Consider the following 280598-nt stretch of genomic DNA (forward strand, 5'->3'; position numbering starts at 1 on the left):
CTTTGAGCATCACTGGGTGTGACCCAAAAAGCAAAAAAAGAAAAATATATATATATATGTATACAAACTGCCTACAGAAAAATATGAGCAGCCATGTATATAGTCTTAACAAACATGCAGACACAAATTCACATTAGCAAGCATACATAGTCATGTACATACGAAGTGTCACATTTCACCACCACCCCAACATATTTTAAGCCTAATTTCATGGTATGGTGGGTACAAAACATCCCATTTAACCTATTCTAGTTCTGTAAACCAGATCATCCATTGCTTCAGTATCTCAGAACAAAAGAAAAAGACCACAGCTTCAGAAAAGAGGGTTTTGATCCTAATTACAATGACTATTTTTATTTGTGAACATACATGTCAAATCCATCAAGTTGTATTCAATAACCTAGATGCATATAATATCTAGGTATTTCTAAGTAGAGAATGGTTAGGAATGATTGCCCTTAATATAATCATCATGTGGCAATCATAAGGACAACAAGCACATGGAAGGAATTTTCCTGGAAAATTAAAAATGTTTGGGGTTGGGGGAGCAGGGGAGGGAAATGGGGGGGCATTGGTACTGAGAAATTACACTGGTGGAGGGATGGGTGTTGGAATATTATATGATTGAAATCCAATCATGAACAACTTTGTAATGCTCCATCTCATGGTGATTCAAAAATAAAATAAAAATGGTTTAGTGCTTGGAAGTCCATCCTCACGAGTAAGGTCTGCATTGGGAGTTTGTTCCATGTCTGAGCCATCTGATGCCGTGCTGAGCCCTGCCATTTGTTCTGTGTCTGGGTTCTGTGTCTTGCAAAGTATAGAGGTTCAATTTTCATCCCAGTTTTGTCTGACCCAGATTATTGCAGAGATTCCCTCAAGCTTTACAATATGAATTACAGGATTTCAAAGTTTTCTCTTAGTTCTTTGTTTGTTTGGGGGCCACACCAGCTGATATCCAGGTGATTTGAGGGGTTCCTTGTGGCTCTGCACTCAAGGCTCACTCCTGGTGGGCTCAGGGGACCATACATGGTGCCCAGAATCAAACCCAGTCGTGTGTCTGCAAGGCACGCGCCCTACCAGCTGTACTGTTTCTCTTTCCTGGTCTTCAGAAGACATTTAGGTAAGTGCAGAATGGGTATCTTTGGCCTTTTAAAAGTAACTTATCAGAGGCTTTCATTCACATTTTTAAAACAACTTACCAGCAGCCTTTTTTGTCTATCAGAATGCACCCTTCATTTTCCCCTGGTGCTTTTAATGGTGTCCCTGTCTGTTTCTTGGTAGAAACATCTTGGTGCTTTCATCAGAAAGCTGGCATGTAAAATCAGCTCTTTCTTCATGGAAGCCTTGTTTAATTTTGTATAAATATTTATATTTCATATTTCATAAGCACCCAAGAGATAAGTTAATAAATGCTACAGACTGAGTGCTTTTTTGTGAGAGGGATAAACTTAGCCTGGTCTAAAAATGAGACCTAACATGAGATAAACAAATGTTTAACATGCCCTTCCTGATGGGGGTAACATGGGACAGAAGGAGGCCTCAGTTCAAGACTACTTAATATTCTATAACTAGGATAAAATTTCTTTGTTTCTGGCAACTCGTGATACAGGCACAGCTGTCACAGGTGTTCTGTCCCTCCCAAGGCACAGACTGAATGGGAACAAGCAGTATTTAGTCACCGAGTGTCCGCAGAGGTCTGTCTTCCTAAGGACTGACAGACGGAACATCACCTGTGCCAGGAGTGTCTGGACACTTACTCCAAGTGCATGTTGAATCTATAAAATGTTTCCTCTCAAAAGCACCTGGCAAGGGCTGGGCAGGTACCTCAAAACATGTGGGAGGCCCCTGGCACCACATGGTTCCCGGAGCACCAATAGAAGTGATCCCAAGCAGCAAAGCAGAAGCAACCCTGAGCTGCTGTGTGTGGCCCCCAAACAAAAATGAAACCAAAAGCACAAACAAAAGCAAAAGACTTGGGAAGGTATCAGTTCCAGTTGTATTCAGAGACAGTTCAAATGCCATGTGGGCCTGTTGAGTTGCCCAATTTTCCAGAATTTCTGACCTATACTTTGGTATACTTGCGTTTCCTTCTCTGATCTGTGATAAAGCTATGATGGAAAGAACAAAACAGGGCAAGTCCTTGAGCCAGAGAAAGAACTCGTTGAAATTAAGGGTGGAGTGGGCAGGAGTAAAGACCTGGGGTTCACCTCACAACACAACACTTTTGCTGTATTTTGGTTGTGGGAGACCTAGAATAGAAGCCAGGAAGCAAGAGGCCATCTTATTAGTAATGTGGGAACTCTGTCTCAGTGCATGTTTGAAAACAGGCCCCAAATTTGAAAAAACAAAGCAAAACAAAGAATATCCCCCCTGCCCCCCCTCCACAGAATTGATATAGTAGAAAATTGTGTGCTTAGTTTATGGGAAGAAAATGGATCTGGTGGAAGAGTTCACAAAATGATTGGAAATGAAATGAATGCATTCATTTCATTGCCTGCCATTCATTCCCACCTCCCTAGGTGTGTCCAGACTTTGTGCTCCCTGTCCTCGCTTGGTGGGATGACTGTGGTGACGAAGAGCGGGGCTCTCCAGCTCTGCATCTGCAGCCAGAGTGCTGCCAAGAAAGTGCAAGTTGGTAAGGCCTTGGCAGAAATACCAGCATCAGATCATGATGTCACCCCTAAGCCAGGTGCCAGACGGGTACTCAGATGCCGAAGCTTCATCCTCATCCTGTTATCAGGCAAGGCCTGAAAATAAAAAGCCAGAAAGTTTGCCCTCGCTTCCTAGAAGTGATAGCATTGGAATTTGAAATCCTGGCTCAGTCCAAACCGTTTTATGTCCTCACTTCCCCAGGGAGTCCCAGGCTTAACTGTATCACCTGCATGAATCCTTTATAACTCAGGGAGTCTGATGCTGACCATGTGAAGCTATTTTTCATTCATTCAGTTGTTTTCTTCTGAAGTGATTTATGTAATTTGGAACTGTAACTTTGTCATTTTAATATCATTCTCTACATTCAGGGAATGTAGAATTCATCTCTTTTTGTAGATCAGACTTTTTCTTCAGCTATTTTGACCTTAGTGGGTTTGATAATTGATTCAGAAAAGCACATTACTTTACCAGACTAACTCATTTATTTTATTAATTTTTTTAATTCTTCTTCTTGGAACTAGTTGTGAAGTTATGTCATTCCTAACTAGGTTTGACCATGCACTCAACTCAGTTAGTCTTACATATTTTTAACGAACGGGAACTGGACATTAGGTTAATTCTCTTTTGCTTTTATTAGCACAAGATAGTAATACAATGGAATCTTTATAGTGCTTTTGGGAACATCTGGCTTTTGATCTTTGGGATGTCTTTCTTTATTTGTCCTCACGTTTACCTGAGACATTTCCCACCTGACTTTTTGGCTTTGCTCCTTTTCTTTCTCACACATTCCCGGGTTTGTGATCTCTCACTCATCACTTCAGGACTGAGGAGTGGACTTCCCTACCCTGAGTGCAGGCAGTGGCCATATGAGTTCCCTAACATTGCTGGCTTATTTTATGCCTCTGTGGCACGTTGCAGTTTTCAGAACTTCCTGTCTGTTTACTCTAGAGATCCGTGTTAATCCGACCTGTGCCCTGACAGCAACAGAAGAGGCTGTGGAACTAGAGAGCCCTCCTTTCTTGGCTTCCTGGAAGAAGGTATTTCCGACAGCCACTGCTGTACCCCCTGGACACAGAGCACGCGTGTGTGAGCCTAAGAAAGCCCCCAACAGTTCAGTAGGAGTCTAGTTTATCAGATGTGGTTTCTGGTCCTGTGTATTGTGTCCGTGAAGCAAGTTTAAGTTATGTAGCTGTAATTTTACCTTGACATACCAGAATGCAGTCTAAAGACATGGCATTCTGGAGTTGGAGCAATTGTACAGCAGGTAAGACCCTCGCCTTGCACACAGCTGACTCTGATTGAATTCCCAGCACCTCATATGGTTCCCCACATCCACCAGGAGTGTTTCCTGAGCACCACCAGAAATTACCCAAAAACTGAAAAAGAGAAAAAATACATGAAGTTCTGGATTTTCAATATAGGGAAGACACTTGGCCACAGGTCAGAGAAGGAAGCCATTCTAGTTATCTACAATATATACTGATACATTTATTTATATTTGTGTAGATATTTTATTTCTTTGTTGAATGGAGTTAGGAAGCTCTTTGAAAGTCAATGTTAAATTACATCTGACTACCTGGAGGTGTGAGTGAATACACCCACATCTGGGTATCACAATTGTCAACAGGACTAGATATCCAAGGAGAGTGAGAGAAGCATGTGTGATTATAAACCTCTCTCCACACACACAATATTTGTACCTGAAAATAAATATTTTCTCAGGTACATAGTGTTGAGCAGTGCTTCTATGCTTAACATAACTTTGGAAAAGAATTGCTTAGAGATATTTTTCAGGTTAATAGTAAAGGATGTTTAATTGCAAAGATTAACATCTCAACCCCTGAGAGCAGTAGGTCAGGAAGCAGTGGGTGAGGTGTTTAGGTGGGCATGGATTACTGTTTTTGTATACGCAGAATCTTCTGAGTTTTCAGTGCTCCCTTCTCCCAGAGATTAGATGACAAATAGAACTCAGACTTACTTGAGCATTTGTAGTTTGAGTTAATATGAGGGGCTAACAGACCAATGCAAATTAACTGTGCCCAAATTCTGCCTCGTAGATCCTAGGAATAGCCCCTGAGCCCCACTGGGTGTGTGATTCCCCCCCAAAAAAAACAAGAGAATAAAACAGTGAAAATAACAACAACAATAATCCTTGTAGAAACGAACACAAACAAGAAAATCTTTTCCTTCCAGGGAGCCCACGGTGTGAGTTATACTGAGTCGCTTGCTTGGAGAGGGAGTAGCTAGTCTCTGTTGTTCATGGAAGGTTTGAAAGGTGAAGCTGAGACTATGGAATCCAATGACTGTAGGCAATAAGAATTTATTTAAAGTAAACAGTACTTGCATGAAGATTTTTTTGTTGTTTATTTGTATACTTATTTGGTTTGGGGGCCACACTTGGTAGTGCTTAGTTTACTCCTGACAGTGCTCTTAAGGTCCCGATGAGAATGAAATCAGGCTAGCCACATGCAAGGCAAATACCTTCCCCTGTAAACAAGATAAACACCTATGAGTGAGGGCTGCAAACACCTCTCTGTACCTCACTGGAAATGAGAATTCTAATTGCTGAATTCACCCTTTCTTTATCAGCTTTGTCCAGAGTAATAGGAGCAGCTACTTATTCTCAGTATCCTGGTTATTTTGGCAGAGGTGATCTGAGTGCCTGCCTTTTGTGAATATGATTGAATTATCTGATGCTGTCATTTTACATATCTCCACTACTATATCACACGTGGATTGTCAGTGCTATTTTTGTAGTAGAGCAAGAATCATTCTTGCTTTTAGATTCAGTTAGGTTAGAAACTCTATTCAGAAAATTCAGCCTTAAGATTCTTACCTTCCACAGCGTTTTCCCAGTAAATCAGCCCAACCAGTGCTTCAAAGGTATAAATCAAATTGTCTATATTTTTTATCCATTTCCATCTCATTCAGAAAAAGTTGTAAAGTGCCCAAGTCTAAACCTCATTGTGCCTCCACTCACTCTCTATTTCTCCCTTGTCCTCCTGCTGACCCTAGTGCAGCTATGGCCACCTGACTGTCACAGCCTTCCCCGCAATTGTGAGCTCCATGCAAACTGACAACAAACAGCTACAGGCTCTCTGCGCTCAGTGGTGCCTGTCACATAGCCATCGTCAGCTTCAATTTTTATCTTCTTGCAATGTTACTTTTCTAAATGTACTAGTTTTCATACACAGCTCTTAATATTTTTATTTTTTTTTCTCTATAGAACACTTTGAAAACAACTAGTGGAACAATGTCAAAAATTGATGGGAGGAAAACAGTGGCTCCTCCAGATTGGGCTATCCATGCTGGCTGGTATGTCAGTAAACCATCTTTGGTAGAATTAGATCAAGTTGATAATTTAATGTAAATGCTGGGGTACATATAGAAATTGACACAATAAATGATTTGTTACCATCATGATTGTGAAATATAGGAACATAATAAGGTTGGAGGTACTGAATACTATAATAATTGTTTATATATGGGTAGTATTGCATTAATTGGTCATTTCGTAGGTATAAAATAATAGTAATAGCTAAAATTTGAGAGTAAAGTCTAAAATGATAGGTTAATACTCAAGTCAGCCACAAAAAAGACAAATAGTATATGATTATCTCATATATGGCACCCATAGAAGTGTAATGCTGGGTACAGTAGCTGGAAAAGAGAAGAGGGGTCATTGGTGATCAGTGGGCACAGTTACAGATTTTTAGGAGGATAAAGTTCTGGATATGTGTTTTACAATGCAAATAACTTAACAGCACTGAATTACATTCAGTTAAGCTTAATTGTACTCGATTGTACCTAAAAATGGATTGAAAGCTGGCATGTGGCTCAAGCAGTAGTGGACATACCTTGCATATGTGAGATTCTGGGCTTGATCCCTGGTTCACTGGCCCCCAAGCATTGCCAGGGTGTGGACCCTGCAACAATAATGATCACTGTCACTGTCACTGTCACCCTATTGCTCGTCGATTTTCTCCAGCAAGCGCCAGTAACGTCTCATTCATCCCTGTTGCGTTCAGGGTCAGGAGAATGAGGCCCATTATTGTTACTGTTTTAGGCATATTGAATACACCATGGGTAGCTTGCCAGGCTCTGCTGTGCGAGATTCTGTATTGTTCTCTTCTGGGAGCTTTGTTTTATAGTCTCTGGATTTTGGCTGTTGATGACATTACACAGCGCTGGGGTGGTTTGTGGGTGTGGCTGCCAAGCTACTGGAAAATGATGGACCTGGGTGGAGGAGGCCCAGTCCTTATCCGAGCAGGCTTGGAGATCTCAGCCACAGGTCCTGCATACCTGGGTTCCTCTGTCAGTTCCTTCATGGGTGAGGCTAGTCCAAGTGTGTGGAGAGTGGCCTTGAGCATGGCTGTGGCTGGGTTCCAGAGGTTTTTGGCTGCTGGGGCTCTGCTTGGGGCAGGGAGGGAAACTCAACCAGCCCCCCCTCCAAGGGGGCCCCAGTAAAGACAGCATGGCTCGGGTAACAACAACAATGATAACAACAACACATTTTTTTTAATTAAGGTGATAGATTTTATGTTGTATGTATTTTTTGAACCACAATTTAAAAATAGCATTAGGGAACCCAATAAATATAATCTCAGAAAATGCTCTGGCCTTTTTTTTTTAAGATTCCAAACTATCATACTGTTTCTGAAATCCATTGTTTTCTTCATCTATCCTAATGAATATTAAACATCTAATCATGCAAAACAAAGGTAATCTTTTCCTTAAAGGAAATGCAAACATTTCTTTAAATCAAAACGCTTCTTTGTTCATGCATATTTTCACTGCATTCCCACCATTTCCACTATTATTTTTACTGTATTTCCACTATTTTCACAATTGCAAATTGTCTCACATTCCAAGGGCAGGTACTGGTTGTAACTCAGAGTTAAATTTACCAGTTCTCTCTGATCTACCCCATTCCACCTGACCTGGCATGACTCTTGTTCCACTATTTATTTGTAATGCTCCCTCGTTTGTCCCCCTATGTTTATTTTGTTTTGGGGTCATTCCCATCAGTGCTCAGAGCTCTGCACACAGGATCGATTCCTGGTGGTGCTTGGGGGATCATATGGAATGCCAAGGATTGAACCCAGGTCAGCCCAAATAGGGTAAACACCCTACTCTGCTGCACTATCCCTCCACACCACCCCACACCCCAGTTTTCTTGATTCTCCCTATATGATGCATAATTTAGAGTTACTGCAACTAATAAGATTCAGTCACTCCTGTGAATTGAGAGCAAAAGAGAATTGTGACCAAAATGTAAGTAATGCCCAGTTCCCTGACTGTGTAGAAAGTCAGAGAGCACCTGCAGTTGCATCATTCAGTCAGGGAGTAGTCTCGCAGATAGAAGAGGGAAGAATTATCTAGCTAAACAGAGCAAGGCTGTCAAGGAAAAGGAAATGTTCTGTTTGGATGATAAGGGTGTATACTGTTGTAAGTGTGTCTATAGGTCCACAAGAATCTCAATTATAGTGTTTACATATAATAATTTTTTCTGGGATATGGTTCAAGGAGATCCTAGGTACCCATCATCCTTGGTCAGAAAGAAAATGCCACAGTGGTATCACTTCTTGATGACCCTTGAGCTTCTCTTAGGAGTAGCATGCATTGTTTCTACCTCAGGACCAGGCAGTTGTCTATTGGGTGAGAGAATAACCCATTAGGAAAGCCTTGAAGGCTGGGGCCCATGATGCATACTCTGTCAGTTACATCAGGGAGGACCAGTGAGAAAGAGAGGCAGGAAAGAAAGAGTGGGTACATCATTGGATCCATATTTGCAGAAGCCAGAGCAGTAGTGCAGCAGGTAGGGGCTTGCCTTGCATATGGCTGACCTGGGTTCGATCCCTGGTATCCCAATGATCCCCCAAGCCTTCTAAGAGAAATCCCTTAACACTACTGCCTCTGGTACCCCCAAAAACAAACAATGACAAAAAAAAAACAAAAAAAACCCAAAACAAAAAAACTGTGCTGTATTGTAAGGTAAACATTGTAGAATTTTATGAGTTTGGGCAAAAATAGCCAAATAAAGTATGGCAGCATTTTGCAGTGGTCTCTTTGGAGCTGGAAAACTTAAATTCCTTTATGTATCATAGGACCACTGAATTCTTCAGAAAGTGTGACCATAGAGCTGTTTTTCATTACTGATGTGAGGAGCCACTGTCATTATGGGGACATCCCCATAGACAGCCACATTTATTTTAGAACATATCCTGATTCCACTTCACTTTTCCTAGCAGGTATTTGATGGTGTCATCGAGGCTTGTGTCCCCTCTAGAACCTTTGATATCAAGCTCAATTAATTGGGATTATCTTACCTTCATGCTCCACTTTAATAGTTGTGATCAATAATACAGCACTGTGGATGATACTGGTGGCTATCAAAAATGAAGAAAATCAACAAATGAAGTGCCCATGTTGGTTTCCTTTATTTTCCATGTTATGTATTCAGACTGAAACTTTGTCTAAATTTATGCATTATGATGGCACGCATAAATGATGGGAGGGACATCTGAGAGAATGGATACTAGTTATAGTTATAATGAAACCTTCTCTAGGCCCATGAACAACTTTTATTTGCTATTGTTTTTTGCTTATTCTTTTTCTGATTTATGCTGTAAGCTATTTGACCATGTCAACCATGGACACCACTATAGAACAGTTTTTACTTATACTTGATGATCAGAGAAACTATTATTGGAAGTTGAAGGTTGACCCATACAGACACCTAACTTCCCAATTTATTCAAAATGTACAAAGGTTTGTAATGACCCTGACATAGAACATTTCTTCAGAATGTGAGAGGAAGTATCTTCAAGTTACAGATCTTCATGCTCATTCACCAGTTACAGGGAAGATTATTACATTATTGCTAGGATCTCTACAGTAGGAACATTAGTTCTTAGACTTAAAGCTTTTTATTGAATCTCATAGGACTTTCTTTTCTCAGCCCAGAATTTGGGGAAAGCATGATAATCTATATTTCTCACGTATGTCAGGTGAGTTTGGAATTATTGTCTCCATTTTGAGAGCCAGTGAGACCTCTGCCATAGGTTTCACAAATCTTACTTTAGTAGAATGATTTCCAAAGCAGGCTTCTCTCTCTCAGTAACATGTCCCCAGGAATTTTCAGACTGAATTCTATTTTAATTTTTAATTTTTGACCCTTGCAGTAGTTCTGGGGGACACTGGAGCAAAATAGTCATGAGATTCAGGGGTCAAGCAGTGCCAGAGATCAAACCTGGGGCCCTGGCATGTGTCAGGAATGTGCTACAGACCTATGAGCCATCTTCCTGTTCTGCAAACTGATCCTGAGGCATTCCTTCCTCTCTCTCCACATCTCTTCCAGCCTTCCTTTGGAAGCTGTCAATATTCACAGCCTCTCAGCACCCCAGTCTGGTCCTCAAGAGCCCTGTCCTTGTACTGATTGTCATTATGGAGCCATCCCAATACGTGATCATGCTGTGACTATAGATGCTGCCATCCATGGTTACCCAGAAACTGATGTATGGGCACCTAAAAACCTGGGCTTCCGACTTCACATTGCTTCCAAAGCAGCTTGTTGTGTGGTGACGGATTTCGGGGATGGTTCTGGAGTTCAAATGAGGATCCACAACATGTCAGAGGAAATGGCATTTACCACCTATCACCGGTACAGAAAAGGTAGGACTCTCAGATCCCATGAAAGAAAGGCTGAAGTGCATTCTCAAGTCCCAGAGAATATGTTCCAAAGAAAGATGTGGTGCATAGTTTATTTTCCCAGAACTGCTCCGATCCCTCTGCATGGGAAACTGTGATTCCAAAACGCATCCAATATATGTCCTTATTGTACAGATAAATGTTCTTGTGTACATTGAGAGTCCTCATTTACATGCAACTCTACATTATGGAGATACTCCCAAGTATGTATAGAAGAGTTTTCTAGTTCTTTTGTATAATTGCATAATATTCCATTAATTGAGTCAGATAAATTTGTTAATTACATTTAGATTATTTCTACTCTTTCATCATTTTATTTTTATGAAGTTATTATCTTTTAAAATCTTTTTACTTAGTCACTGTGAAATTATAGTTATGCATGATTGGGTTTCAAGAGTAGAGTGTTTCAACACTGATCTCTTCACCAGTGTCCACTTCCCTCCACCAGTTATCCTACCCCCCACCCCATTTATTTTTCAACCAACAGTCTATTTCTGTAGAGGCATATATCTATATGTGGGTTCCACTGTCATTTACACTACTGCTTGCTGATTTCGTAACACTTTATCACCTTTCAGCACTGCCTCCTCTCAGTTGAACGTGTCCCTCCACCATAGATACTACCCCCTTCCTGTCCTTCCCCAGCCTCTCATTTGGCATTTTTTTCTACTGAATACCAGTTCTCATGTGTCCTGCAAGGTTGTAGGAGGGGAGTTGGAGAGGGAAACTGGGAATGCTGGTGGAGGTAAGTTGACAATGGTGGTGTGATCGTTGATGGAATATTGATATTCTATGTTAAAAACCCAACTGTTAATAACTTTGTAACTCACAGTGCTTTAATAAAATAAGATATGAAAGAAAAGAAAGACAGAAGGAAAAAAGAAAGAAAGAAAGAAAGAAAGAAAGAAAGAAAGAAAGAAAGAAAGAAAGAAAGAAAGAAAGAAAGAAAGAAAGAAAGAAAGAAAGAAAGGAAGGAAGGAAGGAAGGAAGGAAGGAAGGAAGGAAGGAAGGAAGGAAGGAAGGAAGGAAGGAAGGAAGGAAGGAAGGAAGGAAGGAAGGAAGGGAGGGAGGGAGGGAGGGAGGGAGGGAGGGAGGAAGTTAAATTACAAAAAGAAAAACCTATGTTTGACCACATGCCAAGATAGACAACAAATGCTGCTGTGGCAAGATTTTATTCATTGATCCAAGCTTCCAACCATGGACCCATCCTCCTGGCCCTTGTTTCTAGTGTACTTGGGTTAATTAGTCCCATACTATAACCTTTGCATTTCTGTTGTAATGTTCCCCCTTTCATTTCTCATTTGGTTTCTTAGGGTTGTCTCTCTCTTTTTGAGTCTTACTGGTGAGTCTTCTCTATTTTTTTGAAGAATCAGCTCTTAGTTTCATTGATCTTTCAGATTGTTTTCTTGGCCTCCAGTTTATTTCTGCTAATAAAACTTAGAAATAATAAAACTTATTTCCTTCCTTTATTATTTTATAATAATAATAATAATAATTAATGATTAATAAGTTTTATTATTTCCTTCCTTTGGAATACCTTAGCTATTTGTTGCTCATTTCCAGTTTCTTAAGTTGTATTGTCAGGTTATCTATGTGAACTTTAACCTTAACACCGCTCTTGCTGTATCCCACATGTTCAGGTTAATCTTATCCTCATTCTCATTTGTTTCCAGGAATATTTAAATTTCCTCTCTGATTTTCTCTCTGACATACTGGTTGTTCTATAAAGAACTATTTAATTTCCAGGTATATGAGTTTCTTCTCCATTTCTATTTGTGATTAACTTCTATTTTCATTGCATCATGAAGGTAGAGAGTATTATTTCTATTATCTTGACTTCGTGGAGATATGTTTTGTGTTCCAGTATGTGGTCTATCTTGGTGAATGTGCCATATGCATTGGAGAAGAATGTGCATTCAACCATTCGAGGACAAAAAGCTATCTATCTACACACACAGATACACACACACACACACACACACACACACACACACATATATATATATACACTATACACTACATACACATATATAAACATACACACATATATACACATATACATACATGAATATACATATATGTGTTATTGCACCCCTCCCTTCCATTTATTCTTTCAAAGAAAGTATTTCCTTATTGAGCTTTGGTCTAGTTGATCTATCCAGAGGTGATAAGGCGATGTTGAAGGCTCCAACTACTATGGTGTTGCTATCAATGTCTTCAAGTCTTTTAGCAGTTGTTTTAAGTATTTTCCTTGTCCTTCATTGGCTGCATATAAGTTTAAGAGTGTGAGATTTTCCTGATGTAAATATCCCTTGATAATTAAAGAAAATGACCTTTGTAGTCTTGTCTGATTTTTTTTTATCCTGAAGCCTATGTTGTCTGATACTAGTATGACCACGATAATCTTTGTGATGGAGTTGTTGCTTGAAAAATTGTCTTCCAACCATTGAACTTGAGTTTTTGTTTACTCTGACTATTCAAATGTATTTTTTGCTGGCATCCTATTGTTGGGTCCAATTTTTTATCTAGTATTTCAAGACATAAGCAACTTAACTACAATAAATAAACTGAAATGATGATGATATTATAATAGTCACACACTATTGCATTATTGATATCTTTCTTTCAGCTAGACTTAATAAAATGCTTTCTTTTTTTAACTTTTTATTAAATCACTACGTGGAAAGTTACAAAGTTCTCAGGTTTATGTCTGTTATACAATATTCAAACACCCATCCCTTCACCAGTGCCCATACTCCACCACCAAAAACCCCAGTATACCCCCCGCTCCACTCCCTACCCCCTACTGTATAACTAATGAATTTCACTTCATTTTCTCTTTACCTTGATTACATTCCATATTTCAACACAAAACTCACTATAGTTGTTGGAGTTTCCACCCAAGAGAGACAGACCTACTACCAAGGAAGCATTTGATAATAGTTTTCCATTGCTGGGAATGAAGAGATATGTAGCCCCACTGCTACAAGTACATAACTCTTTTTTTCCTTTTTCCTTTTCCCTTTTTTTCCCCCCCCTCATCCCCCTTCCCGCGCCTCATAGTATGGTGTACGCCACGCTGCGTCGGCCAGCGTGGGGCTTTTGCTTAGTTCACAGTCCAGAGAGGTGGCTGCTACATTAATAACCTTCAATATTTCAACAAAAACTTACTGTTATTATTTGGAGTTTCCCCCCCAAGTCAGACCTGTTCAAAAGGAACCATTTCACATTGCTGACAATTATAAATGTTAAGTCGCGCAGATGCAGCAGCGTCCGCGCGGTTTTGGATTTCTGTATAAAGTCCAGGGAAAATTCTGCCAGAAATCGCATAGCCCAGCTCACAGTCCCAGTACATTGCTGTAAGAAGTCTCTGGAATCAAAGTCTTTAGGCGCAGAGGGTGCGCTTCACTCTCAGCAGCTCCAAATTTATCTGGGCCGCGGGCATGCCGGTTACACCCCCTTCCCATGAGTCCCTGGGAGCCCCAAGTGTAAAAATCGAATACCTCTGGGTTAGGATTCTTAGAAGATGGCGCCTGCCATGTGGGTGCCACCGCCGCCGTTTTCCATGCAGGAAGACAGGGTGGGAAGGAAAAAATCCACCCCCGGGCAGCACAGAGTTGTAGCCCAGTTCGCAGTCCCAGTGCATTGCCATTAGATGCTGCTCTGGATGCCCGAATGTGTTAGGTCTCTGGAATCAAAGTCTTTAGGCGCAGAGGGTCCCAATAAAATGCTTTCTTATAGACAGGATATCTGTCTTTCCTTTACTATAACTGTTTATCACAAACTTTGTTATTAAAAGTCTCAGAAGCTCAGAATGTATTTTTAGGGACATAACTGTTGCTACTGCTTACATGAATGTGCATGATTTTGTGTATTGATTTTGTAGCTGGCCACTTTGCTATATTGGTTTATTGTTTCTAGAAGGATCTTTGTGAACTCTTTTGGGTCCTCTTTGTATAATATTATGGCATCTGCAAATAGAGATAATTTAACTCTTTCTTTTCTAATTTGACCCCTTTGGTTTCCTTCCCTTCACTTGTTGTTGCTAAGACTTCTAATATAATGTGGAACAAGAGAGAAGACATTGGACATCCTTTTCTTATACCTGATCTCAGAGGGAATGCTTTCAGATTTTCAACATTAAAAATAATATTTGCTATGAGCTATATTGCAATATATATTACAATATATAAGAATGTGTATTCAATATTTGAGGATATAAGGCCCTGTATATATCCTTGAGATCCAGCTCCTATGGTTCTTCACTTCGTGCTCTTATGCCTTTACTGGCATTTTGTCTAGTTCATCTGTCCAGTGGTGATACGGAGTGTTGAAGTCCCCACTGCTATCATGTTTCCACCCATATGTTTCTTTAGGTTTGTGAGCAAAATGTTTATAAACTTTTCCTCTAGGCAATTACTAATTAGAAGGTGAAAAAATAAGAATCCAGCACTTAAGGAAAGGAATTGCAAAGTCACATTATTATATTATGGCATACAGTTGTACTATTAAAATGCTAAGCAGGAGAAGAGATCTGGGCCATTTTGTAATATTGCAGAGTGTTTTCTCATTTCTTCCATTTGGCTGTTGTTGCTGTTGTTGTTTTTAGCTATAAAATAATATATATGTTGGTTGTTGTTGTTTGACAGCTTGTCATCCTTGTGGAATGTCTTCTAATGCAGAGACTTCCTACACAATTCTCAAATAATATGCAAAAACATCTTATTAAAAATGCTAAGTATTTCAAGATGACAGGGCATTAAACTTTATGTTTCATTGTTGATTGTGGGTCCCCATTTTTCTGGGTGGGTTGGAGGTCCATATAATACTTCTGTTACTATCAGAGACAAAATCGTCTTTACTATTTTGGTTTCCATTCATTGCTACATTATAAACATTCAACAGGTATCAAATATTGCACCTGCTGTTAATAATGGAAAGGTTGTTCTTTCTCCTTTGTTGCAGAAGGAGTCTATATGCTCAAGACAGTTATTTATAATGAGTGTTATGGAACTGAAGTAGAGCTTGGGCCTTATTATGTGGAAATTGGCCATGAGACCATATCTGTCTTCATGAATTCCAGCAGTATCCATGCAAATGAAGTTCTTATTTTTGCTGGCTCCACCCTGGACGAGAAATGTAAGACCTTTACTGCAGCCTAAACTTACTTATGTTAGCTATGTATGGAGAAGGCACTATACTGAATTGGTGTTATTACAGTCAACTAGTAACAATTCCAAATTGATATATACAAAAGCCCTCATTTATTATTACCTCACTCATAAAACATTGCACAATAATGTACTCTAAAGCAAGCAAGAAGATGAAGTCATTCAAAGCCCTAGTCTTGTTGGATTTATAATCCAGTAAAACACTAAGACATGCATGTGAAGAATTTGAGCTGGGAGGGGCAGAGACATAGTGCAGTGGGTAGAGTGTTTGCCTTGCATGTGGCCAACCTGGGTCCAATCCCTGGCACAGCCAAAAGTGATTACTAAATGCAGAATCAGGAATAATCCCTGATCACCCATAGGTGTGACCCAAAAATCAATAGAAAAAAGAAAAATATGATCTAGGACATTAAAATACCTTAGGGGGAAAAATGCCTTAGGAAGAAAAAGATTTAGGCTATAATATTGTAAGTCAAGGCCGTTAAGTATAATTGAGAGGATTAGGAATATCTGAGTTAGGAAGTGACGTCTCTGATGAGCTTTGCAGACTGGGCAAGTTGTAAAATTGTGTGTAGCAGATATCAAGAAAATAACACAAGTTCTCCCAAGTGGGCTGAGGATTGTGCAAAGGCAGGGTCCCCTAAGCAGAGAGCCAGCCACACCTGATCACTAATGCAAATCTACATGGCTGTGACTTTCACACATTCCGTCAGAAGCCCAGGGTGTGTGGTCTCCAGAGAAATGCGAGGCTGCCAATTAATCTCCTCATCAGATAAGAGGCCAAGATGTGGATCTTATGGGATCTGAAGGAGGAGATTGACTGACAGCCACATTATGGATTAACTGTCAATCTCTGGGAGTGTGGGGGGAGAGGTGGGGAGCCAAGTATTGGCCTAGGTTATAATTTTGAACCTGCTGCAGATTTTCTCACTTGCAGGGAAGTCAGAAAACTCTTCCCCACAAACCTTGGCATGCTGCTGGGCATCCAAACTGGGAAATTTCTTTGAAAACACTTGTTTTGAATTTTGGAATTTCTTTCCGCAGAAAGCAGAAAAAAAATTGCTCTGTATTGTGAAACTAGTAAATTACGTTTAGGAATTTCCCTCCTTATCTTTCTTTTCTATATTGTAGACAGTGTCATTATGCATAAATTTCCATCCATTTCTTCATATAATGTGTCCTTTGCTTCTTCAATCCAAATGAATGATGGCCTGAGATGGTACAGCGCGATTGTTTGGTACCAGATGCAATGTATGTATTAATTCCCCTTTTGTATTTAACAAACAAAATCATAAAGGCAAAAAAGAATTGTGTTCTGTGAAGAACTCTACCAAGAACTCTATTTGCCCTTGAACTAATTCAATATTCATCTACAATTTTATGACTTTTCTAGAAACCCCATTAAGTCACATTAAGGCTTCACTCTAAAGGTATAAAATGCTATATCCACATGCATATCTAGCTCAGTATACCGCAGTCATTCAAAATACCAAAGGAGTAAAAGTAAATACCAACTTGCCGTATCATGTTATGAATTATTACTATGGTGACCTTTGATCTTAGTTGTAGTTTGGTCATTACGTCACTAGATGCAGTCTTTAGCAGTCTCTCAATTCCAGCTGCTGGGCTCTATGCTCACTCACTCATGACTAAATAGGAATGTGAGGGTACTAATTTCTCAGTCCGTATATGCTCAAACATCTGCCCTCCTTTTCCTTTGTCATAGCCATTTCTGTCTATACAAATGGAACCATATTCGCCACAGAAACTGACATCACTTTTGTAGCTGTGACCAAGGAAACAACTCTTCTGGAGTTCATTTGGTATTTTGGAGAAGAAACACCTATGAAGACAACTTCAAGAAACATTAAGAAAAAACTCAGAATGCCCCGGTGGTCTGTATAAAATGGTTATTTGGGGGGTTATTGGCTACTTACAAGGCAGCCTTACTCAGACACTAAGGATTACCATGCTTACACTAAAATAACTTAAAATGTTGCAATGTTAAATGTCATAACCACAAGGCACTTCAGTGAAGATGAGGGAAACTGTTGATTTAAGGGGTGAGGATCCTATCCCTTTGTCTGGCCAAGTTAGAGGATGAGACTGAAATCAAATAATCTTGGATTCAGATTCTATCTCTAAATTGACCTGGGCATTTGATCAAAGCAAATTCCTCCTTTAAGGAGAATAGTGTTACCGTTACTTTGAGAGGTGTACTAAGCATGAAAATGGAACAGTCGAACAGTTGCAGCCTTTTCCCCAGAAAGTTAAAAGTCATTGGGTTCTATAACGATTTCCACAAATTAAATATCAAATTTCTTCATATGCCACCTTTCTCTTACAAATCTCATTTGAATTCTCTCTATTGACCTTTTTTTGCCTTATTAACTATTTACCTGTCCCTTCTATACCCACCTTAGGTATCAAGTGACAGTCAGGGCCTCCAATGGCATCAGCAGTGTGGTCTCAGAGCCCCACCATATCAGATTACAGAGGCGTATCAGGGCCAACCGCCTGGCATCCTCCACATCAGCACTTGTGAATGCCAGTGTAATCTTTGAGTGCAGAATTAATGTTGGTACTGATGTTTCCTACCTGTGGGACTTTGGAGATGGGACTGTAGACTTGGGGAATAGCTCCGCCAGCCATGTCTACAGCAGGTAAGGCATAAGGGCACCTCTTTGCATCCCATGCCCAGAATATGGTTGTCTAAACATCAGCCCTTTGGGTTTTCACACTGATCTGATTTCCTGTCAAAACTAAATCCAGGGGCTGGAGCAATAGCATAGCGGGTAGGGTATTTGCCTTGCACACGGCCGACCTGGGTTCAATTCGCAGCATCCCATATGGTCCCCCAAGCACTGCCAGGAGTAACTCCTGAGTGCATGAGCCATGAGTAACCTCTGTGCATCGCCGGGTGTAACCCAAAAACAAACAAAAAATACTAAGCCCAGCTATTGTTCTCCAGGAATTCAGTCTGGGGGCTGCTGGACAGAACACATGCTAAAAGAGGTGCTTTAGGCAGCTTTTTTTAAAAAAAAATTGGGGTGCTAACTCATAGTAGCATTTATATGTGAGCTGGATGCTAACTGTGGAGAAAGTTTGCCAAATGGACAAGTGGGGAGCCAAGAAAAATCAAAGATGGTAGATTGGGGTAAACAGTAATAATCTGCAGAGGCAAGGGACTAGCATAACATGAGTAGGAAGGTAGAAATACAGTAGGAGGTGGATAATAAAGGTAGAAGGTGAATTTTAAAAAGTTGTGTAATATGGAATCACTTCAAAAAGCTTAGATAATGCCATTTAATTGGTCATTTAGGACTCAATAAGTATTTATTAGACGGTCCTAGCAAATGCAATACTTGCCTTTATCTAAAATAACATTGGAATTTTTAGAAAAGCTGGGCCTGTTTCCAGAACCACAACAGGAGTGTGCCCCCCCCTTCAGAGTCTTTTGTCTCCTGCTACTTAATCATCCATTTTGATTAATATTATTCGAGGATGGAACATTTCCTATCTGTGGATGCTTTGTCATAGATGTGAATGAAAGAAGTTGAGCCTCAGCTAGTATGCTAAGTTATGAAGTATAAAAGTATAGAAACATCAAAAAATACCAGGTCCATGTGAGCTAGGTTCTCAGATAAAGATTTTTATCACTCCTCCTTCAGTGTAGGACTTACATCTGAAGGAAGTGAAAGTACACCTTTCCTGTGGCCTTTCCAAATTTTAGGAAGAAACTGAATGGCCTTGTCACTGGTCCTTCATTGACACATTGCTCATGGTGATAGGTTTTTCCTCCAGGAATGAATGAGTAACAGTTTCTGGGACTGAAGCGTTATCAGGGGGATTCCTGAGACTTCAGGATTTGATGTGCCCTGTTGCCCGAGGAGGCCTCTCTCGTACTGCAGACATCAGTAGGGATTTATCTGTGCCTTCTTCATCCTCTCCTACATTCCCAGAGAGTTCTGAGCACCCAAGAATATGAAAAGGGCTCCCTAGTCATGGCTCTTGTGAGCTGGACTTTGCTTTTTCACTGATGTCCCAGCATGAAAATGGCACTCTGGTCATTCCTGAATTCCTCTAGTGAGTGTTGTTTTGTTTTCAAAATAATTGTTGATTTTGCATCATTTTCAAGCAAACACATTTCCTTATTAAAAAGATCTGATCATCAAAACTTGCTTCATACACTCTTCCCTCCTCACAACCATAGACTCTGCCTCATTCTGGGCCAGTCACACTTCTAATCTGTGGAATATGTCTAAAGGTTCCTTGGTTAGTAGAACCTAAAAAGTGGATCAGAAAACGCAATCAGTCCTCCTGACTCTTATTTCTACCGTCTTTGAGTATTATTCACATACTAGTTTTAAAAAATATCTCACAGTGCCTAAAAGGAGAATAAGAGAAAGAAAGATAAAGACAGAAAAAGACAGCCAAGAGAGAAGAAGAAAAGTGCACAGGTGGAGTGGGGGAGACAGGCAGGAGGGAAGCTGGGGAAATTGGTGCTGGGAAATGTGCACTGGTGGAGGGATGGGTGTTGGAACATTTTGTAGCTAAAAACAATCATGAACAACTTTGTAACTATCTCATAGTGATTCTATTAAAAAAAAGAAAGTCAGTGGCTCAGAAAACAGACCGCAAAGACCACGCAAAGATTCCCAGTCATAGGTCAGTGATCCATCAAAAGGGGAACCTTGGGGCTGGAGCAATAAATAGCACAGCAGGTAGGGCGTTTGCCTTGCACGTGGCCGACTCAGGTTCCATTCCTAGCATCCCAAATTGTCCTCTGAGCACCGCCAGGGGTAATTCCTGAGTGCAGAGCCACGAGTAACCCCTGTGCATCACCAGGTTTGACCCAAAAAGAAAAAAGAAGGGGGAGGGAACAGAAGGTTTCCCTGGAGGACATAAACCAGAGCCTGTCTGTCCAGACGTTGATTAAGGAGGCAAGCAGGGCTTATTATTTTTTATTTCTGAATATTATTATTATTTCTGAAGTTCAAAGGACTTATTATTTCTTCTACAATATGTGATATAAGTTTGGTGATTCATCCCAGTTCCTGGGGAGGATACAGGGTAGGGTAAATGACTACTGAGGAAATAAGCCAAAAACCAAGTCTTTGCTTTTGCTTCTGTTTTATCTCTGGCATATCTTCTTATTTAATATTTTTTAGCAGATCTAAGATGGCACTGACGAATGGTAACATCCATCTCTTATATGTGTTGTCACCCTTCAGGGAAGGAGAATTCACAGTGCAAGTTCTTGCCTTCAATAATGTCAGTGCCGCCTCCCTCCAAAAGCGCCTGTTCGTCACGCTCAAACCCTGCCAGCCCCCCCCAATCAAGAACATGGGGCCCAGGAGAGTCCAGGTAGGAAGGCCTGCGTGTCATTTCTTAGATTCTATCCAATGAAATCAGCTCAGAACTGGAGTTTGGGGGTGGAGGGGAGGTGATTGTCTCTGCACAACACAAGGCAGCCTGGGAAGGGTGTTGACTGCAGTGCCTGCCCCTAGGCTGAAAGGAGGAAAAAGACTAGTTTCTAGTGTTTGAATTTTATTATTCTCCTTTGCTTACTTTATTTACTTTATTACTCTGGTGTCAATATAGCTCACTGAAAGAAAGCTTTATAATTTTTAATTTTATAAATTAAAATTTGTAAATTAATAAATTTATGAATAAATAAAATTTATAAAATTAAAGCTTATAAGACTTATAATTTTATTTTTAAAATAATTTGGAGAAGGTTATATGTGAATATATGTGACATCAAAATCAAAAGATGTGTTTAATTATTTTATACCAAATATTTTATAACCAAAGGGTTAGGAGAAAGAGTTACTTTTTAAAAAATTGTTTTGAGGCATCTGATTTAGAGAAAATTGCCTTTTGGCGGGGCAAAATTACCCAAATGAATGAAATTTTACATGGAATTGAAATCACATCACTTGCCTTAATTTTTCTAATTTTTTTTTCCTGAGACTTTCTATGCCTAGTCTCATTGCTGACTCCGGGGAGTTGGGCACCTTGTTTTTCCAGATGTGTTACAGAGATCAAAGGGCACATAGGCATAAGGTCTGGGAAGTCCAAAGTGAAGGGTCAGGGCTGGTGATCTGATGGGGGACTTAAAGGGCAAGACTCACAAGCTTCCACTAAGCCAGCTTGGGCAGGTGGTTCTATGCCCCAGAGCAGTGGATTTTTGGTGAAATGGATGGATAGAAAATTAAAAAAAAACTGAATAATATTGATTTAATTTTTATTTATAATTTTCTTTACATTTTGTAGCAGTATAAAGATAAACAAAAATCTTTAGATAGGGAGATAAATAAATATGTAAAGATAAATAAATCCTGTTTTGTGGAGACAGTCACTGTTGGTTGTCTTGTATATTTATTTATGATATTTTTGCAAAGTTTTTATGTAAGGTCTACTATGTTTATATGTGTGTATTGTGTGCATGACTATATCAATGTGTATTGATGCCATATGTTATGCACCATTTTCTTTTGTTTTTAACTTGTCTTGATTACATGGATTGAATGCTAATATAATGTTATGCACATAAATTACACATCTCTTGGGGATGTCCACATTATCAAGCTGTTTTTACCAACTTTTCATGATTACAAGTAATTGGTGATGATGGTCTACAAAAAGCTTACTGCATGTCTATATTTATAGAAATATATCACTGTCACTGTCACTGTCATCCCATTACTCATTGATTTGCTCGAGCGGGCACCAGTAACGTCTCCATTGTGAGACTTGTTACTGTTTTTGGCATATCGAATACACCACAGGCAGCTTGCCAGGCTCTGCTGTGCAGGTGAGATACTCTCAGGAGCTTGCTGGGCTCTCGGAGAGGAGTGAAGGAATCAAACCCAGGTCGACCACATGCAAGGCAAACGCCCTGCTACTGTGCTATCGCTCTAGCCCATAGAGACATGATCCTTACAAATTTATGGATATAGGTGCTTATGGCTTGGGAAACATAGTGTCATTCTGTGAGTATACAAATAATTGGAGCCCGACATCGGGAACATATGCTTAAGCATTTCATCTCCTGTTAGGTCTGATGGAGGTTTTGGTGATTCAGCTTTCCTTTCTAATAATCAGGTCTGGCGGTCTCAGCCTGTGGAGTTAGGAGTGACGTTTGAAGACACTGTTCTCTGTGACATCTCTCAAGTCCTTTCATACAGCTGGAGCCTTAGGAACTCAACTGGGTGGCCAGTCCCCCTGCCTTCTACCATCAGCATGCACAGACAGATCCTCGTCGTGCCCAGATACTTTCTTGAGCCTGGCAACTACACTGCTTTGGCCAAGGTAGCTGAACTTTCCAAACCACCGCACCACACTTATGCTGCCAGAAGCTTTCCAACAAGAGTTCAAAGACTTCTACTCCCTACCTATTCTAGTCAAGGAAAGGAGGTTCTTGAAAAAAAAGCATGGATAGGATTTCTAGAGAAAATTTTAAGTTTAGGGGAGAACTAATTATGTTCAATGATTAGCAGAGTGATTCATTGAACAAAACCATCACATGTACCTGCTTTAAACAAGTCACCCTGACGTCAGAGGCTGGACACTCTCTCTGTAAGGAATTGATTACCTAGAAAGCAAAAAGGGCAACACCGTATTTGGAATGTTTCCATCCTAAACCCCAATCCCTGTCCCAAAGCAGAACCGAAATAATATATATTTTGTATTGTTTGTTATGAAAAACTGCTAAAAATGCTACAAAAAAGTATCTCTAAAGGAAGTAACGTGAAGATTGTTGTATTTCACCCAGGGGCTATTAAGCCCTTCTATAAGAGATCATTAACATGTTAAAGGTTGAACCTTGTGTGCTTTATATATACATATACCTGTAGAAAAAATTTTTTCCTCTATGATTGATTTCCTCCTACTTTGAACCCCATCAAATGTGGTGTGGTACTCTTGGTGTATGGGTGCAGTGTGTCCTATGAACTGCAGCCGCATGGTCCAGGAATAATTCACTCATGGGTGAGGCTCAGCCCGAGCATGTGGAGAGCGACTGTGAGCATGTTGGCAGTTGAGTTCTGGAGGTTTTTGGCTGTCAGGGCTGGGTCCCTTGGGGCAGGGAGGGGTCTCACCCACCCCCCTCTGGGGCACCATTGCAACAATTTAAGGAGGTAGCAATATCTTTGGCTACAATTGACAGGCATTTTTTCTTTGGACACTTAAAGTAAGTATATTTCCATGGGAAAAGTGAGTAAAATTTTTTTTATTGAATCACAGTGAGATATACAATTACAAGGTTCTTCATGATGGGGTTTCAGTTGTATTCCAACAACCTTTCTATACCATTGTACATTTCCCACCCCAATACAGCGATATTCCCAGTTTCCCTCTCTCCTCCCCCCAATGGCAGGCACTTCCCCCCCCTCCTCTCTCCCTTTCTCTCTCTCTCTCGTTCTCTCTCTCCCTCTCTCTCTCTTTATCTCTCTTTCTCTCTCTCTCCCTTCCTTTTTGGCATTATAATTTGCAATACAAATATTGAAAGGTTATATGTACATTCCTTTACCTACTTTCAACACTCAGTTCTTGCCCAGAGTGATCATTTCTAACTATTATTCTCATCACACTGGTCCCTTCTCTATCAGTACTTGCCATAGCAGTTAGGCAAGAAAAATGTTGTTGTTGTTGTTGTTGTTGTTGTTGTTGTTGTTGTTGAAAATGGGAAAAGGGTCAAATATATTTAGCTTGGGAATATCATGATCTGGTTGGAGCCAGGGATACATTTAGACTCACATTTTCTTTTTCATTTTAAGACCTGAATCCAGCTCCTGAGAGAAGACTGCTAGTCCCTGGAGTAATTCCTCTGTCCTTGGCATTACAGGTCCAAGTGGAAGGCAGTATTGTGCATGGGAACTACTGTGTGGAGGTGGAGGTGCAAGGCCGGGCTCCGGTCAGTGTGATCTCCGAGGGAACACACCTCTTCATCTCCAGGACCTCCGTAGTCATCCTCAGGGGGACCCAGTCCTATGACCCTGACTATCCTGAAGCCACTCTCCGGTGAGCACCCAAGGAGGTGTCAGCTTATCTCAGCACCTGCTGTTTGTTCTGATTTCTACCTCCACCAAACTCAGGAACAGGAGGTTAGAAGAGTTACAAGAGTTAGATGACTTCTGCCACAGTAACTCTTTAAAATTTAATTAAAGAACTGTGTTTTATGAACTTATTTATAGTTGAGTTTTAGGTATATAATATTTCAAGATGAATCCCACTATAGTGCCAACTTCCCTCCACCAGTGTTCCCATATTTTCTCCCCATCTCCCAACCTCCACCCCATTCCCACCCCTCATCCCCCCACCCTGTCAACTAGAGAAGCACATGACAAAGTTCCAGTGATTGCAGCTTAGATCTCATATTTTCAGTGTTGTGGAGACTGTGTTTTAGATATATGGCTATAGCACTCACCCATATCACCAGTGTAATTCAAGCCCCAATGACTTTTCATCTATTAATTCCTGTTCTTTTCTTGCCCCTTTGATTTCTTTCCATCTCTGTCCTCCTCTCTAAACATTGGGGTCAAGGCTGATCTTGGCATGCCCTTTGCTGCATTTCCTCATCTAGTATTCAATATGCCTCAGGTAAGTGGTAACATCCTGTGTCTGTGTTCTGCTGGATTACTTCACACAAAATATCTTCCAGATCCAACCCAGGTTGTAGCAAATTGCGTATCATTGTTCTTTGCAGCTGTATTATATATATATGTATACCACAGCTTCATAATCCATTCATCTGTCATCGAACATTTAGGTTGATTCCTTATCTTAACTATTATACTGAGTGCATCAATAAATAATGGTTTGTATATGTCCTTTTGAGAGAATGTTTTTATGTCCTGGGGGCAAATACCCACCAGTGACATAGTAACTTTTAAAAATGTGAGTATACCCGAACAAATGATTCTTTTATATATATATATATAGATATATGTAAAATATATATATACATATATACATATGTGTACATATGCATATATATGAGGTCATATATCATGTGTAAATATATGGGAATTATTTAAGGGTGGAATAAAGCATAGCTTTTTAATTGATATTTATGGTATATTTGTAATATGAGGCTTAAATATTATATACATTCAAGCTGCTATAACGACAGTCACAGATTGGGTGGAATACAAGAAGTAGAAATTTATTGCAGTTCTGAATGATGGGTGCCGAGATCAAGTCAAAATAACATTCAATATATCATCCCCTAGCCATGCCACCGGACTCCGCACCAGGCTTTTTTCACTTGGGGTACCCCATAGGGGCGCGGGTGAGAACCCTCCCAGCGCCAAGGGACCCAGCCCTGGCAGCTGACCTCCACTACTCAACTGCCGCCATGCTCCAGGCAGCTTTCCAGACACATTATAAGACACTTTCTACCCATTTTTCATAATTGCCACACCATATTTGATGGAGTTCAGACAGTAGGCAACAATTCATAGAGAGTAATATGTATGTATGATGTATGTATGTATATATGTATGTATGTATATATGTATGTATGTATATATACATATACATACACACACATACTTCACACATACCTCTCAGAGAGCCTGGCAAGCTAAGGAGAGTATACCGCCTACACGGGCAGAGCCTGGCAAGCTACCCATGGTGTATTTGGTATGCCAAAAACAGTAACTATAGGTCTCATTCCCCTGACCCTGAATGAGCCTCCAATTGTTGGTAAAGATAAGTGAGGAGAGGTTGCTAAAATCTCAGGGCTGGGAGGAATAGAGATGTTACTGGTGCCCGCTCTAGTAAATCAATATCATGAAGATCATCTTTTAGGTTCATGACCTGGTTTGTTCACTATGTCTTCACATGGTAGAGGGGAAAGCTAATTGTGTGGAGTCTAACCCCAATTTTTAAAATTTTTTTAAGAAATTAAAGCACTGTGATTTTTAAGTCACTCATAGTTCAGTTTCATACAATATTGCAGCACTGATCTTACCACCAGTGTCAAGTTCCATTCTCCAATGTTCCCAGGTTCTCCTGACGGCCTGGCCTGGCCCTGTTGCTTCTTGTCTGTCTCAGCATGCTCTCTCCTCCACTGTTTCTTTTCTTCTCCTCCCTATACTGTGGGGACAAGGTTGATCAGGGCATTCCTCCTCTAAAATATTGCATTTCCTAATCCAATTATTTTGAATACCACATATGACTAATATCATCCTGTGTTTATCCTTCTTCCGACTCACTTTATTTAACATGATGTCTTCCAGCTCCATCCATGTTGTCTCCAATTTTACCATCCCTAACAGCTGTGTAGTATTCCATTGTGTAAATATACCACATCTTCATGATCCACTTATCTGTCATTGGACATCTAGGTTGTATCCAACTGTTAGCTATTATACTGAGTATAATAGCTAAAGCACTCCAATAAATAATGGTGTGCATGTGCTTTTTTAAATAAATTTATTTTTATTAAATAACCATGAGACAGTTACAAAGCTGTTCATGATTTTTAGTCATACAATGTTTCAACACTCATTCCTCAACCACTGTAGCTTTCCTACCATCAATGTGCCCAGTTTCCCTCCCCCAGTCTGCTTCTATGAAAGACATTTTTATTCTCTCTCTATATCTCTCTCTCTCCCTTCTCTTTCTTCCCCCCTTTTGGCAGTTATGGTTTGCAATATAGGTACTGAGAGGTTATCATGTTTGTTTCTTTACCTACTTTCTGCACTCAGTTCTTGTCCAGAGTGATCATTTCCAACCATCATCGTCATAATTGTCCTTCTGGATCCAAATTGCTTTTTCCTCCCAGCACTTGAAGCAACTTCTAATCATGGTCCAATTGGTTCAGTACTCCTACCCTTGTTTCTACTGTCCTTGAGAATTAGTCTGATACTATGGGTTTTTTTTAACTTTTTAATTGAATCACTGTGAGGTAGACTCTTACAAAGCTATTCGCAGTTGGATTTCAGTCATACAGTATTCCAACACCCATAACTCCACCAATGTATATTTCCCAGTACCCGTGTCTCCAGGTTCCCTCCCATCATCCCCACCCCCCATTCCCTGCCTGCCTCTTTGACAGGTGCTTTTCTTCTCTCTCTTCTCTCTCTCTCTCTCTCTCTCTCTCTCTCTCTCTCTCTCTCTCTCTCTCTCTCTCTCTCTGGGCATTGTAGTTTGCAATATTTATACTGAAAGGTTTCAAGAATATCCCTTTACCTACTTTTAACACTAAGTTCTTGTCAAGAATGATCATTCCCAGCCATTTTTGTCATACCGGCTTATTCTCTATCTTACCTCCCCTCAGCCCCAATCTAGGGTTAGATTAGGTTAGATCTAGCCACTGACCAGTTCTCCTAACCCCTATTTTCCCTGGATATTAGTCTTCTACTATATATTTTAATATACCAAAAATGAATGCACTAATTCTATATCTGACCCTCTCCTTCTGACTCATTTTACTTAACAACATACTCTCTATGTCTATGCATTTATAAGCAAATTTCATTACTTCATTTTTTCTGCTGCATAGTATTCCATTGTATAGATGTGCCATAGTTTCTTTATCCATTCATCTGTTCTTGGGCACTTAGGCTGTTTCCAGACTGGCTATGGTGAATCAATTTTGTTTATTTTTCAAAGAGCCTTGATTTAATGAAATTAACTAATGAAATATTGGTATCATTAATCTTTTGGATTATTTTTCGGAAATCCAGCTCATTGATTTCTGCTCTAAGTTTTATTATTTCTTTCCTCCTACCTGGTTTGGACTCCTTTTGTTGTCCTTTTCTAAGATCTTAAGAGAAGACATATTGTATCATCTTCAAATTCTGAGTTTGACTTCTTAATAATAAAGAAATCTGAGATTATTAAGTTTTGCTGTTTGCTCTTTAGAACTTTGAGATTTGACATTCCCAAAGGCCTGCTTGAGTTGGGTGTACAGAAAAAGGCAATGGAATCAGTGGGGCAGGCAAGGAGGTGGGGAGTGCAGGGAGACCCAGAAGCGGGTCTACCTAGAAGTCCAGCGCCAAACCCATCTCACTCCAAGAATAGGGAGGGCCTCTCCTGACACCACACTATGTGCTCCCTTAAGGTATCCCAGAGAAAGCTTCTTGGTGTTTACGCATCACCTGACAGGGATGATCAAACTAAACTTTCTCCTGGGCCACTCTGCAGGTATTACTGGAAATGTACCGTGACTAGCACTCGGGAGCACCCATGTTTCACCGCCTCCTCTCCACACAGCTTGGATACCAGAACTTCTGCCCTGATCTTCACAGCAAACTCTCTTAGTGACAGCTATGATCAGTTTATAGTGTCACTAACAGTGTCCAGTGCTGGCCGGAACTCTTCAGAGACACGTGTGTTTCTGTCTACCCGCTCTGATTCTGCACTCAGGTACCACCTGCCCCTCACCTCCCCACAGTGGTTGTCCTGCGGGACAGGTTCACTGTTTCCATTCCCAGATGTTACTGAAAGTGCCTGCAGGTATCTGCTTTGCACACAGGTTTGGGAGTTCATTAAACAGGGTCCCCACTGATAAAAGGAAGTACACTGGCCAAGAAGGACCAGAGTAACCCTGATTTAGCAGAGTTTACCGAGTAATTCTTATATGTTGGGCTTTCCTAGTGGGAACTCAGTGCATAGTAAGTGCAGACCCCATTCCAGGGTAGCAAGTGCTCTGACATGCGTGCCTCAAGAGCTTGGGGCCTGGAAGAAAGGGCTAAGACGTGATGTTGGCTCTGGGGATGAGGGCCAGTGTTTCTATGGGCTCATTTGAAATGTTGAAAAAATATACTTAATTCTCCTCTCTAAAGATAATGATATTTTTAAACATTATTTCACACAATAATTTGTACTAAAATTATTAATATCTGTAGGGAATTATGTACATCCATGGCAGTAATGTCCCTAAGAACTCTGAGTCAGTGGTCCTCCCCTTGCCCATGTCCACCCCCATTTTTATGTCTTTTCCCTTTTCCTACACCTTCAGCATACACATTTACCATTTATGGAGTGATAAAACACACACACATATACACAAATATGCATACACACATATACACAAATATGCATACATACATATATGTATACGCACACTTAAAAGACATGCATGACATACAGAGACACAGTACTTGGAGAGGCAGGCCCATGAATAGATGGTGACCTTTTGGATTCCTGTGTGCCATGATCTTCAAGGTCTCCTGCCCTGGGCTGAATGTGGAAGCACAGATCTAAGTTATATGTGCAGAGCATGGTACATTGCGGGAACGCAAACCCAAGGGAAGTAAACAGAGGGTTTTGTGTATGAGGCATGACCAAGCATGCAGGCGGAGGAACAGCATCAGAGGAGAAGCAGCATCTTTCCTTGTGAGCACCCAAAGCCAGTGACAATGACAGATGTCCATGCTGGACTGGGCGGGAATTATGCAGGGCACAGGCTGCCACTGTGTCATAGAAACAAGCCCAATGCGAGGAGAGAGAGTAGGACGGCTTCCCCTGCATGACAGAGGCCTGGGCTCGGGACCTGGTTCCTGCTCTCTCAGCTCTGTGACTCAGAAGGATTCCAAGGCCTTTCTAAGTTCAGTGCCTGTCATCATCTAGGACCTAGCCATTGTTGGTGAGGGCATACCGGCTGGAGCTGGGAACGCTGGGCCACAGCACAGGCACTTGGACACTGGCTGTGTCAGTACTATTAAATCACACAGAAGTGGCTCAGCAGAGCATGATATCATGTGTAAGAATAAATGTAGCTAGGGGTGTCTCACATGTCTTCCTGTAAATCCCAAACCTGACTTTCATGTTGTAGATTTGTCCACATCTCCCGAGTTAACTTTAAAGACATCTTTGTTAATTGGAATGAAGAACTTTCTTTTCAAGTTGAGTGTGAAGACTGCAGTGAAATAACAAATCTGTCTTATTCCTGGGATCTCTTTTTAGTCAATGCAACAAAAAAGAATAATATAGAAGGTAAATATTTCCTTTTTTAAATTTTTTAAAAAATTTCATTGAATCACCCTGAGATAGTTACAAGCTTTCATGTTTGGGTTACAATCTCACAATGGTCAAACACTTATTCATTCATCAGTGCACATTCCCCACCACCAATATCCCAGGTATACCCCTTCTTTCCCACCCTCCCCCTGCCTCAATGGCATACAATATCCCCCATACTCTCTCTCTCTACTTTTGAGCATTATGACTTGCAACACAGACACTGAGAGGTCATCGTGTTTGTTCCATTATCTACTTTTGGCATGTATCTCCCATCCCAACTGTTTCTCCAGCCATCATTTTCTTAGTGATCCCTTCTCTTTTCCACTTGCTTTCTCTCCTCTGCTCATGAAGCAGTCTTCCAGCTATGGGGCAATCCCCCTGGCCCTTGTCTCTACTGTCCTTGGGTATCAGCCTCATGTGATGTTATTCTATACTCCATAAATGAGTGCAGTCAGAAGGTAAATACTTCTGTTGCTTTCCTGTATTTAACCACGAATCAAACTGTGCTGTTTGAAATTGCTAACAATTGGGAAGTCTGATTTCTCTGAACCATGTTCTGTTCTACCCCATATTTCCACTTCAGTTTTCTCCTTTATATTCCTTTTATTTGTATCAGTGGTGATAATTGTTGCAGAAAGAACAAGTGAGTATGCTATTTCTTATCTTTGTTGGCTCTAGAAGGCAAGACCAGATTTTTCTAAGCAGTGGTACAGCAATTAGAAGCAATATATCATGTGTTCATTGTTTTATTTTTGTTTTTAGGCCACACTTTGAGGATTTGTTCAGGGATTACTCTAGCTCTGTACTTGGGAATCAATCCTGGCAGGGTTTAAGGACCCGTATGAGGTGTTAGGAATCCAGTCCTGGTCAGCACTGTGCAAGGCAAGCATCCTCTGATTGTACTGGATCTTCACCCTTGTCCTCACTGTTTTAGGACATTTTTCTCTCCAAAATATGTCTGCTCCTTAAAGCCAGTAGGTTTCTAGCCTTTTAAAATCTATTGGCCATCAGCAACCCATGAGCCAATGGTTGGAAACCATAGCATTTGGCAATTTCTCTGTGGGAGCAGACGGGAGGTGGTTCCAGGCCTGCTACATCTAATACCACTGAATGTGATTTTTGGAACTTCCCTGAAATAGTTTACTTAGCTTTGTGTGGATAGTTATGTCACTTTATTAGACTGTTATGAGCCTAAACAAAATTATCTATAAATAACATACAAGGCATTTGTGTTGATTGCACTCTCCACTGGGCTTAAATCTAAAAAAGATTAATTTTCACTAGTAACATTTGTGATAAAAGAGATCGTTTTCAATGCCAAACAGACAATCTTTATTTCTGAGCTGGATTCAGCTGACTTTTACAACAAACATTTGTGTCAAGTCCTCATCTTGTATAAGTTTTTGTTTTCACCTATACAAGAAGGTTATACAAGATTTCCATAAGTGGAGCTCCAAGACCAACTGGTTTGACTGCACAAAGGACATAAAGCCACAGGGGGCATTTGTATTCTTTCCTGAATGAAAGATAGTCCCATATTCTCTAAGTAAATTAAGGTGTTTTTTGTTTGCTTGGGTTTTTTTAGCTTAAAGTATCAGGTCTTAGAAGAATTTGCAGTAAAAATACATCTAGTGTTTAAACTTTGAGCCAATCAAACTGTTGTCTTTAGATTGTGGTGTGTGTCAACATTTATTGTCAAATTATTTGACTCTCATGAAAGGGTAAAGTCGGAATGGGTGTCTGTCTTCACCGAAACTCTCTTCTAGGGTGTTTACTTTATTAAACTGTAGCATTTAATGGACTTAGCACTTTTTTTGTTATTTATCTCTTATTGTAAATTCTTATGCAAGTATTTTAAATTATTATAATAAATACATACTTACTAATAAAAAAGGTTACATATCTAACAGCATAATTATCACAGCCAGATTGATTTATAACCTTTTAAAAGAGCATCACAAAATGGACTTACCCCACATTTTGTGTAAAAAATTTTCATAAATTGTGCAACGATAATGAAGTATAGAATGAACTCTACACTCAACCTGTTTGGCAAATGCATCTGAAAGACTCATGCCAGGGAATCAGAGGTTTAGGCAGGCACTATGATTGTGCAAGTCAGAACCCCATATCTGCTTCGTACTGTGCAGAGCTTGCCACCTTAGATTCTTCCCCATAAGTTTGAAAATTTATCATATTTGTTTTAAACAAATCATGCTTATGTAATTTAGAAGACCTTTTTGGTGAGGGGAAAGGTTAGGCCACACCTGGCAGTGCTCATGGCTGACTCCTGACTCTGTACTCAGGGGTCACTCCAGGCAGGGCTCAGGGGGGCAGGCCATATGGTGTGCCGAGGATTGAACTGGGTCAGCCATGTGGAAGGCAACTGCCCTACCCTCTCTGCATTCTCTCTAGCCCCAATCAGCATATCTTTTTAAAAATGTATTTTATTTCAATTTTTTATTTTAATATTTGTTTAATGTTAAATTTAATGTCAAATCTTTTTGAAGTTCCCTTTTGTAGAACAGTGGGACTGCTGGAATCTTTGAGATTTGGGACTGTTCCCAAGATATTAGAGCTAAATTCACTCTCTGTGGAGCAAAAGAGAGCCGATCTCTCTGAAAGGACCATGCCATACTCGTGGGAGCTGTTGAAGACCCTTGGCAAGGCTACTTCCATGGACCCAGAGAGCCTCTCCATGGAACCTCCTGGCAGCACACATCAGACATCTGCATCTAGCAGCACTGCAGCACCAAATGGTACCTCTTGGAACAAGGGACCTCTGTCATCTCAGCCCTCCTCCCGAGAGAGCCCTTCCCTTCACCTGCCTGGTAAATGACCCCTGTTACTTGGAAGGAACAAATCTGATAGTACAAGTCTAGAATCATATCTGTACCTTCCATTTGCTATATATTTGTCTCCGAGTCTCTTTCCTTTTCTTTAAACTAAGTCTCGTAGCATCTTTGTTTTAATAAATTTTCTATGCGCTTCAACATTCTCATCCTTTTCCCCTTCCCTAAAATAATTGTTTGTGGGATGTTGAGTTAATGCAGAGGATAAGGATCTTTCTTTTGTATAGCAAATCCTGTTTTTATTTTATTTTATTTTCAAAGTGTTGTTCACAGTAATTGATTACATTCAATGTTTTAACACCAATTCTACCACCATTACACCTTCCCACCATTATTTCAAGTTTTCCCACCACCACCCAAGTCTGCCTCAAAGGCACTGTAACACTGTCATCTCGATGTTCATCGATTTATTTGAGTGGGCACCAGTAACATCTCCACTGTGAGACTTGTTACTGTGTTTACCATATCAAATACCCCACGGGTAGCATGCCAGGCTCTGCCATGCGGGTGGGATGCTTTCGGTAGCTTACCAGACTCTCCAAGAGGGACAGAGGAATCAAATCCGGGTCGGCCACCTGCAAGACAAACGCCCTGCACATTGTGTTATGATAAATAAATTATTTAGCATCTCCCTGATAAATAATTTAACATCGTCTCTGTTGAGAGCCATAATGCCCAAAAGTAGAGAGAGAGTATGGGGAATACTGTCTGCCATGCAGGCAGGGGGAGGGTGGGAAAGAGGGGTATACCCGGGATATTGTTGGTGGGGAATGTGCACTGGTGGAAGGATGGGTGTTTGATCATTGTGTGATTGTAACCCAAACATGAAAGCTTGTAACTATCTCACAGTGATTTAATAAAATTTTTAAAAAAATATTTAGCATCTGCCCCAAAGGCAGATGCTAAATAATTTATTTTGCATTGCTTATTATGACTAATTGGCTAAAATTGATCAAAAAACTTTTTCTTAGAGGAAAGTTTGTGAAAATTGTTGCATCTCATCTTGGAGCTATTAAGCCCCTATATTAGAGATCATTAACATGTTGTTAGAGTTTGAGTCTCGTGTGCTTATATATATACATATGTATATATACATGTACATGTATATATATACATGTATATAAATACATATACATGTATATATTTTTATCAAGATTGGTTGTCTTCTGCCTTACACCCCATCAAATGTGGTGTGCCACTTACTCTTGGTATATCAGTTAGAGCCTGGTTTTATCCCTGGCACAGTGCTCTCTCCTGAGCACGGAGGCAGAAATAAGCACTGAACGAGGCTGAGTGTGGTCCCAAAACAAACAAAAACATTATTTTACCTTATCATTTTTTAAAACTCATTAGGTTCCACTTAAACTATTTTTGTGCTAAAATTTGGGAACAAATCTAATTGTCAGTGAAAAGTAATAGTCCAGGATCTGCCATGGTTCATGACACTGTTCAGTGTGACCAGTCACATTCGGGCCTTCTCTAAGTCTCTGCCCTGTTCACACTGACAAGCTTTGCTACTCCCACATTAGCTGACCGGAGGAAACCTTTAAGGATTCCTCAGATTTCAAAACGACATGGAGAAAGGAAAGTGGCATTTGCACACAGGATGTCTTGTGTCCGTGTATCTTTTTCTAAGTGAATTAGTCTCTTTTTCTAAGTGAATTAGTACAAGTGTTCTTTGAAATAACATGAAAGCATGCCCTTGGGCTTTGTTCAATTATACTAGCTGGATTGTCATTGGGAATCCACATACCTAATTGGAATTCCTGATCCTCCATGATTGAAGTAATGACACCTGCCTCTCTATACTGTCACAGCAATGAAGTGCAATATTGTCCTTGAGGAGACTTTGAAGTTCACTAATATGTGGATTCTAGAAATAGAAAAAAGAAAATATTTGTTAAACATTGGGATAGTCAACATTAATTTCAAAGGAGTCTTTGGTTTTCAACAATAACAAAAAAGTTTCTCTTCTTTCATATAGATTCTGAAGCCTTTTACAGTGATATTCAAGAAGCAGTTCCATCCGAAAGAAGACAACCAGGTGACTATGAGTCTATGAGTCCCTCTTTCTTGAGACCCCTATGTCCCCATCTCTTCAATATATCTACACTCTGTTATTTGAGGAGATAGTAACAGTATTGTGAATGCCTTTGCTTTCATGGAGTCACTGCATATGCACCACCAGAAGACCCAAGACCCTTCACCACTGATCTTGTGCTACTTCTAGGAACAGCCACACTTGTAAAACACACAACTTATTTACCTTCAAGAATCAAAAGGAAGAGATTAAATTCCCTTTTTTGATATCATAAGACCCAAAATTCGATTTCTCATTTACCTGTTTGTGTCCTTTTATTGTCTTATACTTCTGTAACCCAAGAGTAGCCCCAGATTCAAGTAGGCATGTTCTCGCTTCTGTACCTCATGTACTCATTAACCAAAAGTACTTCTCTGAGCATTCTACCCACATTTTTATTGGGGTAAGCCTCTTCTCCCTCCCTTCTTTACTTTCAAGAATCAAAAGGAAGAGATTAAACTCCCTTTTTTGGCATCAATTTATCTCTGCCTAAAAGTTTTATTCCTCCTTGTAGCATATGCATTTATTCCTATTGTTTTATGTGGATGGGATGTCATGTATATTGCCTCCTGCGTTTTCTCATGCTACTATGAGATCTTCAAAGAAAGCATCCACGTTTATGTTCCCAGAACTGTCAGCACTTGGTCTACTAGCACCCAATTAAGGGGCTATCAAGTTAATCAATGGTTATCGCTGAATGATATTTTTATAGAATAATATATAGATAAATAAGTGCTCACTGAACAATTATATGAATTATCAATGATATTTGTAGATAATGAACAGATAGATAAATTTATATTCATTTATTGAATTATTAAATGGATTATTGATGATTTTTACAGTTTAATTGCGGAAGTGTATCTTCTGATAGTCTTCTACAATGACCTCTAGCTTCACGGTTTCTTCAAGACTCTCCCTTTTAATGAACCCATACCTGTTTTAGGTCTTATTTTTGTATTCACATGTGCTTAATAAATAATATTAAATTAAGGGAAAGCATTTTATTTATGAAATTATACTTCTTGAGAGTTGTATTTCATTCTAATTCCTCGACATTGGCTGCTTGATCACTGTATTTTATTTCAATAATGTTTATTTTTAATTTAGGCACTGTGGTTTGTAGTAGTGTTAATATTACAATTTTAGGAATATTATGTTGCTATCCCATACCTGCCACTGGAGTACCAGATAATCCCTCTCATTCTTTGTGCCCCACTTAGCATACTCAGGGTGTGTCATTGCTGACCATGTGTATCCCAGTATCACTTTTCTTTATACTTCATATAAGAGTAAGATTACTTAGTATTTGTCCTCTATTCTTTGCTAAGTATCACAGCATCCAGTTCTATCCAAATTTCAGCAAATTGTAAGATTCCTTATTTTCTCGTAGCCCTGCAGTGTTCCATTTTGCATATAGAGTACAGCTTCTTTAGCTTCATATTTGTTCTGGGATACTTTGTTGTTTACAGATCTCAGCTATTGTGAGTAGTGCTGCAATGAACATAGGAGTGAAAAATACCTTTTCAAATGATTGTTTTTGTGGCTTTTGTTTCAATATTCTTTCATTTAAATCACAGATTAGTTTTCTCTAAGCAGAGTCCAACCATTTTGACTGTGCAGGCAATTTAAATTTTCTCTCTGTATCCATCCTTTTTGAATATATCCTTGTTGATTGCACAACAGAAAGCTTTTAGAATTTCAAACCAGTGTCACCCCTGACTATTCCTTGGCTCCCTACCACATTTGGGGTGATAAGAAATGAATGGCCCCTGAGTATTTCTTCTATTTATTTTATACCCTTCCGCTCATCATTTATTATAAACTTACATATCATTTTCAAAGTAATTTTTCAAAAAGCTCATTCAAGTCTCTGTTCTGAGATTCTTCCACAGGGCCTTCCTCTACCCAACCCTCCTCTCATATTTCCCTGCCCACCATGCCTCTCTGTCTTTCCTTCTGTCTGTCCTTCCCTCAGCTCCACTCCTCCCCCTCACCTGCTCTCTCCTCCCATCTACTCTCTTCTCTCCTACCCTCAACTCTTGTCCTCTGCCTCTACAGCCCTACCCCACCTATCCTTCCCTCCTCTATCCTCTCATCCCTCCTTTCTTCTGTGCTCTCCCTCCACTTTCTCCCCCCATTCTTCCAATTCCTCCACCTTGTCTCTCCTTCTCAAACACCCTCCCATTCTCTTCTCTCTCCCATCTTTTTCTCTCCCCCCTCTTATTCCCCCTCTTCACACCCCCTTCCCAAGCCCTCCCTTTTTCTCCACTCCAGTCTCTTATCTTTCTCCTCCCATTCCCCTCCCGTGCCCTCCCCTCCACTCTTCTTTCCCCTTGCATCTCATCTCCTCTCACCAGCCCTTTTTTTTTCTTTTTGGATCACACCTGGAGAGGCACAGAGGTTACTCCTGGCTCTGCACTCAGGAATTATCCCTGGCGGTGCTCAGGGGACCATATGGGATGCTGGGAATCGAACCCGGGTCGGCTGCGTGCAAGGCAAACGCCCTACCCGCTGTGCTATTGCTCCAGCCCCGACCAGCCCTTTCTTTATATGCCTTGCCTTTCCTCTCCTCTCTTCTCCAAGTCCTTGTTTATTTTTATTTTTTTTTAGGATGATTGCCATTACCTGGCCTTATGGCATTAATGTTAGTATTTTCTTGTTTCTTTTGCTGAATCACTCACCACAGAATTCCTAGTATCAAAGACAGAGTTACTCTGATGTCTTCTGTATCTCTAGACTATTTCTAGGTTAGTACCTGACTTAATAAACCAGAATAAATATTTGGCAAAAGGGAGGAAAATGCATTTGTACCACTAATCAGGTCCAAATACTATTTATTTTTTGCTTTTTGGGTCACACCTGGCGATGCACAGGGGTTACTCCTGGCTCTGCACTCAGGAATTACCCCTGGTGGTGCTCAAGGGACCATATGGGATGCTGGAAATCGAACCTGGGTCAGCCACATGCAGAGCAAACGCCCTCCCCGCTGTGCTATTGCTCCAGCCTCCCGACCAAAGATGATTTCTTGAGTGTATAATAAAATAGTATTAGCTACTATTTTAGATGTATAGTATCTAGCAATAGTAGTTACTAATAGTATAAGTTGACAATATTAGCTTTAAATTAATGTTTTATTTAAAAAGATTGCTATGGACCATATAAACAGTACAGGAGGTAAAACACTTGCCTTACATGCAGCAAACCTGGGTTCAGTCCGTGGCTCCCCATGCGTCCCCCAAGCACTGCTAGGAGTGATCCCTGAGCACACAGCCAGGGTTTGGCCCTGGGCATGGACCCCCAAATCTAAATGAATAAATAAATAAATAATTGTTATTTAGCTCTTTGTCTGCCATCCATTGACTTGACTTTTTTTCTTAGGAATCAGCCTTCCTGAAACGAGACCGAGTGTGACTGCTGTTGAAGGTCACAGTGGTGGGGATAACTTGCTGGGTCCCATCCCCACTCCTAGTCATACGAAGTCCACACTCCTGGTGGACTGGCCCAAGTTCCTGCTCAGCCGAACCGTTTTCCATGACTACACATCCTCTGGTATGCACTCCTCTTTGCATCCTGGAACTGCAGCTGTCTCAGAAGGCTTTTTATTTCAAAGCCCTTCACTTGTTTCATAACTTTCACTTTTATTACTAACATAGTTGGAATAATCCTGCCATTTCTGCTTGTATTCGTGTCTTTGTTGCTGCTGTCTGAGGCTGTAGTCATCAATGGAAGAATCAGCCTCTGTAACCTGCCAAAAGCCTTTAGACCATTGTTTTTAAACTATGAGCAAAAATATATTAAAGCTTCTATGTGTCAGTCCCTGGAAGGTTGCCCAGGTACCTATGGGTATGTCTCCTAGTGTTGTCACAGTGTGGACTGGCTATTCGAGGAGTTCAGCACCATAGAGTTGGGTTATAGAAGCTCACGATAATTTTCTCAATTTATTGGATCTTAGCCCTTTGTGATAACACGTTTGGTAACATTGGCCCATAGTCCTGAGTTACACACTCTTTGTATTGGGGCCATTCCAGGAAATGTTCAGGGGTTACTTCTGACTCTGTACCAAGAGGTACTCCTGGCGGGCTTTGGGGAACTATATGGGATACTGATCAACAAACCTGGGTCATCTGTGTGCAAGGCAAGAAACCTACCTACTGCACTAGCTCTCGGGCCTCACACTTATCTCTGATTTCTTATGCACTGTTTTCTGAAAATTTCCAGGAATAGTTTTAAAATTATGACTTCAGAAGCTAGAGATATAGTACAGGAGTGCAAGCAATTGCCTTATATATTACCAACCGAAATTTGATCCCTAGCACCACCTGAACACCACTAGGAGAATGCCTAAGTACAGAGGCAAAAGTAAGCCCTGAGCCCTGCCATGTGTGTCCCCCAAACCAAAATTAAAATAAACTTAAAAGATTAATGACATTCAAATTATCCCTTTTCACATCATCAGATTTGCATTGAGATATCTTTCTTTTCAGAGTATTTAGTTCAGGGTTAGTTAAGTAAGTACTACAATAATCAGTGGTTACTATCATAACCAATTTAAGAAACTACTCATGGTTCATACGGTGAAAAGACTTAAAATTACTTTAAATGCGTCGGTTAGGGCTGGAGTGATAGCACAGCAGGTAGGGCATTTGCCTTGCACGCGGTCAACCCAGCTTCTATTCCCAGCATCCCATATGCTCCCCTGAGCACTGCCAGGGGTGGTTCCTGAGTGCAGAGGCAGGAGTGACCCTTGTGCATTGCCAGGTGTGACCCAAAAAGGCAAAAAAAATGCATTGGTTAGATTCACTGTATCACTGTCATCCTGTTGTTTGTTCGATTTATTCAAGTGGGCACCAGTAACGACTCTATTCCTCCCAGCCCTGATAATTTAGTAGCCTCTCCTTACTCGTTTTTCCCAATGGTTGGAGGCTCTTTCAGGGTCAGAGAATGAGACCTATCGTTACTGTTTTGGGCATATTGAATACGCCACGGGTAGCTTGCCAGGCTCTGCCATGTGAACAAGATACTCTCGGTAGCTTGCCGGGCTCTCCAAGATGGATATGTATGTATGTATGTATGTGTATATATATATACACACATATATACACATATATATGTATCAAACTCTATGATTTGTTGCCTACTATCTGAACTCCATCAAATATGGTGTGGTAATTATGGAAAATGGGTAGGAAGTGTCTTACAATGTGTCAGGAAAGTGGCTTGGAGCGTGGCAGCAGTTGGGTAGTGGAGGTCGGCTGGCGGGGATGGGTCCCTTTCGGAGAGAGGTTTCCCGACTGAAAATGGCCTAGCACGGAGTCCGTTGGCATGGCTATGGGAGCCTCATTTTATACTCCGGTCTGGGAGGAACAGCCTTGGTTAGATTAGTCACAGACTAATTAAGTTTAGTGGTACTCTGATTGCATTGAAGTGTCATTCCCTAGCTGGGCTCACTGCCCAGTGCTTGAGATTTTTCTGTTGTCGGGAGAGAGTTAGAGATAGGTTCTGAGGTTATAAAGAAGACCAGTATTGAACAAAGTAATAACATTTCTAGGTAGGTGTGAGTTTTCCACAATTAAGCCAATCAGATTTGCACCTTCGACCTCTGTCAGTCACAGAGAATGAAACAAACACACAAGGACTGTCTAAGGTTTCCTGGGCAGCTGAAGTGGGTCAAAAAGGAGAGTGGGCAGATCTGAAGCAACAGGGGCCAGGCCAGGGGATTCCGGTACAAAGGTGGTGTTGAGGAATGAGAGGAATGATATTTTAGAGCCAAATATCTGAACCACATTGTCAATGGTACTGAAATCAAGAGACCTGCACTTTCACAACTGACTTTTCTGACCTAGAAGAGTGCCTGTTGGGGCTAGAGCAATAGCACAGCGGGTAGGACATTTGCCTTGCACTCGGCTGACCTGGGTTCGATTCCCAGCGTCCCATATGGTCCCCTGGGCATCGCCAGGAGTAATTCCTGAGTGCAAAGCCAGGAGGTAACCCCTGTGCATTGCCAGGTGTGACCCAAAAAGCAAAAGAAAAAAAAGAAAGAAAGAAAGAAGAAAGAAAGAAAGAAAGAAAGAAAGAAAGAAAGAAAGAAAGAAAGAAAGAAAGAAAGAAAGAAAGAAAGAAAGAAAGAAAGAAAGAAAGAAAGAAAGAAAGAAAGAAAAGTGCCTGTCAAGAGGGCAAGCTCTATGTGTGGGGGAGGGGAGGCGGGGGAGAGGGTAAGAGGGGGGCTGTATGGGAGGGAACCTGGGAACATTGATGGAGGTAGGTTGACACTGGTAGTGGGATCAGTGCTGCAATATTGTGTGTTTGAAACTCAAATATGAATAACTTTGTAAATCACAGTGCTTTAATGAACTTGTTTGAGAGAGGGAGGGAGAGAGAGAGAAAGAAAGGGAGGGAGGGAGGAAGGGAGAGAGAGGGGACAGAGAGACTGTTTAACCAGGTTTAACCAGTATCTGTTTCATCTTTATTTCTGAAGTGAAGGTAAACTCTGTAGGGAGTCCACTGACCATTATTCCCATGTGGTCTCTCCTATATAGGACTCATGGAACAAGCTGTGACAATAAAGCCATACTCACTGAGTCCTGGAGAGACATACGTCCTACAAGCCTCTGTGGGTATGTTGTGCTGTTATGTGGGTCTGTTGCAGGGTGTAGTAAGGGGTTAGTTATATTCATACACACACCCAGAAATTATATGTACTTCTGACTTTCCCTAGATTTTTTTCTAGGGCAGCTTCACTATCCTCACCTTCTTTACTGTCGTGTCACAATATTACTAGAGAATCAGCAAAAAAGATACCAATGTGTTCCTGTAAATTTACTTTCTTAAAGGGGTCAAGAGGCTGTTTAATACAAAACAGTGTTTTTTTAGTTAAATGCTTTTTATTTGTCTTAATAACTGATAAGTTTATTCCTGACATGAAATTGGGTGATAATTTTTTCATATATTTAAAATCCAAGAAGATGTTTTTACTCTTATTTCTAGTCACTTTTCATTTGAATGCACAGCACATTATTCATTTTCTCCCCTTCATGTTCCTTCTAGCATTTCCATGACTCAGTCTGAAATCTTCCCTTTGGGTAACTTTTAGTTACTTTGCCCCTTTCTGGATATTTTCACTTACTTATAACAAGCAGAAAGATATAAAACTCATTACCCACTAATGAATTTGGTTCAGTGACTACAGTTTTCAGTAAATTAAAGGTCCATTGTGAATTTCCAGTTCTGCATTCTTTTTGGTTCTCAATTATCCAAAATAAAAACACAAGTCAACATTGTCTTGCTGTGGGATTTAGCAAGAAGAGTTTTGATTATCTTTATTGTATCCATAACTGAATTTAATAGCAGAACATTCACATTACAGTTATGAACTTTTAAAAAGGTTTTGGAGATTGTACAGTCCTTGTTTTGTTTCTTTATAGTCTACAAATGAGTGAAATAATCTGGTGTTTTTCTTTTTCTTTCTGACTCACTTCATTTAACATGACTCTATAATTCCATACAAGTTGTAGCAAATCTTGCAGAAAGCTGCAAGATTTTCTCTTTCTCATTGCTGAGTAGTTTTCTATTATCACAATTGCTTTATCCATTCATCTGGACACGGGGTCTTTCCAGATCTTGGGTAGGGTAAACAATGCTGCAATAAACATGTCTTTTTTATGAGCATTTTTGTAGTGTTGGTGCATATACCCAAGAGTAGAATTATCGGGTCAATTGGAAGCTATCTTTATTTTCTTGTTTTTTTTATAATTTATTTATTTTTTAATTGGTGAGTCACAGTGAGGGTACAGTTACAGATTCACACATTTTTGTGCTTGTTTTTCCCTCATGCAATGTTTGAGGGCTCATCCCTCCACTAGTGTCCATTCTCCACCACTTATGAACCCAGTATCCCCCCAACCCCGCTCCGCCTCTGTGGCAGAGGATTCCAATTTGTTCTCTCTCTCTCCTTTTGGGTGTTGTGGTTTGCAATAGGGGTATTGAGTGGCCATATGTTCAGTCTTTAGTCTACTTAGGCTAAGTCTGAACAAAGCAGCAATAATAAGTTCCCTTTTTGTAATCTCCGTGAGACCACTTATTATTTCCAGGCATGGACCACATTTACATAGGCAAGGTGATTCCTCAATGTCACTTTGATTTGCTTTTCCCTGCTGATCAGTGAGGACCTACATTTTTTCATATCCCTATTTTTCAGGCATATGAACAATGGATTTTCCAGAGGGGAAAAAAAGCCTAACATTTTGATTCTTACTATTTTTGTCTACATCGTTGTAAATATCCTCCTGTCCTTCCCATGATTCAATTAGAAACTAAACATTTAGTCTCAGTTTTAGGCATAAAACATAAAATAAAACCTTAAAGGGTTAGAAAAAGACACATTAGTCTTGACACACACACATACATATGGGGAAATAAAAGATATGTCAGTCTAATGCAACTATCTCCAATGAGTTTTCTGAACATATATTATTATGATATAATGCATTTAATAAAAAGAAACTGAAAATTTAACAGTACTATGAATTCATTAAAAAATACCTATGTGTGTTTATAAGTGAGGTTTTTTTTTTAATTTATTTATTAGTGAGTCACAGTGAGGGTACAGTTACAGATTTATACATTTTTGTGTTCATGTTTCCCTCATACAAAGTTCGAGAACTCATCCCTTCACCAGTGCCCATTCTCCACGACAAATAAACCCAGCATCCCTCCCACCCCCCAAATCCCATATCCCCCCACCCACCCACACATCCCACCCCACCCCACCCCACCCCACCCCCGCCACTGTGGCAGGGTATTCCCTTTTGTTCTCCCTCTCATTAGGTGTTGTGGTTTGCAATAAAGGTGTTGAGTGGCCATTGTGTTCAGTCTCTAGTCTACATTCAGCATGCTTCACCCTTCTCCCTCGTGGCCTCCAACCACATTTTACTTGGTGTTTCCTTCTCTCTCTGAGCTGCCTTTTTCCCAGAATATGAGGCCAGCTTCCAAGCCATGGAGTCAACCTCCTGGTACTTATTTCTACTATTCTTGGGTGTTAGTCTCCTACTCTGTTATTCTATATTCCACAGATGAGTGCAATCTTTCTATAAGTGAGGTTTTAAGATAACATTGGCTTAAAGAAGTAGTTTGGTTTGCTGGAGTGCTATATTCTATAAGGTCTTCTGCTCTACACCTTGACTTCTGTTGCATAGTTGTTATCTGCTTTCTATGGTATTCAGGGGTCCTAAATTGTACTTCCTGAGTAGTGATCACCTTGTAAATATGTTTCAATGTACTGTACAGAATTGCTGTACATAGTTGGTTCACATCCAGTGAACATCCGAATCCCCTGGGAGGCATGATTTGTAGTCTCGTGTTAACACTGACCTCAAAGGTTTGGATGAGGATCCCAAATCTGAATTTCTTACATGATCCCAAGAAATAGTCATGCTTCTAAGTTAAGAACTCACAGGTTTGTATTGTAAAAGCATTCCTGCACTTCTAGACTTTTTTCTATTACACATTCAATCTTCTTTTTTTCTTTTCTTCTTTTTAGTTTCAAAGCACCATCTGCTGGGGAAGGCTCAGCTATATCTGGCAGTTAACCAAGCTCCAAAGGATGTGTCCTGCCAGGTGCTACCCTTCCAGGGCCTAGAGGCACAGACCATCTTTAGTATCTTCTGCATGTCAGGAAAACCGGTATGCATGGCAGTCCCACGTCTGTCCAGGGAATAAGGCAGCCTCATCTAAAAAGCTGTGATCAGTTTTAGGGTAAAAATTCAGTGGGGAATTGGGCATGATGTTTCATGTTGTGAAGTTGCTTGAGCATGAAGAGAGCATCCTCCCGTCACAACCCCAAATGAGTAAGGATAAATGAGCACAGTTCGAAAGAAGCATGTTCTCACAGAACGGAAAACAGGCAGCAGTTATGGAGCAGGCCTGATAGTATGTCCACAGCACAGGTAACTGTGGGACTAGTAGCTAGCATCTGCCATTCCTGCATATCAGGGAGAAATGTTCAGTTAGTGCTGGGGCAGTGTTGGCGGACTGGGCAACGCTGATAAGACCTGCTTACTTCTCTAAGTTTCTTTCTCTGGCTTTGCATGAAGTTAATTGGGATGATTTTACACATCACAGTCTCTCTGAGGTTTAAATGAGTGGATACATTTTCCTCCTGGGACCAGGTGGTGGACACTGCACTATTGCAATCCGGGGTGCTGACTAGTCACTATGGCTTCCCTGGTCTAACCATTCTGCCTCTTTTCTGAGAGTCCACCCACATTCTCAGGGGACCCAGATTCTGAAATACACAGCTACAAAGCTGTTCATGATCGGGTTTCAGTTATACAATGTTCCAATACCCATCCCTCCACCAGTGTACATTTCCCACCACCAATGACCTCAGTGTCCCTTCTGCCACTCTCCACCTCCTTTGTCTCTCTCTCCCTGTCTCTGTCTGTCTCTCTGTCTCTCTCTCACTCTTTCTCTATCTCTGTCTCTCTCTCTTCCCCCACTCCCAGTTTGGGCATTATGGTTTGCAATACAGACACTGAGAGATTATCGTGTTAGTTCCTTTACCTACTTTCAGTACACGGTTCTTATGTAGAGTGATCATTGTCATGGTGGTTCCTTCTCTACCCTAGCTGGCTTCACCTCTAGCACTATAAGTAGGCTTCCAACCATGGACCAATGTGTCTACTGTCTTCCTCCTGGCCCTTGTGTCTACTGTCCTTGGGAATTAGTCTCATTCTATGATTTTTTATATACCACAGATGAGTACAATCATTCTATATCTGTCCCTCTCCTTCTGACTCATTTCACTCAGCATGATACTCTCCATGTCCATGAATAAGCGAATTTTATGACTTCATTTTCCCTAACAGCTGTGCAGTATCCCCTTGTATAGATGTGCTATAGTTTGTTTATCCAGTTGTCTGTTCTCGAGCACTGGGATTGTTTTCAGATTCTGGCCATTGTGCTGCAATGAACATAGAAGCACAGATGGCATTTCTGCTATATTTTTTTCACCCCTGGTGTATATTCCCCGATGTGATATTGCTGAGTCATACGGAAGCTCAATGTTTAGTTTTTTGAGGAATGTCCATATTGTTTTCCAAAAGGCTAAAGCAGTTGGCATTCTCCCCTGTCATTCTGGCTAGTTGGGTCCATGCACCCTGCTGGGGAGCCAGCCATGGCGGTCCACCCAACCCCACCTGTTGTGCACCAGATGGGAGGGTGAGTTTGCAGAGCCGTATGTAAAGACAAGACAGACAATGACAAGACATGGCTCCAGAAACCTCTTCAGGGAGAAGACTCTCTTTATTGCAATCAGGCTTAGGTTTATAGACCTTAAGAGAAAAGGGAGAACAATCGCTAGATTGTTCGAGGGGGGAGGGCATATTTCCTGCAGAAGCCCACAAGCAGTTGAACAGGGTGTTCTGGTTCTCCACGCTCCCAGCTGGCTGGCAACTAGCTTGCTCAATTGTCCCTGACATTTTGTTTTAGACACAGTGACTGGACATTGCATCTGACTGTCTAAGGAGGGAGGGGGAGTCACTGGCGAGATGCCAAGGGGGCGCTGCTGAGAGAGGGGCCTCCTACCACTCATCCACTTTGGCCAAGACTAGGGGGGCTCACCCTTGACCACAGCTGTTCCCCTAATCATTCCCTGTAGCGCCCCATACCCACCAATAATGAAAGAGAGTCTCTTTCTCCCCACATCAGCAGCAATACTGGTTGTTCTTGTTCTTCTAGATGTGTGCTAGTATCTGTGGTGGATATTTTGATTTGCATCTTCCTGATGACTAGTGATGTAGAACATTTTTTTCACATGTTCTTTGGCCATCTGTATTTCTCCTTTGAGGAAATACTCACCTAAAGTACCTGAGACAATCATTCCTCTCATGCCTCTTCTCTTTGTGTGCACCTTGAGTGAAGTAAAACTGCATACAGTTCATCTCAAGGATCCTAGATGTCAGCATTCTGTGACCAGTAAGAGGATGCATGACCTACTAGCCTGAGTTACAGACGAGCCCTTCTATGGAGCCCAGAGTGAAAGAGTATACAGAGAAAGGAGGTAGTGAGGGGGAAGATCACTACCTGTCTGTGCTCTCCGGACACTGAGATATTCTCTGCCCCATTACTGTCTGAAAAATGTTCAAGCAGAAGAAAGGATGCAGGCATATATGTATTTACTGGGGAAATGATTCTGTTTGTTAATCTATGCTTTTATTTTGCTTTTTGGGGAATAAACTGCAGGATTTTTATTATGAATTTAGCTATCAAATAGGAAATACTTCCAAGCACACCATGTATCATGGCAGAGATGCCCAGTATTATTTTGCTTTGCCTGCCGGAGATCCCACAAACAATTATAAAGGTAAGTTACTGTGCACTTTTGGGATATTTTCTGTCCTTTTCTGAATGTTTTACTGGTTTCCTAAAAATAGAAAATATAATCTTATTATTTATCTTCATAAGTTTAATGATTTTTAGTTTAGGTTGATGAGCTAGTTTCTATGTAAAAATAACATTAGTGATATTATGATGTTGAAGTGATGAAATTGTGGTTTCATCAATTTTAAATCTTTTTATAAATTAAGATAATTCTGAGTTCAATATCTAGATAGGGTAAACATGAGCAACAACAATAAATACAACTTGAGGGATATTTTATTATGTTAGATCTCTCCTTTCTTACCTCCTCCTTTTGGGGGTCATACCTGTAAGTACTTGGGAGCAATGTGCAGCTTCATGCTGGAATTCCTCCATGCAAACCATGAGCCCCAGTCAGTTGAGCTATCACTCCAGTCTCCTCTCTTGTCTGAAGGTTAGACAGTTCTGACCCAATGTGCCACATTAGCGGACTTCCTGACCTGTTTCTTTTCACATCTTCTTCTTTGAATCAAAGGGCCAGTATAATCTGTAGTGGAATCACTGGGTACTTATAAAAATTGCATCTTTTTTTCTCGGTTAAACTTGAGGTCCATCTAATACACATTGGTTCGGAATACTGTGAGAATGCAGATCCCTAAATTTTCTTGTATTTGATTATAAGATGTCTTGTGTCCAAAAGCCACAACTTGGAAAGCTTTGACCTTCCAAATTAAGTATCAGACCCATGTATGTGGCTCAGTGAATCAGCAGAGAATCTATTTGCCTAGCACACCTGAAGTCATGAGTTTGATCCCTGGCACTTCCTGATGCTGCTTATTGTGATCTCCATATTGCAGTGCTACCATTGGCTCCAGAGTGTAAGCCGTGGCATACAATGTGTGGGGCATTAACAGTCACAGTTGTCTGACCTTCTGTGGCCTCAGTCACTTCACGAACAATGAAGAGAAGGGAAGGGGAAGGAAATAAACTAAAAATTATTTCCTCACACCTCAGCCTGTGTTTCAGCAATGCTTTCATGAAAATAAAGACCACATGTACACTCTCGTGGCTCTCTTCAGCATGGTTTGCGGCTTTTACCATCGTCACTCCCTGCAGTTCGCACCAAAAATCCAGGCCCATGACACTGGAAGATGTTCCTAAGTGCCCCCCAAACCATTTACAGCCACATTTAACACAAACTAACCCTTAGTAACACTTTCTTTTCTTTTTCTCTAGACCCATCTTCCACTTAGATGTGTGTTAAAATATCACCCCACTCCTTAGACTCTCCACAGAGTTTGTGTTTCACATTTTAGGCTTCCATTGTCCCATAACTTACCTGTTTTAGTTCTCACTGCCTTTTTTGATTGGGGGAGAGATGGGTTGGGCTAAATCCAGCAGTTCTCAGGGCTTAAACATGGATCTGTGCTCAGGGGTCATGACTGTGGTTCAGGGAACCATATGTTGTGCCAAAGATTAAATCGGGGCCAGCTGTATGCAAGTATTTCAATTCCCATCCTACTCACTGGCCTACTCACTGCTTTGTAAATATAAAGAGCAGATAAGCTTGGGTGGCCTCTGTGTTAATTTGCCTCACTAGTGAGTGAGTGGACTCACTCTCCAAAGCCTCGGGACCTCATTGGCAACATCTGCTCCTCCACTCCCATCCTGCCTGCTTCTCTGGCACACACACTCTATATTGCACTCAGTGCTTCGTGTTGGAATATGCAGTCTCCCCAAATAACTGAAAAACTGAAAAACAAAACACTCACCTCTGGTGCCATGATTTATTTTGATTCCCTTGTGGCTCCTATCAATATATGAGGCAAACCAGCCCAGCAAATATTTATCTTCTTTGCTGCCATTCCAAGTGGAAGAGAAGGCAGCTTACAATTTCATATTCTCCTGGCTTTACTAATCCTGCCATTCAGTTGCTGTCATCATGCGTAAAAGAATCTTTGTCTTTTGTGAGGTTTACGTTTCTTTTTAGTGCTAGTGTCCACTGCGATCAGGGATGGCCAAGGCTCTCAAGTACAGTGCGCTGTGGAAGTCACCGTGCTGCCCTATTTCCATGGCACTCAGTGCCCAGAAGATTTGTAAGTAACATTGCCGTCCTTATTGCCTTAGAGAAGTCTGTACTTCCTCTTCTAAGTCAGAAGCACTGTTAAGTTAGTATTCCTCCTGTGAATTTATCTCAGGATGAAAAACATAGTCAGGATTCTGCCACTTGCTCCTGACCTATCAATAAGGATGTGTGCAAGTGCTTCAGAGCATATAAAGTACCTTCTTCTGTTTTTAAAACAATATATTGAGATATCATTTATATAACATAATTTATCCATTTATATTGGCATAATTTATTGGATTTTATTACACATTGTGAAATCATTGCAATGACCTGATTTTAGAACATTTCATTATTCCACATACCTGTACTCCTGCTTCAAGATTTTTTTCCACCAGCCCCAGCTACCACTAATCTACTTTATGTCCAAAGAGTGTGGTTCTAGACCTCATTTGGCATGTGGCAGTATCCAGTGTAATCTTAACAATGCCTACATTCTTTGTTTCTTGTTACTTACTTTTTAGGCTCTTTTTGTAGGTTATCACAACTATATTCTTTCTTATGATGGCATTTAATGGACTTTTCATATAGTCCATTTATTTATTCATCATATGATGTGTACATGTTTTATTTTCACTTTAGAAAACTAGGAATGAAGTTGTTTACTGGTATGGATGTACATTTTTATTTCTATAGGATATATAACAAGAATTGTGGGGTAATATAATAATACTTTGCTTAGCATGTTGAAGAATTAACATACTATTTTGGTTATCCTTAATGATATTTTTGATAGGCATTTTATTCAATCAGTAGGTTGATATTCAAAGTATTTTTCCCTCTCACTTATATTTATGTTCTTTCAGCAGTGTTTTGTATTTTACACTGGAGTAGTTTCAGTATCACCATTGAGGTTTCTGTTGTTTTTGTTTAATTTAATAATTAATATTTTATTCCTTTTATGTTTTACATGCATTGTTTTCTTCATTTTTTTTGTAATTTGTATTGCTAATTTACATATACTCAACTGATTTTTATACATTGACATTATATCTTATAACCTCAAATAACTAGTTTTTTTTAGAAATTTTAAGTATATTCCTTGGAACTTGCTATGAATAAAATAATGTTGTCTGTGAATATTTCTAATCTGAAAAGCTTATTTCTTTTTCTTGCTTAATAGTATATGTTGGCTTGTTTATCACAAGCCTACGGCAAGCATCATCCTCAATGGGGAAAAAATAAGAGCCTTCCCTCTAAGAACAGGGACAAGACAAGGATGCCCACTCTCTCCACTTCTGTTCAATATAGTACTGGGAGTACTTGCAATATTGATTAGGCAAGAAAAAGATATTAAGGGCATTCAGGTAGGAAAGGAAGAAATCAAGCTCTCACTATTCGCAGATGATATGATACTATACTTAGAGAACCCTAAAACCTTCACCAAGAAACTCTTAGAAACAGTTTCTTACTAAATAGACTCATATAGTAAAGTTGCAGGCTATAAAATCAATACTCAAAAGTTCATGGCTTTCCTATATGCAAAGAATGAGAGAGAAGAAAGCAACATGAGAAAAGCAATCCCATTCACAATTGTGCCTCAAACAATCAAATACCTCAGAATCAGCTTAATTAAGGAGGTAAAGGACTTATATAATGAAAACTACAAAACAGTACTTCAGGAAGTAAAAGAGGACACGAGGAAATGGAAAGATATTCCCTGCTCATGGATTGGAAGAATTAATATTATCAAAATGGCAATACTCCCCAAAGCATTGTACAAATTCAATGCGATCCCTATAAAGATACCCTTGACATTCTTCAAAGAAATGGAGCAAGCACTCCTGAAATTCATATGGAACAATAAGCCCCCACGAATAGCTAAATCAACTCTTGGGAAAAAGAAAATGGGAGGAATCAACCTCCCCAACTTCCAACTCTACTACAAAGCGGTAGTCATTAAAACAGCATGGTACTGGAACAAAGGCAGAGCGGCAGACCAATGGAACAGGGTTGAATACTCTGACATACACCCCCAAATATATGATCATCTAATCTTTGATAAGGGAACAAGAAATGTGAAGTGGAGCAAGGAAAGCATGTTTAACAAATTGTGCTGTCAAAACTGGATAGCTACATGCAAAAAAGTGGGCTTATATCTCCACCTATCACCATGTGCAAAAGTCAGATCAAAATGGATTAAAGACCTCAACATCAGACCAGAATCCCTAAGGTATATTGAAGACAAGGCTGGAAAAATCCTCCACGACATTGAAGCCAATGATATCTTCAAAGATGACACACCACTGGCCAAGCAAGTGAAAACAGAGATACATAAATGGGACTCTCTCAAACTAAGAAGCTTCTGTGCCTTAAAAGAAACAGTGACCAAAATACAAAGACAATCTACAGAATGGGAAAGGATATTGATGCAGTACCCATCCGATAAAGGTTTGATATCAAGGATATACAAGGCACTAGTTGAACTCCACAAGAAGAAAACTGCCGACATAATCAAAAAATGGGGTGATGAAATGAACAGAAATTTTCCCAAAGAAGAAATCCGAATGGCTGAGAGGCACATGAGAAAATGCTCAACAGCACTAATCATCAGGGAGATACAGATCAAAACAACAATGAGATATCATCTCACACCACAGAGACTGGCCCACATCCCAAAAAACAAAAGCAACTGGTGTTGGTTTTGTCAATCTTGTCTTCAATGTGCATTAGGGATTCTGGTCTGATGTTGAGGTCTTTAATCCATTTTGATCTGACTTTTGTACATGGTGATAGGTGGAGATCTGAGTCCATTTATTTGCATATAGCTGTCTAGTTTTGCGAGCACAATTTGTTAATTGTCGTTTCCTTTCTCCACTTCACATTTCTTGCTCCCTTATCAAAGATTAGATGATCATACACTTGAGGTTGTGTGTAGGGATATTCCACCCTGTTCCATTGGTCTTCGGCTCTGCCTTTGTTCCAGTACCATGCTGTTTTAATTGTTACTGCTTTGTAGTAGAGTTTAAGGTTGGGGAGGGTGATGCCTCCCATCATCTTTTTCCCAAGAATTGTTTTAGCTATCCGTGGGCGTTTGTTGTTCCATATGAATTTCAGGAGTGCTTGCTCCATTTCTTTGAAGAATGTCAAGGGTATCTTTATAGGGATCGCATTGAATTTGTACAATGCTTTGGGGAGTATTGCCATTTTGATAATATTAATTCTTCCAATCCATGAGCAGGGAATATCTTTCCATTTCCTCGTGTCCTCTTTTACTTCCTGAAGTACTGTTTTGTAGTTTTCATAATATAAGTCCTTTACCTCCTTAGTTAAGCTGATTCCGAGGTATTTTATTGTTTGAGGCACAATTGTGAATGGGATTGATTTTCTCATGTCACTTTCTTCTCTCTCATTATTTGCATATAGGAAAATCATGAACTTTTGGGTATTGATTTTATAGCCTGCAACTTTACTATACGAGTCTATTGTTTCTAAGAGTTTCTTGGTAGAGGTTTTAGGCTTCTCTAAATATAGTATCAAATAGTCTGAAAATAGTGAGAGCTTGATTTCTTCCTTTCCTACCTGAATGCCCTTAATACCTTTTTCTTGCCTAATCAATATTGCAAGTACTTCCAGTACTATATTGAACAGGAGAGGACAGGGTGGGCATCCTTGTCTCGTCCCTGATCTCAGAGGGAAGGTTCTTAGTTTTTCCCCATTGAGGATTAATGTCCTTAATATTTTATTTGATTTTTGTTTATTTTGGAACCCCACCCAGCAGTGCTCAGAGCTTACTCCTGGCTCTGCTCTCAGGGCTCACACCTGGCTTGGAGGACAATGTGAGGTGCTAGGAATAAAATCTATATCATTCATGAGCAGGGCAAGCACCTTATCCACTGTATTTTCTCTTGCCCCTGTGTTACTTGATTTTTATACTTGAATTACTCTTTTGTTTCAAGGACAAACCCTACTTGGCCATGGTTATTTTATAATGGTTTATTACCTGCGTATAGTGTGAGAGTCCACACAGCTGTGATTTGAGACTACCAATGCTGTTCTGTTCGGTAGAACATGCCTGAACCATTAGTCAGTTACAGCTAAAGAGTGTGGTCTCGTCTACGTTTGCTTCCTTTGCAATGATGTTTCTGCGTCAGTTGACTTTACTTCTTATTCCATATTCAGTTTTGATAGAGGTATTTCATTTAATTTTTGCATTTTATCTAATAATATTATATAATATACCAAACATATTGTGTCATTCTCATACTACTCTGATCCAACCAAAGTCTATTTTATAACAAATGCCTTTCTACATTTTGTAGGCTGGCTGAAAGCTTTGGGATATGTTGGGACAATTATGATAACTTATGTATTTCTTCAGCTATAATTCCAGCCTGAAAAATCTATCTACTCTCCAGTTAATGGGAAATTACTTAGAAATCAGGAACTATATTGCTATGATCACCAGAGTCCTAAGTCGTTGGGCAAAGGAAGACAGAAGTTCATCATGTGGCCAGTGGTCACAGATACAGGATACACTCATTTCTTTGGTATGCAGATTGGAATTTACAAACCAGGTACTTCCAGGACAAAGTGAATTTAATGTCTATAGAATTAAGGATTGAACAATACTTATAGGGCCTCTGACTTGTGAACTTACCAGTGTCTGTTCATGCTTATGAAAAAAATATTAAGAAATGAGATCAGGTAGACCATAAGGATGCCTGGCTCTGATGGGAAGCAATAGGCTCTATTGCCTGCCCAACTATTTCTGAGGTGATAGTGGTTTACAAAGTGACTGATGCAAACCATCATCCCTATATAGCATCTGCTCACAAAAATCTAATTCTATTTTGTATTTTTAAAAGGACATACAATCATTAAGATTATGATCATATGTAACTTCTAAGGACATGATAAAATATTCAAGTGTTACTGTCCTTGCTCGCAGCATTCTGTAACTAAGAGAATGTTCACATTGATGAATATTATTTCATTGATTTAAACTGAAATTTTTCATCAGTAATTTCCTCTTATCCATTTCCTATGTAATGGTACTCTAGCCAGTTGACACTCAATAGAGAGATATAGACTTGCAGGAAAACATGGAACCAGTTTCTCTACAGAGTAACAGCATAACAAAAGATTCTTAACTCAAAAACATGGGATCTCCACTAGCAAAATGAACTATGCAACCTATAAGTAGATAAGCTAACGTTTCTTTCTTTGTTTCTGTTTGTTTCTCCTGGTCAGGAAGAAATGATTAATTCTGTTCTTATGTTAAGGGACCTCATTGGATTCCCTAATAAAGTGAGTGATGTTTCTTCCCAATTTTATTTTACTGCTTTATTTTTATTTTATGAGGATTTTGATAAACTCTTGAAGAATGCACTGTGCCAAATTATGGTTTGACAGATTATAACTTGTTCTAAGAATTCACTAGAATAGCTTTATGCATCATAATTATTAACGAAGGGGATTTTTACATATATTTTGGGGTTTTGTTTTGGTTTTGGTTCCATCTAGCTGTGTTTAGGTATTACTTCTAGCTCTGTGCTCAGGATCACTCCTTACGGTGTTTAGGAAACTTTACATAATGTCAGGATCAAAGCCATCAACAGTGTACAGGAAAGGCATCACCCCCTGTATAATCGCTACAGCCCAAGGAAGTTTTTTCTCCATATAGAAAAGTCAAAGGGTCCTGGTGCTTGTATGTCCTGAGCCCACACTGTGCCCCACCATTCCAGGAGACATACTACACACACTGAGGAAGCTGGCTACACCCAAAAAATCATGTGGTAGTAGTACATTGGTCCCCTCAAAGTGGTAGCCACAAGATTACATTCCCACTTCATTAGAGCTCCTCCAGAGACCTCCCTGGAAGTCAGTGGAAACTGAGAAAGAAATAGAAAAGACATACTCCCCCAGCCCCAGACTACAAAAGGAACTATAGTAAAGCAGCAGAGAAACCCACCATGAATGATAGGTAAAGCTTGTGATTCTGAAAAGTCAGTAAGTATAATATAACTTCTCTGAGAAGGAATTCAGAGTAGAAATGCTTAGGATGTTTAACAGGTTCAAAGAAACAATGGAGTAGACCGCCAACAAAACACAAGAGGATATAAGAGCAGAAATGAGAAAACTACAGTAGCACTGTCATCCATCCCATTGTTCATTGATTTGCTCAAGCAGGCACCAGTAACATCTCCATTGTGAGACTTGTTACAAAAACATCCTATATGTTTTTGGCATATCAAATACACCATGGGTAGCTTGCCTGGCTCTGCCGTGAGGGCGGGATACTCTCTGTAGTTTGCCGGGCTCTCCAAGAGGGGCGGAGGAATTGAACCCGGGTTGGCCGTGTGCAAGTCAAACGCCCTACCTGCTGTGCTATCTCGCTCCAGCAAAAGTCATGCAATTTGCTGTTACATGAAGGAACCTGGTTTGTAGAACTCTGAGTGAAGTTAGTCAAAGGAAGAGAGACCAACACAGAACCATCTCTTTCATATCTGGTGTAAAAAAAAAAGTAATAGTGTTATTTTACTGTGATTGAAACGTTATTTTTTCTCTTTTTTTAATGAATCATTGTGAGGTACAGTTACAAACTTACGAACTTTCATGTTTGCATTTGATTTACATCTCTCCAGCAGTGTGATTGAGTTTCAGAAATACAATGTTCCAACACCAATCTCATCACCAAATAAAATTGTTTGCAGAATTTTTTAAAATAATAAAATAAATAGTATCTCTCCGCGGCCCTGAGCACCCCGGGCTTCCCTCCCCTCCGGACTGCCGGCCGAGTGGCCGGCACGCCGACCCCAAGCGCCGCCGCCGTCCTGTCTTCCCGCAGAGGTCTGTGGGAAAGGGGCGTGGCCTAACCACCAGGGGGCGTGGCCTAAGAAAAGTGGGCGTGGCCTCATTGCCGGCGGCCGCCGCTAACGCGGCCGAAAGTAGTTTTCTCAACATCCTATCCAAGACTAACATCCTAGCTATTCACAAGCAGTAGGACAATAAAACACAAGACTTCACATAAGAACATCTCAGTAGGAGACCAGGTTCTACACCGGCAAGTAAAAAGCCAACCACTATTAACTGAGCCTATCCACAATCCTTTTTCGCAACAAAAGGAAACAGGGACACTCATCATCAAGAGCCCTCTTTCATATCACCACAAACAACATGAAGAAACAGCGAAAATCCCCATTGCAACCAGAGGACGATCAAAGGAGTCCGGAAACCTCAATGGGCGCCTCCTACAAACTTGACCTCTCTGAGAAAGAATTCAGACTTGAAATCCTCAACATGTTCAATCAACTCAATGCAAAGATGGACAACTTCAAGGAAGACCTGGCGGAAACAATACAACAGACAGCCGACAAAATACGGGAAGAAATGAGAGCAGAAATAAAAAACCTTCAAAAAGAAATGAAGGATTCCGTACATGAACTCAAAAACTCTCTGACTGCCCTCAACAATAGGATGACTGCAGCCGAAGACAGAATCAGTATGCTTGAAGATGAGCTGCAAGAGGCCTACAGGCAACATCAAACCATGGCAAGAGACCTCAAAATAGCTCTAGCCAGAATCAGAGTCCTAGGGGATGAATTCAAGAGGAACAACATTAGAATCATTGGACTACCAGAACCACAGGGAACCAACCCCAACGAAAAAGACACAGTCAAACAAATCATTGCGGAAAACTTCCCACAGCTGGACAATGCAGGCATCCAGATTCAAGGCGCCCGGAGAGTGCCAGCTAAAAGAGATCCTAACAGAAAAACCCCAAGACATATCATAGTTACAATGATGGACATCTTCCAGAGAGACACAATACTCCAAGCAGCAAGGTCCAAGAAGGAAATCGCATACAAAGGAGCACCCCTTAGGCTCACAGCAGATCTATCAGAGGAAACCCTCCAAGCTCGAAGGCAATGGTGGGATATAGTGAAAAAACTCAATGAAATCAACGCTTCACCAAGAATACTTTATCCGGCTAAACTCTCATTCAAACTAGAAGGAATCATACACTACTTTGGGGATAAACAACAGCTCAGGAACTTCATAGACTCAAAACCAAACCTAAAAGAAGCACTAAAGGGGCTATTGTAAGACAAGAACAACCTCTACAAGCACAACAAACCCTTGCACAAAGACGGGACAAAATCCCATAACAATAATCTCCCTTAATGTCAATGGTCTGAATTCACCAATTAAGAGACACAGACTGGCAAAATGGATTCAGAGACTCAACCCAACCTTCTGTTGCCTGCAAGAAACACATCTGAATAGCCAGAACAAACACAGACTCAAAGTCAAAGGATGGAAAACAATCCTGCAAGCAAACAACTCCCTCAAGAAAGCCGGAGTGGCTTTACTAGTATCGGACAACATAGACTTCAGGTTGAAAAAGATTAGAAGGGATAGTGAAGGCCACTTTTTATTAATCAAGGGATGTGTACATCAGGAAGAAATCACACTCCTAAATGTCTACGCACCCAATGAGGGACCAGCTAAATACCTACAACAGCTGCTAAGAGACCTCGAGAAGGACATCTCGAGCAACACAATAGTAGTTGGAGACTTCAACACTGCACTGTCTCCTCTGGACAGATCTAGAAGATTAAAACTCACCAATGAAATACTGGCTTTGAAGGAAGAAATAGAAGAGAGAGGGCTAATAGATCTATACAGGGCTTTATATCCCCAAAAAAAGGAATACACATTCTTTTCCAGTGCACATGGAACATTTTCCAGAATAGACCATGCGCTGGGCCACACAACATACCTCAACAGAATCAACAAGATAGACATTGTACCAGCTATCTTTTCAGACCATGATGCACTGAAGATAAAACTTAACTGTGGACAGATGCAGAAAACCAAATCAAACACCTGGAAATTAAATAGCTCGATATTGAACAATGAGTGGGTCAGGAAGGAAATCAAGGAAGAAATCAAAAGGTACCTAGAAACAAATGAGAATGAAGACACGAGCTACCAGAACCTGTGGGACGCAGCTAAAGCCGTTTTAAGGGGAAAATTTATAGCTCTGCAAGCATATCTCAGGAAGGAAGAAAGGGCCCACATAAATAACTTGACTTCACAGCTCAAGACCTTAGAAAAGGACCAACAAAAGGAGCCAAAACCAGGCAGAAGGAAAGAGATAATAAAACTTAGAGCAGAAATTAATGACATGGAAACCCAAAAGACAATCCGGAAGATCAATGAAACCAAGAGCTGGTTCTTCGAGAAAATAAACAAGATTGATAAACCACTAGCAAGACTCACAAAGAAAGAGAGAGAGAGAACCCTTATAAGCCGAATCAGAAATGAAAAGGGGGACATCACGACAGAAACCAATGAAATTCAAAAGATCATCAGAGACTACTTTGAAAATCTCTATGCCACGAAACAAGAGAATCTAGAAGAAATGGATAAATTCCTCAACTCCTATAATCTCCCAAGGCTGAACCAAGAAGACCTGGAGTACCTGAATAGTCCAATTAACATCAAGGAAATTGAAATGGTAATCAAAAGTCTCCCCAAAAACAAAAGCCCAGGTCCAGACGGATTCACTAGTGAGTTCTTCCAAACATTTAAAGAGGACCTTTTGCCAGTCCTTCTCAAGCTCTTCCAGGAAATTGAAGAAACAGAAACCCTCCCTAACAGTTTCTATGAGGCTCATATCTCCCTAATACCAAAAGCAAACAAAGACACCACAAAAAAAGAAAACTACAGGCCAATATCCCTGATGAACACAGATGCAAAAATTCTCAACAAAATATTAGCAAATAGAATTCAACACCTTATCAAAAAGATCATACACCACGACCAAGTGGGATTCATCCCGGGGATGCAAGGATGGTTTAACATCCGGAAATCAATCAACATAATCCACCATATCAACAAAAGAAAAGATAAAAATCATATAATCATATCAATAGATGCAGAGAAAGCATTTGACAAGATCCAGCATCCGTTTATGATGAAAACACTAGCCAAAATAGGTATAGAAGGGACCTTCTTCAATATAGTCAAAGCCATTTATCACAAGCCTATGGCAAGCATTGTCCTCAATGGGGAAAAACTAAGAGCCTTCCCTCTGAGAACAGGGACGAGACAAGGATGCCCACTCTCTCCACTTCTGTTCAATATAGTACTGGAAGTACTTGCAATAGCGATTAGGCAAGAAAAAGACATTAAGGGCATTCAGGTAGGAAAGGAAGAAATCAAGCTCTCACTATTCGCAGATGATATGATACTATACTTAGAGAACCCTAAAACCTCTACCAAGAAACTCCTAGAAACAATAGACTCGTACAGTAAAGTTGCAGGCTATAGAATCAATACCCAAAAGTCCATGGCTTTCCTATATGCAAATAATGAGAGAGAAGAAAGTGACCTGAGAAAAGCAATCCCATTCACAATTGCGCCTCAAAAAATCAAATACCTCGGAATCAGCTTAACAAAGGAGGTAAAGGACTTGTATAATGAAAACTATAAAACACTACTTCAGGAAATAAAAGAGGACACGAGGAAATGGAAAGACATCCCCTGCTCATGGATTGGAAGAATTAATATTGTCAAAATGGCAATTCTCCCCAAAGCATTGTACAAATTCAATGCGATCCCTATAGGGATACCCTTGACATTCTTCAAAGAAATGGAGCAAGCGCTCCTGAAATTCATATGGAACAATAAGCCCCCACGAATAGCTAAAGCAATCCTTGGGAAAAAGAAAATGGGAGGAATCAACCTCCCCAACTTCCAACTCTACTACAAAGCGGTAGTCATTAAAACAGCATGGTACTGGAACAAAGGCAGAGCGGCAGACCAATGGAACAGGGTTGAATACTCTGACATACACCCCCAAATATATGATCATCTAATCTTTGATAAGGGAGCAAGAAATGTGAAGTGGAGCAAGGAAAGCATGTTTAACAAATTGTGCTGGCAAAACTGGACGGCTACATGCAAAAAAATGGGCTTAGACCTCCATCTATCACCATGTACAAAAATCAGATCAAAATGGATTAAAGACCTCAACATCAGACCAGAATCCCTAAGGTACATTGAAGATAAGGTCGGCAAAACCCTCCACGACATTGAAGCCAAAGGTATCTTCAAAGCTGACACGCCACTGGCTAAGCTAGTGGAAACAAAGATAAATAAATGGGACTATCTCAAACTAAGAAGCTTCTGCAACTCAAAAGAAACAGTGACCAAAATACAAAGACAGTCTACAGAATGGGAAAGTATATTTATGCAGTACCCATCCGATAAAGGGTTGATAACAAGGATATACAATGCACTGGTTGAACTCCACAAGAAGAAAACTGCCAACCCGATCAAAAAATGGGCTGATGAAATGAACAGAAACTTTTCCAAAGAAGAAATCCGAATGGCTAAGAGGCACATGAGAAAATGTTCAACATCACTAATCATCAGGGAAATGCAGATCAAAACAACAATGAGATATCATCTCACACCACAGAGACTGGCCCACATCCCCAAAAACAAAAGCAACCGGTGTTGGCGTGGATGTGGGGAGAAAGGGACTCTCCTTCACTGCTGGTGGGAATGCCGACTGGTTCAGCCCTTTTGGAAAACAATATGGACGATTCTCAAAAAGTTAGAAATTGAGCTCCCATTTGACCCAGCAATACCACTCCTGGGAATATATCCCGGAGAGGCAAAAAGGTATAGTAGAGATGACATCTGCATTTCCATGTTCATTGCCGCTCTGTTCACAATAGCCACAATATGGAAAAAACCAGAGTGCCCGAAAACAGATGATTGGCTAAAGAAACTCTGGTATATTTACACAATGGAATACTATGTAGCTGTCAGGAAACATGAAGTCATGAAATTTGCATACAAGTGGATCAACATGGAAAGTATCATGTTGAGTGAAATGAGTCAGAAAGAAAGAGACAGACATAGAAAGATTGCACTCATATGTGGAATATAATGTAACTGAGAAGTACAAGTTGGCAACGATGCAACTTCTGGCAGATATCTCTCTGGACTTAGTTACTAAAATACTAAATTACAGAAACCCAAAACTGAGAGGCCGCTAAGTGTGGTCACTCGACCTCACACTTCTTCATCCTCAGCAATGGAAAACAAATTACCTAATGCTTCCTTTTCAGCAGGTCTGACTTTAGGGGAGAGACTCTCCAAACAATAATAGTGAGTTTTGTTGAAATATTGTATGCAATCAAAGTGAAAGTAAAGTGAAATTTATTAGTTACACAGGCGGGGGGGGCTTAGGGTGGGGGGGCTAGGGGCGTGGGGGTGTTTGGGGTGTGAGGGGGCGGGGTGGAGCTATACTGGGATTCTTGGTGGTGGAATATGAGCACTGGTGAAGGGATGGGTATTCGAGCATTGTATAACTGAGATTTAAACCTGAAAACTTTGTAACTTTGTAACTTTCCACAATAAAAAATTAAAAAAAAAATAAAAAATAAAAAGGATAGACATCTTAAAAAAAAATTTAAAAAAAAATTAAAAAAAAAAATAGTATCTCAGCATCAAGCTATGATAGATATCATTTGTTTTCCTTTCTTTCTTTTTTGGGGGGATAGTCATGAAACGGTATCAGAGATCAAGTTGTTATTTATGAAGTCGACCAATAACTGAATCTAAATGTCAATTGCTATTTATCTATCTGGACAATAGTTGAATCCCAACAACTTGAGTTCCAGAGTCTATCCTTAAGTACATGCATCTGTATCATGCAACATTTTATTTAGATTTTTTTCTTTTCACATAGTTAAGTTTTAAGACTGCAGTTCATATTCTCAAATACAGCCGGATGCTGCTCACACAAAACCAATACTCAGTGAAGTTTGAGGTTGACAAGAGATCTATGAGTGAACTCATCCTTCTTGTAGCTGAAGTTTTGGAAGTATCTGAGAAGGAAAAATCAAGAAGGGTTAACTATTTACGAGAAGAAGGAAATAAGATCATCTCAGACTTAGTAAGTCATCATTTTTCTTCATTATATCAATATAATTGTTCCCCTTATACACAATATTAACTTGCATTTGTAACTGCTTCTTGAACAAAAAAATGGATTCTGAGGTACTATGCCAATTCTAGTTGGAAATTTGGCATTTGGAAATTTTTCATTTTGAATATTTGTGGTTAATGAGAATATTGTAGTATTTCTTATGAAACTTGATTTGTTTCATCATTTTATTATTTTAGTAGATTTCCACTTCATATGTTTGCATTTCTCAGGACAACTCTGTTGTTGAAGTGAGTAATGTAATTTCTAGTGTATTAAAAAGCAACCCAGGGGCTGGAGTGATAGCACAGCAGGTAGGGCATTTGCCTTGCACGCAGCTGACCCAGGTTCGAATCCCAGCATCCCATATGGTCCACTGAGCACCACCAGGTGTAACTCCTGAGTGCATGAGCCAGGAGCGACCCCTGTGCATCGTCGGGTGTGACCCAAAAAGAAAAAAGAAAAAAAAAAGCAACCCAGCTAATATAACAAATTACTAATAAAGCATACATTTAAATAGATTATCATTTTATCAATAACTTATTGCCAAAAATAGCCAGTTTTTGAAGGCAAACAATATTATATTGTTATAATTAATAAATAATTATATTAACAATATAGTTTCATATAATATTAATATGATCCGTGGGGACATGGAACAATGGGGCAACAGTGGGACAACAATGGGACAAAGTGCTAACAATGGGGCAATAGTGTAAACAGTGCAGTAAGATCCATTTTTGAAATAATATGACTTTACTCACTGTCACTATCATCCTGTTGCTCATCGATTTGCTCAAGCAGGCACCAGTAACATCTCCATTTTAAGACTTGTTGTTACTTTTTTTGGCATATCGAATATGCCACAGGTAACTTGCCAGGCTCTGCCGTGTAGGCGGGATACTCTTGGTAGCTTGCCGGGCTCTCCGAGAGGGATGGAGGAATCAAACCCTGGTCGGCCGCATACAAGGCAAATGCCCTACCCTCTGTGCTATCGCTCCAGTCCATAAGAAGGGTACTAGTTTGTATATTAAGGTTTCATATTCTCTTATCAGTTTGCTTAAGCAAATGAATCAAAACAGGTGGAAAACTAGCTAGCTTTTGCGTTTTTCTACCTCCCCTCTGCTTTTGCTTTGGTACTGTGAATGTTCAGTGATCCTTGGTTATTTCAGGGCTGCCTTTGTTTGAACAAGGGAAGTGATCTCTACATGAGCTCCAAGCAGGTGGAGTTCCGTGTGCTGCTTCATCATGAATTTCAGAGCTCTTTGCAGAGCCTGGGTTCCATCCAGGTGCATTTACCTGCAGACATAGCTACTCATCGTCCTTCTGCAACAGAAATGGAGAGTTTGCTCTTTATCAGCCAGCTCATGCTCTTCAGGAAGAATCCATATCTAGAGGGACAAGCTCCTGGTCAGGTACTGTGTGGCAGGAATCGCCTCTTCTAATAACTATCTTGAATGCACAGGAATTGTGTCTTAATAATGAAGAAAGGGACTAGAATGGTACTTCACACTTATAGGTGAGTTCCAAGGGAGGGCTCACTTAGAACATGTTTCTAGTTGTCCTAGAAAAAAACATCAGCAAAAACAAATATTCTTGGTAACTGGGCCCACTCAATAATTCTTATGGACCACTTACTCTATTAGTGAGTCAGAATCCTGAATACGTTTGATTATGGGATTATGTGGCACACAGATTTTCCAGACAAGTAACCTCATTGCTTACATAATTGTTTCTGTGATCAGTGAAGAGTTTGACCTAAATAAATTTTAAGAATGGGCTCTAGGTGTTGTTTCTTCCTCTGACCTTGAAGGGACACGCAGCCTGAGTCAGTAAGGCTGGTCACCAAGTGTTTGGGAAGAAGGGCAGTAAAGGCGTCCAGAAACAGGGAATATTGGAAAGGAGAATTTGGTGAGATTGCCGATTTTAGGAACATCTGCTTTATCATCTTGCCTTAAGAAACCATCTGAGCACCCCTAGGATATCTGGAATTGGTTGAGTGAAACACAGTGTTCTCTGTTATCTACTTAGATGGATTCAAGTATCCGATTCATCTAGAAACCCAATAAATGTCTGATGAATGAACATTCATGATGCACATTAATGATGCACAATATATTTAGATCAAAATTTACATCTTAAAAAAATTTTCAGGTTTTTATTTAAAATTAGAATACTTAATAGGTATATGAAAGTAATTCACTAAATAAGTAATAAAGAAATAGAAATTAATGTGACTCTTTTAACATACAGAAATACCTATCTTTCTCAGAAGGGCTTCATTATGTATGCCATATCCTTTAAAAAGTTGGATCCTGTTGTTCACTATAAAAATCCATACCAAGAAAACGAGAAAATAATTATTTAAAAAAGATTGTTTGCTTTATTTAATTATTATTATAGTTTACGTAAAAGATTAAAATGATATTCCAATAGTATTGTGTAAAAAGTTACTGATACCACCAACAACTATTAATCATCTTCAACCCCCATTCCTGTATCACTTCCATTTTGACTTTCTTTTCCTCTCATCCTCTCTACATTATTTGTTGATTTACATTTGTGATTTTAGTGCAAATAGTTTCTCTCTTAGAACCACCAATGTGCTTGAGACCCTCCATCTATGTTCTTGTGTTTCCAGACAAATTATTCATTGTTCTGGAGGTTTATGACTACCATAATTCTGCTTCGGGCGGGGAGGGAGACTCAACCCACCCCCCGCCAAGATGCCCGAGTAAAATAGACAGCCTGGCGAGGGCTCAGGACATTCTGCGGCTCTCTCTTCCAGGAGCTTTAGTTTGTAGTCTCTGGGTCTTGGCTGTTGATAAGATTACGTGGTGCCAGGGGCATTTTGTGAGTGTAACTGCCAAGCTACTGGAAAACTGGGGACCTGAGGGGGAAGGCCCAGTCCTGATCCAAGCGGGCTTGGAGATCTCAGTCACAGGTTCCCACATATCTGGGTTTTCCTGCTGGTCCGCTCTTGGGTGAGGTTCATCTTATCTTGGGTGAGGCTTGTCCCCTCTTGGGTGAAGCTCATCCAAGCATGTGGAGAGTGTGTGTGTGTGGCGGGGAGGAACGCAGAATACTAGAAATTTTGGTGGTGGTAAATGTGCACTGCTGAAGGGATGGGTGTTTGATTCGATTGTGTGACCATAACTCAAACATGAAAACTTTGTAACTGTATCTCATGGTGAATCAATAAAAAGGAGTAAAAAATAATAATAAAATAATAAAACAAAATTAACATTCTGAATAAAAATAGTAATGTGTAGTTCATGCCCAATTCACAGCTTAGTCAATGGCTGGATAACTAGCAGTACTCCTACATTATTTTAAAAAAATTATTCATTGCCTCTCCCAGCCTCACCCCAACAAACCCTTTGCTCTTAGGTTTATATTACAGTATCCAAGATTTATTAGCAACTGATACTGTCCATACTCTTTATTTCTCTGCATACTTCAAAGTGAGACTATTTTGTAGTCATCCTTCCTCTGACTTATTTTGCACATCATGATACTCTGCACTTCATACATCTAAGTTGCTGTGAACATGCCTTTATTTTTTATTATTATGGATAACGTTCCATTGTGTAGAGATACCACAACTATTTTATCTGTTCTTGGACATTTAGGTTGCTTCCATATTCTGATAATTGTATTAGGAGCTGTATTGAACATAGATATGCATATATATTTTTGAATTAAAGTTTTTTGTGGCTTGGGAGAGATATCTAGAAGTGGGATCAAATATAATATGGGTCATATGGGAACTCCATTTTCACTTTTTTGAGACATTTCCATATTGTTTATCATAGAGATTAGACCAGGTGACATTCCTACAAACAGTGAATGAGGGTTGGTATATTCCATTCTTTATTTATATTTAACCTGACACTAAGTGATGTTTATATGTTTATATGTTTATTTGACATCCATATGAATTCATGGGAATTCATCTGTTCATAGTTTCTCCCATTTTTTGATGGTGGTTTTGTTATTATTGACTGCTGTTGAGTTTTGTGGATACTTAATAGATTTCGAATATTACTCATTTATCTTAATTACTTGTGCTAATATTGTCTCCCAGTCAGTTGGGAGAAATGCCTTTTTATTTTAGCCTGAAATTATTTTTGCTATGTAGAAAGTTTTTGACTTTATATTGTTACACTTATTTTTCTTTTTGTTATCTTTACTGCTGTAATTGGGTTATTGAAGACCCATTCAATAACGTTCAAATCCTAGATACTCTTGTCTGTGTTTTCCTTGATGTATTTCCTCCATGTTCTCCAGTCTAATCTCTAAGTTTTTGATCCACTTTAAATTAATTTTTGCATGTGGTGTGAAATATATTCTACTTTATTTTATTATTATTATTACTATTATTTTTAATTTTATTGAATCACCGTGAGATAGCTGCAAGCTTTCATGTTTGGGTTACAATCTCACAATGATCAAACACCCATCCCTCCACCAGTGCACATTCCCCACCACCAATATCCCGGGTCTCCCCTCCCCCTGCCTCTATGGCAGACAATATTCCCCATACTCTCTCTCTACTTTGGGCATTATGACTTGCAACACAGACACTGAGAGGTGATCATGTTTGGTCCATTATCTACTTTTGGCACACATCTCCCATCCCAACTGGTTCCTCCAGCCATCATTTTTTTAGTGATCCTTTCTCTACTCCATCTGCCTTCTCCCCTCACTCCATAGTCTTCCAGCTATGGAGCAATCCCCCTGGCCCTTGTATCTACTGTCCTTGGTGTCAGTCTCATGTGATGTTATTCTATACTCCACAAATGAGTGCAGTCCTTATATGTCTGTCCCTCTCTTTCTAATTCATTTCACTTAGTATGATACTTTCCATGTCTATCCATTTATAAGCAAATCTCATGACTTCATCTCTCCTAACAGCTACATAGTATTCCATTGTGTAGATGTACCAAAGTTTCTTTAACCAGTCATCTGTTTTAGGGCACTCAGGTTGTTTCCAGATTTTGGCTATTGTGAACAGTGCTGCAATGAATATATAGGTACAGATGTCATTTCTACTGTGCGTTTTTGCATCCTCGGGATATATTCCCAGAAATGGTATTGCAGAGTCATATGAAAGCTCAATTTTCTAGTTTTTGAAGGATTGTCCATATTGTTTTTCAGAAAGGCTGGACCAGTTGACATTCCCACTGGTCCCTTTTCCCACATCCATGCCATGTCTACTTTATTTTATTTTTCCAACTGGTTATCTAGTTTTGCTAATACCATTTGATGAAGAGGCTTTCCTTGTTCTACTTTAGAACTTCATTTTCATGGATATTTGTCCATATGTATGAGAATTTATCATTGGGATCTTATTCAACCTATCCTTATTTCAATGCCATACTGTGCTGATTACCTTATCTCTGGAGTATAGTTTAAAGTCAAGAATGTAGATCCCTCCCAAATTTCTTTTATTTTTTTTTAAGATGGCTTTAGTTGTTCTTGGGGTTTTATGTTACCATGTAGATTGTAGTAGTGTTTGTTCATCCTAATGACTTCTAGAGTACATTCAGCATTTTGATGGTAATTGCATTAAATTTATATAGTGCTTTGAGTACACATTTTGGCAATATTAATTCTTCCAGTTCATGAGTTCATGAATATAAAATACTTTTCCATTTTTTGTTGTGCCTTTCAGTTTCTTTCATAACTGATTTATAGTTTTCCTGGTATAAATCTTTCACATCTTTTTTTCTGTGGATTTTTATATTTATTTGATGTATTCAGGCACTATTTTATTTTTTATTTTATTTAATTTTTTATTAGTAAGTCACCGTGAGGGTACAGTTACAAATTTACCCATCTTCATCCTTGTGTTTTCCTCACACAATGTTCGAGGACCCATCCCTCAACCAGTGTCCATTCTCCACCACCAATGAACCCAGTATCCCTCCCAACCTCCAATCCCGTCCCCCGCCATCCCGCCTCTGTGGCAGGCTATTCCATTTTGTTCTCTCTCTCCTTTTGGGTGTTGTGGTTTGTGATAGGGGTACTGAGTGGCCATCGTGTTCAGTCTCTAGTCTACTTTCAGCACGCATCTCCCTTCCCACGCGGGATCTCCAAGCACATTTTACTTGGTGTTCCCTTCTCTATCCAGGCTGCCTTTCCCCAGCTTGTGAGGCCAGCTTTCAAGCCATGGAGCCAACCTCCTGGTATTATATACTACTATTCTTGGGTGCTAGTCTCCTACTCTGTTATTTTATATCCACAGATGAGCTCAATTTTTCTATGTCTGTCCCTCTCTTTCTGACTCATTTCACTTAGCATGATACTTTCCATGTTGAACTACTTATATGCAAAGTTCATGACTTCATCTTTTCTAACAGCTGCATGGTATTCCATTGTATAGATGTACCAAAGTTTCTTTAACCAGTCATCTGTTCTCGGGCACTCGGTTTTTTCCAGATTCTGGCTATTGTAAGCAGTGCCGCAATGAACATATAAGTGCAGATGTCATTTCGGCAATACTTTTTTGCTTCTCCAGGATATATTCCCAGAAGCGGTATTGCTGGATCAAATGGGAGCTCAATTTCTAATTTTTTGAGAATCGTCCATATTGTTTTCCAAAGGGGCTGAACCAGTCGGCATTCCCGCCAGCAGTGTAAAAGGATCCCTTTCTCCCCTCTCCAACAGTGGTTGCTTTTGTTCTTTTGGATGTGTGCCATTCTCTGTGGTGTGAGGTGGTGTGAGGTGGTATCTCATAGTTTTTTCGATCTGCATCTCCCTGATGATTAGTGATGTAGAGTATTTTTTCATGTGTCTTTTGGCCATTCGTATCTCTTCCTTGGGAAAGTTTCTGTTCATTTCTTCGCCCTATTTTCTTTTTTGCAGGGGGAGGGGGGGGCTCACACCCGGCGATGCACAGGGGTCACTCCTGGCTCATGCACTCAGGAATTACTCCTGGCAGTGCTCAGGGGACCATATGGGATGCTGGGATTTGAACCCGGGTCGGCCACATGCAAGGCAAACGCCCTACTCGCTGTGATATTGCTCCAACCCCTCTTCGCCCCATTTTCTGATGGGGTTGGATGTTTTCTTCTTGTAGAGTTCAACCAGTGCCTTATATACCCTTGATATCTAACCCCTTATCGGATTGGTATTGGGTGAATATCCTTTCCCATTCTGTAGATTGTTTTTGTATTTTGATCACTGTATCTTTAGTAGTGCAGAAGCTTCTTAGTTTAATATAGTCCCATTTGTTTATCTCTGTTTCCACTTGGTTGCTCAGTTGCCTGTCATCTTTGAAGATATCTTTAGCTTCAATATCGTGGAGGGTTTTGCCGACTTTGTCTTCAATGTACCTTATGGATTGTGGTCTGATGTTGATGTCTTTAATCCATTTTGATCTGACTTTTGTGCATGGTGTCAGGTCAAGGTCTAAGCTCATTCTTTTGCCTGTGGTTGTCCAGTTGTGCCAGCACCATTTGTTAAAGAGGCTTTCCTTGCTCCACTTCACATTTCTTGCTCCCTTACCAAAGATTAGATGATCATACATTTGAGGTTGTGTGTAGGGATATTCCACCCTGTTCCACTAGTTTGTGGCTCTGCCTTTGTTCCAGTATCATGCTGTATTAATTGTTACCGCTTTGTAGTAAAGTTTAAGGTTGGGGAGGGTGATGCCTCCCATCATCTTTTTTTCCTAAGAATTGTTTTAGCTATCCGTGGGCGTTTGTTGTTCCATTTGAATTTCAGTATTGCTTGATCCATTTCTTTGAAGAATTTCATGGGTATTTTTATCAGGATCGCATTGAATTTTTACAGTACTCTGGGGAGTATTGCCATTTTGACAATGTCGATTTTCCCTATCCATGAGTAGGGGATATGTTTCCATTTCCCCATGTCCTCTTTAATTTCATGGAGTAGTGTTTTATAGTTTTCTTTGTAGAGGTCTTTTACTTATTTAGTTAAGTTGATTCCAAGGTATCTGATTTTCTGAGGCACGATTGTGAAATGAATTGCTTTTTTCATGTCCCTTTCCTCTGTCTCATTGTTTGAAAATAGGAAGGCCATGGACTTTGGGGTATTGATTTTATAGTCAGGCACTATTTTAAATGTAATACACTTTCTAGTCTCTATCTCTTATAGTTCGTTGTTTGTATATAGAAATGTAACATATTTTTGTGTATTAATTCTACGGCCTGCTGCTTTGTTATACTGGCTTATTCTTTCTAGGGTTTTTTAGTGAACTTTTTAGAGTCTCGTGTATATATTTGCTGTCATTTACAAAGAGTGATAACTTGGCTTCTTCTTACCCTAATCAGATCTCTTTCGTTTCTTTTTTGCCTAATTGTAGCTAGGACTTCCAAGACTATAATAAATAGCAGTTGTGAAAATGGAAATTCTCACTTTATCTCAGGGTAAAGGTTTTCAGGTTTTCCCATTTAGTACAATGATTCCTGTGGTTTTGTTGTTAAAAGTAAGTATGATTTTGAGTAATGTTCCATGTAGCTTAATTTTATTGAGAATTTTTTAATTGTTGAATTTATTTTTTAATGTATCACCATGAGGTACAGTCACAGACTTACAAACTTTTGTGCTTACATTACAGTCATGCAATGGTATGTAGCCATCCCTACACCACTGCATATTCTCCACCACCAATGATCCCAATATCCCTCCCACCCACCCCATCCTGCCCCCCCCCCCGCTGTGTGGCAGGCACATTCCCATTTGCTTTCTCTCCCCTTTTGGGTGTTGTGATTTGCAGTACAGGTATTAAGGTATTAAGTGGCCATCATGTTTGGTCTATAGTCTACTTTCAGCACACATCTCCCATCCCAAGCAATCTCTGCAAGCATCCTTCACTTGGTGTCCGCTTCTCTATCTGAGCTGCCTTTTCCTCTCAGCATGTGAGACCAGCTTCCAAGCCTTGGAGCAAACCTCCTGGTCCTTGTCTCTACTATTCTTGGGTGTTAGTCTCTCATTCTGTTACTTTATATTCCACAAATGAGTGCAATCTTTCTATGTCTGTCCCTCTCTTTCTGACTCATTTCACTTAACATGATATTCTCTGTGTTGAACCACTTATATTCAAATTTCATAATTTCATTTTTTCTAACAGCTGCATAGTATCCCATTCTGTAGATGTACCAAAGTTTCTCTAACTAGTCATCTGTTCTTGGCACTCAGTTCTTTTCTAGATTTTAGCGATTGTAAATAGTGCTGCAATAAATATACAAGTGCACATGTCATTTCTACTGTACTTTTTAGCATCTCTGGGATATATTCCCAGAGTGGTATTGCTGGGGCAAATGGCAGCTCGACTTCTACTTTTTTGAGAAATGTCAAAGGCTCTTAGTTTTTCCCCATTGAGAATATTGCTTGCCATAGGCTTGTGGTAGATGACTTTAACTATATCAAAAAAAGTTCCCTCTGTTCCAATTTTGGTGAGAGTTTTCATCATAAATGGGTGCTGGATCTTGTCAAATGCTTTCTCTACATCTAGTGATATGGTCATATGTTTTTTATCTTTTATTTTGTTGATATGATGGATTATGTTGATTTATTTTTGAATGTTAAACCATCCTTGCGTCCCTGGGATGAATATCACTTGGTCATGGTGTATGATCTTTTTGATGAGTTGTTGGCAGCACTGGAAGGGCGGCACTGGGAAGAGGATGCAGCTCCCAGAATGCTGGGAGAGATCGGGTCCAGGTGGAGGCCTGGGGCGCAGGTGCTGGCCAGGGGTCACAAACCTGAGAGAGAGCAGGCAGGTGGTGCTGGAAGGGCAGCACCAGTAAGAGGACGTAGCTCCAGGGATCCTGGTAGAGACCGGGTCCGGGTGGCAGGCTGGGGTGCAGGCACCGGCCAGGGAGTCACACACCGGCCAGGGAGTTTTTTTTTATATAAATGCTAAGTTGGGTTTTGTCAAGTTTTCTCATAACCAATTGATATGATCATATGGCTTTTAACTTTTCATTTATTGACATGCAAATAAACTATTTGCATCTATTGAAATATTCTTCCATCTTTGGGATGAATCCCACTAGACAGTGATATGTAATCATTTTGATATGTTGTTTGATTTGCAATGTTTTAGGAATTTTGCATTAATGTTTATCTTGAATATAGTTCTGTAATATCTTGATTAAAATCTGTTTTTAGTAATAAGGTGATTCTGGCTTTATAAAAGCTGTTCAGAAGGACTCCTTTATCTTCAACTTTTTGAAAGAGCCTGAGGAGTATGGCTAGTACTCCCCTGAAAGTTTGGTAAAACCCATTAGTGAAACTATTTGGATCTGGACTTTTATTCTTAGGAAAATTTTTAATCATTGTTTCAACTTCCTTTCCTGAAGTGTGCCTGCTTAGGACTCTTTAGGTTTTTTTACATCCTCTTGATCCAAACTTGAAAGGTTCTATTCCTCCAAGATTTCATTCATTAAATAGGTTTTCCAGTTTGGTCGCAGAGTTATTTGTAATACCCTCTTATGATATTCTGTACTTCTGAAGTATTTTGTGATCTCTCCCATCATATTCTTTATTTGATTTATTTGGGCTTTCTCTCTTTTTTTTATGAGTGTAGCCAAAAATTTTTCAATGTTCTTTTATTCTTTCAAAGAATCAGCTCCTGAGTTGTTTTTTATTTGTTTGTTTGTTTAGCCTTTGTGTGGTTTTCTCAATTTTATATCATTAATTTCTGCTCCAATTTTTACAATATTTTTTCTTCTACTGACTTCAAAATTAGTTTTTTGGTTTTTCCTAGTTTTTCCAGAAGTATGGTTAGGTCATTGATAAGGGCTTTTTCTTTTTTTCCTGATGTGGGCCTGCATTGCTATGTACTTCCCCTTTAATACTCCCTTTTCTGTGTGTCATAGGTTCTAATAGTTTATTTCTCCATTCTCACTTGTTCAGAGTAATATTTTTATTTATTCTTATATTTCCTCTTTGGTCCATTGTTTATTTATCAGCACATTATTTGGTTTCCAGATAGTATTTTTTTTCTAACTTTATCTAAATATCATGGCTTACAAAGTTGTTTTGGGCATTCAATTTCCAACAGCAATTACACCACCAGTGTGACCTTCACTCCAGCGCTGTCTCCAGTTTCGAACCCACCCCCCAAGGCTGCTTCCTTAGTAGGCACTAAATTATTTTATATTGCTTGTTGCAACTAAATGACTAATGGGATTATCAAAAGTAGTTTATTAAAAGAAAATGTGAAAATTGTTATATCTCACAATGGTATTTAAAGTCATTGTCTGAGGACTTACTGAGCTGTTTGATGCTAGTCAAGCTTTCTATGTTATTATTTTCACTTATTGTACTTAGTGGATTACTATGCTTCTTTTCTGCCTAATTTGCTGTGCTCCTTGTCTCAGTATCTCTTGAGATAGGCAGGGGAGCTATGAAGCTGGACCAGGGAATGCAGCTATGAAGCTGGAGCCAGGGAATGCAGGGTGTGGGTGTGACTGCTGGTGCTTCTAGCAGTATGAAGGGCTGGAAGAAGGCTGTCTGTCCCCACTCAGTGGTGAAGACACAGAGTTTTCAGCCTAAAGACGGTGTACCTGGGAGTTTCATTGGCTTTTCATCTCTTTCGAAGATTAGTCATAAAGCTATGAAGCCTGGCTATTTATATATCAGAGGCCGTGAGTGTGGGTGCAGTCTGTCCTGGAGAATGTTCCATTTGCTCTAGAGAAATATGTGTATCCAGTGTTCTGAGAGTGGAAGATATTGTACGTGGCAATTCCACTTTTTTCAATTCTCGGTTTATGGATCTTATTTTCTTTCTTTCAGGTTGATTTATTCAATGACAATAGTGGGTTATTAGAATTTCCCACTACAATTGTGTTGCCATCAATATAGCTTTTTATTTATTTTTTGTCGTTTGTTTGGTTTTTATTTTGCTTTTTGGGTCACATCGGGCGATGCACGGGGGTTACTCCTGTCTTTGCACTCAGGAATTACTCTCAGTGGTTCTCGGGGGACCATATGCAATGCTGGGAATTGAACCCGGGTTGGCCACATGCAAGGCAAATGTCCTAGCTCTTCATTGAAATTTTATTTAATTTAGTACTTTAAATACACTTTTCAATTCTCTTCTTTTAATGTTGAGTAGAATAAAGTTTAATGTAATAGCTAAAAGTTGTATAGTTGAAAGTTAGTTTTTTTCCTTTTTCTTATTGAATTACTATAAATTACAAAGTAACAAAGATATTTATGATTGAGTTTCAGTGTATATTGTTCTAACAACAATCCCTTCACCAGTGCCCACTACCTTCCACCAATGTTCTCAGTTTCCCTCCCACCCACCCCCAAAAAAGCCTGCCTCTGGCTTTTACTTCTTCCCCCATTGTCCTAGTATTCCCTCCCCTAACTTATCCCCTTCACCCCTCCCCAGTGCCAATGTTCCTATTATAAACCAGTTATCCTGCTCTTCATTTCTATTGCCGTTAAATATTTGATGTTCCCTTACAAGGTTTCATTATACCATACACGAGTCTGTACCTCTCCCTCGGGCTGATTTCACTCAGCATGGTACTCTTCAAAGCCATCTCCATTGTTGAAAATTGCAGGTTGTTATCTTTTCTTAAGGCTACATATTATTTTGTTGTGTATATGTTTCATAGTTGCTTTATCCAGTTACCTGTTTATGGACATTTGGATCGTTTCCATATTTTGGCTATTGTATGTAGTGCTGCAATAAACATAGGAGTACAGATGTCTTTTCTGACTTGTACGTGGCAATTCCACTGTATACTCATGGGGTATATTCCCAAGAGTGAAATTGTTGGGTCATGTGGAATCTCAATTGCTAGTTTTTGAGGAATGTACAAACTGTCTTCCAAACCTCTCCATCTTTTTCTTGACTGTAGAGTTTCATGTAAGAAATGTAGGGTTAATTTTATATTATTTTCCTAATATTTGAGATTTTGCTTCTCTCTTGCTTCCTTGAGTAGTATGCCCCCAGTATCTTGATATTTCTATACTTGAGTTTCTTTTATTTGGAACTTTTTGGGCTTCCTGGATATAAACATAGCTTTTTGTCTTAGAGTTCAGGGAGCTTATTTGTACTGATTTCTTCTCAATATCAAAGAGGCAGTCAAGTTCCAAATGCTAATGACTAAAGAGGACTGGGACCACAGTGAGTACCAGTTAGTAGGTGTGAATGTGTAAGTTCGGAGACAGAGCACTGGTCAAAGTCACATGTTAAACTGCACTAAGTTTAGCGCAGTTGCATGAGCATCCAGTGAGAAGGCCTTGGGGAAAACTAGGAGTTCATCTAGTGTGTAAGTCTGAGAGCAAGAGGGGCCTGATGAATTGGATTCATTATGCAACAGGTTCAGGTGAATGGAGGAAGAATTCACGTGGCTTTCGTGTGGAGTGTTCAGTAAGCAGACTGCCTGCTGAAACTTTGGGCTCCCCTGGGAGGAAAGTATGGAACTGAGCTGTTTATTTTATTTATTATTTTTCTGTGATATTATTTATGTTAGCTCAAATAATATGTTCAACAGAAGGATAGAGAGCACTGTTATTTAGCTAAATTCTCATAATACATAAAGAGCCTATTAAAATTATCAAATTTCAATGACTTCGGAAGATTTTATATATGAAAATGAATTGACTACTGAGCATATGCCCAATGTATAGCAAATGTTTCAAACATGATATTCCCAAGTATGACTTCTCTGAGCAATTGTATAATTTATAGACAAACTATTTATTGTTTTGTATGTTTTTCTCTACTTTCCGGGTTTTCTATAATAAACATAATTTTTGATATGAAAATTTTAAAGTAAACATTCTTTAAATACCTAAAGTTTTGTCATTGTTACTGTTTATAACTAATTAAGATAAATGAAGCAGTATTCTACTATATTCTACTTCCACTCTCAATCCTACCATTCTAAGCAGTAAAATTAGCTATTATGCTTCACTGTCAGGTCGGTAGTTGTATATTACTGTAGCTGCAACATCACTAGACTTTGGCTTCCTGTTTCTCTCACCACATCATTCATTGACTATTATTTTCCTGTTTTGTGGTTCCCTTTTGTTTCTCAAGATTGGTCAAGTCATATCCTTCTCCCAGTACAACTGCTCTAGCAGAAGGCCCGTCCGCAGACAGCGACTGAAGAATCCTTTGACCGTGGACTTCCCAGAGGAAACTGACCTGGTAAGGAGAGCAGGCCACCAGGCCTCATCTGGGCTGCACAGCTGCTTTTAATGCATTGGGGTTACCAATGTATTAAATGTCACATTTTTAAGGCTTGTTTTCCTTTTGTTAACAGGAAAATGTGAGAAATAAAATGACATTTATATTGATTCAGGATAAGGTGAATTTTCATAAACTCTTTGGGCTTTCTGAAAATCTACTGGAATCTCTACAGATAAGAATAGAATTTTCTAAGCCCATCACGAGTGTTTTTCCAGTCATGTTGCTGGTAAGGTGTGTTATGGGATGAGGCTGGAGTAGGAGACATCACCCTTGAGAATGACTGATGAAAAATTAATGAATGCAGCTGTATTTTAATAGCATATGAGGCTCATACATTTAAAGGAATTTTATGTTATATAGTATGCTCATGAGGGAATAAGATTTGCTACTCGGTGCTTCTGAGATTGTAATTATTACCTGCTAAATTTATTGGAGTAGGATATAGTCATATCGTTAACTACAATGTAGCTGATCTCATTTAGGAATCTTATATTCTCAAAATGTGGACCTTAATAGAATTATAATTCTGTAAGAAAGAAATGTAAATTAAGTAAATAATAAGTAAATCAGTTTTGTCATTACTGCTGAGTGAGACTTGGCTTACATCTTGCAACTCTATTAGTGAGCTAAACAATGAATATGGTGGTACTTTTTTGGAATTGTACATTAAAATGTCTCACTAATTCTGCTGTCTGACAATGGACCACTGCTCATGTTTAATGGGCATGCCAAATACCAAAGCTTATGCAGGGTAGTAGACACAAAGTGCTTAGCGTGGGTTTAGTATATTCTTATTGGCTCAGCTCCTCATATTTTAACCATATGACATAAAACATTAAGTATCTGGACTGCAGGTATTTTCTTTAAATGGCATCGTCTTAAAGTTACTCCTTTAAGTCACATACAATGAAGATTTTGGTTCTGATGATTTTCTTATTTTAACTTCTTTTAACTTCTCTTAACTGCTTTTAACGTCTGTTCCCTTCTTCTTCTGTCCATTTTTATTGCCTCATTCGCTATACTTTCTTATACCTATAGAGGTAATAAGAAAACATCTCTGAGTTGCAGAGTTTATCATTGACTACATGCTATTGTATTTCTAAAAATTAAACCGCTTATTATGTGGCTTATAGAATGCTGAACATGCAAAGGAGGATGCCTAGATCACCCTTGCCTAAAGCAAAATACAGGGAGAAAAAGGACAGAGGAGGAAAGACATTGAAGGGGGAAGAATAGATGGAAAGAAACAGGGAGAATGGGTCAAGTAGATCCAAATACACTAGTGGTGTAAAGGAGTAATATAGATAAATATCTAAACCTGAGTCAACAACAGTGAAAATGAGTTAAACTCTAATGACCAAACTTAAAATTATTCCTGTCTAGGTAGCAGCCGAGTATGGTGATGATATTGGCAGTAAAACATAATATGTCTGAAGCCCAACTATGAATAACATTGTAGATCCTAGTGGCTTGATAAAATAAATAAAATATTTTAAAAAACTAATCTGCTTATTCTTTTTATATTGATATATTAATAAAATGGGTATAAGAATGTCATGTAGAAGTTCTTACTAAAGATGCCTTCAGTTAAAACCGTGCGAAATAAGAACAATGCCTTGTGTAGACCCAATATGGCTTCTTGTACCAGAAAGATGTTCACACGAAATTATCCAAGTAAAATGTTTGAGAGGAAAAATTAAAATAGACATCATTATTTTGTTTTTCTCTCCTAGATACTTTGAAAAGCCTACTCCCTCTGATTTTCTCATGAAACAGATCTACCTCTGGGATGCAAGTGTTGTGCATATTTATCTCCCTGCTGTTTTACAAAAAGGTTGGTGGATGAAGGCACTTTTTAGTATTAGCATATTTGTGCAATAAAAATTTGTACTATATGTATGCATAGTGGTGCTTTCATAATTGGCAGATTTAAACATTTGAGAGTCTTTCTGTAATGGGAAAGGTGGGAGATGGGGAAATGGATGGATGTCTGAGGTCTTTCCCAACTCACTACCAGCTTCATTTCCCTGATGTTAGTTCCAGCCTTTGCTTCTGCATTTAGCTCCAAATTCAGTGGTTCCTCTGTCAGTGGACTTCTATTCTGCAGAGCTTATCTGTCTGACATATTGAATCTGCTCACTCTACACGCTGATCTACCTTTAGAAATGTCAAGAAAATGGCTTTCTAAGGCTCCATTTCTCCAGGACTCCCGTCAGTCCTCATCAGTGATTGACATCCAGATTCTAGATTTGGTCTGGATGTACCTGACTGATGAGTCTGTTGAGTCCAAGATAAGAAATTGGGTCACAAAGCAGTAAGTTCTCCATTCCACACTGTGGACATATGTTTTAAGCTTATTTGCAGGCCTTATCTCTGGAGAGAATTGTCTGTGCATGGCAGGTATGTGAACTATGAATTTCTCTTTTCATATTTTTTAAAACATAAGTATTTTCCCTGGGAACTTATAACTTCATCACTATTTATATTTCAAATTGAATTTAAAAGTTTTGTTAATCAAATTTGGATTCTCAAAAGATATTAAAAAGACCTTACAATTAATGTTTCTTTTCCCCAAAACATCTGAATGAGAAACTTAAAACTAGTAGAAAAATAGGAAAAATAATAAACAAACACTATTGCATCTATTTTTACATCTATATTTTCTATTATATGCCACATTTGATTCACCTATATGTGTTATTTAACCTTTTCTTTTTTAAATGATACATTTGTGGGACGGGAGATATATCACTATGGGTAAGGCACTGGCCTTGCATACAACCAACATAAGTTTGATCTCCAGCACCCCATAAGGTTCCCTGAGCCCACCAGGAGTGATCCCTGAGCACAGACCCAGGAAAATGCCCTGAGCATAGCCAGCTGTGGCCCCCAAACAAAACAAACTGGAAAGTGAGATATTTTGTGTTATTCAGTTGTCTAAACTATGGTTAAAAAAAAAAACACATATGTTTGTATATATACTCAGAACTTAATCTTGCTTTTAGCAATCTTATCTACGCTATCTTGTTCTTACCTGTTCCTTATAGATTTTGTTTTTTATTACTTCCTTGTTTCTATTTCCAATGTTTCATTTGGAGGGAATAAGTGCATGTGCATACATTTTTACCCCTCTTTCTTATACATTTTCTGCATTCATTTACTTGTGATCATAATTTATAAATCACTCTCTTTAAATCTTCTGTATATTCATATTTTTTGGTGTAGCTGCATACTTCTCTATGGTAGCTACACATGTTTTATTCAACAAGTCTCTATATATGTGTAGATTTGTACAGATGCTCTAATACATTTAGAGAAATGAGTGTATCTTCAAGGTAAATCCATAGATATGATATTCTTAATCAGAGTATTAATGTACATGTATTTGGGGTAAAATTACTAAATACCTCTCCAGCTGTGGATGAAAGCTTGTTTCTATACAGATTTGCAAAGTAAGAATATTTTCAAACTTTCAGAGTTTTTGCCAGTTAAATAATTGAGAAATGGAACATTTTTATTTCGTGTTGTTTCATTCAGAAGGGGTGCTCGATCCACACCTGGTGGTATTCTGGTTCTATTCCTGACTCTATGCATAGGAGTGACCCCTAGAAATGTTGAGGAGACCCTGTGTGGTACTGAGGATTGAACCAGTATCAGCAGTATGCAAGAAAAGCACCCTAACTCCTGTACTATTATTCTGGTCCAAGAGAAACTGCAGGGTTTTTTAAAAAACATAAAATATACTCAATTTAACTAAAATAGAAATAACATGAGGTATCAATAGTAAAAGAGTGAGAACAGCAGTATTGAATGGTAATCTTATTTATGCATCTAGATTTATTGCACCCAAAATTGTGTGGATTATAAGCAGTCACAAATGGGAATCTGGTGAAATAGAGTAACTAAAGAAGTGGAAAAACAATTTACATAAGTGATATTTTTCTTTGTTCATTTAGCCATCTTCTAATGAAGGGGCTATTAAAATTTTTAATTTTTTACCAGTATATCTAAACACTATTTTTACAAATTTCATTATGCATTTGTTACAAGCATTCAGTATTCCAACACCAATCCCAACACCAACTTCCTTCCACTGTTATACCCAGAGAAATTGTAGTTTTAGTATGCACTTTTTATTATAAGTATTTAGTCCTATGTTTAAAGTACATCATCCATTTTGAGATGTGCACAATGTGCATACAAACCTAATTTTCTCTCTTTTCTGTTTTCCCTTGTTTTTAAGACACTGTATAAGCATAAGATGGTTTACTGCTTTTTATGCAACATAAGTTGCGATTTTTTAACAATTTACTATATATCTTTGACTTTATTTTTATTTATTTCTTTGCTTTCAGAAAAATTAAAATAATAAAATATATCAATTTATTATTTTTATATTTTGAGTTTAAAAATAATTTGGGGGGCCACACCTGCCAGTGTTCAAGACTTATTCCTGATTCTGTGTTCAGGATCATCCCAGGCCAGGCACCAGGAACCAGGTGAGGTACAAAGGATCAAATTGGTTCAGATAAATGCAAGGCAAGTGCCCTATCTACAGTACTACTATTCTGGCCTATGTTGTCTGACATTTTGAAAGGTAGAAAATTTCCAAGTATAGATGTTTTGTAGCTATAAAAATTGTTGTTGTTGGGCCTGCCAGAGGGGCTGGGAACTCCCTCAGCACTGCTATATTCCCCAACTCATAAAAATGTTAATTTCTGCTTTCCTCTGAAAAAAAGGTGCACAGCTTGGCAAATGCCCCACCTACTATCTCTAGGGTTCTCAGAGAAACAGGTGAAATCCAGTGAAGACTATAAGTCTGTATCTGGATATGTTTCAGAACACCCTCTTCTTCATTGAAATATCCACCAACTTTACACTTGCTGGAAACCATGGAATTCTCGCAAATTCAGCCCACTATAGGTGCCCCCTTTTAAATGCTGATATCACAGCCTATCACCTTTTCTTGGAAATAGTTGGTCCTGTTTTCTATCACTCTAGTCTCCTATAGCAGATGAAACCTTGGGTCTTAGGTGGACATTGGCAGCCTTACAATTAATACTTAAAAAATCTCTCTCTTCCTCTCTCTCTCTTCCTCTCTCTCTCTTCCTCTCTCTCTCTCTTCCTCTCTCTCTTCCTCTCTCTCTCTTCCTCTTTCTCTCTTTCTCTCTCTCATACACACACACCAAGCATCTAAGTGTAAAAGTAACAAAACTTGCCATAGAAAAATGAAAAACATTTTCTGTTTATCAACAATGTTCCTGAATGAAAATATTCTCCCATAAGAATGCATAGAGTTATTGGGTGGATCAGGAAAAAAAATCCCTCTATTTCCTGCTTACAGAAACACAACTAAATTCACAGGATAGAGGATTAAAGGGAAATGATTTTTGAGGGGTGGGGAATCATAAAAGCTAATGGTAGATGGTCAAAATGGGGCAACCATATTTATATCAGACAATATAACATTCCATATAAATATATTAATTAGAAATACTTTTATTGACTAAACAAAAAATACATTGAAATATAGTGTTTTTTTAGAGCAGCAAGGAGCATGGGTGATTAGCGAGGAAAGACACAACCCTATGGCGTGGTGGGAAGGGATTTCCTGAGGTGATGTGGGACACAGACTCTACCATAATGGCCACTGCATGGCTCTCATGCCGGGCAACCCCCGCAGCTGGGGGTGGTTTTTCATACAACTGCCAGTTAATTTCCCCCACCAGATCCTATTCGAGGAAAGAAGAGACCACCATCTACCAAGCCGCCCACACACACACAACCCTCCCTGGCAATGAGAGGAAGATGCTGAATGTATGTTAGAAAGAAGCACCTCCAGAGTGCCACAGGCACCCTGGGGAAACAGCACAGAAAGGCACCAGGAGGAGTGGGTGAAAGTGGGAGCCTCAACAGGAATGCCCACATACAGAGCCTCTCATAAGAATTCAGAGATGAAATAGTGGATACACTTAATATGCTCAAAGAAACAGTAGAACAGACATTCAATAAAATAGAAGATGACAAGAAAGAACCCGTGGAACAGAGTCAATAAAATGCAGGAGGAAATGAGAACAGAAATAAGAAAATTACCAAGAGAGATGGCTTAAGTAAAAGGTAGATGAAATGAAAATCCCAGTGGGTTCACTTAGCAGTAGAGTAACAACAGCTGAAGACAGAACCAGTGAACTTGAGGATGAGATGCAGAAAACCTCCAGAGAACAGTAGAAAGTCCTCAGAATACTCTAGGCCAGAACAGAGATCCATGTAATGAATTCAAAAGGAACAATATAAGATTCACAGGAGTCCCAGAGGGACAGGGAGGCACTCCAATGAAATAGTAACAGTTAAAGACATCCTACTGGATTCCTCGGAATGTTAAAAGACCACGTGGCCACCCGCCAAGGAGATGGTCAGACTTCTTCGTCAAAACCCTGAATGAATGATTTGAGGCTCTTACTGTTCCTGGAGTGAGCAGGTATCATTGGGCTACATTAGCATGCAACAGGGACAAATGGAGATGTTATTGGCGCCCACTCGAGCAAATCAAAGATGAATAGGATGACAAGTGACAAGTAACAAAGACATCATTGCTAAAAATTTCCCAGTGCTGGAGAATGCAGGCAGCCTGATTCAAGAAGCCTGAAGGTACCAGCTAAAAGAGACCCTAATAAAAAGACTCCAATAAATATCCTAATTTAAAAGATTAACACCATTAATAGAGATACAATACTGAAAACAGCAAGATCAAAGAAGGAAATTATATTCAAAGAATCATCCCTTAGAATTACAGCAGACTTATCAGATGAAACCCTCCTGGCCTGAGGACAATGGTGGGATATAGTTTTAAAACTTAATGTAATGATATGGATGATTCTCAAAAGATTAGAAATTGAACTCCCATTTGACCCAGCAATGCCACTTCTGGGAATATATCCCAGAGAGGCAAAAAAGTATAGTAGATATGACATCTGCACTTGTATGTTCACCGCAGCACTGTTTGCAATAGCCAGAATCTGGAAAAAATCCAAGTCTCCAAGAACAGATGACTGGCTAAAGAAACTGGTGCATTTACACAATGGAATGCTATGCAGCTGTTAAAAAAGATGAAGTCATGAAATTTGCATATAGATGAATCAACATGGATGGAAAGTATCATGTTAAGTGAAATGAGCCAGAAAGAGAGGGACCAACATAAAAAGATTGCACTCATTTGTGGGATATAAAGTAACAGAATGAGAGACTAATACCCAAGATTATTAAAGATAAGTACTGGGAGGATTACTCCACAGCTTAGAAGCCGGCCTCACATCACTTGTATCACTTGTTGTCCCGTTGATCTTCGATTTGCTTGAGCGGGCGCAAGTAACATCTCCATTTGTCCCTGTCTCGTGCTAGTGCAGCCCAATGATATGTGCTCGCTCCAGGAACAGGAAGAGCCTCAAATGGTTCATTCAGGAATTTGACGAATATCTGACCATCTAGTTGATGGGGAGCCATGCAGTCTTCTGACGTCCCGTGAAATCCAGTCAGTAACAGCTCTAGTCCAGTGGTCATCTTTGAATCGCATTACATGACTGGCCCATCTAATTTTTGATGCCTTGGCAAACGAGACAAGTCCCTGATTCTTGACTGTCAACGGAGGTCAGAACTCCAGATTCCTTCTCTAACTTGAGTGAGATGTGATACTCCTAGTATCTTTCGATTCCTCTTTGGGATACCCGAATAGCGTTCTCATCCTATTTGCGTAGGGCCCAGGTCTCTGAGGCATATGTTAGTGCAGGAAGAATGGTGGAATTGAAAAGATGTGCATGGAGTCGGAGGTTCTTCATTCTCTTAACCACTTCTTCGACGCTCTTGAAGGCATTCCATGCTACTCTCTTCCTCCTGCACAGTTCTGGAACCAAGTCGTTCCTCGTGTTGATTTCTCGACCCAGGTATACATAGCTGCTGCATTCGGAGATGTTCATTCCATTGAGAGCAAATGGAGCTTCAGGGACCAGTTCGTTTTTCATGAGCATCATCTTGTTGAGATTCAGCTGCAATCCGACCTTTCCACACTCACGGTCGAAGTCAGCAAGGATTTGTGCTGCTTGGCTAATGTTTGGCGTTATGAGAACGATGTCATCAGTGAAGCAGAGGTGATGTAATTGCCGACCCTCTATCTTCACTCCCATTCCTTCCCATTCCAGTCGTCGCATGATGTTCTCAATGGCGCCACTGAAGAGTTTCAGTGAAATGGTATCGCCCTGCCACACCCCTCTCTTTACATCAATGATCAATTCCTTGTAGAATGGTGAAATCCTGGTGGTGAATCCACAATACAGCTCACAGAGGAGTTTGAACACCCTGTTTGGCCAGGGCTTCGATGACCACCTCAGTCTCAACAGAATTGAAGGCCTTCTTTAAGTCGATGAATGTTAGACAGAGTGGCATCTTGAACTCTCTCGAAACTTCAGTGAGTTTGGTTACTGTGTGGATATGGTCTATCGTGCTGAATCCTCTTCGGAACCTGGCTTGCTCGCATGGTTGTCCTTCATCTAGTGTTCTGCCTATTCTATTCAGGATGACTTGAGTGAACAACTTGTAGACGATGGACAGCAGGCAGATTGGGCGATAGTTGCCGATGTCGTGGATGTCTCCCTTGTACAACAGAACGATCCAACTGGTTTTCCACTGAGACAGAATGTTGCATTCAGACAAGTAGCGTGTGAAGAGCCGAGCCAGTGTATTGACGAGTACTGACGGCAGATTCTTCAGGTATTTGTGTCTGACCTTGTCCGGACCAGGTGCTGTTCGCATCTTTACCAACAAAATGGCATGTCAGATTTCAGAAGGGAGGACGTTGGGAACAACATATCCATTCTGCGGAATTTGGTATGTGGGCAGATGGACATGGCTGTCAAAGAGATCCAAGTAGAAGTCGTGAATAATCCTCTCCATTGCCTTTCGGGAAGATGTGATAGATCCATCAGGATGTCGGAGGGCAGTCATCTTGGTCTTGTAGTTGGTGAAGGATAGGCAAGCGTTGCAAATACTTTTCCCCGGCTTCTGCTGCATCGGCCAACACTGCTGCTCTTCTCTCTTTGAGGTCTTCCTTTATCGCATCTCTGCACAGCTTTGCGAGCTCACACGTTAGCTTGTGGTTGCCTGAGGCTTGTGCCAAGCCACGTTGATGAATCAGCTCGAGAGTTTCCGAAGACAGGCATCTGTTTGTGGTTTTCTCACTCTCGGCGGCATTCTTTGCACAGTCATGGAAGTGCTGAACCACTCAGTTGTATTCCTAGTCTATGTTGTCAAGGACGGCATCTTCCCATCTTACTGCAATATTGCCAAAGAGCTCCCAGTTGGTGGTCATTCTGGGAGTTGCCTTCTTTTTTTTATTTTTCTTTAATTAATTAATTTATTTTTTTAAGGGTAGAGTTACAGATTTATACATTTTTGTGCTCATGTCTTCCCCATACAAAGTTCAAGAACCAATCCTTTCACCAGTGCCCATTCACTACCACCAGTAAACCCAGCATCCCTCCCACCCTCCCCAGTCCCATCTCCCCACCCCCCCGGACACTGCCACTATGGCAGGGTATTCCCTTTTGTTCTCTCTCCCTGATTAGGTGTTGTGGTTTGCAATAAAGGTGTTGAGTGGCCATTGCGTTCAGTCTCTAGTCTACATTCGGCCCGCATCACCCTTCCCCTGCATGACCTCCGACCACATTTTACTTGGTGTTCCCTTCTCTGAGTTGCCCAGAGATCAGCCTCCAAGCCACGGAGTCAACCCCCTGGTATATATTTATCCTATTCTTGGGTGTTAGTCTCCTAGTCTATTATTCTATATTCCACAGATGAGTGCAATCTTTCTATGTCTGTCTCTCTCTTTCTGACTCATTTCACTTAGCATGATACTTTCCAGGCTGATCCACTTATATGCAAACTTCATGACCACATTTTTTCTAATAGCTGCATAGTATTCCATTGTATAGATGCACCAAAGTTTCTTCAACCAGTAATCTGTTCTAGGGCACTCGGGTTTTTTCCAGATTCTGGCTATTGTAAACAGTGCTGCGATGAACATATAAGCGCAGATGTCATTTCGACAATACTTTTTTGCTCCTCTGGGATATATTCCCAGAAGTGGTATTGCTGGGTCAAATGGGAGCTCAACCTCTAATTTTTTGAGAATCTTCCATATTGTTTTCCAGAAGGGCTGAACTAGTCGGCATTCCCACCAGCAGTGTAGAAGGGTCCCTTTCTCCCCACATCCTCTCCAACAGCGGTTGCTTTTGTTCTTTTGGATGTGTGCTAGTCTCTATGGTGTGAGGTAGTATCTCATGGTTGTTTTGATCTGCATCTATATGACGATTAGTGATGTAGAGCACTTTTTCATGTGCCTTTTGGCCATTAATATCTCTTCCTTGGAAAAGTTTCTGTTCATTTCTTCGCCCCATTTTTGATGGGGTTGGATGTTTTCTTCTTGTAGAGTTCAACCAGTGCTTTATATACCATTGATATCAACCCCTTATCTGATGGGTATTGTGTGAATATCCTTTCACATTCTGTAGATTGTCTTCATATTCTGGTCACTGTATCTTTTGTGGTGCAGAAGGTTTTAGTTTAATGTAGTCCCATTTCTTGATCTCTGTTTTTACTAGATTGCTTAGTTCCGTGTCATCTTTGAAGATAACTTTATCTTCAATATCGTGGAGAGTTTTGCCGACCCTGTCTTCAATGTACCTTATGGTTTGTGGTCTGATGTTGAGGTCTTTAATCCATTTTGATCTGACTTTTGTGCATGGTGTCAGGTCGAGTTCTAAGCCCATTTTTTTGCATGTGGTTGTCCAGTTGTGCCAGCACCATTTGTTAAAGAGGCTTTCATTGCTCCACTTCACATCTCTTGCTCCCTTATCAAAGATTAGATGATCATACATTTGAGGTTGTGTGTAGGGATATTCCACCCTGTTCCATTGGTCTTCGGCTCTGCAATTGTTCCAGTACCAAGCTGTTTTAATTGTTACCGCTTTGTAGTAGAGTTTAAGGTTGGGAAGGGTGATGCCTCCCATCATCTTTTTCCCAAGAATTGTTTTAGCTATCCGTGGGCGTTTGTTGTTCCATATGAATTTCAGGATTGCTTGATCCGTTTCTTTGAAGAATGACATGGGTATCTTTATAGGGATCACGTTAAATCTGTATAATGATTTGGGGAGTATTGCCATTTTGACAATATTTATTCTCCCTATCCATGAGCAAGGGATATGTTTCCATTTCCTCATGTCCTCTTTTATTTCATGGAGTAGCGTTTTATAGTTTTCTTTGTAGAGGTCCTTTACTTCTTTAGTTAAGCTGATTCCAAGGTATTTGATTTTCTGGGGCATGATTGTGAACGGGATTGCTTTTTTCATGTCCCTTTCCTCTATTTCATTGTTTACATGTAGGAAGGTCATGGATTTTTGGGTGTTGATTTTATAGCCTGCGATTTTACTGTACAGGACAATTGTTTCCAAGAGTTTCTTACTAGAGCTTTTAGGCTTCTCTAGGTATAGTATCATATCATCTGCGAATAGTGAGAGCTTGATTTCTTCCTTTCCGATCTGATTCCCTTAATATCTTCTTCTTGCCTGATGGCTATTGCTAATAGTCCAGTACTATATTAAAGAGAAGTGTTGAGAGTGGGCATCCTTGTCTTGTCCCCGATCTTAGAGGAAAGGCCCTTAGTTTTTCTCCATTGATGATAATGCTTGCCATAGGTTTGTGGTAAATGGCTTCAACAATCTTGAGGAAAGTTCCTCCAAAGCCCATTTTGGTGAGAGTTTTTATCATGAATGGGTGTTGGATCTTGTCAAATGCTTTCTCTGCATATATTGATATGATGATATGGTTTTTATCTTTACTTTTGTTGATATGATGGATTATGTTGATTGATTTCCGAATGTTAAACCATGCTTGCATCCCCAGGATGAATCCTACTTGGTCGTGGTTTATGATCTTTTTGATGAGTTGTTGGATTCTATTTGCTAGTATTTTGTTGAGGATCTTCGCATCGGTGTTCATTAAGGATATTGGTCTATAGTTTTCTTTGTTAGTGCTGTCTTTGTTTGCTTTTGGTATTAGGGAGATATGTGCCTCGTAGAAACTGTTTGGAAGGGTTCCTGTCTTTTCAATTTCCTGGAAAAGCTTGAGAAGAACTGGCAACAAGTCTTCTTTAAATGTTTGGAAGAATTCGCCAGTGAATCCGTCTGGACCTGGGCTTTTGTTTTTGGGTAGACTTTTGATTACAGTTTCAATTTCCTTGATATTTATGGGCCTATTTAGAAATTTCAGGTCTTCTTGGTTTAGTCTTGGGAGATTGTATGAGTCAAGGAATTTGTCCATTTCTTTTAGGTTCTCTTGTTTCGTGGCATATAGACTTTCAAAGTAGTCTCATTGATCATATTCTCCTTAAATTCTGTTAGGAGTTCTTTTAAGTATTTAGCTGGTCGTTCATTAGGTGCATATACGTTTAATAGTGTGATTTCTTCCTGTTGTACATATCCCTTGATAAATAGCTAATGACCTTCGCTGTCCCTTCTAATCTTTTTCAGCCTGAAATCTATGTTGTCAGATACTAGTATGGCCATCCCCGCTTTTTAGAGGGAGCTGTTTGCTTGCAGGATTGTTTTCCATCCTTTGATTTTGAGTCTGTGTTTGTTCTGACTATTCAGATGTGTTTCTTGTAGGCAGCAGAAAGTTGGGTTTAGTTGCCGAATCCATTTTGCCACTCTGTGCCTTTTGATTGGTGCATTTAGACCGTTATCATTAAGAGAAATTATTGTCATGGGATTTTGTGCCATTTTTCTGAAGGGTTTGTTGTTCTTATAGGTTTTTTCCCCTTGTCTTATAGTAGTCCTTTGAGTCCTGCTTTTAAATTTGGTCTTGAGTCTATGAAGTTCCTGAGCTGTTGTTTCTCTGTGAAGTAGTGTATGGTTCCTTCAAGTTTAATTGAGAGTTTAGCCAGGTAAAGTATTCTTGGTGAGGCATTCATTTCATTGAGTTTTTTCACTATATCCCACCATTGTCTTCGGGCTTGGAAGGTTTCTTGTGATAGGTCTGCTGTGAATCTAAGGGGTGCTCCTTTGTATATGATCTCCTTCTTTGATCTTGCTGCTTGCAGTATTGTATCTCTATCCATAGCATCCATCATTCTGACTATGATATGCCTTGGGGATTTTTTATTTGGGTCCCTTTTAGCTGGCACTCTTCGGACTCCTTGGATCTGGATGTCCACATTTTCTAGTTCTGGGCATTTCTTAGTGATGATGTCTTTAATTGTGTTTTTTTCATTTGGATTGGTTACCTGTGGTTCTGGTACTCCAATGATTCTTATATTGTTTCTCTTGAGGTCATCCCCTAGGACTCTAATTCGCTCTAGAGCTGTTTTGAGGTCTTTTGCCATTATTTGTTGTTACCTATATGCTTTCTGCAGCTCGTCTTCAAGATCACTGATTCTTTCTTCAGGAGTAGTCATTCTACTGTTAAGGGCTCCTACTGAGTTTTCTATTTCATCTACTGATTCTTTTAATTGTGTCTCTTCTGTTCATAGCTTTGAAATTTCTGCTCTCATTTCTTCCTGAATTATCTTGGTGGATCATTCCAATGCTCCATCCATATCTTCCCTTAACTTATTGGATATTCGCTCCATAGTTGTTTTGAGTTCTTCAACCATCTTCACGATTTCCTCTCTGAATTCTTTATCTGAGAGGAGACTGTATTTCTGGGAGGTCATTGTTGGGGTTGCTGAGATTCTCCCTTCCATCTCTGCTGGTGGTGGGGATTTTCGCTGTTTCTTCATGTTGTTATGGGTTTTATTATTAGACTCTCTCCTTAGCTCAAGAGAGGTCTCAAGAGAAAACGTGGGGCTATGATCTTTTTACAAAGGACTTTATGTGCAGCTTGATGAGTTCATTGACAGTTTTTGAGAAATGAAGATAGGCTAGGTCTGTTGACTATTAACATAAAGTGACTAAGATGACCAGGGTATTCTTCAGAGGGATAGATTCAATCGATTATGGCCAAAGCACAATGCATTGAGTGGGAAAAATATGTTCGGCTGCCGCTCCACAAGGAGGCCACGCCCCCTTTTGAGGCCACACCTTCTTTGAGGCCACGCCCCTGGTGTGTGGACACGCCCCTAACAACCTGGTGGGGAGTGAGAGTTCAGGGCTGCCGCGGGGAGTCTGTGAGATGCGAGACGGGGGACCTGGGGCTCTGGACCCCGACCGCCAACGTGGGGGGAGTCGGCACGCTCTTGGGCCGGCAGCCTGGGAGTTGCCTTCTTAAACTTAAATTTTGCAGACCTTTCTCCCCCCTTTGTGAAATAGAATTTTGCGTCCGATCCCATTTGAAATTTTGGGACAAAGAGATATCAGTCAGGCAAAACCTTCGATTGAATATGATGTGGTCAATTTGGAACTGTTCACCTGGAGACTCCCATGTCCAGTGTTTAGATTTGGCCTTCTGGAACTGTGAGTTACCATGGATGGTCTTGGTCTACATGATGAATTCAGACAGTCTCTCACCCTGATCGTTCCATTCTAGGCCACGGGTCCCATTGTGGAGTTCTTTGGGCGACCTTCTTGGACCAATCTTGGCATTAAAATCACCAACAATGATCTTGTAGAAGGTGTGGTCTTCTTTATAGAACTTCTCCAGTTTCATGTAGAACCTCTCAATTTCTTCTTCCTGGTTTGAGTCTGGTGCGTAGTTCAACAAGACCCAGAAACAAGATCCTCTGTCTGCCTCCTTCAATCTCTGGCATCTGAGGGAGGGAGTCAAACCTAAACACCCCACCCTAGCCAAGCCAGATAAATACCTCACTGGCTGACCCCCACTACATCCACTACCCAGCCACCACCACACTCTGGGCTGCTCACTGGACACACCTTATGACAGTTAATACCCATTATTCCCGCACCATATTTGACAGGGCTCAAATATGGTGTGAACCATTGTCACACCTTTAAGGGCAATTGGAGGCCGCCCTAAAAGCCTCCATCCCTCTCAAAGAGCCTGGCAAGCTACCAAGAGTATCCCGCCTGCACGGCAGAGCCTATCAAGCTACCCGTGGCGTATTCGATATGCCAACACAGTAACAACAATTGGCCTCATTCACCTGACACTGAAAGAGCCCCCAATACCACAGCATTAAGAAAGACGAACAAGGAGAGGCTGAAAAAATCTTGGGGACAAACTAGACTGCCAAAACGAAGAAAGACAAAAATGGTTGTCTGTACTTTCAACACACATACACTGGCATCAGAAGCATCCATTGAGGACCTGATGGTGCAAGTGCAGAAGATCAAGTACGACATCATTGGTCTGACCGAAACAAGAAGATATCAATCACATCACGCCGTTTTCGACACTGGAGAAGAATTGTTCCTCAGAACTTGTGACAACAGGGGCATCGGTGGTGTCAGTGTCCTTGTCAACATGAACTTGGCCATGAGCATTGATTCATTCGAATGCCTAACATACTGAACCGGATAATTACACTTGAATAGATGTGGCTCACTGCCTGCAGTTTCTATCTTCATTTCTATCTTCCGGCCTCATATACTGGGGAAAAAAGGCAGTTCAGTTAGAGAAGGAATCATCAAGTAAATGGTGTTAGGAGGATCCGCTCGGGATGGGAGCAGACTGCAGACCCTGAAAGCAGACTACAGACTGAACATGATGGCCACTTAATACCTCTATTGAAAACCACAATACCCAAAAGGAGAGAGAGAACAAAAGGGAATGCCCTGTCACAGAGGTGGGTAGGGGAGGAGGGGCAGGCAGGGCGTAGGGGATGGTGGGAGGGATGCTGGGACCTTTGGTGGTAGAAAATGGGTACTGGTGGAGGGTTGGATACTCGACTATTGTATGACTGAAATGCAAGCATGGAAGTTTCTAAGTCTGTAACTGTACCTCACGGTGATTCACTAATAAAAAAAAAAGAAACTTAATGTAATGGAGGTTTCACCAAGAATAACTTACCCTGCTAGACTCTCACTCAGATTTGAAGTAACAATATACAACTTCATGGATAAACAAAAGCTTAGGAACTTAAAAGACTCAAAACCAACCTTAAAAGAAGGACTGAGGGGGTTACTGTAAGACAAGACAAACCCCACAAACACAACAAACTTCTACTGAAAGATGGCACAAAACCCCATCACAACAATATCTCTCAATGTCAATGTTTAAATATACCAATTAAGAGACACAGAGTGGCAACATGAAAATAAACTGAATCTAACATTCTTCTGCCTACAAGAAACACATTTGGACAATCAGAGCAAACACTGACTCAAAGAGAGAAGAAAAGTACCTGCAGAGGCAAGCAGAGGATGGGGCTAGGAGGGAAAGTGGGGACACTGGTGGTAGGAAATGTGCATTGGTGAAGGGATGGGTGTTTTTGAAAAAATAAATTCTAAAAATTAAAAAAATTCAAAATTCTATCTTCAAAAAACTGTTATAACATTGAGAATAGAAAACTATCTAAAACATTCACAAAATAAGAACTTTTGTATCTTAAAAAGAAAACATACTACCCTTTTAGAAAATAGTATGGACGCTTCTCAAAAAGCTAGAAATTGAGCTCCCATTTGACCTAGCAATACCACTTCTGGGAATATATACCAGAGAGGCAAAAAAGTATAACTCGAAATGACATCTGCACTCGTATGTTCATTGCAGCACTGTTTACGATAGCCAGAATCTGGAAAAAACCCAGGTGCCCGAGAACAGATGACTGGCTAAAGAAACTTTGGTACATCTACACAATGTAATACTATGCATAGCTGTTAGAAAAGATGAAGTCATGAGCTTTGCATATAAGTGGATCAACATGGAAAGTATCATCCTAAGTGAAATGAGTCAAAAATTTACTAATATAAAAAGTTATGCTAATTAAAACACCATGGTGTTGGAATACAGACAGACCTGCAGACCAGTAGAATAGAGTTAAATATCCTGACACAAACCCTCAAATATATGATCACTTAATCTTTGATAAAAGAGCAAGAAATATGAAGAGGTTGATATCAGAGATATACAAGTCACTGGTGGAACTTTTCCAGAAAAATACATCCTAGCCCATCAAAAACTGGGGAGAGTAAATGAACAGAAACTTCCTCAAAGAAGAAATACAGATGGCCAAAAAGCACATGAAAAATGTTCTACATCACTAATTATCAGGGAAACGGAAATCAGAACAACAATGAGATGTCATCTTATCCACAGAGACAGACACATGTCAAAAATAACAAGAACAACCAGTGCTGGCAGGGAGAAAGGAACTCTCATCTGTTGTTGGTGGAGATGCCAACTGGTCCAATCTTTTTGGAAAACAATATGGGCATTTCTCAAGAAACTAGAAATTGAATTTCCATATGACCCAGCAATACCACTTCTGAGAATATGGCCTGGTGACCTAAAACACACAACAAAAACAGTCTTCTGCACTTCTCTGTTCATTGCAACACTGTTCACAAATAGCCAGAATCTGGAAACAAGATAAAGAAACTATAATTTATCTACCAATGGAATACTATGCAGCTACCAGGCAAAAATTAAGTCATGATATTTGCTTATAAACAGATTGACATGGAGAGTATCATGCTGAGTGAAATCAGTCAAAAAGAGGGACACAAACATAGAATGACTGCACTTATCTGTGTGCACTTATATATCGCACTTATCACACATATAAAAATGTATGAGACTAATACTCATGGACAGTTGAAACAAGGGCCAGGAAGACTGATCCATCAATGGAAGCTTGCCACAAGTGGAAGGTCCGGGGGAGGGCAATTAGGATAATAAATCAACCATTATGATAATGATAGTTGGGAATGATCACTGTGGACAAGATCTGAGTTCTGAGAATAGATAAATGATTAACTGTCAGTTCCTTTATTGCAAACTATAATGCCCAGAAGAGGGGAGAGAGAGAGAGAGAGAGAGAGAGAGAGAGAGAGAGAGAGAGAGAGAGAGAGAGAGAGAGAGAAGAGAATAAAAGTGCCTGCCATGGAGGCAGACTGGTGTTCTGGGACAGGGGTGGGAGGGGGTGGCTGGACGGAAACTGGGAATGTTGGTGGTGGGAAATGTACACTGGTGAAGGGATGGGTATTGGAACATTCCATAACTGAAACCCTATCACAAACTTTTAAATTTGACATTTAAAAAATTAAATCTCACTGATTTAATTAAAAAATATATCTCCAAGAAATGTTTGGAGAGATTAAAATTCAAATATCCAATAATTGTTTGGAAAGGCAAGATAACATACAAAAATCCAGCCTTCTATCAACTCAGAACAAAGGTAAGACCTGATGTCGAGAGAATTTACAGGCAGGAATGATGTTCTGGTAAGAGAGAATGAAAAGACCAACAGTTTTTCTCCTTGAAAGCATCTGAACAGTGACACTTGGTCCAAACAGAAGAAGCTCCAAAAAGACCCACATAGAGTCAGCTACTGCCCCAAAACTCGGGGAACTCCATTTTGGAATTGCCCATACCTCTCTGGGTGTGTAATCATTTTCTTTTCCTTTTTGGCACTCTTCTCTCCCTGAAAAGAAACCTGCATTCTCCCTTAATCTTGTATCTTCCTTAATAAAATTCATCTGTCTCAAAAAAAAAAAAACAGTAGCCAGAGTTTCATAAGAATTAGTTTAGGGGCTGGAGCAATAGCACAAAGGCGTGTAGGGCTTTTGCCTTGCATGCGGCCGACCTGGCTTCGATTCCCAGCATCCCATATGTCCCCTGAGCTCTGCCAGGAGTAATTCCTGAGTGCAAAGCAGGAGTGACTCCTGTGCATCACCAGGTGTGACCCAAAAAGCCAAAAAAAAAAGAATTAATTTAATTCACAGTTTGCATGAAGATAAATTATTAGTTCAGTTTTAGCCTAGCTCTACGTCACTCTTTCTGCTCTCTCTTTGGTAAGGCTCATATTTTTGTTTGTTTCCAACTTTCAGGTCATATTTGTTAATTCTTTTTTTCTTTTTTAGGTAACAACGTGGGGTATTTATCATTATTATATGCTGACTATGATAGAAAACCACAATACAAATATTTTGCTAAGGCAGTGAATTATTCCATACATGTCCATTGGATACAGTGCATATTTTGGGATTCAAGTCAGTGGAAATCTGAAGAATTCTCTCCACAACCAGGAACTTCTCCAGGTTCAGTGAACTGCAGGTATAAACATAGGACTTAGAAAGAACTTGAGATTTTCAGCAGGTGACTGTATATTCTCCTGTTTTCTTCAGGCACATCTCCTGAAGCCTCTAGTAACATTTTCTGCTTACTAAAATGGAGTATGTTGGTGTTCATGATTCCATTGGCTTCTTCTGCCCTCACATTTGTAGATCTGATCCCCACCCCCATTATTTTGTGGTTTCGTAGGAAGTTCAGATTTTTTTCTATAGTCTTTGTACCTATCACCCAAGATCGTTACGTAGTAGATAGTCATCAAATAGCTGTTAAAAAAATGATTGATAAGTGATAATACTTGGTATTAATAGGGTCTCCTATGGTATGTGCCCTGAAATTCTCTGGGCATGTATTTGGAGTTATGCAAGGTCCGAGGTCTCATTTTCCCTATCATCTATGTGCTCCACCTCCTCTATAAAAAGAGCCCCCCACAGTGTGGCTGTGAATGTGAACTTTATGATATACGAAAAGTTTTTACATACATCAATTTCGCCTTTCTCAGGGATTTTGAGGTCTATCAATTGTGCCACTAACTTAGAAATAATCTACATAATTGATAAGTAACTGCTAATCAGTTACTATTATTAACTTCTCATGAGAGTACAGACTAAACAATTAGGCACGCTTAGAAATAGAAACCATAATTTTATTCATGAGATTACATGCTTTTGGCATTTGTCCCTTTCTTCTAGGCTCTCCATTTAGCAGAGTAGAGTTGTTCATAGTATTCATGATGTCTTGAATTTCTGGGAGTTTCATTGTAACTTCACCCCTTTATTGTTGATCCAATTTATTTGAGCACTTTCCTTACAAATTTAGCCAATGGTTTATATATCTTGTTCATTCTTTTGAAGTATGAGCTCTGTCTCACTGACTCTTTGTATTGCTTTCTTGGTTTCTATATTGTTAACTTTTTATCTGGTTATTATTATTTCTTTTCTTCTCCTAGTTTTTATATTCATTTGTTGTTATATCACCAGACATCTAAGCTGTGTATTTAGATTTTTGGTTTTATCCTTTTCTTTCCTTATGGAGCCTTGTGTTACTCTGAGTTTCCTTGTAAGTACTGCTTTTGCTCTATCCAGGAGATTTTGGTAACTTGTTTCTTCATTGTCATTAGTGTCAAGGAATCTTTTTATTTCTTTATTGATTTCCTCTTTGATCCAACTGTGATATAGTAGCATGTTGTTCAGTCTTCAGTTGTTATGGTTTGTCCCCATCTTATTTTTATGGTTGCTTTCTATTTCCATGGCATTGTGATCTGATAGGATGCTTGGTATGATTCATTTGTTTCTGAAAATTTATGTAAATTAGAGTTATTTCCAAAAATGTGATTTATCATGAAGAATGTTCCATGTGCACTTTTTGTGGATGGAAGGTCGTGTATAAATCCATTAGTCCCAGCTTTTCTAGTTCCTCATTTGAACCTTTGTCTTTATTGATAGCCTGTCTAGGAGATCTATCCAGTGGTGACAGTGAGGTGTTGAAATCTCCCACTATTAGTAGTATATTGTCACCCATGTATTTCTCTAGGTTTGTGATCAGAAGCCTTAAATACTTTGCTGACCCCATATTTGGTGCATAACGTTGATTAGAGTTAGTGCTTCTTGGTGTATTTCTTGATAAGTGAGTAGTATACTTTCTTTAGATTGAATGAAATTTGGTCTGGCATAAACATGGTTGTCCCAGAATTTTTTGTTTTCCATTGGTTAATAAAATTATTTTCCATTCATTTACTCTGACACTGTGTCTATCCTATGATTTTAGATGTGTTTCCTGTAAACAGCAAATGTTTGGATTTTGTTATAATGATCCAAAATCATTGGTTGTGTGGTTTCTACAATTGGCTATTTTGTTTATATGAGTGGGCTTTTAGTAGTTCATTCCTGTTGATTTGGTTATCACAAATGTCTCCAGTTCTTGTTTGTCTGAGAACATTTTTAATCCCTCCCTCCTATCTAATGAGAGCTCTGCTGGTAGTGGACTTTAGGGTAAAGATTTTTTTTATTCAGTAATTTTGACTATGTCATCCCCCTCTTTTCTCAATTGTACCATTGTGTATGGGAGATCTGTTGCGATTCTTATTTTATTCCCTTATACTTAAGGTTTTTCTTTTCTCTTGCTGCCTTAAGAAGTTGTCTCTCTTTGTTTTTTCCCAGTTTGATTAACTATGTGTCTTAGTGTTGCTCTGTTTGAGTCTATTTTGTTCGGTCTCTTTGGCCTCTTGAATCTGCACAGCTGCCTTCCTACAAAGACTGGGAAAGTTCTCAGCTCTAATCTCTCCCGCCACTGTTTCTCCCCCTTCCCCTTTTAACTCACCTCTGGCACTCCTATAATTCAGAAATTATTCTTCCTCACTTTGTTCATTAAGTACCTTACATTTTCATCCATTCTTTTATTTCCCTTTTCCTTTTTGACTTTGTTATTAATACTTTGTCTTTAAGTTCATCTAAATGGTTCTCCCCCTATGAGATTCTGTTACTATTGCTTACTAGTGTGTTCTTTTGCTCCTCCATTTTTATGGAATTTTTTATCTTCTGAAAAATTTCTTCTTTGAGTTTGTTAAATTTATCATCGAGTGACTGCTTCGTTTTGCAGACAAGTGTTTGTTTAACTTCTGTTGCCAGTGCAACAAGTGTTGATGTCACGTCTTCATCAACAGGGCTCGTGTGTCTTGCTGGGAATGGAGACTTAACTGGGTTTCTATTGCCTAAACTGGGTTTCTATTCATATATGCTACTTCATCTGAGTTCCTTATTTTCCACATTGTTCTTAGAGTTTTGTGGGTATTGATGTTGGAGGCTTAGATTCCTAGTTAGGTTGTTAATACGAAGTGGGTACCAGTAATGCATCTGCTGTTCAGGTTATTTTCCTTAGTATGCAATGATGTTTGAATACGCACACCCCCCAGAAAAAATTGTCAGCTACTTAGTTGCTTTACTTGACTGACACGTCAGTGTAGAGTTTATGAAATAGGAATATTTCTTCCCACCTAACCCCAATATAAGACAGACATGAAGTAATTTCATATTTTACTTGAAAAGTATATTATTTATATTTCTTAAAAAATATGTATTTTCCAGGTAATATATAAAACTATATTGCTTATATTATTTGAAAATTATATTACTTCTGTTTCAAGTGTTTCAAGTGATATATTTTTAGGTAATATAATTTCATATGCTAATCTTCTTTGTATCGTTCCAATTTCAGTATATGTGCTGCCAAAGTGAGCACATATTGCACGCAGCCAACCCAGTTTCGATTCTTCCATCCCTCTCAGAGAGCCCAGCAAGCTACTGAGAGTATCCTGCCCACACAGCAGAGCCTAGCAAGCTCCCCATGGCGTATTCGATATGCCAAAAACAGTAACAAGTCTCACAATGGAGACGTTATTGGTGCCCGCTCAAGCAAATTGATGAACAGCAGGACGGGACAGTGCTATAGTGCTATAATTTCTTATATTGCTTAATGCTAACACATCAGCATGGTTTTGAGTTTATAGGTTAGAGTGACAAGATGTGAGGCCAGCACCCAGCATAGGGCTAGGGCTGTTCAGGGCTGCGGGAGCTTCCTGGACTAGGAGCTTCCCGTACTAGGGCTTCCCTTTGTGTGAGTGCATGGGCTTTCAGGCTGGGAAGAAGCAATTCCGGGTCTACAGTGCAGGTACCATACATGGGGCCAGCACCTTCCATAAAGACTGGATCCTGAAGCAGTGGCCGTAGGATCGGGTTCCAGGGCTTCCCTTTCTCCATATACTTTCAGCATAAAATGCAGGAACATACCCAGATACCTCCAGTGGCTTCTGCACACCATTGTCCAGAAACAGCCAAGTGACTGTCATTTTGTTCCCTTAAATATAGCTGATCCAGCTCAGTCACTGGGACCCCTCTTGGTTTCCTGCGCCTTCCCAGAGTCAATGTGGAGATGTTATTCATTAAAATGGTTAGGGAAGAAATTACCAATTCAGGATGCCTGAAACACCAGGATTGAGATTCAGATAAAGGATCAAGATTCAAACACACAGAGTATTAAATACACATTCCAGAGACCAAGGCATCAGTGCCACATAGGCTGAAACTTAAACTTCAAGGTCTGTGGCAGTCGCAGAGATATCTGTAATGTATTTTCAAGTCTGGAGTGAGGGCAGGGCATGCTGCAGGCAGCCTGGAGAGTTGTGGGCTAAAAGATTCAAACAAGAAAGTATCAAATATCCTCATTCTATTTTAGATTTTAATTGCATTCTTCAAACTGGATGTGAATCACAAAATTATCGTTGTTGGAACATGTCATCCTTTTTATGCTTCCAACTATCTCACTGTAGACAACTTCTCTCATCCACTTAGCTACAATCACCTGGCTGCATTTGCTGTTTCAAGAAGAAAGTTAAATACCAGTTTTGAAGTGAGTGACATTTCCATATTACAGAGGTACGTTTCGCTTTCTAATCTACATAAGTTATTTATACTAATCCCCACTCATTTCCATGAATAATTAGTAAATGCTTAAAATGCATTTGGTTACTTTTGTTTTTAAAATAAATAATAGATAGATATATAATCATATATGTCTATCTGTATATATGTATGCTAACTGTGAGAATATATATAACATGTAATAACATAAGCATAATTTTTCAGTTTGGTTTATGCTTTTAGTTTTGTTGATTTTGTGATTGGGATACATACATGAACCTTCTCTCTACACTGACAATGTTACAAGGACCCTACTTCCACCCTCTATTACCTCCCATACACCTCTTTTTATTCCCCTGCTTGATTTGTTTCCTCCCAAATCCCTCTCAGTTTTATGATTTAGGCACAGGGAAATTTAGTGCTCCTCCTTCGGTACCTTGCACTCCCTTGTCCTGTTATTCTGTATACCACAGAGAATTGAGATAATCCTGTGCCTGTTTTCTGCTGACTTACTTCACTCACTATGACATCCTCCAGTTTCATTCAAATTAGAACAAATTGCAGTAGTTCATCCTTTCTTACAGGTGCATAGTATTTCATTGTTTGTATTTCATACCTTCATTTTCCATTCATCTGTCTTGGTTCCTTGTCCTTGCTATTGTGCTAAGTGCTGCAGTGAAAAATGGTGTGCAGATGTCCTTTTAAATGAATTTTTTGTGTCCTATGAGTAGATCAAGAAGCGGAATTGCTGGGTTATATGGAAGCAATGACCTTATTTTTCTTCAAATCGATATACCATTTTTCATAGATTTTGAACCAAACAATATTCCTACCAGCAGTGAATAAGAGTTCTTTTTTCACTACATCCTCATCAATAAAGATTGTTTTCATATTTTTAACATGTGCTATTTTCTCAAGTGTGAGATGATATCTTATTCTTATCTTAACTTGGATGTCGTTGATAATAAGTGATGATGAGGAGCACCTCTTCATGTCTATTGGCCAATTGTCCATCTTCTTTAGAGAAATGTCTCTTCATTTCCTCCCCCATTTTAAAATTTTTTGTCATTGACCTCTGTGAGTTATTTATCTTGGATATTAAAACTTATCTGATTGTTGAGAGTATTTTCTCCCATTCCTTTGGCTATTGTCCTGTTTTGTCAGTCATGCAGACACTCTTTAGTTTGATGTAGTCCCACTCATTTTTGTTGTTGTTGACTTTGCCTAAGAATTTTATTATTGAAAACACCTTTCCAAATTTTGGTGTAGTCTGCTGTTAATTTTGTCAATGTTTTTAATGGATTCTAGTTGACCTCAAATTTAACTGACTTTTGCGTAAGTGTGAAATGTGTATCCAGCTTCATTTTTCTACTTGTGGCTGTTCAGTTTTCCCAGCACTATTGTTGAAGGGGTTAACTTTCCTCTGCTTAATGTAGCTGACTCCCCTGTCAAGACTTGTTGACCATAATACATCAGTCTCCCAGCTGAAAGCTCTGGAGATCCCCCAGAAGGAGGTGGAGCCAAGTCCCCACCCCGGTGAAGACCCAACAGCTGCACCTACATCGCCAACTGCTTCCACACCAACAATCCAACTCCACTACTTCACAAATAATCTCTTCAGAGACAACAAACAGATGAAAATTTCAAATACACCTGTTTTCAGACTGAAAACTATTAGTCTTCAGAGTGGGGCAGTCAACCTCCCCAACATCCCCATCCTTCTGAAGTCCCCAGTAGCCATACCCACGTCCCACAGCTGCCACCATGCAAACTCAATGGCTCAGTTGTACAGACCCTGCACTTCCTGGAGCATGCAACTGCATATATAGCCTGACAACATCTCCAAATTCCACAATACTGACATCCCTGTAGAACAGAAAATTAGATGGAAAAGTCACATAGAAGCCACATAGAAATCCATAAACAAAACCAATGACAGAAATCTGAATTAGCAGCAAGCAACTTATTAAACTTTTAGACATGGAATTAATGACACCCATGGTGAAATATAACAAATTTTACAATTTTTTACTGAGGTATTTCTTTAATTTATTTTATTCTTTAATTAGTGAATCACCATGAGGGTAAAGATAAAGATTCACACATTTTCGAATTGTTTTTCCTTCATACAATGTTTGAGAACCCATCCCTCCACCAGTGCCCATTCTCCACCACCAATAAGCCCAGTATCCCTCCCACCCCCCAATCCCATCTCCCCACCACCCCACCCTGCTTCTGTGGCAGGGCATTCCCTTTTGTTCTCTCTCTCCAATTGGGTATTGTGGTTTGCGATAGGGGTATTGAGTGGCCACTGTGTTCAGTCTCTATTCTACTTACAGCACACATCTCCCTTCCCGAGCGGGATCTCCAACCACATTTTATGTGGTGTTCCCTTCTCTATCTGAGCTATCTTTTTCCCCAAAGTGTGAGACCAGCTTCCAAGCCATGGAGCCAACCTACTGGTACTTATTTCTACTATTCTTGGATATTAGTCTCCTACTCTGTTATTTTATATTACACATATGAGTTCAATCTTTCTATGTCTCTCTCTTTCTGACTCATTTCACTTAGCATGATACTTTCCATGTTGATCCACTTATATGCAAAGTTCATGACTTCATTTTTTCTAACAGCTGCATAGTATCCCATTGTATAGATGTACCAGAGTTTCTTTAGCCAGTCATCTGTTCTCGGGCACTCGAGTTTTTTCCAGATTCTGGCTATTGTAAACAGTGCTGCGATGAACATATAAGTGCATATGTCATTTCGACAATACTTTTTTGCTTCTCCGGGGTATATTCCCGGAGAATTGTTATTGCTGGGTCAAATGGGAGCTCAATTTCTAATTTTTTGAGAATCGTCCATATTGTTTTCCAGAAGGGCTGAACAAGTCGGCATTCCCACCAGCAGTGTAGAAGGGTTCCTTTTTCACCACATCCTCTCAAACAGCAGTTGCTTTTGTTCTTTTGGATGTGTGCCAGTCCTGTGGTGTGAGGTTGTATCTCATGGTTGTTTTGATCTGCATCTCCCTGATGATTAGTGATGTAGAGCACTTTTTCATATGCCTTTTGGCCATTCGCATCTCTTCCTTGGGAAAGTTTCTGTTCATTTCTTCGCCCCATTTTCTGAAGGGGTTGGATGTTTTCTTCTTGTAGAGTTCAACCAGTGCCTTATATACCCTTGATATCAACCCCTTATCGGATGGGTATTGGGTGAATATCCTTTCACATTCTGTAGATTGTCTTCGTATTCTGGTCACTGTATCTTTTGTGGTGCAGAAGCTTCTTAGTTTAATTTAGTCCCATTTGTTTATCTCTGTTTCCTCTTGTTTGGTCAGTTGCATGTCATCTTTGAAGAAACCCTTAGCTTCAGTATGGTGGAGGGTTTTGCCGACCTTGTCTTCAATGTACCTTATGGTTTGTGGTCTGGTGTTGAGGTCTTTTATCCATTTTGATCTGATTTTTGTGCATGGTGTCAGGTCGAGGTCTAAGCCCATTCTTTTGCATGTGGTTGTCCAGTTGTGCCAGCACCATTTGTTGAAGAAGCTTTCCTTGCTCCACTTTACATTTCTTGCTCCCTTACCAAAGATTAGATGGTCATACATTTGGGGTTGTGTGTAGGGATATTCCACCCTGTTCCATTGGTCTGAGGATCTGCCTTTATTCCAGTACCATGCTGTTTTGATTATTACCGCTTTGTAATAAAGTTTAAGGTTGGGGAGGGTGATGCTTCTCATCATCTTTTCCCCAAGAATTGTCTTAGCAATCTGTGAGCGTTTGTTTTTCCATATGAATTTCAGGATTGCTTGATCTATTTCTTTGAAGAATGTCATCAGTATGCTTATAGGGATCACGTTGAATCTGTATAATGCTTTTGGGAGTATTGCAATTTTGACAATGTCAATTCCGCCTATCCATGAGTAGGGGATATGTTTCCATTTCCTCACGTCCTCTTTTATTTCGTGGAGTAGTGTCTTGAGTTTTCTTTGTAGAGGTCTTTTACTTCCTTAGTTTAGCTGATTCTGAGGTACTTGATTTTCTGGGGCACAATTGTGAATGGGATTGCTTTTTTTTATGTCCCTTTCCTCTGTCTCATTGTTTGCATATAGGAAGGCCATGGGTTTTGGGGTATTGATTTTATAGCGTGCAACTTTACTGTACAAGTCTATTGTTTCTAAGAGTTTCTTAGTAGAGGCTTTAAGCTTCTCTAGATATAATATCATATCATCTGCAAATGTTGAGAGTTTGATTTCTTCCTTTCCTATCTGGATGCCCTTGATATCTTTTTCTTGCCTAACAGCTATCACAAGTACTTCCAGTACTATATTGAAAAGAAGTGGTGAGAGTGGGCAACATTGTCTTGTGCATGATCTTAGGGGAAAGGCCCTTAGTTTTTCCCCATTGAGGATAATGCTTGCCATAGGCTTGTGGTAGATGGCTTCTACTATCTTGAGGAAGGTTCCTCCAAAACCCATTTTGGTGAGGGTTTTCATCAGGAACAGATGTTGGATCTTGTCAAATGCTTTCTCTGCATCAATTGATATGATCATATGGTTTTTATCTTTACTTTTGTTGATATGATTAATTATGTTGATTGATTTCTGAATGTTAAACCATCCTTGCATCCTGGGATAAATCCCACTTGGTCATGGTGTATGATCTTTTTGATGAGTTGTTGGATCCTATTTGCTAATATTTTGTTGAGGATCTTTGCATCGGTGTTCATCAGGGATATTGGTCTATAATTTTCTTTCTTAGTGGTGTCTTTGTTTGCTTTTGGTATTAGGGAGATGTGTGCTTCATAGAAACTGTTTGGGAGAGTTTCCGTTTTTTCAGTTTCCTGGAAAAGCTTGAGGAGATCTGGCAACAGGTCTTCTTTACATGTTTGGAAGAATTCGCCAGTGAACCCATCTGGACCTGGGCTTTTGTTTTTGGGGAGACTTTTGCTTACAGTTTCAATTTCCTTGATATTAATGGGTCTATTCAGGTATTCCAAGTCTTCTTGGTTCAGTCTTGGGAGATTGTAGGAATCAAGGAATTCATCCATTTCTTTTAGGTTCTCTTCTTTCGTGGCATATAGACTTTCAAAGTAGTCTCTGATGATTTTTTGAATTTCACTGGTTTCTGTTGTGATGTCCCCCTTTTCATATCTGATTCGGTTTATTAGGGTTCTCTCTCTCTCTTTCTTTGCGAGTCTTACTAGTGGTTTATCAATCTTGTTTATTTTCTCAAAGAACCAGCCCTTGGTTTCATTGATCTTTCGGATTGTTTTCTGAGTTTCCATGTCATTAATTTCTGCTCTAATCTTTATTATTTCCTTTCTTCAGTCTGGTTTGGGTTCCTTTTTCTGGTCCTTTTCTAAGGCCTTGAGCTGTGAAGTCAAGCTTCTATGTAGGCCCTTTCTTCCTTCCTAAGAAATGGTTGCAGAGCTATAAATTTTCCCCTTAACACAGCTTTAGCTGTGTCCCATAGGTTTTGGTAGCTCATGTCTTCATTTTCATTTGTTTCGAGGTATCTCTTTATTTCTTCCTTGATTTCCTTCCTGACCCACTCACTGTTCAACACTGAGCTGTTTAATTTTCAGGTTTTTGCTTTGATTCTCTGTGTCTGTGTGTGGTTAGCTTCTATCTTCAGTGCATCATGGTCTGAGAAGATAGTTGATACAATTTCTATTTTTCCGATTCTATTGAGGTATATTTTGTGGCCCGTACATGGTCTATTTTGGAAAATGTTCCGTGTGCACTGGAAAAGAATGTGTATTCTTTCTTTTTGGGTTGTAAAGCCTTGTATAGGTCTATTAGGCCTCTCTCTTCTATTTTTTCCTTTATTGTCAGTATTTCCTTGGTGAGTTTTATTCTTGTCGATCTATCCAGAGGTGATAAACCATGTTGAAGTCTCCGACTACTATTGTGCTGCTAGCAATGTCCTCCTTAAAGTCTGTTAGGACTTGTTTTAAGTATTTAGCTGGTCGCTCATTAGGTACATTTACGTTTAAGAGTGTGATTTGTTCCTGTTGTACATATCCCTTGATAAATAGAAAGTGACCTTTGCTGTCCCTTCTAATCTTTTTCAACCTGAAATCTATGTTGTCGAATACTAGTAATGGCAACCCCAGGTTTTTGAGGGAGTTGTTTGCTTGAAGGATTGTTTTCCATCCTTTGACTTTGAGTCTATGTTTGCTCTGACTGTTCAGGTGTGTTTCTTGTAGGCAGCAGAATGTTGGGTTTTGTTTCCGAATCCATTTTGCCACTCTGTCTTTTAATTGGTGCATTTAGGCCATTGACATTGAGAGAGATTATTGTCATGGGATTTTGTTTCTTCTTTCTGTGGGGTTTTTTGTTCTTGTAGGGTTTTTTTCTTGTCTTACAAAAGCCCCTTTAGTCCTTCTTTTAAGCTTGGATTTGAGTCTATGAAGTTCCTTAGTTGTTGTTTATCCATGAAATTTGTATGGTTCCTTCGAGTTTGAGTGAGAGCTTAGCTGGATAAAGTATTCATGGTGAGGCATTCATGTCATTGAGTTTTTTCACTATATCCCACCACTGTCTTCTGTCTTAGAGGGTTTCCTCTGATAATTCTGCTGTGAATCTAAGGGGTGCTCCTTTGTATGTGATTTCTTTTTTTTGACCTTGCTGCTTGCAGTATTGTGTTCCTATCCCTGGCGCCCATCATTCTGACTATGATACATCTTGGAGTCTCTTTATTAAGGTCCCTTCTAGCTGGCACCCTTCTGGCTCCTAGGACCTGAACACCTGCCTTATCCAGTTCTGGGAACTTTTCAGCAATGATTTCTTTAACTGTGGCTTTCTCATTAGGGTTGCCTCCCTGTCCTTCTGGAACTCCAATGATTCTTAAGTTATTCCTCTTGGCATCATCCCTTAGGTCTCTGATTCGCCCTAGAGCTATTTTAAGATCTTTTCCAATTGTTTGTTGTAGCCTGTGGGACTTCTATTGCTCATCTTCAAGCTCACTAATTCTCTCTTCAGCTGTAGCCATTCTACTGTTGAGGGCTCCAACTGTGTTTTTTATTTTGTCTACAGTGCCTTTTATTCATGACATTTCTGAATGTAGCTTTCCTATTTCTGCTCTCATTTCTTCCCATAATTTCTTCACTGACTGCTCCACCATTTCTTTAAGTTCGATGAACATTCTCAGAACTTCTTCTCTGAGTTCTTTCTCAGAGAGATCACATTTGTGGGAAACCCCTGCTGAGGTTTCTGGACTCTTCGTCCTCTCCTTGCTGTGGGGATTTGCGCTGTTTCTTCATGCTGTCACGGTTGTATGGAGATGGGACCTTCCAGTTCAGTAGAGCTAATCTCTCTTTTCGTGAGTTTTCGATATTTTGGTGCAATTGGAGTAGGCTAGAGGTTAATTTAGCCATTTGTGTTTGAGGTAACTGGGGAGATCTCCACAAAGTCAGTTAGTGGGGATTGCGACATCTTTCAAGTACATTAGAACAGGGGAAAATAACTGCGGCCACGTAAGGGGCTGCTGCTCCTAGCGACCACGCCCAAAAGGCTACGACCCTTTTGGCCACTGGTCACTGGCTGGAGATGGGGTCCGGGGGGCCGCGCGCAGCACAAGGGCACCGAGGGCTGGGAAGCTCAGTGAGGGAAAGAGGCGCACCTGGATGAGGAAGCAGGAGGTGCAGGTTCAGTCATGGGGAGGGGCGAAGTCCCTGTCCGCTGGACACTGGCTGGAGATGGGGTCCGGGGTCTGCGCAGGCAGCGTGCGAGGGCACCAACGGCTGGGAAGCTCATTGAGGGAAAACTACTGAGGTATTTTTTTGATAATTCCATTAGGCATTTAGTTGTTACAAGAAATATGAAATAAATCATTTTGTACCTGCTAAGTGGGTAGGCTTGGCGGGTTGTGGGGGTGGCCTTGGGAAATGGGGAAAATGGTGGAGGAGGGTCATACTGAGGGTAGGTAGGATTGGTGTTGCTTTTGGGGTCACACTCAGCAATGTGCAGGGATTACTCCTGGCTCATGCACTCAGTAATTACTCCTGGCAGTGCTCAGGGGATCATATGGGATGCTGAGAATCAAAGTGGGTCAATTGAGTGCAAGGCAAAAACCCTACCCCCTGCGCTATGGCTCCAGCCCCGGTATGACTGGTATTGGAACATTGAATACCCGTAACAACTGTATTATGAACAACTTTATAGAGCATGGTGTTTAAATAAAGTAAAAGAGAATTAAGGAATCATAGAATCGGTTACTTGTCTTTGGATAGTTGATTCTAACTCATTGGTCAGTTTATAATTATTCCAGAACTATACTGGTTTGATCACTATAGTTTCATATATATAGCTTCAAGTTAGGTAATGGATACCTCATGATGTTTTATTTCTCAGTATGGTTTTAGCTCAGTATGGTTCCATACAGACTTTATTGTTAACTGAAGAATGTTATTAAAATTTGGATTGGGGTTGTGTTGAATATATATAATAATTTTAGTAGAACAGTCATTTTGATAATATTGAGTCATCAAATTCATGAACATGCAATCTTTTTCTGTTTTCTAAGGCTATGTTCTATCTCTTTCTTAGGTGATTTATAATGTTCAAGATTATAGATGTTAAAATATATTATCTCTAACATCTTTTGTTAAGTTGATTCTTTGGCTGTTAATTTGTTTTTGGACACTATTTTGAATGACATAGACCCTTTTATCTCTTTTTCTTCTAGTTCATTATTTATATATCAGAATGTTGATAGGTTTTGTGTGTTGAATTTGTAGCTGGCAATTTTTCTGTTTTGGTTTCTTGTTTCCTTTTACTAGATTCTTTTTTTATAGTGCTAATTTTATTGATTCACCATTAGATATAGTTACAATTTTTCATGTCTGAGTTATAATCATACAATGATCAAACACCCATCCCTCCACCAGTGCACATTCCCCACCAACAATATCTCCAGTATACCCCCACCTTTCCCACAATCCCACTGCGTCCATGGCAAACAATATTCCCCATACTCTCTCTCTACTTTTGGGCATTATGATTTGCAATACAGATACTGAAAGGTTATCATGTTTGGTCCTATATCTACTTTTGGCACACAACTCCCATCCCAACAGATTCCTCCAACTATCATTTTCTTAGTCATCCCTTCTTTATTCCAGCTGTCCTCTCCCTGCCCTGTCATGTGGCAGGCTTCCAACTATGGAACAATCTTCTTGACCTTTCTATCTAGTGTCCTTGGGTGTCAGTCTTGTATTACGTTATATTATACTCTACAAATGAGTGTGCTCCTTCTATGTCTGTCCCTCTCTTTCTGATTCATTCCACATAGCATGATACTCTCTATGTTTATCCACTTATAAGAAAATTTCATGACTTCATCTCTTCTAACAGCTGCATAGTATTCCATTGTGTAGATGTACCAATGTTTCTTTAACCAGTCATCTGTTCTTGGGCACTTGAGTTGTTTTCAGATTTTGGCTATTGTGAATAGTGCTGCAATGAACATATAGGTACAGATGTCATTTTTACTGTGCTTTTTTGAACCCTCAGGATATATTCCCAGAAGTGGTATTGCAGGGTCATATGGAAGCTCAATTTCTAGTTTTTGAAGGTCTGTCCATATTGTTTTCCCAAAAGGCTAGACTAGTTGGCATTCCTACCAACACCTTTTACTAGATTCTTGAGAGTCTTCTATGTTTATTGTCATGTCTCCTGCAAATAGTGATAGTTTGACCTCTTTTCTTATTTGGGTCCATTTTGTCCTGACTGATTGCCTAATACTTCTAATACTATGTTGAATAAAAGTGAGGACAATGGACATCCTTGCCTTGTGCCTTATTTCAGAGGGAATGCTTTTAGTTTTTCGTCATTAAAAATTATATTGGACATAGATTTATTATAGATGGCCATTTCTATCTTGAGGTTTCTTTCTTACCCCCTACCTCCTGTTTTGTTGAAGAGGTTTTTTTAATCATGAATGGGTATTTTTTATTTTTACCATGCATCGCTGATACAGTTCTCCACATTAAAAAAGCTGTTACTCTGAGATTACTGGATAAAGAAACTATGGTACATATACACAATGAACTGCTATTTAGCCATAAGAAAAGATAAAGGCGGGGCCGGAGCGATAGCACAGCGGGTAGGGCCTTGGCCTTGAACGCGGCCGACCCGAGTTCGATCCCCGGCATCCCATATGGTCCCCCAAGCACTGCCAGGAGTAATTCCTGAGTGCAAAGACAGGAGTAACCCCTGAGCATCGCTGGGTGTGACCCAAAAAAGCAAAAAAAAAAAGATAAGATAAAGGCATGCAATCTAATGCAACATGGATGGTTCTGGAGCATATTTTGTTGAGAAAAATCAGTTAGAGGGAGAAGAACACACTCAGAATCATCTCTCTTATATATAAGACAAAGAAACTTCCTAGGAGAATATCAAATGCCTAAAGCAATGGAAATATTTTGTTGAGGATATTTGCATCTGTGTCCATCAGGGATATCAGCCTATAATTCTCTTTCTTTGTCTGCTTTTGGTATCAGGGTGATATTTGCTTCACAGAAACTGTTTGGAAGTGTTTTTGGTATCAGGGTGATATTTGCTTTTGGTATCAGGGTGATATTTGCTTCACAGAAACTGTTTGGAAGTGTTTCTGATATTTCAATTTCCTGGAAAAGTTTAAAGAGGATTGGGAGTAAGTCCTCTTTAAAGATTTGGAAGAATTCACTAGTGAATCCATCTGGGCCAGGACCTTTGTGCTTGGAGAGACTTCTTATTACCATTTTAATTTCCTTGATGGTGATAGGTCTGTTCAGGTATTCCAGGTCTTCTTGGTTCAGCCTTGGGAGGCTATAGGAATCCAGGAATTTATCCATTTCCTCAAGGTTTTCTTGTTTCATGGTATAAGGCTTCTCAAAGAAATCCCCGAGGATCCTTTGAATTTCTGTAGTTTCTGCATGCTAAGTGAAATGAGTCAGAAAGAGAGGGACAGATATAGAAGCAGTGCACTCATTTGTTGAGTATAAAATAACATAACATGAGACTGACACCCAAGGACAGTAGATAAGTGGACCGGGAACATTGCTCCATAGTTGGAAGCCTGCCTCATGAGTGGGGGATGGAGGAAAAGGCATCTGGGATAGAGAAGGGATCACTAAGAAAATGAGGGTTGGAGAAATCAGCCATGATGGGAGATGTGTGCTGAAAGTAGATAAAGGACCAAACACGATAACCTCTCAGTATCTGTATTGCAAACCATAATGCCTCAAAGTAGAGAGAGAGTACGGGAAATACTGTCTGCCATAGAGGCAGGGGGAGGGTAGGAAAGGTGGGGGGCATACTGGGGAGATTGGTGGTGGGGAATATGCACGGGTGGAGGGATGGGTGTTTGACCATTGTGTGATTGTAACCCAAACATGAAAGCTTGTAACTATCTCACAGTGATTTAATAAAATTAAATTAAGTTAAATTAAAATTTTTTCAAAAGACAATGTAAATGCAGAGCAGGAGAACTGGTCTTCAGTAGGAAGCTTTCCTTTAGGGCAGGGATGAAAGTGGGGGAAGGAGTTAGGGAATATAACACTAGAACAATGGGAAAAGACAAAACTGCCTCCCACAGAGGCAGAGTAGGCGGCTGGAAGGAAACTCGGGACCTTGGTACAGGGTAGGAGTCACTGGTGAAGGGATTGTTATTGGAACAATATAAGCCTGAAAATCAATAAAATTTCTTTGTAACTATGAAATTCATAGTGATTTAATTTAAAGAAATAATTTTAAAATTAAGTAAAAATTCTGTTACTGTCATTTGCTATTGTATTATTTAGCTCCTTCAATTCTATTCATATATATTCTTTCATATTCTGACTCAATTTTTTTTTGACCTCACTAAATTTCTTTTTCAATCATTGCTTGGAAAATTATAATCTTTGCCAATAATTGTTTAATTTCCATTGCTGTCCATGGAATGTTGATTTGAGGCCCTCCTTGACCAGGCTTGAGAATTTTGATGAATTTGAGTAATTTCCTGGACTCTGTCCCTGCCTGTCATTGCAGCTGAGTTCCTTTGTTTCCCCATTGTTCTTAGAGTTTTATGTTTTTATGTTTTATGTTTTAGAGTTTTCTGACAGTAGAAATTTTGATTCCTGGTTATATGAGTACTTATCTGATAAGTTATTTATTCTAACGTGCTACTGCTTATACCTCTGTTATTCCAACTGTTTTAATTACTCTGTAATGGTATTTGAGTATGACAGAGAAATGTAGCGCTAATTCCTACAATTTAGTTCTGAGGGCAGTTAGGGGTGTATTCATCACTGAATCAGGACTCCAGAGTTCCTCATGTGCTTATAAAGCATGTTGGGTGAGTGGAGCGCATCCACCTGGTTCCAAGGTTCCAAGTGGCCACCAGGAGTGGGGAAGGCATACCAGGTTACTGGGCTAAAAGGAAGGGCTGGTTTCCCAAATTCTTTTAGTTGCAATGTTTTAAAATTGAGGTCAACATACATGGTCATACAAAAGTACAGATACTAGCAGACTCTGGGAATCACAGAATAAAGGTACCTCAGTAGCCATGCTACGAGGAAGGAGCCCTGGTTGTAACTTTTTTGGTTTATTTGATTCCGAGCATGTATTTTAACCCATTAAGATATCCCTGTGGCTCTGATACAATTGTTCTGAGCACCACAAACTATATACATAATGAGGTGGCAAACCTAGCAAATATATATTTTGATGGCTGCATTTACCATCTATTACTCATCTATCCATTACTCATCTCTCTCCCTTTCCTCAGGCCTCTCTATTCCATGATATTCGGAGTATCAAAATTAGCCCAAGAATGATATTACAATGTCTTCTAATTGTTCAAATGAAATGAAGTCATTTATCTATCACTTTAAATCAAAAGCTAGGGATGCTTAACTTGGTTAGAAAATTATGACAAAGGGCAACTCAAAAGCTGTAGGCTGAAATTGAGGCCACTTGCTACTAATAGCCACGTTGTGAATACAAAAGAAAAGGTCTTAAAGGAAATTTAAAGTGCCACTTCAGTGACAGTTAAGTGAAACAACATTATTGCTGATATAGAAAACTTTTAGAATTCTCTATAAAATATCAGATAGATACAGCATATTCCTTATATCAAAACCCAAATCAGAACAAGGCCCTATCTCCAATTCTATGAGGGCTGGGAAAGGTGGGGAAGCTGCTGGAGAAAATTTCAGAGCTTGCAGATGTTTAAAGAGAAGCTATTAGGAAGAACACAGCGATCTCCCCCGCACCGCGGTTTGAGGTCCGGAGACCCCAGGCCTGACTCGCGCCTCTCACTCTCCCTGCGGCGGCCCTCAACTCCCCCCCCCCATCTGAACAGGTAAATTGGAACTTTCCCTTGGAGACCCTGCCCCCTGCTGAAGAACACAGCGATCTCCTCCGCGCCGGAAGTTTGGGGTCCAGAGACCCCAGGCCCGACTCGCGCCTCTCACTCTCCCTGCAGCGGCCCTCAACTTTCCCTTCCCACCAGGGTGTTGGGGGTGTGGCCACACATCAGGGGGCGTGGCCTCAAAAGTGGCATGGCCTCCTTCTGGAGCTGCGGCCGAAGATATTTTTCTCACTCATTGCATTGTGCTTTGGCCATAATTGATAGAATCTACTCCTCTGAATAATACCCAGGTCATCTTACTCACTATATGTTAACAGTCAACTGGCCTAGCCTATCCGAATTTTTCAAAAACTGTCAGTGAACACATCAAGCTGTACATAAAGTCCTTTGTAAAAAGATCATAGCCCCACGCTTTCTCTTGAGACTCCTCTCAAGCTAAGGAGAGCGCCTAACAGTAAAACCCATAACAACATGAAGAAACAGCGAAAATCCCCACCACCAGCAGAGATGGAAGGGAGGATCTCAGCAAACCCAGCAATGACTCCCCAGAAATACAATCTCCTCTCAGATAAAGAATTGAGAGAGGAAATCATGAAGATGGTTGAAGAACTCAAAGCAACTATAGAGCAAACATCCAATAAATTAAGGGAGGATATGGATGCAGCATTGGAATGATCCACCAAGATAATTCAGGAAGAAATGAGAGCAGAAATTTAAGTGACACAATTAAAAGAATCAGTAGATGAAATAAAAAACTCAGTAGGAGCCCTTAACAGTAGAATGACTACTGCTGAAGAAAGAATCAGTGATCTTGAAGACGAGCTGCAGAAAGCATATAGGCAACAATAAATAATGGCAAAAGACCTCAAAACAGCTCTAGAGCAAATTAGAGTCCTAGGGGATGACCTCAAGAGAAACAACATAAAAATCATTGGAGTACCAGAACCACAGGGGACCAATACTAATGAAAAAAAAACACAATTAAAGACATCATTGCTAAGAAATTCCAGAGCTAGAAAATATGGACATCCAGATCCAAGGAGTCCGAAGGGTACCAGCTAAAAGGGACCCAAATAAAAAATCCCCAAGGCATATCATAGTCAGAATGATGGATGCTATGGATAGAGATACAATACTGCAAGCAGCAAGATCAAAGAAGGAGATCATATACAAAGGAGCACCCCTTAGACTCACAGCAGACCTATCAGAAGAAACCTTCCAAGCCCAAAGACAATGATGGGATATAGTGAAAAAGCTCAATGAAATGAATGCCTCACCAAGAATACTTTACCCGGCTAAACTCTCAATTAAACTTGAAGGAACCGTACACTATTTCACGGAGAAACAACAACTAAGGAACTTCCTAGACTCAAGACCAAGATTAAAAGCAGGACTCAAAGGGCTACTATAAGACAAGGAAAAAAACCTATAAGAACAACAAAGCCTACAGAAAAATGGCACAAAATCCCATGACAATAATTTCTCTTAATGATAACGGTCTAAATGCACCAATCAAGAGGCACAGAGTGGCAAAATGGATTTGGCAACTAAACCCAACTTTCTGCTGCCTACAAGAAACACATCTGAATAGTCAGAACAAACACAGACTCAAAATCAAAGGATGGAAACCAATCCTGCAAGCAAAGAGCTCCCTCAAAAAAGTGGTAGTGGCCATACTAGTATCCAACAACATAGATTTCAGGCTGAAAAACATTAGAAGGGACAGCGAAGGTCATTTCCTATTTATCAAGGGATATGTACAACAGGAAGAAATCACACTATTAAACGTATATGCACCCAATGAACGATCAGCTAAATACTTAAAAGAACTCCTAACAGAATTTAAGGAGGACATAACTAACACCACGATAGTAGTAGGAGACTTCAACACTGCTTTATCACCTCTGGATAGATCGACAAGAACAACACTCAGCAAAGGAAACAATGGCTTTGAAGGAAGAAATTGAAGAGACAGGGCTAATAGACCTATACAGGGCTATACACCCCAAGAAGAAAGAATACACATTCTTTTCCAGCGCACATGGATCATTTTCCAAAATAGACCACGTTCTGGGTCACAAATTATACCTTAATAGAATCAGGAAGATAGAAATTGTATCAACTATCTTCTCAAACCATGATGCACTGAAGATGGAATTTAATCACGCACAGATGCGGAGAACCACATCAAACACTTGGAAATTAAACAACTCACTATTGAACAATGAGTGGGTCACTAAGGAAATCAAGGAAGAAATCAAGAGATACGTTGAAAAAAATGAGAATGAAGAAATGAAGACACAATCTACCAGAACCTATGGGACGCAGCTAAAGCTGTGTTAAGGGGAAAATTTATAGCTCTGCAAGCTTTCCTCAGAAAGGAAGAAAGGGCCTATATAGATAGCTTGACTTCGCAGCTCAAGATCTTAGAAGAAGAGCAGCAAAAGGAACCCAAACCAGATCGAAGGAAAGAAATAATAAAACTTAGAGCAGAAATTATCGATATGGAAACTCAAAAAACAATCCGAAAGATCAATGAAACAAAGAGCTGGTTCTTTGAGAAAATAAACAAGATTGATAAACCACTAGCAAGACTCACAAAGAAAGAAAGAGAGAAAACCCTAATAAACCGAATTAGAAATGAAAAGGGGGACATCACAACAGAAACCAAGGAGATTGAACGGATCATTAGAGACTACTTTGAAAGTCTGTATGCCACGAAAGAAGAGAAACTAAAAGAAATGGATGAATTCCTTGATTCCTACAATCTCCCAAGACTGAACCAAGAAGACCTGAAATACCTGAATAGGCCCATAAATATCAAGGAAATCGAAACTGTAATCAAAAGTCTCCCCAAAAACAAAAGCCCAGGTCCAGACAGATTCACTGGCGAATTTTTCCAAACATTTAAAGAAGACTTGTTGCCAGTTCTCCTCTAGCTCTTCCAGGAAATTGAAAAGACAGGAACCCTTCGAACAGTTTCTACGAGACACATATCTCCCTAATACCAAAAGCAAACAAAGACACCACTAAAAAAGAAAACTATAGACCAATAACCTTGATGAACACCGATGCGAAGATACTCAACAAAATACTAGCAAATTGAATCCAACAACTCATCAAAAAGATCATACACCATGACCAGTGGGATTCATCCCAGGGATGCAAGGATGGTTTAACATTCAGAAATCAATCAACGTAATCCATCATATCAACAAAAGTAAAGATAAAAACCATATGATCATATCAATAGATGCAGAGAAAGCATTTGGCAAGATACAACACCCATTCATGATAAAAACTCTCACCAAAATGGGTTTTGGAGGAACTTTCCTCAAGATAGTCAAAGCCATCTACCACAAGCCTATGGCAAGCATTATCATCAATGGAGAAAAACTAAGGGCCTTTCCTATAAGATCAGGGACAAGACAAGGATGCCCACTCTCACCACTTCTCTTCAATATAGTACTGGAAGTATTAACAATAGCCATCAGGCAAGAAAAGGTATTAAGGGGATTCATTTCGGAAAGGAAGAAATCAAGCTCTCGCTATTCGCAGACGATATGATACTATACCTAGAGAAGCCTAAAAGCTCTAGTAAGAAACTCTTAGAAACAATTGAAACAGTAAAGTTGCAGGCTATAAAATCAACACCCAAAAATCCATGGCCTTCCTATATGCAAACAATGAGACAGAGGAAAGGGACATGAAAAAAGCAATCCTGTTCACAATCGTGCCCCAGAAAATCAAATATCTCGGAATTAGCTTAACTAAAGAAGTAAAGGACCTCTACAAAGAAAACTATAAAACGCTACTCCATGAAATAAAAGAGGACATGAGGAAATGGAAACATATCCCCTGCTCATGGATAGGGAGAATAAACATTGTCAAAATGGCAATACTCCCCAAAGCATTATACAGATTCAACGCGATCCCTATAAGGATACCCATGTCATTATTCAAAGAAATGTATCAAGGAATCCTAAAATTTATATGGAACAATAAACGCCCACGGATAGCTAAGACAATTCTTGGGAAAAAGATGATGGGAGGCATCACCCTCCCTACCTTAAACTCTACTACAAAGTGGTAACAATTAAAACAGCATGGTACTGGAACAGAGGCAGAGCCGAAGACCAATGGAACAGAGTGGAATATCCCTACATACAACCTCAAATGTATGATCATCTAATCTTTGATAAGGGAGCAAGAGATGTGAAATGGAGCAAGGAATGCCTCTTTAACAAATGGTGCTCGCACAACTGGACAACCATATGCAGAAGAATGGGCTTAGAACTCGACCTGAAACCATGCACAAAAGTCAGATCAAAATGGATTAAAGACCTCAACATCAGACCACAAACCGTAAGGTACATTGAAGACAAGGTCGGCAAAACCCTCTACGATATTGAAGATAAAGGTATCTTCAAAGATGACATGGAACTAAGCAATCTAGTAGAAACAGAGATCAACAAATGGGACTACATTAAACTAAAAAGCTTCTGCACCACAAAAGACACAGTGAGCAGAATACAAAGACTATCTGCAGAATGGGAAAGGATATTTACACAATGCCCATCAGTTAAGGGATTGATATCAATGGTATATAAAGCATCGGTTGAACTCTACAAGAAGAAAACATCTAACCCCATCAAAAAATGGGGCGAAGAAATGAACAGAAACTTTTCCAAGGAAGGGATACGAATGGCCAAATGGCACATGAAAAAGTGCTCTACATCACTAATCATCAGAGAGATGCAGATCAAAACAACCATGAGATACCACCTCACACGACAGAGCACAGAGGCTAGCACACATTCAAAAGAACAAAAGCAAGCAGTCTTGGAGAGGATGTGGGGAGAAAGGGATCCTTCTACACTGCTGGTGGGAATGCCGACTAGTTCAACCCTTTTGGAAAACAATATGGACGATTCTCAATAAACTAGAGGTTGAGCTCTCATTTGACCCAGCAATACCACTGCTGGGAATATATCCCAGAGAAGCAAAAAACTATAGTCAAAATGACATCTATACTTATATCTTCATCGCAGCACTGTTTACAATAGCCAGAATCTGGAAAAAACCCAAGTGCCCTAGAAGACTGGTTGAAGAAACTTTGGTACATCTATACAATGGAATACTATGCAGCTGTTAGAAAAAATGAGGTCATGAAGTTTACATATAAGTGGATCAGCATGGAAAGTATCATGCTAAGTGAAATGAGTCAGAAAGAGAGAGACAGATATAGAAAGATTGCACTCATCTGTGGAATATAGAATAATAGACTATAAGACTAACGCCCAAGAATAGTAGAAATAAGTACCAGGAGGTTGACTCCATGTCTTGGAGGCTGGTCTCTCATTCTGGGCAACTCGGAGAAGGGAACACCAAGTAAAATGTGGTCGGAGGCCATGCGGGGGAAGGGTGATGCGGGCTGAATGTAGACTAGAGACTGAACACAATGGCCACTCAACACCTTTATTGCAAACCACAACACCTAATCATAGAGAGAGAACAAAAGGGAATACCCTGCCACAGTGGCAGTGTGGAGACGGGAGTGGGGAGACGGGACTGGGGAGGGTGGGAGGGATGCTGGGTTTACTGGTGGTAGAGAATGGGCTCTGGTGAAGGGATGGGCTCTAGAAATCTGTATGGGGGAAACATGAGCACAAAAATGTATAAATCTGTAACTGTACCCTCACGCTGACTCACTAATTAAAAATAAATAAACTATAAAATAAAACAAAAATAATAAAAAAAATAAAAAGAAGCTATTAACAATAGAAAAGTAGGTGGTGGAGTGGCAAGTGCTGAAGTGGTGTAGAAACTCAGATGATGGTTAATAATTTCTAGTAATAAGTATTTTTAACTAAGCTATAACTTTTCCTTTTGTTTGGGGGCCACACCCAACAATGCTCAGGACTTAATCCTGACTCTGTGCTCAGGGATAACTACTGGCGGGCTCAGGGGCCCATATAGGCTACCAGGGCTAAAACCAGAGCCAGCTACGTGGAAGGCAAGCACTGGAACCAAACATGCAATATGCCTGTACAGTGTAAGCCCACACTTTAGGAACATGCACTGTCTTTTTATTGTTTCACACTTAGTATGAGGCTACCCATTACAGATAAATATTTGCTGGATAAATACTAATGCAAAATGATGCATTTTCTGATAAACATGTGTATTAGCATTTCTCCCTTTATATAATAAAGAACTTAACCTTACTTTAATACTTAATCAATTTTCAAAGAATTTGTGACTTTGTGAACTTGTAGGCTAGTAAGTGGATAAGACAGTTTCTGGAAAGATATTCATTACTGGTTTTGGTGATGCTGATGACAGGGAAGGGAAGCCCTGAGCACTGTCCAGATGAAAGATAGTTCTTGGAGTCACACGGGAGCCATGATTATTGGGGAACAATATTCTTTTACGCACAAGCCCCCTTTGAAACTATGTTAGGTCTAGGGCTTGAATCCTGGCAGACCACCTCATTAGGTTATACCTGACTCAAGAGGCCTTATGGGGTCTTCTCCTATGGTTCTCGGTGTCCAGTGATCTTTCTTCAGTAGAGCATGGTTGCTGGTTGCCTAGAAACAAGACTAGAACAACTGTGGGGTAAGATGTGGGCTGAGGGCTCAGAAAGATCATGTGTCTTATTTCTGCTGGGAAGGACGGAGTCTTCATCAAAACTCCTTGCTAAGGCTTATCATGTATATTCTCTCACCTTTTATAACAGGGAGACTAGGATTCATGAAGACGCTCTTTAGATAGAGGACTTGAGTCCACAACATGTCACAGTTTTTAGGTACAAGGCTGCTTGGCCCCTCATGATTTCTTTGACCAGAGAACATGCTGGTCATTTTGCCATGGAACAGCTCTGTTCTTCAAAGGCTCTCATGACCAGCTCTAATAATTTATCCCTTGAAGTGCTCAATCAATTCTAATGCCCAGAAGCTGCTCCATTTGTTCTCCTAAACTTCTTGATTAATTTCCCACTGTAGCACTGTAGCACTGTCCTCCTGTTGCTCATGGATTTGCTCCATCGAGCACCAGTAATGTCTCCATTGTGAGACTTGTTACTGTTTGGCATATTGAATACGCCACAGGTAGCTTGCCAGGCTCTGCCGTGGGGGCGAGATATTCTTGGTAGCTTGCCAAGAGGGGCTCTCCAGGAGGGGTGGAGGAATCAAACCCAGGCCAGAGGCATGCAAGGTGAATGCCTTACCTGCTGTGCTATTGCTCCAGTCCTTAATAATTTCCCAATTAAATATAAATATTTTTCTATAGTTACAGAACAAAAGCTTAAAAATTAGTCATTGCTGACCAACAGACATTTGAGTGTGTGTGTGTTTTTATGTGTGTGCACTAATATTTTAGCCAGCATGTGAGAAACTAATCTTTGCCTCACTGTTCAATTTTGTGAGTAATTCTCTGTTTCTATTATTTGCAGACGCCCAGAAAACCTGCTTCTCAGTATCATTGTTGTGATTTTTATAATTCTTTATGCTTTTATGGTCATTAAAAGTAAACAAGTAGATCATCGTGAAAAAAGAAAAATGGGTTATATTTTTCTACAAGAAAGTTGTCCTCCTGACCACCAGCTGTATGCTGTGGTCATTGACACTGGTTTCCGGACCCCTGCCCGCTTCACTGCAAAGGTAATGAGACTCTTGAAACAGCTATCTGAGACAGGATAAGTGGGGATACAGGGAAAGATGTGGTGGTTTGGATGTTTGTATGTCACCTGTCATTGGTCACAGTTAGCAACACTGTGTTCTTAAGTTGGCTCTGTCCCTTGACTCATGCTCTTTGTGACTTTGTACAGGAGAAGCCATAGCCCCCTTCTTTCTCAAAGGACCAGGATTCCTTGATTCCTTCCCATCTTAACCATGAGCCCACCAGAGTGATATGCCGCTCTGAGTGTAACTCTAAGAGTTTGAGAAACCAGTAGTAGTCTTCTAATAAATGTGATTTCCCCCATCGCCTCAAAGTAGTATTATGACCAGGTGTGAGAACTGACTAGAGTAACCTCACAGACAAGGCTGGTTGAGAGATTGAGGCTACAGACAGCTTTCCCATTGGAGCTCATCAAGTGGGGTAAGGGGAACCATGGTTTATGGTTTCTATGCTGGTCATGTGCACAACTTGTGCTGCAAGCAGAATAAAGGTTGTTTGGGTGAACATGCAAAGTATACTTTTACTATCCTGAAATATGGTAGGCTTCTCTGAACTTGGGACTCCTGCTGTATTTCAAGAGAGTGCAGGGATACGGTGGCAGATGGTGTGTGTTTTAACGTTATGTGATACTCATTGTAAACTATTACTCTACCTGCTCTATATATTCCATCAGATTGACACACAATGCACAAGTAATGCATAGCACTCAGAAAAAATATACTCTTAAGCTAACAGAGTAAAGCTTTAGGTAATGCCTTAGCACTAACTACTACTTATTGTTGCACTGGAAGCACCAAAAAATTTTAAAAAATCAATAAAGAACCAAAGAATATAAAACATATAAGGAGAGAATTTTGTTGCTTATAATATTATGCCTTCATAGAAAAAGTGGTCAGTTCTTCACTCAAATAATTAACAAGAAAGTTCAGCAACATTGCGAGATGCATGATTAAGGAACAAAATTACTAAGGACAACTCTGTTGAACAGCACAGATATTTATAACGTATAACTGAAACCATGACAGTCACCAAAAAATGTGTACCAGAAATTCATCAAAAACGTAAAACATCATCATGTAGGAATAAGCAGAACATCTGGTCAATATGCAAAAAAATCTAAGTGAAGAACTTCATTACTCATGGATGAGAAAATGTTGTTATTTATTTTAAATTACTTTATAACATAATGATAATAGAAACTACCATGAATTAGCACTTTACTAAATGTCATTATTATTCCTTGATGAATTCCCATAATACCTATTTTATAGATGAAAAGTTAAGACATAAGTTTTTAAATAGTTAGAGTCAATGAAATATAACAAAAACTTAAGGAAGATATTTTGTAATTTTTTTAGTTAATTCTAAAATTCATATGGAAGTCCTGCAACCTATATAGTGCAGGGCGGAATGATGTGTTTAGGCCTTTTTGAAATAAGAATTAGCTACGACTGCAGCATTGTCAGGAAAGGCAGCTGTCATGTCAATGCTGGGGAACATTTGAGGGTCCGGAATCATCTGAGCAACTGGGGAAGCCTTACAATTTAGACACAGAGCCTGGGTCATTCAATCAGATAGTTGGGATTAGTGAAAAAGATAATATTGCATCATCACTAAATTCAAAATAAACTCTGAAATACTAGAGTTTTAAATTCGGCAGATCATATTCATGAAATGATGTGTTTGGGGATAAGGAAGACTTCAAAGCCCAGAAATAAAGGATTTTTTAATGCAAAGCTAATTAATTCTATTGGAATTGTGCATCTTTATGCAACAAAAGTCATCCCAGTGAGATGTTGTAAACTCAGCCCTCCTACTGTTTATAGTGTCCATTCCTCACTCTAGTCCCAGTGTCTGAGATATTCAGCCTCCCAAACGGCACCCACTGTTGTGCTCCCCTGCCCTGGTGAAACCAAAATATATCCTAATGAATCCAGCCCATGGTAGTGGCCCTGCTTCCCTGATGACTCCCAGAAAGCTCATGGGGGCTCTACAGACCTAGCATAGGTGCCCCCTGCAGTTCCATTGGATCCGCACTGTCACTTAGCCTTTCAGTATGGCTTTGTGGATGGATGGGAACAGGAAGCAGTGGGTCGGGAAAACCCTTCCCAGCACCAGTTAGTTGGTTTTTTTTTTTTTGGTTTTGTGTTTAGCCATTTTCTTTTTTCTTTTTTTTTTTAATTTATTTTATTGAATCACCATGTGAAAAGTTACAAAGTTCTCAGGCTTATGTCTCAGTTATACAATGTTCAAACACCCGTCCCTTCACCAGTGCCCATATTCCACCACCCAAAACCCCAGTATGCCTCCCACCCCCACCCCCCACCCCCGCCTGGGTAACTGATAAATTTCACTCTTATCTTTACCTTGATTACATTCCATATTTCAACACAAAACGCACTATTGTTGTTGGAGTTTTAACACAGACTCACTATTTTTGTTGGAATTTATCCCCCAAGAATACAGCCCTATTGACAAGGAAATATTTGATATTGAGTTTTCCACTGATGAGAATGAAGAGATAAAAAGTCACGCGGCCGCGGTAGTAGCCGCATGGTTTACAATTTCTGTATTTTAGTAATTAAATCCAGGGAGATTTAAGTTGGAAATTGAATCATTTCCCTTCCTGGAGCAGCATGGAGCAAAAGCTTAGTTCACAGTCTGGATACATGGTTGCAAGCACTCTCTGGAACCCCAAGTCTTATAGCTGCCTCTGGTTCCTGCTCGTTCGGCATTCATGCAGCTGTGCAGAGGCATGGCCACCTGGGTCAAATCTCGGCCGGTGCCCGAGCTCCGGCCCCGGCCCGAGCCTGCCCAGGTGTCCCGGTTTCCCAGTTAGTTTTTATATGTTCAGTATCTCAAGCTCTGATCCCTATGTTTTTGTTTTAAGGTCTACATTGTTTTATACGGAGAAAATGGACTTTCTGAGCCAAAAGAACTCTATTGTCCAGACACACCCCTGTTTGAAAGCAACTCCAGACATACCTTTATTCTGAGGTATTCCAAAATATTCTAGCTGCTCAATTTGGAAAAGCGGGATCAGCCGTAATTGGTATATCCTTGTCGCAAATTTAAAATGTAGAAGGAGAGAGAGAGAAGTGAAGTGCGTGCCACAGAAAGATAGGCATTGTGGGGGAGGGGACAGATGAAGGGAAATTGGGGACATTGATTGATGGTGGGAAATGTACACTGGTGAAGGGATGGGTGTTGAACATTGGTGACTGAAACCCAATCATGAACAACTGTAACTATCTATTTTAATGTAGAAAGGAAAGGAAAGGCCTAGGCAAATTAATTAATTTTCCATCTAAAATTTATAAGTGTAAAAGCAGATGGCTATGTAGTGATGGATGATCAGATGTTATTACAAGTATTTTCAAAAAACATGAAAGAATAATCTAAACACATAATGTACACTAATTTGGTACATTATGCCTAAATTGAAAGAAAAAAATAAGGGCTGGGCAGACAGTAGAAGGGCTATAGCATTTTCCTTGCTCATAGCCGTCCCTTAGACTCCCTGCACTGCGTATGGGCTCCCAAACACTGTAAGTGACCCTGAAAACAAAGCCACGTGTAACCTTGATCACTGCCAGACGTGACCCAAAAATTCACGCATGAAGAAAGGATGTAAAACTCAGACTAATTTATGCTGAATATTATATATATATGCATATATATAATGGATACATATAATAGATGCATATATATATATATAGTGTGTGTGTGTGTATGTGTGTTTTGTCTCTGCTAAGGGTAAGGATCAGAACTTGTGCCATCCCTTTGGGATTCCATCAGCCCCTACTTGTCTGATAATGTCTTGTGTGTTTTCTCAGTGCTCCAGTACTGGGGACGCTTCAGAAAATTCGCCTCTGGCACACCAGCTCTGGTTCCTCTCCTGCCTGGTTTGTAAGCCATGTGATGGTGAAAGAGCTGCACAGGGGGCAGGGGCAGTGCTGGTTCTTCCCTGCTGAGTGCTGGTTGTCAGTGAGCCAGTGGGATGGCTGTGTGGAGCGGGAGCTGGCCTGCCTGTGGTGGGGCCTTGGTTTCTGGAAGGTAAGCTGCGGTCCCTTATTTTTGTGTGGTGTCACGGGTTTGACTGGCAGAATGAGAGGCCTGGCTTTGCTTCTCTCAGAAGCCTGTGTCATTAAACACATTTAAAGTTAAATATAATTATGCTGCTATTAGTTTGTATCAAGGTAGTCTTAGGTTAAATTGTGTATCAATTAAGTGTTCATCAAGCATGAACTAATTATCTTTGCCAATTATTAAAGTAGTATATTTTTCTTTCAACTGTAACAATAACATGGAGAATTTATGATTGCCTGTTATTTGGTAGTGCCTAAAAGACTGCTAATTAAAGACATTTTAGTGCCCTGAACATCTGAGATAACAAATAAACAAATAGCCCAGGTTTGATCCTGGCACTCCATATGGTCCCGTGAGCCCGAGAGTTTAGTCTCCGAGCACAGAGCCAGGCATAAGCCTGAGCACCGCTGTGTGTGTGTCCCAAAAACCTAAATAATTAAATAAATGGAATACAGATGTGATCTGAGCAGAATGCCAGGGGGAAAGTTTTTTTTAAAGCCAAAAAATAGACAAAATAAAAGGAAAAGATAAAATCACCTATACTCTTGCAATGAACCACAAAGTTTTACCTCTTCATTTCATTGTCCTTAGTTTTCTATATAAGGATGTTTTGTGCCCTTTTTGATAATAACTCTTATGCATTCTTTGCACTTTCTAATTTAGCTGTTTAGAGGAAAATTATTCTTGTGGCTAGCCAAGAAGGCAGGGCTGGAACAGGACTCAGCAGTAGCTAGTGAGCTGGGGTAAGAAAATCACAAAATTGTGACTTCTCAACTCCGAAACATGGTTTTTAACTGAATGGAACCATCTTCCTATGAATGTCAGCGAATGAAGAGATATGAATGTCTCTTCCAGCTTTTCTATTCCAAGTTCGCAGAGTACCTGGAAGATTTCCATGTCTGGGTATCGGTGTACAGCCGGCCCTCCTGCAGTGGCTATCTCCACACCCAGCGGCTCACTGTTGCCTTCACTGTGCTGTGCACATATATGTGTCTTGCTGCCCTGATCATTGCAGCGGGACTCGAGCAGGTGGGACACACTCAAGTTTCCTTAAAGGGAAGTAATGGGGCCACAGGGAGTCAGGGCTTGAGCGACCCTGCTGATGGGGAGAGCAGATTTGCCATACAGCCAGAGCCCAGACTCAGCAACACTGAAAACAGGAGATCTAACTGCAAGCTCTAAGCTTTGTGGTGTGCCTGTCAAGCTGACAGGCAGGGCGGGGGAGGGGGCCCCGATGGGGGAGGGAATATGGGAACCACTGCTGGAGGGAAGTTGACACTGGGGATGAGATTGGTGTTGAAATATTATATTCCTGGAACTCAACTATCAAGAACTTCTTGAATTACGGTTCTTTAATTAAATAAAAAATTTTAAAGAGTAGCTTCTGATCACCATAACTACAGTGTGACACCTTAATTAAGAAAATAACAAAACTCAGTCTTCAGATAAAAGGCTAGGAAAAGTCAGTCCTTCCCTGTAAGGCCTAGCAGGAAGTGAACCTAGGGAGGACCCACAAGAACTGTCCAAGCTGGCGTACTCTGGGAGAAGCCAGCAGAGACCTGCCTCAGTAGATGCTGCCTCATGTAACTGCATCACCACAAGACATGACTTCTTCAGAGTCGGCAGTCAAACTGCCTAATGAGAACGTCTGAAACATTTTAAGGTTAAGGCAGTAAACTTAAGTTTAAAACTAAAGTTTTAAAATATTTTTGCCCCCCTCCAAAATACTCTGCAGTTGGTCCTCTTAGCCCCTCCAGAAGTGACCCCTGAGCACAAAGCAAGAAAAGGGTAACCCCTGAACACAGCTGGGTGTGACCTTAATCCCCTCCACTAACAAAACTGAACAATGATGCGGGATTTTTTTCTTGGATATTTTTGAACCACATACAAAGGTGCTCAGGGCTGACTCCTAGCTCTGTAGATAGGGATCATGCCTGGTGGGGCTCAGGGGGCCTTATATACTGCACTATCCTAGAAGCCCTATGAAAGCATATCTTTTAAAGAAAGAATAAGCATTCTTGTGGAACTAGGGATGTGGCTCAAGTGGTAGAGTGTATGCCTAGTGTGTTGTGTTTAAGGTCCTGGGTTTGATATCTAGTACCCAGCTGCCTCCTAGAGCCTTCAGGTGTGTTCCTGTATCCCCTGGTGCACAGCCAGGGCCTGGGTGGCACCATCCCCCACAGCAATTTAAAAATTGAATAACTTGTATAAACTTTTTGTATCATTAAGCAGCAAGAAAGGAATACCCGTGTCTAGCTGGAACAAGAGTAAGGCATATAGTTAGGAAAACTAAGGTCACACTCTCTTCCAAGATTGGCCAGTTGTTCGATCTTGGATCATAAGTCTTTTTCTCTGCTTATGGAATTACTGGGAATATTGATGCCTTCCTGTCAGACTATAGGAAGTGTATGATCATGGTAGGGCCTAATGTAAAAAGAGTGTTCAGCAAACAGTTTTTATAGGTTAAAACAAAGCTGCCTGTGATCTTTTAAATTTTGGGATAAAAGCCAAATGATTCAGGGAGAGGGAATTTTGATTCACTACAAAGTATATATTTGCATAAATGACATCTGTGACTATAAACTGAGCGTTGTGTCCATGGGGCTTACTTCCACTGGTGAACTGTTGCTGTCAGGTCCCACGGCTCTGGTTGGATGCTGGCAGCACTTCTGGCACTTGGGGCTACTTCCAGACGGGTTTCCTGTGCAGCCTCCTGGTTTCTCCTGGAGCACAGCTCTTGTCATTGCTCTTCAGGCTCAGCAAGGTACCAGCATGCCCTCTATTGGCTGCCCCTAGAAGGTGCCCTCGGTGGCCCCCTCCCTGCACAATCTCTCCTTCCCTCTGCAGGAATCCAGTGGGTATTTCAGTGCAGAGCCACTTCTGCCGCTGAAAAGAGTGTGGACAGAAACAGCTCAAGGTAAGTGTCCACTTAAAGGTAATTTTTATTTTAAATTTATAGCAATGTAAGACATTTGGAAAATCAGACATTTTCCCATCACATCTGATACTTTCTGGCCAATTCACTGAAAAGAAATCCCATCTGACTTTACAGCTGCCTTTGATTTATTGTGTGGAAAGTTGGGCATGTTAAGGAATTTCTGAAGCCCACATCTGTATTGCAACTACATAAATCCTCACTGCAGTTTAATTCTGACTGTCAGAAAGGCAGACCTGAGAGAGTTGTAGGAAGATGGGTTTTCTCCTGGAGAAGGCACTCTCCTGAAAAACTAAATTGGTTTTCTAATTTAACATCATAAATTTGATCTTTCTCCCCCCCAAAAAATAGGCCCTAATTCCCTTAAGAGGATGCCAGATGCCCCAGAAACATACAAGGTAAATATACTAATATGTAATTCTCTACTAATTCTCTAGTATAAAATTCTCAACTAATTCTCTAGTATAAAATTATAACAGAAATTATAATATTATAACAGAGATTATATACCTGGAAGCCCGATTTTACCTTTTTTTCTTTTAAGAAAAACCCGTCAGCTGATCTTTCCGGCAGTGTTGGAGCCCAGAGGAGGGTGACGAGTCACAATAACATAAGCCGTCTGCCTCCTGAGCTGGAGGCCTTTGAGGCTAACTCTGACCAGTGGGCTGTAAGAGAGAAGAGTGTTCACAGTGCTCTTGATTCACACAGTGATGCTGGTGGGTATCAAACACAGTCTGCACTATGGGGATAGTAGGAACATGTGAAACGGGGTCTGCTAGTATCAAATCAAGGCCCATTTCAAACTTAGACACCATTTTTACTCAGCCTAGGTATAATGATTACTAAATACAGTACACCATGGTAGAAACATAGCTTTTCTATGCAGAGAATACAGATTTCACAGAACTGTGATATTGAAAACAATATTAAATATCCAAGATACCAAATCATCTGTAAAATAAAAAAGAGGGATCCCAAAATGTTGCTAAGCTGCACAACCATATGTGTGGGAACCCTGGTCATTTCAATGACAATAAGGAAGGGAAGGGAAGGATGATGGGGAGAAATGTTGGACTTCTGGTCGAAAATACAAAATAAATAAATAAATAAATAAAAAGTAAAATCCCCTCTTCAGTAAAATCCCTTTTCTAGCTACTGTGTTTTCCAGAGAAATAACCAATTATAACTTGTGTATAAATAAATTCATTGTAAGTAATTAACTTGCTAAATTATAAAGGTTGACAATGCCATATCCAAAGTTAACAGGCTAGAGACCCAGGGGAAAAAAAAGATCTTATAAAATCCAAATACAGAGAAAGCTGATAGCTCAGCGCAAAGCCTGAGCAGGAGGAATTCCCTTCCGTTCCATTCAGATGTCCAGTGATTGGGTGTGCCCCCGAATTAAGGAGGGCCATCTGCTGCGTTCCAGCTACCAATTCCAATATTAATTTCATCCTGAAACACCTTCACAGGTACACCCAAATCCCTCATGAAGCCAAGTAATGTCACTAACAAACTCAGTATAGACAGAAAATAAAGCTGTTAACACAGGTCTCTGCATTTTTACAGCCCCCCAAGTGAGGCTCGAAGCACTCACCATGCCCCGTTGTCTAAGAATACCCTGGCCTCCGCTGGGCTCTGTAGCATGGACTGTTTGTGGCACAGTTTCCATGGCCTGTGGCATGGCAACAGGACTTCTGGGATTTAGGTGAGTCCACTATAAAAGTTTCCAAATACTGGGGCTGGAGCGATAGCACAGCAGGTAGGGTGTTTGCCTTGCACACGGCCAACCTGGGTTCGATTCCCAGCACCCCACTTGGTTCCCTGAGCACCTCCAGGAGTAATTCCTGAGTGCATGAGCCAGGAGTAACCCTTGTGCATCGCCAGGCCCAAAAAGAAAGAAAAAAGTTTCCAAGTACTGTCAGGCCTTTTATGGAAAGTTTATGATTGGTAAGGAAATTCCTCTGTTTGTAACTCATCAAATTCAGGCATCAGATGTAACTGTTGTTATAAGTCATCATTTTTTCCCTCTCACTTCTGTGGGGATGAAGACAATCGTATAAAAATCCCAGTGGGTGAGAGCACTTGGCAAGCTCTGGAACGATATCATTAGACTCCTAGTTCTCAAAAGGATTCTTACCCAGAATGAAGATAGCTCAGCTACTGAGTTACAAGAGTCAGGAAACAATTTAGGTACCTTGCCCAAGAGCATGTTTTAAATTTTTCCATCAATTGAAAAAGCATATACCTGCAAGAGATATTGCTCTCTTGTGCTACTCATTTTTAATAAATCCTGGTTGTTACACCACAGTTGCTTTCTTTCATACTGATTTCTACCAACAGTGACCCCAGGGTAATTAAATGTTACTCGTATGGGACCTGCTTGAGCTGGGAGATATGAGCCGAAAGTAGACTATAGACCAAACATGATGGCCACTCAGTACCTCTATCGCAAACCACAATATCCAAAAGGAGAGAGAGAACAAAAAGAATGCCCTGCCACAGAGATGGGGTGGGCGGGGGGGGGGGCATGGGGGTGGTGGGAGGGCTCCCGGGACCATTGGTGGTAGGGAATGGGCACTGGTGGAGAATGGGCATTCACAATGTATGAGTGAAATGCAAGCACGAAAATTTGTGAATGTACCTCACGGTGATTCACTAATAATAAATTTTAAAAATTTTATTTTTTTTTATTTTTTAAAAATTTTTATTAGTGAATCACCATGAGGTACAGTTACAAACTTATGAACTTTCATGTTTGCATTTCAGTCATATAGTAATAAGTGATCGTTTACATCCCTCCACCAGTGCCCATTCTCCTCCACTAATGTTGCCAGTATCCCTCCCACCACCCCCATCCCAACCCCCACCACCCCACCCTGCCTTTGCAGCAGGGCATTCCCCATATTTAATAAATATCATATTTAATCAATACAAATTTAAATAAATACATCACTGACACTGTATCACTGTCATCCCGTTGATTGAAGATTTGCTTGAGAAGGCCCGGTAACATCTCCATTCATCCTAGCCCTGAGATTTTAGCAGCCTCTCTTTTTTTTTTTTTCTTTTTGGGTCACACCTGGTGATGCACAGAGGTTACTCCTATAAATTTAAAAAATTTTTTAAATCACCATCATCATCATCATCATCATCATCATCATCACCATCATCATTATCATCATCCCGTTGATCGTTGAATTTCTCAAGCAGTCTCAGTAACATCTCCATTTGTCCTAGCTCTGAGATTTTAGAAGCCTCTCTTTACTTGTCCTTCCAACGATGCCGCATTGGAGGCTCTTTCAGGGTGGGGGGAATGAGACCCAGCATTACTACTGGTTTTGGCATATGAATACACAATGGGGAGTTTTCGAGGCTCTCCCATGTGGGCGGGAAACTCTTGGTAGCTTGCCAGCTTCTCCCAGGAGAAGTAGGCTATAAGATGTTGCACGGCCACTTTGAGGCCGTGTGCTTCTGGGAGCTTGGTTTTATAGTCTCTGGATGTTGGCCATTGGTGGATTACAGGGCGCTGGGGGCAGTCCCTGGGTGTGACCGCCTAGCTACTGGAAAATGGGAAATCTGGGTGGAAGAGGCCCAGTCCCGATCCAAGCAAGCTTGGAGGTCTCAGCCCCAGGTCCCACACACCTGGGTTCCTCTGCCAGTTCCTTCATGCGTGAGGCTCATCTGAATGTGTGGAGAGGGGCCTTGAGCATGGCTATGGCTAGTCTCCAGAGGTCTTTGGCTGCGGGAACTCTGCTCAGGGAGGGGAGGGAAACTGGAATCCAGCCCCTCCGAGGGGCCCCAGGAAAGACAGCCAGGTGCACAGAAAATGTATTTAAGTTTAAATTTTATTTATTTAAATAAATTTTATTTATTTAAATAAATTTAAATTTTATTTAAATAAAAAAATAAATGTTACTCCTAAGGCCACACATCTACCTAGACCATGAAGAGTAGTTCTGACTTTTTAGAGAAACAAATCTAATCCTCAGTGCCATGGGACCTCGTGGTCCCAGCACCTGCTTAGAACTCAGCAGGTGGAATTACATTGTTGTAGTTGCTGATGCTGTCATTACTACCACTGGCTTCCATCTCTGTGCTCCCCCATTGTGTGCTGAGTGTCTTGTTCTTTCCCACTTCGGGGGTATTGAATCCTGACATGCAAGCAGGACAGCAGGACATTGCCCGCACTGCCCCTTCCTGCTCACTCTCCCCATTTCCACGCACAGACAGGCGACTTGGAGGACACAGACTCTCCTGAACATGGACAAATAGTTCTCATACTTTCTCTTTGGAACAGGTTTGGCCCAGCACAGTGTGTCCAGTGGTCGTGCCTACTGACAGTGTCCATAGTCTGCTGCGTCCTCCTCACCCAGCCACTCATGGTGAGCCATAGAGTCACTATCAACAGTGAACCTGTAGGGTTACTCCATTTTGGTAATGTAGTTATTCACAGCTTAACTTAACTGAATCCATGCCTACAGAGGTGAGTCCCTCCAACTCCCAATCTTCACTCCAGGACATTGAGTCTATAGGACGCCAGTCTCTGGCTCATAGCCCCTCCTGGGAGAGGACTTGCCATGAACCAAAGGCAAATGAAGGTGGATGTCTCTGAGTGGTCTAAGGGCAGTTCTGTAGGAGCATACAAACATATTTCCCTATCATGTGTTTCCTTCCAGATTGGCCTCATGGCGTTGAGTTTTGCTTGGAAAAGAAAAAATGACAAACATTTTTTCATTGAATCTTTGCATGCTGCTACAAGGTATCTGGATTCTGAATTAGTTGGGTCACCAAAGACTTGCACGCCCTTGTCTTCCACTTGCAGCATTCCCAGCTATGCCAGTGAAGCTGAGAAGGTAAGGAAACCACCTGTTATACTCATAACTGAATTTCAGGGAATAACACTATATTCTCATTATGAACATCTGAACTTATATTTTGAATTTTTTGAGACTGATGGGTGCATTTTCATGTTTCTTTACATATATCAAGTTGATATGTAAATGCATAGAATTTATTTCCTTACCCCAGTGACAAATAGATTAATAAAAGGAGTATATCATAAGGCATTGACGTAAATGAGAAATATTTCTTGACTGTGACTCTGGAGAACTTTTAGGCCATTTGAATTTCAGTGAATCCGAAGAGAAATTTCTCTCTCCCTCCCTCTTTCCTTCCTTTTCAGGTCAGTTTTTCCTGTCATTTTCTAGAGCATGCTCCAGGGAGTGTGTACAGCATGAAAAGAAAAAAAGGGTTGCCTAGCTAGTTGTTAAGCATGTAAGCGACCTGCAGCAGACCTCTATGCTTGTTTGGACACAACATGACTAAGGCTCATTCAACACCATAGACAACCCCACTCCTGTGTCTCAAAAGAGACAATATACAGTGTTTCCAAGCATGACTGAAATTTTTCCTAGGTTGGGTCTGGAACAATCTAGGGGGTGGTAAGAGCCTTGGATGAAATTGAGGGGTGCGTTATCATTGTTTGTTTCTAAAATATTTTTCAGGGGGTCACTAAATGACTATTTTTCATGAAAGAGAATACTGACAAAATTAATTTGGGAACCTCCGGGCTAATGACTAAATGACTAGATGACCCTTAAGCAATCATAGCTCCTAAGTCTTTCCCACCTAATTTGTTGGCCTTACCTGGAGTACTGGTGATGATAAGTGACTTAATGTTGTTCATGTTATCAGATGATCTCTGCACCGCTGCTTGATTTATGTTTCTATTTTAAATATGTGTATTATTTAATTTATGCCATAAAATGCCATTTATAATGGGCATTATGGCATTGCATTCTAAAGAGCAGTAGACCTCTAGACTGCTAGGATAACTAGACTGAGGCAACATAAATCATCTCTAACGCTCTGGGTTCAAAATCTTGATAAGGTTGTCTCCTCTTTCTGTCATCCTTCCCCCCCCTTAGCCCTAAGCCCTCAGATGAAAAGAAGCACCATCGTACTGGTTCTCTTACACCTTCTGGGTCGCTACTTTTATACTTCAGAGACTTCTTTTTATCTCCCCCTTTTTTATTGAGGCACTCTGGTTATGATTGTGGTTGTTCAATCCCTGACTACACCAGAGTGTGACCCCAAAGGTAGTTTCTTGCTAAGACCATACTTTAAAATGGCTTTCTTATACCTATTCTGAAAGAAAATATGTGCAAATTCCAAACTGAATTTCCTCTGTAGTTATACAACGTCGAGTGACTACGTGAGAGCACTTGCCATTTCTGCTGACACAGACAGCCTTGAACGTGAACATTTGTCAGTTGATCTATTCCTCTCCTACTCACAATGCCCATCAATCTGGGATCTATCATCCCTACACTGTAACTTCCCAAGTCTGTGCTAAGGCAGAGGCAGAAATATTGCTCTTCCTTACCACCACACCTCATTCTCTCTCCTTCCACCCACAGTCCAAACTCACAGTGTTTGTGTTTCTGTTTCCACAGGCATTGGCAGCAAGACACCAAGCTCGATGTTTGCGCTGGGCACGTCCACCTTCCACAGCCCAGCTCAGAGTCACTAGGAGTAGGATGAGAAGAGAGATGAGAGCACGTAAGGCACTGAGGTGAGTGAAGACATTTTTGGTACAGGCTGTGCTTCAGAGGGAATATTTCTAGTTCCTGGACTAGTAAGAGAAGGTGGGGGACTTGATGACCCTAAGGCTGTCATGTCTCGTATGCTTGCTCTCAAGCACATGGGATGCAGAGAAATGGAACTAAAGGAAGTGCCTTCTGCAAATACCTGTGAAAAGAAATTGGTAAAAAATATTAACACGGGGCTAGAGTGATAGTACAGTGAATAGGGTGTTTGCCTTGCACACGGCCAACCTGGGTTCAAAGAATCCCATATGGTCCCCCGAACTCGGCCAGGAGTAATTCCTGAGTACAGAGCCAGGAGAAACCCCTGTGCATCACCGGGTGTGACCCAAAAGCAAGTAAATATACATGTATATATGTATATATAAATATATATATATAAACACCCCCACATAAGAATATTTATCTCTCTGGGACTCTTCTTTTTCTGTTACACTCGCTGCACTTTGCGTGCTGCCAGAGAACTTTGTTACTCCAACTGGACAAGAAATATAAAGGGGGCTTCACAAAACATAGCCATTAAGTAAGATAATTAAAACTTAATTAAAATCTTAAAAATATTTTAAGATACATTTTAACCCAATGATGAGTATTTTAAATGTTTAATATTAAACCATTAAAAATTTAAATATGAAATATGTGAGATATATTATGGTGTTCAATGCAAAATATGCAAATGTTTTTAGATAAAATACAAAATTAATAAATATGATCATGAGAAGTAAGTCACTTGCCTTGTTAGTGCCAACCCCAAATCAAATTCCTTGCATCACATGTGTTCCCCCAAAAATCTAAAGAAGTTTCTGCTGAATCTCCTGAATACAGAACCAAGAACAGTCCCTGAGCATTGGTGGAGATGACCAAACCCTCTAATTAAATCGTGATCATGTCAGACCTTTACAGTTTAGACTAGACTTAATTCTTCCTTCCTTTTTTTTTAGGTGGTTGGTTTTTGTTTGTTTTGTTTGTTTTAGATTTGGGTCCACATCCAGTAATATTAAGGGTTATTCCTAGCTCTGCATTCAGAAATCATTCCTGTCAGTGCTTGGGGAAACATATGGGATGCTGGGGACTGAACCTGAGTAGGCAATGTACAAGGCAGTCACCCTACCCACTGTACTATCTGTCCAACCCCTCTTTTCGGGGTTTTGTCCATGCCTGGAGAGACTCAGACTATTCCTGCCTTTGAGCTCAGAAGTGATCCCTGCCAGTGCTCAGAGGACCATATGTTTGCTGGAAATTTGAACTGGGTCATGGTTGCCACAGCCATATGCAAAACAAGTCGCTTACCCTAAAGCCTCTACTAAGAAACTCTTAGAAACAATAGACTTATACAGTAATGTTGCAGGCTACAAAATCAATACCCAAAAATCCATGGCCTTCCTATACACAAACAATGAGGCAGAGGAAAGGGACATGAAAAAAGCAATCCCATTCATAATCGTGCCCCAGAAAATCAAGTACCTCGGAATCAGCTTAACCAAGGAAGTAAAAGACCTTTTCAAAGAAAACTATAAAACGCTACTCCATGAAATAAAAGAGGACATGAGGAAATGGAAACATATATCCTGCTCGTGGATAGGGAGAATCAATGTTGTCAAAATGGCAATACTCCCCAAAGCATTATACAGATTCAACTCGATCCCTATAAGTATACCCATGACATTCTTCAAAGAAATGGATCCTAAAATTCATATGGAACAACAAATGCCCACGGATAGCTAAAACAATTCTTGGGAAAAAGATGATGGGAGGCATCACCCTCCCCAACCTCGAACTTGACTACAAAGCAGTAACAATTAAAACAGCATGGTACTGGAACAAAGGCAGAGCCATAGACCAATGGAACAGGGTGGAATATCCCTACACACAACCCCAAATGTATGATCATCTAATCTTTGATAAGGGAGCAAGAGATGTGAAGTGGAGCAAGGAAAGTCTCTTCAACAAATGGTGCTGGCACAACTGGACAACCACATGCAAAAGAATGGGCTTAGACCTCAACCTGACACCATGCACAAAAGTCAGATCAAAATGGATTAAAGACCTCAACATCAGACCACAAACCATAAGGTACATTGAAGACAAGGTCGGCAAAACCCTCCACGATATTGAAGATAAAGGTATCTTCAAAGGTGACACGGAAATAAGCAATCTAGTAAAAACAAAGATCAACAAATGGGACTACATTAAACTAAAAAGCTTCTGCACCGCAAAAGATACAGTGACCAGAATACAAAGACTATCCACAGAATGGGAAAGGATATTTACCCAATACCCATCAGATAAGGGGTTGATATCAATGGTATATAAAGCACTGGTTGAACTCTACAAGAAGAAAACATCCAACCCCATTAAAAAATGGGGCGAAGAAATGAACAGAAACTTTCCCAAGGAAGAAATACGAATGGCCAAAAGGCACATGAAAAAGTGCTCTACATCACTAATCATCAGAGAGATGCAGATCAAAACAACCACGAGATACCACCTCACACCACAGAGACTAGCACACATCCAAAAGAACAAAAGCAATCGCTGTTGGAGAGGATGTGGGGAGAAAGGGACCTTTCTACACTGCTGGTGGGAATGCCAACTGGTTCAGCCCTTCTGGAAAACAATATGGACGATTCTCAAAAAACTAGAGGTTGAGCTCCCATTTGACCCAGCAATACCACTGCTGGGAATATATCCCAGAGATGCAAAAAAGTATAATCGAAACGACATCTGTACATGTATGTTCATTGCAGCACTGTTTACAATAGCCAGAATCTGGAAAAAACCTGAATGCCCTAGAACAGATGACTGGTTGAGGAAACTTTGGTACATCTATACAATGGAATACTATGCAGCTGTTAGAAAAAAGGAGGTCATGAATTTTGTATTTAAGTGGATCGGCATGAAAAGTTTCATGCTAAGTGAAATGAGTCAGAAAGAGAGAGACAGACATAGAAAGATTGCACTCATCTATGGCATATAGAATAACAGAGTGGGAGACTAACACCCAAGAATCGTAGAAATAAGTACCAGGAGGTTGACTTCATGGCTTGGAGACTGACCTCACATTCTGGGGAAAGGGCAACTCAGAGAAGGGATCACCAACTATAATGTAGTCGAAGGCCATGCAGGGGAAGAGAGTTGCGGGCTGAATGAGGGCTAGAGACTGAGCACAGTGGCCACTCAACACCTTTATTGCAAACCACAACAGCTAATTAGAGAGAGAACAGAAGGGGATGCCCTGACACAGTGGCAGGGTGGGGTGGGAGGAGATGGGATTGGGGAGGGTGGGAGGGATGCTGGGTTTACCGGTGGTGGAGAATGGGCACTGGTGAAGGGATGGGCTCCCGAACTTTGTATGAGGGAAGCATAAGCACAAAAGTGTATAAATCTGTAACTGTACCCTCACAGTGATTCACTAATTAAAAATAAATAAATTAAGAAAATTAAATTAAATTAAATTAAATTAAAAAAAAAACAAATGGCTTGCCATCCAGACCACCTCTACAAGCCATCACACTCACTTTTTTCAATAATACACATGATCTCTATTCCTATCCATGTGAAGGTTGGGTTTAACTAAATGTATTAAGGATCAGTATGTAATACTAGCTGTATCTTCTGTTTTCAGTTTAAATAATTATTTTGTCTCTTTCAAATATTTCTGATAAAATTTGTCAAGAACTTTGAAATTCCGGATACTTCTCCAATTATATGACATTGCTAAAGTATATAGAGGGGCTATTTCCTGCAATCTTCACAAACATCTTCTGTTGCAGCTCGGGCACTATTAACTTCCCTTTTAAATAGGGAACTCATTTCAAGGAAAGTCTTTGTAAAAAGTGCTTCTGTCATGGAATAACATATTTAAAGCAAGCTGACAGAATAAGAAAAAAATTTTACCCAATACTTATGATAAGGGATTAGTATCAAAGATATATAAAACACTGGTAGAACTCTACAAGAAAAAACAATCCAACCCCATCTTGGGGAGAAGAAATGAACAAAAACTTCCTCAAAGAAGAACTGCAAATGGCCAAAAGGCACATGAAAAAATGCTCTGTATCATTTAGAAATGCTTAACTCTTCCCTTTTTTTCTTTTTCGAGTCAAGTGGTTGGTTTTTGTTCGTTTTAGTTTTCAGTTCACATCCAGCAACGCTCAAGGTTTCTTCCTGGCTCTGCATTCAGGAATCACTGGTCATCAGTTAAGTGAAATCAAAACAGCCATGAGATGTCATCTCACACCACAGAGTTGGCACACATCCAAAAACAACCAGTGCTGGTGTGGATGTTGGCAGAAAGGCAATCTCATTCATTGTGGTGGGAATGCCGACTGGTCCAGCCTTTATGGAAAACAGTATGAGCATTCCTCAAAAAACTAGAAATTGAACTTACATATGACCCAGCAATACCACTTCTGGGAATATATCCCAGGGGCCCCAAAACACAGTAGAAACACTATCTGTACTTATATGTTCATTGCAGCACAATTCACAATAGCCGGAAGCAACCCGAGTGCCTGAGAACAGATGACTGGATAAAAAAATTATGGTATTGCTTGGAGGGCCCACTCGGGAGGAGAGATTCGTGCTGAAAGTAGACTATAGACCTAATGATAGCAATTCAATACCTCTATTGCAAACCACAACACCCATAAGGAGAGACAGCAAAAAGGGAATGCCCTGCCACAGAGGCAGGCTGGGAGGGGGTGGGAGTGGTGGGAGGGATACCGGGATCATTGGTGATGGAGAATGGGCACTTGTGAAGGGATGGGTACTCGATCGTTGTATGACTGAAATGTAAGCACGAAAGTTTATAAGTCTATAACTGTACTCCATGTTGATTCATCAAATAAATTAATAAATAAAAATTTTAAAAAAGAAAACTCATTAGCTAAACAAAAAAAAAACAATTATGGTACATCTACACAGTGGAGTATTACACAGCCAAGGGAAAAATGAAGTCATGAAATTCATTTATAGATGGATGTACATGGAAAGTATCATGCTGAATGAAATGAGTCAGAGAGAGAGGGACTGATACAGAATGACTGCACTCATTTGTGGGATATAAAAAAATAGTATGAAATTAATACCCAAAGGCAGTAGAATCACAGGTCAGGAGGATTGGCCCATGGTTGAATGCCTGCCACAAACTGGGGGAGATGGGAAGGCAGTTGGATAGGGAAAGGACCAGTTAGGATAGAGAAGGGACCTCTACAACAAGGACAGTTGGAAATGGTTACTCTGGATAAGAACTGATTACTGATTAAAGTAGATAAAGGGACAAACATGGTAACCTTTCAGCACCTGTAGGGCAAACCATAACTGCCAAAAGGATAGAGAGAGAGAGAGAGAGAGAGAGAGAGAGAGAGAGAGAAGAAAAATCCTTATCCTTGCCATGGAGGCATGAATGCAAACTGGGGTGGGGGTGGGAGGGAAACTGGGGACATTGGTGGTGGGAAATGTGCACTGGTGAAGGGATGGGTGTTGGAACATTGTGTGAGTGAAACCCAATCTTGAACAACTGACTTTGTAACTATATCTCACAGTGATTCAATTTTTTTTAAAAAAAAGCAAATTAAGCAGAAGTTAGAGGAAGAAGACCATGAAACAGTTGCAGATGTTTATAACCTTGCAAAAGTCTCTCTAAAAAGAGAGCAATTATTCATGTGCCTGACCCTGGCTTGATTCCTGGCACCACACATTATCCTCTGACACAGGAAGTGGTCTCTCATGAGTTCTCAGTGTTCCATCAAGTGTAGACACCTCCCCCAAATAGAGCAACTAGTTAGCAAGATGGAACCCACAGAAAGTCTGCCCTTTAGTCAAAAGAGATGAGTTGACCCTCATTGCCCCTCCAACATATTCAGGTGGAAGTGCTGAGTTCTATAGCTGAACATGTCTGCAGAATCAGTATTGGGGTGTCTGACATTAGCCTAATATTATTTGTAATATTAACATTATTGAACTGGAGCGATAGCAGAGTGGGTAGGGCGTATTACTCCAGCCCATTGTGTAGATGTACCAAAGTTTCTTTAACCAGTCGTCTGTTCTTGCTCACTTGGGTTGCTTCCAGATTCTGGCTATTGTTAAGAGTGCTGCAATGAGCATACAGGTGCAGATGTCATTTCTACTGTGCTTTTTTTTTTGCACGCTCTGGATCTATTCCCAGAAGTGGTATTGTGGGGTCATATGGAAGCTCAATTTCTAGTTTTTGAAGGAATTCCCATGTTGTTTTGCAAGACATATTTAACCCTGTACTGTCCCCTGTCCCTAGAGGGTTTTTTGGTTTTATTTTTTTTAACTATTTCTAGGCTGGAGCAATAGCACAGCGGGTAGGGTGTTTGCCTTGTATGTAGCCATCCCGGTTCTATTCCTTGGCCCCTCTCAGAGAGCCTGACAAGCAACTGAGAGTATCTCACCCGCACGGCAGAGCCTGGCAAGCTACCCGTGGCATATTTGATATGCCAAAAACAGTAACAACAAGTCTCATAATGGAGACGTTACTGGTGCCAGCTCGAGCAAATCAATGAACAAACAGGACGAGTGCAACAATGTACAGTGCAACAATCTGAATCAAAAAATTATATATTGTATAAAACATAAGATTGAAGAATCAGGGGTCATAGTTATAGTATAGGAGGCGAAACTCTTTCCTTGCATACAGAGGAGTCATTCCCTGACACCATGTGATTATCCAAGGATCACCAGGAGCAACCCCTAAATACAAAACCATGAGTAAGACCTGACCACCAGTGGTTGCCAAAAACAAACAAAAAGAGATTTAAAAATCAGGCAATCTACCGTCTACTAAGTGTAAAGGCACTCTAAAAGCTGAACATGGAGTGCGGTGCTGCCAGCAGGTCAACCTGTACCCACTGGGTGAGAGCATCAGCAGCCCGATGGCACCTTCAGGCTTTCTGATACCGCGGTGCCTCTGGCCAGACCTCAACAACTTCGGACCAAGTTTCCCAAAAAATTAAATAGCTGAAAGTTAGCTATGTGGGAGCCACACTCACAAACTATGTGCGGCTCAGCTATACAAGCTCATTTATTGGCCTTGTTTATATAAATCTCGAAAGAGATCAAAAGTCACAGTAAATCTTGAACCCGCGCAAGGCTGAACAGACTGAGATAGATCAGAGGGGGCCTGATGTGGCTAGTGCCCACCCAGGCAGAGCCCCTGGAAGCTGCTTGCTTCCATAATCCAAAATTGCCGCCATACCCCTGGCCTGACTCCATCGTCTTGTGATGGACCTCACCAAACTATGATCTGCTGAAAATTTGGGTACACAGGGTTTGTGACCGAAATCTCCAGGCTTTCTTGGGGTCAGGATGGGCTACCACCCTCACCTTCCTGTACTTCTGGGAAGCTCGAAGTCATGTCCACACCCAAAGTTGCCACCCAGTTACAAAACTATTCCAGGCTTATCTTCCTGATAAAAATACTGAATGCCCTGAGCAAACACCATGACCCCTTAATACTTGTATTGCAAACCATAATACACAAAAGGAGTGAAAGAAGAAAAGTGCCTGCCATAGAGGGAGGCAGGGGGAAGGTGGGGTGCTGGGGGATGGTGAGAGGGAAATGGGGGACATTGGTGGTGGGAAATGTACAGTGGTGAAGGGATGGGTGTTGGATCATTGTATGACTGAAACCTAATCGTGAACAGCTTTATAATGTTCCATCTCACTAATATTCAATTAAAAAATGTAAGCAGGAATGGAAATAAAAATTTATCACATTTGGGGGCTGGAATGATAGCACAGCAGGTAGGGCATTTGCCTTGCACGTGGCCGACCCGGGTTTGATTCCCAGCGTCCCATATTGTCCCCTGAGCACCGCCAGGGGTGATTCCTGAGTGCAGAGCCAGAAGTAACCCCTGAGCATCGCCAGGTGTGACCCCAAAAAGAAAAAAAAAGTTATCACATTTAAAAAGAAAAACATTGTTTTAACTGTCTGACAGGGAAAATAATAATAATAGAAGCTAAACCAAAAAAAAAGTGTTCATGGACTGAGGGACTGAAATAGTGCAGGACAAGGAAAGAGGGAATTGTTTGATGTTTAAATTAAAAGATACTATAACAGTATTTCATTGTCCTTTGAGAAATAGAAAACATTAACTCTTCATAAATAAATAGGAAATTCTATACTGACCAGGGATAGGGCTCAAGTGGTAGGGCATGTGTTTGGACCTTGATTTGATCCTGGCACTTTGTGGTCACTTGTGGTACTATAAGATGAGTGTCCTAATCCTTCCCTTTCAGATCCTGACTACCAGCACCACCACGACCACCACATAAATTCCAAACCTGTCTGCTAAAACTTCACTCATGGGGGAGGATGAAACTGAAGTTGTGCTGGGAATTATATCTTGATGGACTTTACCACAATTGTCTCCATTTGGGAGTTTGCATTTTATTTTTTAACATACCTACACAGAACATTTTCTCCAGAGATTTACAAACCCAATCTCATTAATGTTTCTCATTAATGTTTCCTAGGACTGTACACATGGTGTTTCTACAGATGTTAATCTTAAAATTCTTTTTTTATAGAGACATTTACATGCATGTCATCATGCTGTTGCTTCTTTTATTTATAATATATGGAACATTCTCCCAGGATGAATATTTTCTCAATCAAGCAATCAGGAATGAATTTACACGGTAGGCAGTTTTGATGAACCTTTCTAGAACTGCTGTCCTATGAGTGATCTTTCCTAGCCAGTGTGAATACATGGGGCACACAAAACTCAGAGTTCTGGGGAAATGGTTATTTTACTTTATTGCTAAATAAAATTTAAGTATCTTAAAGCTATAACATAGTAGTTTGTCTTTGCTACTACAGACACACTACATGAGAGGAAGAAGCCTTTCGGATATCTTATTCAACTCTCTGAGAGCATTTGCCATTGCTAGATTGAGGTTCATGAGAGGCTCCTCTCCACTGACCCATACATGAAATAAAAAGTGTCACCCATTTATGGATGGGGCTGTTGGATTTTCAGTTGTTGAGTTTTGTGAGTGCTTTATAGATATTTGATATCAACCCTTTAACTTATGTGTTCTATAGAAATATTTTCTCCCATTCAATTGGGTATCATTTTATTAGAACTTGACTTCAGTTTGCTATGTAAAATCTTTTTAATTTGATATAGACCTATTTGTTTATTTTTTTTCTTTTTTATCTTTTCCAACGTGTTCATCTAATTAAAAAATCTCTGAGGTCAACTTCCTGGAAAGTTCTACCAATGTTTTCTTCATTGTATTTTATGGATTCTGGTCTGATCTTGAGATCCTTAATCCACTTTGAGTTTAATTTTGTAAAGGGTTTGAGGTGAAGTTCTAATTTCATTTTGTTCATGTGTCTATCCAGTTTCCCCACACCACTTGCTAAAGGAGTTTTTCTTTGTTTCATCTCATATACTCAATTCCTTTGTCATAAATTAGCTAGCCATAAGTTTCAGGGCTTAATTCAGGATTCTCAATTCTATTCCACTAGTCTACAAATCTACCTTTATTCCAATACCATTCATTTTTTAAATTATACTTTATCTATAGTTGGGAAATGCAATACCTCTCCTCTCCTTTTATTTTCTTAAGATTGCTTTGACTATTTGGGGAGTTTTATGGTTCTGTACAATTATTATGGTTTTAAATTATTTAAATTTATTATTAAGGTTTATTCCTAATCTTTTTTTAAAAAAGTCATTGGAGTTTTAGTGAATTGCATTAAATCTATGTAGTAATTTGGGTAGGATGATCATTTTAACAACATTGATTATTATAGTCTAGAAAAAGGGAATGCTTTTTCATTTCATGATGTCTTCTATTTTTGTTAAGACTTATTCATAATTCTAACTATGTCTCACTTCTCTCGTTAAGTTGATTCCTAGGTATTTGATATTTGGGGACACTATTTTTTAAATGTTTTTCATTAAGTCAACATAAATTAAAAAGTTATTCATGATTGTATTTCAGAAATACAATGTTTTAATACCAATCCCTTCATTAGTATCCACTTTCCTCAACAAATTCTCCTGGGTCAGTCACATGCAAGGCAAATGCCCTCCCCACAGTACTATTTCTCTGGCCCCAATTTTACTTTCACTTTCTTCAGTTCTCAAATTTTTCAAATCTCTTTACTACTTCTTCTTTTTTTCTTGATGTATTTGCTTATGGTATCTTCAAGTGTACCTATCCTCTTTTCCACTTCATCTATATTGCTTCTAAGGCTTCCTAATGCATTTTTAAGTTTAGTTACTTCTATTGGAACAATACCTTTTATTTGTTCCAACAGACTCTCTCCAAGGTCGTTGACTGTTCGCTTGCGTGTCCTTTTCAGACAGTTTAACGTTTTATGATTGTTGTCCTGAACACTTCTTTAGGAAAATTACAGAGATGAGCTCGAACTGGTTACCCACCTGGGTTTTTGTTGCCTTCTGATGGTTTCTTGGGGTTCTTACATTTTCCCATTTTGTTATATGTTACATTGTTTAAGCTTTATGAGAATTAGACAGGATGGGAGTTGTTTAATGATGGTGTTTATGTCTGGAGGATATTCCTTGTTTTTAAAATTCAAGTGTGTAAATGCCTAGAAAATCCTGATAGCTTTACTTCAGAGCAAGTGTGCACAGGTCCTGTGTTTTTATAGTGTTGTTGCAGTACAGTTCTCAGCAGCCGCAAAGAGCAGCCAAGAAGAAACAGGTCTGGTGTTTTCTTAGTCCTACAACCTGCTGGTACAGGAAAGCCTCCTTCTGGGCCTGGCCACGCAGTCCAGAAGAGTGAGGTTAAGGTTGCTATACAGATGTAACTTCCCGCCTGAGGATACCTCCAAACTGTATGGTCTTTAATAAAAACTATCAGATTTTAAACTTTAAAAATCAATAATAATAATAGCACTTTCTGGTCATTTCCTGAGGCATCGATGCTCTAACATTGTGCCAGAGAGCTGGGGGTCGGGGGCCGCTTCCTTTTATCTGCTTCCAAATCCCATCCCCAGCCATCTGTTCTGATTGGCTCCCTGTTCCATGGATGGAGATTCAAAGTGACCTGGCGCTTGACACCTCAGCTCCTGCTGTGTCATTCCCAAGTAGTGACACCCAGGTAGTGACAAGGCACTAAGCACAGGACTCTTACCCATGCTCTCTTGGCCATAGGGAACGAGTAGGGAAACCAGGACTAGATGACAGGATCTGCTGGGGTCCAGCCGGGAGGCCCAGTGACAGTACAGAACACAGGATCTTATCTGTCTGGGCAGCTGTGGCATAAACAGAGTAAGTCACAGACGGGATAGAGAACAGCATGGGACAGAACAGAGAATGTGCTCGTGGGTGGTGAGTAGACAGCATGGGATGGGACAGGGAAGTCATCACGGGACAAAGAAGTAGTTCACAGGACCAGGCAGTGTCAGGATCAGGACCTGGCCATCCTTCACAGGTGAAGGAGAGACCCGGACATCTGGGGAGGGACCTATACACCTTTTCTGTACAATAAACTAACTTTCAGTCTTTGAATTTTGTATGCAAATCTTTCATACAATTTTCAAAAACCCACCATCACAGGAAAATCTGCTTTCTCACTAACAATTTTACTCTCAGATTGGCCTGGATTTAATTGCTAGAACAGGCAAAACCACTAAAACTGTGTACTCGATCACGTGATGAAATCACTTTTCGCCACTTTGCAATATTGTGTCTCCCTGTCTCATGGTGAGAACTGTCTATTCATTTCTCATTGCTGTGGAGGTGTTGGTGAACACACAGACTTGCCTGAACATGTGAAGATGTTTCTCAAAGAAAAGTGAGAAATATGGTCCTTTCTCTGAGGAAGTTTAACTATTCCCCAGGGTCACACTAGAGCCCAGTATCTGTTCCTAACGTACAGCTTTTACCATGCATATGGCTCGATTGCTTTGTCTACCTAAAAATAATAATTCTGTCCATTTTAAATGACTTCAGTTCACTTGTTGCTTCTTGTTATAAAGCCAAGCTGTTAATTTGAAAGAAAATAAAACTGAGTTAATTTGAAAGATGAATTACTTAAAAAGATAAATGAGTTAATTTGAAAGAATGTGGACTATTTTTACTGACCCTGTCTAGGCACTGACACTGAACTTGGCCTGTGTACTCTCATCTAGAGTCACCGCCATTTACTCGGTGGGGATCTGTTCTATTTTTTTGGAATAAAGAGCTGAAATAAGGTCATCTGCTAAACTCAGATGCAGTAATGCGGTTTCCTGTGGTTTGATCTCTTCTATTTTTGCTCACTGCACAGTTTTCACTTAACTTCACAGATATGTCCCCATTTTGCTCCTGTTCAGTATAAAATTTTCTTGCTTTGTTGCCATTAGGTCTTTGCCAAAACACCCCAGTACTGAAGTTTTTCATGGCAGTTCAACTAAATTTCCCACTGACCCCTTCTTTTTCTTGTCTCTTTCCTGATCAGTTTCTCTTCTTAGTGTTTATCACTAACAATATATTTATTTGTTATTTCTTTTATCATAAGAGGTAGAGATCTAAGCTTGTATCCCCAAAGTCTAGAAAAGTGCCTCCCACTGATTATAGTACTGTTTGTTGAGTAAATAAACAAGTTCTTTTCTTTCTTTTTTTTTTCTTTTTGGGTCACACCCGGTGATGCTCAGGGGTTACTCCTGGCTCATGCACTCAGGAATTACTCCTGGTGGTGCTCAGGAGACCATATGGGATGCTGGGAATTGAACCCAGGTCAGCCACGTGCAAGGCAAATGCCCTACCCTCTGTGGTATAACTCCAGCCCCAGTTCTTTTCTATTATGTGTCCTCTTCCTACAAAAAGTTACAAGGTTTTATACGTCATTTTGATGATGGCTTTACTTTGATTCCTGCAGAACACATAGAATTTATGTGAGATAAAAAGTTTATTTTTATTTAATCACTGTGAATTACAAAGTTACAAAGTTATTCATGGTTGAGTTTTAGGTGTATAGTGTTCAAACACTAATCCCTTCATAAGTGGCCAGTTTCCCACCACGAGTGTCCCCAGTAAAAATCTCTTCTTTCTGTCCTTGTATTAAGAAGTGTGCGTCATTCCATGGGTGGCCTGAGCAGTATGGATGACTGGTGGCACTGGAGCCTGACCACACTGCTGGATGGCCTGTACCGAGAAAACTCCTCTGCAGTTCACACACCAGGCCCCCAGGTGAGTTTCCATAGCCCTTCACTATTGGGCCATCATCCAAAACCATATAAAATGATTAGAAATACTATTTGGTGTTTTGGGGAGAGAGGTATTTGAACCAGGCCCAACAATGCTCAGGGATTACTCCATGCTCTGCACTCAAAGATCACTCAAAGTGGTATCACTCGTATGTGGTGCCAGGGATTGAACCTGGATTGACCACATGCAAGGCCTACCTAATTTTGAGCCACCAGAAATAACATTGGACTTACAACTCTGTGCTGTCATTCTCAAAAATTAGTGTTGATCTTAAGTCAGGAACTGTGACTAGTAAGTACTCAGAGCTCCAGTTCTTTCTTCTGGCGATTGCACGCTCACTTCGTCCCTCAAACACAGGTAAATGGCACTGCTCTTTCATACCAGAACACTGATGGGCATGAGGATTGGGGTGGGGGAGTTCTTAGGAGATCCTGGGCGAATGATGTTGGAAGACTGGCTCACTATACAGAACTCTGTGATTAGGGATATGGCTATTCCGGAACAAAGAAGAAGCATATGGCCGTGCAAAATGGGGAATTGAGGGAGATTCCAGAAGGTGGAGAGGTTGTCCTAGTTCTAAAGTTTCCAGCAAACCTATGTTTTGTATGGCAACCCTATTTTTTTTGCATGTGTCTCATTTTATAGCTTTTGAAAAAAGTCTTGATGACTTCCTCGTTACTCAACTGTTTATTTTAGAATTCTATTTTTAATTATTTATAGTTGAATTACATTGGAGGAATTTTAGGAAATTATAAAAGAGGGTCATTCTGACTTGGCACAAGTTCTGCAAACAAGATTTGCATTACAGTCCATATTTAGTACAAGAAACAGTCTTTCTGTAGATGTTAGTTGTCTTTACATATATTAAAGAGAAAGTAAATTCTGCCTTTTAAGTTGGAAACTGGAGTTACCAGAGCATGTCCATTAGTGCTGCTGGATGATGGGATCTGAACTGACAATATATCCAGTATATTTAGCCATATTGTGATAACTGGGTTCTGGGGTTCCCATTCACAGAGACCAGTTCCAGAAGTGAGAATGCAAAAGCATAGGAACCTTTATTGCTAGCTCGAGCTAGGGTCCATGCCTCATCCAATGCAGTGGAGTCTTGACAAGGACCCTGACCCAAGTTCCAGGAAACATTTTATGACATATCATTACAAAAATGCAACATTGGCAGTTTTTCCAAGAATTGCCCAGAGCAGTCAGAAGTCTGTGAGCTAATCTGTCATGCCCACCTACTTATCATAGGACTGGATAGAGGAGGCATCTAGGGGATTTCTAGTTTTGGCCAAGAGCAGTCTCAAGGAATTCTTTGGAGAAAGGGAAACTCAGGCCTACTGCTTGTTTTGCTGAAGTGCAGCCTGTCATGGAGCATATAAGGTTCTTTTTTTTTTTTTTAAAATTTTATTGAATCACTATGTGGAGGGTTACATAGTTCTCAGGATTATGTCAGTTATACAATACTCAAACACCCTTCCCTTCACCAGTGCCCATCTTCCATCACCAACCCCCCCCCAGTATACCTGCCGCCCCCTCCCACCTCCCCAGTCCCCACCCTTGTAAGTGATAAGTTTCACTTCGTTTACGCCTTATCTCGATTACATTCCATGTTTCAACACACAACTCACTACCGTTGTTGGGGTTTCCCCCAAAAAAGAAAAAGACAGTCCTATTGCCAAGGAGGCATTTGATAGTTCTCCACTGCTAAGAATATAGAGATATTAAGTCCTGCTGTTTGTTACATAACTTTTCTTTTTCCCCCTTGCCCCGCGCCACCGAGTTCCCGCCTGTTTAGTAATCACCGCGCTGCCTGACAAGGGAAAAAAAAACGAAAACCAAAAAGGATGGTTATTTCCCGTCATCAGCAGGCGTGGGGCTCTGGCTTAGTTGATAGACTAGTATAGTGTCTGCAAGCAGTTTCTGGAACCGAAGGTCTTGCGCTGGTATCGGCTCCGGCTTGAGATTCCACCAGCGTCCCACTGTTCCATGTACATAATTTTTCCCCTTATATCCCATTCCCACGCCACCAGGTCTGCTTGCTTAATGGACATCACACTATAGTTGACTCCACGCCACGTTTCTTCCCGAGAAAGAAGAAAATTTCTTCTCAGCCGGCGTGGGGATATAGCGTAGTTCAGTCTAGAGAGATGGCTACCACTTTGATTGCCTTCAATATTTCAGCAAAAGACTTACTATTCTTGTTAGGATCTCCCACAAAAGTCCGACCCATAAAAATGGAACCATTACATATTGCTGATGCTAAGATGACATTAGGTCGCACGGCCGCGGTAGCGGCCACGCGGTTTTGGGTTTCTGTATAAAGTCCAGGGAAAGTACAACCAGAAATAACATCACTACAAACTTTTACCCTTTTATGGTGCTCATAAGATGGAGAAGCCTAGAGAGAGGCTCGGCGTCTCCATTTTGCGCTCAGCAAGCCACGGCCCCTACGCTGTGCTCGGGAGGAAGGAGTTGAGAGAGAGAGGTTAAAAGAATTGGGGGATGCCCGGTTCCCACTGTTTCAGCCCGCTGTGGGGTCTCCAATCGCGTGCCGGAATTAGTTCTGTGGGCTGCTTGGAGTCCAAGGGCGCTTCCTTGGGCTCTTCCATCATGCTCTCTCCGCGGCAGGGTCCAAAGGGCATATATGGTTCTTTATCAGTCTCACAATATTTCTTTTCTTTTTCCTTCTAGCCCATGGCTCTGGGAGGAAAGTGTTACCTAGTAGGCACTTTGGTCATAAAACAGATGAAAGTACCTCCTGGTAGTCTATGCCAGGTAAGACATGTTCTCTGTTATTTAACCTCTGAAAATACATTGAACTAGAAAAATATAGGAGATGTTTAAGCAGAAAAGAAAACCCACAGCCATATGAGTCATTTGGGCAAATTGAAATCAATATGGTTGTGATGTAAAATTAAACATTAGAATATGTTAAAGGGGAAGTAAAATATGACTTCTAATTTAGCAGGGTAGTTACAGGAGTCAAAAATTCCACAAACATTACTTCCACCTTCATTAAAAACTAGGAAGGTCTACAAAACAGAATAATATATATGTCCTCTATTGTGCTAAAGACTTTGTATGCATTATTTTATTTTAGGATTGGGAGATCTGTGGTCTTGGCCTCCTTCTTTCATCTCTTTGAAACACACTCCCAAGTCTCTTTTTGGACCCTTGAAATTCTACTGTGTTTGTTCAGTTCTCTGTTTAGCCTTCCAGAGATCTGTTATTCTATGCAGAAACAAAAGTGTTATTCTAACACTTTTGAAATTAAAAATATTATAATTTTATATGATTATATGAAATTTGTCCATATTTGCTTCCTGAGGGGGTCATAAGAAGGTGGGCACTTACCTGTGTCACCATGGACATCCATGGTATATTAGACTAGTCAGAGAATTTAGTCTACATTCTAGCCTGTAGAATGGGGCATTTCCTTCCATTTCAAGCTGAGTCCTGGTCCACAAGGAGAAGGGCTGGTTGTAGGGGAAGAGGAGTTGTGCTTCAGTATCATGTACATGCCCACATGCAGCCAGACTCAGAGATTCCAACTTGACACGTGCATCCATCTGACTCTCCTCCACTTGGGTTTTTTTGACAGCTTTCTGGTTCACTTCCAATGCCTTTCCAGGATTCTTTCCCCACACTTAATCCCAGAATCAGAGACCCTACGATTCTCTCCATGATTGACCCAGAGATCCAGAATGTAGCTGGGAGCTCCAGGGATGACTGTGAGTTCCATCTGGGCAGCACAAGGTAGTGTGATTTAAGATATCAGTTCCTTACTGCAGAAAGAGGCAGACTGAATATAAGTGCCCATTCTCCCTTGGTGAGAGCAAGGTTTAGCATGAGTGTTGTGGCAAAAATAAAATGCAAATTCAGGCCTTCACTCTCTAAGTGCTTGAGAAAGGACAAGACTTGACATTCCTTCTAGAATTTATATATAGCTCTGAAAGTCATAGAACCTAATGGATATTCATTGTATGCTGACTTTTGCTAAGTGTTCACATCTTCTATAAATAAGATCAGCACCACTTATATTCTGCCAGAGGCTTATACAATCAGATTCTACTGGTTCTTCCTACTGGGAGCTCAATTTCCATCACACCTCCCTGAGTTTGTGCTAATATATAATAGTAATAATGATGCTCTGAGGCTTACAGAAAGCACTGGGACAGATCCAATAATGTATAACTTTGAGTAATGCACACAGAAATATATAAAGAAGAAATCATTTAGTAATTGTGGGATACATAATGAAAAAAATCCGAGGTAAAAAGAGAAATCAATATTCTTTCTTTTTTAATATTTTTAAATTTTCATAAAGTTGTTCACATTAATGGATTACATTCAATATTTCGACACCAGTCCCACCACCATCACATCACCAATATTTTTAATTTCCCGTCATCACTCAAACCTGCCAAATAGGCAGATGCTAGATAATCTATTTGTATTGTTGCTATGAATAACATAGGATGAGTGGCCGCACTCTCCTAGAAATGTAAAATTTTAGGTGTTTAAGGTCTGGAGAAATCTCTGCAGTGAGCTGCTCAGTTCTAAGATTCTTTTGTGTGCTCTGGATCATGAACGTTAATGAGCTTAAGTAGTCGCCAGAGGCAGCTCATGGGCATGACATCCAGGGTCCCATGGGGGTGGGGAGATGGGAAGGACAGGCCCATCCTTTATCCCATGAAGCTAGAGTTTGCTGTCACTAATCCCAAGTACCTGGAATTTTCATTGGGTTCTGAAAGATGATGACTGCCAGAATTCCTAGGGAGCAGGTGGAGGGACAACACCTGCTCTCATGAGACACCCTGCTGAAATCGGCCTGGCTCAAAGTCCAGAGGCATCTCTGCAGCGAGCTGCTCAGTTCCAAGATTCTTTTGTCAATGTTCTACTTTCTGTGTAGAGGTGACAATATCTCCCTAGACACCTCTCCCTTTTAGATGATATATACTTTCCTAGTGAGTCCACAGGCAGGGACAAGAGGACAATAAATTTTTAACAGATAGACACACTATAGGGATGATCTACAGCCTTGTTGACCCAGATGCTGTATCAGATGCCCTGGAGCAATTGGTGGACATGATCTCCTACTGCCCCCTGACAGTTTCTGCTCTACAGGCCTGCCATTCGAGAGACCCTTCTGGACCTCAGGGCCAGAAAATGGACTGACCACAGAACCAGGGCTGTGTCCATATATTTCTCCCTCTATAATCCACCATCTCAACTCTTCTCAAGTGTATCATTGACTGCAGAGGTTCTCCCCACTGGGAGACTCACCCTCTCTGCCCTGGTGGAGTCCTTTACCATATTCCATAGCAACTCATCCCTGCAGTCCTACAGAATGCCTCTCGAGGTAAGTTTATCAGCTTATACTCACACAGTTCTGGAGGTTGAAATTTTGAGATCAATGTGATGGTATGCTCATATTTTGATGAAGACTCTCTTCTTGGAGTAAGATGGCTACCAGCTCGCTGCATCTCTAGGCACGGTTTCATCTTGTATAGGTACCTAACTTACAAGCTCATTTTACCCTTACTGTTTTCTTAGAGGCCCCAGCTTCACTGTGGGTAACTGCTTACGTATATGAATCTAGGGGCAAGTGTACAAACTTAGCACCATGTAATAGATGGGACATGTTCATGGAAAGCACTCAAAGCCATTATGAACTTGATAAACACTATGAATTTAGGAAATTTACTAATTTCACCTATACTTTCATTTTATGCTGTGAAAAAATAAAGACTAATACTGTAGATTGGGGGCTGGAGCAATAGCACAGCGGGTAGGGTGTTTGTCTTGCACAAAGCCAACCCAGGTTCGATTCCCAGCATCCCATATGGTCCCCTGAGCACCTCCAGGGGTAATTCCTGAGTGCAGAGCCAAGAGTAATCTCTGTGCATTGCTGGGTGTGACCCAAAAAGAAAAAAAAAAGTAACAACAAGTCTCACAATGGAGAAGTTACTGGTGCCCGCTCAAGCAAATCGATGAGTGCTACTGTAGATTGGGTATGCTTTGGTTCAGGGTATTGCAAAGTCTAGATATTGTGAGATTTAGAAGGTATATTGTGAACTTTAGACTTCAAGGATAGTTGAGTGATTGCTTTCTTATTGGGGCTGTGACAGAGCCCAAATAGTGTGTATAGAAGGAGACAGGCCATGTACCAGGCTTGTCTGACATAATATTTTATATTCCAACACAGCTATTAGGTAGATAATATTCTGGGAACTATTTTTGAAAATTTGAAGGCAAGCAGAGAAAATTCATAATGAATAAAATACCAAACTTTTAAAGAAAGACAGAATCATTGATACTGATATTTCCTTTTGTCCCATGGCACTGCTAGTTCATAAATTCCTATAAACCACAAATTTGAACTTTTCCCTTATTTTAGCCACAGGTAGTGGGCCTTACGTAGTATATTGCAATGGACCTTTAAAAAGGCAGAAGAAATGCCAAATCCCTTGCTAGTGTGTTTGTGATTCTCATAAATTTGTGTCTAAATCTGAGTTTGGGTTTCTGATCTTCAAAGGGCCCCAGAACACTTTCACTAGATGGAATTTGGGTACAAAAGGGCTGACTACATTCAAACAGCTCACAGGAAGTTTGTGGTAACTATACCATCTTTATAGCAAGATTGGGATTCACAGAATGCTCTCTCACTTATCTCATTCTGTGAAACATCTCATATTCTGTAAGGCAGTCTTTGCTCTACTCTTGGGGATATTAAGCTGATGCACTATCCCTTCTCCCCAGAGAAAATAACAAGACCTAAGTCTTTTTTGTTTGTTTGGTGTTTTTGGTTTAGTTAAAAGTGTTAACTGGAGGAATCTCGAGGCTTCTTTGAGGCCAACTGCTTCCAAATGTTTCTGTTCCTATTTTTTTCACGTCTTCCTGTTCTGAGTAAATGAAGACAGGAATGAGATGGGTTATCTCAATGAAACAGTTATATCAATGGTGAGATAACCATAAGCAGGATTTTATGGTGTCTAATCAGGAATTTAATTTTTATTTTTAAGTTTTTATCTGGCTAAGGAAATGGGCTGTATAGTTGACAAACGTATAGTTGACAAACTAATCTTTTGAGCTGTATCAAAGAAAGACTGGAAAGGTCTGTCCTGAAGCTTAGAAGATGTGTAGGCATCTTTGCCACAATCATACTCCCTGAGGTCTTCAGTGAGTCTGTTTACATCACTAATACCCAGCATCCTGGGATTACAGGAGTGACTGATGTGTGAAGAGCCTCCAAACAGCGCCCCCTCCCCAACCCCTGCCATACCCTGTAAGAGGATGCTTCACAACTCTGCAGAATAAGAAAGTAGTTTGCCTTGTATCTGTTGACAAGGTGTTTGCAGGGAAGCCAAACAGAAGTATAGACCTTAAGAAAACAATTTATCAGGATCAGAGAGACAGTGTGATAAGTAAGGCACTTGCTTTGCATATGATTGTCTTGACTGGGACCATGTTTTGAATCCCCAGTACCATACATATATAGTCCCCTGAGCACTGCCAGGTTGACGCCTAAACTCAGTGCCATAAATGGCCCTCAAGCACCACAACTGTAACCAAAAAAAGAAAAAGAAAAATATATATAAATAAATATAAATATATTAAAATATATACATATAAGTATGTGTGTATATATATATGTCAGTATTTTTGTTTACTTATTTTTTTTGATATTCCTTTCATCAGCTGCTTTTCCTGGTACTCAGCCTGATTCAACTCTGCACTGAACTCTATGACATGATTGAGAGCGGTGTCTACAGCTATTGGCAAAAACCAAGGAGTTGGCTGGAGGTAGCTTCTCATGTCATTTTCTTTATGAAAAATAAAAGTGCTTGTCTAAAAACAAAAGAAAAAATTTCTGTGGGATATTGATGCTGTACTATTTTCAAACTTATTTTCAACTTTATTGCGTTTTATTCCTTTGACACTTGAATGCCAAACTAGCACTTAAGGTCATATGTCTAGGTAGTGCTTTCTGTAAATAATTTTCACTCCAAGTAGATCCCCTACTCATGAGTCTATCTTATGGCCCTCTCTCCTTCACATTGTAGTTATCCATGACTGGAGTCAGCCTTGTCTACCACATAGCCTCCAGCCACTGCCTTACTCTCACTAGAGAAGTGATGGACCAGTTACACAAAGGACTTTTTCAAGGATTTGTGGACCTGAGTCATATGGCTTCATGGAATCAGGTATGGCAGGAAATTCCGGAAACATAAAAGGGCTAGAAATTGTGATGGTGTCCAGAAGATAAGTTCATATGTACTCTAGAAAGTTTAAAATGACAATTTCCAACTTTTTAGTGATAGATATTCACAACATTAAAAATATTGTGGCATAGTTAAAAGAGGGATAGATATAGAACGACTGCATTCACTTGTGGTATACAAAGACATATAGTAGAAGACTAATATCCATGGTCAGGGAAAACAGGAGTTAGGAGGACTGGTCAATGGTTGGAATCTACCACAAGTGTGTGTGGGGCAGAGGATAGATAAGATAGAGAAGAGACCAGTATGAAAATAATAGTTGGGAATAATCACATTGGACAAGACCTGAGTGTCAAAAATAGGTAAAGGGATATTCTTGATAACCTTTCAGTATCAATATTTCAAACCACACGCCCAAAAGGAGAGCAAAAAAGAGAGAGAAACAAAGAGAAGAAAAGTCCCTGCAATAGAGGCATGCAGTGGGCGGGGTGGGGGGGGTGATGGAAGAGAACCTGGGGACACTGGTACTAGGAAATGTACATTGGTTGAGGGATGGGTGTTGGGATACTTTATGACTGAAATCCAACCATGAACAGCTTTGTGTCTATTTCAGAGAGATTCAATAAAAATTAATAAATAAAAATAAATATTGTAACATAAATGCACAGTGGAATATTTCTTATTGCAACCATAAGAAAAGATGAAACCACTGCAGTTCCCTGAAAGTTGGATAGAGCAAAAGGAAATTTTCCTTAGCATCATGTTAAGGAAAATAAGCGAGAGGGAGAATAATACTGCAGATTCTCACTCATCTGTAGTATGTGGAAATAGTAAAACAAGGAAATAGAATCAAATGATAACTAACTCTTGGCCTTAGATTAGTGACAATACCAAGCAAAGCATGTAGTAAGTAGGTGAAATGATGAGGGGGACTGGAAGAAACATATGAACATTAATAGAGTTCTGGGAGCTTTGGTCAGGGTGGAGAGGAGTGTAACTGTGTACATAATAGGGGCCAGAGTAATATTACAGTGGGTAAGGCACTTGTCTTGTGCATGGCAGGCCCAGGTTCAATTCCCAGCACCCCATATGGTCCCCCGAGTCTATCAAGTTTGACCCCTGAATGCAGAGCCAGGAGTAAGCTCTAATCATCATCAGGTGTGGCCCAAAAACAAAATAACAGGGGCTGGCACAATAGCACAGTGGGTAGGATGTTTGTCTTGCACATAACCAACCCAGGTTCGATTCCCAGCATCTCATATGGTCCTCTGAGCACTGTCAGTAGTAATTCCTGAGTTCAGAGCCAGGAGTAAACCCTGTGAATCTCCAGGTGTGACCCTCTCCCCTCCAAAAAACAAAAATAAAATAATAATAAACATATAAACTATTATAAACATATGAAATAGAGAGAAGGAGATGTAGGGAAGGAAAGAGACAGAGAAAGAATATATCTTACTCAGAAAGTTCTTAAAGTATATCAGAAGATGAAATCTTTTCAGGGAACAAAGTGAGTCTTCTTAGCTATTTCAGTATCATATCTAGATATCTTGTCAATGTACATCAGTTCCTGGGGTCAGAGCCAACAACTTGCATCCAGGATACAAATCTCCAAAGTCAGTTCACATCCTTGAGCCTTGTTCAGATACAATATAGCACCTTGTATAAACAAGCTACACCACAAAGCTGTGTCTCTTTTTCTATATGTGCAAAGTCCACTGGAGGAAATTGATAGCTTCTCCTTTTACAATTAACAAGATAATGCACATATTATCACTGAAAAAACAAACAGACATGTGTCATATTAAGAACGACTGCTCTGAGACTGTGGACGATGGTGGTGTGGACAGTAAAGACTTGGAATATTAGAACATTTGTTGCCACCTGGAGTCCATGTAAAATTTTTTGTAGTAGAACTCAAGAGCTTTGGATATGCCAAAAACAGTAACAATAAGTCTCTCAATGAGAGATGTTACTGGTGCCCACTTGAACAAATCGATAAGCAACGGGATGACAGTGACAGAACTCAAGAGCACTGAGCTCCCTAGTGACCTTACATGATATGAGGTAGCAGGTTCTGAGATTGCATTAGGGAAGGACTTTCACTGATTTGCTTAGATCATCATCATCATCCCGTTGATTGTCGAATTTCTTGAGCGGTCTCAGTAACGTCTCCATTCATCCTAGCCCTGAGATTTTAGAAGCCTCTCTACTGGTCCTTTCCAATGGTGCCGCACTGGAGGCTCTTTCAGGGTCAGGGGAATGAGACCATCATTGTTACTAGATTTGGCATATGAATACACCATGGGGAGTTTGCGAGACTCTCCCATGTGGGCAGGAAACTCTTGGTAGCTTGGTAGCTTGCCAGGTTCTCCCAGAGGGAGAACTAGGCTATAAAATGTCGCACAGCCTCAAAGGGGCCGTGTGCTTCCAGGAGCTTGGTTTTATAGTCTCTGGATATTGGCCATTGGTGGAATTACACGGCGCCAGGGGCAGTCCCCGGGTGTGACTGCTTAGCTACTGGAAAAATGGGAAATCTGGGTGGAATAGGCCCAGTCCCGATCTGAGCAGGCTTGGAGGCCTCAGCCCTGGGTCCCACACACCTGGGTTCTTCTGCCGGTTCCTTCACACGTGAGGCTCATCCGAACGTGTGGAGAGGGGCCTTGAGCATGGCTGTGGCTAGGCTCTGGAGGTCTTCGGCTGTGGGAGCTCTGCTTGGGGCAGGGAGGGGAACTGAAGCCCACCCCCTCTGAGGGGTCCCTGGGAAGACAGACAGGTGCTGGGGCAAGAGACTCCCTGCGTTGCTCTCTTCCGAGACTTGCTTAGATATAACCTTTTATTTTCTTTTGTCCTAGGTGCATCCCATATTTTTTTTCTTATCTTCCCCATAGCATCTCTACACAGAGAACCCCAATGCCCTAAGGCTCAGGAAAGGGCAGGCCTTCTTGCCATTTAGCTCCATCTCCCCCAACTGATTCTTACATCGTAAAAAGCCCACTGAGAGAGATTCCCCTTGAGTGGGTTTCATTCTGTGCAAAGGGCACATATGGTAGGACCCAGGAAGAGCTTGACTTCCTATTGGGAGTAGAGCTGACTTTGCCTTCAGCCTTCAACGTGGCCCCCTCCCTTCCCCGACTTCAACCTGACCTCTCTTTTTCATCAGGAGAAGTGATCAGGGTGCTAGGCCCTGACAATGCATTCTAGTTCATTTATACCTAGTTCCAGTTCAGTTTCATTATAGACTTTTGGCATTTCTGTCCCTCAGAGACTCATGATCTATAGAACTTGATCACATTCAATAAATGCCTGTGGCGTGTTCTTCTCCTGTGACTGAAGAATTTTTTGTATCTCCATAGTTGACACAGAATACTAAACTATGTTTTTCTGTCACAGAGGGCAAGATGGATCCAAGGAATCCTTTCCTTTCTCCTGATACTGAAATTCCTTTGTTTACTTGGCATTCAAAAGACAATGACCTTCATGCGCCTTTCACTCTCCTTTGTCATTGCACCAGGGGTAAGACCTCTCTTTCCTTAAGTTACCTGCAATTAGTACATGTGATCAGTGCATTCTCTTCAATTAGCTCCTTCTTAAGGGAAAAACAAACTTCTTTCCACGTCCACCCCATTAGTAATTCCAGTCTTCTAACCAATTATGGGGCAGTTTCTCATGATATATCAGTTACACGACAGGCTATGGTTATGACAATAGCTGAGACTTATTAAGCACTTGCTTTGTACTATGATTCCCATGGTGTACTATTGTTCATCAAATAAATGTTCATCTATTGTGCGTTTCTTAAATGTTAGAAATGGTGTTTGGTGTATGAAAAGTTAAGTGATATTAGGAAATAAGTATGTCCTAATTGTTAGTTGGGGCATTAAATAATAACCTCACTTAACAATCACAAGCAAGTTGTGGTTAGTCCTGATTCTTTTTCAGAGGAAGTAACAGAGGGCTGGTGAGAAGTAATTAGGCTTGCCTTGGCCATATCCTTGAGCACTTAGATTCAACATTGCATCACATGGAAGTCTCCCGCCTCCATTTTACTGTGCCAAATAATGGGCCTATAATACCTCCCAATAAATACATAAGAACTCAGTGCTATTTACTCTCCAAGTGGAATTGCCCATTATCTCTGGAACTCAAGAAAGAAAAGTCAGGAGAAAGAATACAGAAATAATCAAATAAACGTAGCTTCTCAAAGCTTGGTTCCTGTTTGGGAACCCAAGTTTTAGCGAGGCTGCCTTGCAGTCTGTTCAAATTGAGTGAAGGTTAGGGCCCAAGTCCTACAAAGTTCCTGAAATGTATGTGATTCTGACCTAGTCCTAAAGGGGAAGGAACGTCCTCCAGCTCAGCACTCTGTTATGCCCAGTTCCACTTTTACTGACTGTCATCAGGGTTAGAAGAGAGTCCTTCCATACCACCTGATAAAGAGGGTTTGGTTTTATGTCTCAGACTTGTATGTACGTGGGAACTGAGCCCAGATCCCACACTCTACTGCTTTACACTCAATAATACACTGTCACTGTCATCCCATTACTCATCGATTTGCTCGAGCGGGCACCAGTAAATTCTCCATTGTGAGACTTGTTGTTACTGGTTTGGGCATATCGAATATGCCACAGGTAGCTTGCCAGGCTCTGCCATGGGAGCGAGATACTTTTGGTAGCTTGCTGGGCTCTCCTAGGGGGGGCAGAAGAATCAAACCTGGGTCGGCTGCATGCAAGGCAAATGCCCTACCCACTGTGCTATCGCTACTATTGATAATACGCTAGTCAATGAAATCAGAAAGAGTAGGAGTAAGAAATCTGAAATCAAGTCCCAGAGGCACTGTTACGGCCCCACAGTTGCAGACATGGATCACTTTTCTTGGATAACATTGGGTTGTTCTTGCTCCTCCCGCAGGGAGCCTAGGTTTATTGAGTTACTCCCACAACAGTGCCCCTGAGGCACACCAATTCCATCAAGCACTAATAATCCTATATTGCTTTTCTCTTTCTTTTATGTCACTTTCATGATTTAGCAGTGTCCTTTTTGTATAGACACAGGAAGACAGTTCATGCTATGCTTTGTAACATGGGAGTTAATTGACTCCAAAATAATACTTACTTTGGGCGTCCATATAGTTGTCCTTAGTTCCTAGCACTCCAAAAGCAGAGTCCCGACAAAGGGCCTGGAAGGACCCAGGGCAAGCTGTAAGCTACCCTGGTATCGAGAGGGGACAAGCTGAGCACCATAAGTATATGTTAATAGTATGGTCATGGTAAGAACCCTCCCCACCCCAAGGGACCCCGCCCTGGCAGCCGATCTCCACTACCCAACCGCCACCACGCTCCAGGCCACTTTCTGAACACATAATAAGACACTTCTTACCCATTTTCCATAATTAACCATACCATATTTGATGGAGTTCAGACAGTAGGCAACAAATCACAGAGAGTAATAAATACATAGCACTGTAACACTATCGTCCTGTTGTTCATCAATTTGCTCAAGTGGGCACCAGTAAGGTCTCAATTGTGAGACTTGTTACTGTTTTTGGCATATAGAATACACCACGGGTAGCTTGCCAGGCTCTGCTGTGCGGGTGAAATACTCTCAGTAGCTTGCTGGGCTCTCTGAGAGGAATGGAGGAATCAAACCTGAGTTGGCCACGTGCAAGTTGGCCACGTGTTACCCCCTGTGCTATAGCTCCAGTCCCCATATATATACACACACACATATACTACCACTCGCCATATATACCCCTCGGAGAGCCCAGCAAGCTACCGAGAGTATCCTGCCCGCATGGGCAGAGCCTGGCAAGCTACCTGTGGTGTATTCAATATGCCAAAAACAGTAACAATAGGTCTCATTCTCCTGACCCTGAAAAATCCTCCAATCATTGGGAAAGACTAGTCAGGAGAGGCTGCTAAAATCTCAGGGCTGGGAGGAATTGAGACATTACTGGTGCCCGCTTGAGTAAATCGACGAACAATGGGATGACAGTGGTACAGTGATACAGTGATGGTCATGGAACAAACTCTGTCATGACCCAAAAAGAAATAGCTGAATAAAGACTCTCCTGGGTTTATGAAAGACTAACCTGGCCTGAGAACTGAAGTCTGAGATGTCCCTAGAAGAGCCCATCTTTAAGTTTAATATATCTCTTACTATGTTCATACAAAATTTCTAAAAATATTATAAGAAGTAGATTCACTATGACTGTTTAAATGGATTACTAGCTGAGAAAGCAATATACCCTAGATGGAATTTCTCCCTTGAGTGGATCTCCTCGTAATCTGGAGTGCTGAACCCTCAGATGAGATTTTTGTCCTTGAGTTAACTCCTTAGAACTTCCCCTAAAGGAGTGGCTTTACCTCTGTTTGTTGTTGTGACAACGTTCAACCCCACCTATGTGTACCCCATTCTTCATGTTTTCTATATAACTGTGCTGTAAGGGGAAAGAGGGGGATATAACAAAGGAGAGGACTTTGTGGTCTACGAGGAGACTAGGATGATGGAAATATGATGACTGGGACTATGACCAAAACTACGACTATGATTGTGCTGTACGGGGAGAAATCGGACTATCCTGAGGAGGAGAGAGAAATAAACTGACTACCAACCAGCCTGGGGCCCTGTTTCTTCGTTACTTGGTCCTTCATCCGTCCATTGTCATTGTCCAGCCTGGGGAGGCAGCTCTTGGCCACTAAATGCTTGAATCCCCCATGCATGCCCACGTGCTTTTTTTGAAACTCACAACTTACCAGACGTAATTTCTATACATAGCTGTTTATCAGAGTGCTTGAAATGCACTCTGGAATATAGAGTTTGTGTGCCTGTATACCTGCTAAATAGGACATTGCTACACAAAGTAGGGCCTTGAAAAAATAGTTTTTCTCTTGAAAAAAGTAAAATAATAAATTGTATCCAAATTAAGTAGAATAAATTATGAATGCATAGAATAGGGACTAAAAGAAATGCAGGGAATCAAGATGATGCTTTCTTTTTAAGTTCAGTGAGGGTGAAATTCTACTTTCAGGTAAATAATGCTAGGACAAATGGTGCATTAGAGACCAGAAAAAGTCACTGTGGAAGTGTAGTGTACTTAGGGAGCTATCTGTGATGACATCCCATAACACTCACCCATGTGGACCTGTAACAGTGGGTTAATGGTCTGTCTTTCAAGAGAAAAATGTTTTATGACACAAATATAGGTAAAATAGTAAATTTATATACCGAATATTTTTTCTGTTTTTATTTGTGGGGAATGCCAGGAATTGAACACAGTTTTGTTTTCATTTTTGGAGAGTTCCAGGGATTGAATCCTTTAACATGAAAGGCAGCTACCCTATGGTCGCATTGCATCTTCAGCTCTCTTTATATTCTGCACCCATGACATGTAACAGCCCCTCCTTCCAGTCTGAGCACACAATCTGTTGCAACAATCAGACAAGAATTCTCCTGAAATAAACAGAAAGATGGTTCTTCAATAGTTTTTAAATAATCTGTTTTATTAATTGGCACCGGGTATTTAGCCTACCAGGATTATGAGAAGGTTACTTGAGGTCATGTATGGGGCTCTAGTAGCTTGCAGTGCAGAGAAAATGAGGGGGCCCTGATACATAAGGAAAAGGGAACTTCACAGAGGAAGGCATATACAAAGATGCTAGACCAGGCACTAACAAAAGGAAATGAAACAGAGCTGAAGTGGGGACCCCATAAAGTAGAAAGGCTGGGGTAAAGCTCAAAGGGGGGGGGGACACATTCAATGAACTGGCCCAGGGAGTTTATTTCCTTGGTTGTCTCTTTGTAGCTTGTGGGCGTTCTGATGCTAGCTGCCTACTTCCACCTACATGGATTTCTGCTCTTCACCAAGACTCTGACTTCTGGAACCTTCTCACAATCCCTCCACGGTCAGCTGTTTCATTTTCCAGGAAGAAGCCAAAGAGATTCCTTCCTTGGGTCCTCCATATATGATCAACATTACAAGGCTTGGTTCTATGGGAAAGGAGCATTTTTCATATTAATGACACCTGTGTGGTTCGGAATGGTATGTGGACGCACCCAGGATATTGACATGAAGGTTTGCAAAGGTTTCTTCTGCAGGCCGGTATGCTCTTTCTTTCAGCTTGTTTCCATGTTGTTGGTCAACTGCTGTGGCCACCCTGAGCCCGGCCAATCATCCAGCTCTGGACAGAAGCTAAACCTAACAGGCTGTGCTCTCTTGCAGCCTAAAGCATCTCCACAACACCAAAGACTCCAGGGTCCCTCAGCCTTCAAGGAACATGGACCTCTCAGCTTTAAGTCACATTCCCTTTTCCCCCAAACCTAATTTTACATAATTTCATTCTATTTATTAACTTGTTACTTCAGTCTTTAAATCTTATAAAAATTTTGCTCCATCAGCCAACATTGATTTTTTAAAAATATTTCCTTCCTGAAGCCGGAGCAATAGTACAGCGGGTAGGGTGTTTGCCTTGTACCCATCAGACTCAGGTTCAATCTTCAGCATCTTATATGGTCCCCTGAGCACCACGAGGAGTAATTTCTGAATGAATTGCCAAGGAGTAACCTCTGAGCATCTCTGAGTATGACCCAAAAAGCCAAAAAACTTTTTTTATTTTCTGTTTTGAATTACTTTTGCATTTTTATCAAAAGGAAGTTGAGTATATATACAACATCTATACCTGGGTTTCTGCTTTTTATTGCATTTATCTATTCTTTTGCCAACCCCAAATAATCCTATTCTAGTCATTTTTTGGATTTCATCTTTTATTTTGGCACCATGCAAAATAATATGAAGGTTACTATTATTTTATAGTAAGTTTTTTAAATTTATTTTTAATTTAGTCAACATGATTTACAAAACATTCCATCAGAGTTTCAGAAATACAATATTCCAACTCAAAACCCAGACTAACAACCACCAACCACCCTCTCTCAATGTCCTCAGGTTTCTCCAACTCCAAGACTGCCTCCTTGACTGGCACATAAATAAAAATATTTAGACACTAACTTACATAGTTTAGAATAGGTTTTCCTGTTTACAGTGTTTCTACCACCAGGTCCAAGAACCTGTATCCCCATCCCTCCATCACTGACCCCAGGTCCCCTCCCACCCCCACACTGACTCCTTGGCAGATACATTTTAAGTTTAATTGTAGTTTTGGTCCCATCCTTACAATAGTTTGTAGTCTAGAAGTTTAGATATAAACATATACATTTTCTCTACACGACGGATGTGGCTAACATCCCTGAACCTTGCCCCTTTGTTACCTCCAGACCACCTCCTCTTGCTTCCCCCTCCATTATTTTTCTTTCCTGTCCTTTCCTTTTGATAATCTAGGGTCAATTGAAGGTTTATAAATCCTTCAATAGCCTTCAATTACCGTGTAATGTTATTCTATTTAACAGATAAATGAGAACACCCAGTGTTTGTCCCTCCTTAGCCCCACCAGCCACTGGCATGCCTCTATGGCAGGCATTTAAATTCTTTCTCTTTCACTCTCTCCTTTATGCATTATGATTTGCAATACAGGTACTAAGAGGTCATCATGTTTGTTCAGTATTTCTACCAGGAAGGTACAACTGGAGTAGCTTTTTTTAACTGGTGGCAACTTGACTTGGGTGTGGGCATGACTTCAGGGTTTTTGGAAGTACACGGAGGGGCAAGAGGTAGCCATCTCGACCCCAAGAAAGCCTGGAGATTTCATCACAAAACCTGCATACCTGAATTCTCAGCAGATTAATATCTCGGTGAGGTCTGTCTCAAGATGGTGGGATCCACCCAGGGCCATGCCAGTGATTTTGGATTGTGGGAGCAAGTGGCTTCCAGGGTCTCTATTTGGATGGGCACTGGGCTATGTCTCTCCCCCTGATGTGCCCCCAGATAATTGAGATAATTTAGCCATGCATTAGTCCAAGATTTACTGTGCTTTTTTGATCTCTTTTGAGATTTATTTATGAGTCTCCAGAGCAAGGTCCTCAAATGAGCTTGTATAGCTGAGCAGGGGTGGTTTGTGGACATGACTCCCACATACCTAAATTTCGGCAGTTTAATTTCTTGGAAAACTTGGTCTCAAGTTGTTGAAGTCCAGCTGGAAATATAATGGCAACTTGGGTTGTCAGGGAGCCTGAGAGCACCAAGAGGTTCAGGCTGACCTGCCAGTGGCACTGCACGCTCTGAGCCCCAGTGGTGAGAGCAGCAGGGCCCTCACCTGGAGCGGGACCGGGGGCAGGGCAGCGACTGTCATGGTTTGGGCGGGCCTGGGCCACATGCCCCTCTTCTCGGGCCTAGTCTGCAGCCAGTTGGCACCCAGGAGATTTTCCTCCTTGATATGCTGTGGGCAGCTCCGGTGGTGAGGACTGTGCCTGGGAGCAGTGGCAGCAAGGACACCCAAGCTGGCCCCTCAGGGCGGGAATCTGGGGCACCCCCTCAACTCCAGGCCCATGCTCTATGGGGATGCCAGGTTGGACCAAAGAACACAATTCATCATGCAAAATTCTACCGCACCCAGCTCAGTGTCACCGCACCAAGAGCTGCAGCAGCTCTGTAGCTCTACCACCTGCTGCTGCACCATCACCATCTTCTCGTCCTCTTCCAAATGCCTATAGGTAATCTTTTAAGGTTAGGTGGAACTCACTAGTGAGCTAATCTGTGCTTTCATTCCTCAGGCTATTTTTCATATTGCAAGTTCCCTGCTTGTGATAGACCTGTTCAAAGCTTTGCTTCACCCCCCACCATTGTTTTGTTGGGTTATGTCATTCTAAAAGTATGTCATTTCTTCTATGTTCTCCAACTTAATATTGAAAAGCTGTTCATAATAATCTCTCATAATCTTTGTGCTTCTGAGAGGTCTACTGTAATGTTTTTCCTTCCATTTCTGATTCAAGGTACCTGGTAGAAAACTTGAGAACATATTTTATCTTTATGTCCTCATGAGTCTAGCCAAGGGTGTGCCTGTTTTGTTTATTCTTTAAAAAAAAAAATCTTCTGGTGGGCTGGAGTGATAGCACAGAGGGTAGGGCGTTTGCCTTGCACGCGCTCGATCCGGGTTCGATTCCCAGCATCCCATATGGTCCCCTGAGCACCGCCAGGAGTAATTCCTGAGTGCAGAGCCAGGAGTAATCCCTGTGCATTGCCAGTTGTGACCCAAAAAGCAAAAAAAAAAAAAAATCTTCTGGTTTCATTGACTGTTTCATTGTTTTTCTTTTCTTTTTTTTTCATTTTTTTCTTGTTTTCATTTCACTGTTTTTCTATATTATTGATTTCTGCTCTAGAGAGATAGTGCTGCAGGCTAGGTAGGTACTTGCCTTGCTTGGTGACTGAGCTGCGTGAAATTCCCAGAATCCCATATGGTCTCCTGAACCTGCCAAGATGATACCTGAGTACAAGTCAGGAGTAGGCCCTGAGCACAGCTGGATGTGACCTCCCTCCTCCTTCCAAATATCTAATTTTAATTTTTCCTTCCACCTACTAACCAGGATTCATTAATTGTTCCTTTGAAAGATTCTTAAAATATATGGTTAGGTTGTTGATTTTAGCTTTCTGATGTAGGTCTGTATTTCTATTTATTTCCCTCTTAATATTACTTTTGCTGTGTCTATAGGTTCTGATATATTGTTTCTTCATTAATCTCTAAAACTATTTTTATTTGAATTTTCTCTTTGAGCTTAGTTGTTATTTAGCAACATTTTGCTTAGTGTCCAGTTGGAGCTCTCCCCGTCTTTTTATGGTAAATTTCTACTTTTATAGTAGCATGGTATTAGAAACTGATTGATGTGATTTATATCTTTGTAATTTATATATGCTTGATTTATGCCCTCATATGTTGTCTGTCTGATCCGTGTGCATTAAAAAGAACGTGTGTTCAGCTTTTTGAGGCAGGATAGCCTTGATATGTCAAGTCATTCCTGTTGTTCCATTTCTTCATTTGGGTGCTTTTATCTTTAATGATATTCTGTCTGGTTGATTTGTCTAATAGTAAAATTGGGGTGTTGAAGTCTCCCATTATTATTGTTTTCATCAGTATATATTTTAGGGTATGTCTCCCACTATTACTGTGTTTCCATCAACATATCTTTTAAGTTTTTTGAACAGAAGCTTTAAAAACTTTGCTGTCCCTTCACTTAGTTCAACTATGTTGATAAGAGTTAAGACTATTTGATCCACATTTCTCTTAAACAGTAGGTTTTGTTCTTTCCTTTTTCTAACTGATTTCTTTTGCTTGAATACTACTATTTGTCTGACATAAGTATAACTGTCTTTCTTCTTCTTCCTCTTATTCCTGCTCCTCGTCCTCATCCTCCTTCTTCTCCTCTTCTTATTCTTCCTCCTCCCCTTCCTTCTTCTTATTCTTCTTCCTTCTTCTTTCTTCCTTCTTCTTCCTCCCCCCCATGATTCAAATATGACCCCAGTTTTTCCATAGCCTTCTATTCTAACTTATCTATGAGATTTTTGTTTACATGTTATTCTTAAAGTGCATTTAGCAATCCTTTTATATTTTTTCATTTAAATTTTCTTTTAGAACTTTGTATAAAAAGACAAAGATACATAAAAAGGGAGATGTGAAAAAACACAGCAATAGACATCTATGAAACTGCTAGCTAGACAAGAAAGAAAATATTGCCCACGCATATAAAGTAAATTTAATGATAGTTCTTCTCAAACTCAAGGTTCAATACTCCAGAAATATGTATGTCACTTGCAGCGTTGGTTTATTCTTCGCTGGAATAAATTGATCTAGTTTGATATTAAAGTTAAAAAATAAGAATAATATGGGTAATAAATAAAATTTATACATGAAAAATTAGTTTGTTGCCATTTTTCTATAGATATTTTTAATTGGACATTTGCTTTTTGTAAGAGGTCTATCAATATTCATTGTAGATATGGATAATTTAGCAAATGTCTTGCCATTTTGTTTCTAAGAATATTTTAATCCTTCCTCAAATCTGAATGTCAGCCTTATAGGGTAGAGGACCATAGTTTAAGATTTTTCTCATGGTACTCTGAATATATCATCCCAATCCCTTCTTGCTTGTACTGTTTCATATGACATTTCTGTTGTTAATGTATTTGAGGTTTTCATTTTCTTTTGCAGTTGAAAGTAATATGTTTCTCTGATTCTTACCATTCTGGTTGCACTGTGCTTTTGTGTTCTATCTGGGTTTATTTTGTTGAGTATTCTTTGAGCCTCTTGAGTCTGCACGCAGCTCCCCCGCCCACCCTCAGTGATTGGGGAAGTTGTTAACTATTGCCTCTTTCACTAGTCATTCTTTGCTTTTTCTCTTTATCCTCTATTTCTGGTATTCCTATGATTCAGAGATTATTTATCTTGCTACTGTCTATAAATCCCTCTTGGAGAGCCTGGCAAGCTACCAAGAGTATCCCGCCCACACGGCAGAGCCTGGCATATTCCGATATGCCAAAAAATAGTAACAACAAGTCTCACAATGGAGACGGTGCCCGCTCAAGCAAATCGATGAACAATGCTACAGAGTTACTGTCTATAAAATATCCTCCATTTTCTTCCATTTCTATATCTCTTTTTTATTGCCATCTCTTTGGGGGATTGACTGTTTTTTCTTTAAGATCACTGATACAGTTCTTAGCATGGTGAATTCTGTTGTTGTGATTTGCTACTGTATTATTTTATCTTCTTCAACTCCATTTCCATAAATTATTTAATATTTTGCATTAGTTTTCCTCTGAGCTGATAGAATTTCTTCATTCATTTACTACATCATTTGAGAACACAGTTGTTCTGAGATCCTCCTCATATGGCTTCAGGGATTTGATGAGTTTGAGGACCCTCCCCCTCTTTTTTCCCCTGGCAATTCAGATTCTTCCTCTTTTATTGTTTTTAGTGTTTTGTTGGTGACTATGATGCAACTTCAAATCTGATATGCTGGTAAATATATCGAGCTACATATTCTTCTTTTGCTCTCTGACCATTTCACTGCCTTATGGGATTTCATTAACAGTCTGGGTAAAGCTAATTCCCACATCCTAATGATGGGGAGTTGTGGAGGTCTGCTTGATCTAAACAAGACTCCTAAGGAAGAATCCAAATGCTTCGAGGTGAGCCAAGGGCTCAAAAAGCTTCATGGTGAGCCAAGGGCTCAAAAAGCCATGCTGTTTGTGTGGTGCAGGGAGTAAGTATTAAAATCACATCATTTAATCATTATTTTTCAGTTTGGGTTAGTCTAGGTTTTTTCACCTTCACATATAGACTATATTTTATAATTTTGTTTTTTTAGCCAAACCCGATGGTGCTCAGGGTCTTACTCCTGGCTCTGTATTCAGGAATAGCTACTGACAGTACTAATAGGATCATTTGTGGTGCCAAGGATTGAACCAGGATAGGCCATCTGCAAGGCAAGCACTTTACCTACTGTGTCATCTCTTCATGCCCAGTTCAATAAAAAATTTAGAATCAGCTAATTTATACAAAGATATGCTGTTATGTTTATTAAGATGGCTGAGAATATATAAAACAAAATATAGAATTTCCATCTATTAAGATGGAATATGAATTGTTTTAGGCACCATGATATACAGATTTTAATAGTTCAGATATTCAGTGTGCCAGCATCAGATCCACCACCAGGGTCAACTTCCCTCCATCAATGTTCCGAGGGTCCCCTCAACCCTCATCCAGCTTTCTTGACAGGCACCTTTTTAGGTCGGTTGTTGTAGTTTGGATCTTGTTCTTTCAATGTTGTTGAATATGTAGTTTGAGTATATAACTATACCATTCTTCTACACATTGATGTACTTGAGGTCCTTGACACCTGCCCTTATCACTTCCCATGCACATCATCTTATCCCCCCATACTTTTTCCTATACTGTGAAGTCAAGGGTAGTCTAGGTAACCCCACTTTAATATACTTTGTTTCCTAGTTCTGTTGTTCTATAAACCACAGATAATTGAACTTATCCAGTGTTACTCCATATCCTCCAGTTCTATTCAAGTTGCAGAAAATTGCATGATTTCATAGTTCGTTACACCTGCATGGTATTCTCTCATGTGTGTATACCACATCTTTGTAATACATTCATTGTTTGTTGAACACCTGGTTGATTCTTATCTTAATTACCATTCTGCAATGAATAATAGTGTGCATATGTCCTTTTGAATGAATGTTTTAATGTCCTGAGGGTAGATACCCAAAAGTGAAATTTCTGGGTAATATTGCAGCTCAATTCTAAGTTTACTGAGAACTTATTGTTTTCCAAAGCAGTTGAACCAGACAACCTTCACAGCAATGGATGAGAGTTATTTTTTACCACATCACATCAATGCAGATTGTCCTTACTGGTTTTTTTTATATATACTATTCTCACTGGTGTAAGATGATATCTAATTGTCATGCTGATTTGGATTTGCCTAGTGAAAGGCGATGGTGAGCACTTTTTATGAGCCTATTAGTCATCTGCCTGCCTTCCTTCTAGAAGTGTCTGTTCATTTCCTCTCTACTTTTTCTGATAGGATTTTTGTTTTTTCTTCATCTTTGTACTTTATATAACCTGGATACCAACCCTTTCTTGATGTACTGAATGTGAATATTTTTCCTTTCAGTTAGTTGTTCTTTAGTTTTAGCTTGTGTTTCTTTTGTCATGCACAAACTCTTTAATTTGATGTAGTCCCACTTGTTTTTTTTTAATTATGTTACCTTTGCCAGTGGCATCATATCATTGAAAACCCTTTTGAGGTCAAATTCTTGGAAGGTTCTGCCTAAATTTTCCTCAATGAACTTTAGAGTTCCTGGTCTGATTTCAAGGTCTTTGTCCACATTGAATTGACTTTTGTTTAAGGTGTGAGATGTGATTGATCCCAGCAGCATTTGTTGAAGAGAATATCTTTACTTCATTTTATATTCTCAGATCCTTATTACTGACTTTTCTAGGTCCCTTGAAGAAGCTTGTATTAATTTGCATGAAGATTTTGTTGAATAAATATAATAGTTTAGGTTGGATGGTCACTCCTGGCAGGGCTTGAGGGACCATAGAAAGTATAGGGGATCAAATCTGGGTAAGATGCATGCAACACAACACCTGCTATGCTGTCACTCCAACCCCATACTATGTTTCCTCATATCACACATATGACAGAGACCATTGAGTGTCTGATCCTCACCTGACTAACCATTGAGTATGATCCTCTCTGGATGATACATAGCAATACATTGCATGATTCCATCTTTTTGTGTTTAGGTTTTTGTTTGTTTTGAGTCACTCTGAGATGCAGTTACAAAACTGATCATTGTCAGGTTTCAGTCATACACCCATCCCTCCATCAGTATACATTTCCTATCACCAATGTCCCCAGTTTGGATATTTTTTAAGTCTAATAGATTTTATTCAGAAGGGCTTTGGGGGGGCGCAGGTGATGGGTGTAATGCCCTCAAGAAGGAATGTGGGCTTTTCCAGAGTGGAGAGAATGCTTCAATACACATTCCTACCTTGGATATGAAAGTCCACATCTCAGGGGAGGTGCAGGTGATGTGCATAAAGACACCATGTGCATGGGCTGGCAACACACAGGTGCATGCCTCCTGTGTTCTGTCACGTAAGTTCTTTATCTAATCATATGTTTTTGAATATTTAGATTGTTTCCAGATTTTGACTTTTGTAAATAGTGCTGCAGTGAACAAACGAGTGCAAATGTCTTTTCTGGATAGAATAAAGTTTGAAATGCCTTGGGGTAGATTTATGCCTCAAAAATGAAACTCTGGGTCATATGAAAGCTCAATTATATTTTTTTCCATATTGTTTTCCAAAAATGTTAACATTCTAACCAGCAGTTAATGAGAGTCCTATTTCCCCACATCTATACCAAACACTGGCTGTTTTTGTTCTTAGTGATGTGTTCCAGTCTCACTGGTCTGAGGTGATATTTAATTGTTGTTGTTTTGATTTGCATTTCCCTGATTATAAGTGATGAAGAGCATTATTTTCATATAGATTTTTTTATTAGTGAATCACTGTGAGACGAAGTTACAGACTTACAGGTTTTCATTTTTCAGTCATACAATGATTGAGTACCCATCCCTCCACCAGTGGCAAATTTTCCACCACCAATGGTACCAGCATCCCTCCCACCACCCCCACCCTGTCCCCTTTACCCCACCCTGCCTCTTTGGCAGGGCATTCCCATTTGCTCGCTCTCTCTTTTTGGGTGTTGTGGTTTGCTACAGAGGTATTAAGTAGGCATCATGTTTGGTCTATAGTCTGTTTTCAGCCTGTATCTCCTATCCTTAGTGTGCCCACATAGCACCCTTTGCTTGGTGATCCCTTCTCTATCAGAGCTGCTTCTTCATCTAGCATGTGAGGTCAGCTTCCAAGCTGTGGAGTACTCCTCTTGATACTTATCTCTACTATTCTTAGGTGTTAGTCTCCCATTCTATTACTTTATATACCACAAATGAGTGCAATCTGTGTCTGTCCCTCTCTTTCTGACTCACTTCACTAACATGATACTTTCCATGTTGATCCACTAATCATCAGGGAGATGCAGATCAAAACAACAATGAGATACCATCTCACACCACAGAAACTGGCCCACATCCAAAAGAAGAAAAGTGACCAGTGTTGATGCAAATGTGGGGAGAAAGGGACTCTCCTTCACTGCTGGTGGGAATGCTGACTGGTTCAGCCCTTTGGGAAACCAGTGTGGACACTTCTCAAAAAATTAAAAATTGAGCTTTCATTTGATCCAGCAATACCACTTCTAGGAACATATCCTGGAGAAGCAAAAAAGTATAGTAAAAGACATCTGCACATATATGTTTATTGCTGCACTGTTCACAATAGCCAGAATCTGGAAAAAACCGAGTGCCCGAGAACAGATGACTGGTTAAAGAAACTATGGTACATCTATACAACGGAATACTATGCAGCTGTTAGAAAAGATGAAGTCATGAAATTTGCATGTAGGTAGATCATATAGATTTTGACCACCTCTGTCTTTTTTGAGAAAGTTTCTGTTTATATCTTCCTCAATTTTAGTTAGGGTTGGTTGAAATATTTTTTAATTTTTTTAACTGGAAAATTCTGACCTTTGAGTTTGGTACCTGCAGACTTTTGTGCTAATATGTCCCATACTTCACCAGATAAGTAAACCTATGTCATTCCACATGGCCATTGTTGGCTCATTTATGCCTAAAAAGGGGTCAAGACCATATTGACCTTCTCATGGTCTTGAACATTTTTCAGTCACAGGTACACACTTCTGGTGGAATTCAGCCTATAGCAAAAAGAGGTTCATCAGTACAGTCAAAAATGAAATGTACTTGACCATTATATGACTGAAATGCAAGCACGGAAGTTTGTAAGTCTATAACTGTACCTCACAGTGATTCACTAATTAAAAAAGTGAAATGCACATTTTATAGAAGTAATGTTTTTATCATGTTAATAGACTTAGTTCTCAAGTGAGGATTATTAAAAGATCCTTTATAATAAGGTAATTTCCATTAGCTGAATTCATCCTACAACAATTTAATATAATTCATGAGATTCTTTTCCTAATTATTTTTTTGTTTTATTTTTATTTTATTGAATCACCATGTGGAAAGTTACAAAGTTCTCAGGCTTATGTCTCAGTTATATAATATTCAAACACCCATCCCTTCACCAGTGTCCATATTCCACCACCAAAAACTCCAGTATACCTCCCACCCCTGCCCCCCACCCCCACTTGCGTAACTGATGAATTTCACTTCATTTTCTCTTTACCTTGATTACATTTCATAGTTCAACACAAAACTCACTATTGTTGTTGCAGTCTCCCCCCAAAAAAGACAGCCCTACTACCAAGGAAGCATTTGATAATTAGTTTTCCATTGCTGGGAATGAAGAGATATGAAGTCCCACTGCTCCAAGTACATAACTCTTTTTTTTCTTTTTCTTTTTTTCTTCTCTTCCCCCTTCCCACGCCATCCAGTTCATACCTGCTTGATAGACTTCATAATATGGTGGACATCACGCCTGCATTTCTCCCCGAAAATTGGAAACAACCAGGAAAGAGGGATATTTCCTCTTCTCGGCCAGCGTGGGGCTATGGCTTAGTTCACAGTCTAGAGAAATGGCTGCTACTTTGATTACCTTCAATATTTCAACAAAAAACTCACTGTTATTGTTTGGAGTTTCCCCCCAAAGTCAGACCTGCTAAAAAGGAACCGTTTCACATTGCTGACAATTAAGAAATGTTAAGTCGAGCGGCCACTGCCGAGGTTGAGTGGTTTTGGATTTCTGTATAAAGTCCAGGGAAAATTCTGCCAGAAATTGCATCCCTGCAAGCTTTTACTTCCCTTTTGTGGTGCTCATAAGATGGAAAAGCCTTCCCCACTGGCGCCTCATGGGGCAGTGGCTCAGCTCACAGTCCAGAGGCCTCTCTGTGAGCTGCTAGTGTTCATAGTTCAGTTGGCCTCTGGGATCATGCTCGTGCAGCAGCCAAAAGCTCTCTTCCTAATTATTTTTGCTAAGCAATCACTACCTTAGTAAAATACAAGATAGCATAATCAGATTTAATTTACCCTTTATAGTTTCAAAATGCAAAATTATTTTTGCTTTGATAACATGATGTTTGTCTTGTTATTTTCCCCTCCAGTTGAGAGGTTCTCTCATGACTCTTGCCCACAACAGAAAATATTTTCAAAGAAAATTTCTTGTGCTCCTTAAAGATGTGGCTGCTTACATGTGGGGAAAGGTTCTCACCTTCATCGGAAAGCCCAAAGTGGAAGAGATCCAAGTGGTTGAAAATCATGTAAGTTGAGGGATATGGGGTTAGTGGACATTTTAAAAATGATTGTAGAATTTTTCTTTTAGTTATTAAACCGTGATTGTGATTATATCCTGTGATTGTGATGTATAATTGCCACCTTGGAATTTTTGACAGTCTGAACACTATAGATTACCATTCACTGCCATTAATTCATTATATTCTTATAGTGACTTTGCAGTGTCAGAAAAATCAAATTATGATTTTCTCCTTTCAACACAAATCCTATACAACCTCTTTAGAATTTAAGCATTTGCTTTTGATACCTGATACCTGAGAAACTTTAACAAGCGATGGAGCAAACCATTTAAGGTACAATGCTTGACTATAATCGTATAAATCAAAGCCATCTTTGCACAACGAGTTTTCAACTATTTTTGATAACTAGTGTTAGACAGAACCTGGCTTAATTCTAAAATAAGTTATTTGTAATAAATATCATGATAATTATTGAGCTTCATAGTTTATTATGTACTTTCTCCCAAAATAATTTCCTTCTTTAATGTCTTTTATTTGGGCATTTTGGACTTATATATAAAACCTTTTAAAATCTCATTAATAAGAAAGAGTATAGATACCTGTATGTGAAATTGTAAATGGAGCCGAATTTTCACTGATGTATATGATATCAGGAATTATCAAATTGCAGTGTAAAGATAAATTGCAATATAAAGACCAGGCCCCAGATCTCCCTACTTTAGAGTTCTGATGAAAATTTTAAAAATTTCTTTGAAAACTGTTATATTAAGTTCATAATAAAAATAATTCAGATAATGAAGAAAGAAGAAAATAGGCTACTGAATACATTTACTAATCTAATATAATTCTTTTCAGAATTGCTTCTTGGACGAATTTGAAGATCTTTTAGATGAACTTTTATTGAAGATTAATGGTTTGTCTGATTGTCTAGAATTTCCTCTCTTAGAACAACAATCTGAATATATGCTGGAAACCAATGCAGAAGATATTCCCTTGGTTAGTATATTTACATATATGGGTAGTACTATAGCACTGTTGTTCCGTTGTTCATTGATTTTCTCGAGCAGGCACCAGTAACATCTCCATTGTGAGACTTGTTGTTACTGTTTTTGGCATATCGAATATGCTACAGATAGCTTGCCAGTCTCTGCCGTGTGGGCGGGATACTCTCGTAGCTTGCCAGGCTCTCAGAGAGGGACAAAAGAATAGAACCTGGGTCAGACACGTGCAAGGCAAACACTCTACCCGCGGTGCTATTGCTCCAGTCCACTTATATGGGTAATGAAATATAAATTTTTAATTAAGTTTTTTGATGTATAATATTTTTAAAATCAGAAACTATGTTTGACAGACACAAAACAATCTCTCTCATAATAAGGGAATAACATATTCTCAAAGGCAACAGAAACTGAGGATTGTTGTTCGGTAGAAAGCTCATCATAGCAGGGAAAGATATAGAGGGGAACTGGGTGGGGAGGGTGGATGTCGCAGCTATAGTGGCAGGAAGCAGACAGTTTGCTGAGGGTTTGGTATGGGAGTAGTTTGTGTAGGAAATCCTATCATTAGCAGTATTGTAAACCACGATACCTAATATAAAATGAAGTTTTTATTATTTTATTCATTTCTTTCACTTTCCAGCATAAGATAGGTTTATTCAATTAATGAATGAGTTACAAACAGCTAACGTCACAAAGGTAGGAAGCAGAAAAAAAATAATAATGCAAACTCAAACATGACCAGTTTCAAAGTGCTTGCTGTTCCCAGTACACCTTGCAGTCTTATAGAAATCAAGATAAAAGAGCTTTTTTAAATTTATTTATTTTTTAATTAGTGAATCACCGTAAGGGTACAGTTAAAGATTTATGCATTTTTGTGCTCGTGTTTCCCTCATACAATGTTTGAAAACCCAACCCTTCACCAGTGCCCATTCTCCACCACCAATAAACCCAGCATCCCTTCCACCCCCCAATCCCATCTGCCCCCACCCCAACCTGCCTCTCTTGCAGGGTATTCCCTTTTGTTCTCTCTATCCATTTGGGTGTTGTGGTTTGCAATAGGGGTGTTGAGTGGCCATTGTGTTCAGTCTCTAGTCTACTTTCAGCATGCATCACCCTTCCCCCGCATGGCCTCTAACCACATTTTATTTGGTGTTCCCTTCTCTATCTGAGCTGCCTTTTCCCCAGAATGTGAGGCCAGCTTCCAAGCCATGGAGTCAACCATCTGGTACTAATTTCTCCTATTCTTGGATGTTAGTCTCCTACTTTGTTATTTTACATTCCACAGATGAGTGCAATCTTTCAAGGTCTGTCTCTCTCTTTCTGACTCATTTCAATTAGCATGATACTTTCCATGTTGACCCACTTATATGCAAAGTTCATGACTTCATTTTTTCTAACAGCTGCATAGTATTCCATTATATAGATGTACCAAAGTTTCTTTAACAAGTCATCTGTTCTCGGGCACTCAGGTTTTTTTCAGATTCTGGCTATTGTAAACAGTGCTGCGATGAACATATAAATGCAGATATCATTTTGACAATACGTTTTTGCTTCTCCAGGATATATTTTCAGTAGTGGTATTTCTGGTCAAATTGGAGCTCAATTACTAATTTTTTGAGAGTCATCCATATTGTTTTCCAAAAGTGCTGAACAAGTCCGCATTCCCACCAGCAGTGTAGAAGGGTCCCTTTCTCACCACATCCTCTCCAACAGCGGTTGCTTTTGTTCTTTTGGATGTGTGCCAGTCTCTGTGGTGTGAGGTGGTATCTCGTGGTTGTTTTGACCTGTATCTCCCTCATGATTAGTGATGTAGAGCACATTTTCATGTGCCTTTTGGCCATTTGTATCTCTTCCTTGGGAAAGTTTCTTTTCATTTCTTCACCCTATTTTCTGAAGGGGTTGGATGTTTTCTTCTTGTAGAGTTCAACAAGTGCCTTATATACCCTTGATATCAATTCCTTATCTGATGGGTATTGGGTGAATATACTTTCACATTCTGTAGATTGTCTTTGTATTCTGGTCACTGTATCATTTGCAGTGCAGAAGTTTTTTAGTTTAATGTAGTCCCATTTGTTGATCTCTGTTTCCACTTGGTTGGCCAGTTGCATGATCTTTGAAGATAACTTTATCTTCAATATCATGGAGGGTTTTGCCAACCTTGTCCTCAATGTACCTTCAGGTTTGTGGTCTTATGTTGAGATCTTTAATCCATTTTTATCTGACTTTTGTGCATGGTGTCAGGTCGAGGTCTAAGCCCATTCTTTTGCATGTGGTTGTCCAGTTGTGCCAGCACCATCTGTTAAAGAGGCTTTCCTTGCTCCATTTCACTACTCTTGCTCCCTTATCAAATATTAGATGATCATACATTTGGGGTTGTATGTAGGGAAATTCCACCTGTTCCATTGGTCTGTGGCTCTGCCTTTGTTCCAAAACCATGCTGTTTTAATTGTTACAGCTTTGTAGTAAAATTTAAGGTTGGGGAGGGTGATGACTCCCATTGTCTTTTTCTCAAGAATTGTTTTAGCTATCTGTGAGTGTTTGTTGTTCCATATGAATTTTAGGATTGCTTGATCCATTTCTTTGAAGAATGTCATGGGTATCCTTATAGGGATCGTGTTGAATCTGTATAATGCTTTGGGGAGTATTGCCATTTTGACAATATTGATTCTCCCTATCCATGAGCAGGGTATATGTTTCCATTTTTTCATTCCTCTTTTATTTCATGGAGTAGCGTTTTATAGTTTTCTTTGTAGAGGTCTTTTACTTCCTTCATGAAGCTGATTCTGAGGTACTTGATTTTCTGGGACACGATTGTGAATGGGATTGCTTTTTTCATGTTCCTTTTCTCTGTCTCATTGTTTGCATACTGGAAGGCCATGGATTTTTGGGTATTGACTTTATAGCCTGCGACTTTACTGTATGTCTATTGTTTCCAAGAGTTTCTTAGTAGAGGCTTTAGGCTTCTCTAGGTATAGTATCATATCATCTGCAAATGGTGAGAGTTTGATTTCTTCCTTTCCTATCTGGATACCCTTAGTCTCTTTTTCTTGTCTAACAGCTACTCTAAGTACTTTCAGTACTATATTGAAGAGAAGTGGTGAGAGTGGGCATCCTTGTCTTATTCCTGAGCTTAGAGGGAAGTCCCTTAGTTTTTCCCATTGAGGATAATGCTTTCCATAGGCTTGTGGTAGATGGCTTTGACTATCTTAAGGAAAGTTCCCTCAAAACCCATTTTGGTGAGGGTTTTCATCATGAACGGATGTTGGATCTTGTCAAATGCTTTCTCTGCATCTATTGATATGATCATATGGTTTTTATCGTTACTTTTGTTGATATGATGGATTATGCTGATTGATTTCTGAATGTTAAGCCATCCTTGCATCCCTGGGATGAATCCCACTTGGTCATGGTGTATGATCTTTTTGATGAGTTGTTGGATCCTATTTGCTAATATTTTGTTGAGGATCTTTGCATCGGTGTTCGTCAGGGATATTGATCTATAATTTTCTTTTTTAGTGGTGTCTTTGTTTGCTTTTGGTATTAGGGAGATGTGTGCTTCATAGAAACTGTTTGGGAGAGTTCCTTTTTCAATTTCCTGGAAAAGCTTGAGGAGAACTGGCAACAGGTCTTCTTTAAATGTTTGGAAGAATTCACCAGTGAATCCATCTGATCCTGGGATTTTGTTTTTAGGGAGATTTTTGATTACAGTTTTAATTTCCTTGATATTAATGGGTCTATTCAGGTATTCCAAGTCTTCTTAGTTCAGTCTTGGGAGATTGTAGGAATCAAGGAATTCATCCATTTCTTTTAGGTTCTCATGTTTCGTGGCATACAGACTTTCGAAGTAGTCTCTGATGATCTTTTGAATTTCGTTGGTTTCTGTTGTGATGCCCCCCTTTTCATTCCCAATTCGGTTTATTAGGGTTCTCTCTCTCTCTTTCTTTGTGAGTCTTGCTAGTGGTTTGTCAATCTTGTTTATTTTCTCAAAGAACCAGCTCTTGGTTTCATTGACCTTTCGGATTGTTTTCTGGGTTTCCATGTCGTTAATTTCTGCTCTAATTTTTATTATTTCTTTCCTTCTGTCTGGTTTTGTTACTTTTTCTGGTTCTTTTCTAAGGCCTTGTGAAGTCAAGCTATCTATGTAGGCCCTTTCTTCCTTCCTATGGAATGCTTGCAGAGCTATAAATTTTCCCCTTAACCCAGCTTTAGCTACGTCCCATTGGTTTTGGTAGCTCTTGTCTTCTTTCTCATTTGTTTCAAGGTATCTCTTGATTTCTTCCTTGATTTCCTTCCTAAGATAAAAGAGTTTTTTAAATGAAAAACTTTAATTTAAATAAATTAATTAAATTTTAAATAGTTGCAGTTTCAAATAATGAAACCAATTTGCATAATAGTTTTCAAAGGGAGATAATGTTTGTAGTGATATAAGATCATCTGAGGTCAGTACTGAAGACCTACTTTATGTTTTAAACTGTGAAATATTTTATAATGTGACTACTAGTATATAATAGGGTAGAAATGCATGAACCCTTATTTGTATATTGGTAAAGATACTGAAAACAAATGTAAACACCATATTCCCAGAAATTAGGAAATGCCTTTGACCCCAAATATGAATATTAATCTTATAAATGTGGCAAGCACAGTGTAATTAAGCCAAAAGGAGAAAACATGCTGCCAGTTCCAAGAGCTCAAAAATCTTCAAGTACTTGTTTTCTGAAGCACAATTGAGAATGTGATATGTGGATGAAGTGAAGTATATGGTTTGGGGAATATTTGTCAGCGACATGTTGGCTGAATACACACCTCAATTTCACACCTTTCAAAACAGTCATTTTAAAATAGATTAAAGAAAGAGAAACTGAGTCACATGGCATTGGGGCCCTGTTTGATCCTCAGAATCACCATTTCACAGATGAAGTTCATGGCCACATAGTGGTCAAACATTTCTTCAGTTCTTCGTATCTCACAATGAGCATACAAAGACATCCTAACTCTAGTCAGCTACCCACACAACTACGTACCAAAAAAACACTAAACTGCAATAGTCAGAGCTGGAAAACAGTGCAGGACCCTGCCATGCTTAGTGAGAGAATATAGTATTACTGAAAATCCAAATAATAATAAGGAGCTATATAACCTCTCTGATAAGAATTCATTCCCTGACCCTGATAGAGCCTCCAATGTGGCACCATTGGGAAGCACGAGTAAAGAGAGGCTTCTAAAATCTCACTGCTAGGACGAATAGAGACTTTACTGAGACTGCTCGAGAAATTGGATGATCATCGGGATGATGATGATGATGATGATGATGATGATGATGATGATGATAAGAACCTTAGAGAGGAAATATCAAGGATGTTTAAGGAACTCAAAGAAACAGTGGAAGAAACAGTCAACAAGCACAAGAATAGATGAGAGCATAAATGGTGAAATTGCAAACAAAAATGAAAACTGAAAAACTTGTCAAGTGGAAAGAAAAACTCACAGGAAGGCCTAACCATTAGAGTACAACTGCTGAGGATGGAATCAGTTATCTTCACGATGTGGTGTAGAAAACGGTCAGGCAACAACAGAAGACGTAAAAAGACCTCAAAATAAATAAAAAGCAGAAGAAAGAATTTTAGGATGAATTCAAGAGGAAGTAACCTAAAAATCATCAGGGTCCCAGAGGACCAGGAAGGCAACCATGAAGAAGCAACAGTCAAGACATCATTGCTGAGAAGTCCCCAGAGATGTAAAGCATATGCACCCAGATCCAGGAGTCCCAAAGGGTACCAGCCAAAATAAGACAAATGAAGGCCATTTTTTAATTTATTTTATTTTTTTCTTTTTTTAACTTTTTATTTGTGAATCACTGTGAGGTACAGTTACAGACTTACAACTTTTAGTGCTTGTGTTTCAGTCATACAATGCTCGAGTACCCATCCCTTCACCAGTGTCTGTTCTCCACAACCGATGACCCCAGTATCTCCCCACTCCCCATCCCATCCCCCCACCCCATCCTACTTCTATGGCAGGGCATTCCCTTTTGTTCTCTCTCTCCTTTTGGGTGTTGTGGTTTGCAATAGAGGTATTGAGTGGCCATCGTGTTTGATCTATGGTCTACTTTCGGCATGCATCTCCCTTTCTGAGCGGGTCCTCCAACCACACTTTACTTGGTGTTCCCTTTTCTATCTGAGCTGCCTTTTCCTCCAGCATGTGAGGCCAACTTCCAAGCCATGGAGCCAACCTCCTGGTACTTATCTCTACTGTTCTTGGGTGCTAGTCTCCTATACTATTACTTTATATTCCACAGGTGAGTGCAATCTTTCTATGTCTGTCTCTCTCATTTTTTAATCATTTCACTTAGCATGATACTTTCCATGTTGATCCACTTTTGTGCAAAGATCATGACTTCATCTTTTCTACCAGCTGCATAGTATCCCATTGTATAGATGTACCAAAGTTTCTTTAACCAGTCATCTGTTCTTGGGCACTCAGGTTTTTTTCAGATTCTGGCTATTTTAAACAGTGCTGTAATGAACATTCGAGAGCAGATATCATTTCAACTATACATTTTTGCGTCTCTGGGATATATTCCCAGGAGTAGTATTGCTGGATCAAATGAGAGTTCAATTTCTAATCATTTTAGAAGCATCCATACTGTTTTCCATAAGGGCTGAACCAGTCAGTGTTCCCACCAGAAGTGTAGAAGAGTTCCTTTCTCCCCACATTCACACCAACAGCGGTTGTTTTTGTTCTTTTGAATGTGTGCCAGTCTCTGTGGTGTAAGGTGATATCTCATAGTTGTTTTGATCTACATATCCCTGATGATTAGTGATGAAGAGCACTTTTATGTGCCTTTTTGCCATTCGTATTTCTTCCTTGAGGAAGTTTCTGTTCATTTCATCACCCCATTTTTTGATAGGGTTGGATGTTTCTTCTTGAAAATTCCAACCAGTGCCTTATATACCCTTGATATCAACCATTTATCAGATGAGTATTAGGTGACTATTCTTTCCCATTCTGTAGATTGTCTTTGTATTTTGGTCACTGTATCTTTTGCGGTGCAGAAGCTTCTTATTTTAACATAGTCCTATTTATTTATCTCTGTTTCCACTTGATTGGTCAGTGGCATGTCATCTTTGAAGATACCCTTAACCTCAATATTGTGGAGGGTTTTGCTGACCTTGTCTTCAGTGTGCCTTATAGATTCTGGTCTGATGTTGAGGTCTTTAATCCATTTTGATCTGATTTTTGTGCATGATGCTAGGTCGAGGTCTAAGCCCATTGTTTTATACGTGGCTGTCCAGTTATATCAGCACCATTTGTTAAAGAGGCTTTCTTTGCTCCACTTCAAATTTCTTGTTCCCTTATAAAAGATTAGATGTTCATACATTTGGGGTTGTGTGTAGGGGTATTCTATCCTGTTCCATTGGTCTTAAGCTCTGCCTTTGTTCCAGTACCATGCTGTTTTGATTGTTACCGCTTTGTAGTAGAGTTTGAGGTTGGGGAGGGTGATGCCTCCCATCGTCTTTTTCCCAAGAATTTCTTTAGCTATTCGTGGGTGTTTGTTGTTCCATATGAATTTCCGGATTCCTTGATCCATATCTTTTAAGAATTTCATGGGTATCCTTATAGGGATCACATTGAACCTGTATAATGCTTTGGGGAGTATTGCCATTTTGACAATGTTGAATCTCCCTATCCATGAGCAGGGGATATGTTCCATTTCCTTGTGTCCTCTTTTATTTCATGGAGTAGCGTTTTGTAGTTTTCTTTGTAGAGGTCCTTTACCTCCTTAGGCTGATTCTGAGGTACTTGATTTTCTGAGGTACTTGATTTTCTGGGGCATGATTGTGAATAGGATTGTTTTTTCATTGTCACTTTCCTCTGTCTTGTTTTTTGTGAATAGGAAGGCCATGGATTTTGGGGTATTGATTTTATAGCCTGTGACTTTACAAGTCTATTGTTTCTAGGAGTTTTTTGGTAGAAGTTTTAGGATTCTCTAAATGTAGTATCATATCATCTGCAAATAGTGAGAGCTTGATTTCTTCCTTTCCTATCTGGATGCCCTTAATGTTTTTTTCTTGCCTAACTGATATTGCAAGTACTTCCATTTCTATATTCAACAAAAGTGGTGAGAGTGGGCATCCTTGTCTTGTCCATGATCTTAAAGGGAAGGCCCTTAGTTTTTCCCCATTGAGGATAATGAAGGCCATTTCTTAATGATTAAGAGATATGTACATCAGGAAGAACTCACACATTTAAACATATGTTTAGAATGAGGGAAAAGAAAAATACTTAAAACAGTTCATAACACATATGAAGGGAGACATTGATAGCAACACAATAGTAGCTGGAGACTTAAAACACTGCTCTGTCACCTCTTAGACTAGACTAAACTCAGTAAGAAAATACATGCTTTGAAGGAAGAAACTGAAGAGAGGGGTTTTATATATATATGTATATATATATACATATATATGTGTGTGTATTTATTTTTATATATTATATATTTATATATATATGGATTTTGATGCCCCAAAGTCCAAATACATGTTCTTCTCCATGTACATGGACATTCTCCAAGATGTAAGCATTCGTAAGAAGGGAAGAAAGAATGCACATAAAGGACTTGACTACACAACTTAAGAAATAGGAAAATAACCCCAAAAGGAAGCCAAAGCAGGCAGGAGGAATAAAAAATAAAATAATGAACTGAGATTTAACTCAACAATCCTACAGATAAATGAAACCAGGAGCTGGTTCTCTGGTAAAAGAAAGAGAGAGAACTCTAATAAACCTAATTATAAATAAGAGGCGGAACATCACAACAGATATCACAGAATCATTAGAGATTACTTTGAGAATCTTTATGCATGAAATGAGAGAACCTAAAAGAAATGGATAAATACTTGAACTCCCAAGACAATGAAAAAGACATGGAACTCCTGAACAGACCTGTCAATCTTGAAGAAATTGAAATTGTAATCAAAAGTCTACCCCAAAACAACCAGGCCCAAATGTATTCACTAGTAAGCTTTTTCAGATCTTTAAATAAGACTTCCTGGAAATACTTTGAAGTCTCTCTCAGGGAATTGAAGAAACAAACTCCTAAACAGCTTATATGAAGTAAACATCACTCTAATGCCAAAATCAGACAGAGACGCCAGAGAAAAGAAAATTGCAGGAAAATATATCTGTTGAGCACCAATGCAAAAATTCTCAAAAAAATAGTAGCAAATCAAATCCAACAACTTACCAGAAAGATCATACATCATGATCAAGTGGAATTTATCCTGGAGATGCAAATATGGTTTAACATACACAAGTCAATCTATGTAATATACCACATCAATAAAAGAAAAAGTAAAAAAATAATATTATCACACCAATAGATGCAGAGAAAGATTTTGACAACATTCAGTACCCATTTTTTATTCATTTATTTTTAAAAATTTTTTATTAGAGAATCACTGTGATGTACAGTTACAAACTTATGAACTTTTGTGTTTGCATTTGACTCATAGAGTGATCATTTACCCATCCCTCCACCAGTGCCCATTCACCTCCACCAATGATCCCAGTATCCCTCTCACCACCCCCACCCCATCCCACACCACCCCAACCTGTCTCTGTGGCAGGGCATTCCCTTTTGTTCTCTTTCCTTTTGGGTCAGCATCCATTTTTAATAAAAACTCAACAGAATAGAACTTTTCTCAACATAGTAAAAGCTGTTTACCACAAGCCCACAGAAACACAGAAGTCATGGGTTAAAACTAAAAGCTTTTCCTCTAAAATTATACAAAGGACAAGGTTGTCCACTCTCGCTACTTCTATTCAATATAGTACTGGAAATTCCTGTCATAGAAATTATGCAAGAAAAATATATCAAAAACATACAGATAGAAATGATGGATGACATGATACTATTTGTGAATGAAATGAAACTATATTTAGAAAATCCCAATGAACTCCCCAAAGCCCTTAAAAACTATATATCTTATAATAAAGTGGCAGGTTACAAAATTAATATTAGAAAGTCCATGAACTTTCTATATGCAAATAATGAAAGAGAAGAGAGATTTTTTTTAAAATGTCAGTCACAATTGTACCTTAGATAAAGAGGTAAATGAACTATACAAAGAAAACTACAAAATGGTACCTCATGAAATAAAAGAGGGAACAAGAAAATGGAAACACACCCCCTGCTTATTGATTGGAGAGGAGTAATATAATCAAAATAGCAATACCAGGGCCAGAGCGAGATAGTGCATAAGTGCCCTACACAGCCAACCTAGCATCCCACATGGCCCCCTGAGCATTCTCAGGAGTGATTCATGAGTATAGAGCCAGGAATAAACCCTGAGCATCACTAGGTGTGGCCAAAAAAGAAATAGCAGTACTCCTTAAAGCATCATACAGATTCAATGTAGTCCATGTAAAGATATCCATGACATTTTTTAAATAAGTACATCAGATACTCCTGAAATTTATATGGAATAATAAATCCTCCTGAACATTCAAGCAATCCTTGGTAAAAAGAAGACAATAGATATCTCCAACTTCAAACTGTATGACAAAGAAGTAGTAATTAAAATATCACAGTATGAGACTGACCCCCTTATCAATGGAATAGAGCTAAATATCTTTATTCAGACCCTCAGTATATGGCCACTTAACCTCTGATGAGGGTTTTTTCCCTTGGTTGTTTTTTTTAATTGAATCACCGTGAGATATAGTTACAAGCTTTCATGTTTGAGTTACAAACACACAATGATCAAACACCCATCCCTCCACCAGTGCACATTCCCCACCACCAATAAATATCCCCAGTATACCCCCCCTTTCCCATCCTTCCCCTGCCTGCATGGCAGACAATATTCCCCATAATCTCTATCTACTTTTGGGCTTTATGGTTTTCAATGCAGATACTGAGAGGTTATCATGCTTGCTCCTTTATCTACTTTCAGCACACATCTCCCATCCCAACTGATTCATCCAATCATCTTTTTCTTAGTGATCCCTTCTCTATTCCGATGAGAGTTTTAAAAATACAAAAAGGAGCAAAGAAAACCTCTTCGATAAGTGTATATTAAAAAAATTAATATGAGGGCCATTCTCTCTCACTGCCTGCGTTTGGTGGTCTCAGGTCCTTCCCCACCCCAGGGCAGACCAATGGCAATGGGTGAGTGAAGGAGGGAACGAGGGCATGGCTGGTTGGTATCAATTGTAGTTTATTCCAATCTTGTCTCCATTTCTCTTCCTCATCCCTGCATTCCTCCTTCATTCCTCTCCCCCAGATCCTCCTCCTTCATTCTTCTCCATCCTCCTCTGGATCCCCCAGCCCACTCTTACAGCCTTAGTTATATCCCAAATCATGAGAAGTTGGGGTAACAATTACACATGGGTGTGGTTATACAATCAACAGAGGTAAAGTTCTTCCCTCAGGGGAAGCTTCTTCTAGGACAAACTCTCATTCAGCAAGACAACCCACCCAAGGGCGAAATACCATCTATGGATGTATTTTTCCTTTCCTAGTCCAACAAATATATAAACATTTGTAATATTAGTTATTTTGTATGGGCACAGTAAGAGATACATTAAACTTATAGGATGGGTCTCCTGGGGGCATTTCACTATAGATCTCAGACTACAGTGCTCAGGCCAGGTTAGTCTTTCCTAACCCTTGCAGGGTCCTAATCTAGTTGTTACTTTTTGGATCATGACAGAATTTGTCCATGACCATGTTCTTAACTTATAGTTAAGTATTATGGCTCTTTGGCCTGGTCCATTTCGATGCCAGGGTAGCTCACAGCTTGCCCTGGGTCCATCCAATCTCTCGACAGGACCCTGCTTTTGAGGTGCTAGGAAATAAGGGCAGCTGAGGCTTAAGTCGAGAAAACAGATGCCAAGGAGTGAATATTATTCGGTGTCAATTAACTCCCAAGTTAGAAAAGCATAGCATTAAATTGTTTTCCTGTGTCTATACAAGAAGGATATTGCTCTGAAGTAAAAGGACAGAAGGAGAAGAGAAAGGCAATATTTCACTTATGAATACAAGCCCAGTGTCTTTAGAAGGATCTGACCTTACAAGTTAACACAGTCTGATTAGGGGATACAGGTGATTGACTGGTTGGGGAAGCAGAGCACAAAAAAAGAGGTTACAGATAAATTCAGAGGAATGGGAATGTCTCCGGTGCACTGCAATGGGTATTACTCAGTAAACCTAAACTCCCAGTTTAGCCAGGGAGAAAGTACAAACCAATGTTAAGCCTAAAATTGTTTAGAGTTATATTCCAATAAACAAAGGAAGTGTCTCAGGAGTGTCTCTGGAGCACTGTGATGGGTGTAATCTGATAAACCTAAGCTCCCTGTGGCAAGGGAGAAAAGACAAACCAATGTTATCCTACAGATAAGTGGTGCTGGTAAAACATGCAAAAACAGAACACACACACACACACACACACACACACACACGCAGGCATACATACATACCAAAACCCAGACGTCTAATACTATGATCAAAAGTCAAATAAAAATGGATTAATGACTGTGATATCAGACCTGAATTCACAAGGTACATAAAAGAAAATGTAGGCAGAACTCTCCATAACATTGAAGCTAAAGGCATCTTTTTTTTTCTTTTTGGGTCACACCCAGCGATGCACAGGGGTTACTCCTGACTCTGCACTCAGGAATTACTCCTAGCAGTGCTCAGTGGACCATATGCTGGGAATTGAACCTGGGTTGGCCGCATGCAAGGCAAATGCCCTACCTTCTGTGCTATCACTCCAGCCCCCAAAGCTAAAGGCATCTTTAAGGAAATAAAATGCCACTTACCAAGTAAGTAGATACAAAGATAAACAAATGGGACTAGCTTAAATAGAGAAGCTTCCACACCTCAAAGGAAATGAAGACCAGATTGTCCTTGACCCCAGTGTTTATAGGGAAGACAGACAGAAGAAAGATAAAGAAATAAGTCAAAGGGAAAAGAGAACAAGAAGTAATGAGTTAACAAACATCAGGGCTTCAGATATGCTAGTGATATGAGCGAGAGGCATAGCCGTATATTCAAAATACAGATTCAACAGGACTGAAAACGTGAGATCTACGTGATACCCACTGGAACTCTGTAATGTGCCTGTCCAGTCAGACACAGGGCAGGGTGGAGTGAGGGTGGGGTGGGGAGGGAATCTGGGAACACTGGTAGAGGGAAGTCGATTAGTGGCATAGGTGATTAGTGTTAAATTATTGTATGCCTAAAACTGAACTCTCAGTAACATTGTAAATCATGACTCTTTAATTAAAATTTTTAATTAAAAATATTTAACAATAAATAAATAAGGAGCCTCTTATAGAAGTAACTGGTTGATAGGAGGCAAATTCAGCTGGACTGGTGGGAACTGGCGGAGGGAAGTGGACACTGGTGAAGTGAACTGTGCACAAGACCAAATCATGAATAACCCTGTTATTTCATGGTGGCTATAATTTTTTAAAATCTTTTTGGGTCACACCTGGCGATGCACAGGGGTTACTCCTGGCTCTGCACTCAGGAATTACCCCTGGCGGTGCTCAGGGGACCATATGGGATGCTGGGGATCGAACCCAGGTCGGCCGCGTGCAAGGCAAACGCCCTACCCGCTGTGCTATTGCTCCAGCCCCAAGGAGGCTATAATTTTTTAAAAGTTAAAAAATGTATTAAAAACACTCTCAGACCGAAATCCATAGATTATGTTAAGGAAAACATAGACAGAACCTTTTATGAAATGGAATCTAGCAGCATTTTTCAGGACTTAGTGCTATCAGCCTAGTAAGCAGATGCAGAAAGCAAACAGAACTATATTAAGAAGCTTCTAGTACTGTGAACAAGATGAGGACTGGAATAAGAATCCTTATTGACTGGAAGAAAAACATTTTCTCACCAGCTTTTAAATTTAATTAAAGAACTGTGATTGTAAAGTTAGTGATAGTTGATTTTTAGGTCTCATGTTTTCAGTGTTATTGAGTCTGTGTTTCTAGTATATGGTTTTATCATGCATCCATATCACCTATAATTGAAGCCCTGATGCCTGTTCACCCATTAATCCCCACACTCTTCTTCCTGCCCCCCACCATACCCCCTTAACTTCTTTTCTTCTCTTTTCTCGCCTCTCTAAATACTGGGTTAAGAGTGATCTAGGTATCTCCCCTTTATTACAATACATTTCCTCACCCAATATTCTATATTCAACAGATAAGTGAGATCATCCTGTATTTGTCTTTTTTCTGGCTTTCTTCACTCAACATTATGACTGTATTTTCTAGCTCCAACCATGTTGAGGCAAATTGCATGATTTCATCATTTCTTGCAGCTGCGTAGTATTCTATTGTGTATGTGTACCACATCTTTGTAATCATTCATCTGTCGTTGGACACCAAGGTTATTTCCACATGCCATATCTTAGTTATTATTGTACTGATTGCAGCAATGAATAATGGTGTGTATATGTGTTTTCCAGAAACTATTTTTATGTCCTGGGGATAGATCCCCAAAAGTGGAATTACTGGGTCATATAGCAGTTCAATTATAAGTTTACTAAGAACTCTCCATACTTTTTTCCACAGGGGGTTTAGTCAACAACATTGTCACCAGCAGTGGATAAGAGTTCCTTTTTCACCACATCGCCACCAGCACAAATTTGTATGTGCCATGTTCACTGGTGCAAGATGTCTCATCATCTTGATTTGAAATTCTCTGCTGATAAGTAATGATGAGTATTTTTTCGTGTGGATAGTGGCCATCCACCCATCTTTCTCTAAGTAGTGTCTATTCATTTCCTCTCCTCATTTTTTGATAGGATATTTGATTTTTTGGTTGATTTTTGTGAGTACTTTACATGTGCTGGATATCAAATTTTTATCTGGTGTGTTTAATACAAATATTTTTTCCTATTCAGTTAGCTGTCTTTTTTTGTTAGCACATTTCTTTTGCCACGCAAAAGCTCTTTAATTTTATGTTGTCGCATCTATTTATTTTTCATTTTGTTACCTTTGCCAGTTGTCATTGAAGAAGACTTTGAGGTCTAAATCTTGAGGTGTTTTGACTATATTTTCCCCAGTACAGTTTCTGGTCGGATCTCAAGGTCTTTGATCCACTTTGAACTGACTTTTGTGTGAGGTGTAAGATGTGAACCCAACTTAATTCCTTTCACATAGTTTATTCAGTTTTGCTAGCACCATTTGTTAAAGAGTCTATATTTATTCTATGTTCTCAGCTCCCTATCAAAAAATAATTGCTCATATATATGGGGTTTTGTCATTGGGTATTTGATTCTGACCCAGAGGGTCTATCTTTGTTCCAGTACTATACAGTTTAGATCACTATAGTTCTATAATGCAGTTCTAAATTAAGTAATGATATAGATCCCAATTTCTTATTTTTCAGTATAGCTTTGGTTATTCGTGGTCTTTTCTGTTTTGATACAAACTTTATTTTTAGTTTTTCTAGATTCTGGAAGACTGTTGTATAAATTTGGATGGGGATTGAGTTGAATCTATATAATAATTTAAGTATGATAGTCATTTTGATATTGATTCTTCCAACCCATGAGCATGAGATATTTTTCCATTTCCTAAAGTCTTCTTCTATATCTTTCCTAAGTGATTTAAAGTTACAATGGTGTAGATCTACCACATCTTTTTTTTAAGCTAAATCCTAGATACTTGATGTTTTGGGATACTATTTTAAATGGGATAGACTCCTTGATCATTTTCTCCTTGGATTCACTCTCTGTATATAAGAATGTGACTAATTTTTGTGTATTGACTTTGTAGCAGGCCACTTAACTGTAGCGATGTGTTGTTCCTAGGATCTTTCTAGTGGATTCTTTAGGGTCTTCTGTGTATATCATCATGTCATCAGCAAATAGTAGTGATAATTTGAGTTCTTTTCCAATTTGGATCACTTTGATTTGTTTTCTTGCCTGATTGCTGTATCCAGGACCTCTAATACTATGTTGAATAGAAATGGAGAGTGGACATCCTTGTCTTGTACCTGATCTTAGAGGAAATTCTTTCAATTTTTTCACCATTTAGGATGATTCTGGCTATGGGCTTATTATAGGTCATCATTATTTTTTAATTAGGCTCCTTCCACCCCTATTTTGTTAAGGGTTTTATCATCAATGGATGTTGCATCTTGTCAAAGGCTTTCTCTGCAATTGATATAATCATATAATTTTTATTTTTCCTTTTACTAATGTGTATTATGTTAATTTATTTGCATATATTGAACCTTCCTTTCATCAATGGGATGAATCTCACTTCATCAGGGTGTATGATTTTTTTGATATGTTGTTGGATTCAATTAGCTAAGATTTATTTAAGGATTTTTGCAGCAATATTGGTCTAAAATTTTTTATGGAACTGTATCTTTCTGCTTTGGATATTAATGGAATGTTAGCTTTACAGAAGGTGTTAGGAAGGATTCCTGGGTCTTTGATGTTTTGGAAGAGCTTAAAGAGTAAAGGCAATAAATCCTTGAAGGTTTGATAGAACTCACAAGTGAACCCATATGGGCCAGGACTTTTGTTCTTGAGGAGATTATTAATTAGTGTTCAAATTTCTTTACTTGTGATTGGCATGTTTAGGCTTTCTACTTCCTCCTTTTTCATAACTTGTAGATTATGTGACTCTAGAATCTTTTTTATTTCTAGGTTCTCCAGCTTAAGAGCATAAAGTTTTTCATAGTAACCTCTCACTATGTTTTGAATTTCTTAAGGATTCATTGGAATTTCTCCCCTTTCATCTGATCTATTTGAACATTTTTTTCTTTTTTTCCTCATTAGGCTTGCTAAATACTTATCTATTTTTTAAATTCTTCCAGCTCCTCATTTAGGACTTTTGTTCTCTTTACTGATATCCTATCTAGTTGATTTGTCTAGTGGGGAAAGTGGTGTATTGAAGTCTCCAGCTACTATTTTGTTTCCATCAATGTATTTATTTAGGTTTATGGACAGAAGCCTTATGACTTTACTGAAACTTCATTTAGTGCATAAATGTTGATGACAGTATTTCTTGATCTATTGTTCCCTTGGCCAATAAGTAGTGTCCATCTTTGTCTCTATTTACTTTCTTTATATTGAATGAAATTGGTCTGATATAAGTATGGCTGTCCCATCTGATTTTTGTTTTCAATTGGCTTACATGATTGTTTTTCATCCTTTCACTCTAAGTCTGTATTTATCCTGAGAGTTTAGGTCTGTTTCCTGTAGGCAGCAAATGGATTAATTTTTCTTTCTGATCCATCCATCACAAAGGGTAGGGTGTTTGCCTTGCACATGGCCAACCCGGGTTCAATTCCTCCATCCCTCTCAAAGAGCCCAGCAAGCTATGGAGAGTATCCCACCTGCACGGCAGAGCCTGGCAAGCTACCTGTGGCGTATTCGATATGCCAAAAACAGTAACAATAAGTCTCACAATGGAGATGTTACTGGTGCTACAGTGCTATCCATCCAGCTACTCTATGACTTTTTATTGAGGACTTTAGTCCATTGATATTCAGAGAGATTATTAACATAAAGGCTTATGTTGCTGTGTGTGTGTGTGTGTGTGTAAGAGAGAGAGAGAGAGAGAGAGAGAGAGAGAGAGAGAGAGAGATCCCATTGTTTTTGCAAGAGTCTATTTTTTATAAATGACCTTGCAGTAATTCTTGCAGGATCGGTTTAGTCATTGCTAATGCTGCCAGCTCTTGTTGATCTGAAAGGTTCTTATCCCTCTCTCAAATCTAAATAATAACTTTGCAGAATAGTGAACTCTGAGGATGGAAGTTTCTTACAGTCAGTATTTTTAATATGCCTTTTCTGGCTTGTAAGAGTTCATATGTAAGGTCATGTTATGTAGTTTCCTTTTCACTTGAGGGTTTTCTTCTCTCCTGCTGCTCCAAGTAGTCTATCTTTTGATTTTACTATGTGTCTTGGCATTCTTTTCTTTGCGTTTATATTGTTTAGTATTCTTCAGACATCTTGAATCTGTGCAGGAGCTGTTATTTCCTTTTATTTTTTCCTCTCCTTCTTGTATTTCTATAATTCAAAGATTATTTCTCTTGCTATTATCTATCAAGAATCTTACATTCTCTCCCATTTGTTTTCTTTTTTTACTTTATTGTTGGTGATGGCTAGTATTTTGTCTTCATTATCACTGATACAGTCCTCTGCATGTTGAATTCTGTTCCTATGCCTTGCTATTGTATTTTCCATCTCATTTAGTTCCATTTGTATGGACTCTTATATGCTGGATCAGTTCATCTTTAAGTTGGTGGAATTTTTCTTCCAGTGATTGCTTTTTTTCACATGGCCATTGTATGGAGCATTGATTTGAATTCTTCATCAATGAGGATCGAGGGTTTATTTGAGCTCAGTGATTTGCCAGGACTTCTGTCCCGGTCTGCCAGGGCAGATGAATTACAGGAATACCAAATATAGGGGGGAAAGCATAATAATCACAACAGACCTTATGTATGACATTTACAAGCCAGGAAAGAATGGAATGGCACATTCAAAATACTGACAAAAAAAATTTAGCCTTAGAATTCACTACCCACAAAGCTATCATTTATTTTTTTAAGTTTTTATTATATTGAGTCACCGTGAAGAAAATTACAAAGCTTTCAGGTTTAAGTCTCAGTCATATACTGATTAAACCCCCATCCTTTCACCAGTGAACATGTTCCACCACCAAGAACCCCAATATACGCCTTCCACCCACCCCCACCTAAGTAGCTAAAGATCTTCACTTTATTATCTTTGTACTTTGAATACATTAAATATTTCAATAAAGAACTCACTATTATTGTTTGGAATTTTTCCCCAACAATCAGGCCTGCTGAAAAGGCATCATTTAATAATTTCTTTTCATTGCTGAGAGTGAAGATTCTGAGTTCTTTTGGGTTTTGGGTTTCTGATATTTTAGCTCAGTTCACAGTCTGGATGCATAGCTTCAAGAAACCACTCTGGGTGCCAAAATGGGTTAGAAGACCTCTTGATCAAAGTCTTTAGGAGCAGAGGGTCCGTTTCTCGAGCTGCAGCTCCGGATCATATCTGGGCGGAAGGCATGCTGGTAACGCCTCCCAGGACCACCTACAGGCTACATAACAAAAAAAGTCCTACCTCTGGGTTGGGGGTCTTAGAGGGTGGCTCTCGCCACATGGATGCTGCTGCCGCCGCCATTTTCCGCTCAGAAAAACAGGGCAGAGAGGAAAAATCCCTCCCTGGGTGGCACGAGGCTGTAGCTCAGTTCACAGTCTAGATGCATCAAAGCTATCATTTAGATATAGTATATATCTAAATCACAGAAACAACAAAACTGAAAGCAAGATATGCAAACTACAAAAATCAAACTGAGTAGGCAGACTGAGGAATGGTAGGGAAAAGGGGGCATTGATTGAGGGAAGTTAACATTAGTGATAGGATAGTGTTAGAAAATTGAAAGTAAAACTCAACTCTGAATAACTTTGTAAAGCGCAGTGCCTAAATTAAAATAATTAAATTTTTAAAAAGAAAATAAAATTGGAGTTCTGTAAAAGAACAAACATTAAGATAGCTCACCCATTTGATTTCCCATCATTTTTATCTGAGTCAACAATTGAATAAATCCTCCCTATACTAGTTTGATAGAACATTAGAATGGCCATTAAAACAACAACCATCAGAAGTGAATCAATTGAGTTTCAAGCTTTCGGTTTTGTTGGTTCTATGGCTTAGGCATATACTGATAAAATACTTCTTCCCCATCAGTGTGTCTAACCCTTGCCCCTGCCCTGTTACCCTACATCCACAGCTTGCTTTTTCCCCTTCAGTTTATTTCCTTCTTATCTTTAGATCTATAGTCCAGGTTCTAGGGTAACTTATGGGGGTTAACAACAGTTATTGACATTAAATGTTAATGCTTAGTATTTCACCAAGTATTTTTGTGTCAGGTATAATTCCAGAGGCTAAGGGATTGATGATAGCAATGTTGACTTGATAGTAACTATATTTATCTACTTGCTCTTCAGGCCATGTTCCTCCTTAAACAATGATATTGCTTGCTTTTCTCTCTGTTTCTTTGCTTGCCTATTTCCACTCTGGATAAGCTTGTGTTCTCCTAAACACTTGTTTTATTCTTTCTTCCTCTTACATTTTTCTTAGAAGTTTTCATTAAAAAACTCTTGCTTCACAAAAACAAAGAAAGAAGGAAAGAAAGGAAGAAAGAAAGAAAGAAAGAAAGAAAGAAAGAAAGAAAGAAAGAAAGAAAGAAAGAAAGAAAGAAAGAAAGAAAGAAAGAAAGAAAGAAAGAAAGAAAGAAAGAAAGGAAGGAAGGAAGGAAGGAAGGAAGGAAGGAAGGAAGGAAGGAAGGAAGGAAGGAAGGAAGAAGAGAAAATTATATCCATCAAATAGAGACATTTCTGGAATATGGAGAATAGATTCATAATTACAGTGAAAATTTTGGGTCAATTTTGCCCATTCACATATTCAATATGATTTTTCCCCATAGGAAACCAAGAGAGACCATTAATGATATAAACATTGAATTAAACAAAAGTTTGATGGTCTGGGTATATGATTCAGTGGTAGAGTGCATGATTTTTCAGGTATGTTGACTTAGATTCAATTCTGAGCACTGGGAAAATGTTGTTCAAGAAAATGTATACTATAATAACTGGAAATGATCACATTGGACAAGAATTGAGTGCTAAAAGTAGGTAAAGTGATATTCCTGATAATCTTTCAGTATCTGTATTGCAAACCACAGTGCCCAAAAAGAAGAGAGAAAGAGAGGGAGAGAAAGAGATAGATAGATAGAGAGAGAGAGAGAGAGAGAGAGAGAGAGAGGAAAAATGCCTGCCATGGAGGCAGGCTGGGGGTGATAGAGAGGAAAGTGGAAACACTGGTGCTGGGAAATGTACACTGGAGGGATGAGTGTTGGAACACTGTGTGACTCAAACCTGATCATGAGCAGCTTTGGAAGGGTCTATATCAGAGTAAATCAGTAAAAAAAAATTTAGAAAGAAACTGTATCCCTGAAATTTACAAGTTTTTCTGAGTAGGTAGAAGACAGCTTATTTGGTAGTCCTATGAGAGTCCCATTACTATTGGGGCATAGGTCTCCATATTCTTTCCAGATCTCCGTATTGCTTTCTCCATACTGCTTTCCAGGTAAGCTAAACCGAACAACATTCCCACCAAACAGTAGATGACAGTTCATTTCTCACCAACATCTCAGCCAATGCTTGATGTTTGCAGAATTTTTATTTTTTTTAATTTAATTTAATTTTTTTAATTGAGTCACCATGTGGAAAGTTACAAAGTTTTCAGGTTTAAATCTCAGTTATACAATGCTCGAATACCCATCCCTTCACCAGTGCTCATATTCCACCACCAAGAATCCCAGTATAGCTCCACCCCACCCCCTCACACCCCTAACCCCCCCACGCCCCTAGCCCCCCCACCCTAAGCCTCCCCCCACCTGTGTAACTAATAAATTTCACTTTACTTTCACTTTGATTGCATACAATATTTCAACAAAACTCACTATTATTGTTTGGAGAGTCTCTCCCCTAAAGTCAGACCTACTGAAAAGGAAGCATTAGATAATTTGTTTTCCATTGCTGAGGATGAAGAGGTATGAGGTCGAGTGACCACACTTAGCGGCCTCTCAGTTTTGGGATTCTGTAATTTAGTATTTTAGTAACTAAGTCCAGAGAGATATCTGCCAGAAGTTGCATCATTGCCAACTTGTACTTCTCAGTTACATTATATTCCACATACGAGTGCAATCTTTCTATGTCTGTCTCTTTCTTTCTGACTCATTTCACTCAACATGATACTTTCCATGTTGATCCATTTATATGCAAATTTCATGACTTCATGTTTTCTGACGGCTACATAGTATTCCATTGTGTAGATGTACCAGAGTTTCTTTAACCAGTCATCTGTTTTGGGGCACTCTGGTTTTTTCCAGATTCTGGCTATTGTAAACAGTGCTGGTTTGCAGAATTTTTAATATGTGCCATTTTCACTGGTGTATGAAAAACCTTTTGTCCTATGAATGACACTGTTAAGAAGATGTAAGGAAAATATACAAATAGGAAGGAAATATTTGGAAACCTAATATTCAATAAATACAAATGTGTACAGTATATACAGAATTCTAAGGATCAGAAATTTAAAAATAAAGCGATTTAAAAATGGATCACTACACCAAGCAAAGGGTGCTAGGCGAGCCCACTAGGGATGGGAGATACAGGCTGAAAATAAACTATAGACTGAACAAGATGCCTACTTAATACCTCTGTAGCAAACCACAACACCCAAAAATAGAGATAGAGCAAATGGGAATGCCCTGCCACAGAGGCAGGGTGGGGTGAAGGGGACAGGGTGGGGGTGGTGGGAGGGATGCTGGGACCATTGGTGGTAGAAAATGAGCACTGGTGGAGGGATGGGCACTCGATCATTGTATGACTGAAATGGAAGCATGAAAACCTGTAAGTCTGTAACTTTGTCTCATGGTGATTCACTAATAAAATTTAAAAATAAATAAATAAAATGGATCACTAGGGTTGCAGTGATAATACAGAGAGCAGAGTGCTTCTCTTGCATGCAGTCTACTTGGATTAGATCCTTGGCACAAAATATTGTCTTTCAGACTCCAACATAACAGACCCAAGAGCAGAGCCAGAAGAAAACCCTGATCCATGAGAACCTCTGGGCAAGGCTCAAAAAAAAGAAAAAAAGAAAAAAAGAAACAGAACAAAAATCAAAAGGATTATCTAAATACTGCTATGTGTGTTCTCCCACCCAGAAAAAAGAAAACAAAGCTAATAGAAAATGAGTACTGAAGAAGTTGTACAAATTGCAAGCAAATACATTAAAATATGTGGATATAAGAGCCACCAGCTAAACGCAGAATAAAATCACAGATAAATCTCCTTTCCTATGAGAATCACTTCAATAAAGCATAATGACACCAGCAAGGATGCATTCTTTGCTGCTGGACTATAAAATGGCACAATATCTATCTTTGGAAATATTTTCCTTTTTCCTTTTCTTATTTTTCTTTCTGTGACATACCCATCAGTGGCCACAGTTGACTCCTCGATCTGTTCTCAGGGATTGCTCCTGGCAATGCGAGGGAACCACTTGTAATGCTAGGCATCAAGTTGCCAGCTGTGTGCAACTTCTGAAATCTCTCTCTGGTCCTGTCATTTCTAACAAAATTACACTTAAAAACTTGGATGAGACATCTGGCCTTAAATAAAATGCAACCAATTATGCCAACAATAAGATGGGTTTGTTTAGAAATAAACAATAAAAGAAGATCTGTAAAGGATCGGTCTTATGACAAAACCTTGTATATTTCTTGAAATCAGTTAGGCGACTCCATATATCTCCTATGAAAGATCTTGTTTAATTGGGTTACAGAAGCAACATCACTTGTCAAAGATACAAGGCAAGTTTGCTGATTACACAAACATAGGGATTCTTGATCTCTTCACCTTCTTTAAACAGGATTGTCTGATTTTTTTTCAAAATATTCTTGATAATTTTTCCAAAAGAAATGGAGATTCATGTTCACAGATAGTTTATGCATGAACGTTTCTAACAGCTTTAGTGGTCATACACTTAAAATAAAAGCCTCACCAGTATCATTGACTGATTGAATGTTTAAACAACCTCTGATCATGTTACACCTTGGAATACTCCAATAAAGAGGAGAAACTCACTACCAGTACAGCAACAAACTGGGTGAAACTTCAGAGAGGGATGCTGAATGTAAATTGCCATACTCAAAAGATTACAAACTATCACTGTATCACTGTTCCCCTCATCTCATTCTCCTTGTCAAGTTCAGGGTCAAGGGAATGAGGCCCATTATTGTGACTGTTTTTGGCATATAGAATACGCCACAGGTAGCTTGCCACATGAGATTCTGTATACAGACAATTTTATTCACACTTATTTAATTTTTATATAGAGGTTAAAAGAATAGTGATGAAAGGAGACTAAAATAGCCATGATATTTCCCCAAGATTTTCATCTATGTGTGTAAAGGTGATCACAGAGCTTAAACAAAAGATGTTCTCCAGCTATATGATTCATTATAATATTCTTGAAATAGTACTATATAGGCAAAGAGCAGTTAGCGGGGAGAGGAGAAAGCCTACAAAGATATTCTGTTGTTATGAAGTTTTCTATATCTCCATAACAATATCAATTGTCATGTGTCAGTATCTTTGTTAAAATATTATTCTTTAGTTCTGCAAAATAGTAATATTGAGAAACTGGGTAAAAGGTGCAAAGATAACAAAAAATATAGAGTTCTTTATCACAGCAATGAACTAAAGGTATCTCAATGCAAAAAGTAATTTTAAAATAAGGTCATATTTCTATAACTTACAAAATTATCATATACAAATAATACTGACATTAATTTGGAAGTGTAATAATTTTTCCAGCAGACAGGAGAGTGACCCCAAGAAGGACTCCTTTGTGACTGTGGCACCTTCTTCAATCAAGAACCACAGTTTACCCTTTTCCCTGATGGCCTTTGCTGGAAGAAAGTCAGAGAGCATGAAAGCATCTGATCCCTCACTGGATGACCATCTTGACTTGATCAGCTGTTTCCTGATGGGGTCCAGTTCCATCTTGCATCCCATACAATTGTTTTCCATTTTCTTTTGTAACAAGACTGGTGGGTTAGAAAGAGATCCTGTGCCAACATAGATTTTGTATAGGTGAAGTCATTCTTAGAAGTTCAAAAATTCTAGTTTACTTTTCTTCTTATGTTCTCATCGTGATTTTTTCAATTGAATCACCATGAGATACACAGCTACAAGGTTGCTCATGATTGGGTTTCAGTCACATAATGTTCCAATACCCATTCCTTTACCAGTGTACATTTCCCACCACTATTGTCTCCAGTCCCCCTCCCACCAACCCTCAGCTTGCCTCTATGGCAGACACTTTTCTTTGTTTGCTCTCCCTCAGCTCCTCCATCCCCTCTCCCCTCCCTCCTTTTGGGCATTATAGTTTGCAATACAGGTACTGAAAGGTTATCAAAAATTCTAGTTTATTTGGGATCAAAGTAATTTGTTTATGCCAATAACCAAGTCGCTCTAGAGAGAACATAAACAGTAAGTGTAGGTAAAAGAAGTATCAGAGGATATGTCCAAGTCACTTGGAAGCTCTGCTCAAGAGAGGAAGCACCTCTCAAATGTTATGGTTTAGCTAGCTGACTACTTTCTCCTTAAGGAACAATACATTTTATGGGCCAGAAAAACAGTGTAGGTTAGGGCACATGCTGTATGCACCGAACAAGGGTTCAAGTCATGGCACCACCTTGCCCCATAGCATCTCTAGATAGATAGCACCTCTAGATTTCTGGAGGCCCCCAAGCATGGCTAGGTATGGCCTTGGTGAGTAGTACCATGCCCTAACATTGAACAGGATATCCGGATGGACAAAAATTGCTGGGAGTAGTTTCTGAATCCCTTGAGAACTACTTGGATGACCTCCCCGTAAGAAAAAACGCATTTAAGCATATTTTAGACATGAAAGGCTAACTTATGATACCTTACCCTTGAAATATATCATAATCTGTACTAAAATTCCAAAAAAAATTGAATATGCCTCTGATCAAAGATTTATGCTGTCCACTACATGACTTCACAATATGCTGTAGCACCAGCAGTGCCAAAGGATCATTCTGACCATGTTCAGGGGACCACAGGTGGTGCTGGGGATCAAACTAAGGTTGACCACATGCAAAGGAAGTGGTTTAACCACTATACCTCAGGTTCTTTTGACCTTAGTTTTTACCTGACCATTACTATATTGGAGTATGTCCTATTGTTCCTATTTTGGAGAGTTTTACCATGCATGCAAGTTGAATCTTGTCAAAATACTTCTCATTATCTTTTGATATGATCATGGGTTTTGTATTTTATTTTGTTGGTATGTTTATTTTTGTATATCAAAACATCCTTGCATCCCCAGAGTGGTTCCTACTTGATATGATTCTATTTTAATGTATTGTTGGATTTGGTTCACTAAGATTTTGTTGAGGTTATTACATCAATATTCATCAGGGATATCTATCTGTAATTTAATTTTAGTAATATTTCTTGTATAATTTTGACTTAATAGATGCTGTTAGAAGGATTCTAGTTTCTCAATATTTTGGAAGAGTTTCATGTTCTCTGAAGGTTTGATAGCATATACTAGTGGGTCCAATATGATCTGGATATTCATTTTGGGAAATTTTCTTTCTCAATTTCCATACTCCAATTAGTCTATTAATGACTTTCAGCTCCCATGATTCAGTGGTAAGAAGTCGTATGATTCTAAAAATGCATGCATTTCTTCCAGATTCTACAACATAGTAACTTCTTATGATCTTTTGCTTTTCTGAGATAATTCTTATGCTTTCTCTCCTTTCATTGCTGATGCAGTTTATCTGTTTTTCTCTTTTTTCCTCATGAATCTAGACAACGGTTTTATAATCTTGCTGCTCCTACTGAAAAAATCTAATTTCTTTTACCCTTTGAAATCATTTTCTTGCTTTTTATTATTTCCTTCTTACTCTTATTTTAGAATTCTGTTCCACTTTCTTAGGCTGTAAATCTATATTTCCATGTTCTTCCCTTTAATACTATTTTTACCATGTCCCATAAATTCTGGTGGTTTTTATCTTTATTTTTGTTCCCTCTGAGAATTTTTAAATTTATTCTTAGGTATTCTCTTTGACCCAATGGTTGTTTAAAAGTATGTTGTTCAGTTTCCAATTGTTATATCATTTCCAAGCAATATGTAGATCTCTCAAAAAATAAGAATAGAACTCTCTTATAGCTCGGTGATTCCACTTCTTGGTGTCTATCCCGAAAACACAAAGACATTCCATGAAATTTGCGTATAAGTGGATCAACATGGAAAGTATCATGCTGAGTGAAATGAGTCAGAAAGAAAGAGACAGACATAGAAAGATCGCACTCATATGTGGAATATAAAGTAGCTGAGAGGTACAAGCTTACAATGTTGCGATTCCTGGCAGACATTTCTCTGGACTTAGTTTCTAAAATACTAAAATACAGAAATCCAAAACTGTGCTGCTGCTAGTGCGGCCTCCTGACCTCATATCTCTTCATTCTCAGCAATGGAAAACAAATTACCAAATGCTTTCTTTTCAGCATATCCACTTTAGGGGGGAGAAACTCCAAATCAATAATAATGAATTTTTTGTTGAAATATTGAATGTAATCAAAGTAAAGTGAAAGTAAAGTGAAATTTACCAGTTACACATGCAGGGTGGGGGGCTGGGGAGGTGGGGGGAAAGGGGGAGGTATACTGTGATTCTTGGTGGTGGAACATGTGCACTGGTGAAGGGATGGGTGTTTGAGCATTGTATAACTGAGACTTAAACCTGAAAGCTTTGTAACTTTCCACATGGTGATTCAATAAAAGAATTTAAAAAAAAAAGAAATACTTGAGCTTCAAAGCTTATATGTTTGCCTAAGGACCTGAATTATCATTTCTTCACTATCTGATTACCCTAACTCCATGATGAGCCAAGTCTACCTAGTGCTGCCAAAAACTCAGAAAGAATGCTTTTAATAGCTTTAAACAAGTTTTCATTTTTTTTTGGGCAAATCAAGCTAGTTGTACAATATCTTACTGGGGTCTTGGATTGACATGAACTGGAACTATGTAGAGTGCAGTTCTGAACAATAAACAACATGAGAAATTGTGTTAATACAGCAATCCTTGAGTACTTGCCAGTTACAATTATAATTTTAACTTGTACTATTGATAATTGATATAATAGTAATCTGAGACTTAATCTTTACCAGCGGATACCTTGTTGTGTAGAAAGTGCCACGACATCTTGCCTGAGAATTGTCTGCACATAATTTGGACTACTTCTTTCCAATAAAGGTCATATTATATTAAGAAAAATACCTTTGATGTATATTGAAGACATTTTGAATAAAGAAATTTCTATATGTAAAAAAAACAGACATTCATTTGAAAGGTTATATTCACACTTATGTTCATTGTCGCACTTAGTACAACAGTCAAGAAAGTACCAACTAAGATGCCCAACTATAGATGAATGGATTAACAAGTTGTGGGATATGTATATATTTATATAGTATCACATATACAGACTAATGCATCAAAAAGAATAAAATTATGAAATTTTCACAACATGGATGGAACTAGAGGAAATCATGCTGAGTGAAGTCAATAAGAAAAAAAGAGATAGAAACAGAATGATGTAACTCAATTGTGAGACCTAATGATACACAATAAAAGAGAAGCAAAGAGTGGAAGGCAACACAACTAAAGAACTGAGCTGCACAATTAAATTGGTGGAAGTGCAGGGGGTTGAAAGGGAGGGGTGTTGGGATCCTCGGGGAAAGGAGGAGAGTACACTGGTGGTGGGTTTGGTGTCGGAGTTATGTGCATGGGGAAACATTAATAAATATATTGTAAATTACAGAACCTCAATCAAAATTTTTTTTAATTTAAAAATAAAGATGGGACTTTACCCACATCCATCCTCTCACCATTACCGGATCCAGACCAACAGCCTTGTGCCCAGGACCCTGAGTTGTCATACTCGTTGATCCAAGACCCTCGATCAGGGAGTTGCAACTGTTTAAAATCAGTTATAGGATGAAGAGGTATGAGGTCGAGTGACCACACTTAGTGGCCTCTCGGTTTTGGGTTTCTGTATTTTAGTATTTTAGTAACTAAGTCCAGAGAGATATCTGCCAGAAGTTGCATCATTGCCAACTTGTACTTCTCAGTTACATTATATTCCACATATGAGTGCAATCTTTCTATGTCTGTCTCTTTCTTTCTGACTCATTTCACTCAACATGATACTTTCCATGTTGATCCATTTATATGCAAATTTCATGACTTCATGTTTTCTGACGGCTACATAGTATTCCACTGTGTAGATGTACCAAAGTTTCTTTAACCAGTCATCTGTTTGGGGGCACGCTGGTTTTTTCCAGATTCTGGCTATTGTAAACAGTGCTGCAATGAACATAGAAAAACATATGCCATCTCTACTATACCTTTTTGCCTCTCCGGGATATATTCCCAGGAGTGGTATTGCTGGGTCAAATGGAAGCTCAATTTCTAATTTTTTGAGAATCGTCCATATTGTTTTCCAAAAGGGCTGAACCAGTCGGCATTCCCACCAGCAGTGAAGGAGTCCCTTTCTCCCCGCATCCACTCCAACAGCAGGTCTGACTTTAGGGGAGAGACTCTCCAAACAATAATAGCGAGTTTTGTTGAAATATTGAATGAAATCAAAGTGAAAGTAAAGTGAAATTTATTAGTTACACAGGCAGGGGGGGTGTTAAAGGTGGGGGGGCTAGGGGCGTGGGGGGGTTAGGGGTGTCGGGGTGCAGGGTGGAGCTATACTGGGATTCTTGGTGGTGGAATATGTGCACTGGTGAAGGGATGGGTATTCAAGCATTGTATAACTGAGATTTAAGCCTGAAAACTTTGTAACTTTCCACATGGTGACTCAAAAAAAATTTAAAAATAATAAAATAAAATCAGTTATAATTCTCCAAACCTGGATGTGTACATCCGCAAACCAGGACTGTTCATCCCACCCTCTTACCATGGCTGAGGTCCAGACAGACAGCCTTGTGCCCAGGACGCCAAGGTCTCCTACTTGCCAATCCCAGCACCTATATCAGGGAATTTGAGTGTTTGATATCAGCTCTAATTCTTCAAACTAAAAACTGCAGATGCATGAAATTATTGCCGAATACACTACTCATAATGAACTTGGTGGGATGCAGCAGTTATAAGTTTAACCTATAAATCTTGGTTAAATTAACAGAGTGTCTAGTTGAAGACCCCTTGTCCTAATCAAATAACATAATATTGTAAAGATAATGGACTAGAGGCTGGCTCCTCTCTCCGCCAAGATGTAACCCCCGAGGTCACACATGTGCGGCCTCTCCGCTGCTAAACGAGCATGATTCTAGAGGCCATCTAAACTACTTTTGGTACCAGCAGCTTCTTGCAGAAATGCCGAGGCCCCATGCTGCCCCAGAAGGGAAAAGGTTTTTCTCTTTCCCCTTTTCCTTGCCAGGGGGCATGGCATGGCAACCGCCATCATATGAGGACCACTAATGAGAGGTATGAGCTTGCAATTATGCAATTTCTGGCAGAAATTTCCCTGGAATTACTTACTAAAATACTAAAATACAGAAGTCCAAAACCACACGGCCGTGATAGCATACCGACCTCATATCTCTTCATTCTCAGCAATGGAAAAGAAATTATCAAATGCTTCTTTTTCAGAAGGCCTGGTTCTGGGGGGAAAACTCCAAACAATAATAGTGAGTATTTTGTTGAAATATTGAATGTAACCAGAGTAAAGAGAAAGTAAAGTGAAATTTATCAGCTACACAGGTTGGGGGAGGGGATGGGGGGTTTGAGGTATACTGAAGTTTGTTTGAGTTTTTTTTTTTGGTGGTGGAATATGTGCACTGGTGAAGGGATGGTTGTTCGAGCATTGTATAACTAAGACTTAAGCCTGAAAGCTTTGTAACTTTCCACATGGTGATTCAATAAAAAATAATAATAAAAAAAATAAAAATGTCAATACCATATCGAAGGAATAAGAAAGGTGCCAGGAATGTGGTCCAGTGATTGAGTGTGAAGCCTGGGTTCAATATCTGGCAGCACAATAAAATTAAGTATATTAAAATAAAATGAAGTGAAAGTGGGAAAATTAAATAAAAAATTAAGAAAAAAAAAGAAAATGGACTAGATTGATAGCACAGTGGATAGAACATTTGCCTTGCATGCAACTGACCCAAGTTCAATTCCTCCATCCCTCTTGGAGAGCCAGGAAAACTACCGAGAGTATCCCGCCCTTGCAGCAGAGCCCGGCAATCTACCCATGGCACATTCAATATGCCAAAACCAGTAACAAATCTCACAATGGAGATGTTACTGGTGCCCATGCCAGCAAATCAATGAACAATGGGACAATATTGCTATAGTGCTACAGTAAAGGAAATATTCTAGGGGATCGCCCAAGCCCAAAGCAGGGGCTCATCAGGGAACCAGCGTTTGATTTTCCAAGTGGCCGTTTCTTTTCCATTTGCTTCAGCCTATGGGAATCTCAGTGGGACCCAGCATGGCACCTGGGCCATCACCCTGGCTTTTCAAACACCTTTTTGGTTTAAGAGGTCACACCCAACGGTGCTCAGGGATCACTCCTGAGAGTTCAGGGGACCATATGGGGTGCTGGCCATCTACCCAAGACATCCATGTGCATGGCAAGCACCTTGTCACTGCACTCTTTCTCTGGCCCCCAAATTGCAGGTTTTCTATAAGGACTTTACTCTTTTTTTTGAGCAGAGGGGTCACACACCCAGTGGTGCTCAGGGGTTATTCCTAGCAGTGTTCGGAGGACCATATGGGATGCTGGAGACTGCAACCAGGTCAGCCCGTGCAGGGTAGAAGCCTTTCCTGCCATATTATCCCTCTGGCCCCCATATAAGGGCTTAATTTCTATCAGATTGCTGATAAAGAACCAAATGGCATGTGGGCCTGTTATGATTTAATGAGGAGAGGACATAAAATATTTCTTAGCAACTTATCTAGAGGCATTAATAAAACTTCCAATTTAAAGCGATCACTGTATGACTGAAATGCAACAAAAGTTCATAAGTTTGTAACTGTACCTCATGGTGATTCACTAATAAAAAATTTTTTAAAAAACTTCCAATTTAAAATTTCATTTTTCGGGGGCGGTACCGGCCCCACTCTCCGCCAAGATGTGGCCCCAGTGCCGCACGTGTGCAGCCTCTCCACAGCTACACGATCATGATCCCAGAGGCAGGCTAAACTACTTTTGGTACCAGCAACTTCTTGCAGAAATGTCTCTAGACTATGAACTAAGCCTCAGCCCCAAGTCTGCCCAGGAGGGGAAAGGCTTTTCTCTCTCACCTTTTCCTTGCGGGGGTGGGGGGGCAGAAGGGCGTGGCGACTGCCAGCTTATGAGGACCACTAATGAGAGGTATGAGCTTGCAATGATCAAATTTCTGCCACAAATTTCCCTGGACTTAGTAAAATACAGAAATCCAAAACTGTGCAGCCGCTATCACGGCCGCCCAAACTCATATCTCTTCAGGTCTGATTCTAGGGGGGAAACTCCAAACAATAATAGTGAGGGCTTTCTTTTTTTTTTTGTTTAAATATTGAATGTAACTAAAGTAAAGAGAAAGTAAAGTGAAATTTATCAGTTACACAGGCGGCGTGGGAGGGGGTTCTGGGGGTGCTGGAGAAGTGGGAGGTATACTGGGTTTTTTTGGTGGTGGAATATGTGTACTGGTGAAGGGATGGTTACTTGAGCATTGTAAAACTGAGACTTATGCCTGAAAGCTTTGTAATTTTCCACATGGTGACTCAAATAAAAATAAAAATAAAATTTTTATTAAATAAATAAAATAAAATCCCAGCAATACCACTGCTGGGAATATATCCCAGAGAAGCAAAAAAGTATAGTCGAAATGACATCTGCACTTATATATTCATCGCAGCACTGTTTACAATAGCCAGAATCTGGAAAAAACCCGAGTGCCTTAGAACAGATGACTGGTTGAAGAAACTTCTATACATCTATACAATGGAATACTATGCAGCTGTTAGAAAAAAGGAGATCATGAATTTTGCATATAAGTGGAACAGCATGGAAAGTATCATGCTAAGTAAAATGAGTCAGAAAGAGAGAGACAGACATAGAAAGATTGCACTCATCTGTGGAATATAGAATAACAGAGTAGGAGACTAACACCCAAGAATAGTAGAAGTAAGTACCAGGAGGTTGACTCCATGGTTTGGAGGCTGGCCTCACATTCTGGGGAGAGGGAAACTCAGAAAAGGGATCACCAAATATAATGCGGTCGGAGGCCATGCGGGGGAAGGGTGATGCGGGCTGAATGTGGACTAGAGACTGAACACAGTGGCCACTCAACACCTTTATTGCAAACCACAACACCTAACTAGAGAGAGAGAACAGAAGAGAATACCCTGCCACAGTGGCAGGGTGGGGTGAGGAGAGATGGGATTGAGGAGGGTAGGAGGGATGCTGGGTTTACTGGTGGTGGAGAATGGGCACTGGTGAAGGGATGGGTTCTCGAATTTTGTATGAGGGAAACATGAGCACAAAAATGTATAAATATGTAACTGTACCCTCACGGTGATTCACTAATTAAAAATAAATAAATTAAAGTAAAGGAAAAAAATAAAATAAACTTTTGTTAAAGAGTCATATACAGGGTTACATACTCTGTTTTACTTCATGTTTTATGTAGAGAAATTAATCTGTTATAATGGATTAATCATTTTGCTTATTGCCCAAATCACAGTATTTTTTGTTAGTGAAAGTAAATTCTGTTAGTAAAGTTTTATGTAAAAAAGTAAAAACAAAATAATAATAATAACAATAATAAATTAAAAATAAATAAATAAAATTTCATTTTGCTTTTACTGGGCCTGGCCTACAATAGGCTTGAGAGAAGTATCCATCGATTGCCTAAACATTCAAGCCAAATAAACTGAATGAAAATAAAATAATTAAGATGGTAAGAATTTTAGAAAATGAATTAAGTCTTCTGAGCCCTCGTGTACATTTATTATTCAAGAACATAAATCTTGAAAAGCTCAAAGACAGCAGAGATGCCTCTGGACTTTAAGCCTGGCCAACTTCTGGGGTGCCACAGACAGGGGCAGGTGTCAACCCTCCACATACCACCTAAAAACCCTGGTGGCTGCCAACTTCCAGAATCCCCACCCCCACCATGGGACCCTGGAGGTCACGCCCACAAACTGCTTCTGGGTGCTACTCCTTGGTGGCTATGATCCATAGACACACAAAAGAATCTCTGAACTGAGCAGCTCACTGCAGAGATTTCTCCAGACCCTAATTATCTAAAATTTTAGAATTCCAGCAGCATGAGACCACTCTCACAGCCATGTGGAATCTTATGTTATTCATAACAAGCAATACAAAAGATAGTATGGGGGAGATTGTCAACCATAGAGGCAGGAGGATGGGTGGGACTTTGGTGGTGGAAGATGTGCACTGGTGGAGGGTTGGGTTATCAATCATTGTGTGATGAAACTCAAACAGGAAAGCTTTATAACTATCTCATGGTGATTAAAATAATAAAATAAAATTAACATTCTGAAAAAAAAGTAATGAGTTCATGCCCAATTCAATCATTTTAATCAATGGCTGAATAAACAGTAGTACACCTACAATTAAAAAAATTTAATAAATAAATAAAAGAGGGAAGTCAACATCTTTCAGTACTTCAGGGCCAGGAGGTGCAGGGGAAAAAACTCATATTTGTGTGCACTCTGACACTTGAGCCATAGGCCCGGTCACTTAAGTGACTGATATTTCATAGGAAAATGATACATAACTCAATTTTTCAGTGAACCAATGTTTTGCATTGCTCAAAAAATCATAAATATCCAATAAATGAAATTATGCACATTATTAGTAGCCATCAGATAAGTGCCATTGTACAAATCAAAAGCCACAGCTAGCTCTTACTTACATGTACAAGATTGGCTAATTTTTTTTTTTAATTTTATTAGTGACTCACTGTGAGGTACAGTTACAGTCTTAAAAACTTTTGTGCTTGAGTTTCAGTCGTACAAAGGTCAAGTACCCATCCCTCCACCAGTGCCCATTTTCCACCACCAATGGTCCCAGCATCCCTCCCACCACCTCCACCCCATCCCCTCCACCCCACCCCGCCTCTGTGGCAGGGCATTCCCTTTTGCTCTCTCTCTCCTTTTGGGTGTTGAGGTTTGCAATAGAGGTATTAAGTAGCCATCATGTTCAGTCTATAGTCTGCTTTCAGCTCACATCTCTCATCCCGAGCAGGCCATCCTAGCACCCTATACTTGGTGGTTCCTTCTTTATCTGAGCTGCCTTCTCCCCCAGCATGTGAGGCCAGCTTCTAAGCTGTGGAGTAATCCTCCTGGTACTTATCTCTACTATTCTTGGGTATTAGTCTCCCATTCTGTTGCTTTATATTCCACAAATGAGTGCAATCTTTCTAAGTCTGTCCCTCTCTTTCTGACTCATTTCACTTAACATTATACTTTCCATGTTGATCCATCCATATGCAAATTTCATGACTTAATCTTTTCTAACTGCTGCATAGTATTCCATTCTGTAGATGTACCAAAGTTTCTTTAACCAGTCATCTGTTCTAGGGCACTCGGGTTTTTTCCAGATTCTGGCTATTGTAAGCAGTGCTGCAATAAACATACAAGTGCAGATGTCATTTCAACTATACTTTTTTGCATTTCAGTCATACAATGATCGAGCACCCATCCCCCCACCATTGCACATTTTCCACACCAATGAGTATTGGTATCCCTCCCACCACCCCCTGTCTGCCTGTGCCTATGAGGCCTGCCTGTGCTCAGTCATCTATCCGGGAAGGGAGCCTTATCTGATCCTGCAATCTGCCAGGCAGGTGCAAAAGTGGGTCTGGAGAAAACATATGAGAGAGAGAGTGGGGCTGGGAACTTCCTCTTATCTGCTGCCATATCCCACCCCAAGCCATCCCATTATCTGCTTTGATTGGCTCTCTCTTTAATGGACTACATGTACCCCAGTATCCCTCCTGCCACCCCCACTCCATCCCACCTCCTGTCTCTGTGGCAGGTACATTCCTTCTTTCTCTCTCTTACTTTTGGGCATTATGGTTCGCAATACAAATAGTAAGAGGCCATCATGTTTGGTCCTTAGTCTACTTTCAGCACACATCTCCCATCCCAAGCGGTCCCTCCAACCATCATTTACTTAGTGGTCCCTTCTGCATCCCAAATGCCTTTACCCCCAGCACATGAGGCCGGCTTCCAAACCAGAGAACAATTCTCCTGGCCCTTATCTCTACTGCCCTCAGGTATTTGTCTCATATTATGTTATTTAATATTCCACAAATGAATGCAGTCATTCTATGTCTAGACCACCTTTATGCCACCCACATCACTGAAACTTGGGCTTGGGTATTTGGTTCAGCCAATAGAAGCACTCATAGGTATCTTGCATGCCAGAAAAAGAAGACATGGGATCAAAAGAACAGGGAGAGGAGGAGATGGAAAGAAGAGAAAGATCTTGACAGTTCTCTGGAGGCAGTGCCTATACAGGGAAATGATCTGGTGACTCAGTGCTAGCTTATTGGGAGTGGGTGGGTCTCCCAGGGGGGTCCATTATCCACACAGGCTTTTTCCTGGGAACATCAAGCACTGTGCTCTGAGTAGTGTGGTGGGTGGGAGTGATACAGTAGAAGTGGAAGGGTGGAGTGCCAGGTTAACTTAGTCAGCCCCTTTAATTCTCGCCTTTGAACAGGTAGCCCATTAAAGAGAGAGCCAATCAAAACAGATAATGGGATGGCTTGGGGTGGGATACGGCAGCAGATAAGAGGAAGCCCCCAGCCCCACTCTCTCTCCTACATTTTCTCCAGACCCGCCTTTGCACCTGCCTGGCAGATTGCAGGATGAGATAGGGCTCTCTTCCTGGATAGATGGCTGAGCACAGGCAGGCCTCATGGGCACCGACAGGAGTCAAATACAGGCAAGGCTCAGATGCTCAGGAAACACAGGTTTCAGCAGGGCTTAGATGCCCAGGTAGTGACAAATACCAAGCACAGGAATCTCGCCCACTTGCACATGGCTGCAGCCAGAGACTAGGAAATCCGGGACAGGATGGCAAGAACTGTCTCACCGCACCTTCTTTGGGTGGCCCCGTAACAGGTACAGAGCACAGGGGTTTTGTTCACGTGTACATGGCCATGCCCAGAGACTGAGGAAAAGTGTACATGGTATAGAGAGTAACAAAGGGACAGTATCTAGCCATTGTTCACGGGAGACAAGACAGGGATGGGGCAATATCAGGGACAAGTCAAGTGAAGCTGGTCCCATCTACTTTACTTGTACAATAAACTCTAACTTCTCAACCTTCAGAATTTTGTATGCAAATCCTTCATATAATTCTAAAGAACCCACCAGCACAGGAAAATCCACTAATAGGAGAATCCACAAAGACAAATAGCAAAAAGGCATTGGTAACCTTTCATGGTGACTGAAGAGCAGAGCCAAAGATGTCCCTTGCTAGTAACATGGTCATCAGTGAGCATTTGGTCTCCTCTGTAGAGTGAGGACCAATCCATGTGTCTTGGAAGCACTGCAAGTAATTGACCTGTCTCAGGATCCTCAACTTGACCCTTAGGTCTGAGAAAGAAGGTAAGACACAGCCCCAAGAAAAACATAGTTCATTTCCCCTCTCTGCCCATGAAGGGACATCTTTTATCACTGGAGCTTCTTGGAGTACAAAAGATGACCCATGCGGCTTAATGAACTGTCACTCTCTTAGAAACTCAGAGATGAATGTAGGGGTCTTTCCTCTAGTTCCACGAAGCAACAGGGTCTTCGCCCAAGGACTGACTGTGGCATTCATGACCCTGTTTCAGATGTGAGAAACCTGAGTTTCAGGAAGTGCAATTCTGTACCACATGATTGATTTTGAAATGTTTTATGTACACACATCACTTCCACTTATCCAACAGGAAGGATTATGTACTGATTTTTTGTTTTGTTTTGCTTAAGGACAATACCCAGTGTTGAGGGTTTACTCCTGGCTCTGTGTCCCAGGATCACTTCTGTTGGGCCTCAGGAAACGCTATGCAGGACCAGAAATGAAACCCAAGCCAACAACGTGCAAGGCAGGCATCTCTCCAACCCTTTTTTAAATTTTGTATGTTTGGAGTTGAGCAAACCCAGGCCCTCATATATGTGAAACATGTACTTTACTACAGAGCTACGTATGTCCTTGATCTGATCTTTATTTCCTTTCTTCCGGTGTGGGGAGAGGACACACCAAACAATGACTAACTCAGGCAAGGCGTGTGCTCCAATCCTTTGAGTTCTCCTCCTGTTCCCCTTTATTTTCAAAAAGTCAATTCCATATCCTCACTGTTCTTTCCACGGGGCGGCTTCCTCCAGAAAGCTCAACCTTCTCCCTTACACTGGGTGATAGGTTTCCAGAGAGCAAGAACTATGCAGAAGCTACACTGGCAGGCCCCGGCTACACTGGCAGCTACCCGCTTTCTCATTTGATCACACTAGTCTACAGAAGCACAGCAGCAGGCCCAGTGTCCAGGGAGCAAACAGTCCCCTGCTCTGGCTGGAATGGCACCCTTCCTTGATTTTGATTTTTCTTTGCAGTTCTTTCTACATATATGATTAGAAATGGGGGTTCGGGCCCATTGATGGCTGACACCAGAGCTGGTGGAGTGTTGCTCTTGTACTAGCTGTGTTCTTCATTAAGCCTGTTTCCTTGTTTGTCCCTCTAGGAGCTTGATCAATGGGCTGGTGTGGATAAGACGACGTGGTCAGCGTTTCTCAAAGTGGGTGATACTTGGTGAGGAGGGTCATTGGGATGATCCAAGAGGGGGTAGCAGCCTCAGGTGAAAGGGGAGGAATTCAATGTTTCCGTTGAGGCCACAACCTACAGTGCTCAGGGTCTGCTTCTGCATAGGTGTTTCGGGTCCAGCGGGGCTATATGCTCCAGCCACTTGTGCCATCTCCCTGCCCCCTTGAGTGCTATATCCGCCCCCTCACACACACCCCCAAAGGGGTGGAGGCATGTGAAATAAGCTTGGGGTTTTAAACTCAGTCAAAAGTGCAGCTCAAGTGCCTGGCGCAGCGCGGGCCAGCTGTCCGGTGCAGGCCATCTCGCGGTGCCTGTTCTCTGACCTCTGACGGGGCAAGACACCCTCTCACTTCCCGGGGCGGCCCAGCGTGGGACTGGGACGGAGCGCAGGGGTGGCCTTCGCTGGGGGTGGCCCCGCTGTGTCGGGGCCATGGGGGGGGGGGGCGGTGCGCGCCTTGGGTGAGCATAAAGCCACACTCACTCTTGGCCGGGGTCTAAGGGCTCCCGGGAGGGTGTGGCGGTGGCGGCAGGCCCCGCGGAGCGGGGTGCAGGGGAGGGGCTGTCAGCGCCCGCGGGCGGCCCGAGAAGCGGGGGGCGGAGCGGGAAGCGCCCGGGCGAACTGGGGGTCTGGGCGGTACCGGGGGCGGGCCCGGGGGTATCGCGGGGCGCTCGGTGCCAGGCCCGGGCGGTGCGGGGGGCGGTGCCGGGAGTGGCCTCGGGCGGGCCGCGTCGCGAGTGTCTCGGGGCGTGGGTGCCGGGGGGGCGGTGCCGGGGGCGGTGCCGGGGGCGGCCCTGGGAGGCCCCGGGAGGCCAGGCGGGCCGTGTGGCGGGTGGTGGGGCCTGTGCGGGGGATGGCGGCGAGCCGTGTGTTGGGGCGCCTGGTGCGGGGACGCCTGGCTGGGCTGCGGGCGGCCTCGGGGGTCCCGCGGGCCCCGTACCCCGAGCTGCGCGCCCAGGCGGCCCGAGACCCCGCCGCCTTCTGGGGGCCGCTGGCGCGGGAGGCGCTGCAGTGGGACGCCCCCTACCAGAGCGTGTGCGACTGCGACCTCCGCGCGGGCAGGATCGCCTGGTTCCTGGGGGGCCGCCTCAACGTGTCGGGTGAGTCCCGGCCCCGGCCCGAGGGGAGCCGCAAGCGGCCACCTGCCCCCGCACCCGCACCCTGCACCCCGGCGCCGCCGCTGCCCCCTGCCCCTGTCCCCGCACCCGCACTCTGCACCCCGGCGCCGCCGCTGCACCCTGCACCCCGGCGCCGCCTGCCCCCAGCGCCTGTCCCCGCACCCTCACCCTGCACCCTGCACCCCGTCCACGGCCAGCGCCTCCTCTGCCCCTGGCCCCCAGCGCCGCCACTGCCCCCTGCCCCCGCACCTCGCACCCCGGCTCAGCCCCTGCCCCCGCACCTGCACCCTGCACCCCATAGACGGCCAGCACTTGCCCTGCCCTGTCCCCTGTCCCCCAACGCCGCCCCTGCCCCCTTACCCCAGCCCACCTAGCCTCAGCGACACTCTTGAAGGACCCAGCTAGATGCCAGACGGCGGCTTCTGCCGCCTGAGTTTTGCCGGGGGTCGGGGGGAGTCGGGGCCCGCGCGCAGAGGAGGGAGTACGGGGGAGTCGGGTGCCACGCCCTTAGGGGGGCGTACGTGGGAGTCGGGGGCCGCGCCCCAAGAGGGGAGTACGGGGGAGTTGCGGGAGTCGTGGGGAGTCGGAGTCTGGGGCTGCATCCGCCCAGCATCCGCCTGTTGCTCCCATTGCCGGCGGCCTGGGGGACCGAGCGCACTCCGCGGGCACACACGTCTGGGTGCGGCCTGGGTTTCCTCGTGGTGGGTCTTCTCTCGGCTCCAAGGGCCTGTGCCCAGCGGGCCTCTCCGTTCGGTTGGCCCCCAGGACTCCGCCTCTGCGGAGTTAGCCCCGAAACCAGGCCCACCGCCCACCTGACCTGCTGTCCAGTTCCGTTAGAGTTTGACACGCAGGCAGTTCGCCAGGCAAGCCGAGGAGGACCGAGGGGCTTGGCTGTGTGGACAGGCCTGGGGCCGTTTCCTGTGAGGGTCAGAGCTGCACGTGTGGTTAAGGGGATGGGATAACCCGTAGATGGGGTGTAGGTCAGGTGGGGTCTGGGGTGTTCGGAAAGACGACCTGCAGCCCCGGGTTCGCTTTTTTACTTTTTACTTCTTGGGACTCCTCGGCTGTGCTCAGGGCTCACTCCTGCCTCTGTGCTTGAGGGGCATTCCTGGAGACGCTCAGGAGACCGTACATGGTGCAGGATGGCAGAGTGCAAGGCAAGCACCTAGACTCCTATAAACTCCCACCTCTCACACCAGGACCTGCAGCTCTGCCTGGCAGGGGTGCCCTGCCCAAGCCCTGAACTTGGAGGTAAGCTCTGAGTCTCACAGGAATCCATCATTTACGGAGCCTCAATATCCTTATCCATAAAATGGCTTGACAGTGTTCCCCGCCAGGCTGATTCTGAGGACAGAATCCCAAAGGCACATCACAGGCCCAGCGCTTACTGATGATGAATAAATAGCAGCACCTGGAAGTTACTACGCTCAGTAATAGCCAGAATAAGTGGTATTGTAGTTATTTTTCAATAAAGACATTTGTGAGGAGTTGGGGGTTTGTAGGATACTTATTTCTGTTGCTTTCATCCAGATGAAGTCACATGGTAGAACTTGAGCTGGTGGCACCTGCCCTTTGAGAGGAGAATAAAGAGAGAAGTCTGTGGGCTAGCGTGCACTGCCTTGGCACTCTGGGTGGCAGGGGGGCAGTGCCAGGGCTTGCTCATGGCTGCCTCACCCTGAGCTGCAGCCGTAGTCAGATAAGACGGTGTGTTTGGGCCTCACAGCTTCCAGGGCAACTAACTAGCAGGGGCGGGTGTGGTCAGCAGGTAATATTTCTGCCTCCTTTGGCTTATTTCCCCTAGGGATCGCCGCCTCATGGGCATCCTTAGCCAGAAATTGGCACTTCAGAAAGTGGCTTGGATGAAAATAGCTTCCCAGAACCCTCAGGCCGAGGGGTGTGTCCAGCTCCCTACCCAAGAATGACCCTATGTCCTCTACAGTGGCCACAAACCACCGAAGTGATGGTGTGCATTAGGACCATCTGTGAAATGGACCAGGTGCTGCGGCCTGGTGGTGTGGCAGCTAGATGACGGCTTGCTGCGAAGCATCCTAAATGCCCATCTCCACGCAGGAAGATGCGACCGACTGTGGTTTTACCCGGGAGTAGCTACTCTGTGCTCCTCAAAGCGTAGTCCCCGGAACATGCAACTTCACAGGCCCTATCCCAAATGACTGGATTCAGAAATCCTGGTCAGGATTGAGATCCACCAACCTATCTCAAACCCAGGCAAGGAGGCACTTCTGAACCAGGTGGAACTGGGACCAGTGACCTGGAGATGAATATTAACACAACAAAGGGCAGCGGGGGGGGGGGGGGGGTGGGAAGGTTTGGTGATTCTGGGTGTCTTTGGGATGTCAACCAGTTTTCCTTCCTTGCTTTCTTCCCTCACTCTTCTTGGCTTGAGTTCCCATATTTGAAAATAAGGGCAGCATGCAATGCATTTCTGTAATGCGGTTGCACATCCAGCTGCCCCCACACTCCTTGGGATAAGACAACAACTGTTTTGTTACTCCCTGGTTTCGGTGACTCAGGACTTCGGACAGGGCCTGGCAGCAACTCTTTCTCTTTGGGTCCCCAGGCCTGGGGCCCTTGATATCGGCCTGTTTCTTACACCATTCTGGGGCTGGGCTGACTCAAAGACTGGGCTTTAACCAGAACTGTGCCCCAGAAATGCGGTGCATGGGCCTCTGTCTCCTGCATGCTCGGATTGAGACCCACGGATCCGTCTGTCATAAGCCCAGGCGAGGAGGCACTTCTGAACCAGGCAGAAGCACAGCTGCCTTGGCTCTGTGTGGCCAGGGCGAGGTGGCGGGGTGAGGGTGCTTGCTCATAGCTGCCTCTCCATAGTCAGATAAGGAGGTGTGGTTGGGCCTCATAGCTCCTCGAGAGAGGTCTACTCACCAGCAGGAGCAGGTGTGGTCAGCAGGTAATATTTCCAACTCCCGTGGCTATTTCTCCTAGGGATAGCCACCTCATGGTCACCCTGAGCCAGAAATTGGCCCATCAGTGACCCTCTGCCCCCTACAGTGGTTCTGAACTGTGACCTAGATGCTATTGGGCCTCTCATATCTGCTGGCAGGGCAGAGGGAAGCTCCCAGAGAATAGGCCCAAAGCTCTCAGATGCCTTTTGACCTGGGGACAGTCAGAGCTAGCTTGAGCTTCTAGCTAGAAAACGCTTGGAAAGCACCCAGCACTGTCTGTGTTATGCCATGAGCACCCAGCCACTGTTACTGATTGACGAAGCCGGGAGGCCAGGAGCCAGCTGTGATCTGGAACCTTCAGCCATGCCACGGAGTTCACTGTTTCTCTGAATAGAGCCAGGTGCAGAGTTTGCCCCTGGCCAGCCAGTGGCTGCTGACTCGACTCCTCAGGCCCACCCTTGTCAGAGACTTTTGTGTCTGACATAAAACTGCTTTTTCCAAAGGCTCTTTGGAAAACCAGCTTCTGCCAAGGATTCTTTCTCATCTTTAAAAATCGACATTGTATTTTCCTGGGTTCCACAGATTCCCACCCCCCTAAGATGGTTATATACACTCAAGATGTTCGGCAGTTGCAAATGTGAAGTCTGAGGGTTGCTTTTGAAACACATAACTAAATGTTTCTAAGCACCACGTTTTGAGCCTGGCTCTTGTTTAAAGTGAGTATATTCCACATGTCAAGCAAAGGTGGAGAAAATTATTTCATACTTACTGTTGAACCTGGTTGCTTTCTGGAATTTTCTCTGCAGCAGTGGAAGCCCTTCTTTTTTATAACAGGTCTTTGAAGGCAGATACAATGCTGCTGTCATTCATTTTTCTTGATGATTAAAGCAATTGTCTAAGGACCTTCACACCCTCTGAACTACAGCCCAGGTCCAGAGGAGAGCCCTCCCCAGGGACGCGGAGGGTTCCTCAGTTGTCCATAGCATAACCTACTTTAAATAGCAAATGCTTCTGGCAAGTTGGCAGATACAATTTTTGTGACTGATGTAATATCTTAAAATGGGCCAGGAAGATTTTCTATTTAAAGGAAGCCCATGGAGAATCCTTTTGTGAATATTAACTTCCTTGTTTCTTTTGACCAAAACTGATTTTTTGGTATGAGGGTTCACTTAAAATTGGAAAGGGGGCACATTTAAGCAATTGACAGGAGTCCTTGAAAATGACTGTGTAGGCCTGTGTCACCTTTATAATAAAAACCGTTAGGTCTTGTCATTTTTTTTCAGAGGAGACACTGAGCTCAGAAGCCACCAGCAGGCATTTGCTTAGGCCTGGGGCAGTGCTTAAGAATCCTCCTTGCGCTGTAGGGACCCAGGGCTGGGCCTATTAATGTGGCCATGAAGGTTTTAACACATGAAACAGATTTGCCAAGGCCACAGGAACTGGATCCCCAGGCCTATGAGAGTGCACATGTTCACTGGGATGACTTTCTGGGTCTTTACAGCTGCTAAGGAGAGAAGTGTGGTCCTTTCCTTTTCTCCTCTGGAAACATCTTAGCACAGGGACCCTAACTTTACAGACCCTGGGGCCCAGCTGAGAGTGAGGGAGAGCAGAGCTGGCCTTTGTTCCTGAAATAGACTCCAGACAACAGAGGGCTAAACTCTAAGCTGTGTGGGTGTGTGTCACCGAGTGGAAAGGAGGAACTCTGTGTGCTAGGATTTTGAGAAAGATTTGGAACAGGTCCTGTGCTTTGAGTAAACATTGGATTGTGCCAGGTCCTTGCCCAGCTCTTCTTGGAAATGCCTTTGGATAGAATTAAAAACAAAATCCTGAGGCTGGAGAGGTTATTGAGCAGGTAGGGTGCTTACCTTGCACATGGCCAATCTGGGTTGGATCCCTGGCATCCCACATGGTCCCCGAAGCACTGCCAGGAGTAATTCCTAAGTGTAGAGCCAAGAGAATATAAACCAGCCGGGAGCATCACTGGGTATGGACCTCCCAAACAAACAGAATCCCAGAAATTCCTTCCTTTTTTCTGTCCCCTTCTCTCTCCTTTCTTTCCCTACACCTGTGACCATAGCAGGAACCACTGCTATTAAACAGGTGTTAAACTCCATGTAGAAGTGGCCTTTATGGGTCACAGTCACCCCAGGCCCTTTGCTGTGCTTTCTCTAAGATTGTGTCATCAAAGTTGTCAGGGCTGCAGCTGTGACCAGAGCCAGGTACTACGTCACTCTACCAGGAACAGGAAACTCAGCTGATATCTGATACTTGCAGTCCCTCCCAGGGTCGGGAACCCTAGGATTAGGAAAAGGATTTTATTTTATTTTTTTATTGGATCACCGTGAGATTGATTACAAAGCTTTTGTGATTGGGTTTAGGAAAGAGATAGTTAGATGAAAAAACAAATGTGCTGTGATGGGATAGTGAGGTTGGACCACCTCCCTAACTGGCGTGTGACTTTCATTGGTGACTTGGGACTTCCCAGATGTTTGGCAGGAAGTGTTCGTCCTGGAGATAGTTTCAAGATTTTTCCCAAGGATCCTGCCAAGGCTGTGCTCATCCCAGGGGGGTTTCAGACGGCCTTCACGTCTAAATTATTAGTGAATTATTAATGGTGTAGGAAAGACGGGAGTTTCTAGCAGTAGAGGCTTATCTATCTCTGGAATTAAGTTAGTCTGTGTTAAAGGGCTTGTATGGGCGAAAAGTGATTAAGGAAGTATTTCTCTGGTTGATGAACAATAACTTAAGCTTCCCCACCTCTGCTAAGAAGTTAAGTGGTATATTAGGTAGCACATGGTGCATTATGTAATTCTTGATAACAGTGAACAAACATAACTCCAGGCTCCATTCTGCAAGAATGTGGCTGGTGTTTTAGGGAGCAAGTGAGGGTCTTTACTCCTGTATGCCAAGGAGAAAAACATGCCTGAGCCCCAAATTCGGAAAACACAGATGCAAGTGTGAGCAGACATCAGCCTTCCAGAGAAGCTCAGACCCCAGCAGCCTCAACACTCCAGCCTCCTCTGGAACTCTTCTAGGGCCTGGAGTGTTTGCGTACAGACAGACCTGCTCACTGGGGCACTCAGACGCATTCTCAAAATTCACTTGGGCTAGCAAGCTCTCTGGGGCTGGGGCATTCCGGCGTTTATATTCAGGAAGCAAATGGAACTTGCTTCAGAGGGAGGCTGTGGATCCAGAAATGAGCTATTCCCTCATCCAGGTCTGGGGATAACTTGGTGCTACTCCCACCTAAAATAGCCTATCCCTGGGTTAGATCTTTGCTCATCTCTGCTCTGGGTTATGCTGCACAGCTTGGGGGGTCCACAGAAAGGGGTGTGCACATTGAGCGCATGAGAATGCATAGGTGGGAGGCTGGAGAAAGGCTGGCCCTAGAGCAGAGTGGAGAAACCCAGGCAGGGCCACCTAGATGTAGCCTGTGGAACCCCAGGCTGTGTGGCATAGCCCAGAGCAGCCCGGGGGCCTCCCTTCTCAGTTGTGCAGCACAAGCCAGAGCAGAGACGTGCAACTAATCTCCAGACCCCGGTACACAGCAGGTTGGAGCAGTTCCTTTAGAAGTCATATGAGCAAACTTACAGGCGTGGGTGGGGAAGGAGACTTTTTCCTGAGAAATCTGCTGGAAAGGAAACGGACAGTTGCATCACTCCATGGCATAGACTCTGGTTTGCAGGTGTTTACAGATGCCCAAGAGGACCTGTTACCCTTTTCCTAGGTGGTGACCTTACCATATATGGCCCTTCACAGCTGCGTGCATGAGGGCATGGGGGCATGCCTTGTTGGCATTCAAGGCACCTCCAGTGCCTCAGGCTACAGTGCCAGCCTCAGGTGCACCTTTTAATCCTGCAGAGAGCCTTGGTTGGTTTTAGTCTGGCTTGATTTTGGGGCTCCACCCATAGTGCTAAGGGCTCCCCTACTCCACTCTTGCTCAGGGCTTTCTCCTGGCAATATTCCTGGAACCCTGTGCAGTGCAGGGGTACTAACCTGGGTTGACCATGTTCTTGGCAAACGCCTTCCCTGCTGTCATATCTCTCCATCTCCCAGGAAGCCTTGGAAGCCACATGGTCAGGTGGGTCAATGTTCCTGCTGGGTGTGATCCAGTTGAGTAGCATGGCCAGACGGGAGGCACTGACACGAAGTCCCTGCATTAGAGGCTGTGAGCCTCTTGGTGTTTTTGCTGACCCTGACAATCCCCCCTTTTCTCGGGATGTTAAAGAACACACCCCGTGGAAGTGTATACCTAAGCACAGAGGACCCGAGTCATAGCAAGCAGACCCTGCCCCACTCCTCACGGCAAAGCCCCAGTGTAACACCAGTCACCCTGTTTTCATGCAGTCAATTGTCTGGACCGGCACGTGCAGACAGCCCCAGAGAGCATCGCTTTGATCTGGGAGCGGGATGAGCCTGGAACTGAAGTGCGTATCACCTACAGGTAAAGTGTGACAGCAGGCGTCAGCACCCCATCTTTCCTGGGTCCCATGCCACTGCCAGCTCTAACAGGGTGCCCTGTTGCCTCTGGATGCAAGTGTGAGCAGTCCTTTTCCACCATCAGGAGGAAGCTGGCTTTCAGTCAGCAGTCCTTTCAGTCAGCAGAACCTCTGTTCCCAAAGTTCTCTGTCTTTGGGAACAGAGAAGACACATCTTGTGACACAGAAAGGCTTTTGCTCAGACCAAGTCCTTGTGTCTGGAGACGGGCTCCTCTGAGAACCGGAGCTTGCATTTCAGCTTCAGAAACGTTCTCTCATCCAGGAGATGGGAGCATGAAGACCCAAGCTGTGTTAGACAGGCTCTGGGTTCATTTGCCCTGACACCTCTTTTTCAGGCAAAAATTTGCTCAGTTCCCTTCCCCCTAGAAACTCGCTTCTCTCAGCAGGCAAACATAAAATGCTCTCCCGGGACCCCAGTTATCTTCCCCGCCCTTCCCACCCTATCAGTAGCTGATGCAGAATCAGCTACTGTGGAAACGCCTGCCTGCCCCGAGAAAAGCTGATCCTCCTGTCCCTTTATAGCACCTCTTAATTTGTTTGTTCTTCCAGCTCAGCTTTGTGTCACCCACATTTATAACATTGCTGTTGGCTGGTCTTTGAGGTACAGAAGTGCCACGTGTGACTACCCTGCAGCTCCTCCTTTCCACCCCAGCCTGTCGTGCCACTGTTTCCCTGGCTGTCTCTCCACAAAGATTGACCCTCAGCAGCTGACAGCTGGGAACTCTGGGGTCCAGATACTGGGACCTGTGCACACTGAAGTCTGGGGGGCACTAAAGTTGTCAGCTGGCACATTCTGGTCACACTGTCATAGCTCAACTGTTGAGTGAGACACAAAAGCCGTAAAGTACAGAGGCAGGACAAAGGATGCGATGCTGGGCATGGAGTGCTCTTGTCCACGCTGCCTCAACAGGCAGGCTCCAGAGCCCCTTATCTGGGTACTGCCAGCCTCCTGGCAGTTTGACAGGAACCTGATGAGGCATGTAGCTAGGTGTAAACCATGCAGGAATCGTCCTCAGGGTTACAGGATTGCAGCTGGCATGGGCAACTCAGAACCACTTCAGTTCCCAGTACTGAAACTGGGAGAAAGCTCAGGGGTCCAGGTGCTATTTATTTAGGCATAGAATTGGCTCTTTCTCTCCAGAGACAGTCTTGGCCTGAAATGGTTGCACAGACCTCAGCTGGACTCAGGACCAGATGTCTATTTCTACTTTCCGTTTTAATAAAAATAGTTCATGCTGGTGGTCACTAATTACCGGCATCCTCCCCTTTCAGAAGAAAGCCACTCTCCTTCGCTGTTGGTGCTGGTGGTTCAGTATTCAGATCGTTATTAAAATGAGGTGCTTTCTGCACTGAGTCTCCTGCAGCAGCACCTTGGGTGCCACAAAGACAAAGGCTTTTGGGCTCAGAGGCTGAGATGTTCCCAGGGCCCAGTGCAGCTGTAGTTCTGAGACTGCATTGCTGGCGACTGCTGTCTCCAGGGCCCAGGCCTGCTGTGTATCCGGAGCTTAGGTCTGGCCTCAGGTCTGCATGGTAACAAGTCTCTTAGGTTTTCCACGCCGTCCCTGGATGGCCAGCAATGGAACACCCCACTCTACTCCCTGTGGCCTCAGGGACAGAAGGTAACGGTTGGCAGGTCCAGGACCCACCCTGAGGATCGGCATTGTGAACTTTGGCTCTGTTTGCACAGCAGTTGGCAGCCTGCATGTCTTGGGTCTCTGTGCTTTAGTTCCAGGGCCACCTCCTGCTGCCTGGATGATCATGTCAGGCCACATAATGTGCCATCAATAAACCCGGAATGATAATTATAAACCAAGTTCGTGTATGTAAACAGGATGAAAGAAGAGAAGGGGGAAAGTGAAAGTACTACAAAATTAACAGTCAGCATTGAGACAGTACTTGCAACCTAGGGAGTACTTATTTGGTGTCAGGAAGGTTGTCTCTGAGTTATTCTAGTTATGTTTTATTTATTATTTCAATGGATCAATTAATTTTATTTTGTTTATTTTATATTTTTTAGTTTGACACTTTTTTAGTAGGGCAGGTATTACCTGCCTCCCACCTAGACTCTATCCTTCATGTTTTGTTTTTTTGCTTTCTGGGTCACACCCAGCGATGCACAGGGGTTACTCCTAGCTCTGCACTCAGCAATTACTCCCGGTGGTGCTCAGGGAACCACATGGGATGCTGGGAATCGAACCCGGGTCGGCTGCGTGCGAGGCAAACGCCCTACCCACTGTGCTATCGCTCCAGCCCCCTCCATCCTTCATGTTTTACAGTGTCTTTCTGAGGTGTAAGCAGGGAAACGCTCCCCCAAATATGGCTGAAGCCCCACCAGGACTATCCTTGGTGCTGGGGGACCTCCAGGGCTCAGTGGAGGGAGGAGAGAGAGTGATGGGGATTGAATAAGGGACTCAGGCACGCAGCCCTTGTGCCAGCCTCTGGCTCTTACAATGGTCAATCACCTGTAATTTTTCATCCAACCCTCTTCAGTCCTTTGGTCTTATTTTGGGGAACATTTCACTGTGAATTGTGGGCATCAATGTTTCTTTGCTTGTTTGAGTGGGTTTTTTTTTCCTTTTTCTGTGAAATTTGTGTATGTGGAATACTATGTATGAGGAAGGGGGAAGCACACAGTGGCTAGCTGTTCATCAATGTGAGCACTTCTGTTACCAACCCCTATCCTGGTGCCCCAGGAAATTCTGGCATGTTTTCTCACTCACCATCTCTATCTCTGGAAGCAACTGTAGATCTGCTTTTTCTTACCAGGAGGTATGATTTTTTTTATCCATGCTGATAGAGAACTGTTCATGAGGAAATTGATCTGACTAGGGACAGATGCCCTTGGGTGGAGCCACCACAGCAGATGCCCTGGGTATCACATAGCATGCCCCCTGCCCCCAGGGTCCAACTTATGGGCTTGGTTCCTGATGTGCCCCACAGGTCAGGTCACATATAGAGCCTGTGACATGATGTCTCTAGCAGCCCAGTTATAGAAATTGCCATCATTTGGCCTGGGTTCAGGAGACAGGTACATCCGTGTGCATGTGGGTGTATTGAGAATGGACTCTGTGCACTCCCAAAGTCCAGCATGTATTGTGCATATTTTCATACACCTTGTTCTTTGGTTCCCACATTCATCCTAGACTTTAGCTAGCTTACCTTGCAGCTCCCAGCTTTCTCTGCAGCCATGCCTGGGAGTCACAGGGTGCTCGGATACTGCACTCAGGTCTGTCCTACTGACTACTGTTGCACTTCCCAATGGGCCAGGATGGGGGGTGTTGGACTTGTGGGGAGACTTGGCCTTGATTCAGTGGCCTTGGTTCATTGGCACTTCCTCTTGCTGGGAGGGGCAAGCGGGGCAGAGCCTTGCTCAGCAGGGAGCACCCGGGTGATCACTTAGAGTTCTTGGGAAAGGACACGCCCTGCTGCATCAGACCAAGAAGGAAGCCAGAGGCATCCCTGTCCCCATCCTCCTCCTTCTCTGCCCAGAGGGATGGATTGGGAGACAAACTGAGGAGGTAGCTCTGTCTGTGGCATCTTCCGGCCCCTGGATAACAGGCGGTTGTGGGTGCCAGGTAAAAGCATTTACGCAGCCTCAGAACAGTTTTTGCCTGAGAGGTTGAAGAGTGATCTGAGCTTGAGCTCTTGGCAGTTAATCTCCAATTAAACATATCAGAGCTCCACTCAATCCTGTATCTTTGAGGCCTGACCATAGGCCTTGGTCTCCCCTTAGCACAGCGGCTCAGATAAGAGCAGCGTGGAGCTGGCATGAGTGGGCAGCAGTGGTGAACTGGTTACTAGGGCCGCAAAGACATGCAGCATAACTGGGTCCCCTACGGCACTCGTGAGGGCAAAAATGATCAAGCACTGCTTGTAAAGTGATGACTGTGGCGGTTGCCTCTGGGTCTGCTTATTGTGAGGGGGTATGTGCAGAGAGGAGCCCTATTCAGAGATGCCCAGGGCTCTCACGCCCTGCTGTGCTGTCAGGCCTTTTCTCAGGGACGTCCAGGCTGGGTTCTAGCTATCATTGAGACTCCACGGCCTCCCTTGAACCTCTTGGTTTTTTGCACCGCAGGGTGCATCTTTACCTTATGGAAAGGGTCCACTGAGAAATACTTGATAGGGGCCTTTGGGGAACCCTTGTGGGTGGCCTAAGCCACAAGCAAGGGAAGACGGACATGAGAGACACCTTCAAGCAAAGCTTGTTTTAAGATTGGACACTTACTGGCACATGATGGCCCGCTGGGACTCCATGGTGGGAAGCAGGCTTGGTGAAAGCTTGTGTAGTATGGGAGGGTAGGGGTCTCTGCTGCCCACTTTGTGAGCTGGCTGAGCAAATGCCTGAGCTTCCTTGAGTTTTCTCAACCTTATCTGCAAAATGGAAGCCTGTGTCTCAGGCACCGGGTGCCCAGGTTCCTACAGCAGGCACCCAGTGGGAGCCCAAGCAGAATCGGGAATATGAGGATCTCATCTGCCCATAGATCGGGGCCGGGTGAAGGAAGATCAGTGGGAATTCTCAGATCTGACGTGGGTGATGCCTAGCAGCTTTGTGGCTCCTAGACTTTGAGGACACATTTCTGGATGACAGAGCAGAACACTGCCTGGTGGGGGCACCCGAGTCAGCTGAAAATGGTGGCCTCTGGCCTCCTTATCGCATCTGACCTTTGTATCATGCTCCTCTCGACCCAAACTAATGACTTAGTAAGCGAACTCCCTTAGTGAAATGCTCAGGCAGTTGGAGGGGAGGATCCTTTCCTGGAATACTGAGGTGGCTAGGCGGATGATGCATTCATTTTTCGAGACTCCCAGTGTCCAGGGCCACTGGGCATTCATGGGAAAGTCCCTTTGCTTCTTGATCAGGAAGGAGAGGTCAGTGACTCATGGGCAGTGTCCAGATCCAAGTTGGGGTGACCTCCTCGCTAGGCAGAGGGGGCCATGGACAGAGCTCTTTACCCTGCTGACCTCTGACTGCGATTGCAAAACTTGGGCAGGAGTCTGCATCCTGACTCCTGAGGTCTGGTTGAAACCAGAGTTGCTTGGAACATGCTGGCCTGAAGCCAACACAAATTTTTGCTTAGGTCTCTGGCTCCGATAATGAGGCTGGGAAATGTCAAATGTGTCTTTGTGCTTCCTTTGCACCAGTGAAAGCTCCAAGAATATCCAGTTTTGGAATTCCCACAGGTGGACTAACCCAGACAAGAATTTATCCAGATGCCAGGGAATCACCTCTGGGGAAGCCTTAGATTCTCAGAACTGTCTGGGGCAAATGGGGGGTAGAAACAGACTTGGAGGAGCACAAGCACAGCCTCCCTTGGAGGCAGGGGTCTTGTTTTTGAATCCCCTTCTGCCATCCAGGGATTGTTGAAGGGTTTAGCTGGCCAAGGAAGGAGCCCTGAGGAGGCTGGGGTCTCTGGGGTGAGTTTGGGGCCGGTTCCTTGAACCTCTTGGCTCTCTGCCCAGCAGGGTGCATCTTTGTCTTTAAACACCCTGCCCCCGCTTCTTATCCCTGCACCCCTTCCCTACTTCCTTCTGCACCACCAAGTGAACTCAGAGCCAGGAGGTACATGTTTTAGGTGGACTTGAAAACCCAGCCTCTGCTCAGTGGGAGCAAATCCCTGACCTCAGCACCCCTGGCCTGGGGAAATTGAGGTTGGATCAATCTCCTGCTGCCACCTGGATGGCAACCTGGCCCGTCAAGTGTGCTGATGACCCTGGACTTAAGCTGCCCACCCCACTTGTTTGGCCTGGTCCCAGCCCAGTGCCAACCAGGTGGGAGTAAAGGGTTTCAGGATCACTCGAGCCAGCCTCTGGGTAGGATGGCGCACTAATACTCTGCTTCTGCACCTGTTGCCTGGGGACAGCTTCTGGCTGGGGAAGCATCCCACCCACACGGCATAGCCTGGCAAGCTACCCGTGGCGTATTCAATATGCCAAAAATAGTAACAAGTCTCACAATGGAGACGTTACTGGTGCCCACTCGAGCAAATCAATGAACACCGGGACAACAATGCTATAGTGCGACAGTAATCCTTTCAAATTAATGTTTTTGTGTTTTGAGGATAGTTGCCAAGAAGTGATATCACCGAGTTGTATGGTAGTTCTATTCCTAATTTTTTGGATAGATTTTCATATTGCTTTTCATAGAGGCTGAACCAGATGATATCCCCAGTAAATGAGAGTACTATTCTTATCACATCCTGCCAACAATAGCTGCTTTCAGACTATTCCATGTGTGCAATTCTTTTTTTTTTTTTTTTTTTTTTTTTGCTTTTTGGGTCACACCCGGCAATGCACAGGGGTCATTCCTGCCTCATGCACTCAGGAATTACCCCTGATCTGTATCTCATTGTTATTTTTATTTACACTTCCTTAATCATGAGTGACAATGAGCACTTTTTAATATACCTATCGGCCATCTATTTGTCTTCTTTGGAAAAGTGTTCATCTTCTTGCCCCATTTGTGAATGGAATCATTGACTTTTTATTATTGAGTTTTGTGAGTGCTCATAGATCTTAGATATCAATCTTTTATCTGCTCTATTTTGGGCAAATATTTTCTCTCATTTAGTAGGTTGACTTTTTATTCGAGCTTGAGTTTCTTTTGGTGTTCTTTTTAATTTGATGTAGTCCCATTAGCTTGTTTTTATTGTTTTTACCATTCTGGTTGTCTCACTGATGACTCCTCTGCAGTCAATTTCCTGGAGAGTTCTGCTGGTATTTTCTTTAATGTATTTTATGGAATTCATTCTGATCCCAAGATCTTTAATCAACTTTGAATTTGCTTTTGTGAAGGGTTTGATGTACAGTTCTAATTAGCTTTTTTTTTTACATGTGGCTATGCAGCACCATTTGTTGAAAAGATTTTTCTTTACTCCTCTTAATATATGTAGCCCCTTGTCTGAGAACTTAACTCAGAACTCTCAGTTCTGTCCCATTGGTCCGCAAGTCAATCTTTATTCCAATACTTTAAATAATTAAATTTTAAAAATTTAATTGAATCACCATGACATACAGTTACTAAGCTTTCATGATTGAGTTTCATACAATGATTGAACACTCATCCCTCCACCAGTGCACATTTCCCACCACCAATATCCCCAGTATCTCTCCCACCACCCCACCCCACCCCATGCCTCTATGGCAGACAATTTCCTTCTGCTCTCTCTACTTTTGGATATTATGGTTTGCATACAGCAGTATCATGCATTTTTGATTAATACAATTTTGTAGTATAGTTCAAAGGGTTCAAAGTGGGAAATGCAGTATCTCCCCCTTTTTTTTCTTAATTTTGCTTTAGCTATTTAGGGGAGTTTAGTGGTTCCATACCAATTTTAGTAGGTTTATTCCACATCTTTGAAAAAAGTTAATTATTGGAATTTTTGTGAGTATTGCATTGAATCTGTATAGTACTTTGGGTAGGGTGGTCATTTTTACAATGTTGATTTTTCCAATTTGTTGTTGTTGTTATTTTGGTTTAGGGTCACACTCAGCAATGCTCGGGGCTTATTCCTGGATCTACGCTCAGGAATCACTCCTGGTGGGCTCAGGGGACCACATGTGATATTGAGTATCAAACCTGAGTTGACTGCATGCAAGTCATGTTCCCTACCAGCTGTATTATCTTTCTGGCACCCCTATTTAAAATTTTTCATGTTTCTCCCATTTTTATTGAGGCGCCATGATTTCTGACACTGTTAATGATACTTTTCATGCATACATGTTTCCAACACCACACCCAACAACCTGCATGTCTGTTTCTTTCCGCCAGTGTTACAGAGACCCGTCCCATCCACCCCACCACCAACAACTGCCAGTTAAGCTCAGTTCTGTGAACCGACTGTCCAGATCTGTTGCCTTTGACCACTTACTGTTCTTTCCTCCCTTCTCTCTCTTTCTTCCTTCCTTTCTTCCTCCCTTCCTTCCATTCTTCCTTCCGTTCTTCCTTCCATTCTTCCTTCCTTTCTTTCTTTCTTTCTTTCTTTCTTTCTTTCTTTCTTTCTTTCTTTCTTTCTTTCTTTCTTTCTTTCTTTCTTTCTTTCTTTCTCTTTTACCTTATTTCTTGTTTTCTTTCTTTCTCTTTCTCTGCCAAATGTTTGAGTTTTTATGTTTATTTTTTATTAATTTCCATTTTCAACACCTCATAATCTGAGAGATAGTTGATACGATTTTTATCTTCTTGATTTTATGGGGGTAGGTCTTGTGATCCAGCATGTAGCTTAGCTAGGAGAATGATCCATGTGCACTGAAGAAGAATGTTTACTCAACTTTGGGGGTGTAGGGGCCTATATATGCCTGTTGCTCCCATCTGTTCCATTTCTTCCTTCAAAAACAGAATTTCCTTCTTGAGTTATTGATCAGTCCAGCGGTTATAGAGTGTCAAAGTCTCTTCCTGCTACTGCATTGCTGTCAGGGTCTTTCTTCATGTCTGTTAACAGTCATGTTAAATATTTTGAGGAAACCATCACTTGGAACATACCTATTTAGGAGTGTGAGATCCCTTGATTATCAATAAATGGTCATCTATGTCCCTTATGACCTTTTAAAAGTTGAAGTCCATCTTGTCTGACAGAAGTATGGCCACCCCAGCTTGAGGTCTTAACAGATGTAAATGTCCACAGCATTCCTGGTGGTCTCAAACATAAGGTTCCCCGTGATGCTCAATCTCAGGTCTCTCAAGCTGTTTCCTGTATGAAGGTGCCTGAGTCCTACATGTGAGTTGCTCTAACCCAGCACCCTGCCCTCCTTGGGTTTGGGCTGTGCCGGGTCAGGATTGTAGGTGGGGTGTTGAGAGGGTGGTCTGTGTTTGAAGTGCATCTCTGACCATGCAGAGCCTATGCTGATCAGGATTCAGTCACAGGAAAAGGCAGTGTCAGCCCCTCAATTTGGCAGGAAGGGAGTTCATAGGTCACGTTTAGGGAGCCAGCAGTGTATCCTCTAGCATGGTCACAGCTGCTGGAGTATATTGCCAAGCTTGCACACAAATGAGTCAGGATGGCGGGAAGACTACAGCAGAGCTATCCCTGGGCCCTCTTGCAGCTGGCAGAACTGCTCCTGGAAGACCTCAATTTGGATCTCTCTGGGGGCGACAGCCTGCCTTGCCCCTTCTCTGTGGACAGCTGTACTGTGACCTGAGGTAGAGACAAAAAGAAGCCCGAGTGGAGTCTGGGAGGCTGCCTGGGCTGGCCTGAGTGCGGCTGCAGCCACAGAAGACAGGTGCAGTTAGCGGTGGCTTGGGACATCTGTTTCCGTTGGTGCCTTGATAGTGGCTCCAGAATGGGAGACCCACCAGGGTGGGTCTGGGCTAAACCCTCTGAGTGACTCAATCTTCAAAGGCCTTTGCACACCGCTGTTGTGGTCATCTATGATAGCTGGTCTTTCCCCTGATGCTGAGTCCACCTTTTGTAGCCAGGCCAAAGGCCAGTCTACTATTCACACAGTATGAACCCATTAGTATTTGAACTTGACACTAAACTGTGTGGCAGTTTTCCCGTCTGATGTTTTATTTGGGAAGGGATTTGGCACATTCTCAGCTGCTGTGAGCAGGGGAGTATTTTTTGTTGTGGATTTTTTTGGCCACACCCAGTGGTGCCCAGGCCTTATTTGCTCAGGGATCACTCCTGGTGGTGTTCGGGGAACCCTGTTAGGATGCCAGGGATAAAACTGGGAACAGTCTATCTCACAGTGATTCAGTTAAAAAATCTTGGGGGAAAAAAAACTGGGAACAGTCACATGCAGGGGCAGGTGCCTTATCCATTGTCCTATCTCTTGACTGCCAGCAATAGGGGATCTTCTGTGGGGTTTCTGCTGTTCCAGAAATATAACCATGAAAGAGCGGGCAGTGGCAGGCAGGAAGTATGAGGAGGCACTCAGTTGTATTATTCAGGTTGACTCGACCTAGATATCCTCTAGGCTATGTCCTAACTAAGGAAACATTTTTCATCTAACATACATAATGATTGCTAACACGTACATAGTTGGCATAGTCAGTGCTTGATAGAATTTTAGCTTATTTAGACATGGCTGTCTCTGTGATACCGTTCCCTTTCTGCTCAAGCAGCCTGATCACACCTGCTCTGTTATTGTTGTGCCTTTATGATTTACAACCTGTTGCTTTTTGCCTAGCTTCTAGAATGGATCCCTCACAGGTCCCGCCTCTGGTTTCCTACTTCTGTCTCTAATTTTCCTGCCTCACTATTTCCAAAGAGGTATGAGGTCTAGTGTATACCCCAGCATTGTGGAACCAGTGCATTTGAGAGGGGCCAAGCATAGAACCATCTGGAATGAATGCTCTTGTGTCAGAGCTTGCTGTAAGAGTGTACGTATGCACCCTCTGCATTTGACCTGACATAGCTTATGGAAGAGAGTTTCTGAATTTACCCACAACTCAGTGCCTTAAACCCAGTGTCCAGGGGGTGATGGCTTAGGAAAGAAAGGAATTTGAAACATGCCAAGTACATATACTTAATAATTACTCTTTTATGAAGGGAGTTATTAATTGATGTGCCTTGCATTTAATTATTTTTTTTTGTTTGGAGGCCACAGCCAGCAGTACTCAGGGTTTATTACTGGCTCTGCACTCAGGGATCATTCCTGGTAGGACTCAGAAGAAATATGTAGCACCTGGGATCGAATCCCAGTTGGCTCCTTGCAATACAAGCTGACCCACTGTAATATATCACTCTGACCCAATTTCCTGATTTTTAAAATATTTTTTCTTCTGCTTTATTATTTTTTGTTTTTATTTTATTGAATCACCGTGAGATAGTTACAAGCTTTCATCTTTGGGTTACAATCTCACAATAATCAAACACCCATCCTTCCGCTTATAAATGGATGGACATGGAGAGTATCATGCTAAGTGAAATGAGTCAGAAAAAAATTTTTTGAGAAGACTGGGATCACCTCTGGTGGTGCTCAGGGGTTATTCCTGGCTCTTTGCACAGGGATCCCTCCTTATAGGGGCTTGAGGCCCTATGTGGTGTTGGGATTGGACTGAAACACCTGCAGCCAGGTGTTGCAGGCTTCCTTCTCCCTCTCCTCTCTCTGGCCTCGTTGATGTGACTTAAGGAGAATCTTCCTCTGAGGAGGTTCTAGTTTCTAGGCTGCTTTGGGGGAACTGATGTTGGTTCTTCTCAGCTCCTGATTGAGTTGTGCATGTCATCTTGTCACGTTGGAGGCTGCTGTAGGTGAGTATGGAGGGAATGTTACCCCATTTACTCAAAACAAAACTCAAATGTTACTGAAAACATCTGCCAATGATCACTACTTTTGAGCCAGACTTTTGGCTCTCTTTTTTACCTCTGAGAAAGCTGGTTTCTAAATAGTTGCTGGCACAATACTTGTTTCATAATTCTCCTTTTAACCAGGTTCTTTTTTTCTGGTGCGGGGAGTGAGGGGAGGTGGGAGTGTTAGGCCACCCCAGAAAGTGCTCAGGGCTTATTCCTGGCTTTGCACTCAGGGATCACTCTTGGTGGGCTCAGGGGGCCGATGAGATGCTGGGAACCAAACCCAGGTTGGTGGTGCAAAAGGAAAGTTTCATAAGGAAACTGTTACTGCTTGTTCTTTGGGAAATATCCGTACTGCTTTCCACAGCGGCAGAACAGACAACATGTTCACAAACAGTTCCCTTTTCACTGCATCCCACCTTACCCCCTGTATGTCTCTCTAGCCCCCCTTTGACCTTCAATTTTGCGTTTCTCTAAGCTGTGACCCGAGGCCAGGAGAGTAGCCTGGGCTGGAGATGGGCCTTTGGCAGCACTTAGTGTGGTTCAGGCTGAGGCAAGAAGTGCTCTGCTGCCAACGTTTTACCTCCAGCTATTAATTTGGATTATTACTGGTCTCCCAGTAAAGTTTAAGAAGTAGAGAAACTCTTTGTTCTCATCTGGTCTGTACCTCTCCTTGTGAGTATGGCTGCCCTATTTTGTTTTGTTTTATTTATTGCCATTTTTATTGAGATACAGGATTTCCAACACTGATAATGAGTTTCATGCGTCGAACATGCATGCAATGCCATGCTGCATCCAACATGCATGCAATGTCATGCTGCTCCCCAGGTGCCCACTCTCCCCTGCACCCCAGGCTCATTTCTGTGAATCATCTCTCCGGTCCTGTTGCCTTTGGCCACTTGTTGCTTCCTTATTGTGTTTCTTTCTATCTCACTATGAGAAAACTCATTCTGGGTTTGTTTCTCCCAGCTGGTTTCACTCAGCATAATCCCTTTCAGATCCATCTGCCATGCAGGAAATTGCATGATTTCATACTTTCATAGAAACGAATAGTATTCTATTGTGCATATGGACTATAGTTTCTATATCCAGGCATCTGTTCTAGGCTTGTTCCAGATCTTGGCTCACGTGAATAGTGCTGCTATGGTTTTTGGAGACGCCCCACAGATCTGAATGGAGAAAAGTAGAAAAACTTCCCGCCAGACCGCAGGGAGATATCTCTGAAGTAGCACCTGGGAAGGCCAGTATCTTCTTCCAGGTTCCACCAGGGAAAGGACATTCTTAGTGTGGCTTGTCCCAGGACACGAGCGGGGAGCACCCCGCAGGGACGCAGCTCTTCAGAGCAGGTTTCCAGGACTAGGTTCACCGTGCCAGGCTCACAGGGACACGTGGAGTTCAGTAAAACAGAGCCCGGCTGCCTCAGTGTTCTTGCCAGACCTTGAGTCTGGAAAGGACGGAATTTCTTCTCTTGGACATTGGCCAAGAGCTGAGGTCCCTGGCGGAGATCAGGAAGGGACTCAAGGGGAAGACAGAGCTTCTCTCTGGTCTGACTTGCAGCTTCTGTCCCACGGGGTAATGGCAGGCTGTGTCAGGAGAGAAAGATGGGCTCTGGGGTTGGACCTTGATGTTCATGGAGCCAGTGAACCCCAAGACCTCTGCTCAGCACTCTGATTCCAGAAAGGGACTAAAAATTAGTAATGGACCAAGAAGTTAATTCCCTGCCATGAGCTGGCTTTCAGTTCCTCTCTTGCTAATTTCCCCTTTGAAGCAGACTCAGCCTTTGGTTTAAAAAAATCCTTAGTTTTTTTTTTTAATTTATTTAGTTTTAGACCACACTCATGGATGTTCAGGGGTTACTTCTGGCCCTACACTCTGTATGATTAGAGTCCTATCCCTGTACAATTATCTCCCCAGCCCCTAGTTTATTTATTTTTATTTATCTATTTATTTATTTTTTGCTTTTTGGGTCACACCTGGCGATGCACAGGGGTTACTCCTGGCTATACACTCAGGAATTACCCCTGGCAGTGCTCAGGGGACCATATGGGATGCTGGAAATCAAAGCCAGGTTGGCCGCGTGCAAAACTAACACCCTACCCGCTGTGCTATTGCTCCAGCCCCACCCCTAGTTTATTTTTAAAACATATTTTACTTTTAAAAAAATTGATCCAAGGAAAACAGTTACTTAAAGAATAGTGGGCCCAGATATGGGATTACAGGGTCATAAGGAAATTCTGTTATTTTTCTTTGGGAAATATCCATATGCTTTTCACAGTGGCAGAATAGACAACATTTTCCCAAACAGTTCCTTTTATACTACATCCCACCAACACTGATTTTTTTCATTTATTTTTTGATAAATGCCAAACCCACCGGGGTGAGATGATATCTCATTATCATTTTAATTGCGTTTCCCCAGTAAAAAGTTATATGTATACTTTTTCATATGCTTACTAGCTATCCATATATCCTCTTCATGGAAATGTCTGTTTTCACTCTTTTTTTCAAAGAGTCACTGGTGTTTTGGTTCTTGAGCTTTGTGTATCATGGATATTAGTCCTTTGTCTGATGCATGGTATACAAATAGTTTCTCCCGAGTTATTTTGCTGTGTAAAATCTTTTTGGTTCGACGTCATTCCCGTTATTTTTAAATTTGTCTGTGATTAGTGGAGTCAGTCTTTGAAGATGGTTCAGGGGATGAAGATGCAGAGCCTAAAGCCTGAGGAGGAAGCTGATCAGGAGCTCTCACTGAGCCTGCCCAGCATGTGTCCAGGGCGTGGCCGTCGAGGACAGGCATATTGGGTGCACTCTGAGGGAAGTTAGGGCACAGACGGAACGCCATAGAATCTTGCCATGTGAGGGGCCAGATTGCTGAGGTTGCCTGTCTTCCTGCCACACTTCCTTCCTATCTGTGACTTTCTGCCCAGATTTCAGTCTTCTCCCCCCAGCCCCCTCCTGGGCCATGTGAAGGGGGGTCAGTAGGTTGACATACCTTACAACTTCCTGAAAAACTGCAGCTCCATTTTTTTAAAGAGTAGTCTTATAACTTCTGACACAGCCACACTTTGATTTATATACCTTCTTCTCTTTTTTTTTTTTTTTTTGCTTTTTGGGGTCACATCCTGCGATGCACAGGGCTTACTCCTAGTTCTGCACTCAGGAATTACTCCTGGTGGTGCTGGGGGACCATATGGGATGCTGGGAATCGAACCCGGGTTGGCCGCGTGCAAGGCTAATGCCCTACCCACTGTGCTATCACTCTAGCCCCTTATTTTCTTAATAAAGATAGTCACAGTTACTGTCCAAAAAAAAAAATTCCCAAATTTTCTCAGTGTATTTTATGAATCTTGATCTAATCTCAAGGCCTTGCTTTGAATTATGTATATGGAGTGAAATACAAGTCCAGTTTCTTTTTTTTTTTTTTTTTTGCATATGGCTAGGCTTTCCTGGCATATATCCCAAGAGTGTACAAATATTAATTTGAAAATATATGTACATACCTATGTTTGTTGAGATGCTAATGAGTACAATAGCAAAGAACCAACTCAAGTATTCATTGTTGGCTTCTTTTAAAAAGTTGTGGTATATACATACAACGGAATAATAAGGAACTGTAAGAAATAATAAAATCTTACAGTTTGGATGGAATGGGAGAACATCATATTAAGTGAAATAAATTAGATGGAGATGAACAAATACTGGATGATGTCACTTATCTGTGCTATATAGAGACACAAGGAAATGGACAGTGTCAAGTGAGGACACTCTTGATCTTTGAATGAAAAACTGAGGTTCCCAAGCAGTGGAGGGAGAGGGGTGGAGGAAGAGGCAGGCAAGGGGTGGAGGGTTTTAAGCACTTTGGTGTGGGAAATGGTAAGTAACTTTGTGCATCAAGACCATGAAAGTTAGCAGCAGCATCATAGAAAGGAAGTGAGGAAGTGAGGGAAGGAATGAATATTAAACTATTCTTGCATACCTGGGATGAATCCTACTTGTCATGGTGTATGATCTTTTTTGATGAGTCATAGAATTCTATTACTAGTATTTTGTTGAGGATCTTTCCACCTGTGTTAGTCAGGAACATTGACCTGTAGTTTTCCTCCTCTAGTGTCTCTGTCTGCTTTTGGTATCAGAGTGATATGTGCCTCATAGAAACTGTTTGTAAGTGTTTCTGTTACTTCAATTTCCTGGAAAAGCTTGAAGACGACTGGCAAGGGCCTCTTTAAATGTTTGGAAGAATTTGCAAGTGAATCCATCTGGACTTGGGCTTTTATTTTGGGGAAGACTTTAAATTACCATTTCAATGTCCTCGATAATGATAGGTCTGTTCAGCTATTCCAGGCCTTCTTGGTTCAACCTTTGGCAGTTATAGGAATCCAGGAATTTATCCATTAATTCTACTGTTCTCTTGTTTCATGACATGAGGACTTGTGATGTCACCCTTTTCTGATTTGGTTTAGTAATTGTTCTCTCTCTCTCTCTCTCTCTCTCTCTCTCTCTCTCTCTCTCTCTCTCTCTCTCTTTCTCTCTCTCTCTCTCTCTCTCTCTCTCTCTCTCTCTCTCTCTCTCTCTCGCTCTCGCTCTTTGTGAGTCTCACTAGTGTTTATCAATTTTATTTTTTTAAAGAAAACCAGCTCTTGGTTCATTTATCTTTTGGATTGCTTTAGGGGATTCCAGCTCATTGATTTCCGCTCCAACTTTCATTATTTCCCTACTCCTGCCTGGTTTGGGCTCCTTTTGTTGGTCATTTTCCAAAATCTTAAGCTGTGAAGTCATGTTATATAGGTGGACCCTTTCTTCCTTCTTGATAAATGTTTGCAGAGCTATAAACTTTCCTCTTAACACTGCTTTAGCTGTGTCCCACAGGTTCTGGTATCTCATATCCTCATTCTCATTTGTTTTCAGGAATCTTTTGGTTTCTTCTTTGATTTCCTCTCTAACCCACTGGTTGTTCAGCAGTGAAGTGTTTAATTTCCAGGTATTTGATTTGATTCTCCATTTCTGTTCTCCATTTCTATTTTCAGGACATCATAGTCTGAAAAGATAGTTAATACACAATTCTATCTTCTTGATTTTATTGAGGTATGTTTTGTCACCCAGCATATGGTCTATCTTGGAGAATGTCCCATGTGCACTGGAGAAGAATGTATATATGGCTTTTAGGGAATGAACGTGTGCATATCTACTGGCCCTCTCTTCCATTTTTTTCTTCAAAGCCAATTTTTCTTTAAGTTTTAGTCTCATTGATCTATCAAGAAGTGATAGATCTTTCTTTAGAGGTTTGTTGTGTTTGTGGATTTTGTCTTTGTCTTACAGTAGCCTCTTCCATCCTTCTTTGAAAGTTGGTTTTGAGTCCATGAATTTCCTAATCTGTTGTTTATCCATGAAGTTGTATTTTAGTCCTTCAAATCGGAATGAGAGTCTAGCCGGGTCAAGTGTTCTTAGCAATGTGTTCATTTCATTGAGTTTTTCACTGTATCCCACTACTGTCCTAGGTCCCAGAGAGTTTTGTCTGATAAGTCTGCTGTAAATCTAAGGGACACTCCTTTGCATGTAATTTCCTTCTTTGATCTTGCTGCTCACAGTATTTTATCTCTATCTATAGTAGCCTCATTCTGTTTAGGTATATGTTAAAGTCTTTGTTGGGGTCTCTTTTAGCTGATCCCCCTTCAGGCTACTTGTAGCTTCCTTTCTCCAGCTCTGGAAACTTCAGCAATGATGTGTTTAACTGTTACTACCTCATTGCGGTTGCCTCCCTGTCCTTCTGTGACTGATGATTCTTATCTTGTTCCTCTTGAATTCATGCCATCATTCTCTTGACTATCCTTGAGCTATCTTAAGGTCTTTTTCCATCTTATGCTGTTGCCTGGAGGTTTTCTGCAGCCCATCTTTAAGCTCACTCTGTCTTCAACTGTTGTTATTCAACTGTTGAGAGCACCCACTGAGGCTTTCATTTCATCTACCAAATTTTTTCTTATTAATGACATTTCTGTTTGGTTTTTTTCCTTATTTCTGCTCTCATTTCCTCCTGTATTTTATTGACTGTCCATTCCACTGTTTCTATCATACTCTCCTATATTTTATTGGATGTCCTTCCCACTGTTTCTTTGAGGTCATTGAACGTCCTCACCATTTCATCTCTGAATTCTTTATCAGAGAGATTATGTTTGTGGGTATTTCTTGTTGAGACTTCAGAGCTCTTTCCTTCATCCACTCCTCACGGAGGGTATCTGCGCTATTTCCCCATGATGCTGGTAGTATGGAGATGGATCCTTCCAGTATACTATCAGTGTCCCCATCTCACTGCCTGGAGGATTTGGGGGAGCTTGGTGGATGGTGGTCTCCTCTTTTCCCTTCAAGGATATTACCTTCCTCTTTGGTGCTCCTGTGTGACTTGTGTTGGACCTTTAGCACTGTACTCAGGGGATTCTTTGGTCTGAACTTACTGTTACATTTAGATTTAGGTTGTACTGATTCTTGTATTCACAATTATTTTTGTGAGTTTGGGGGTATGTTGATTTGAATAGGATGCCTGTCCTTCTTTAGGGTCAGGGATTCACATTATTGCATTTTCCTGATATATAAAATTCTTTGTCACAGGACTTCCATGTAGCAAATTGTTAAGGAAAAGTGCTCTTTTCTTCTGTAAGAAATGCAAAGAGAAGGATGCTTTAGAGGATGAACTCTGTCACCAGGATTGTCTGTGAACTTTTATCATATCTAGTCTTTCTTAGCAAATATTGGCTTGGAAAGTCTTGTGTTTGTTTTTATTCCATTGCAGGTGGAACCTTTGCTCAAGGGTGTTTTGAGAGAGTCAAATGTCGTGTAAAGGATTTCATGCCTGATTTATCTACCACCTGCTATGTTCCTCTTTCCTAAAGCTAACCCTTCCTTCCCTGGGCACATCTACCTTCCATAAAGGGCCTATTGAATGAAATATCTAATTCTAGTGCAGACAATGGAGGCAAGATAAGTATCCTTTCAAGTTTTGCTTACAGACTACAGAGTTAATTCATTCCTTGTGAGCACCCAGTCTTAATGGAAGTGATTCTGTGTGACATGTTTTGTGTCATGATAGTCACCTATCCAAGATTATCTGGAAAATGAAAATGCTTTTGAATTGGGCTATCATTGTGGTGGGCTTCCCACCTGGCCTCTCAGAGAGGCAGGTCGTTTTCCCACCAGTGAAACAATTAAGTGATCATCAGCCAGGCGTATGCGCTCTCTTGGTGCCAAAAGAGCAAAGATACCTTCATAGTGAAAAAGACTAAAGGTAGAAGGTATGGCTGCAGTCACCCTGAACCTTCCAGGGTTCTCAGTGTACTTGATATTCTTGCCCATTCTACAGACAGCAGTTGAGAGCCCCTTTTAAGAGCTATTCTCGGTCCAGGTGCTGGAAGGAAAGCAGTGAGAAGCCTCCCACCAACATTCTTCCTTGAATAGAACTTACAATGAATAGGACAGTTGGACAATATTGTGTGTTAGCTAGTGATGATTTCATGGCTAGCAAAAGCTGAGGGACTGTCAAGGGTGAGCAAACCACACATTCTCAATGTGTTAATTCTCAAATATGAGACAGTAATGGTGTGTGTATGTACAAGCACACACAGACACACAACCCCCATCTTACTTCCCTGCACAATTATTAGAACATGACTAGGAGTCATACTTTTAAATACTAACAATGAAAGAACATCTTTGACTGGAAGATGTCATAGTTTATGATAAAAAAGGGTGCTATGGGTAGGGCGTTCGCCTTGTACGCGGCCGACCCGGGTTCGATCCCCGGCATCCCATATGGTCCCCCAAGCACCACCAGGAGTAATTCCTGAGTGCAAAGCCAGGAGTAACCCCTGAGCATCGCTGGGTGTGACCCAAAAAGCAAAAAAAAAAAAAAAAAAAAGGGTGCTCCACACACACTTACTTGCTTACTTGCTGTGGTACTTGCCAACGGTTTCACATCAGGTCGTGCTCACACATACTCTGGTCAGTGCTTGGCAGGTAGTCATACCTTTTGGCCATGGCACTTGTGTATATCTTTTAGTTGTATTGCTTATTGGGAGTCGCAGTTCTTTTTTTGCAGTTTTGGTGCTCACACATGTCTGGCTGAAATTTGGTTTAAAGGTTACCTCGCAATACTGGGGGGTCACAGAGAGAAGAGCTGTCAGGCTCAAAACTGTAAGGATTGTGGGGCCGGAGCGATAGCACAGCAGGTAGGGCATTTGCCTTGCTGTGCGGCGGACCCAGGTTCAATTCCCAGCATCCCATATGGTCCCCTAAGCACCACCAGGATTAATTCTTGAGTGCAGAACCAGGAGTAACCCTGAGCATTGCTGGGTGTGACCCAAAACAAACAAACAAAAGTTTCCTGCTTGCTGCCTGATTAACATTGTTATCATTTGGTTTTGTTTTGTTTTCGCACTTGAAATAAATTCCTCTAATTCACTTTAATGTGTTCATTTCTCACAAAGCAGCTGGTCACGGCCTCTCGGAATGAGTTTACAGGCTGGGAGGAAGCCAGTGTTCCCTGCAGCAACAGCCCAAAGGGTTGGTCCCTGAGCATCTGCATTTTTTCTTAACATAGAAACAGCACCGTTTCTGTTTGTGGGAGTCTTTAGGAAGTTATGAGTGTTCATTAACATCCTTTTAGACAGTTTTTGAGTGCTTAAAAGTACAGCAACACTTAATATTTATTTTTCAATGGTTTGAAGATCTAGGTTATGCTGACCGTGTATTACAGTGTACGAGTATGGAGGAGTTTAGATGGAGACAGTTCATAGGTCTGACAGCATGCAGCCACGCTAGGTTCAGTCCTAGCTGTGTATGATTCACTCAGCACCACCAAGGAGTGGCTCCCAAGCAAGAAACTGGGAGTTGCCTCTGAGCACTACTGGTTTATCTCCAGAAGTCCAAAATAAAGGAAAATGAAAATTCCAAGTTAAAAAATAATGAGTTATGGGGGCTGGAGCATTAGTATAGCAGGTAGGCCGTTTGCCATGCATGTGGCTGACCTGGGTTCGGTTCCCAGCATCCCATATGGTCCCCTGAGCACTGCCAGGAGTAATTCCTGAGTGCAAAGCCAGGAGTAACCCCTGTGCATCACTGGGTGTGACTCAAAAAGCCAAAAAATCATTTTAATAATAAATAAATAAATAAATAAAATAATGGGTTAGCTATAAAGATGAGGGGCAATTGATAAACAGAACAAATTGGATCAAATGGAGACGGCGTAAAGATTAAAAAAAAATCTCTGACCATAATCTAGAAAAGCCTGATAAAGTGCAGCTATTCAGGGTTAGCAATATAAGAGTTAGAGGAATTTGAACCACTAATGTCAGGTATGAAACTATCACTGTGCTCCTAGTTAGTGACATTAAATATGACATTGAGGCTTTGGGCACTCGTACTCTGTGCATGGGAAAATGTGGGACTGTGGCCGTTTGGTAACCTGGCCATGTCTATATGGTCTGAATAGAACCCTGGGAATCAGGATGAGAGGAACTGGAGGAGGGATGGAGAGTTGTCCATGGGCTCAAAGAAGCATCATTAACCAGTTACACTCATTCTGGGTCACTTTTCCCCCTGACTTTATTTAAACACTGTGGTTCACAAAGTTGTTCGTATTACAGGTATTCAATATTTCAACCCCAATTCTGTGTCACTTTTAAGGGCTGAGGTAGGATCAAGAAGTGGAATGTGAATTCCACTGCAAATCTCGGCCCAATTTTCAGAAGCCTCTTGCTCTGCTCAGGTGACAGAGGCAGCTGTAAGGCAGTGACATCCAGAGTGCAGTGTGAAAGGAGGGGCTGGACTGCCTCGACAGCAAGATTCCTCTACCCGTGACTCTCATACTCAGGGTTTCCACCCCACAGTGCCGAACTGTCAAGGGTCTTTCTGATCAGATGGGGAGCAAGCTCAGAAATTCGCCTGTATCTGATTTTCCAGCAGTTCCCTCTCTGGAGTGTGGAATTCACCAGGCCAGGACGTGCAGGCTGCCTCCATGTGGCCTGCTCCTCCAGGCTTGCAGGTCAAGGCCCAGCTCAGCACCTGGCGGTCTTCTACCCCATAATAAATTTACTCCTTCCTTACCCTGTGGTCACCATGTTCTTCCTCCCGCACACCTGCCATTTCCTGAAAGCCGTCTGTGCTAGCCTCCCTGATCACAGACATTGGTCCCGGAGCTGAGGTGCCGGATGCCTGTCACTCAGGCCTTCATTGTCTCGGCCCAGACCCACACCCCTCCTCGCCCTACACTGTGCCAAGGGCCTTTACCTCCGTCCCACCCAGAATGGAATGTTTAACATGTTGGGAATGAACCCGTGAATTTGCCGCTTTTATTTTACTTATTGATTCGTTATTTTCCTAGCATTTATATGTCAATGGACGTGAGTCAATTCAGGAAGTTCAGTTCTTAACTACTGCTTTAAAGTGCTTATCAAATGGAAAAGAAGTTTAGTAAGAAAAGTAGCTAATGATTCTTATTCTTCTTGTAGTATAATAAATGATTACTTTTTTTCACTTTTTAATCACAATGAATTACAAGGTTACAAAGATAAGATTGAGTTTCAGGCATACAATGTTCCAACACCAATCCAGTACCTACTACCCTCCAACAATTTCCCGCTTACTTTCCTACCCTCCAGCCTTCCTCTGTGACAGGTGCTTTTCCCCTCCTATACTGTCCTAGCATTGCCTTCACTAACTTGTCCCCACAAACCCTACCCCATTGGCAGTCACACTGGTTACTTCTTAAGGACAACCACTATTATTAATTTTCCTTTTAACTTTTATTGAAATAGCAGTATAACATTGCACTGTAGCACTGTCATCCTGTTGTTCATTGATTTGCTTGAGCAGGCACCAATAACATCTCCATTGTAAGACTTGTAACTGATTTTGGCATATCAAATACGCCATGGGTAGCTTGCCAGGCTCTGCCATGCAGGCGGGTTACTCTCGGTAGCTTGCCGGGCTCTCTGAGAGGGATGGAGGAATCGAACCTGTGTCGGCCACGTGCAAGGCAAATGCCCTACCTGGTGTACTACCGCTCCAGTCCAGCAATACAACATTATGAAACAGTATGTGTCATATAATCAGTATATATCATTATTTGTTAATCTGTATTAATACATTTAATAATTTAATAATAATAAATTATTACTTATTTAATAATATCATTTAATAATAAATTAATACATTTCTTTAGTTTTATAATGCAAATTTCAGCAGTAATATAAATTGAGTAGTGTTCTACTTCCCTATCCCCATTACTGAAGAACCAACAGCTGGAACTGGAGAGATAATATTGCAGGTAAGGCACTTGCCTTGCATGTGGCCAACCAGGCACCCCATATGGTTCCCTGAGAATAGCCAGGAGTTATCTCTGAGCACAGTTCTGTGCGTAAGCCCTGAGCACCACCAGGAGTGAGCCCTGAGCACAGAGGTAGGAGTGATCCCGGACCACCAGCAGGTGTAGCCCACCCATCTCCTCCAAGAGTCTGTAACTCTCCACAGCTCTCCCTGTGCCGCTGCTCCCCATCTGACCATTCTTTAAGATAGGGAAGAACTGAATCATTCTTAGTCAAGGTGAGAGGGAAATCACTGAAGGCAGAGGACACATTGATTCAGACTGAGCTGGCTAATTTAAAACATTTCAAACAAGATTTCAGGGAGTTTCTGTCTAATGAGATTTTCTGTCTGATGGAGCGGTCATGCCTGCTGATTGTTAAGCTGGGTCCTCGTGGGTGTCAGAGCCTGTGCCTCTATGCCACTGCCACAGCCATCTGCCTTCCTCCCCAGTCCCAGGGCTGTGATGGACCATCCAATAACGCGGAGCTTGGTAGTGAGAGCTTTCCCCTTCCCACTTTCCCCACCCTTCCCTTCCCTTCTCTTCCCCAACACCTGGTGGTTCTCAGGCTCGCTCCTGGCTCTGCACTCAGTGATCACTCCTGCGGGTGATCTGGGGACCATATAGGTTGGCAGAGATCAAAGCCAGGGGTCAGCCATATGCAAAGCAGGCATCATCCCCACTGTCCTATTGCTTCAGTCTGTGGGAGCTTTTTTGTTTCATCATATATTGGGGTAACAGCTGGATGGGGTGCCACTGACTAGACTTCTGTCCTCTTCCTGAATTCCTTAAGGAGAAAAGACAAATTGCAGCACTAAAGCCTAGAACCAGCTTCTGCGGAGTCGCTGGCCTAAGGCAAAGCGCTTGGGCAAAGCTGAACTGGCCATCCCATATTGCACCTTATTCTTACAGGAGGCCTGGGGAAGAAAGAGAGATGCTGGGGTCTCTGCCTAAGATGAGGTCCCCTTATTTTCTATCCTGTGCCATTCCCAGAACACTGCTTCTTCCAGCCCTCCCAGGGTCTTTGGCACCGCCATCTGACTGGCTGCGGGTCTGCAGGCCTATTGGAGTAGGATGGGGCTGGGGGTGCAGCCTGGTCGGTCCTTACATGCCAGTTCATTTTATGAGACACTAAAATCAAACCATGTACAGTGAGCTATTTGCAAAGTCTGTATTCCGTCGGTCCAGACTGCGGAATCCCACCAACTCCTGCCTCTCAGAAGCATCACTCCAGATAGGTGCATCTATCCAAGCTGGGCGCTGATCTCGCCACAGTGAGTCACGTACCAACACCTCAACCTCTCAGAGAGAGCCAGCATCTCAACTGACTGGAAGGACACAAAAATAAACCCAAATGAAAGAGTCACAGGGACCTGAGTGATGGGAGGTGCTGCTTGGTGCTCAACTCCACCCGGCGAAAGTGACTCAGTCTCCAGCTCATGCTGACCTCGAAGCCTGGACCTACCTTCCCTCTGACTATACTGTAGAGTTGGGGTTTTATGGGGGGAGCAGGGGTACACCTATGGTGCTCAGGAGTTTCTCCTGGCTCTGCACTCAGGAATCACTCCTGGCAGTGCTTGGGGAGCACATGGGAAGCCGGGGATCCTGCCACAGTTTCCTGCATGCAAGAGAAGCTCCTGACCCACTGCACTATTGCTGCAGCCCGAAACCAGGATACTGCAGAGTTGGGGTGTGTTGAGCCTGGGCCCTACCTGGCAAGACCCTTGGTTTGCACCGGGGACTTGTTGATTCAGAAAATTGGTGCCTCTGGGCCAGAGAAATGGCTCAATAAGGGAGCCTGCAAGATTGGCAGGCAGAGCCTGAGTAATACCAAGTGATGAGCTGGGAGTAACCCCGAGCGCCACTGGGTGGCACCTAAGCAAAAAATAAAAACAAGCCGAACAAAACTGGGCCTGGGGTTGCTCTCCAAATGTACTAAAATTAAAAGGGTTTTCTGGGGCTGGAGCGATAGCACAACGGGTAGGGCATCTGCCTTGCATGTGGCTGACCTGAGTTTGATACCCAGCATCCCATATACAGTGGGTAGGGTGTTTGCCTTGCACGGGCTGACCCGGGTTTCATTCCCAGCATCCCATATGGTCCCCCGAGCACTGCCAATAGTAATTCCTGAGAGCATGAGCCAGGAGTAACCCCTGTGCATCGCTGGGTGTTACCCAAAAAGCAAAAAATAATTAAATTAAATTAACTTGGTCTCTGAGAAAGCTTGCTCTTAAATGGATTCAAGAAAAGATTTTCGTTGTTTTTTTCTTTCTTTTTTTTCAGGGCCACATCCAGTGGTGCTCAGGGTTTACTCCTGGCTCTGCCATGAGGAATAATTCTTGGAGGGACTTGGGGGGCATATGGGGTGCTGCGACCCTGGGCATTTGCAGAACAAGTGCCCTGCCCACTGCACTGTGTCTCTAGTCCCCAGGAAGTCACGTTTGCCTCATCAGTGTGCTCGTGAACCTTTGACGGTGCCATCGACAAAGTTAAAAATGCTGACAATGCTTGGGAACCTTGAAGAAAATTAGATTGTCCAGACTTGACTGAAGCATTTTATTGCTTTCTAGAAAAGAATTTTCTGTGCAGTACCCGTGTGTGGTTGGCCCCTCCATGCCCAGTGTGCTGTTCCTGCAGTTTGCAGCATGCGTGCACCTTGAGGGACTCTGGGTTCTGCCTCACTCTGATGGGCTTCTGTTGCCTGCCCTAGGGAGCTGTTGGAGACCACCTGTCGCCTAGCCAACACACTCAAGAAGCATGGAGTCGGCCGTGGAGACCGGGTGGCGATCTACATGCCCGTGTCCCCACTCGCAGTGGCGGCGATGCTGGCCTGCACCAGGATTGGAGCCGTGCACACGGTCGTCTTTGCTGGCTTCAGTGCAGAATCCTTGGCTGGGAGGATCAATGACGGTGAGAGATGTGCTGCGTGAGGGAGCGATCAAGAGGGCGTTAGGTCTTTGTATAGGGCTTAGCTCATAGGGACTTGGGGTGGAGAGAGACATTAAAGTGAGACCAATGACGTATGCTACCAGAGAAAGGCACATGAGTGAGTGAACATCTATTCCGCAACCTGAGTGTATTGAATTTAAGCAGGTGGGAAAGGGAGGGAAGAGTCTAGTAGTGGGGACACAGGTTCTGGCTGAGTATGGAGGAGCTCAGCGTATGGGAAAGGAGCAAGGGGAGATGGGAGTAAAAGGAGAAGATGGGAAGCGGGGTACCACTGATTGGAACGGCATGCATAGCCTCCTTCCCCACCCCATCCCTAATACTAGTGCCTTCCCCAAAGAGATTTCATGGAGAGCAGAAAACATTTAAAGCGGGGTTTATTTTAAAAAGTACAGGAAGCAAACAGTAGGCTGGGAGTTAAAGTGAAGTGGTTGATCAAGGAAAAGAGCAAAAAGCAAAAACATTCCTGCAAACAAAGGGACACAGGGAGTGTGGGCCAGCTAGCTGCTCTCTCTGTCTCTCTGTCTCTCTGTCTCTCTCTCTCTGTCTCTCTCTGTCTCTCTCTGTCTCTCTCTGTCTCTCTCTGTCTCTCTCTCTCTCTCTCTCTCTCTCTCTCTCTCTCTGGTTTCAGAATTCCCACCCTCTATTTTCTTCCCATTCCACTCTCCAAAGGGTTAGACATGAATGGCAACTGAGTCTCTTTTCTTAAAAAGCATTTACAGTTTCAGGACACCTCGTATTTTCCCAGCACCAAGTTTACCTCATCTGAATCCTGCCACTTCATGAGAAACCTCAGTTCCCCACTGCTGCCGGTGGCGCCGATTATTCACTCAGGATCCAGACCCCTGGCGAAGTCTCTTTTTGTCAGCGGCATTTCTTTACTCCTTCAATTTTCTGTCAACAGATACACTGTCAGAAAAAGATTTTCTTTTAGTTCCATCTATTTCTTTACCAGCTTTTTCAGAAGGAATGCTTCAGTCAACTCTGAACAATCTAATTTTTTTTCAGGTTCCCAAGTATTGCCAAATTGTCAAAGAATTTGTAAATCCTTTCCACTTCAGAAAATATTTCACCTTCCCATTTACTACACTTTGGCCCAGAGCTTTTTCCACCACAAATTCTTTTTTTCTTTATTTTTTCTTATTTTAGTGAATCACCATGAGATACAGTTACAGACTTACAAATTTTTGTGATTACGTTTCAAACAATGTTCAAGTACCCATCCCTCCACCAGTGCCTTTTCTCCACCACCAACGTTCCCAGTGTCCCTCCTGCCACTCCCACCCCTTCCCAGCCCCTGCCTCTGTGTCAGACACATTCCCTCTTACTCTCTCCCCCACCTTGGGTGTTATGGTTTGCAATATGGGCACTAAGCAGCCATCATGCTGGTCCATAGCCTACTTTCAGCTCCACCACAAATTCTTCAGGCTCTATATCTTTGATTTTTTACTCTTTTCATTCTGTTTCCTACCCATTTTTGTTTGTTTGTTTGTTTGTTTGTTTGTTTTGCAGTGTAGTTGGAGACTTTTATTGCAGACTGGAAGAGCTATTTATTGTTCACCGCCTTGTAACTGCTCGGGTCCAGGATACGCACCATCTCTGGCCTTGCACACCTCAAGCTTGAGCCACAGCTGAGGGGGAGGTGCAGGGTACTGCTCATGGAGTCACCACACTCGTCCATATTTTTTTTAGCTTTTGAGCCACCCCAACAGTGCTCAGGGCTTAGTCCTGGCTCTGTGGTCAGGGACCATGTTTGGCAGAACTCAGGGAATCATACACAGTGGAGGGGATTGAACCCAGGTCAGCCCTGTGCAAGGTCACCCACTGTATTATCATTCCCCCCTTACATTTTTTTAGATATTTATTTTAAATTGAATTGCATGAATTAAAAAGTCTCAAAGATATTTATTATTGAGTTTCAGGTGTAAGTTGTTCCAACCCCAATCCCTTCACCCTCCACCAATGCCCTCAATTTTTCTCCCACCCCTTTGATCTTCATTCTACTAATGTGGTACTATGCATTGATTACATTTTGTATGTTGAATGATACTAGCATTCTCAGATAAATCCTACTAGGTCTTGGCATTTACTTCTGTCAGTATGCTGCTGAATACAATTCATTTGCATCTTGCTGAAGGGCATTTGCTTCAGTGATTATAAGGAATATTGGTCTGTGGTTTTCTTGTGATGTGTTTGGTTTTGGTATTGGGGTTATGCTGCTCATGTAGAATTAGCTTGAAAATGTTTCTTCCTCCATGAGCTCTTTTTGGAAAAAGATTTTTTTAATGCTTAGCAGTATTTGCCTCTGAAGAAAGTCCTGAAGTTTACTTCTTGGAGAATTATTACTCAATTTTTAAAGCCAGGGAAACGGAGACACAGAAAGATTAAATTACTTGTCCAACAGTAATATTGCTAGTAGTGACAGAGCCAGGATTTGAAAATAGGCATTCTGCCACGAGAGGTCATTAGAGTTACACTAGACTGTCCTTTCTTCTTTTGCTGTGTTGCCATAGTTACGAAGTGTATCTGTGAAGATTCTTTGACTCTGAGAATTTAGCAGTTGAGAATTTAGTAGCTGGAACTTCTGGAATCTTGAACAGCCATGCATGGAAGGGTTCTGGTCGTCTTAGTAATCTTGGAAGACATCAGCAGGAGAAATCCATTTAGAACCTAATGCTTAATCTGTGGGTCACAACCCCATACAGGGTTGCATTACTGAATGTCAGGGCTCATGAAATCTTAAAATCTTACTTTAAAATGTATTTCTTCATGGCATATTATCAGTAAATGATTATTTGCTTAGCAGTTACACATGACTACATATCTGGGGTTGCATGAAAATTTCTTGGGCAAAAGGGGTAGAGTGAAACAAGTTTAAGAATTCCTGGGGCTAGAGAAATAGTACAGCAGGTAGTGTTTGCCTTGCACGTGGCTGACCCAGGTTTGATCCTCGGATCTTATATGGTCCCCTGAGCACCATCAGGAGTAATTCCTGAGTGCAGAGCCAGGAGTAACCCCTATCACAAGGTGTGACCCAAAAATAAAAAAATAAAAAAATGAACAAAAAAAAACCCTTACAAGTGTAAGGAGCTCTGTTTAGAAAAGGACCTTGCCCTTCAGTTGTAGGAGCGGGTACATGCTCTCTTCTCTTCCTTAGGAAGCCATATAATAACCCACTGCAGCCTTGATCACTCCAGGTCTTCTCAAGGGAATGTGGGGGCCTTTTTATTTCCTGTAGTCTTTAGGATAATTCTAAGTACCCTATTTGCTGTTCCAGTCCATCCTCTGAAGGTGAGATGGAGGAGGTGGGGTGATGGAAACATCTGTCTGGGAGTGTGGCAGTAAAGGCTCTTGGTACCCAGCGTTTTACTGGACAAGGAGGGGCTGATGGCCACACCAGGGCTTTTGCTCTAACTGCCCAGCTGTCTTGCCCTCTCCTCCTGCTGCTGTTCTGCACTGTAGGGGCCATTGCTGGCACGGTGTGATGAGGCCTAAGGGGAATCCCAGGGCAGGTGTTGGGGAATCACAGTCTCAAGAATCAAACCTCAGAGTAACTCATCTCCTCTCCCTTCACTCATCCCCCCTCCTTCACTCCACGGGGTATAGAGTCCTTGTTTGCTCCTCCCCAGAGTGAGACCCAGTGCCGCTGTTCTCACACACAGATGGTAGAGCAGGCAGACTCCTCTTCCCGTGTTGATTCTTGCTCTCAAGATGGGGTTTTCGCACTCAAGATCGGAGTGTGTGGCTGTCGGTTGGGGCAGCTGCCAGGGTTAGGAGAAGAGGAGACTCACCCGAAATGTCTCTGCTGTCTCTGCCAGCCGAGTGCAAGGTGGTTCTCACTTTCAACCAAGGACTTCGGGGAGGGCGTGTGGTGGAGCTGAAGAAGATAGTGGATGAAGCTGTGAAGCACTGCCCCACTGTCCAGCGTGTCCTGGTGGCTCACAGGACGGAGAACAAGGTCCCCATGGGGGATCTGGACATCCACCTTGAGGAGGTAGGATACCTTACTTTGCTTTTTTTGTAGTTTGAGGGTGGAAGAAGGTGGCTGATGTGAGTTTGTATTGCGGTTCTCAATTTGGGTCCCCAGAGCTGTCCAGAGTCTCCCACTGGTATGGGATGGGGAAACATCATTTTTGAGATGTTAGAACCCAGGTGCCACAAATACGCTGAACCCTCAGTCTGACACCTATTGGATCCCCCTCTTAGCAGCTCTCTGCATCTGGGGAGCCAGAGCAATAGTAAGCGAGTGAGGCATTTGCCTTGCATGTGGCCGACCTGGGTCGGATCCCGAGCCCACCAGGAGTGACCCTGAGTGCAGAGCCAGAAGGAAGCCCTGAGCTCCAGGGGGTGTGGCTCCAAACAAAATGGAATTCTCATCAGCTCTGAATTCTGTTGCCACCGGACTCGGGTTCCCGCAATGACACTAGTGAGTGGAGGCTGAGTGCACGCTTGTTTCTTTCCTCTTCCAGGAGATGGCCAGAGAGGACCCCACCTGTGCCCCGGAGAGCATGGGCAGCGAGGACATGCTCTTTATGCTGTATACCTCGGGGAGCACCGGGAAACCCAAGGGGCTTGTGCACACCCAGGCAGGCTACCTGCTGTACGCAGCGCTGACACACAAGGTAGGTCCTCAGCACCACCCCTGGGAGGGCTGGATTTTCAGATAGTGCCACTTGGCGAGAATAAGATGCTGATGTTGTCTGCTGAGAGCAGAGAGCAGGGTGGGAGGCAGTGGAGGCAGACAGAGCCCATCTTGCTCCTTTGAAGAACCTGGGGTCCTTGATCTGGATCTCACTGGTGGCCTGTGGGTCTCTGCTCCTGTGTCTGTGGCCCGTTGTTCTGAAGCTGGAGGAATTCTGAGTCCCGGACCTGACCTGCTGCCAACAGGCACATTCTGGTGCTTGGCTCCTTCTTCCTTCAGAAAAAAATGTTATAGATGATATTTTTTTACTACATTGCTCTCAGGAGGAATAGATGAGTCATGCATAACAAAACATTTTCTTGAACCTAAAACATCATTTTGTTCTTGAAAAGAAAAGAAAATGTCTTCATGGATCCTTAATATGATTGCATCTTAAGGCTCTCACCACTTTGACCACATTTTATTTTATTTTATTTATAGAATTACCGTGAGCTACAGTTACAAAGTTTTGATGTTTGAGTTTCAGTCATATAATGATCGAACACTCATCCCTCCACCAGTGTACATTTTCCACCACCACTGTGCCCATATCACCCCCATTCCAACCCTCCCCCTGCCCCTAGGCAGACAATTTCCTTCCTACTCTCTCTCTACTTTGAGGCCTTCTGGTGTGCAATACAGGTACTTAGAGGCCATCTGTTTGGTCCTTTATCTACTTTTAGCACACATCTCCCATTCCGAGCGATCCCTCCAGCCATCATTGTCCTAGTGATCCCTTCTCTATCCCAGCTGCCTTCTCCCCCAGCTCATGAGACAGCTTCCAACCATGGAGCAATCCTCCTGGTCCTTGTGTCTACTGTCCTTGGGTGTCAGTCTCATATTGTGTTATTTTATATTCCACAAATGAGTACAATTTGCCCACATTTTAAAAGTGTGAAAATTCAAAAAGAAAAAGTTAAATGGAAATGGAAATTGAAAAGGGAAGTACATCTGTGAGGAAATGCTATAGTGCACCATCCTGTTGGGAACGTGAAGCAAACAATGCAGCACTATGTACCAGTAAAGACATTTAAAAATTGATATTCATCCAAACACGGTGGGAGATTGTGAGGTTGGTGGCACCCCTGGACCCTGCCCAGGTGGGATAAGCATTGGCGATGCCACCTTGAACTTGACCTTTGCAGAGGTGAAGCTGATCTCAGCAGAGAGGGCAGCCAAGGACACCAGCGGGCCAGGCGAGCAGAAGGCCGAGCCTCTGCACATTTCACGGCTGAGGCTATGTTGGTTTCTCAGTTTGACCAAGTAGGAATGTTCCGCTTCTGGATATTATAGGAAACCTTTTCCTAAAATGTCACCAAGTCGATCAAATTGTTTCTTTCACCTCACTTTACAATGAGGTGAAAGGTTCTTCATATTTTTGGCGTTTTTTCAAAGTGACACTCTGCATGGTTCCACAAAGACAGGGGACTATGGGTGAGGGAACAACTTGAATTTCCCTTCTTTCATTGATTTTTTTTGTTTATTTTAGGGACACACCAGGATGTTTTCAGGTCTTACTCTTAGTGGGGTTAAGGGGACCAAATAGGGTGCCCAGTATCAAACTTAGGTTGATCTCTTGCGAGACAAGCTCCTTACCTACTGTTCCGTGTCTCTAGCAGCCCTACCCCACTTCTATCACCGATTTTTTTTCTAAAACTGCAGAGGGCTGGAAACACTCAGCCTTCTATTGTTATAAGTAAGCACGAGTAGTAGATGAGTAGCAGAGGTCTCTAATAGGGGATGCGCCAGGCTGACCAGCTAACTTAGCTCCTGGGATCAGGAGAGTCAGAGATGCTCCTCAGGGATGCGACCAGCCTCACAGCACAGGGTCTATCAGCGTTTGTCTGAGGAAGGAAACACACAGGCACAGCCTCCTGAGCTCCCACTGTGCACAGACTACTCCCGCCTTCCCCAGCCAATCCTCACTGGCGGGGCTCCCTGCTCTCCCCACATCTGCAGCCCCAGCTGCCTGGCAGGGGCGGTAGTGGTGCTGTTGTACATCAGGTCATGGGTCAGTGTACTTGGGGTCTTATCACTGCCCCCCAGGTGCATTTGTGCCTGTGGATACATGTGCCTCCCTCAGGGGTAAGCATGCATGTGCATGGATGTGCCTGTGTATCTGGGCGTAAAAGCATGGGTGTGCAGAACCAAAGGGTGTCTTCAGGAAAGTTACCTCTGATAGGAGCATGGGGGGATGAGTAGGGTTTGCGGGTGGCATGGGGGTCAGGGTACTGCCTACTTGGTCTTTTGGAGGACAATTGCCTGGATCCCTGCTTTTGTCTAACAATGCCAGAGAGAGAGGAGGAGGAGGAGGAGGAGGAGGAGGAGAGAGAGAGAGAGAGAAAGAGAGAGAGAAAGAGAGAGAGAGAAAGCCAACTCTGGGAAAGATTTGGCAGTTTGACTCAGACTTGACTTAAAAATCTTTTACATCCTGGGTTTCATCTCCAGCATTGCTTGGTGACCCTAGAACACACTAAGTATGGCCCCCTCAACTGTGACCAGAAAAAATCCTTTAGGTGCCCTAACAACAGTGATGAGGAAGTATGGGCTACCCTGGAGGAAGTGCTCCCTGCTTTGGGACCTGGTCAGGGGTCCTGGTCTCAGCTATATCCGGAAACTCCAAATGAATGTAGCTATATCCTTGCTGTGGCCAAAAGGTTCTGTGCACTTGCTCAAAAATGAGCAAAAACAAAATAGTTATTTAAATTGTGAAATGGAACATAGATGCAGAAAAGCAGCATGAAATTCGCTTATAAATGGATGGACACTGAAAGTATCATGCTGAGTGAAATAAGTCAGAAGGAGAGGGACAGATGTAGAATGACTGCACTCATTTGTGGGATATTAAGAAAAACATAGTATGAGACTACCCAAGGACAGTAGAAATGAGGATCAGGAGGATTGTTCCATGGCTGGAAGCCTGCCTCAGGTGCTTGGAGAGTTGGGTTAGAGAAGGGACCACTATGACAATGATGGTTGGAAGGGATCTCTCTCTGGATGGGAGATGTGGGCTGGAAGTGGGCAAAGGAGCAAACATGCTGTCCTCTCAGTATCTGTATTGCAAATCATAATGCCTAAAAGGAGAGAGAGTAAAAAGAAAAGTGCCTGTCATAGAGGCAGGCAGTGAGGTGAGGAGGTGGGGAGGGAAACCGGGGTCATTGGTGGTGGGGAATGTACACTGGTGGAGAGTTGGGTGTTGGAACATTGTATGACTGAAACCAGATCATGAAAACTTTGTAACTCTGTATCTCGTGGTAATTCTGTAAAAAATCATGAATAACAAAATCCCGTTGATCGTTGAATTGCTCAAGCGGTCTCAGTAACCTCTCCATTTGTCCTATCCCTGAGATTTTAGAAGCCTCTCTCTACTCGGCCTTCCCAGTGATGCCACATTGGATGCTCTTTCAGGGTCAGGGGAATGAGATCCAGCTTGTTACTGGCTTTGGCATATGGATACACCATGGGAAGCTTGCAAGGCTCTCCCATGTGGACAGGAAACTCTCAGTAGCTTGCTAGTTTCTCCCAGAGGGAGAAGTAGGTTATAAGATATCTTGTGGCCACAAAGTGGCCGCATGCTTCTGGGAGCTTGCTTTTAAGTCTCTGGATGTTGGCTGTTGATGGGACTACACATACCTGGGTTCCTCTGCTGGTACTTTCATGTGTGAGGCTTGTCCAAATGTGTGGAGAGGGGCCTTGAGCATGGCTGTGGCTAGGTTCCGGTGGTCTTTGGCCATTGGAAGCTCTGCTTGGGGTGAGGAAGGGAGCTGGAGCCCATCCCCTCCGAGGGGCCCCGGGGAAGACAGTCAGGCATGCGGGCAAGAAACTCTCTGTAAAAGAGAGTCTGTAAAATAATAATAAGAAGAAGAAATAAATAAGAAGAAAGAAAAGAAAAGCAGCCAACAGAATATGTCACTTAGTGAATCCCTGTGAGCCAAGCCCCATGTCATTTAGGAAGACTCGCCCTGTCTTTTAAAGTCTCACTGCCCCGTGTTTTCCTTTCTCAAGTGTCTTCACCCTGTAGTGGACCCTGTCCATTCACTTTTCCCAGAGGAAGAGTCAGTCTCAGGTTGGGCCTTTGCCAGAAGAAAGGAGATGATTATCTCAGGCCTCAGGTGCTAATAAAGCAACAGGAGTTCTTTGGGGTTTTTCTTCTCATTTTTGTTTGCACCTTCTTAAAGGATTTTTTAATTTTTGGTATAACAATGCAGAACACAGAACAGTGCCCGTTTAAGTTTTCTTTTGGTTTGGGGTCACACCTGGTAATGCTCAGAGCTTACTCCTGGCTTTGTGCTCAGTGTTAGCTCCTGGCAGGATCTAACTAGCAGTTAGCTAACAGGATCCCTATGCTGTGCTGAGGATCAAACTAGGGTCGGCCAAATGCAAGGCAAGATCCTTAGCCCTGTGCTATCTTCTTGGTTCATTTTGGCACTTAAATTTTTTTTATTTTCATGTTTGGGCCATGCCTAGCAATGCTCAGGGCATACTTCTAGCTCTGTGCTCAGAGACCAATCCTGGCAGTGCTTAGGAACTATGTGGGGTGCAGGGGACTCATCACGATTGACCATATGCAATGCAAGTGCCCTAGCAAGGTGAGTACTGCATATCAGACCCCACATGCCCTTTTTCGATGTACAACTAGATGAAGTCACACTGTGATGCAGGGTGGTCATTGTCCATGCCATAGCATGGCATCCCCATCCTGAAGGCCCTGTAGCTCTACTTGGACCCAGGCCACCCAACAGGATCACTTGGTCCGGGCCAGAGCCCTGCCCCTGAGGCTTGTGCCATGCCGAGGCCATATCTGTGACGGTGCTGCAGGAACCAGGACCATCCTTCTTCTCCTGTGATGGAAAAAGCCCCCAGTGCCCACACAGGTTCTGCTCTCTGTGCTAGTCAGAGAGCATGAGTGGCTTCCGGGAGCAGGTGACAGGCTCCTGACACTCCTCTCTTTCCACAGCTCGTGTTTGACTACCAGCCTGGTGATGTTTTTGGCTGTGTAGCTGACATTGGCTGGATCACAGGACACAGCTACGTGGTGTATGGCCCTCTCTGCAACGGAGCTACCAGTGTCCTTTTTGAGAGCACCCCGATCTACCCAAATGCTGGTGAGCCTGGGGGATGTCAGTGGTGTCTCTGGTGGGGGCAGGAAGAATGAGGGTGGTGGAAAGGGCTGCAGGGTGGAGCACTGCCCAGCTCTGGGCGGGTGGTGCCTCTGTGGGCTCTGTGGGCTCTCTGGAAGCTGGGGTCAGAGCAGAGCAGTGGCTCAGGAATCTGGCCTATCAGGGAACTGCCCGACAGTGCCTGCTCCACTGCCACACCCCAACCTCTCTCTTTAATCCTCCCACCTCTCTGGCCACCTGAGTCTGTCTGGCCCCTCCTCAAAGCCCCGACCTGCCACATCATCTCCGATGGAGCAAGGGACCCTTCCCAGCCCTGCCCTGCACCTTCAGAACCAGGCTTTGTAATAGGAGTGGCCGCTTATGCCCTGAAATCACCTCCATGATGAAGAGTCCCGTTGAGAAAGTGGCCTCCTCCTCTCACGGGTCAGCGTCCCCAACGTTCTGTTTCGAGGCACTTAAGGCTGGGAAGTCTGCCAGAGGTCTCTAAGCACGTGCTCCAGGGTGCTGACAGTGATGTGTATGAAATCTCTTCGCCCCTCTCTGCCTCCTTTCTAGCCTCCTAGAAAGACTCTGTAGGGGATTCCACAGGGGAAGGAGCTGGTTGGCAGGAAGTGCAGCCACTGTGGCCACCCCGAGCTCTGCTGCCCCTCTGCAGTGAGCGTGAGCTTGTGGGAAGTTGTGCTTGGCTGAGAGGTAGTTGTGCCTGATGGCCACTCTGCTCCAAGGGAAGCCTCGGCCACCTCTTTGGAACCAGCTAAGTGTGAATATCAGGTAATAATGTTACCTGCAATATTTCATCTTAATTCACAGCAATGCCACTGTGGATGGATCCCTCCCCTCTCCCAAGTGGGATCCATCCCGTCGGTACCATGGTCCAGAGCTGAGCAGAGACCCCACCATATTGCAAGGGAGCTGGGAGAGGGTGCATACACGACCCCCGTCCCCATCCTCTTGGTAGTCTCGGTGTTGGATGTTTGTAGGTGAGCACTCACAGGGGATGTGGGTACTCGCAGGTGCTCCTGAGAACTCATACGTGCCCTTGTGGGTGTTTTAAGCACTGACATGTTGCACACGTGTGCAGGCTGTAACTGGTGACTGATTTTGAAGTTTACAGTTGATATTGGTTGGCTCTCAGACTAACAGGGAATTCTGACTTTTGTAGGTCGGTACTGGGAGACGGTGCAGAGGTTACAAATCAATCAATTCTACGGTGCCCCAACAGCTTACCGGCTCTTGATGAAATACGGTCCTGCTTGGGTGACAAAGTATGACCGCTCATCCCTCCGTACCCTGGGCTCAGGTGAGTGACCCCCCTTGCAGCAGGAGAGCAAGTTCTGTGCTCAACCAGAGTCAGGGAAGGGATAAGGAGTTTTAATCAAGAAATCTACATGGCCACATCTGATGATACTAATCAGGATATCCCATGTCCCCCCACAGACCATGGGTGCTAACTCTGAGGTGCTGTCTGAATCCTCTGCTTCATTTTTGTTTGTCTGTTTGTTTTATTTGTTTTGGGAACACACTGGGCTATTCAGGGCTACTCCTGGCAGGGCTTGGGAGACCTTCTGTGGTGCCAGGGATGCAACTCAAGTCAACCATGGCCAGTCAGGTTCTCTGTGGCTGTCTGTCTGGTCCTGGGCTTTATTTTATTAAAAGCCCTTACCAAGTCGGTTAAGGCCTCACCTGAGCAACTGCATGGAATCAAACTGCATCAGAGACTCCTTATGACTCCCAAGTACCGCGATACATGAATTTGGGTGCTGTTCTTGCTGTGGACACTTCCAAGCAGAGTTGGGCATCCAAAAGCAATACCTGCTTGGAATTTTTATTGTCACCAAGGCATATGGAATCATTCTGGAAAGAAGTGTGAGGTTAAGGTTAGATTCTCCTGGGAGGTAGAAGCCATCGTGTTTGTTCTCTCTGCTTTTGCTGGCTGATATTCCTTTATACCCCCACACTTGTTATCAGGTGTGACCTTGAATACAAGTCTGGAAAATTTCCTTGCTCTTTTTAGTCAGGGCATGAATATGCTCCGTGTCTTTTCAGAGGAAGTGACTGGGGACAATCATCAGATTTGGGTTTTGGGGTTTGGAGACACAGCTAGTGGTGTTCAGGGTCATTCCTGTTCCTGTGTTCAGGGAATGTTACGCAGTGCTAGGATGGAATCTGGGCCAGCCAAATGCAAGACCTTAACCCCTGTCTTATCTCCCCAACTCAGAAATGTGTCTTTATTGCCAGATACCTCTGTGGAGGAAGGCACTGGCTGTGTTACTGGGTGCTGGGTAGCGGGTGGTGGGACAGCGCTTGTGAAGGTAGTAGGATCCTGTGTGCTTTGCCTGCAGTGCTGCGCTACCCCCTCTTTGCACCATCGGGTCCTGAACCTTGCAGCAGGTCAGGGGGGAGCCAAGTGCTTATTTGAACTCATCAGTATGCAGAGATTTCCATTAAACTGAGCTGTATTCTTTGAAAGTTTGTCCAAATCCTCCTGTGGAGATCCATGCCTCTGTGATTTACAAGGTTTAATTTTTATCAAGACACTGATTTTCCATATACTTCAGGGCAACCATGGAGATTCTTGCCTTCTTCTTGGGGATGTGCTTGAGTTTGAGTCAGTATACATTCCACACTGGCCTGCCAGACACAGAGGCAGCATGGACTCAAGAGACCTCTCCAGGTTGGCTACACATAGATCCTGTGCTATGGGCATTAGTGACACTAACTCAGTGAGCTCCTGCCGGGGGCTCTTGCATCAAGTTATGTCAGTCTGTTTGGGCAGCTCTCACAGTGCCATGTACTGGGTGGCTTATAAACAACAAGAATTAATTTCTCATTAAAAAAAGAATTAATTTCTCATGTTTATGGAGGCTGGAATCTAAAGTCAGAGCACCAATATGGTGTATCTCTGGTGAGAACTTCTTGGTTCATGGGCAGACCTTCTCACTGTATTCTCAAAGAATACAAAGGGCTGTCTCATAAGGGCACTACTGCCTTTCATCAGAACTCCACCCTCATAATCTCATCACCTCCCAAAGGCTTCCATAGGTTATTGCCTCCTCAGCAAGCACAAAATAATTTATTTTATATTGTTTATTACAACCAAACGGCTAATACAATTATCAAAAAATTGTTTCATAAAAGAAAATTTTGAAAACTGTTAAATTTCACAATGAGTTCATCAAAGTCGTTAAGCGTTTACTAAGTTGTTTGTTGCTAGTTGAGCTTTCTGAGTTATTGTTGGTTGAGTTTATTTGGCTTCTATGCTACTTTCCTATCCAATCTTCTGTGCTCCTGATGGGCTGTCAGTGTTGTGGAATTTGGAGGTGGGGCATTCCAGGACCTCTAGGACCTGTAGAACTGGGCCAGTGAATTTCAGCAGCTTGGCTTGACTTGCATCTCTTCTGAGATTGGTGGTGAAACTGTGAATTTGGGTTGCTGCTTACATGGCAGTGAGATGTGGGTGTCGCTATTGGATCTTTCTGCAATCTGGGAGTTAGGGAGAGGGGGATGCCTGTCACCATCCAAGATGACCCCAGAATTCTCAGCCTGTAAAAGGATGAACCTGGAATAATTCATTGGCTTGGCATCTCCGTAAAGATCAGTCTTGAAGCAGTCAAGTTGGGCCATTTGTGTGGTTTACATGGCAGCAGCTGTAAGGTATGAGTGCAGCTGCCAGCACTTTGGCAGGTAGACTCTTCCCATCACCCTCCCAAGGTGCTCCAGAGTTTTAAGCTAGAAGACTGGTGTACTCATAAGTCCCAGCAGGTTGGCTTGCATCTTTCCTGAGATAAATAGTGAAGCCATGAAGCTGGCCTGTTCCTTACATGGAGGAGGCTGTGGGATGTGAGTGTGGGACCTGACACACATTTAAATTTGGCTGTTTAAGTTTACATTTCTTGTTTTCAGTGCTGTTGACTCTATGATTTGAACATTTAACTAAACCACTCCATGGTTAGACTCACACCCTTGACCCCTGCTCCCTGTCTATATCTCCCTTTGATTTCTATCCTTCCCTGTCCTTCTTCTCCCTGAACTCTGGGGCCAATGGTTCATCAGTACGCTAAGCATCCCCATGCCTTAAAACATTGCATTCCCTCATCTGAATATACATGATGGTTTTTGCCATCTTTGTTCTGCTGCTTTTGTTCAGAACTATGTCTGATGTTAATCCCAATATATGTGGCAAAGGTTACTATCTTCATGCTATCAAGTTTTCTGGTCCATGACATGTGCCAGTCTATTTACTCATTCCAGTCTTGATGGGAAGATTTGGTTTTGACTGCTGTGAATATACTGATGTTTGCTTTTAGTGGATACATTCACTAGTTTCTTTAGGATATAGCTATGTTTTTTGTTAATAGGAGAAATGTGTTTAGCTTTAATAGATAATTTTCCCAAACAGTCATTCAAAATCATATTGAGTATGTGCCTTTTTAAGTACTGAAATACCCGAGTTGCCTCTCTACTTCAATTTGCTGTACCAAACTCTTCTTTATACATGCATGATATTGCTTTGTCTCCATTTTTGTCAACTATTTGTTGTTTTTTTTTTCACTCTCCGATGGTGAAAATATCTCATTGTGTTGTGTATTTCTTTAATGGATACAAACATAATGAACCTGACTGCTTTCCATGTTTCCCTGTACGTGCTCTAGGACATAAAGCTATATCCCTTGAGTTATCAAGCATAAATGCCTTTGGGTTCTCTGATTTATTGAGATATTCTAACCCATTTTTTGTGTTCTGTGTGTGATTTCAGTGGGAGAACCGATCAACCATGAGGCCTGGGAATGGTTGTACAAGGTGGTGGGTGACAGCAGGTGTACACTCGTGGATACCTGGTGGCAGACAGGTGAGAGTCCCCCAGAAAGAGGGAGCAAGAGCTGGCTTGGGAGGGCTTTCTGACAGTTGGATGCTTCATGTCAGTGAACGCAGAATATCATTACCACCAGAGCTTTCTGACAGAACAGAAGGGGCTTGCAAACATGATAGATAACCACCACTAGCTGACTGGCACCAGGGGCTGTGTAGACATGACCAGTCACCACCAGCACTAGCTGATGGGTCCAGGCAGGCTACGTAGAAGTGACCCATCACCACCTTTGTCTCAACTCCTCTATGTGGTGTTGACTGCCTGGTATCTGGAATTAGATAGCTTAGAGTCTGGATGTATTTCCTGCTGTGAGGCTTGGATTGTGTCCTGGCTTCTCTGAGCCTCTGTGGTCTTGATTATAAATGAGTCTGCTGCCTCTGAGCTCTGGGTGAAGGTGAAAGAAAGTGAAGATGTTCAGCATTATCCTCTTAGGTACCACTTTCTCAACCAGGAGAGTCTCTCTGTGAGAGGGCCCTATAGTTTCAGGGACCATGACTCCACATTTAAGTTTCAGTGGGAGAGGAAATTTTTAATGTGGCATTTAATTTTCTCTTTAGTATTTAATATACTAGAGTTTGGGGGAAAAACCCACTCCTGAGGTAATCAGAGTAGGGCTCCTCCTTAGAGAATTCAAAAGTCAGATGCCCTGCACAGCTCTGCAGTACAGGAAGGAGGAGGGCAGACTCACTGGAGGTTCGTGCTGGCTAGTGGAGACAAGCACTGGAGAATGCACACCGCAATTCTTCCTGGGCACCAAATCTAGTCAGTGTAGGAGGTGCTGGTTCAGACAGTGAACATCCTCTGCCTTCTCTTGCACATGGTGAGCTGAAGTGACTCCACTGGACAGACTCCACATCAGCTGGAAATGGAGAAAGCACCATTTGACTGTGGGGATCACAGCTTCTGCCTCAGTGCCTTCTGCTGTGGGCCTCTCTGGTTCTCACAGTGGAGGGGGCAGCCTAGTTTGCCTCTGGGAAACCATCTTTTCGTTCTCACCAGGGCCAGTCCAGTCCTGTTCTGACAGAGTATGGAGTGTCTGTCCAAACCCCTGGGAGGGCCCTGTTCTGCATAAGTGAGTCCTCACCCCTGTGTCCAATATGTGTCCCCTCCCCAGAGACTGGCGGCATCTGCATTGCTCCTCGGCCCTCTGAAGAAGGGGCAGAGATCCTCTCTGGCATGGCCATGAGGCCCTTCTTTGGCATCGTGCCTGTTCTCCTGGATGATCAGGTGTGTCCAGACTCCCCAGGGCCACCCCTTCCCATCAGAAGAATAGTTGAACAGAGAAACACCTCAGCACCTGAGTGGAGGGGGTACATGAGCCACCACTGAACTCTCTAGTGCCTAGGTCCTTGCAGAGGGAAAAATTCTAGAAAGCTCTGGAAGCTCCTTGGGGTGGTCTTGTGTCCCTGCCCCACACCAGCCTGCCTATCCTCTCATACTGTATCCACATCTATAGGGGAACATCGTGGAGGGCGGGGATGTCTCTGGGGCCCTGTGCCTTTCCCAGCCGTGGCCAGGCATGGCCAGGACCATCTATGGAGACCACCAGAGGTTCATGGACGCCTATTTCAGGGCTTATCCAGGTGAGTTGGCCCTAGTGAATGCATCAGGCCTATTTCCCTCCCTGCTATATTTATCATTGAGAAAATGCATTAACACATTTTTCTTGTTGAGTAAAGGGTGGAAATTAGAATCAGACTCTTTGAGGCACCAGCTGAGCACTATTCCTTGCTTCCCTGGGGGGTTCAGTAGAAGTGTTCCCAACATTTTTTAGCATTGGATTATGGCATGCTATTAAGCTTTTAGGAAGGAAAAGTGAAGAAGTCACCTTGGACCATGATCGTGATGCCAGTGGGCTTCTTCCAGTTGGTGTTTATTTTTTCCCATTGGCTCTTAGGCTCTGGCCTGGAGCTGGCAGGTGCAGAGTCCCAGATGGAACTGTCGCCTTCAGTCTCAGACTAATCTGCAGTGGAGATACCTTGCTTGAAGGGCCTTGCACATACTCCCCTACATAGCAGGACTTTACTTGGTGTCACAGCTAAATCGCCAGAACATTTGCCCTTCTCTCTCACACAGCCAGAGGGCAGTTTCAAGGTGCCTCCTGTCTCCTCCAGAGCCAGGGGACTTCAGGAAAGGGACACAGCAGGGTGCTGAACTTTAACTCTTCATAATTTTGTTATGCTTTGTCTTTATTTTTTATTGTGATTTAAAAAAAACATAGACTATGAAATATGCTTTATTTCTTTAAGTGTGAAGCTTAGTGGCATTAAATGCATTCATATTGCTATACCATCATCACTATCATCTATGTCCAGAATTTTTCATTTTATACCCATAAACAATAACTTCCCATTCCATCCTCCACATGCTCTGGTAAGTATGTTCTACTTACCATTTCTATTTATTTTTAAATTTACATTAAGGCAGCATAACTTACAAAGTTATACTGGAGCTTCAGATGTACCATATTCCAGCACCAGTCCCTCTCCCAGTGTGAACCTCCCCCCACCAGCCTCCTGCCAGCCTGACTCCTGCTAGTCCCTCCCTCCTGCCAGCCTGCTTCCCTGACAAGCACATTTTAAAGTTGGTTGTTGTCTTTTGGAATCATGCTTTCAGCGCTGTTGACTCTGTGGTTTAGGTGTATGCCTACACCACAGCTTTACTTCACCAATGTGCCCGAGGCCACTGGCCCTACTGGTTACTTCTCATCTGCCTCTTCTTACACCCCATCTTTCTTTCCTTCCTGTACTTCTCCTATCTATAATCTAAGGTCCATAACTTCCTTCCATAGTAGAAGGGTGGGCCCTGGGTTCTGCCTTGAGTCCTGCTCCCTCCCAGGGAGGGAGGTCAGAGTGCTGTCACTGAGTCCCCTTGCTGTGACTTAGGCTACTACTTCACGGGAGACGGTGCCTACCGCACTGAGGGTGGCTATTACCAGATCACAGGGCGCATGGATGATGTCATCAACATCAGCGGGCATCGATTGGGCACAGCGGAGATCGAGGATGCTTTGGTGAGCATGGGCCAGCCTTGTCCCTGACAGCTCAAGTGCATCCGTGTAGGTGCTGTTTGCCTTGGGGTTGGAGCAGCTGCCTGCGCCCTGGGTTCATCCTCCCGCCGACAGACTATGACTCATTGTTCTGTTCTGCACAGGCGAACCACCCCTCAGTGCCCGAGTCAGCTGTCATCGGCTACCCCCATGACATCAAAGGCGAAGGTGAGCACCCTCACAGGGAGCACCTTGACTGGTAATAGACTTTGAGCGCTTGGAACTTTTTGTGAAAATTTATTGGCTTTCTCTTCTCTCATGAGGAGCTCTGGGGTGAGGATGCTGAAGAGCACTTGTTAGGCAGGGTCTTGGATTTCTGAGCAGTCTCCACTTGTCCCCCTTTTTTTTTCTTGGTTTGTTTGGGGGACCACACTCTGTGCTTACTTCTGACTCGGTGCTCCGGAATCACTCCTGGTGGGCTCAGGGAACCTTATGGGATACCTCGGAGCTAACCCAGGTCAGCAGCGTGCAAGGCAGATGCTCTACCTGCCGTTCTATAACACAAGCCCTGCCACTGTCCTCCGTTAAGCACACGTGCTCACACACAGCTGTGAGCTGTTTGGTCCTCAGTAACCCTACAACGGCTCTCTATCGTGTGTGCGTAGTTCTCTGGTTGCCCCAGGATGAGAGCAGAATGCCATATACACAGTCTTTTCGGATGTGCTTGCCGAGCCCTTGGGGCCAGCTCTACGCCATGACATGCAGTGTCTCGTCACCAGCTGGTTTCAAGTGCTGGGGCCCTGGACAGGAGTCTGACGGATGTCTTTTGACACAGTCATGTGCTGTGGGCACTGAGAATCCACAATTACAATGTTTTTGCCAACTCTGTTCTCCACTTCGAGTTCACTGGTGCCTGGGAAGTGGAGGCGCATTTCACGCGCTGTAAAGCTGTATCCACACCCTCAGGCTGATCCAGGTGGATAGGAATAGGAATTCCTTTTTACAATAGGAAAACCTATTGTAAACTATGTAAGTTAGTGTCTAAATATTTTTATTTATGTGCCAGTCAAGGAGGCAATCTTGGAGTTGGAGAAACCTGAGGACATTGAGAGAGGGTGGTTGGTGGTTGTTAGTCTGGGCTTATTGGCCCTGCCCAGCCCTGCCCTTCCCTACCCTGCCCTGTGAGACGGGACTGCGAAGCCCACCTGAGCGGCCTGAGATGGTGTGTTCTTCCTCCTGCTCTCAGAGACAGCCAATCCTAGCATATCCCAGCTGTCATCTGCCTTCCCACCACACTTTTGTGTCATGATTTTCTCACTTTCTTTAATTTAACCCATGATAAAATTTAACCTTTGTTTAAATGTCTGTATAAAAAAAAAGGAAAAAGAGCACTAAACTGGAGTGAGGGGGGAATCTATCTTGTACTATAAAAAAACAAGAGAGAAAAATTATAGCATGAAGCGCCTGTGTGGGCTGTTCTGAGCTGCAGGAGCATGGCTGCGGAGAGGGGGAGGGGCCTGGCCTGCTCCTGGTTCCTCTGGCCGTCCCAGGCTCCTCTTCCCCACATCCTAAGCAGCTGTAGCACTGTAGCAGTGTCATCTTGTTGTTCATCGATTTGCTCGAGCGGGCACCAGTAATGTCTCCATCGTGAGACTTGTTGTTACTGTTTTTGGCATATTGAATACACCACAGGTAGCTTGCCAAGCTCTGCTGCACGGGTGGGATACTCTTGGTAGCTTGCTGGGCCCCCCGAGAGGGACAGAATAATTGAACCTGGGTCAGCTGCGTGGAAGGCAAATGCCCTACCCGCTCTGCTATCGCTCCTGTAGGTATGACAATCAACATTTCCTTGATTTCTGTCGGTGTTAACTTACAATAAAAGTCAACACTTCAGAAGAAGCCCCACAGCCAACTGTGAAACTGTGTATATATTTGTCCTGTCCCTCTGCTGGCACTTGGTCTGAGTGATGCTCTGTTCCTCCACCATCTCCTGGGCTCACTAATCCTCAAACTGCACCCTGGCAGCTCCCCTGACTTCAGCCTGGCTCCTCCCCTTGGCTAGCAGTGGCTCTAGCTGGCTTCTGCGATGGAGGCCCTCCATTGGAAACTTCATCCCATGTCAAGTTAAGTAGCCTGAACGCTGTGTGCTGTGTCCTGCATACTGGACCCACACCCATGGATTCAGAACCATGTGGCCTATTTTCCACTCACAGTTCCACATGATTGCCCCCAGGGCATTGCTGTCCCTTTGAATGGAAACAGGAAAAGGCCTTTCAGGTTGTCACCGGAGAAACCCACTGGCTTCAAGGTCACCAGCAGATGAACGACTAGCCCTTTGGGTCTGTGGTGGTTGCTGAAAATGTGGGTGATGGCTGACAGCAAACCTTTGCTTTTTCTTCCAGCTGCATTTGCCTTTATTGTATTGAAAGATGATGTCGGAGACACAGATGTGTTGGTGAATGAGCTCAGGTCAGCAGTGGCCACCAAGATCGCCAAATACGCTGTGCCTGACCAGATGCTGGTAAGTAAATGTCCCCTCTGAAAGCTGAACCCTGCTACTCTACTGCCACTGCAGTGAGTCTTTCCAGCTGCAGCAAGACCCTCACCAGCCGTTCAGTCCCGCAGGGAGGCACATTCTGTTGCTCAGAGTTCAGGGAGACCTGGGGCTGGAGCGATAGCACAGCAGGTAGGGCGTTTTCCTCGCACTTAGCTGGCCTGAGTTCGATTCCCAGCATCCCATATGGTCCCCCGAGCACCGCCAGGACTAATTCCTGAGTGCAGAGCCAGGAATAACCCCTGAGCATCGCCAGGTGTGATCCAAAAAGCCAAAAGAAAAAAAAAAAAACCAGAGTTCAGGGAGACCTAAAATACCCATCCCCTGCCCCCAGGTGTACTGAGCTTTTCCAAAGAGTTTAGAGCCCAGAGAGGTTCTTAATGCCTTGCCACTGCTGTTGCCATCCAGGCTTTGAAAAACATCTTCAGTGTAAAATTTTCAAATGCTAATTACCACGAGGACATTTTTCTCTCAAGGGACGCTGAACTTTTAGATAAGACAAAACCAACTACACCCCAGAGCCAGGAATGGAGGTGAGCTTTGGCATTCTGGTGGTAGTGTCGCTCCCTGGAAGAAACTCGAGTATTGGCGGGGAGATGACCGAAGCGGGTTAAAAACGAGAGGCCATCTTTGGTGAAAGGTTGAGCATGACTCATGATTGAACCTTTCCTTTAGATCCAAATTATGTGGAAATAGGACCAGAGACCACTCAGCCCCCATCCTCACCCCACCCCCATTCTGAGGTGGGCTCACATCCACCCTTCACTGGTGACTCGAAGCTGCCAGTGCCACATCCATACCCCCCTTCCTTGCTAGGTAGTGAAGCGTCTTCCTAAGACTCGCTCTGGAAAGGTCATGCGAAGGCTCCTGAGGAAGATAGTGACAGGCGGGACTCAGGATCTGGGGGACACCACCACCCTCGAGGACCCCAGCGTCATCAAGGAAATTCTGAATGCCTACCAGAAGTACCAAGACAAGCGTCAGAAGACTCACTGACCAGCAAGCCCACGCCTTTGGCTTCCCTTCTAGAGAGCATCCCTGCAGCTGGCTTCCTCTGCAGCTCCGAGGTTGTCGTCTTCAGCATCTGATCCACACTGCTGTGGTGTCATCTGCTCCAGAGTCCCCTCTCCCCTTCTGTTGTGCAGTGACAGAGATGTTCTGTCAGCTGTGGCTGACACTATTCCCCTGGTCCTGATTCTAGTTCCTTAAAATGAAAAGTCATGAAAAGCCATTGCTCTGCACCTGTGTCCCTGCTGACTAGATGAGGGGACAGCTGGGCAGAGAGTTTCTTAGCATCGGTGACTTCAGTGCCACACAGTCATTGTTTTCCAGGTGTTTCCAGGTAGGAAATGCAGAGATGTTATTTTTGCATTTTTATATTTCAGAGGAACAATGTCCAAGCACACACAGGAAAATGTGATTTTTAGACATGCTCAGAATTAAGAATTTAGGGTTAAGCAAATCTCCCCTTTTTGCCTCTGCACCTGGAGAAACTGTGGAAACACCTTTGAAGTTCTTGGCAACCATTTTTGGTGAATAGTCCTACCTCCCTCGGTTTGTGTATCATGAAATAACCTAAAAACTGTGGTATGAATATGACTACCTTTTCATTCCTAAGTGGCTCCAGTTGTTTGTTCTATGATCTAGAAGCTGATATCTGGAAAAATCTCCCCCTTCCCACCTTGGATGCCTCTTGATAAAACAGCATGCTCCAAGTATGTGGGGTTATCCAGGGAAAGTGTAAAATCAGGTGATTGGATGGAGCATGTACTGGCAAGCACCTGGTCGTAGCAAACCCTGCCTGATGGTGGTAAGCACCTTTGTATGTGAGTCTTGGAATCCCTCTTACAAGTCTCACTCTCAGTCTTAATGTGCCTTAATTCCTCCAACCATTAGCTAGAGGGTAGAAGTCATTCAGTCACAAAGTGCAGCTTCCTTAGGCAAGCATGCTGGCTGGGGGATTCTAGGGGGGCTGCTGCACTGGGTTCCTGTGGACAGAGAAAGGTCACCCTGCCTTTCCCCTGCAATGGGGGTTATTCAGGAGTATGGGACAGGGCTGGGGAGCTGAGGACTCTGAGGGCCATGGCAGTGATGGTCTACCGAGTAACTGAATATGCCTCTGACATTGATGGGTGGCATTGGCTATGGCGCAGCTATCAACACAGTCTGTGCTTATGATACTTGGCAGTCTCAGGACCTACCTGTCCATACTGGGCATAGCAATCTGTGGGCATGGTGCTATATATGAAATGGCTTTTATATCATGTCAGTGACAGGGTCTCAGAATTATCCAGATGGCATTTCAAATAAAGCTTTATTATTCCGTCTCTTCTGTGTGCGACAATGTCTTCAAGCATAGAATACTGATTTTCATTTGTGTTGTGGAATACAATTCTCAGGCAAATCTGGCAGGAGGCTGTTCATTCAGAAGAAAAATACTTGAAAACAAAATCTCTCCTCTTGTAGGAGTTCAATCAGGTCGCGCCTCTTTGAGGGCTCTATTTCGTGGCAACTGCATGAGTCAAGATGACTGAGCTACTCCACACCCCAGCCATGTGCGGCTATGGAGTTCTAAGTGGGAAATAAAGAATAAGAGGATGAATGCTCAGTTCTTTGGTTGCTGTAGCCTAAGTCCACCTGTCAGTCTTCCCAGGTAGCGCCTGGAATAGAGGAGGTAGAAGCACAATCCCACCGCCATGGAGTCTGACTGCCAGTGCTGATCTGAAACACAGGAAATGGAGCTGCAGAAGTGACCCCAAGGCAGTCAGAAGCAGCCTAGGGACATGAGAAGTACAAGCTTGTTTGAGGGACAGACTTCAGACCCCAGGGTATCCCAATAAGAGCAGTGGGAGACTGAGATCTTCTATATCCTTCCACAAGTGGAGAAGCAGATTTAGAAAAACATGCTGAGTTTACACCAGGAGGTGAAAACCCAAATCGCCACCCACAGATCCTGTCTCCTAAGCTGGGCCAGGGTGACTGTTCCCAGTGACAGCGTTTACATGACCCTGGGACAAGGGGAGGGAAGCGAGGGGCCCCCCAGGGGTACCTCTCTGATAGGTTGTAAATTTGCTGGAAGGCCACTTTCTAGCTAAAGATGTGGTTTTGTGCCTCCAGAAGTAAAAGAGGTCAGAAGTGGTGCAGCTCTTACTGGAACGGGAATCGTCTGGCTACACGCACCTCCACAGTGTGTGACCGCAGGAGCAGATGGAACACATGTCTTTCATGACTCAGGTTGCTTATCTTCCCTTTCAGTAACACCACCCTGATTTCTGTCGAGGACCATACTCATATTGTCCCCTGCTTTGTCAGTGGCCCACCTTCTCTGCTAGAGGGTTCATGACAGTCATTCAAGGATCTCAGTCTTTGGCCTACGTGACATATAAGGTCTGGCCATGTCACCGAGCCACTAAGAGACAAACACGGAGACAGCTCTGGAAGGGTTCTGGCCCACTTACTCAGGGCAAGGCTGCTTTCAGAAATGGCAAAAAGAAATGGTGAAGCAGAGAGGTTTGTTCAAGCTGCACAGACCTGCCCATTCCTGTACTTCCTACTTTGGGTTTTTGGTCATGAATTTGGAGATGGTTGTCTGGAACACTATGCACCTCTTCCAGCAAGTGTGACCTGTTTAGTTTGTAATAACTATAAATCTCAAGACAAACAATACTCAGATTCAGAAAGAAGCAGTTGCATTTACATGGTACCTTTGAAGAATAATATTTCTTTGAAATGACTAAAACCAGTTGTCATGCCTAAGGCAAGATGCAGCCTTTCAACATAATTAATTCTGGAAGAGAAACACATATCTATATAAATATAAAACATTTTGTATTCATGTAAATATAAAAGTAGCATGTCTACCATACATTATATTCTGGGGGATGCTGAAGATGAACCTAGGATCTTATACTTAAAGGGCACTGAGTTCTCAACCACTAAGCTACATCCCCAGCCCTCAAGTCAAGCTGCTCAGTATTTATCCTTAGGTAAATTCTGAGCTGATTGAGCACATTCTCATTTTGGTTTGCCCACAGCAGCTGAGTTTATGGTAAAGAAAGGCCTTCCCACTGCATGTACCAAGGACTAGCGGAGAATCCTCTGTGGAATTACCTGAACTTTCAATTCGGACTTGCCAACACTGTGTCCACCACCCTCCCCTTGTGATAACCAACTTTGGCAACAAGGACAGAAATTTTTCTACTACTGATTGATTGGGAGGAGGACGGGGGGGAGGGGGGCGGAATTTTCACCTCCATAACCGCATTTCCTCTTCACATCACTGCCTGAGGCATATTTTATTTCCACTGTCCAGAAGAGGAGGAAGTGGCAAAGGTCAAGTCTGTACCCTGACTTCACCTTTGCACTGAAGGTTGGGTTCCTCAACATCATAATTTATTTAATTTAATTTTATTATTTCATTAGCTTATAGGAACCACTCCCACAAAGATGGAGTGGGGGAAAGCAGGGACCACTCCCTGTTCTGCTCAGCCTATGATTTCATCAACAAACTATTTTATTTTTGTTTTTTGGATCACACCTAGATGTGCTCAGGGTTTATTCCTGACAGGGCTCTGGGGAGTATATGTAGTGATCTGGATCAAACCTGGCTTGGCTGCATGTAAGACATGTAAGACAAGTGGCCTACTTGTGTAATCACCTGGCCTAACAAATTCTCTTTTTAATGCAGCATACTTTTGGGCTCTGAGTAGCTCTGTGGATAGGGGAAAATTGCTGCTGAAGTCCCAGTAAAAAAAAATTCCTGGAGATAGTAATTTTTAGGGGGATAGAGGTGATGATACCAATGTGAGATTTTGTGAATTTTTACAATTCTTACAGTAAGAGCATGAATAGTGAAAAAAAAAAAAAGTACTAGACTTTTTTGATCCAGAGGCTTCCAGAGCTGGAAATTACTGATTAAAATTCGGTCGTTAGCTACAGATGATATTAGCACATACTAGTGATATTAAAATACTGTAAAATAATTTCAAACCAACAAGGCCCAGAAGGACTAGTACACAGTTGAAAGCTTGCCACAAGTGTTGTCGGGGGAGGGCAATTAAGATAGAGAATGAACCAATGCAACAAAGATATTGGAAATGAACTTTGGACAAGAACTGAGTGCAGGAAGTAAGTAAAGGGAGAAACATGATAAACTTTCAGTACCTGTAGTGCAAACCATAATGCCAAAAGGAGAGAGAGAGAGAGAGACAGAGAGAGAGAGAGACAGAGAGAGAGAGAGAGAGAGAGAGAGAGAGAGAGAGAGAGAGAGAGAGAGGTGCCTGCCATAAAGGCAAGCTGAGAGAGGGGGACAGGAGACTGGAGACATTGGTGGTGGAAAATGTACACTGCTGAAGTGTGCTGGAACACTGTATGACTGAAACCCAATGATAAGCAATTTTGTAACTGTATTTCATGGCAGGGCTGGAGCAATAGCACAGCGGTAGGGCGTTCGCCTTTCATGCGGTCCGATTCCTCCGCCCCTCTTGGAGAGCCCAGCAAGCTACCGAGAGTATCGCACCCCCACAGCACAGCCTGGCAAGCTACCCATGGCATACTCGATATGCCAAAAACCAGTAACAATAAGTCTCACAATGAGAGACATTACTGGTGCCCGCTCAAACAAATTAATGAGCAACGGGATGAATCGATGTGAATCGATCAATCGATTTCATGGTAATTCAATTAAAAAAATGTTTGTAAAGAAATAATTTCAAACCATAACCTTTCTAGTCATTCTGTTTCATAAATTTTATGTTAGCACTTAGTAAAACCTTTGAGATTTGGGGGCTGGAGTGATAGCACAGCGGGTAGGGCGTTTGCCTTGCACGCGGCCGACCCGGGTTCAAATCCCAGCATCCCATATGGTCCCCTGAGCACCGCCAGGAGTAACTCCTGAGTGCAGAGCCAGGAGTAACCCCTGTGCATCGCCAGGTGTGTCCCAAAAAGCAAAAAAAAAAAAAAAAAAACCTTTGAGATTTGTATTTTTGTGAACTTTAGTTCAGAAATAACATTTGTGATTTGGCTATCTGAACATATTTTGTACGACTGTCATACAACACAAGAGAGATGTTTATTTTATGCAATTCTGTTAAATTAATCCATATTTTGAAAGCAATTTTTTGCATGAACATCCCATTTCCTACCTGTTGGGTCAGATGGAGATTTCTTCTTTTTTTGAGTTCATGTAATTAAGATACCAATCAAAAAATGAATTCTCCTGGTCCAGGACACCGAGGCGAGCCCAGCAGCTGACAGGGCTGGACTGGCTTCGCACTTAGGATCGCCACCCTGCCCCACACCCCAGGTCAGGATTACCCCTGCCTGCAAAGAGCAGGGCCGCTACACTATAATCCATGACCACACATTTTGTCACCTCTCCATAACTCACTGTGTGCATACAAAAGCTCCTAACTGTAGCCACCAACCAACATAAACACTCAGAGGAAGCAATTCCAAACTGTAAATTTTGCAGTAGTGAAAGCAATGAAGAACACCAGCAGGTTTAGTGAGTAAAGATGGGAGCCCAGAAGACTCAACCAATAATAATGAGCAGGATAACCTCTCTGAAATGGTTGTAGGGAGGAACTGTTAAGGCTATATATAGAGCTCAAAGAAACAATGGAATAGACTACCAATAAAGCACAAGAGGATATGAGAGCAGAAATGAGGAAACTACAAACAAACGGTAGAACTAAAAAACTTGGTAGATGAAATGTAATATTCACTGAAGGCCTCAGCAGCAGAGTAACAGCTCTTGAGGAAGATTAAGATGAGTTGCAGAAAACCTCAGCAGGAGACACACAAACAAATCTCGGACCTGAGCAACTTGCAGCAGAGATGCCCTGGACTTTGCAATAGGCCTTCTCCGCCGGGCTGCTCCAGACGGGGGCAGGTGTTGTCCCTCTGCCTGCCCTCTAAGAGCTCCAGTGGTCGCCATTTTCTAGAAGCCAGCAAGAAGTACCAAGTACGAGTCACGGTGATGGCAAATCCTAAGTCTCTCGGGACAGGGGAGGAGTGGGACTTCCTTCCCTCTGCCCCAATGGGACACCGAGATGATGCCACATCCGGCCATCATCTACTTAAGCTCCCACATGGCCACAATCCAGAGACACACAAACAAATCTCGGACCCGAGCAACTTGCGGCAGTGATTTTTTCAGACCCTAATTATTAAAATCTTAAAATTCCTAGAGTGTGTGGCTGCTCTTGTGGCCACATGACATTATATATATATATTTATATATAATATCCATAACAAGCAATACAAAACATATTGTCTAGCAATTGCATTTTTGGCAGGTATGAGCATGGTAGGACTGGTCTCAAAATATCGAGGGTAATTAGAGAAAGAATATTTTGCAAATTGTCTGCCACACAGGCAGGGGGAGGTGTGGAATGAGGGGAGAGGTGGATACTGGGGATTTAGGTGGTGGAAAATGTGCACTGGTGAAGGGATGGATGTTTGATGACCATATGATCAAAGTTCAAACATGAAATTTTTGTTACTGTACTTCACAGTGAATAAAAAAAAAACTCAGCAAAAGATGGGGGGAAAGCCTCAAAATAAACCAACAGATAACAAGAGAACTTTTGGGTTAATTCCAGAGGAATACATTAAGAATCACCAGGTCCCAGAGGACCAAGAAGGTAACGCTGATGAAGAAGCAACAGGGTTCAACAAGGAAGAAGCAACAAGACAGCATTGCTAAGATGGTCTCAAAGCTGAAGAATGCAAGCACAAAGATCCAAGAGGACCAAAGAGTAGCAGCTAAAATAAATCCAAATTAACTACTCCAATACATATCCTAATCAGAATAACAAAAACCAATATGTAGAGATAAAATACTGAAAATAGCAATATCAGAGAAAGGAATTATATGCAAAGCAGCATTCTTAAAATTTACTGCAGATTTATCAAATGAAATACTCCAGGTGCAAAGACAGTGGTGGGATATAGTGGGGGCGGGGGGGAATCAATGAACTGAAGGCCTCAAAAGAATAGTTTACCCAGGTAGACACTCAGACTTGAAGGGACAATATACAATTTCAAGAGAAACAAAAACTCAGGAATTTCATAGAATCAAATCCATCTTTAAAAGAACTAAAGAAGCTCATTTCAGGAAATATGTGCCCCAATAACATCCCAAATTCTGCTGAAAGATGGCAGAAAACTAATAGGACAATAATTTCTCTCAATATCAATGGACTAACTGCACAAATTAAGAGACATAGCGTGGCAAGATTTATTAGGAAATTGAACCCAACATATTTCTGCCTACAAGAAACAACATTTGAATAGTCAGAGCAGATACAGGCTCAAAAGACCAGGGTATCCATCCTAGTATCAGACATTAGACTTTGGCTCAAAAAGGTTATTAAGAGACAATGAAGGATCATTTATTAATGATCAAGGGATATATATATACATATATCAAGAAGAACTCACACTTCTAAACATATATGCACTTAATGAGGGACCAGAAAAATACTTAAACAACTAATAATAGACTTGAAGAAAAATATTAATAGCAACACAATAGTAGTTGGAGTCTTCAACACTGCTCTGTCATCCTTTGATAGATAAACTAGACTAAAACTCAGTAAGGAAATACTGAAATACTTCGCTTTGAAGGAAGAAATGTAAGACAGGAATTTGATACACACACACACAACACACCCTCAAAAAGCTGAATACACATTCTTCTCCAATGCACATAGAATATTTTCCAAGATTGACCATGTACTGGGATACAAAACATGCATCCACAAAGTCAAGAGTATAGAAATAATATAAGCTAGGGCCGGAGTGATAGTACAGCAGGTAGGGTGTTTGCCTTGCACATGGTCAACACGGGTTTGATCCTCGGCATCCTATACAGTCCCATGAGTACCACCAGGAGTGCTTCCTGAGTAGAAAGCCAGGAGTGACCAAAATATAAATAAATAAATAAAAAGAAAATAATTTCAACTAACTCTCAGACCAGCATGCACTGAAAGTATAAATTAATCACAAACAGAAATGAGAAAAACTCAAACAACTGGAAATTAAACAGCTCATTTCTGAAAAATCAGAGGGTCAGAAAGGAAATCAAAGAGGAATTTAAAAGATTCAAGGAAAAAACTAGAATGTAGATACTATCTACCAGAACTTATGGAATATAACAAAGGTGGTGTTAAGAGTAAAGTTCATACCTATACAAGTATTCATCAGGAAGGAAGAAAATGCCCGCATAAATAATTTGACTGCATAACTTTAAAAAAATACCTGGAAAAGGGGGCTGGAACGATAGCACAGAGGGTAGGGCGTTTGCCTTGCACGCGGCCGACCCGGGTTCGATCCTCAGCATCCCATATGGTCCCCTGAGCACCCCCAGGAGTAATTCCTGAGTGCAAAGCCAGGAGTAACCCCTGTGCATCACCAGGTGTGACCCAAAAAGAAAAAAAAATACCTGGAAAATAATAATCAAAAGCAGTAAAAAGGTAGCAGGAGGAATGGAAATAATAGAGCTTAAAGCAGAAATTAATCAAATGGAATCCGAAAAAACAATTCAAAAGATCAATGAAACCAAGAGCTGGTTCTTTGAAAATATAAATAATACCGATAAATCACTAGCAAGACTCACAAAGGAAAGTGAAAGACCTTAATAAATCAAATCGAAAATGAAAGATGGGGCATCACAACAGAAACCACAGAAATTCAAAGGATCATCAGAGATTACTTTGATAGTATGAAATGAGAAAATCTACTTAAAATGGATAAATGCCTGGACTCCTATAATCTCCCAAGGCTGAATAAAGATGATTTGGAGCCCCTGAACAGAATTTTAACTATCGAGGTAATTGAGATGGTCATCAAAAATTTCCCCCAAAACAAAAACCCAGGTCCAGATGGACTCAGAAATGAATTCTTTCACACATTTAAAAAAGACCTGCTGCCAATGCTTTTCAGGCTCTTCCAGGAAATCAGAAACAGAGACACTACATCACTCTGATGCCAAAGGCTGCTAGACGGGTACGGAAATAGGAATAGACCGGCAGACCAGAGGGATACAGTCCATTGGTCCGACACAGACGGTCACAAGAGCCCCGGAAGGCCTCAGGGGTCACTCAGGGGCCCCAGGAAACCACCTGGAAGGTGGAGGGTCAGGTAGGGCAGGCTGCTGTCACTGAGCACAACCGAGGAAGATGGGGGCCCACGTGGGTCGCCCAGACCCTCGTGCCAAAAGCCTGGCGGGAATGGTCGATGTCACTTCTGCGTGTGGCCACGCACGTTCCACCCA

At 41.7% G+C, this 280598-nt stretch overlaps 2 protein-coding genes across 2 annotated transcripts; both read left to right on the forward strand.

Moving 5' to 3' along the window:
• Positions 1-2562: 2562 nt before the first annotated feature.
• Positions 2563-202137, forward strand: PKD1L1 (polycystin 1 like 1, transient receptor potential channel interacting). Its single transcript, XM_055124814.1, has 54 exons — positions 2563-2743; positions 3604-3770; positions 5882-6021; positions 10016-10329; positions 15331-15504; positions 16668-16787; positions 17263-17431; positions 17960-18199; positions 20771-20903; positions 22647-22853; positions 24388-24563; positions 28698-28919; positions 30331-30491; positions 33029-33277; positions 35355-35414; positions 38832-39002; positions 41990-42067; positions 44989-45131; positions 47691-47811; positions 49798-49903; positions 54254-54449; positions 55126-55182; positions 62648-62854; positions 64057-64299; positions 76923-77033; positions 77149-77306; positions 78809-78909; positions 96098-96290; positions 100652-100735; positions 121511-121718; positions 124628-124734; positions 125457-125459; positions 125574-125793; positions 126682-126855; positions 128462-128590; positions 128674-128743; positions 129113-129159; positions 129306-129477; positions 130331-130469; positions 133062-133146; positions 133441-133617; positions 135220-135338; positions 143926-144036; positions 148427-148547; positions 151260-151343; positions 152170-152324; positions 153696-153930; positions 156270-156374; positions 156635-156775; positions 160184-160306; positions 164592-164888; positions 176396-176551; positions 177401-177541; positions 202004-202137. Exons 1-54 carry the CDS (start codon positions 2563-2565, stop codon positions 202016-202018), a joined length of 8016 nt encoding a protein of 2671 aa, XP_054980789.1. The 3' UTR covers positions 202019-202137.
• Positions 202138-216851: 14714 nt separating this feature from the next.
• Positions 216852-272646, forward strand: ACSS1 (acyl-CoA synthetase short chain family member 1). The gene is made up of 14 exons (XM_055129019.1): positions 216852-217149; positions 224436-224532; positions 249870-250069; positions 253924-254099; positions 254575-254727; positions 259744-259891; positions 261069-261206; positions 264663-264755; positions 265891-266003; positions 266233-266359; positions 267662-267789; positions 267930-267993; positions 270168-270286; positions 271136-272646. The coding sequence occupies exons 1-14, from the start codon at positions 216903-216905 to the stop codon at positions 271313-271315; spliced, it is 1983 nt and encodes a 660-aa protein (XP_054984994.1). The 5' UTR covers positions 216852-216902; the 3' UTR covers positions 271316-272646.
• The last annotated feature ends 7952 nt before the right edge of the window (positions 272647-280598 follow it).

This window comes from Sorex araneus, chromosome 2 (assembly GCF_027595985.1).
Source record: "Sorex araneus isolate mSorAra2 chromosome 2, mSorAra2.pri, whole genome shotgun sequence".
Lineage (NCBI taxonomy): Eukaryota > Metazoa > Chordata > Mammalia > Eulipotyphla > Soricidae > Sorex > Sorex araneus.

Coding starts and splice junctions, on each gene's coding strand:
- PKD1L1 (XM_055124814.1), top strand. CDS start 2,563: ATGACTGTGGTGACGAAGAGCGGGGCTCTCCAGCTCTGCATCTGCAGC. Junction 125,794..126,681: donor GGGGCCTTGGTTTCTGGAAG/GTAAGCTGCGGT, acceptor TGTCTCTTCCAG/CTTTTCTATTCCAAGTTCGC. Junction 133,618..135,219: donor ATGCCAGTGAAGCTGAGAAG/GTAAGGAAACCA, acceptor CTGTTTCCACAG/GCATTGGCAGCAAGACACCA.
- ACSS1 (XM_055129019.1), top strand. CDS start 216,903: ATGGCGGCGAGCCGTGTGTTGGGGCGCCTGGTGCGGGGACGCCTGGCT. Junction 254,728..259,743: donor ACGCAGCGCTGACACACAAG/GTAGGTCCTCAG, acceptor CTCTTTCCACAG/CTCGTGTTTGACTACCAGCC. Junction 259,892..261,068: donor CCCGATCTACCCAAATGCTG/GTGAGCCTGGGG, acceptor TGACTTTTGTAG/GTCGGTACTGGGAGACGGTG.